The 288358-nt window shown below is 46.4% G+C and overlaps 1 protein-coding gene and 1 pseudogene across 1 annotated transcript; one reads left to right on the forward strand and one right to left on the reverse strand.

Annotated features, from left to right (window-relative positions):
• Positions 1-23788: 23788 nt before the first annotated feature.
• Positions 23789-201505, reverse strand: LOC141258701 (uncharacterized). The gene is made up of 6 exons (XM_073673721.1): positions 201269-201505; positions 140634-140807; positions 135308-135683; positions 119281-119357; positions 119023-119131; positions 23789-26103 (listed from the first exon to the last, which is right to left on the reverse strand). The coding sequence occupies exons 1-6, from the start codon at positions 201335-201337 to the stop codon at positions 24707-24709; spliced, it is 2202 nt and encodes a 733-aa protein (XP_073529822.1). The 5' UTR covers positions 201338-201505; the 3' UTR covers positions 23789-24706.
• Positions 56337-56494, forward strand: LOC141260427 (5.8S ribosomal RNA; annotated as a pseudogene).
• Positions 201506-288358: the final 86853 nt, after the last annotated feature.

Genomic DNA, 288358 nt, shown 5'->3' on the forward strand with positions numbered 1-288358 from the left:
TGGGAGATAATGTGGGGTCTTTGTATAGTGTGGGGGCCATCATACAGTGTGGGAGATAATGTGGGGTCTTTGTATAGTGTGGGGGCCATCATACAGTGTGGGAGATAATGTGGGGTCTTTGTATAGTGTGGGGGCCATCATACAGTGTGGGAGATAATGTGGGGTCTTTGTACGTGTGGGGGCCATCATACAGTGTGGGAGATAATGTGGGGTCTTTGTACAGTGTGGGGGCCATCATACAGTGTGGGAGATAATGTGGGGTCTTTGTATAGTGTGGGGGCCATCATACAGTGTGGGAGATAATGTGGGGTCTTTGTATAGTGTGGGGGCCATCATACAGTGTGGGAGATAATGTGGGGTCTTTGTATAGTGTGGGGGCCATCATACAGTATGGGAGATAATGTGGGGTCTTTGTACAGTGTGGGGGCCATCATACAGTGTAGGAGATAATGTGGGGTCTTTGTACAGTGTGGGGGCCATCATACAGTGTGGGAGATAATGTGGGGTCTTTGTATAGTGTGGGGGCCTTCATACAGTGTGGGAGATAATATGGGGTCTTTGTATAGTGTGAGGGCAATCATACAGTGTGGGAGATAATGTGGGGTCTTTGTACAGTGTGGGGGCCATCATACAGTGTGGGAGATAATGTGGGGTCTTTGCATAGTGTGGTGGCCATCATACAGTGTGGGAGATAATGTGGGGTCTTTGTATAGTGTGGGGGCAATCATACAGTGTGGGAGATAATGTGGGGTCTTTGTATAGTGTGGGGGCCATCATACAGTGTGGGAGATAATGTGGGGTCTTTGTATAGTGTGGGGGCCATCATACAGTGTGGGAGATAATGTGGGGTCTTTGTATAGTGTGGGGGCCATCATACAGTGTGGGAGATAATGTGGGGTCTTTGTACGTGTGGGGGCCATCATACAGTGTGGGAGATAATGTGGGGTCTTTGTACAGTGTGGGGGCCATCATACAGTGTGGGAGATAATGTGGGGTCTTTGTATAGTGTGGGGGCCATCATACAGTGTGGGAGATAATGTGGGGTCTTTGTATAGTGTGGGGGCCATCATACAGTGTGGGAGATAATGTGGGGTCTTTGTATAGTGTGGGGGCCATCATACAGTATGGGAGATAATGTGGGGTCTTTGTACAGTGTGGGGGCCATCATACAGTGTAGGAGATAATGTGGGGTCTTTGTACAGTGTGGGGGCCATCATACAGTGTGGGAGATAATGTGGGGTCTTTGTACAGTGTGGGGGCCATCATACAGTGTGGGAGATAATGTGGGGTCTTTGTATAGTGTGGGGGCCATCATACAGTGTGGGAGATAATGTGGGGTTTTTGTATAGTGTGGGGGCCATCATACAGTGTGGGAGATAATGTGGGGTCTTTGTATAGTGTGGGGGCAATCATACAGTGTGGGAGATAATGTGGGGTCTTTGTATAGTGTGGGGGCCATCATACAGTGTGGGAGATAATGTGGGGTCTTTGTATAGTGTGGGGGCAATCATACAGTGTGGGAGATAATGTGGGGTCTTTGTATAGTGTGAGGGCCATCATACAGTGTGGGAGATAATGTGGGGTCTTTGTATAGTGTGGGGGCAATCATACAGTGTGGGAGATAATGTGGGGTCTTTGTATAGTGTGGGGGCCATCATACAGTGTGGGAGATAATGTGGGGTCTTTGTATAGTGTGGGGGCCATCATACAGTGTGGGAGATAATGTGGGGTCTTTGTATAGTGTGGGGGCCATCATACAGTGTGGGAGATAATGTGGGGTCTTTGTATAGTGTGGGGGCCATCATACAGTGTGGGAGATAATGTGGGGTCTTTGTACGTGTGGGGGCCATCATGCAGTGTGGGAGATAATGTGGGGTCTTTGTACAGTGTGGGGGCCATCATACAGTGTGGGAGATAATGTGGGGTCTTTGTATAGTGTGGGGGCCATCATACAGTGTGGGAGATAATGTGGGGTCTTTGTATAGTGTGGGGGCCATCATACAGTGTGGGAGATGATGTGGGGTCTTTGTATAGTGTGGGGGCAATCATACAGTGTGGGAGATAATGTGGGGTCTTTGTATAGTGTGGGGGCCATCATACAGTGTGGGAGATAATGTGGGGTCTTTGTATAGTGTGGGGGCCATCATACAGTGTGGGAGATAATGTGGGGTCTTTGTATAGTGTGGGGGCCATCATACAGTGTGGGAGATAATGTGGGGTCTTGGCACAGTGTGGGGGCCATCATTCAGTGTGGGAGATAATGTGGGGTCTTTGCACAGTGTGGGGGCCATCATACAGTGTGGGAGATAATGTGGGGTTTTTGTATAGTGTGGGGGCCATCATACAGTGTGGGAGATAATGTGGGGTCTTTGTATAGTGTGGGGGCCATCATACAGTGTGGGAGATAATGTGGGGTCTTTGTACAGTGTGGGGGCCATCATACAGTGTAGGCGATAATGTGGGGTCTTTGTACAGTGTGGAGGCCATCATAGAGTGTGGGAGATAATGTGGGGTCTTTGTATAGTGTGGGGGCCATCATACTGTGTGGGAGATAATGTGGGGTCTTTGTACAGTGTGGGGGCCATCATACAGTGTAGGCGATAATGTGGGGTCTTTGTACAGTGTGGGGGCCATCATACAGTGTGGGAGATAATGTGGGGTCTTTGTATAGTGTGGGGGCCATCATACTGTGTGGGAGATAATGTGGGGTCTTTGTACAGTGTGGGGGCCATCATACAGTGTGGGAGATAATGTGGGGTTTTTGTATAGTGTGGGGGCCATCATACAGTGTGGGAGATAATGTGGGGTTTTTGTATAGTGTGGGGGCAATCATACTGTGTGGGAGATAATGTGGGGTTTTTGTATAGTGTGGGGGCCATCATACAGTGTGGGAGATAATGTGGGGTTTTTGTATAGTGTGGGGGCAATCATACTGTGTGGGAGATAATGTGGGGTTTTTGTATAGTGTGGGGGCCATCATACAGTGTGGGAGATAATGTGGGGTCTTTGTATAGTGTGGGGGCCATCATACTGTGTGGGAGATAATGTGGGGTCTTTGTACAGTGTGGGGGCCATCATACAGTGTGGGAGATAATGTGGGGTTTTTGTATAGTGTGGGGGCCATCATACAGTATGGGAGATAATGTGGGGTCTTTGTATAGTGTGGGGGCCATCATACAGTGTGGGAGATAATGTGGGGTCTTTGTATAGTGTGGGGGCCATCATACAGTGTGGGAGATAATGTGGGGTCTTTGTATAGTGTGGGGGCCATCATACTGTGTGGGAGATAATGTGGGGTCTTTGTACAGTGTGGGGGCCATCATACAGTGTGGGAGATAATGTGGGGTCTTTGCACAGTGTGGGGGCCATCATACAGTGTGGGAGATAATGTGGGGTCTTTGCACAGTGTGGGGGCCATCATACAGTGTGGGAGATAATGTGGGGTCTTTGCACAGTGTGGGGGCCATCATACAGTGTAGGAGATAATGTGGGGTTTTTGTATAGTGTGGGGGCAATCATACTGTGTGGGAGATAATGTGGGGTTTTTGTATAGTGTGGGGGCCATCATACAGTGTGGGAGATAATGTGGGGTTTTTGTATAGTGTGGGGGCCATCATACAGTGTGGGAGATAATGTGGGGTTTTTGTACAGTGTGGGGGCCATCATACAGTGTGGGAGATAATGTGGGGTTTTTGTATAGTGTGGGGGCCATCATACAGTGTGGGAGATAATGTGGGGTTTTTGTATAGTGTGGGGGCCATCATACAGTGTGGGAGATAATGTGGGGTCTTTGCGCAGTGTGCATCAGTTTGAAGGCTACTCAGGTGTCAGTATACTGTGTGGGGGGTACTATACAGTGAGGGGGCATTATACTATGTATAGGAGAGCATCATACTGTGTAGAGGGGAGTTGTACATGGGGGGGGGACTCAGGACATTATTAAATCTTAAGTGGGCACTTATCGTTATAGGGGAACTCAGGTTATTGTGACTGTCAGAGGGGCACACAGAGGGCACTATTACTTTATAGGGGGTACAATGTGGGCACTGTTTTCTAGGGCACTTGCACACGGCATTACTATATTTTAGAGGTTTGTTTTACCGTCTAGAGGGCGCAGCAGGTGCAGTAATAGGGACACGGCAGCAGGGGCTCAGTATTGGGGTATCAGCAGGATGAGGAGTTTGTGCAGGTTGGGGATAGATGGGGACGGGGCCTGAAATGTGAGGAGTCAAATGTGTCTGTGTTGTGATCTCTGCAGACCTGAGACTGAGTCCTGGATGGAGAAGTCGTCGTGTTGGTCTGGGCCAGATGGAAAAGGCAGGAAAAGTGAACAATTTAATCAGAAAGAACGTCAGCTGTAAGTCCCTATATATAACTGCTGTGATCTCTTGTATGTTCTGCAGGACTGGTATCTATCAATATATGTCACCATATGGCGGTAGTATCAGTGCTGGTCATTGTATAGAGATTATTTTCAGTAACAGCGCGGTCATCTGCTGAGGTTCCCCAACATCCACTATCTGGGTGCGCCACCATAGCTGTAATCAGGGTTACCTGGTTAGGAGCCCACTCAGAAATTTTGCCTCCCCAGAACCAAAACCCTTAGCTACACCTCTGTTGACGTTACGATATTGCAGAACAATGTGGATAAGAGACTGAATGGGAAACACTCGGCAGATGAGGTTAATGTGGATAAATGTAGAGTAATGCACCGAGGACGGAGGAATCCTATTGCTGCATACACATTAGATGGGAGAATACTCGGGACTACAGAGCAGGAGAAAGACAGGGGATTCTGGTTACAAGTAACTGAGCAGCAGCTCAATGTCAGGCAGCAGCCGCAAAAGCAAACAAGGGTGTATAAAAAGAGATAAAATCCTGCGATCCCAATGTACTGTTACCCCTTTATAAATCACTGGTGAGGCCACATCTGGAATATGAGATCCAGTTTTGGGCTCCACTTTTTAAAAAGGATATTCAGAAGTTAGAGTCAGTTCAAAGGAGGGCAACTAGATTATTACATGGGATGGAGGCCTCTCCTATATTACACGGGATGGAGGCCTCTCCTACATTACAAGGGATGGAGGCCTCTCCTACATTACAAGGGATGGAGGCCTCTCCTACATTACAAGGGATGGAGGCCTCTCCTATATTACAAGGGATGGAGGCCTCTCCTATATTACACGGGATGGAGGCCTCTCCTACATTACAAGGGATGGAGGCCTCTCCTATATTACACGGGATGGAGGCCTCTCCTATATTACACAGGATGGAGGCCTCTCCTATATTACATGGGATGGAGGCCTCTCCTATATTACACGGGATGGAGGCCTCTCCTATATTACAAGGGATGGAGGCCTCTCCTACATTACAAGGGATGGAGGCCTCTCCTATATTACAAGGGATGGAGGCCTCTCCTATATTACACGGGATGGAGGCCTCTCCTACATTACAAGGGATGGAGGCCTCTCCTATATTACACAGGATGGAGGCCTCTCCTATATTACACAGGATGGAGGCCTCTCCTATATTACATGGGATGGAGGCCTCTCCTATATTACACGGGATGGAGGCCTCTCCTATATTACAAGGGATGGAGGCCTCTCCTACATTACAATGGATAGAGGCCTCTCCTATATTACATGGCATGGAGGCCTCTCCTATATTACACGGGATGGAGGCCTCTCCTATATTACACAGGATGGAGGCCTCTCCTATAATACACGGGATGGAGGCCTCTCCTATATTACACAGGATGGAGGCCTCTCCTATATTACATGGGATGGAGGCCTCTCCTATATTACAAGGGATGGAGGCCTCTCCTATATTACATGGGATGGAGGCCTCTCCTATATTACATGGCATGGAGGCCTCTCCTATATTACACGGGATGGAGGCCTCTCCTATATTACACAGGATGGAGGCCTCTCCTATAATACACGAGATGGAGGCCTCTCCTATATTACAAGGGATGGAGGCCTCTCCTACATTACAAGGGATGGAGGCCTCTCCTATATTACACGGGATGGAGGCCTCTCCTATATTACACAGGATGGAGGCCTCTCCTATAATACACGGGATGGAGGCCTATCCTATATTACAAGGGATGGAGGCCTCTCCTACATTACAAGGGATGGAGGCCTCTCCTATATTACATGGGATGGAAGGCCTCTCCTACATTACAATGGATAGAGGCCTCTCCTATATTACACGGGATGGACGCCTCTCCTATATTACACGGGACAGGGGCCTCTCCTATATTACACTCGATGGAGGCCTCTCCTATATTACACGGGATGGAGACCTCTCCTATATTATACGGGGTGGGGTCCTCTCCTATATTATACGGGGTGGAGGCCTCTCCTATATTACATGGGATGGAGGCCTGTCCTATATTACACGGGATGGAGGCCTCTCCTATATTACACGGGATGGACAACTCTCCTATATTACAAGGGATGGAGGCCTCTCCTATATTACACGGGATGGACAACTCTCCTATATTACAAGGGATGGAGACCTCTCCTACATTACAAGGGATGGAGGCCTCTCCTACATTACAAGGGTTGGAGGCCTCTCCTACATTACAATGGATAGAGGCCTCTCCTATATTACACGGGATGGAGGCCTCTCCTACATTACACGGGATGGAGACCTCTCCTACACTACAATGGATGGAGGCCTCTCCTATATTACATGAGATAGAGGCCTCTCCTATATAACACGGTATGGAGGCCTCTCCTATATTACACGGGATGGAGGCCTCTCCTACATTACACGGGATGGAGACCTCTCCTACACTACATGAGATGGAGGCCTCTCCTATATTACACGGGATGGAGGCCTCTCCTACATTATAATGGATGGAGGCCTCTCCTATATTACATGAGATGGAGGCCTCTCCTATATTACACGGGATGGAGGCCTCTCCTCTATTACACGGGATGGAGGCCTCTCCTACACTACAATGGATGGAGGACTCTCCTATATTACATGAGATGGAGGCCTCTCCTATATTACACGGGATGGAGGCCTCTCCTATATTACAAGGGATGGAGGCCTCTCCTACATTACAAGGGATGGAGGCCTCTCCTACATTACAATGGATAGAGGCCTCTCCTATATTACACGGGATGGAGGCCTCTCCTATATTACATGGGATGGAGGCCTCTCCTATATTACATGGGATGGAGGCCTCTCCTATATTACACGGGATGGAGACCTCTCCTATATTACACGGGATGGAGGCCTCTCCTATATTACACGGGATGGAGGCCTCTCCTATATTACATGGGATGGAGGTCTCTCATATGATGAGAGGTTGAAAAAGTTGGACTTGTTTAGCTTAGAAAAACAACGTCTCAGAGGGGATCTCATTACATGTATAATATATGTGTGGTCAGTACAAAGGACGGCACAGGACTTATTCCTTCCAAAGACCATACTAAGGCCCAGGGGGCTCATTACAGGGGGAAGAAAGGAGATTCCGGCACCTAAACAGGAAAGGATTCTCTACAGTCAGAGCAGTCAGACTGTGGAATGCCGAGCACAAGAGGTAGTGATGGCCGACACTATAACAGCTTTATACAGGGGCCGACACTATAACGGCTTTATACAGGAGCCGACACTATAACGGCTTTATACAGGAGCCGACACTATAACAGCTTTATACAGGGGCCGACACTATAACAGCTTTATACAGGAGCCGACACTATAACAGCTTTATACAGGGGCCGACACTATAACAGCTTTATACAAGGGCCGACACTATAACAGCTTTATACAAGGGCCGACACTATAACAGCTTTATACAGGAGCCGACACTATAACAGCTTTATACAGGGGCCGACACTATAACAGCTTTATACAGGAGCCGACACTATGACAGCTTTATACAGGAGGCGACACTATAACAGCTTTATACAGGAGCCGACACTATGACAGCTTTATACAGGGGCCGACAGTATAACAGCTTTATACAGGAGCCGACACTATAACGGCTTTATACAGGGGCCGACACTATAACAGCTTTATACAGGGGCCGACACTATAACAGCTTTATACAGGAGGCGACACTATAACAGCTTTATACAGGAGGCGACACTATAACGGCTTTATACAGGAGGCGACACTATAACAGCTTTATACAGGAGCCGACACTATAACAGCTTTATACAGGGGCCGACACTATAACGGCTTTATACAGGGGCCGACACTATAACAGCTTTATACAGGGGCCGACACTATAACGGCTTTATACAGGGGCCGACACTATAACAGCTTTATACAGGAGCCGACACTATAACAGCTTTATACAGGGGCCGACACTATAACGGCTTTATACAGGGGCCGACACTATAACGGCTTTATACAGGAGCCGACACTATAACAGCTTTATACAGGGGCCGACACTATAACAGCTTTATACAGGAGCCGACACTATAACAGCTTTATACAGGGGCCGACACTATAACGGCTTTATACAGGGGCCGACACTATAACGGCTTTATACAGGAGCCGACACTATAACAGCTTTATACAGGGGCCGACACTATAACAGCTTTATACAGGAGCCGACACTATAACAGCTTTATACAGGGGCCGACACTATAACGGCTTTATACAGGGGCCGACACTATAACGGCTTTATACAGGAGCCGACACTATAACGGCTTTATACAGGGGCCGACACTATAACGGCTTTATACAGGGGCCGACACTATAACAGCTTTATACAGGGGCCGACACTATAACGGCTTTATACAGGAGCCGACACTATAACAGCTTTATACAGGAGCCGACACTATGACAGCTTTATACAAGAGGCGACACTATAACAGCTTTATACAGGAGGCGACACTATAACAGCTTTATACAGGGGCCGACACTATAACAGCTTTATACAGGAGCCGACACTATGACAGCTTTATACAGGAGCCGACACTATAACAGCTTTATACAGGAGCCGACACTATGACAGCTTTATACAGGAGCCGACACTATGACAGCTTTATACAGGAGCCGACACTATAACAGCTTTATACAGGAGGCGACACTATAACAGCTTTATACAGGAGGCGACACTATAACGGCTTTATACAGGAGGCGACACTATAACAGCTTTATACAGGGGCCGACACTATAACAGCTTTATACAGGGGCCGACACTATAACAGCTTTATACAGGGGAGGACACTATAACAGCTTTATACAGGGGAGGACACTATAACGGCTTTATACAGGAGCCGACACTATAACAGCTTTATACAGGAGGCGACACTATAACGGCTTTATACAGGAGCCGACACTATAACAGCTTTATACAGGAGCCGACACTATAACGGCTTTATACAGGAGCCGACACTATAACAGCTTTATACAGGAGCCGACACTATAACAGCTTTATACAGGAGCCGACACTATGACAGCTTTATACAGGAGGCGACACTATAACGGCTTTATACAGGGGCCGACACTATAACAGCTTTATACAGGAGCCGACACTATAACAGCTTTATACAGGGGCCGACACTATAACAGCTTTATACAGGAGCCGACACTATAACGGCTTTATACAGGGGTCGACACTATAACGGCTTTATACAGGAGGCGACACTATAACAGCTTTATACAGGGGCCGACACTATAACAGCTTTATACAGGGGCCGACACTATAACAGCTTTATACAGGAGCCGACACTATAACAGCTTTATACAGGAGCCGACACTATAACGGCTTTATACAGGGGCCGACACTATAACGGCTTTATACAGGAGCCGACACTATAACGGCTTTATACAGGGGCCGACACTATAACGGCTTTATACAGGAGGCGACACTATAACAGCTTTATACAGGAGGCGACACTATAACGGCTTTATACAGGAGGCGACACTATAACGGCTTTATACAGGGGCCGACACTATAACGGCTTTATACAGGGGCCGACACTATAACGGCTTTATACAGGGGCCAACACTATAACAGCTTTATACAGGAGCCGACACTATAACGGCTTTATACAGGGGCCGACACTATAACGGCTTTATACAGGGGCCAACACTATAACGGCTTTATACAGGGGCCGACACTAGAACAGCTTTATACAGGGGCCGACACTATAACAGCTTTATACAGGAGCCGACACTATAACAGCTTTATACAGGAGGCGACACTATAACAGCTTTATACAGGAGGTGACACTATAACAGCTTTATACAGGAGCCGACACTATAACGGCTTTATACAGGGGCCGACACTAGAACAGCTTTATACAGGGGCCGACACTATAACAGCTTTATACAGGAGCCGACACTATAACGGCTTTATACAGGAGGCGACACTATAACGGCTTTATACAGGAGCCGACACTATAACGGCTTTATACAGGAGGCGACACTATAACAGCTTTATACAGGAGGCGACACTATAACAGCTTTATACAGGAGGCGACACTATAACAGCTTTATACAGGAGGCGACACTATAACGGCTTTATACAGGAGCCGACACTATAACAGCTTTATACAGGAGGCGACACTATAACAGCTTTATACAGGAGGCGACACTATAACGGCTTTATACAGGAGGCGACACTATAACAGCTTTATACAGGAGGCGACACTATAACAGCTTTATACAGGAGGCGACACTATAACAGCTTTATACAGGGGCCAACACTATAACGGCTTTATACAGGAGCCGACACTATAACAGCTTTATACAGGAGGCGACACTATAACAGCTTTATACAGGAGGCGACACTATAACGGCTTTATACAGGAGGCGACACTATAACAGCTTTATACAGGAGCCGACACTATAACAGCTTTATACAGGAGGCGACACTATAACGGCTTTATACAGGGGCCAACACTATAACAGCTTTATACAGGGGCCGACACTATAACAGCTTTATACAGGAGCCGACACTATAACAGCTTTATACAGGGGCCGACACTATAACGGCTTTATACAAGGGCCGACACTATGACAGCTTTATACAAGGGCCGACACTATAACAGCTTTATACAGGGGCCGACACTATAACAGCTTTATACAGGAGCCGACACTATAACAGCTTTATACAGGGGCCGACACTATAACAGCTTTATACAGGAGCCGACACTATAACAGCTTTATACAGGGGCTGACACTATAACAGCTTTATACAGGGGCCGACACTATAACAGCTTTATACAGGGGCCGACACTATAACGGCTTTATACAAGGGCCGACACTATAACAGCTTTATACAGGGGGCGACACTATAACAGCTTTATACAGGGGCCGACACTATAACAGCTTTATACAGGAGCCGACACTATAACAGCTTTATACAGGTGCCGACACTATAACAGCTGTATACAGGGGCCGACACTATAACAGCTTTATACAGGGGTCGACACTATAACAGCTTTATACAGGGGCCGACACTATAACAGCTTTATACAGGAGCCGACACTATAACAGCTTTATACAGGGGTCGACACTATAACAGCTTTATACAGGGGTCGACACTATAACAGCTTTATACAGGGGCCGACACTATAACAGCTTTATACAGGGGCCGACACTATGACAACTTTATACAAGGGCCGACACTATGACAGCTTTATACAAGGGCCGACACTATAACGGCTTTATACAGGGGCCGACACTATAACGGCTTTATACAGGGGCCGACACTATAACGGCTTTATACAGGTGCCGACACTATAACAGCTTTATACAGGGGCCAACACTATAATAGCTTTATACAGGGGCCAACACTATAATAGCTTTATACAGGGGCCGACACTATAACAGCTTTATACAAGGGCCGACACTATGACAGCTTTATACAGGGGCCGACACTATAACAGCTTTATACAGGGGCCAACACTATAATAGCTTTATACAGGGGCCGACACTATAACGGCTTTATACAAGGGCCGACACTATGACAGCTTTATACAAGGGCCGACACTATGACAGCTTTATACAAGGGCCGACACTATAACAGCTTTATACAGGGGCCGACACTATAACAGCTTTATACAGGGGCCGACACTATAACAGCTTTATACAAGGGCCGACACTATAACAGCTTTATACAGGGGCCGACACTATAACAGCTTTATACAGGAGCCGACACTATGACAGCTTTATACAGGAGCCGACACTATAACAGCTTTATACAGGAGCCGACACTATGACAGCTTTATACAGGGGCCGACACTATGACAGCTTTATACAGGGGCCGACACTATAACAGCTTTATACAGGGGCCGACACTATAACGGCTTTATACAGGGGCCGACACTATAACAGCTTTATACAGGAGCCGACACTATAACAGCTTTATACAGGGGCCGACACTATAACAGCTTTATACAGGAGCCGACACTATAACAGCTTTATACAGGGGCCGACACTATAACAGCTTTATACAGGAGCCGACACTATGACAGCTTTATACAGGAGCCGACACTATAACAGCTTTATACAGGGGCCGACACTATAACGGCTTTATACAGGAGCCGACACTATAACAGCTTTATACAGGAGCCGACACTATAACGGCTTTATACAGGAGCCGACACTATAACAGCTTTATACAGGGGCCGACACTATAACGGCTTTATACAGGGGCCGACACTATAACAGCTTTATACAGGAGCCGACACTATAACAGCTTTATACAGGAGCCGACACTATAACCGCTTTATACAGGAGCCGACACTATAACAGCTTTATACAGGAGCCGACACTATAACAGCTTTATACAGGGGCCGACACTATGACAGCTTTATACAGGGGCCGACACTATAACGGCTTTATACAAGGGCTGAATGATTTCCTCGATACAGGTAACATTGTGGGATATAATTAAATTAGACAAAATCTTACACCTATAGTAGTACATTAGTACGGTAATAGTAATTAGATAACTGATGATCCGGGGGTCTAGGACTGATCGCCTTTTCTCGGGGTCAAGAAGGAATTTTTCCCCGTGACACAAATTGGCTGAATATATTCTGGGGTTTTTGTCTTCTTCTGGATCAACAGATTTAGGCAGAGGGATTTTAGTAATACCATTATTAGAATCACGAGAGTAATATAAACTAATAAAAAACATAAAACTAATTAAAAAAATCATAAACGGGTTAATTTTTAATTGTAATAGTGCAGTAATAATAAAAATGGTAATAATTAGTGATGAGCGAGTATGTTCTGTTAACCCTTTCGGTGAGCATGCTCAGGTGCTCGCCGAGTATCTTCAGCGTGCTTGGGTGATATGTTTGGATCACTCCATGTGCATGATTTGCGACTGTTTGACAGCTTTACTACATGTGAGGAATGGCCAACAAACAGGCATTCCTCACATGCAATAAAGCTGTCAAACAGTCGCATATCATGCGCACCGAGTGACTGAAACATAAAACCCGAGCACCCTGAAGATACTCGGAAAACACCTGAGCATGCTCGTAAACCTCGAGTAACGAACATGTTCGCTCATCACTAGTAATAATACATTTGTGAGGCCTAGTTCCAGTAAGTTACTAAATTAGTGTAGGGAGTACAATTAGGGGAGAAAGGTTGAACTTGATGGACCAAGGTCTTTATTCAACCTATGTTACTATGTTACTACCATATTCCGCAGCTCTGTACAGACATCATCACTCAAGTGTAAAATAAAAGTAAACTTGGCACTCCACAGTTGATGCAAAAATATGCACATTTATTTCAGACAGTTGATCCACTGTATATAATTTGATGTTTTGGCCAATCAAACGGCCTTCATCAGTACAGATGGTCTCCTATTGTAATGCTGGATATGTCAGTTAGTATGGATGATAGCGCTGTGGGATATGCACAACCGTGCTGTAAGGATTGCGGTCATCACTGTCCCCATTGGGGCTCATAACCTAAATTCCATATCAGAATGTCTTTGGAGCATGGGAGGAAACCGAAGCAATGATGGGGAGAACATAAAAACCCTTGCACATGTTGTCCTTGGTGGGTTATGAAACCCAGTACTCCAGTGACGCACCCCTGGGCAGGGGCGGAACTACCGCCCGTGCAGCCGGTTCATTGAACGGGGGCCCCGAGGGAGAGGGGGCCCCTTCAGCCTCCAGCAGGGCCGCCATCAGGGCATGACTGCCCTGACTCCAGTATGGGGCCCAGCCGGTAGGGGCCCCCTTGGGGGCCCCCCTCTTGTGTGTCTCTCTCCTCATGGGGCCCCCGGCCCCATGCTAAGCGCCGGGGCCGGAACATCTCTGTCATGATTTCTCTGACTTCCGGTCATGTGACGGCACCGTCACATGACCGGAAGTCAGGAGAACCTGGTGTCATCGATTTGGACGAGGATTCTGCAGGGATCGCATGGGGGTAAGTATAACAAGTTTTTTTTTTTTTTTAAATACAATTTACTAGGAGTGGGGGGAATGGGAGGTGCACATGTGGGGGAGGGGAATGAGAGAGGTGCACATGTGGGGGAGGGGGATGAGAGAGGTGCACATGTGGGGGAGGGGGATGAGAGGTGTGCACATGTGGGGGAGGGGAATGAGAGAGGTGCACATGTGGGGGAGGGGGATGAGAGAGGTGCACATGTGGGGGAGGGGGATGAGAGAGGTGCACATGTGGGGGAGGGGGATGAGAGAGGTGCACATGTGGGGGAGGGGGATGAGAGATGTGCACATGGGGGGGATGAGAGAGGGGCACATGTGGGGGAGGGGAATGAGAGAGGTGCACATGTGGGGGAGGGGGATGAGAGAGGTGCACATGTGGGGGAGGGGGATGAGAGAGGTGCACATGTGGGGGAGGGGGATGAGAGAGGTGCACATGTGGGGGAGGGGGAATGAGAGAGGTGCACATGTGGGGGAGGGGGATGAGAGAGGTGCACATGTGGGGGAGGGGGATGAGAGAGGTGCACATGTGGGGGAGGGGGATGAGAGAGGTGCACATGTGGGGGAGGGGGATGAGAGAGGTGCACATGTGGGGGAGGGGGATGAGAGAGGGGCACATGTGGGGGAGGGGGATGAGAGATGTGCACATGGGGGGGTGAGAGCTGCACATGGGGGAATTGGGAGAAAATGAGCTGCACATGGGGGAATTGGGAGTAGGGGGATAATGAGCTGCACATAATGAATGTGGGGTGGGGGACAGTAAATGATGATGGGGTGGGGAGAGCAGGACATGATATAATGAATTGGGGCAGGGGGTGCATGTAAATAATGAATGCGGGGAGCAGGAAGTATAGAGTAGGGGGCGTTGCGGATGCAGGAGTGTAACTGGTAACAAATTGGCGGAAAGAGTAGAGGTTCTAATTAAATTATATATTAAGTGCCTATTTACAGTTAATGGGGGCACCGTGGTGGATTACAATTTATATTTGGAATGGTAGGTTGTATAATAACTAACCATATATTGATGGTGGATACACGTCTGTATTCAGCTGCGTAATGTAGAAGTTGGGGAATGTGCTCTAGATAACTGTGTTATTTTATGCAGAGACGAGTCCTGGCTGGAAGACGTAATGGCGGTCTGTGCTGGATGAAGGAGAAAAGCGTAGCTGAAGGACTTCACCTAGAGACGTCACCTAGAGACGTCACCAGTGAGTCAGTGTATTACATGTACACTTACACTATATACTATGTACCGGGCTCCTGTGTATAATGTCACTGGTGATCACTGTATTACCTGTACACTGACACTATATACAGAGCTCCTGTGTATAATGTCACTGATGATCACTGTATTACCTGTACACTGACACTATATACAGAGCTCCTGTGTATAATGTCACTGGTGATCACTAGATTACCTGGACACTTACATTATACATACCATGTATAGAGCTCCCGTGCATAATGACACTTATGGTAATATTAGTAATGTGGTGGTAATATTAGTAATGTGGTGGTAATATGTGGTCTGGTCATGGTGTGGCAGTTTTTCCCCCTTCTGTGTGGTATTATTCGGTCACTATGTTGTGGTAATATGTGGTCTGGTCATGGTGTGGCAGTATTCCCTGTATGTGGTATTATTGGTCATTTTTAAAAAAAAATGTATATGACACATTCCCTTAAAGAAAACTAAATAAAAATATATCTAAAAAGAGTATTGGATATTTTAAGAAAATTTTAATAGGTTAGAGTAGGGCCCTGCCAGAAGAGTCTACCTTATCGTGGTGGCGGCTTTAAAAATCTTTTGGCCAAAACAAAAGCTGATGGCTATGCATGTGGCACCGTCTGGTGGCAGCGACGTGGACGAGCGCCAGGATTCTGCAGGGATCGCATGGGGGTAAGTATAACAAGTTTTATTTGTTTTAAATACAAGTAGTTAACTAGGAGTGGGGGGGATGAGAGATGCACATGGGGGGGGATGAGAGATGCACATGGGGGGGATGAGAGATGCACATGGGGGGGATGGGAGATGCACGGGGGGGATGAGAGCTGCACATGGGGGGGGATGAGAGCTGCACATGGGGGGGATGAGAGCTGCACATGGGGGGGATGAGAGCTGCACATGGGGGGGATGAGAGCTGCACATGGGGGGGATGAGAGCTGCACATGGGGGGGATGAGAGCTGCACATGGGGGGGCGAGAGATGCACATGGGGGGGGTTATGTTTAGATAACTTTGTTGCCTTATGAAGCGCAGGGGGGGGGGGGCCCAAAAAATTTCTTGCACAGGGGCCCACTACAGTCTGTGTCCGCCCCTGCCCCTGGGCCTGTGTCGCACAGCGTTGCACATGCAGGAGCTTACCCGGAGCCGGATCTGTTGAGGGTTGTAGTCTCGTGGCGGTGACCCGGTCCGTGCCCAGGGAGTCAGACTAAGTGGCGTTGTATTAGCGGTAGATGTTGGACGACTACGCCACCCGTTGAATGCAGCGAAGGAGCTGCCGCTGCAGGGCAGACCGCTGAGGCCGGTGGTAGGATTGTGCAGCGTGGTAGTATCACCCCCAACGGGAGGGGTATGGCCTCAGGGCAGCCGACGTGGATGATGGGGGTAGCAGGAATCACTCAGAGACGATGCGGTGTAGTTCAGGGTCTTTACTGGTGATAAAGATAGACCCTCCCGGAGTACTGGCTAGCGATCGGGGCCTGGTCAGTCCTTGAGCAGATGGGATCTCCCCTGGCCAGGCGGAGTTGTAGGCCTCCCAAACTGACTGTACTCTTCTGGCTACCTTGCTAGAGGCGGGTATAAGTAGCCCATGTCCCTGAGTGTACCGTGTGGTGCTCACCCGTATGGCCGGTGACTCAGGGCCTTCTGGTAGCTTCCGCTCCACGACGGCGGTGCTGGTCCCATGCGTGTGACCGTGCCTTCGGGTTTCTTGGCCAGAGGACCTGAAATCCCCTGCCGGGCGGTTTCTGCTGCTGGGTAAAGATTAGTCCCCACAGCCTCGGACTCCGGGTCCGGTGATAGCTTCTCAGTCAGGGCGAGCTCTGCAGCTGCCAGCCCCTGACTCCTTATAGCACTGCTCCCACAGAGCTCCTGATGTTCTTTTCCTATATCTGCTTCTCTTCTCTGTCTCTACTTCTTCTCTACACACTAACCCTGCCTCAGCCCTAGGTTTATATAGGGGAAGTCCTTCCCCTCCCAGGACTGGGCAGGAGGTGTGGCATGCATAGGATCCCTGACCAAGAGACCTCCCACCTGCTCTCAGACATAACATAGCTGTTACTGTGGAAACCAGACCCCTGGGGTGCCACATTCCCCCCTAGTGAAATTTAGTACTCCGGGACTAAACATATTTTTAGAAAAACATAACAAGGTATAAACAATAATAATACAATAAGAAAAACACATAAAGATGGTTACGGCGTGTCCGCAACCGGGTGCAGTTTTGAAGAAAAGCAAGGTGTCCATTTCACCAAAACAGGGAGACGTAACCAGCTAGGGGTCTGTCCTGCCCCGTGTCCTTAACAGTCTTTAGTCCATTCCTAGGTTACGCTCCAACCAATTGTACAAGGATTCCCGGTAAATCCACCAAGGACTCCTAAAAATAACTAGAAACACATAATTATTTACAAGTAACAGACAGGTGACCACAAATAAAACAATTTAAACACTTCAAATCCTCCAACGTGCGGGTAACTGGCCTCTAGTGGCCCTAGTGGACCTACGGAGCTGACTGTCTGACCCTGAACTACAGGGTGTAGGAGCTGTCAAGGGTAAACTGGGCAGCTGTCTACGGGCTCTTTGGCTCACTAGGGGTACGGCAGGCTCACTATGAGCAGAGGGTTGATCCTCCTGTTCTGCTTGTGTGGAGTCTGCTGCCTCCTGGACCGGCTGCTCTTCCAGCTCTACCTGTTGCTCCGTAGGCACTTGAGATGCTGGTTGGAGGAACGTGAGGACGGGTACCACAACTGCACCATTGACTTGAGTCCAGGACCGAGGGAAGTCTCCGAGCACAGTACTAACCATATCTTCCCTTTCCTCTACGGGTCGAGGGTCTTCTTGCTCTCCTTCTGGGTTCCGTAGCTGTTCGGGACACTTCTTCAGGTGATCCCGGGATACAATGGCTGTGGTTTCCCCTCCGTCTTTACTGATGGTACAAACCTTTGGGTTGTCGTGGCTTGAGGGCAGTACGGTGTACGGGTCCTTCTCCCACTGGTCGTCCAACTTGTGGAGCCGTCTCTTCCTCTTCAAGACCTGCTCTCCGGGTATCAGGGGAACAGCGGGAGCATACTGGTTGTAAGTTTTCTCTTGTCTTTCCCTAGCGAGACAGAGACTTCGCTCCACGCTCTCCTGTACTTTCCGGTACTGCTGCTGCCTCTCTGTGTCCCAGTCTGCTTCCGGTGAAGTGTCCTCGGGTGTCAGGACTCCCATCTCCAGGTCAACAGGTAGCTTACCAGGCCTTGCCCTCATTAGGTAAGCCGGGGTACAGTTGGTGGAACCTACAGGGATGTAGTTGTATAGGTCCACCAGGTCGGGCAGCTTCTCAGGCCACAGACTGCGTTCTTCCAGGGGCAACGTTTTCAGAAGATCCATTACCACCTGGTTCATTTTCTCACAAAGTCCATTAGTTTGCGGATGATAGGGTGTCGTCCTTATCTTCCGGCAGCCATACAGATTGCAGAATTCCTGGAAGACCTCCGCTTCAAAGGCAGGTCCCTGGTCTGTCAGCACTTGGTCCGGGTACCCGTGTGGACGGCAGAAGTGCTGCTGGAAGGCTCTAGCTGCTGTTTGAGCTGTTAAGTCCTTAACGGGGACGACAACCAAGAACCGGGAGTAATGATCCACAATGGTTAACGCGTAGACATAGCCACTTCTGCTTGGGGTCAGTTTTACATGATCCAAGGCTACCAGTTCCAACGGCTGCTTGGTGACGACGGACTGAAGGGGGGTCTTCTGGCTGGCACGGTCCTTCCTTCTTAGGTTGCACGGGCCACAGTCTCTGCACCACCTCTCGATGGTTCCCCTCATGCCTACCCAGTGGAACCGCCCGCGCAGCAGGAACTCCAGCTTCTTCCATCCGAAGTGTCCAGCCCCGTCGTGGTATGCCTCCATCACCATGGCTGCGTCTCTTCGTGGCACCACTACTTGCCAGATTAGTTCATGCGTCCGGGAGTTAACCATTCTGCGGCACAACTTCCCCTTGTAAAGGAACAGTCGACTCTTCTCAGCCCACAGTTGTTTGGCTTCCTCCGGAGCGTCTGGGTCAAGGCGAGCCTCTGGCCGAGTCAGCATCTCCTTCACCAGTCGGACGGCAGGGTCACTGTCTTGCGTTTCCTCCCAGTTGTAGTGAGGCAAGGGGTTAAACGTAGCGGCTTGCTTACTCCTTACCCGATGGGAATACTGGATAGTCCCATGACGGTGGAACGCGGGGAGTTCGACTTCTTCCAGTCCCTCTGGATCTTCTCCTACGTCCGGTAGGTTTGGCATCCTGGACAGGGCGTCCGCGTTGGTATTGGAGCGTCCTGCCCGGTATTTGATTGTGAACTCGTAGTTGGACAGACGGGCCATCCATCTCTGCTCTAGGGCACCGAGTCTTGCCGTGTCCAGGTGTGTCAACGGGTTGTTATCCGTGTACACGGTGAACCGGGAAGAAGCGAGGTAGTGCTTAAAGCGTTCGGTGACTGCCCACACCACTGCCAGGAACTCTAGCTTAAATGAGCTGTAATTCTCAGGGTTTCTTTCGGTGGGTCGCAGTTTTCGACTGGCGTAAGCGATTACTCGTTCTTTCCCCTGCTGGATCTGGGACAGTACGGCTCCTAGCCCGATGTTACTTGCGTCCGTGTAGAGGATAAAGGGCTGGCTGTAATCAGGGTACGCCAGGATTTCATCCCCCGTGAGGGCCATCTTCAGCTGGCGGAAGGACTCTTCTTCTAACTTCTCCCATTTGAAGGGCGGCTTCTGGTTCTTGGCCTTCCGGGACTGGCCTATCAGGAGGTCCTGCATAGGAGCTGCCTTTTTGGTGAAACCGGGGATGAATCTGCGGTAATAGCCTACCAACCCGAGGAACTGCCGCACTTCCTTTACACTGGAGGGACTTGGCCATTCCTTAATTGCGGTGATCTTATCAGGGTCGGGAGCCACTCCGTCAGCGCTCACCACGTGTCCCAGGTACTGCACCTTTGGTTTTAGGAGGTGACACTTGGAGGGTTTTACCTTTAGGCCGTAGTTTGCCAGAGCTTCGAACACTTCCGCCAGGTGTTTCAGGTGGTCCTCATAAGTCTTGGAATATACGATGACATCGTCCAGGTACAACAGGACCGTCTCGAAGTTTCTGTGGCCCAGACAGCACTCCATTAATCGTTGAAAGGTTCCTGGTGCGTTACAGAGTCCGAACGGCATGCAGGTAAACTCGCTAAGTCCCATCGGGGTGGTGAATGCGGTCTTCTCCCGGTCCGCCTCTGCTACAGGAACCTGCCAGTACCCGCTAGTGAGATCCAAGGTAGAGAAGAAGTTAGCAGATCTTAAAGCAGCCAAAGACTCCTCTATCCTTGGTAAGGGGTACGCATCCTTGTGTGTGATACGGTTGATTTTCCGGTAATCTACACACATCCTCATGGTGTTGTCTTTCTTTTTGACTAAGACTAGTGGAGCTGCCCAGGGGCTACAGCTATCCCTGATCACCCCAGCCTCCTTCATGTCCCTAAGCATCCCCTTGGCGTGTTGGTAGTGTGCAGGGGGTACGGGTCGATACCTCTCTTTTATGGGAAGATGGTCTCCCGTGGGGATGTGGTGTTCTACCCCCTTGACTCGCCCGAAGTCTAACGGGTGTTTACTAAACACTCTCTCGTACTCTTGAACCACCCGATAGACTCCCTGTCTCTGGTGTGAGGGAGTGGAGTCAGTACCCAAATGTAGTTGCTGACACCAGTCCTCCATTGTTTCCTTAGAGCCGTTACTTTCCTCCGGGGAAGATGGAGGCAAGGGTTCTACGGACTGTATGGAATTTTGATTGATGGTATACAATTTGGCTAGCGTGGCATACCGGGGCAGGTACACTTCCCTCTTCCCGATATTTATTATGCGAACGGGCACCCTCCCATGGCGTACATTGACCACCCCCCGTGCTGTCAAAATGGTGGGCCTACTGTCTGAGTAAACTGGTTCTACCATTGCCTGGTAATCTCTACCTCTCAGACCAATAGCTGCCCGGCACCAAATCATCATTTCGCTTTTCGGGGGCATGGCAATAGGGAAAGGGTCACACTTTCTCACGCTTCCTATCTCACCACCGGAGAGTTCCACCTGTTGCCGCCGCATCAGTGCCCGGATCTCTTTTTGGAGCACTCGCTGCTGGCCGGAGCTGGCGTTCTTGGCAACCTGCTGTAAAATGAAAATCACCTCTGCAAGACAATTTTCAATCACATTAGTTCCTAGAGTTATCTTTGGGTGACTCTCGCGCTTGTCAATGTCTACAATGATCAGTCCCTGTGCTACCAGTTCGACTCTACCGATTTTAATGGTCATCTCTTTAAATCCGATCTGTGGCACAGGCTGACCATTGCTGGCGATGATACTCAAGTCGTCGTCAGGGTAGCGGGTTATATCCGAGTCATTCCAGTACTGCTTGAAGAGCACGTACGGGATGGTGGTGACCTGTGACCCGGTGTCCAGTAGGGCACTCATAGGAATGCCATCCAGTACCACAGGCAAGACTGGACGTCCTCCCACGTATTTGTCACGCCAGTTCGATGGGCCTGGTGATCTTATTCCTAGGGGTTGGCCCTCTACCCCAGGTTGTGCCAGTTTAAAGGACAGTACCTTGCCATATGTCCGGGTTGATTGCAGCGGCGGCAGATGGGTTGTCCGTCCTCGTTGTATCGGTCGCTGGGTCTTCCTCTGGCCGGTGGGGTCCTCCTTGGTCGACGCCACGGGATGTCCTCCGGTCCGGATGCCAGCTGGATCTTCCCTGGAGCAGAAACCTGTAAAGACTGCACAGTTCGGGTTAGCGCAGCAACGCTTTTAGCTAGCTCTTGGACCTGATGGTGCAGGTCTGGAGCCGGGTCATTGTTCAAAGCCTGCGCGTCAGCTCCCACAGGCCCTGCCGACAAGGGCGCCGCCTCCTGGTGGTAAGCGGTAGTAGGGCGCCTGTGGGTCACCACGCCACCCGGTGCCGGTTCTCGGAGCACCCGGATGGCTCTGTCCTTGAACTGTGCAAAGTCCAGATGAGGATCCTGTAAGGCCATTGCCCGCAACTGGGTTCGGTGGGCATTGCAATATAGTCCCTCTATAAATTGTTCGGTCAACAGCCTGTCCTCGTTTCCCACGCCGTCAGGGTCGGTCTGCTTAATGGCTCTCAGGGCCTCTTGTAGGTTTAGTGCATAGTCCCTTATATTCTCATGTGCTCGCTGTTTGCACCCGTAGAATCTAAGCTTAATCTCGGCTGAGGTGCGGGTATCAAAGGTGTCCTTCAGCCGGGTTAATATCCCTGCGACAGTCCTCCTCCCAGGTGGCCAGGACTTTACCTCCCTTTGGGCTGCCCCGGTTAGTTGGGCCACCAGGATGCTCACTTTTTGCTCTTCTGTGAGGGGGTACACCTGGAAGAGGCTATCCAGCTTTTCTCTAAAGTCATTCAGGGTATGTGACTCCCCTGAGTACTGGGGTAGCCAGGCTGCCCCCGGGATATAGGGCATGGTGAAAGGCATGACCGCAGCAGCGGCGGCTCTGGCGGTGGCTGTGGTAGTGTAGCTCTCCTCCGTATCCGACATCCTCCTCCCCCCTAGTGGACCGTGGCCTACCTTGCGATGATCCTCTTCCGTAGGCCGCGGTTCCGCAGTGGATCGTCAGGGTTGAGGACCTTCCGTCGCGCTCCTGTGACGTCGGCGTCTGCTGGGCTCCTTCCAGGACCTTACGCAACGTCCGAACGTGAGGCGGGGCTTGAGTTCACGCGGGCTTTTCGGAGTCCACGCCCCTCTTCTTCCCGCGCGGCGTCTTCAAGATGGCGTCCAACGGCGGGAAAACTCCACGGATGGCGGGAAGAAGGCAGAAGATGGCGCCGGATGGCGGGAAAACTTCACGGATGGCGGGAAGAAGGCAGAAGATGGCGCCGGATGGTGGGAATCTTCACCACAGGTAAGTTTAAAAGTCTCTTTTTCAGGCACGCAGTACCCGGTGGTTGCGGGCACGAAATCCTGCCGACTACGCCAAAAGTTGACGCACCCCTGGGCCTGTGTCGCACAGCGTTGCGCATGCAGGAGCTTACCCGGAGCCGGATCTGTTGAGGGTTGTAGTCTCGTGGCGGTGACCCGGTCCGTGCCCAGGGAGTCAGACTAAGTGGCGTTGTATTAGCGGTAGATGTTGGACGACTACGCCACCCGTTGAATGCAGCGAAGGAGCTGCCGCTGCAGGGCAGACCGCTGAGGCCGGTGGTAGGATTGTGCAGCGTGGTAGTATCACCCCCAACGGGAGGGGCATGGCCTCAGGGCAGCCGACGTGGATGATGGGGGTAGCAGGAATCACTCAGAGACGATGCGGTGTAGTTCAGGGTCTTTACTGGTGATAAAGATAGACCCTCCCGGAGTACTGGCTAGCGATCGGGGCCTGGTCAGTCCTTGAGCAGATGGGATCTCCCCTGGCCAGGCGGAGTTGTAGGCCTCCCAAACTGACTGTACTCTTCTGGCTACCTTGCTAGAGGCGGGTATAAGTAGCCCACGTCCCTGAGTGTACCGTGTGGTGCTCACCCGTATGGCTGGTGACTCGGGGCCTTCTGGTAGCTTCCGCTCCACGACGGCGGTGCTGGTCCCACGCGTGTGACCGTGCCTTCGGGTTTCTTGGCCAGAGGACCTGAAATCCCCTGCCGGGCGGTTTCTGCTGCTGGGTAAAGATTAGTCCCCACAGCCTCGGACTCCGGGTCCGGTGATAGCTTCTCAGTCAGGGCGAGCTCTGCAGCTGCCAGCCCCTGACTCCTTATAGCACTGCTCCCACAGAGCTCCTGATGTTCTTTTCCTATATCTGCTTCTCTTCTCTGTCTCTACTTCTTCTCTACACACTAACCCTGCCTCAGCCCTAGGTTTATATAGGGGAAGTCCTTCCCCTCCCAGGACTGGGCAGGAGGTGTGGCATGCATAGGATCCCTGACCAAGAGACCTCCCACCTGCTCTCAGACATAACATAGCTGTTACTGTGGAAACCAGACCCCTGGGGTGCCACACCAGCACTGCAAGGCTACAATGCTAACCACTGAGCCAACCATTGAGCCACTCAACTGTAACATGATCTGCTATCAGCATAAACATCACACATTCTGAACATGAATATGGCTTTTATCCTGTGTGAATTCTCTCATGTTTACCAAGGTTCCATTTATCTGCAAAACATTTCCCACAATGTGAACATGAATACGGCTTCTCTCCTGTGTGACTTCTCTTATGTATGGTAAGATAGGATTTTTTAACAAAACATTTCCCACATTCTAAACATGCAAATGGTTTTTCTCCTGTGTGAGTTCTCTGATGTATGACATGATTTGATTTACGTGTGAAACTTTTCCCACATTCTGAGCATGAATACGGCTTCTCTCCTGTGTGAACGCTTCCATGTTTAACAAGAGTGGATTTTTTTGTAAAGCATTTCCCACATTCTAAACATGCAAACGGCTTTTCTCCTGTATGAATTTTCTGATGTATGGCAAGACTTGATTTACAGGAAAAACATTTCCCACATTGTGAACATGAATATGGCTTCTCTCCTGTTCCTGTGTGACGTATCTCATGTGTAGCAAGTCCTGCTTTACTTTTGAAACTTTTACCACATTCTGAGCATGAATATGGCTTATCACTCTTGTGAACGCTTCCATGTGCATTAAGATGGGATTTTTTTTTAAAGCTTTTCCCACATTTTGAGCATGAATACGGTCTCTCACCCTTGTGAACTTTTTCATGGCTAACAAGAAGATATTTTTTTGTAAAACTTTTTCCACAGACTGAACAGGAATGCATCTCTTGTACTGTGTGACTTCTCTGATGTTGAACAAATATATTAAATCTTGTAATACACTTTCCACACTCGGAACATACATACGGCTGCTCTGTGTGATTTTTCTCATGTGTAACTAGATGTGATTTATGTGTAAAACGTTTTCCACATTTTGAACATGGATACGGCTTCTCTCCTGTGTGACACCTCTCATGTGTAATAAGATGGGATTTATCTATAAAGCATTTCCCACATTCTGAACATGAGTACGGCTTCTCTCCTGTGTGACTTCTTTCATGTGTAATAAGATGGGATTTATCTATAAAACATTTCCCACATTCTGAACACGAGTACGGCTTCTCTCCTGTGTGACTTCTTTCATGTGTAATAAGATGGGATTTATCTATAAAGCATTTCCCACATTCTGAACATGAGTACGGCTTCTCTCCTGTGTGACTTCTTCTGTGTGTAAAGAGATCGGAGTTTTTTGAAAACTGTTTTCCACATTCCCCACATTGAAATCTTTTTCTGTCATTCAGACCTGTACATGTGGTAACAGTCTGCGCTTGGTCAGGAGACAGTTCCTCTGGATTAGGCTGATTATACAACGTATCTGCACTGTGCCCTGGACGTACATTAAGGGTGATGAGGTTTTCTTCAGAAGAGGGATGCACGATATCTTTACCTTCCACTTGATTATTTAGAAGAAACATGACGTTTTCTTTACAGTTCTTGCTCGGATTTTCTGTTAGGATTAAAAAATGGATTCTATTATTTTTTTCAGTAAAAACCACAAAAGTACAGTACAGACCAAAAGTTTGGACACACCTTCTCCTTTAAAGATTTTTCTGTATTTTCATGACTATGACTATGAAAATTGTACATTCACACTGAAGGCATCAAAACTATGAATTGACACATGTGGAATTATATACTTAACAAAAAAGTGTGAAACAACTGAAAATATGTCTTATGTTCTAGGTTCTTCAAAGTAGCCACCTTTTGCTTTGATGACTGCTTTGCACACTCTTGGCATTCTCTTGATGAGCTTCAAGAGGTAGTCACCGGAAATGGTTTTCACTTCACAGGTGTGCCCTGTCAGGTTTAATAAGTAGCATTTCTTGCCTTATAAATGGGGTTTGGACCATCAGTTGTGTTGTGCAGAAGTCAGGTGGATACACAGCTGATAATCCTACTGAATAGACTGTTAGAATTTGTATTATGGCAAGAAAAAAGCAGCTAAGTAAAGAAAAACGAGTGGCCATCATTACTTTAAGAAATTAAGGTCAGTCAGTCCGAAAAATTGGGCAAACTTTGAAAGTGTCCCCAAGTGCAGTTGCAAAAACCATCAAGCACTACAAAGAAACTGGCTCATATGAGGACCGCCCCAGGAAAGGAAGACCAAGAGTCACCTCTGCTTCTGAGGATAAGTTTATCCGAGTCACCAGCCTCAGAAATCAGCAGCTCAGATTAGAGACGAGGTCAATGCCACACACAGTTCTAGCAGCAGACACATCTCTACAACAACTGTTAAGAGGAGACTTTGTTCAGCAGGCCTTCATGGTAAAATAGCTGCTAGGAAACCACTGCTAAGGACAAGCAACAAGCAGAAGAGACTTGTTTGGGCTAAAGAACACAAGGAATGGACATTAGACCAGTGGAAATCTGTGCTTTGGTCTGATGAGTCCAAATTTAAGATCTTTGGTTCCAACCACCGTGTCTTTGTGAGACGTAGAAAAGGTGAACGGATGGACTCTACATGCTTGGTTCCCACCGTGAAGCATGGAGGAGGAGGTGTGATGGTGTGGGGGTGCTTTGCTGGTGACACTGTTGGGGATTTATTCAACATTGAAGGCATACTGAACCAGCATGGCTACCACAGCATCTTGCAGCGGCATGCTATTCCATCCGGTTTGCGTTTAGTTGGACCATCATTTATTTTTCAACAGGACAATGACCCCAAACACCTCCAGGCTGTGTAAAGGGTATTTGACCAAAGAGTAGAGTGATGGGGTGCTACGCCAGATGACCTGGCCTCCACAGTCACCAGACCTGAACCCAATCGAGATGGTTTGGGGTGAGCTGGACATCAGAGTGAAGGCAAAAGGGCCAACAAGTGCTAAGCATCTCTGGGAACTCCTTCAAGATTGTTGAAAGACCATTTCCGGTGACTACCTCTTGAAGCTCATCAAGAGAATGCCAAGAGTGTGCAAAGCAGTCATCAAAGCAAAAGGTGGCTACTGTGAAGAACCTAGAATATAAGACATATTTTCAGCTGTTTCACACTTTTTTGTTAAGTATATAATTCCACATGTGGTAATTCATAGTTTTGATGCCTTCAGTGTGAATGTACAATTTTCCTAGTCATGAAAATGCAGAAAAATCTTTAAATGAGAAGATGTGTCCAAACTTTTGGTCTGTACTGTACATACATTTATAATACTTCTATTAATCTGGATTTATGCGTGCCAAAGCCAAAGTGAAGTGGATAAAGCATGAAAGATGAGCATGACACCTTTTATATTTATATCCCTTTTTAATCCACTACTAGATCTGGCCAAGAAAACTGAAAAAAAAAACTGCATGTGTGAATCCAGTCCTATAAAGTTTTGTATAACACTCTTAGATGGATTTGAATCTGCAGTGAGTGACTTACATAAACCTAGACTAAGCCCAGCTGGTCCTCTGCCTACACGGATTTCAACACCAACTGGGCAGCACTTTAATAAATCAACATAAAAGGAGTATTTCAGCAGGTTTTGCTATGTTATCTGAGAGCAGCATAATATAAGGGTTGAGACACTGATTCCAGCGATGTGTCACTTACTGGGCTGCTTGCTGCAATTTTGATAGGATCCCTGTTTCTTCTGTAGATATAGCAGTGCTATGAATGCTGAGCTCTGTATAACCCCGCCCACACTCCTGATTGGCAGCTGTGTACATTGTGTATTGTCAGCAAGCTACCAATCAGTGGTGGGGGTGTGGTTACACAGATTAACCTGACTAGCCCTCTGGTGTTATTCTCCTGCTGATCAAATACTCATTGTATTGAAACTACAGCACATAGCCCAAAAAGTGACACATCCCTGGATTCAGGCTCTCTTCCTTCATATTATGCTGATTTCAGATTAAATTGCAAAAACCAGCTGCCAGATAATCTTTAAAGTTTTTCTCAAGTGTTACTCCCCATTGTTTTAAACGTGTTCACACACCAGGGAAACGCCACATCTACACTGAACTGGTCCCTGTACAGACTAGAAAGGCCCTAGCCGCACAACTAAAGAACACCACCTAGGATCAATAAACCCAAAAACATGATTGCTGGGGACACATCTGGGGACACATCAATACCTAAGGGTAATAAGAGTATGCACGTGCCATACCAGCAACATAGCTCCAAAATACATATAGAAACAAGAGATGAAAGGAGCTTTTTGATGCAAATAGAAAAATATTTTATTAAATATTATAATACACTATAAAAGTTCATAGAGAGTCCATAAAAGGATTTATAAACGATCCCTTGAGAAAAAAACGCATTGTCCATGCGAAACGCGCGTTGGGTAGGTGTCCTTACACCCTTTCATCTCCATTGGGGGGGTTCTCAGCCCTCGGGTAAGTGCCTTACTACTGCTGTTCACTTATATTTCACTTCTTAGCATACTGCACTTTTATGTCTTTCACCTGTTGCCTTCCATCTTTTTGGCTTTGACTTATTGTGGGGTACTATAGCAGCATTGTCTGCTCCCCTGTTTTCTAAAGCCCCCATTTGGCCAGGTGTTTCAAGTGCTGACTGCTGGTGTTGCTTTATTATAATTTCTCTTTATCCTGCACTACCTACCGAGGGTTGACTACTCTGTTGGGGTGTCTGCTCTTTTTCTAACACATCGTTTATAAATCCTTTTATGGACTCTCTATGAACTTTTATAGTGTATTATAATATTTAATAAAATATTTTTCTATTTGCATCAAAAAGCTCCTTTTGTCTCTTGTTTCTATATAGAACACCACCTAGGCCTGATTCCTTAAATGGCCGTCAAGGGGTTTCTCGTACCTCCTGAAGAACCAGAGAGGAGCCTGCAAAACACTACCAACAAAAGAAAAAGAAAGTGTGAGGAGAGATATGAGAACCAGAGTGAAAACCTAAGATATATTCAAATAAGGTGGAGGGGTGAAGGTTAAGGAGTACCAAAAATAAGAGGAACAAGACCTCCCAAGAACCTAATAGTGATAAAAGGAAAAGGTGCTGGGAGGGAAAGCAAACCAACTTACTGCAAGAATACAATTGGAATTTACCCAGCAATGTAAACCCCTGAGCTAAAGAGCTGGAACTCCTAAATGTGCAGCCATCAGGAAATATAGCCAGCAAGGAAATGCAGAGAAGGGATATTATATAAAGCCTCACCCAGAACGTGATAGGGCAAACCAGAATGGTAAAATGGAAAACACCTGGAAAGGAGCAAACCAAGAAGGGAGCATAAGGACACGAGAATATTCAGCATTTGGACAGGGACAGAAAAGAGCCATAGCACAACAGGCAGAAGAACTGACCATGAAGCAACAGGTCATCAATCAAATTCCCAAACCGAGCCATGACACCCATCTGACCTAAGAGCAGAACCGAGAGGATACCCCGGCACACTGAGAAATGCAGTCCCATTCCCAGGTCCTAATAATTAGAATAGGGCCCATGAATCATACAGTAACTGTACTGCCCAATGTTCAGTTACGTCTCTGCATGCTCAATGTCACATTAATCTGGAGACGAGTATTGGAAAGACACCATGATATAGTAAGGTTATCAACAATCTAATCATTTACCAAGATATTGTGACATGAGATAAAGCAGACAACTGAGGCCGAATTCATGGCCGTCCCATGGTTTGAATAGCTGTCATGAGGGTGTCACGTCCCCCTTGGAGAACTGGAGTTAGAAGGTCACAACTAGTGAATCGCAGGTCCTCTGTAGAGACGGTGTGATTCTTGTCCTATTTTAAATGAATTTCCTTTCCAACAGCGCTGAAGGGGTTAAGGACTCTTTCCATGCTGGCTGGGAACATTCAGCTTTGTGCTCACAGCTGTTGCTGCTGCTAATCATCTCCACTCCTCACATATACAGGCTCTGGGGGTTTCTACTTTGCCGATGAAAGATTCTTCTTCCTGAGCTAAGCTGTGTAGTTGGGAGTAGTAGTTGTAGTGATCTGTAGGGTTCTGTAGTAGGTGTCCATCTCCTTGTCCTTATTCCTATTTTGGTTTGTGTATTCCTCCCTTTCCCTATCCTCCTCCCTATTTTGGTGAGTGCTGTTGTATGATAGTAGTATTCAGTTATCCCTGTTTTGTCTCGGTGTCTGGCTTCCCTTACATTTCTGTCCCATGCCTCTTGGGGTGAGGACAGATTAGGGTTTAACAGGAGCATTGTGGGGTTGTTGACCAAGGACTCTCTACCATCAAGATCACCCCTGGGACAGGAATAGTTAGGGTCCCAGTTCCAGGGATGGTTTTAGGCCCCTCTCCCTTACTTAACTCTATCACAGCATGACAATAGCTTAATGGCTGCCCATATAAGACCACACATTATTATGTCCTGCTCCTGACCACTGCAGCCGATCACAAAGCTACACATTCAGGAGACTGGAGACTAGGACATCATGGCTTCCTGGCCGGAGACCAACAGAGTAGAGGCCGGTGCTGGAGACATGGGGTTTCATTTTTTTTACCCTTTGCTTGGGTTTCCGAAAAAGAAAAAAAATCCAGACAACCCTCCTAAAGGTGACTACCAGAAGACAAGCCCCAAAAGAGCCATTATGTGTAGAGTGTATGGGACTGCTTCATATACCAGGGACATCAGAGGGATGAGGTGCCTCCTTGTGTGCGGAGAAGTCAGGAGATCCCGCCTCAGATATTAGATGTAGAAAATAACCATGGCCTCTCCTCTCAGCTCTCATTATTAGAACCCTTTCCTACAACTGATACACAAGAACGTCCCAGGCAGGATACAGCTCTTGCACAAAGCCACGTACAAGCAGGTACTCGTGTGGTTGTGCTGACAGTCGCAGTCCTGCAGTGAGAGCCGGAATTAGAGACCGCGGCAGCTGAATGCCTATTTTTATTTCATTTATTTCTTTAGTAAGTGCATAAATATTGTTATAAAGTCTCTAATGATCTACTAACAGCGAAATCTAATGGTCTCTGCAGCATATGACACCGTGGATCACCAGCTCCTCCTCACTATGCTCCGCTCTATCGGCCTCAAGGACACTGCTCTCTCCTGGTTCTCCTCCTACCTCTCTGACCGCTCCTTCATGTATCATCTGCCGCCTCCTCTTCCTCTCACCTTGTTCTTACTGTCAGGGTTCCTCAGGGCTCAGTCCTAGGCCCCCTCCTCTTACGGTCAGGGTTTCCTCAGGTTTCTGTTCCCGGCCCCCTCCTCTTCTCTCTATATACTGCCCCTATTGGGCAAACTATCAACAGTTCTGGTTTCCAGTATCCTCTCTATGCTGCTGACATCCAATTACACACATCTTCTCCCAACATTACCCCTGCATAACTACAAAATACCTGGGATTCTCTGTCCACTGTCTCTAACATCCTCCCTCTATCTGAAACTGAATCTCTCCATAACTACCACCCTACCTCTCCCCTCCATTCTGCAACCTATTTAAGACTGACATCCTCCATAATCCGAACCTCGCACCTCCATCTTCAGGACTTCTCTCATGCTGGGCCAGTTTTCTGGAATGTATTACCTTGGACAATCCGACTAATACCGAGCCCCCACATTTTTAAATGTGCTTTAAATACACATCTCTTTAGACAGGCCTATCACCTGAAATCACTAATCTAACTTCCCTCTTCCCTTTTTCTAAATTTTCCTCAGACTCTTGCACTTCCTATTCATCTGTGTCCACTTCCTCCATGCACCCAGTAGCACTTGGTGACTGTACTTAGGCTGGTGACAAGAGATGAGTGAACTTTTAAATGTTTGGTTCGTTCCAGCTGGGTGAACTTCCCGATGTTCGCTGAATAGTTTGTTGAACGGTTTGACTAACATACCGAACTCCATTGGATTCAATGGGGGGCAAAACCAAACACATAGACAACACATTCAAATAGTCCCAAAAGCTGCCAAAACAGCTCAAATTGGGGGCAGACAACAGGAAAAGTGGCATCAATTGACCCACAGTACAAATGTTATAATGGCACAGCAGTAGTCAGCCATGGGCCATGCATGAGGTATTTGTGTCTGGGCCAGCATTTACAGCTTTGAATTTAACTTCAAATTAAGACGAGGTGGGTGAGGGACCTGTGTAGGTCTGCTGTGCTGGGAGTCCTGATACCACATGCAACAGCTCAACCTGCTTTTAAGCTCCGCCATATTCAGATGGCAGAAACATCAGTTTCACAGATTAGTATTGGTACAAAAATTTAAGGATAGCAACTCATGTAGTTGACTGAAAGTAAGTGGAGACCTGCCGGTCTGGGAGCCCTATGGCTACTGGTGTTATGTTCTGCAACTTAGAACTAAGGAATAGGAGGGAAAAGCTGTCCCTGCACTGAGACTCAGCTTAACCCTACGCTGGGGTGGGTGCCCTATTCCTTGTGAATAGCCCCACCAACACTCCTGCACTGAACTCAAAAGAAGACCTGAAGGAAGGGAAAGGGTGTCCCTAAAAGATCTAAGGACTGGGAGCAAAAACAGGAGACCTCCTAAAAGAAAAGTAAGTTGCAGAAATGAAGATAAAAGGAAACAAAACTGGTGGAACAAGAAGTCCCAGTATATCAATTGTCCTAGCACAAAAAAACTAACAAGGCAACTTAGCCAGAGGACAAGCGAAACAAAACTGATGTCCAGCAGGGAATGGGAGAATGGGAGACAGGTGCTGAGTAATAAAGAGTGAAGAGATCACGAGACCAAGACACCCAGCACCAGAGGAAAAGACTAGAAGCCAGCAAACCACAACAAGATGGCCGATAGTAAAACACCATAGATTCTAACAACTGGCAACACACATGAAGGAGACCCAACCAGGAGTCTTCACATTTCCAAAAATTAGGGGCTGACACCACCAAAGTGGCATCAATTTCACTAGAGTAGAACTAGTATATTGGGGACCAACACCTCTTCCACTAAAGACAACCCAGCAGATTGAGACCCAACCAGGAGTCTTCACATTTCAAAAAAGTATTGTTAACACCAAGGCACAGAAGCCACGACAAAGATATCACAGACTGCAATTCCGTAAGATCAATACAGCACACTAACAACTACAACAACATCGACTAGTCTGCACAGTTTGTGATTGGGATGCAAAAGTCTTTGGAGATCCATGACTTGATGAAAGTTAGGCAGTCTACACTTTCAGGGGACAGCCGGCTGCGCTTATCTGTCAGGACACCACCAGCAGCGCTGAAGACATGTTCTGAGAGAACGCTGGCTGCCGGGCATGATAAAACCTCCAAGGCATGACAGGCTAGCTGAGGCCACTCTTCCATTTTTGAAGACCAAAATGAAAAAAGGTCCAAACCCTCCCTGATGGTATTGATATTGAGCTCTAGATACTCCTGCACCATCCTCTCCAGTCGTTCACCACGTGTCAGACTTGTACTCTGTTGTGCTGGTGCATGAGCTGGTCTAAAAAAATGTGTGAAAGGATTCACAGAAATTGCTTCTCCCACTTACACTACTGCTGCTGCTAATGTTTTTGCATTGACAAATTGATGTTTCTGAGGTTGGAAGTCTAGAGCTGCGATGCACACTGTGTGCCTCACTGCTGTCTTGGGGAAAACCCCTCTTAGGCTATGTGCCCACGATGCAGAAATGCTCCGGATTTTTCCTGAGAGTTTCTGCATCTCCCTGGCAGGAAAAACGCATGCGGATTGTACATGCGGATTTTACATGCGTTTTTCCTGCCAGGGACAAGCTGAAGTGAAGCGTTTTTCACATGCATTTCCGCATGCGGGTTGTCAAGCACTTTCCAAGCGATTTTAGCATCACTTGGAAAGTGCTTGACAACTTGGTCATATTTATATAGTGTGACCGTAAAAGAATGGTAAAAAATAAATATTATACTTACCTTCTGATGGCCCCTGGTGTCCTTATCCGATCCGTCTTGGCTTGCCGGCAGCTCGCGGTGGACTAAAAGGACCTGTCATGACATAATTTTGTCATGTGACGGGTCACGCGACCGCCGACATCAACGGTCGCGTGATCCGTCACATGACTAAATGACGTCATGGCAGGTTCTTTTTAGACCATCGCGAGCTGCCGGCAAGCCAGGACGGATCGCTATGGAGACCGGGGGCCATCAGAAGGTAAGTATAATGTATATTTTTTATTTTATTCTTTTTTTTACAGGTACTATGATACCCGGGTCCGGATGAGAGTCTCCTCTTCTCCAAACCCGGGTACCATCCACACATTGAACCACATGGTATCCGCATCTGCAGATGCAGTGATGCGGATGTCATGCGGTCCAATGCAAGTCAATGGCGTCGAAAACGCCGCGATTCTGCAAAATAATTGGTAGTGCTGTAGATTTTTCCGCAATGATATTCCGCAGCGGAAATTTCCGCAGCATGTGCACAGCAAATGCGGATTATCATTGGGGAACATGGCAGACCTTCTACCAAGCGTTTAAGCGTTTCTGCAGCGGAATTGCCACTGCAGAAACGCTTAAAAAACGCATAGTGCGCTCACAGCCTTAAGGTTGTGTAAAAGCGTGTTTCGATACTCCAGCATTCGCGGGTCCCTTTCCAGGGCGGGAAGCATCTGGGCTCTTCCATGAGGTCCAAGCTCGAGCTGTGTTGGTGGCTGGGTAACACTGATGCTTGTTTCCGCCGTTCTCTCCTGTGACAATACAGAGTAAAATCTTAATAGGCCAGACATTTAGATTTGTTAATCCAAGAGAAATACCCTATTATCTTAGTGTATTTGTGTCTGGTCTATAAGGACAGACCAGTATTTGTATAACCCTGAATGTTGAATTCTATTCCTTTGGAAACAATCATGTTTACTATGCTAATGACAAATTGTACTAAAAGTAACCTAGATGTTTATTTACAACAGCCCCTGTGATACCAACTATGTAAATAGACTGGCTAAAACAATGATAGTTGAGCCCTGCACCTTTACCTCTTACATGTGACTAATGACCATTGACCTGTGGATATGTACTTAAAAAGGGACATGTGTTTCTTTAGCAGTGAGACTTGGGACAGAGAATCAAGGAACATCAGAAAGACTTTAGAAGGAGAATGAGAGACATCCTTCAGGACAGCAGATGGATTTCATGGCATCCAAAGAGACAGAGCTTTGAATTCTATATGATTCTAGCCTAAGGGTACTGGCCCTGACTAGAAAGATTCGGATTTGCTTCATTAACCATCAGAGAAACATGGATACATTTTGAGAAGTCCAGGAGAGGATGAAGAAGTCACCTGGCCCCATGTATATGTTGTTTTGGGGTTGCTAGGAGGGACCCACCTGTCGCCTAAAACCCATGAAGACATTTGAAGTTGCCAGGAGGGACCCACCGGTCGCCTGGCCCCATGGAAATTCTCGGAGAGGCTACGGTGGGACACTTGGGACTCCTGGCCTTGTACCTCGATGGACTGCTAGCTTCCTAAGCTTGCCACTACCTTCTCTCTGTGGGGGCCCACCAGAAGCGGGGGCCACTGGTTGAGGTAGTCGGCCCTGGAAGTCCCAAACTCGCAGCTTTTCTATCCCAGGCGGGGCGGGCGGAGAAGGAAAAGTGAGACTGTGTAATGTTGTACCATCTTGGGTATTTGCTGGGACTGTTCTATGTGCTTATTGTCCGCTTTGCGGTTCAATAAAGTATTGCCACACTGTTTTACCCTCACCCTGTGTTGTCTGAGTAGCATTACGCCCATGGAAGACCCCGGGTCTTCACATCTCCCGCCAATCATGAACAACAAAGAGGGGATGATTATCCTCTTCTTCTCAAGACTGTTGCTCGCCCTCTTCCTTCTCCATTTGTTCCTCGGCTCCTGCACCTTCACTAACAGTTTGTCTGGTTTCACCAGCCCCCCTCGATCACTGTAATCCACCCTCCCTTGGCACCCGCCTATGTGACAACAGTCTGGAACTTAGAGACATTGTTATCCCTTCCGCATCTTCCTCTGCTTCCTCCTTTTCCTCTGGGACCACCACCTCCTCCTGCAGGCTATTCAAAGTCTGCTCTAGCATGTAGATGACAGGTTCGGCGGAGACTGCCATTACTCAAACTCAGCCTGGAGAGCTTTCCACAACTCTTCAGCTGTATGACTGCGATCTCCAAGGCACATTCATTTTAAGACTGCCTGATTGTGGTGAGCCCTGGCTGTGCGGTAAAGAGGTAGTGGGGATTCGCTCTGTACTGTTGGAACGCGTGTCTCATTAAGGCAGAGATTGAGGGCGCAGGTGGATGCCCTAGAGGAGGTGGAGGAGGCAGAAGCAGTGGAGAAAGTATTAAATACAGAGGTTTGTCCTGCAAGCCTTAGGGATTCCAAGACATGTGGAGCAGCCCCTTCTCGGCCTGCCCCCACAGCCACCAGAGTCACCCAGTGCCCAGTCAGTGAGATCTAAGGCCCCTGGCCATGCTTACTCATCAAGGTGTCTGTGGTGAAATGCACCCAGGCATAGATTTAGTCAAGGAACGGATGATGTTGTCTCCAACATGCTGGTGTAGCACAGGCACAGCTTTATTAGAAAAGTAATGGCGACTGGGCAACTGGTACTGGGGGGACTGTGATGACCATCAGCTTTCGGAAACCGTCTGTATCTACCAGGTGGAAAGGCAGCATTTCCGTGGCCAACAGATTGGAGATGGTGGAGTTCAACCTCTTGGCTTTGTCATCTGTAGGAGAAAACAATCTTTTACGTGACCACAAGTGCGGCACCAAGGGCTGGCTGCAGTGCTGAGAGAGGGTGGAGTGCGTTGAACAGGACAAACTGCTGGACCGTGAGTAAGGTGCAAGCGGAGATGTTACGGTGGATTGAGAAACATATGATGTGCTCCTTGAAGCAAAAACAGCAGAGATGTCCACTTCCATTACAGCTGACAGGCTCTCACTCAGCCTGACTAGAGCGTGTAAACAAGTGGAGGTTCTGCGGTCGGAGACCTGAGTGAGAACAGTTGGCACGGTAACAGAGGAGGAGGAAGAAGCAGCTGATGCAGTTGATGGGCCGGCTGATGGTTGATGAGGCCCGCTGGTCCGAATTTTATCGCAGTGAAATTGCCAGAGTAACGCATGTTGATCGCGCATGCGACGGTTCATGCATGTAGTAGTCAAATTGTTGCACTTTTTCCCTCTACTTAGTCTTTTTTTGCAAAGTTAGCAGATAACGTGAGTAGGCAACCCTTGCTGCCCCTGCGAGCTGCAGACCTGTGACCACTGCTGGCCACAGTCACAGTTGTGGCTAAGAATGCAGTGCTAGTTGTGGTTGCATCACTCCGTTTCTGTGCCGTAGGGTGCAACGTAACCTCCTCGTCTTTCTCCTCCTCCACCTCCTCAGATGAGCTACTCAGCTTCGTGCCTCTGGGTTCACACCAAGTGGGATCTAAAACCTCATCTTCATCCTCTTTGTTCTTGCATTCCTCGCCGAGTGTCACTCTCCTCCTCTTCCTGCCCTAACAGCACAGTCGAGTATGCCTGAGCCTCAGGTAACGGAGTCTCATCAGGATCACCTTAACCCCGGGTGTTAACGTCTGGTGACGAGGGTCAGGATGCTGCTCGGACCCTACTTCAGATGCTTTCCTTCTCCTCTTGACTCTGTGAATCTTTGGAGCAGTCCTCTGATGCCCATGGTGTAGAATGTGTGAACAGCTCTGCAGACTCGCCCATCTGTGGTTCCCTACAGTCAGTTGGGCGGTTGGAGAGTTGTGATACGTGGGGAAACAAGGGTAATTGGGGCGCCACCTCTGAGGACTGTACTGTGTGTGATGTTGAGGTGGAGGAAGAGGAAGAGGAGAGGCCACTTGATGCAGCATTTTTCATCCACTGGAGCACAAGTTATTTCTGGCCCTCATCAACAAGGCGTATCGCTGTGCGGCTGCCAAAGAAAGGGAGTGGAGTAGGTCGTCCAGTAACAGAAGTTGTCAGTTGTCTTTGGATAGGACATGACTGTGTGCATTCACTAGAGCTTTCACTAACATTACCACCTACCTCACATATACCTTCAACACCATATTTCCCCTTCCACCACGACCTCCCTTTTTCCCACTCATGTTGCTCAGATAGTGCGGTTGATGTACGCGATTAGCAACGAAAAAATTAGTTTTTTTTACTGTGCATGAGGCCTGTATAACAGAATATATGCTATACAACACTAAAGATGATCAAAGTCACCAGAGCAAAATATATCAGTAGATATGGGTGTTATTCCAAAGGAACAATATAGAACAACAAAACATGGCAAGAACACCCACATAGTTAATAAAAATATAGTTTTATTACATCAAGAATTTAAATACTGCCATTTGTCAGAATAAAAAATGTATATAAAACAGGGGAAAGCAGACAGGAAACATCACAGGGAAACGTATCTAAAGAGGGTATCCTTTGTTGGTATCAATTATGCAGTAATATCATAGCAAAGTGGGTGAACCGTAAAAGTTATACAAAAACATGTAAGTCAAGTGGCCCTATAGAATATAAAGCCCTCCAACCTACGTTTTGCCAGGGGGCTTTCTCAAGGAGTGTGAAAAGTACATGGGAGCATTGGGGCAGCGATATTTGGTATTATAACTTTCATTTATTCATATTTTGCATTGTGGTACATTCCTAAGCTGTTTCCAATATATATGTATTATGTGTAAGGCTGTGTGCCCACGATGCTTTTTTCAAGCGTTTATGCTGCAGAATTTCCACAGTGTAAACGCTTGGTAATCCGCACCCCATGGTCCCCAATGCAATTCCGCACTTTCAATGCTCATAATGTGGATTTTTCTGCAGCGTTTATGCTGCGCTCAATAATCCACAGCATGTCCATTAATTTTGCGGAAGTGCTGCGTTTTCGCCGCCATTGACTTGCATTAGAACACGCCAATTCCACAAGACTGCACCTGTACTTGTGTAATTGGCGCGTTCTAATGTGCGGATGGTACCTGGGTGTGGAGGAGAGTCTCATCCACACCCAGGTACCATAAAAAAAAGAATAAAATAAAAAATAAAGATTATATTCACCTTCCGCTGGCCCCCGGTCTCCTTCCCTGTGCTGGCTGCCGGCAGTTCGCGCAGGACTGAAGGACCTGCGGTGACGTCATAGTCATGTGACGGCAGGTCCTTCAGTACAGTGTACCGCGATCTGCCGGCAGCCAGCACAGGAGCGCAGCAAGACAGCGCGGGCCATCGGAGGGTAAGTATAGGTTTATTTTTTACCATTCTCTCAGTCACACTATATATGCCGGTTGCCGGTTGCATGGATTTATATAGTGTGACCAAGTTGTCAAGCACTTTCCAAGTGATGGTAAAATCACAACCTGCATGCGGAAATGCAAGTGAGGAACGCGTCACATCCACACGTACAATCTGCACGCACAATCCCCACGCACAATCCGCACGCACAATCCGCACGCACAATCCGCACGCACAATCCCCACGCACAATCCGCACGCACAATCCGCATGCACAATCCGCACGTACAATCCGCACGCACAATCCGCATGCACAATCCGCACGTACAATCCGCACGTACAATCCGCACGTACAATCCGCACGTACAATCCCCATGTACAATCCGCACGAACAATCCGCACGTACAATCCGCACGCACAATCCGCATGCACAATCCGCACATACAAATCGCACACACAATCCGCACGCACAATCCGCACGTACAATCCGCACGTACAATCCGCACGTACAATCCCCATGTACAATCCGCACGAACAATCCGCACGTACAATCCGCACGCACAATCCGCATGCACAATCCGCACATACAAATCGCACACACAATCCGCACGCACAATCCGCACGTACAAATCGCACGCACAATCCGCACGCACAATCCGCACGCACAATCCGCACGCACAATCCGCACGCACAATCCGCATGCGTTTTTTCTGCCAGGGAGATGCAGAAATTTTCTGCTTCATTTCTGCATCGTGGGCACATAGCCTTAGTCTATAGGTCCATTGTTTACTATAGCAATTAGCCCATAGACACAGATCAATAGATTTACTAAGGGCTTTATATTCTATAGGGCCACTTGACTTACATGTTTTTGTATAACTTTTACGGTTCACCCACTTTGCTATGATATTACTGCATAATTGATACCAACAAAGGATACCCACTTTAGATACGTTTCCCTGTGATGTTTCCTGTCTGCTTTCTCCTGTTTTATATACATTTTTTATTCTGACAAATGGCAGTATTTAAATTCTTGATGTAACAAAACTATATTTTTATTAACTATTTAGATGTTCTTGCCATGTTTTATTGTCATTTACAGAAGATATGCTCCAAGAAATTTCAAACTGAGATGTGGTGTGCTGTTGTGGCACCCCAGGGGTCTGGTTGCCACAGTGGTAGAAATACCATGTCTGAGAGCGAGCATGGGTTTTCCTGGTCAGGAGCAATATTGCATGCCACGCCTCCAGCTCCAGTCCAGGGAGGGGAGGAACCTGCCCTTTATAAACTGGATCTGGGGCGGAGTTAGTCTAGTTAGCTCCAGAGAGAGGGACAGAGCAGCAGCAAGGAGCTCTGTAGGAGCCAGGAGCTGAAGACCAGGGACTGGAGCAGAGCTCGTCCTGGAAGAAGACGCAGAGAGCCGGACACTGGAGTCCGAGGCTGTGGGGATATCTACATCCAGCAGCAGAAACCACCTGGCAGGGGATTTCAGGTCCTCTGGCCATAGAAAGCCCGGAGGCTCAGTCACATGCAAGGGACCGGCACCGCCATCGAGGAGAGAAAGGCACCAAAGGCCCCAAGTCACCAGCCATACGGGTGAGCACCACACGGTACACTCAGGGACGTGGGCTACTACACGACTACAGCAGGGTAGCCAGGAAGATTGCAGGCAGACAGGAAGGCCTACACCTCCACCTGGCCAGGGGGACTCTTGTTCGCTCACAGACTGACCAGACCTCTGTTAGCCAGTACTCCCGGCAGGGCCTTCTTCATTACCAACAGTAAAGACCCTGAACTGCACTACACGGACTCTGAGTCATTTCTGCTGCGCCCACGCACCACAACCCTCATCATCTACCGACGCTGCCCTGAGGCTATACTCCTCTCGTGGGGAGTTATATTACCCTCAGCTGCGCACACAATATCAGCCTCAGCTGTCTGCCCCGCAGCGGCGGTTCTCAGTGACCGCAATCCACGGGTGGTGTAGTCGGACATTTAAATATTACAAAACCAAAGAAACAGATCCGCCACTGGTTTGACCACCCTGAGCCACGGGACCGGGTCGCCGCCACGGAGACTACAACCCCCAGTATTACACAGAGACCCGGCTCCGGGTATTCCCCTACACACGGCTCAGGGGGCGTGTCAACTTTGGCGTAGTTGGCAGGATTTCGTGCCCGCAACCACCGGGTACTGCACGCCTGAAGAAAGACTGTGATATTTACCGTGGTGAAGTTTTCCGCCATCCGCAGCCGTTTTCCCGCTATTCGCAACCATTTTCCCGCCATAGGGCGCCATTTCTGGGACGCCGCGCGGGAAGAAGAGGGGCGTGGACGCCAAAAGCGTGAGAGAGCTGAAGCCCCGCCTTACGCACTGACGCTGCGCAAGGTCCTGGAAGGAGCCCAGCGGACGCCGACGTCACCAGCGTGCGACGTAAGGTCCTCGACCCCGACGATCGCCTGCGGAGCCGCGGCCTATGGAGAAGAAGCAACGGAAGGTAGGCCACAGTTAACCAGGGGGGAGGAAGACACCAGGAATGGAGGGAGCTCCCACCGCCAGCGCGGCTTCTGCCGCAGTGATGCCGTTCACGATGCCGTATATCCCCGGAGCGGCATGGTTACCCCAGTACTCAGGGGAGTCGCATACCCTGAGCGACTTTAAAGAAAGACTGTATAGCCTATTCAAAGTATACCCCCTGTCCGAGGAACAGAAAGTTAGCATCCTGACAGGCCAGTTAATCGGGGCAGCCCAAAGAGAAGTGAAGTCCTGGTCAGCCAGGGAAAAGGGGACAGTAAAGGAAATACTGGTCCGTCTAAAGGACACTTTTGATACCCGCACCTCAGCAGAGATTAAGCTAAAATTTTATGGGTGCAAACAGCGGGCACAAGACAGTATACGGGACTATGCTTTGAATTTGCAGGAGGCCCTGAGAGCCATTAAGCAGGCAGACCCTGACAGCGTGCGGAATGAGGATAAGCTGTTGACTGAACAGTTCATTGAGGGTCTACAGTCCAGCGCCCACCGAACCCAGTTGCGTGTAATGGCCTTGCAGAACCCTGATTTGGACTTTGCGCAGTTCAAAGACAGGGCCATCCGGGTGCTCCGAGAACCGGCACCAGGTGGCGCTGTAACCCATAGGCGCCCTGCTATCACCTATCACCAGGAGGCAGCGTCCTTGTCTGCAGAGCCTGTGGGAGCTGATGCGCAGGCTTTGGACAAAGACCCGGCTGCAGACCTGCACCATCAAATCCAAGAACTGACCAAAAGCGTTGCTGCGCTAACCAGAACTGTGCAGTCTTTACAGGTGTCTCCTCCAGGAAAGATCCAGCTGGCTTCCAGTCCGGAGGACGTCCCTTGGAGCCAACGGAGGAGGATCCCATCGTCCAGAGGAAGGCCCAGCGACCGCTATGACCAGGACGGACAACCCATCTGCCGCCGTTGCAACCAACCAGGACATATGGCAAGGTACTGTCATTCAAACGGGCTCAACCTGGGGCAGAGGGCCGACCCCCCAGGTATAAGACCATCAGGCCCATCGAGCTGGCGTGATAAGTTCATAGGGGAATGACCGGTCTTGCCTGTGGTGCTGGATGGCATTCCTATGAGTGCACTACTGGACACCGGGTCACAGGTAACCATCATCCCCTATGTGCTCTTTAAGCGGTACTGGAATGACTCAGATATTACCAGCTACCCAGATGACGATTTGAGCATCATAGCCAGCAATCGTCAGCCCGTACCGCAGGTGGGATTCAAGGAGGTGACCATCAAAATTGGTAAAGTTGAACTGCCAGCGCAAGGACTGATTATTGTGGACATTGACCGTCGTGAAAGCCACCCTAAGATAACCTTGGGCACTAATGTTATTGAAAATTGTCTTGCAGAGATAATTGTCATTTTACAGCAGGTTGCGATGAACGCCAGCTCCAGCCAACAGCGTGTCCTACAAAAAGAGATGAGAGCCTTGATGAAAAGGCAACAGGTAGAACTATCTGGTGGTGAGATTGGAAGCATTAGGATGAGTGACCCGTTCCCTATCGTCATGCCCCCAAAACGTGAGATGATGATCTGGTGCCGGACTGCAATCGGGTTAAAAGGAAGGGACTACCAAGCCATGGTAGAACCCGTCTACTCAGACAGTAGGCCCACCATTTTGACAACACGAGGGGTGGTCGATGTACGCCATGGGAGGGTACCCATCCGCATCCTAAACATTGGGGAAAGAGAAGTATACTTGCCCCGGTATGCTACTCTAGCCAAATTGTTCACCGTTAACCATGGGGTCATGGCAGGCTGTAAGCTTGTTTGAAGAGATGGGTTTTCAGGTTCCATCTGAAGGATCCAGGTGTGGTGGATAATCGGACGTGTTGAGGCACAGAATTCCATAGGACGGGGGATATTCGGGAGAAATCTTGGAGGCGATTGGGCGAGGAACGAATAAGTGTGGAGGAGAGAAGGAGGTCTTGGGAGGACCAGAGGTTACGTGAGGGAATGTATCCGGAGTTTAGTTCAGAGATGTACAGAGGAGAAAGGTTATGAATGGCTTTGTAGGTCAGTGTTAGTAGTTTGAACTGGATACGCTGGGCAAATGGGAGGGGGGTAGCAGAGGAGTAGCGAGGCGAGAGATGAACTAGTCGGACAGCAGAGTTAAGGATGGACTGGAGGGGTGCGAGAGTGTTAGCAGGTAGGCCACAGAGGAGAATGTTGCAGTAGTCGAGCGGGAGATGATGAGGGAATGCACAAGCAGTTTAGTAGATTGAGGGTTGAGGAAAGGACGGATTCTGGAAATATTTTTGAGCTGGAGGCGACAGGAGGTGGCGAGAGCTTGGATGTGGGGTTTGAAAGACAGGGCAGAGTCAAGGGTTACTCCGAGGCAGAGGATTGCTGATACAGGGGAAAATGTGATGTCATTTATTGTGATAGAAAGATCAGATGGGGAAGATATGCGAGATGGGGGAAAGATGATGAGTTCAGTTTTGTCCACATTGAGCGTGAGGTAGCGGGAGGAGAAGGAGGAGGATATGGCTGCTAGACATGCTGGGATTCTAGACAGCAGAGAGGTGACATCTGGGCCAAAGAGGTAGATCTGGGGGTCATCAGCGTACAGATGGTATTGGAAGCAACAGGGACAACACTGGGGAGATCACACAATATCTAACCGTTGCCATCACTCTGTCAGCATTTCGTCAGAGAAATCGCGAGCCCACGATCCCAACTACTCACTACATTGCTATCGGCAAGCGACCAGTGAGCATATGGTGTCACTCCTCCGGATTCCAAAGCATGTAATGTGTGTATACGCCCTGTACGGTCACTGCCGGCTTCACGATAGCCCAATTATTATTATTCGCTGCCACCACCGGCCAAGTTTGAAATATAATACAAGCCTGGCCGGATGCCTGCATTCTGGTAGCGTATATTGCTTCGGGGGAGGGAACGATTACAGAACAAAAGAAACAGGACTATTACATTTTATATTTAATCCAAAAGGGAGGCAGTGTTATGAAAAATACACAAAAATTTTACAAAGGGGACAATACAGTACAGAATATACTGTTACACAAAATAAACAGGATTAAAGAAGAAACTTACTTCATAGAGTTCGCAGGGACAACTCAGTATAGGCGAAGGGGAGGCACTCCAGATTTGATTGTTATCCAACGAGATCCATTGCTTATAATAAATATATACTCCCGGCAAAGAATGCTACTCCAACCACAGCAGATTCCTTTATGCTGAAAGGAGAGACCTGCCCACACCCCTCTGTGATAATGTCACGTGGGCTGGCCTCCAGCCTTCATATTTTAGTAAGATATCTGTTTTTTGTGATAACTTAACACTGGTAATTTGCAGAGGCTTGCAAGCGACACCATATTTTCCGTTATGATTTTACCTCTCTCTAGTGACCACACATGGTGTAGCTGCGATTTGTTATTCTGGCACTTTTGCGCTACAGTTCCCCGGAGGGGCTTACAGTGACGGGAAAATATCCATATTGTTCCCTAGCTGAACCCGTCACCAAAAATATAGGTCCCATTATTATCAGGATTATGGAACTTACAATTTTCAATATTTTGTGTCGGAGCCCAAAAGTCTGGAGACTTCGGTTAGATTCCATTTGACATCCTGGGAATATAACTTCCTCAGCTACATGGAAATTTATCACAAGCCTGTGTCTAATTATCCTCAGCCTCTGCCAAGGGGAAATACACTCACGTTTTAATCAGGTTGGTAGCACCTTCCGTGCCAGCATTTGTTTATAAGTCACTAGTGATGAGCGAGCATGCTCGATACTGCTTGGTACTCACCTGAGCATCTCACTGCTCGAGATGCTTGGCGCTCGCCGAGTATTTCCGGGGTTGCTCGGTGGGAGCTCAAGTCCCCTCCCTCCATGTTTGGCGCTCTTTAGAGAGCCAATGAACATACAGGGATTGTCTGCCACACACTGTATTGCCACAGCCATGTTGGTTGTGGCATTAAAGTGACTGGCTGGCTGCACAGTGTCATCAGGTCTGTATCAGACCTGGCGCCGCCATGCTCATCACAGTCTTCTCCGGAATCAGGCAGTGTAGGCAGATTTGCTTGTTTCTTAGCTAGTGTAGGTGTACCAAACTATATTAGAAACACATATCCATCTCAACAAACAGTCCTTCTGAGGACTAATTCAGCTGCATAGATATTAGTGCTAGGCAGGCAGGCAGTGTATGTGGCAGACTGCAGTGCATATAGCAAGAGGGTCCATTCCAGTTCTGTCTGCTGGAGCTTTTACAGATATTTCTAGAAATAGCCCCAGGTCTCAGGGGCCAGGAATAATTTTTTTTGGATCTTAATCCTGATTATTTGCTTAAAAAGCAATTCAGAGAATGCCATTTTTCTGCTCCATTTGCTTGTTGGCATTGCAGAATAAAGCCAGATCCTTTCCATATTCCAAATTCCATCCATCCATTTGTCCGTCACACGTCTCACATATAAGTGCACTGAAAATTCGTCCATTTCTGGCCTCCATTTAAATTTTGTTGCAGTGAGTCAGTGAAGATATTGACACGAGGTCGCAGTTAAAAATAGTTATCTACAGGCCAGCTATTTAAAACTGTGGTTTTCAGTCACACGTATCACATATCACTGCGGTTCAAATCCAGCCATTTGTAGTGAACGTGAAATATATTGTCCTCCATTTAAAATGGGCAAGGCGCGTTGCAAGGGACGGGGAAGTGGATGTGATGGTGATGATGGTGCATGCAGAGGATGAATCCGAGGCCATGGGCTAGCTGAAATTGTGCCACAACAAACACCCATATCTTCTCGCTTGATCTTCCTGTCCCAATTAATAGGGGACCGCAGAACACCACTATTGAACCCAGAGCAGTGTGAAAAGGTTATTGGTTGGATAGCAGATAATGCTTCCAGTCACTTACCACTACCACCACCCTGTCAATTCCGATGGACTATTCTGGTTCTCTTGTCTCCCGTTTCCAATTGGATTTCATACACTGGGCTGTCATCAGCTTTCCTCCTTAATACCACATACACCTTGTCTTCCCAGTACGAACAAAGTTTTCCTGGACCGCCTTTCTCACAAACGTTCTTGACCACCCGGCTTCCCTGTGCCAATTTTGCTCCATAACATTTTCGATCATAGTACTCCTTACTTTTGCTCTGTTCTTGCGTAACCACTTTGGACGCTATGTTGTATGCCTCTGCCATCCGTTCCTTCCATTTCCGAACGTACTCCGGATACGTTCTGTAAGTCTCTGACACCGGAGTATTGAACATGATGTCGATTGGCAGTCTTGGCGATCGTCCATACAATAGGAAAAAGGCTGAGTAACCTGTTGCATTGCTCTTTGTACAGTTATAGGCATGTACCACTTTTGACAGAGAACTCTTCCAGTCTTTCTTCTCATCAGCTGTTGAAGTGCGCAACATTGACAATAATGTCCTATTAAAACATTCTACTTGTCCATTACCCTCAGGGTGATAGGGCGTTGTGTGGGATCTCTGATTTCTACAGTACTTTCCTAGCTTGACAAAGAGCTGGTTCTCAAATTTTCTTCTTTGGTTGTGGTATAACCTTGTAGGGAACCCAAACCTCAAAGCAAAATCATTCTCTGCCGCTGTTCGAGCCGATTTATTGGTGGTGGCATATGCTTGAGCATATCGCGTGAAATGGTCCATCACCACCAAGATGTATTCGTAAGCACCCTTGCATGTCTCGAGATGTAGAAAGTCTATTGAGACCATCTCAAACGGATACGTAGTTTGGATGTTGCCCATAGGTGCCCGGGTTGATGTATTGGTACGTTTATCTTTCAGACACCCACACTCCCTGGTCACGTGCCTCTCAATATCTCTCTGCATGTACGGCCAGAAGAAATGTTCATGGATCAAAATTGTTGTCCTTTCCACTCCCAGGTGTCCCATATTTTCACGGAGTTCTTTGAAGACCAACCTACGGAATACTCTGGGTAGTACCAACTGCCGGTTTTGTCCTCCTTTACGATACAGGATAACGTCTTCACTGAGGTAGAGCTTCGTCCATTCTTTAATTACCACAGATACGGCTGGTGACTCATTGTCTCTCTCCAGTTTACTTGGAAACTGATTTTGGTCCACATAAAGTAGTATTCTACCAATTATCTGATCTTCCCGTTGTGCTCTACAGATTTTCCCTTTTGGTAGTTGTTGAATAGACCGGGGGTGATCTTGTTCTCTCGCTCTTATGGTGGTTTCCACCATCAACGGACACCACAATGGTGTGTCTTCCTCTTGATAGGCTTGTACTGCTTGGGTAGTGCTCCCAATTGCTTCCAGACTGACTTCCTCCGAGCATTCTTGCATGAACTCCTCAGGCACTAGTGGCATTCTTAACAATCCGTCAGCATCCGCATTGCATTTTCCTGGCCTGAACTTGATACTGAAATTGAAGTCAGATAGTTCAGCGACTCATCTCTGACCCGTTACATTTAGTTTGGCTGTAGTGAGGACATAGGTCAAAGGGTTGTTGTCAGTGTATACCTCAAACTCCTTGCAGTAATAGAGATAATCTCTAAATCGTTCACAGATAGCCCAATTCAATGCCAGGACCTCCAATTTTTCGGAATGCAGATGGTAATTCTTCTCGGCATCTGTCAACGTTCTAGAACCGTAACCGATGACTTTCAATTTTCCATCTTGATGCTGATACAGGGCACCTCCCAGTCCAACTTGAGAGGCGTCACAATGAAGAACAAATGGTAAATTGAAATCAGGATATCTCAAGATGGGTTGTTTTACCTTGTAATCTACTAATTCTTCCAATACCTCCTGGTGATCTGCTGTCCAGAGAATGGGCTTTTTGGATGAAACGGTGTTGTTTCTTTTCAGCCCGGTCCTACCCGCGTTATTCTTTTTCTCCATGGGCGTTGTAGACTCTGTGGTCCCCCCCCAAGAGGAGGTATAGTGGGGCGGCAATCCTGGAGAAGTTCCGAACGTAAGTAAGATAGTAGGAGAGGAACCCCAAGATCTGCCTCAATTCGCTGACAGTAGAGGGCTGATTGTCTTTTAAGGCCAGTACCAGAGCGATTTCTGCTGGGTCCATGGTATACCCTTCTCCAAGCACAATTTTCCCTAGGAATAGGACTTGCCTTTTGAACAGTTCACATTTCTTTGGGGTCAGCTTAACGCCGTGTTGTTGATACCGCTGGACTATGGTCCTCACGTGTTCAACACGCTCCAGGAAGGTTTTGCTGTGTATCACATTGTCATCCAAGTACGGCTGGCAGATATCATCCCTCAATCCTTCTAAACATGTCTCCATGCTCCGCTCAAATTCTGCTGGAGCTGAACTGAGCCCAAACTGAGGAAACAGAGAGACGTATTGCTAGGGAAAGTAGATCAAATCCCAAACTGTTCTTTACGTATATAAATAGTAAAAGGATTAAATCGAATAATATTGGACCGATAAAAAGTGATGAAGGCAAAATCATAGAGAAAGATGAGGATAAAGCTAATCTATTAAATAAATTTTTTTCGTCAACTTTCACAAAGGAAAAAGAACTAACAGGCGAAATGAGAAGTGACAAGCTTAATCCTCCACTAAGTATGACAAATCTAACCCAAGCTGGGGTACAGAAACGCCTCAGTAACATTAAAATAAACAAATCACCAGGACCTGATGGCATACACCCACGGGTACTAAGGGAACTAAGTAATGTGATAGACAGACCGTTATATCTTATATTTAAGGACTCTGTTGAGACTGGGTCTGTGCCACTTGATTGGCGACAGGCGAATGTAGTGCCAATATTCAAAAAGGGAGCGAAAAGTGACGCCGGAAACTATCGGCCGGTGAGTCTGACGTCCGTTGTGGGCAAAATTTTTGAAGGCTTTATTAATGAGGCAATCATGGAGCATCTTGACGCTAATAATCTATTAACCCTGAACCAACATGGATTCATGAGGAATCGCTCCTGCCAAACAAACCTGATTGACTTCTACGAGGAGGTTAGCTCTCGAGTAGATCAGGGGGAACCAGTGGATGTCGTGTATCTCGACTTCTCAAAAGCGTTCGATAGCGTGCCACATAATAGGTTGGTATACAAAATGAGAATGATGGGGCTGGGGGAAAATGTCTGCAAGTGGGTAGCTAAATGGCTAAAGGATAGAAGGCAGAGGGTGGTTATAAATGGAATATACTCAGATTGGGTAAGCGTCACTAGTGGGGTACCACAGGGGTCTGTACTAGGCCCAATGTTATTTAATATCTTTATTAACGACATAGTCAACGGGATAAATAGTAAAATATCAATATTTGCAGATGACACAAAGTTATGTAAAACAATTAATACAAAAGAGGACAGTGCAGACCTACAGAGGGATTTGGATAAGCTGGGTAGGTGGAGCATTAAATGGCAAATGAGGTTTAACGAGGAGAAATGTAAGGTCATACATATGGGAAGGAGAAATGGAAGTCACCAGTACTCACTGAATGGGAAATCATTGGGGAATTCAGAGATGGAGAAGGACTTGGGCATCTTGATTGATAGCAAACTAAATTGGAGTGCCCAAAGTCAGGCGGCTGCTGTAAGGGCAAACAGGGTAATGGGATGTATCAGAAGAGGTATAGCTGCAAAGGAGGAGAACATTGTTCTTCCACTGTACAAAGCACTGGTCAGACCACACTTGGAATACTGTGCTCAGTTATGGGCCCCAATATATAGAAAGGATAGAAATGAGCTTGAAAAGGTACAAAGGAGGGTGACAAAATTAATAAAGGGAATGGAGGGACTGCAATACCCAGAGAGGTTGGCAAAACTAGGACTATTCAGCCTGGAAAAGAGAAGGTTGAGGGGGGACATAATAAATGTGTACAAATATGTTAGGGGACAGTATAGAGACCTTGCCCGGGATTTGTTCAAAAGGAGGGATATTACGGTAACAAGAGGGCATTCACTAAGACTGGAAGAGAAAAGGTTTCAGCACCAGCATAGGAAGGGGTTCTTTACGGTAAGAGCAGTGAGAATATGGAATTCACTGAGTGAGGAGACGGTAATGTCGGATTCACTACACCAGTTCAAGCGGGGACTGGATGCATTTCTAGATACCAGGCAGATTTCTGCATATACTTAAAAATAGAATAAAATAGTAGGTTGATACAGGGATTTATTCTGACTGCTGGTTTCAGAGTCGGGAGGGAATTTTTCCTCAGGTGAAGATTGGCCAAATCATTTGGGGTTTTTGCCTCCTCTGGATCAACTTTAGCAACTACAGAACTTACAGGTCGAACTTGATGGACGCAAGTCTTTATTCGGCTTTACAAACTATGTACTATGTATGTATGCGGATCCATTCATATAATCCCCATGGTGTGATGAATGCTGTCAAAGTTCTACTGGACTCTTCAACAAAACCTTGATGGTATGATTTACCCTGATCGAGGACAGAGAACCAGGTCCTTCCTGATAGTCTATCCAGCATATCTTGGATCTTTGGTATCGGGTGCCGATCAGGTACTGACTTTCGGTTTAGTTCCCGGTAATCATAGCAGAGTCTCAACGTACCGTCCTTTTTCATAACGCAAACAATAGGAGAGGAATAAGACGACTTTGACTTTTGGACCCAACCTCTGTTGATGAGATCTTGTAAATACTCTTTCACTTCACGATGTAATGGTTTTGGCACTGACATGTAACTTCTGGTTACTGGGGTCGTGTCTTTCAAATTGATTTTCAACTGCAACGATGGGATACAGCCTATATCAGAGTCATCTTTGGAGAACGCATGACACTCTTCTCTCAGCATCTGTTTTGCTACCGCTCAATCTTCAGCACACCAGTGTTCCAGGGGTACTGGGGGATCCCAGGACTCCGAGGTTGGATGTGCAATTCCTTCCCCTGGGCAACTCCTGTTCCTTGGTGGGGAGACTGAATTCACTGTAGACCCCTGGGCGGGTCTCACACTGGCTGGATATACCGTTTTAACGGTTTCAATGTGACCTAACACAGTCTTTGGATCCAGTCTAATTTCGTGTCTCGCAGTATTTATCACCGGTACTGTCACTCGAGCAAACCCACCAGTGGGGATTGTAAGCAGAGTCGCACCTTGAACTAGCCCTTGCAGAAGTTCTGAGGAGTCTTTTGGCATGAACAGTCTTTTCTGGACTTTTCTTCCCAATTCTACCCGGACTCCACACCTCATCCCCATCATTTGGTTTGTAGGGATGATGGTTGGGCGCCAGCCTACCTTGACTTCTTTTAGGTCCATTGTATTCTGTGCTTTCTTTACTCTATGAATCACATTTTCCGCCACGGCGTTGGGTATGGCAAGCGATGTGGCAATTGCATCCACCACCAGCGTCCCTGACTTGTTGTAGCATCGGCATCTCTGCCCCCTGCCAGGCAGAGACGCCGTCCCTCTCACCTCCCCGCTCCCTGCGCGGTGTCCTCCTGCGCTCCTCTTCCTGTTGCTGCCGGTGCACGCGGCTTCCCGGGCACTGTGCTTAGGGCGCGCGCACTCCCCCTCTCTTAAAGGGGCCGCGCGTGCCGTCCTAAGGAGTCCCCGGCCAATAGCCGGAGGACCTCCCATATATAAGGCACCTCCTCCAAAATGGAGGTGCCCGAGCAATAGTTGATGCACAGCATACTTACCTCTGCTTCAGCCCTCAGGTCCAGTTGCCAGCCTGACTACTGTTCCAGTCCGCCAGTCTGACTACTCTCCAGCCCGACAGTCTGTCTTCCATTCAACCCGCCAGTCTGTCTATGGGCAAGTCCACCTGCTTACCAGGGAGCACCTGCCAGTTACCTGCCTGCTACCTGCCGTGCCTGCTATCCCGCTCACCTGGGAGCACTCGCCTGTTACCTACCTGTTACCTGCTAGCCTACCTGGAGGCTCTGCCGTCACTTGCCGTGACCACCTGATAGCCTACCTGGAGGCTCCTGCTGTCACTTGCCGTGACTACCCATCTGCTAACCTAGAGACTTCAGCCTGCTTGGCCGTCACTTGCCGTGACCACCTGTCATCTACCCAGAGACTTCTGCCTGCTTGTTGTGTCCATCCGCTATACCGGTCAGTCCCAGTCTGCTGACCCGTGGGAGCCACCTGCTCTCTTACAAGGTCGTCCCCAGAGTAGCACCTGGTCCCTCTGCTCGGTCCCTCCCTGGTCACGGAGTCGTTTGCCGCCGTACGACCAGGGTCGGTCTGAGTTGATACTTAGTTACGCCCCTCTGGGTCCCTCCTTGCACCGTGGCACAGAGGTTCCACCACTCGGATCCGTAACACTTGTGTTTCGAGATGACCTCACTGATTACATTATAACCCAGGACAGGATCCTCTGCTATGTTCTGATCACGGGTCACGAGAAAAGGTACCAAAAGCTCAATGATGTTGCTGTTCTTCATGGCCCTCAGTTGGAAAGTCACTTCCACCCAGCCTATGAAAGGGATTTCGGTCTGGTTGATAGCTTTGCCGTGGAGTTCCACTGGTCCTAAGAGTTCTTTTAGCGACCGAAGGCAGGTATGTGGCAGGTAGCGCCTTCTCCATTCTTTATTTAAAAGGCTTGCTTGGGCTTCTGTGTCCCACAGTGCTTTTACTAGGAGTCAATCTAGCTGGCACTGTATAAAACACCTTTCACCGATTAGGCTGATGAGGCTATCTTTACTGGAATCCTCCTCCCAGGAGTTCATCGTTTGACCTCCGCACTGGGCATTAAGTAACTGATGCCCCTGTCTCCTTTGCAGCTGTTGTAGACAGGAACACACTTGGGGATAGTACTGACGCAGCCGTTTTACCTTATGCGCCATTCTGGGGTTTGGTGAGATTTGGATTTGCTTCTGGGGCCTCCTCCGTGTCACGGTTACCAATCACCCTGCACTGGCAACCTCCTGACTTTTAACCCAAATGACCGTGACCATTGGCATTCCTTGGCATAATGTCCTTCCTCAGCACATCTTAGACAGTGAACACACACTGTACTCTGATTTGATGAATGGCATGCTTCACAAGCCGGGTATCTTCTGTTTTGGAACCCACTCCTGGGTCTGAGGGGTACAGGTTCTGGCCTGGAACGAATCAACTTTTTCATCTCAATCAACTCGGCTTGCAGTTCTCCTATTACTTCCTCCCAGTCAGCACTGGCGGTTCTCTCTTTTGTTGGTGATTTAAGGTTCCCTCTCGGAGGTGGCACTGGAGGGTCTCCACGATGATCTTCGGACTGGCCACTTGGGGTCTCCAACTTCAGCTGACTAATTTTGGTGATTTTAGGAGCAGAGCCTTTCTTTAACTTCTGTTCGCTCTGTGACTCCAAACTAGCTGCCTCATTCATTTTTTCAATTAGGACTTCGTCCAGAATGCTAGGATCTTGATGTCTTTGCTGATTAACCCCGTTCCCAATGATCGCAAGAACTTCTTCTGGACTAGTCCAGCATCAAACTTCTCTTCCGCTTCTACATCTCTGGATGCAAACAACAGTCTATCCTTCAGTTCAATTGCTCTGAACAAGAAACTTTGGGGTGACTCATTATTTTTCTTTGAGAGGTTAACGAGTCTGTGGAACAATTCTGAAATACTCTCTTCTTTATAGTGCCCTTTTAAAATAATCTTCAGCTGTTGCAAGTTCAATTGACTTTTCATTTCTAGCATACTATGGAGGTTCAGTCCTGGGCTGATCGCTTTCACCCCCTCAACAATCTCATCTGGCTGGTAGCCTTTCTGTAAGCCTGCATCGATCTGGTGCAACAAGTTCCTATAAGACAGTCTCTCTTTCTGTTCACACTCTCCAATTTGTCCTATGATCTTGAATTATTTCCTTATAGTGATTTGCGGTGTTAGAGAGGACTGTCTCCCTGATTTATCTAACCCGAGCAGGTTAAAGGACCTGTCTGAGTCTATCACCCGTTCAAAGGTTTTGGTCGATTCCTGCAGGGCAGTTGTTAGAGCTTTGAATTGTTCTTTCAATTCCGGTAGTTCAGTCTGTGGATAGAGATTCCCGCTTTTGGTAATTAGTGCAGCCCCTCCATCCTCCAACTTCAACCTGGTTAGAAACTGTGTTAGTTCCTGGAGAAATGTCCCCATGACGTCTTCAGCTTCTTTCTCCCCCAGCTCATCCATTTTTGCATTAATGGCAGCTAACAGTTGCCTGCGGTTGTGTGCTTTAGAAATCCGTTCTTCTGACATCTTTATATGTTCTGCTAATGTTCTCAATTCTTCACAGGTTAACTGAAGAAGCAGCTCACTAATTCTGTCCATTTGTATTAACACATCCAATGCTGCCAGTGAGTTTTCTTTAGGGCCGGTCCCTATTAACTCAGAAGGTAGAAAATGAAGTCAGCTCACCATTCACATCTCACTCCAGGGGTCCTTCTTTCAGCCTGGGTCGCGGCTCGGCAACCGCCACAATGGAATCCAGGAACAAGTATAAGACCCGGCGATGGAGAGCCCAGCGCACTGCAGAGGTCTTATTTGCATAAAACTTCCATTTTATTGAAAAAATGTGTAAAACACAAGTACAATCAGTCAGATCAACTAATGAACATCTAGAGCGACGCGTTTCGGCCTATAGCGAAGCCTTAGTCATGACCTTACTTCAAAAGACACGAAAAGATATATTTATATGGCTATAAGTCCCAAGTCCATAAGGAAACAACAGAGATTCAGCGGTGTGGTTAACCCTTCCATGTCCAGCATGCACAGACATGGTTTCAATGCAATCATTGACCCTCAGTGTTACTCAGGAAATAAACAGCCCAAGTTAACTGCAGGTGTGTATGAACCTGTATATAACAATAAAAAGAAGCCGGAGAGAACGGCAAGAATATAAATAATAATAATACAGCCTTACATCTAGAAGGATATTATATGAAGTAGCCAGATATAAAAAGCTATCTACAGATATTATTAACATCATTGTTTGTATATAAACTCTATCGATGGTACTATATGCAAGACGCTGTTAATAAACACACCAATGTCACTGGCTCAATAGTTGTTTCACAAAATCATATTGAATATAATTACAATATATATGAAAAGAATTGTAATAAAACCGTGTTGTTTTAATCACAGAATACAGAGGGGAATCTTCCATCTCCTGCACGAGAGGAAAAATAGATAAACCCCTTATTATATTTTCCTATATATATGAAAGATGCACGACTCTTAACGGTGGATCACTCGGCTCGCGCGTCGATGAAGAACGCAGCTAGCTGCGAGAATTAGTGTGAATTGCAGGACACATTGATCATCGGCACTTCGAACGCATATATGAAAGATGGTTTTATATTAACATTGTTGATAATTGTTTGAAAAAATTGGACAAATGTAAAGAACCTAGTAATTTCAAGGATCTGCAAAATAGACTTGACTCCCATATTGATAATCTGGAAACCAAATTATTGAGGTCAAAAAGAAGAAATATGAAGGGGATTGTCAAGACTATGATATGGACAGAGTTTACACTTGGAAAAAAAACAAAAATCCGCATCCAAAAAAACTCCCAAAAAAAACATCAAAGAAAAATTCCAAAACAAGTGGTTAAGGAAGATAATGGAGTATCTCTTCGTAAAGTGAGCTTTTCCTATCCTGAGACATCGGTGGAAACTCTATCCTCACTCCAATCAGATGATACATCAGAATCTAACTTGGACCGTCCTCCTAATCCAGCCTCCATTAAGAAAAATCAGAGAAAAGGAGGAAGACGGGCAGGACGGAAACACCTTAAGAAGAAGAAGCAGTCTCAGAAAACACAATGAATACATTCCCGGCTGTAGCGCTGGCGTCCCTGCCCTCTGCTAGGCAGGGACGCTGCTCCCCTCACCGCTCTGCTCCGTGCCCGGCGTCCTCTCCCCGCTCTGCTGTCAGCGCGCGCTCCTTCCCGGCGTCCTCCTCCCGCTCTGCTCTCAGCGCGCGCTCCTTCCCGGCCCCTGTGCTTAGGGCGCGCGCGCGCGCGCTCCCCTCCTCTTAAAGGGGCCGCGCGCGCCGTCCTAAGGAGTCCCCGGCCAATGGCCGGAGGACTTCATCATATATAAGGCACCTCCTCCAAAATGGAGGTGCCCGAGCAATGTTGTTTGCACCTGTGTCTCACCTGTGCTTCAGCCCTCAGGTCCCGTTGCCAGTTACCTGCCAGTTTCCTGCCAGTTTCCTGCTAGTTACCTGCCTGATTCCTGCCTGAATACTTGTTACCTGTCTGCCAGCCTGAGGTCCGACGGTCTGCCTTACTACTCCTGTCAGTCTGTCTAAAGGACCAGCCTGCCCGCTCACCTGGGAGCGCATATCAGCTACCTGCCTGCTTGCCTGAGGTCCGACGGTCTGCCTTACTACTCCGGTCAGTCTGTCTATGGACCAGCTTGCCCGCTCACCTGGGAGCGCTTCTCCGTTATCTGCCTGCTTGCCAGCCCGGAGGCTCCGTTGTCACGTGCTGTGACCACCAGCTATCTCAGAGACTCTTGCCCGCTCACCTGGGAGCGCATCTCCGTTACCTGCCTGCTTGCCAGCCCGGAGGTCCCGTTGTCACGTGCGGTGACCACCAGCTATTCCAGAGACTCTTGCCCGCTCACCTGGGAGCGCTTCTCCGTTACCTACCTGCCTGCCAGCCCGGAGGTTCCGCCGTCACGTGCCGTGACCACCTGCTATTCCAGAGACTCTCGCTTGCTCACCTGGGAGCACACATCTACCATCTGCCTGCTAGCCTACCCGGAGGCTCTGCCATCACAGGTCGTACCTACCCCTTACCCAGAGACTGCCCTGATCACTTGCCGTAACTCCCTGTCCGTTCACCCAGAGACTGCCACCCGCTCCCTTACAAGGGCCGCCCCCTTGTATAGTAGCTCAGAGGTTCCGCCTCCCGGACCCGTTACAGTTTGCTCGGGCCATGGAACCCGGTGGCACCCAAGCTCCCTCGCTCTCGGACCTCTGTCTTGAACTGTCCCGTCAGAGGTCCCAACAGGAGGCCATCCTGGGTCACCTGCGGAATGTTAATACTCGCCTGAACACTCTGTCTGATCCACCAACAACCTCCGCCAGTGCCATATCTTGCAATCCGGCAGCTCCGCTGCCCACTAATACTATGGTATCCTACCCAGGACCCCGGCTTTCTGCACCTCCTCGCTTCGGAGGCGACCCCGTCCAGGCTCGGGGCTTCATAAATCAGTGCACCCTGCACTTTGAACTTTTGTCCCATCAGTTTAATTCCGACCGGGCCAAAATTGCCTTTATCATGTCCCATCTCACCGGGGAGGCCCTGGCCTGGCTAAATCCTCTATGGGAGAGAGGAGACCCCCTGGTGTCCAACTTGCCTGCTTTTCTCTCGGCTTTCCGGAAAGTCTTCGACGAACCCGGACGGAAGACCTCATCCGCATCCTCTCTGCTACGCCTCCGTCAGGAGGGTCTCACCGTGGGCCAATATGCCATACGGTTCCGCACCCTTGCCTCGGAGCTGGCCTGGGATAACGACGCTCTGGTATCCGTCTTCTGGGAGGGTCTGTCCGGTCGTATTAAAGATGAACTTGCTGGTCGGGACATTCCTACCTCTCTCGATGATCTAATAACCCTTGCCACCCGGATTGACCTACGGTTCCAGGAGCGTGCCAAAGAGGTCACCCGTGAGAGAAGGATTCCACGTTTAGCTCCTACTTTCCAGAAACCCGTCATTCCCTCCATCTCTCCCCAGGTACACTCTCCTGAGCCTATGCAGGTCGACCAGACCAAGATGGTCAAAACCCGTCAGGACTCACGCCGTGCCGAGGGGAGCTGCTTCTACTGTGGCAGTAAGGAGCACCGGATCCGTGCCTGCCCGGAGAGGTCGGGAAACACCTGTGTCTAGGTTCGCTCAGAGAGGTCCACCTAGACAAGAATAAATCCTCTCCATCCCTGCTGTTGTCAGTTTCGATCATCTACGGGGAGAACCGTTATTTCGAACTAGCCCAACTTGACTCTGGAGCAGCCGGGAACCTTATTTCACAGTCCCTGGTTGAGAAATACCGCATTACCACCACATAGACCATACGACTGTCCCATCGATCTGCTACCCGGTACTACTCCTCCCCGTGGGCGTATCTATCCTTTATCCGCTGCTGAGACCCGGTCAATGTCCGAATATATTGAGGAGAATCTGGCCAGAGGATTCATCCGGAAATCTACCTCCCCGGCGGGAGCAGGCTTCTTTTTCGTCAAAAAGAAGGACGGCTCTCTCCGTCCCTGTATAGACTATAGAGGCCTAAACCTGATCACGGTGAAGAATAAGTACCCCCTCCCGCTCATTCCAGAATTATTTGATCGCCTGAGGGGGGCTAGGATCTTCACCAAACTGGACCTTCGTGGGGCGTACAACCTGGTTCGTATTCGTCAGGGGGATGAATGGAAGACGGCATTCAACACCCGGGACGGCCACTATGAATACCTGGTAATGCCCTTTGGTCTCTGTAACGCTCCTGCCGTCTTTCAAGAGTTGGTCAATGACATCTTCCGGGACCTTCTCTACTCCTGCGTAGTGGTGTACCTGGACGACATCTTGGTCTTCTCTCCGGATCTCCAGACTCACCGGAGGGACGTTCGTCAGGTCCTGCTCAGGCTAAGGCAGAACCATCTCTACGCTAAATTTGAGAAGTGCCTCTTTGAGCAGACCTCGCTTCCGTTTCTGGGCTACATTATCTCTCAGACCGGCCTACAAATGGATCCTGAGAAACTGTCTGCCATCGAGAAATGGCCCCGACCGGAGGGGTTGAAGGCCATTCAGCGATTCCTGGGCTTCGCCAACTACTACCGCCTCTTCATACCACACTTCTCTTCCCGGACGGCCCCAATTTCTGCGCTCACCCGTAAAGGTACTAATCCCAAAGAGTGGCCACCCGAAGCAGAGGAGGCCTTTCTTTCCCTTAAACAGGCCTTCTCTTCCGCCCCGGTGCTGCATCGCCCAGATGGCAACAAACAGTTCTTCCTGGAAGTTGACGCCTCCTCCTCTGGAGCCGGAGCGGTACTTACTCAAAAATCATCTTCCGGGAGGATGGTAACTTGTGGCTTCTTCTCTAAACTCTTCTCCTCCTCTGAGCGCAACTATTCCATAGGGGACCGAGAGTTATTGGCCATCAAACTGGCATTGGAGGAGTGGCGTTACCTGCTCGAGGGGGCTCTTCACCCGGTAATAATTTACACTGACCACAAGAACTTGGCTTACCTCCAGCATGCCCAGAGACTTAACCCGCGCCAAGCCCGGTGGTCCTTGTTTTTTGCTCGTTTTGATTTTGTCCTTCATTTTCGCCCGGCTGACAAAAACGTCAAGGCGGACGCCTTGTCTCGGTCCTTTCTGGTGTCTGATCTCGAGGAGGATCCGAAACATATCATCGATCCCGCCAGAGTAATGCAGGTGGCTCCCGTGAGTCTAAATCGTCTTCCTCCTGGTAAGACGTTCGTACCAGTACCTGATCGGGAGAAGATCCTACACTGGGGTCATTCTTCTAAACTAGCTGGCCACGCCGGTCAGAAAAAGACCCTCCAGCTTATTACCCGGCACTACTGGTGGCCTAACCTGCACAAGGATGTAATAGACTTTGTTTCTGCCTGTGTGTCCTGCGCCCGCAACAAAGTTCCGAGACACCTGCCGGCCGGCCGCCTCCTACCTCTGCCAGTACCTGCTGCCCCCTGGCAGCATATAGCGATGGACTTCATTACTGATCTACCCGTCTCTGCCGGTTGTACGGTCATTTGGGTGGTCGCTGACCGCTTCTCCAAGATGGCTCACTTCATTCCACTGCCAGGTCTTCCGTCTGCACCCGAGCTGGCTAAAGACTTTATCCGCCACATCTTCCGTCTTCATGGCCTGCCCCGTCACATCGTGTCGGATCGTGGGGTACAGTTCACTTCCCGTTTCTGGAGAGCCACTTGTAAATTGCTGGACGTCACCCTGGACTTCTCCTCCGCTTACCACCCACAGTCTAATGGTCAAGTGGAGCGGATCAATCAGAACCTGACCAGTTACCTTCGGCACTTCGTTAATGCCCACCATTCTGACTGGGTGGATCTCCTGCCATGGGCCGAATTCTCGTACAACAATCACGAGAGCGAGTCTTCCTCCAAATCCCCGTTTTTTGTAGTCTACGGTCAGCATCCTCGGATCCCGTTTCCCGTCTCCACCTCGGCGGACAATCCGGCTGCGGAATCTCTTGTTAACAAATTTTCCTCCATATGGGAGAGTACCCGGTCCGCACTCCTTCTGTCATCCGAGCGTATGAAAAGACACGCTGACAAAAAACGTCTGGACCCTCCTCAATTCCGCCCTGGGGATAAAGTCTGGCTCTCGTCCAAATATGTCCGGCTCAAGATCCCTTCCTATAAGTTAGGGCCTCGGTTCATCGGCCCACTGGAGGTCATCAGTCAGATCAACCCGGTGGCCTATAAATTGAAACTCCCGGCCAACTTACGGATCCCTAACTCCTTCCATGTGTCTCTCCTCAAACCTGTGGTGCTTAACTCTTTTTCCAAGTCTACAGGTACGCCTCCTGCTCCGGTTTCTGCTGAGGACGAGTTTGAGGTAGAGAACATTCTTGCCACCAAAAGGGTAAGAGGAAAGACCTTTTTTCTGGTAGATTGGAAGGGGTTTGGTCCTGAGGAGAGAACGTGGGAGCCCCGGGAGAACATCCATGCCCCTCTCATCCTAGCTAAATTTCTGTCTGGCCTAAAAAAGGGGGGGCCTAAAGGGGGGGGTACTGTAGCGCTGGCGTCCCTGCCCTCTGCTAGGCAGGGACGCTGCTCCCCTCACCGCTCTGCTCCGTGCCCGGCGTCCTCTCCCCGCTCTGCTGTCAGCGCGCGCTCCTTCCCGGCGTCCTCCTCCCGCTCTGCTCTCAGCGCGCGCTCCTTCCCGGTCCCTGTGCTTAGGGCGCGCGCGCGCGCGCTCCCCTCCTCTTAAAGGGGCCGCGCGCGCCGTCCTAAGGAGTCCCCGGCCAATGGCCGGAGGACTTCATCATATATAAGGCACCTCCTCCAAAATGGAGGTGCCCGAGCAATGTTGTTTGCACCTGTGTCTCACCTGTGCTTCAGCCCTCAGGTCCCGTTGCCAGTTACCTGCCAGTTTCCTGCCAGTTTCCTGCTAGTTACCTGCCTGATTCCTGCCTGAATACTTGTTACCTGTCTGCCAGCCTGAGGTCCGACGGTCTGCCTTACTACTCCTGTCAGTCTGTCTAAAGGACCAGCCTGCCCGCTCACCTGGGAGCGCATATCAGCTACCTGCCTGCTTGCCTGAGGTCCGACGGTCTGCCTTACTACTCCGGTCAGTCTGTCTATGGACCAGCTTGCCCGCTCACCTGGGAGCGCTTCTCCGTTATCTGCCTGCTTGCCAGACCGGAGGCTCCGTTGTCACGTGCTGTGACCACCAGCTATCTCAGAGACTCTTGCCCGCTCACCTGGGAGCGCATCTCCGTTACCTGCCTGCTTGCCAGCCCGGAGGTCCCGTTGTCACGTGCGGTGACCACCAGCTATTCCAGAGACTCTTGCCCGCTCACCTGGGAGCGCTTCTCCGTTACCTACCTGCCTGCCAGCCCGGAGGTTCCGCCGTCACGTGCCGTGACCACCTGCTATTCCAGAGACTCTCGCTTGCTCACCTGGGAGCACACATCTACCATCTGCCTGCTAGCCTACCCGGAGGCTCTGCCATCACAGGTCGTACCTACCCCTTACCCAGAGACTGCCCTGATCACTTGCCGTAACTCCCTGTCCGTTCACCCAGAGACTGCCACCCGCTCCCTTACAAGGGCCGCCCCCTTGTATAGTAGCTCAGAGGTTCCGCCTCCCGGACCCGTTACACCGGCCGGTTTGGAATCTTTCTGCACGAATTCTTCAGGCAGAACATTATTCAGTTCTTTCACAGGGCCTGGGATTTTCTCCGACCAGGGGTTTGACCTATTTTCTACATTGTTAGATGTAAATACATTTGCTAGGAACATCACCATTAAGCGCCATTTTAAAAAGGACGTCACATCTGAGTTGCAAACATCTGTTGATAGATCTGTGGATATGACGAGACCACCAGAGAATATTCCAGTCCCCCCATTCAGCGAATTACAAAACAATCATGACATTGAGGCAGCTTGGCTCAGAATCCTATCAAAATGTTCAGGTAGGAAATACATAATTTAGAACCAAAAATAAATATTATTATCCGATCCAATCGAGACCACCTATCCTGGATCAATTCCAGGATTTGGTGGAACAAGAACTTACCAGATTGGATCGTGATAAGAACAGAATTATTTGTTACAATCTGTCCAAAAAAGAAAAAATAGCCCTCAAAGAAATTAAAAGTAACAACAATATTATCATACTCAAAGCTATAATCATCCTAGACACAGACCTATATTTAAAATGCAATGAGTCCATGTTAAACAATAATGACATCTATGGTGTTCTAGGGAGTAATCCCACCGCATTCTTTCAAAAAGACCTATTAGCACTTTTGACAAAGGGTTGGAGAATGGGGTCTTAATACAAAAAATCTTTGATTATTTAAACATTGATACACCTAGAACCCCCATTCTCCATTCCCTGCCCAAAGTGCATAAACCACCTAAAATGAGGCCAATTGTATCAGGCATCGGGTCAATAAATGATAGACTAGGAGCATGGGTGGACTACATGCTCCAGCCACTTGTCACAGAGATTCCAGGGTATATCAAAGACACCAAGGCTGTATTACAAACATTTCACAAATTTGTATGGAGTGATGATTTTTCATGGATTACAGTGGATGTGGTGGCACTGTACCCATCAATTTCCTTTGAGGTGGGCATAATAGCTCTGAGAGTCTTTCTTTTGAAATACAGTCCCTATGAACCGCATGTAATTTAATTTATTATAGAATCTGTTAACTTTCTTCTCAACAGAAATTATTTTCCATTCAATGACAGATTCTATATCCAGAAACAAGGTGTGATCATGGGAGGAAAATGTTCTCCTTCCCTTGCTAATATTACCATGGCTTACTGTGAAGAAACTGTATTACGTTCTCCCACTAATCCTTTATGGAAAACCATAAGGTGGTTGGGGAGATATATTGACGACCTCCTGCTGGTGTGGACAGGGGACTCAGATCAGGCACATGCGTTTTTCACATTCTTGAATAACAATACATTCAATTTCAAATTGACTTATTGTTACAATAAAAATCAAATTAATTTCCTGGATGTCACCCTCCACACCAGCAGGGGGACAACAAAAGTCAATACATTGCTATATAAAAAGGAGACTGACACCAACACTATACTAAGACCGAATTCATGACATCCTAAACATGTCACTCATAATATACCGGATGGAGAACTTATAAGAATGAAAAGAAACTGTTCAGATGAGAAATTGATGAAAACAGAACTAGACAAAAAATGTGCTGAATTACAGAGTAGAGGATATACACAAAGCACCCTCAAACAAGCTGGGGACAAAGTAGCACAACTGAGCAGAAAAGAACTAATTAAAAACAAAGGAAAAAACAATAGAAAAAGTATCTCTGCCAACATGGGTTGCATTAATTTTACCACCCAATATAGTGTGAACTATGGAGAAGTAATTAATACAATCAAAAAGTATTTACCCATGCTACATCAAGATCCTAAATGCAAACAAATTGTAACTGAGAATACCGTCCGGTTTTCAGCCAGGAAAGCTCCCCCGTAGGCAATGTCATTTCACCCAGTCTCTTTGTGAGGGATAAAACTAAAGAAACTAGAAACTGTCTGAATGTGATAGGTCTATAAATGTGGTCAAAGAGTCAGTATCAGCCGCACGCATGCTACAAAATGCAAGGACTTCACCTCACAGAGCACGGGATTCACATATCCAAAGACTTTATAGATTGTAATACCAGCGGGGTCATTTATTTGATTGAATGTGCAGAGTGTAAAATTCAATATATCGGTTGTACAATTGGTCCATTGAAATGCAGAATCAGAAGACATCTCTCCGATTCTCAGGGGATCTCAAGGTCAATGTTTCCACTGTATCAAGACGCTTTGCGACAATGCACGGAGGTAATACTACCGCACTACGATTCTGCGGCATTCAGAGGGTCAAGTGCCCGATTCGGGGCAGGAATTATAGGAGATTAGTTCCTAATTGAGAATCGCTCTGGATGTTTAAGCTCGCCACTAGACATCCAGAAGGTTTAAAGGGGTATTCCCATCTCCAAAATCCTATCCCAATATATAGTAGGTGTAATAATAATAATAGTAGCAAATAGCTCCCATTAGAAATGTAGTATAGTTCTTCTGATTCTCTGTGTCACTTATCTCATGTGCAGGCAACGCAGGACCTTAGGTATCCATGGTTACGACCATTGATATAGTGAGTTAGCTCATTGCTGATGGCCGTAACCATGGATACCTAAGGACCTGCAATGCCCTGCACATGAGGAAAGAGACAATGAAAAAACTTAAAACTATACTACATTTATAATTGGAGATATTTGCTAATATTATTATTATTACAGCTACTACATATTGGGACAGGACCTTGGAGATGGGAATACCCCTTTAAATATTAAAAGGGATTTAATCCTACAATACAATTAAGTATCATATAGAACGAAACTTGTTAAAAACAAAATTCTTTGTACTATTGTTATATTTACTCTCATTATATGGAGATCTTATTATTTTTTATCAATCCTCCGTTATATAAAAACTGCCTTGAAAATTGCAATTTATGTTGTTTTTTTTTGTAAATGTGCATATATACTGTACTTGTAATACTAAAGGGATTTGATTAATATAACACAATCTTTCATATATATAGGAAAATATAATAAGGGGTTTATCTATTTTTCCTCTCGTGCAGGAGATGGAAGATTCCCCTCTGTATTCTGTGATTAAAACAACACGGTTTTATTACAATTCTTTTCATATATATTGTAATTATATTCAATATGATTTTGTGAAACAACTATTGAGCCAGTGACATTGGTGTGTTTATTAACAGCGTCTTGCATATAGTACCATCGATAGAGTTTATATACAAACAATGATGTTAATAATATCTGTAGATGGCTTTTTATATCTGGCTACTTCATATAATATCCTTCTAGATGTAAGGCTGTATTATTATTATTTATATTCTTGCCGTTCTCTCCGGCTTCTTTTTATTGTTATATACAGGTTCATACACACCTGCAGTTAACTTGGGCTGTTTATTTCCTGAGTAACACTGAGGGTCAATGATTGCATTGAAACCATGTCTGTGCATGCTGGACATGGAAGGGTTAACCACACCGCTGAATCTCTGTTGTTTCCTTATGGACTTGGGACTTATAGCCATATAAATATATCTTTTCGTGTCTTTTGAAGTAAGGTCATGACTAAGGCTTCGCTATAGGCCGAAACGCGTCGCTCTAGATGTTCATTAGTTGATCTGACTGATTGTACTTGTGTTTTACACATTTTTTAACATTTTTTCAATAAAATGGAAGTTTTATGCAAATAAGACCTCTGCAGTGCGCTGGGCTCTCCATCGCCGGGTCTTATACTTGTTTCTGGTCCCCATTAACTGGTGTAGCAGAGTTGAGTTGAGGTGCTGTGCTGCTGTGTTTTTCCAGACACTTTTCCTCTTCACACTAATTCCCACTCAGGATTCCCCGTATGGGCCACCAATGTTACACGCACGCCAGTACCGTAGCTACCGGGGGGGCAGAGGGGGCGGTCGCCCCGGGCCCCGTGCTCTGAGGGGGCCCACCCGGAGCTACGCTACTGTAAGCAGCACGCCTTTACAGTTACATTCCGGGCAGAGCAGGGAGACTGGATGTCCCTGCACTGCCGGTCCTTGAGCAGGAGGGGGGCCCCGGGTGCCAGCATCGGGCTCCCCTGCCCGTCACCGCCGCAAGTTAACTGATGAGAGAAGGAGTGCGACGCTTCCTCTGCCATCAGTCCCCCCTCTGCATCTAACGTCAATGACGTCATCACCGGCCGCTGTGATGAAGATGTGCGAGCCGGGTCCTCGGAGCAGCAAGGGAACGAGGAGGAGAGGTGAGTACTGTGTTTATTTATTTATTTTTCCTATTGGGGGGGTATTATGCTTTGCTTATGGGGGTGGGGGAGATTATACTACAGACTGCCTATGGGAGGAGATTATACTACAGACTGCCTATGGGGGGGAGGCGATTATACTACAGACTGCCTATGGGGGGAGATTATGCTACACACTGCCTATGGAGGGGGGATTATGCTACCGACTGCCTATGGGGGGGAGCATTATACTACAGACTGCCTATGGGGGGGAGTAGATTATACTACAGACTGCCTATAGAGAGGAGATTATGCTACAGACTGCCTATGGGGGAGGAGATTATACTACAGACTGCCTATGGGGGGGAGATTATACTACAGACTGCCTATGGGGGAGGAGATTATACTACAGACTGCCTATGGGGGGGGAGATTATACTACAGACTGCCTATGGGGGGGAGATTATGCTACAGACTACCTATGGGGGGAGATTATGCTACAGACTGCCTATGGGGGGGTGGAGTAGATTATACTACAGAAAGCCTATGGGTGGGAGATTATGCTACAGACTGCCTATGGGGGGGAGCATTATACTACAGACTGCCTATGGGGGGGAGTAGATTATACTACAGACTGCCTATAGAGAGGAGATTATGCTACAGACTGCCTATGGGGGAGGAGATTATACTACAGACTGCCTATGGGGGGAGGGATTATACTACAGACTGCCTATGGGGGGGGGGGGATTATGCTATAGACTACCTATGGGGGGAGATTATGCTACAGACTGCCTATGGGGGGTGGAGTAGATTATACTGCAGACTGCCTATGGGGGGGGGATTATGCTACAGACTGCCTATGGGGGGAGATTACGCTACAGACTGCCTATGGGGGGTGGAGTAGATTATACTACAGACTGCCTATGGGGGGAGACTATGCTACAGACTGCCTATGGGGAGGAATTATGCTACAGACTGCCTATGGGGGGGGAGGAGATTATACTACAGACTGCCTGTGGGGGGGAGATTATGCTGCAGAATGCCTATAGGGGAGAGGCGATTATACTACAATCTGTCTATGGTGGGGGGGGGGGAGATTATGCTACAGACTGCCTATGGGGGGATTATACTACAGACTGCCTATGGGGGGATTATACTACAGACCGCCTATGGGGGGAAGATTATGCTACAGACTGCCTATGGGGGGGATTATGTAACGGGTCTGGGAGGCGGAACCTCTGGGCTACTATACAAGGGAGCGGTCCTTGTAAGGGAGCGGGTGGCGACCAGGCAGGCAGTCACAGCAGGTGACCGGGACAGTCTCTGGGTGTACGGGCAGGAGGTCACGGCAAGTGATCAGGGCAGTCTCTGGAAGAACGGGCTGGAGGTCACGGCAAGTGACCGGGGCAGTCTCTGGAAGAACGGGCTGGAGGTCACGGCAAGTGACCGGGGCAGTCTCTAGGTAAAGGGTAGGTACGACCTGTGATGGCTGAACCTCCAGGTAGGCAAGCAAGGCAGATGGAGGATGTGTGCTCCCAGGTGAGCAAGCGAGAGTCTCTGGAATAGCAGGTGGTCACAGCACGTGACAGCGGAGCCTCCGGGCAGGCAAGCAGGCAGGTAGCGGAGAAGCGCTCCCAGGTGAGCGGGCAAGAGTCTGGAATAGCTGGTGGTCACAGCACGTGACAGCGGAGCCTCCGGGCAGGCAAGCAGGCAGGTAGCGGAGAAGCGCTCCCAGGTGAGCGGGCAAGCTGGTCCATAGACAGACTGACCGGAGTTGTAAGGCAGACCGTCGGACCTCAGGCAAGCAGGCAGGTAGCTGATGTGCGCTCCCAGGTGAGCGGGCAAGTTGGTCCTTAGACAGACTGACCGGAGTTGTAAGGCAGACCGTCGGACCTCAGGCAGGCAGGCAGGTAACAGGAAATCAGGCAGGATTAGGACAGCAAGCTGGCAGGAATCTGGCAGGTGACTGGCAGGTAACTGGCAACGGGACCTGAGGGCTGAAGCAGAGTAGAACGGTGCAACAACATTGCTCGGGCACCTCCATTTTGGAGGAGGTGCCTTATATATGGTAAAGTCCTCCGGCCATTGGCCGGGGACTCCTTAGGACGGCGCGCGCGGCCCCTTTAAGAGGGAGGGAGGGCGCGCGCGCGCGCCCTAAGCACAGTGGCCGGGAAGGAGCGCGCGCTGCCAGCAGAGCGGAAGAGGGACGCCGGGCACGGAGCAGAGCGGTGAGGGGAACAGCGTCCCTGCCTAGCAGAGGGCAGGGACGCCGGCACTACAGTACCCCCCCCCTTTAGGCCCCCCCTTTTTTAGGCCAGATAGAAATTTAGCTAGGATGAGAGGGGCATGGATGTTCTCCCGGGGCTCCCACGTTCTCTCCTCAGGACCAAACCCCTTCCAATCTACCAGAAAAAAGGTCTTTCCTCTTACCCTTTTGGTGGCAAGAATGTTCTCTACCTCAAACTCGTCCTCAGCAGAAACCGGAGCAGGAGGCGTACCTGTAGACTTGGAAAAAGAGTTAAGCACCACGGGTTTGAGGAGAGATACATGAAAGGAGTTAGGGATCCGTAAGTTGGCCGGGAGTTTCAATTTATAGGCCACCGGGTTGATCTGACTGATGACCTCCAGAGGACCGATGAACCGAGGCCCTAACTTGTAAGAAGGTATCTTGAGTCGAACATATTTAGATGAGAGCCAGACTTTATCTCCTGGACGAAATTGTGGAGGATCCAGGCGTTTTTTGTCAGCGTGTCTTTTCATACGCTCGGATGACAGAAGGAGTGCGGACCGGGTACTCTCCCATATGGAGGAAAATTTGCTAACGAGAGATTCCGCAGCCGGGTTGTCCACAGAGGTGGAGACAGGAAAAGGAATCCGAGGATGCTGACCAAAGACTACAAAAAACGGGGATTTGGAGGAGGATTCGCTCTCGTGATTATTATAAGAGAACTCGGCCCATGGTAGGAGATCCACCCAGTCAGAATGGTGGGCATTAACGAAGTGCCGGAGGTAACTGGTCAGGTTCTGATTGATCCGCTCCACTTGACCATTGGACTGTGGGTGGTAAGCGGAAGAGAAGTCCAGGGTGACGTCTAGTAGTTTACAAGTGGCTCTCCAGAAACGTGAGGTGAACTGTACCCCACGATCCGACACGATGTGGAGGGGCAGGCCATGAAGACGGAAGATGTGGCGGATAAAGTCTTTAGCCAGCTCGGGTGCAGACGGAAGGCCTGGCAGGGGAATAAAGTGAGCCATCTTGGAAAAGCGGTCAGCGACCACCCAAATGACCGTACAACCGGCAGAGACGGGGAGATCAGTTATAAAGTCCATTGCTATATGCTGCCAGGGGGCAGCAGGTACAGGAAGCGGAAGGAGGCGTCCGGCTGGCAGATGTCTCGGGACTTTGTTGCGGGCGCAGGACACACAGGCAGAAACAAAGTCTATTATGTCCTTGTGCAGGGTAGGCCACCAATAGTGCCGGGCAATAAGCTGGAGGGTCTTTTTCTGACCGGCGTGGCCAGCTAGTTTAGACGAATGGCCCCAGTGTAGGATCTTCTCCCGATCAGGTACTGAAACAAACGTCTTACCGGGAGGGAGACGATTTAGACTCACGGGAGCCACCTGCATTACTCTGGCGGGATCAATGATATGTTTAGGTTCTTCCTCGAGATCGGACACCAGAAAGGATCGGGACAAGGCGTCTGCTTTGACGTTTTTGTCAGCCGGGCGAAAATGAAGAACAAAATCAAAGCGAGCAAAAAACAAGGACCACCGGGCTTGGCGCGGGTTAAGTCTCTGGGCATGCTGGAGGTAAGCCAAGTTCTTGTGGTCAGTGTAAATTATTACCGGATGAAGAGCCCCCTCGAGTAGGTAACGCCACTCCTCCAACGCCAGCTTGATGGCCAATAACTCTCGGTCTCCTATGGAATAGTTGCGCTCAGAAGAGGAGAAGAGTTTGGAGAAGAAGCCACAAGTTACCATTCTCCCGGAAGATGATTTTTGAGTAAGTACCGCTCCAGCTCCAGAGGAGGAGGCATCAACTTCCAGGAAGAACTGCTTGTTGCCGTCCGGGCGATGCAGCACCGGGGCGGAAGAGAAGGCCTGTTTCAGGGAAAGAAAGGCCTCCTCTGCTTCGGGCGGCCACTCTTTGGGATTAGTACCCTTACGGGTGAGCGCGGAAATTGGGGCAGTCCGGGAAGAGAAGTGCGGGATGAAGAGGCGGTAATAGTTGGCGAAGCCCAGGAACCGTTGAATAGCCTTCAACCCCTCTGGTCGGGGCCATTTCTCGATGGCAGACAGTTTCTCAGGATCCATTTGTAGGCCGGTCTGAGAGATAATGTAGCCCAGAAACGGAAGCGAGGTCTGCTCAAAGAGGCACTTCTCATATTTAGCGTAGAGATGGTTCTGCCTGAGCCTGAGCAGGACCTGACGAACATCCCTCCGGTGAGTCTGGAGATCCGGAGAGAAGACCAAGATGTCGTCCAGGTACACCACTACGCAGGAGTAGAGAAGGTCCCGGAAGATGTCATTGACCAACTCTTGAAAGACGGCAGGAGCGTTACAGAGGCCAAAGGGCATTACCAGATATTCATAGTGGCCGTCCCGGGTGTTGAATGCCGTCTTCCATTCATCCCCCTGACGGATACGAACCAGGTTGTACGCCCCACGGAGGTCCAGTTTGGTGAAGATTCTAGCCCCCCTCAGACGATCAAATAATTCCGGAATGAGCGGAAGGGGGTACTTATTCTTCACCGTGATCTGGTTAAGGCCTCTATAGTCTATACAGGGACGGAGAGAGCCGTCCTTTTTGACGAAAAAGAAGCCTGCTCCCGCCGGGGAGGTAGATTTCCGGATGAATCCCCTGGCCAGATTCTCTTCAATATATTCGGACATCGACCGGGTCTCAGCAGCGGATAATGGATAAATACGCCCACGGGGAGGAGAAGTACCAGGTAACAGGTCGATAGGGCAGTCGTATGGTCTATGAGGGGGTAGTGTCTCTGCCTCCTTTTTATTAAAGACATCAGCATAAGACCAATAAGGAATCGGAAGTCCAGGTAGATTAGCTGGGGTAGGAGAAGGACGGACGGGATGAACGGGAACCAGACAGGTCTTATGGCAGCCCTGTCCCCAGCGAAGGACTTCTCCGGTCTGCCAGTCAAGAACGGGTGCATGTTTCTGGAGCCAAGGTAGGCCTAGCAAGAGGGCGTGAGAGAGTCCAGGCAGAACATGGAAGGAGATACTTTCAGAATGCAGCATTCCCACCTGCAGAGTAATGGATTCGGTGATGAGTTGGATGGGGCGTGGTAAGAGCCCCCCATCCACGGCAGCAACAGACAAGGGTACAGCCAGAGGTTTGGTGGGGATGCGGTATTTCTCTACCAGGGACTGTGAAATAAGATTCCCGGCTGCTCCAGAGTCCAGTTGGGCTAGTTCGAAATAACGGTTCTCCCCGTAGATGATTGAAACTGACAACAGCAGGGATGGAGAGGATTTATTCTTGTGTAGGTGGACCTCTCTGAGCGAACCTAGACACAGGCGTTTCCCGACCTCTCCGGGCAGGCACGGATCCGGTGCTCCTTACTGCCACAGTAGAAGCAGGTCCCCTCGGCACGGCGTAAGTCCTGACGGGTCTTGACCATCTTGGTCTGGTCGACCTGCATAGGCTCAGGAGGGTGTACCTGGTTAGAGACAGAAGGAGTGACGGGTTTCTGAAAAGTAGGAGCTAGACGTGGTAACCTCCTCTCACGGGTGACCTCTCTGGCACGCTCCTGGAACCGTAGGTCAATCCGGGTGGCAAGAGTTATTAAGTCATCGAGAGTGGTAGGAATGTCCCGACCGGCAAGTTCATCTTTAATACGGCCGGACAGACCCTCCCAGAAGACGGAAACCAGAGCGTCGTTATCCCAGGCCAGCTCCGAGGCAAGGGTACGGAACCGTATGGCATATTGGCCCACGGTGAGGCTTTCCTGACGGAGGCGTAGCAACGATGATGCGGATGAGGTCTTCCGTCCGGGTTCGTCGAAGACTTTCCGGAAAGCCGTGAGAAAAGCAGGCAAGTTGGACACCAGGGGGTCTCCTCTCTCCCATAGAGGATTTAGCCAGGCCAGGGCCTCCCCGGTGAGATGGGACATGATGAATGCAATTTTGGCTCGGTCGGAGTTAAACTGGTGGGACAATAGTTCAAAGTGCAGGGTGCACTGATTTATGAAGCCCCGAGCCTGGGCTGAGTCGCCTCCGAAGCGAGGAGGTGCAGAAAGCCGAGGTCCGGGGTAGGATATCATGGTGTTAGTGGACAGCGGAGCTGCCGGATTGCGAGACATGGCACTGGCGGAGGTTGTTGGTGGAGCAGTCAGAGTGTCCAGGCGAGTATTGATATTCCGCAGGTGACCCAGGATGGACTCCTGTTGGGACCTTTGACGGGACAGTTCATGACACAGGTCCGAGAGCGAGGGAGCTTGGGTGCCACCGGGTTCCATGGCCCGAGCAAACTGTAACGGGTCTGGGAGGCGGAACCTCTGGGCTACTATACAAGGGAGCGGTCCTTGTAAGGGAGCGGGTGGCGACCAGGCAGGCAGTCACAGCAGGTGACCGGGACAGTCTCTGGGTGTACGGGCAGGAGGTCACAGCAAGTGATCAGGGCAGTCTCTGGAAGAACGGGCTGGAGGTCACGGCAAGTGACCGGGGCAGTCTCTGGAAGAACGGGCTGGAGGTCACGGCAAGTGACCGGGGCAGTCTCTAGGTAAAGGGTAGGTACGACCTGTGATGGCTGAACCTCCAGGTAGGCTAGCAAGGCAGATGGAGGATGTGTGCTCCCAGGTGAGCAAGCGAGAGTCTCTGGAATAGCAGGTGGTCACAGCACGTGACGGCGGAGCCTCCAGGTAGGCAAGCAGGCAGGTAGCGGAGAAGCGCTCCCAGGTGAGCGGGCAAGAGTCTCTGGAATAGCTGGTGGTCCCAGCACGTGACAGCGGAGCCTCCGGGCAGGCAAGCAGGCAGGTAGCGGAGAAGCGCTCCCAGGTGAGCGGGCAAGAGTCTGGAATAGCTGGTGGTCACAGCACGTGACAGCGGAGCCTCCGGGCAGGCAAGCAGGCAGGTAGCGGAGAAGCGCTCCCAGGTGAGCGGGCAAGCTGGTCCATAGACAGACTGACCGGAGTTGTAAGGCAGACCGTCGGACCTCAGGCAAGCAGGCAGGTAGCTGATGTGCGCTCCCAGGTGAGCGGGCAAGTTGGTCCTTAGACAGACTGACCGGAGTTGTAAGGCAGACCGTCGGACCTCAGGCAGGCAGGCAGGTAACAGGAAATCAGGCAGGATTAGGACAGCAAGCTGGCAGGAATCTGGCAGGTAACTGGCAGGTAACTGGCAACGGGACCTGAGGGCTGAAGCAGAGTAGAACGGTGCAACAACATTGCTCGGGCACCTCCATTTTGGAGGAGGTGCCTTATATATGGTAAAGTCCTCCGGCCATTGGCCGGGGACTCCTTAGGACGGCGCGCGCGGCCCCTTTAAGAGGGAGGGCGCGCGCGCGCGCCCTAAGCACAGTGGCCGGGAAGGAGCGCGCGCTGCCAGCAGAGCGGAAGAGGGACGCCGGGCACGGAGCAGAGCGGTGAGGGGAACAGCGTCCCTGCCTAGCAGAGGGCAGGGACGCCGGCACTACAGTACCCCCCCCCTTTAGGCCCCCCCTTTTTTAGGCCAGATAGAAATTTAGCTAGGATGAGAGGGGCATGGATGTTCTCCGGGGCTCCCACGTTCTCTCCTCAGGACCAAACCCCTTCCAATCTACCAGAAAAAAGGTCTTTCCTCTTACCCTTTTGGTGGCAAGAATGTTCTCTACCTCAAACTCGTCCTCAGCAGAAACCGGAGCAGGAGGCGTACCTGTAGACTTGGAAAAAGAGTTAAGCACCACGGGTTTGAGGAGAGATACATGGAAGGAGTTAGGGATCCGTAAGTTGGCCGGGAGTTTCAATTTATAGGCCACCGGGTTGATCTGACTGATGACCTCCAGAGGACCGATGAACCGAGGCCCTAACTTGTAAGAAGGTATCTTGAGTCGAACATATTTAGATGAGAGCCAGACTTTATCTCCTGGACGAAATTGTGGAGGATCCAGGCGTTTTTTGTCAGCGTGTCTTTTCATACGCTCGGATGACAGAAGGAGTGCGGACCGGGTACTCTCCCATATGGAGGAAAATTTGCTAACGAGAGATTCCGCAGCCGGGTTGTCCACAGAGGTGGAGACAGGAAAAGGAATCCGAGGATGCTGACCAAAGACTACAAAAAACGGGGATTTGGAGGAGGATTCGCTCTCGTGATTATTATAAGAGAACTCGGCCCATGGTAGGAGATCCACCCAGTCAGAATGGTGGGCATTAACGAAGTGCCGGAGGTAACTGGTCAGGTTCTGATTGATCCGCTCCACTTGACCATTGGACTGTGGGTGGTAAGCGGAAGAGAAGTCCAGGGTGACGTCTAGTAGTTTACAAGTGGCTCTCCAGAAACGTGAGGTGAACTGTACCCCACGATCCGACACGATGTGGAGGAGGTGCCTTATATATGGTAAAGTCCTCCGGCCATTGGCCGGGGACTCCTTAGGATGGCGCGCGCGGCCCCTTTAAGAGGGAGGGAGGGTGCGCGCGCGCGCCCTAAGCACAGTGGCCGGGAAGGAGCGCGCGCTGCCAGCAGAGCGGAAGAGGGACGCCGGGCACGGAGCAGAGCGGTGAGGGGAACAGCGTCCCTGCCTAGCAGAGGGCAGGGACGCCGGCACTACAGATTATACTACAAACTGCCTATGGGGGGGGATTATGCTACAGACTGCCTATGGGGGGGGATTATGCTACAGACTGCCTATGGGGGGAGATTATACTACAGACTGCCTATGGGGGGAGATTATGCTACAGACTGCCTATTGGGGGAGGGGAGATTATGCTACAGACTGCCTATGGGGGGGAGATTATACTACAGACTGCCTATGGGGGGGGAGATTATGCTACAGACTGCCTATAGGGGAGAGGATATTATACTACAATCTGCACTATATGGAGGGAAGAGGTGACATCCTACATGGGGCATTATAAGGTGGTGGGGTGACATCCTGCATGAGGCATTATGTGGGGGCCAGTATTCTGTATGGAGCATTATAAGGGGGCCAGTATCCTCTATGGAGCATTATATGGGGGCCAGTATCCTCTATAGAGCATTATATGGGGACCAGTATCCTGTATGGTGCATTATATGGGGATCAGTATCCTATATGGAGTGTTATATGGGGACCAGTATCCTGTATGGAGCGTTATATGGGGACCAGTATCCTGTATGGAGCGTTATATGGGGACCAGTATCCTGTATGGAGCGTTATATGGGGACCAGTATCCTGTATGGAGCGTTATATGGGGACCAGTATCCTGTATGGAGCGTTATATGGGGACCAGTATTCCGCATGGAGCGTTATATGGGGGCCATTATCCTCTATAGAGCATTATATGGGGACCAGTATCCTGTATGGTGCGTTATATGGGGATCAGTATCCTGTATGGAGCGTTATATGAGGATCAGTATCCTGTATGGAGAGTTATATGGGAACCAGTATCCTGTATGGAGCGTTATATGGGGGCCAGTATCCTGTATGGAGCGTTATATGGGGGCCAGTATCCTGTATGAAGCATTATATGGGGACCAGTATCCTGTATGGAGCGTTATATGGGGACCAGTATACTGAATGGAGCGTTATATGGGGGCCAGTATCCTGTATGGAGCGTTATATGGGGGCCAGTATCCTGTATGAAGCTTTATATGGGGGCCAGTATCCTGTATGGAGCGTTATATGGGGACCAGTATCCTGTATGGAGCGTTATATGGGGGCCAGTATCCTGTATGGAGCGTTATATGGGGGCCAGTATCCTGTATGGAGCGTTATATGGGGACCAGTATCCTGTATGGAGCGATATATGGGGATCAGTATCCTGTATGGAGCGTTATATGGGGGCCAGTATCCTGTATGGAGCGTTATATGGGGACCAGTATCCTGTATGGCGTGTTATATGGGGGCCAGTATCCAGTATGGAGCGTTATATGGGGGCCAGTATCCTGTATGGAGCATTATATGGGGATCAGTATCCTGTATGGAGCGTTATATGGGGGCCAGTATCCTGTATGGAGCGTTATATGGGGGCCAGTATCCTGTATGGAGCGTTATATGGGGACCAGTATCCTGTATGGAGCGTTATATGGGGACCAGTATCCTGTATGGAGCGTTATATGGGGATCAGTATCCTGTTTGGAGCGTTATATGGGGGCCAGTATCCTGTATGGAGCGGTATATGGGAGCCAGTATCCTGTATGGAGCATTATATGGGGACCAGTATCCTGTATGGAGCGTTATATGGGGGCCAGTATCCTGTATGGAGCGTTATATGGGGACCAGTATTCTGCATGGAGCAATACATGGGGCCCATAATACTGTATGGAGGACTATGTGGGTCCCATTATTCTGTGTGGAGGACTATGTGGGGCCCATTAGTCTGTGTGGAGGACTATGTGGGGCCCATTATTCTGCATGGAGGACCATGTGGGGCCCATTATTCTGTATGGAGGACTATGCGAGGCCATTATTCTGTATGGAGCACTATGTGGGACCCATTATGCTGTAAGGAGGACTAAGTGGAGCCATTATACTGTATGGAGCATTATATGGTGCCCATAATACTGCATGGAGGACTATACTGTCCGGTCTGCACTGTGCGCTGTGAGGATTCGCCGGTTTCTGAGCTATTGTGGAATTTACAATAGATATCGCTCATGTAATGTAAGAAGTGACATCTTTGGCCTTGTTCTATATATATATATATATATATATATATTTCTCTGTGGTATCTGTGCATCATGAATTGTGGTATGTGCTAAAGGGGCCACTGAGACTCTTTTGCCTAGGGCCCACAAAATCCTGGAGCCAGCCCTGCCTCTGGTGAACAATCTTCAATTCTGACCACATATTCTCCATTGGATTAAGTTCTGAGCTGTGACTAGACTACTCCAAAACCTTTACATGTTTCCCCTTAAACCACTCGAGGTTGCTTCAGCAGTATGCTTTGGGTCATTGTCTTGTTGGAAGGTGATCCTCCGCCACAGTCTGAAATCACTGACAGACAAATAGGTTTTGCTCAAGAATCCCTTCAAGGCATCCCTTTGGAAGTGCATTGAGCTGTAGGGTGCATTGCTGCAAAAGGGAAAAAGGAAAAAACAAAACAACTCTTTAAATCTTCTTCCTTAGCGAGTGTGAACGAGCTGAGTGTGACCGGAGCGTAAGTGCAAACGGAAGTAAGTGTGTGACTTGTGATTCAGTGACTTTGGATTCAGGGAGTTTGGAAGGGAGGACTTTGGACTGAATTGCTGACTGTATTTTATTAATTCTTTATTTTTCTTTTTACTTAACATTCCGTCTATTGCAATCCCCATTAGGAAATGAGCTCCATTATTGACAATGCTATCCAGTGTACATCTTGCCACATGTATGTGATGCGCCCCCTGGGACGTGAGGTACTCGGTGCCGGGCCGGTCGTTGCTACAGGAGATGTCACAGTGGCGGTGACCTGGTCCGTGACCCAGAGCGGTCATTCAATAGGGAATTATGTACAATGTTCGTGACGCCACCTGTGGTATGCGGCTAAAGGGAGCCGCCGCTGCGGAGCAGAACCTCTGGAGCGGGTGTTACTGCAGCAGGGATGGTGTGCCTCTCCACAGGTAGAGCTTATCTCCAGGGCAGTGTAGATAGTATAGGTTGTGCTGGGCATTGTAGTGCAGGGGTGATGGCGCAGATAGTAATCACAGAGACAATGGGGTGCAGTCTTCCGAGTTTACTCACAGTTCTTAAGTTCCTCAGGTTACAGGTTCCGGACTACAACCTCCCACATCGTGCTGCGCTTACTCAGGGAGGGGCTCAGTCCACCCCCAGGTAACTCCGGAGTACTTAGAGAGACCCCATTCTGTGTCCTTTCTCTGGCCGTCTCCCTGCACCTCATACCAAGTGTCCCAATCCAGTACCTGCGGGCCTTGTCGGGCGACATCTGTCCCGTCCCCTGGGTCCTCTACAGCTACCTTCTTGATGAGACTGATATGGACTGTTGGCTGCAGGACTTGAAATACTGCAGTCTCTGGTTTCTAGTTAAAACATAAAGTCTTCTGCTAGTTGAGGGACCGGTCCATTTTGTGCGGCCTGACCCCTCCACCTCTTGGTAGATTCGGGCGTACGGGTGGCCTCCAGCACTGCCCGTACCCCTGGGGTCCCTTCTTCCGTTCCTGGAGCCCTTCTTGCTCCCTCTCCTCTTTCTTCAGTCCTGGGCCTCTCCTCAGGGCCTCTGCCTGAGCAGAGCTCCTGCAGAGCCCTGCTCCACTCCTCTCACAGTAGACTGTTCTCTCTCACTGCTCTGACTGGACTGGACTGTCTAAACAAGATGGCTTCTCTATTTATACCTTCCTCTCATGTGCTCCCCTAAGCTACTTCCTCCACCCACACCCACTACATAGCCCTTCCACAGCTAAGGACCCGGGACTGTGCTTTCCCTTAGGAGCAATCTCGTCCTACCCCCACTGCGGGTATGTGTTGGATGCAGGTGTTAGGGTCCCGAGCCGTACTCCTTCCTTACCTGAGAGTGAGATACCACACCTCTGGGTGAGATGCAGTACCTCTGTGGTGACTCAACCCTCAGGGGCGCCACATATGCATTCCTTGAACAGCCGGTCGTGGGTGCATACTGCTGCGCGAGATGTGTGCACGTTGTGCATTTGGAAGCCCAGGTACTGGATCTAAATGAGCAGCTGGCAACACTGAGATCATTGACAATATGGAAAGGAGTCTGCTGCTCACTGAGCAGCTGCTCACTGGGGTAGATGTGGGGGAAGGTGGTAGTAGGGAGCTGCAGGACAGTGAGGCAGCTAACCGGGTGACAGTTAGAAGGGGGGGAGAGTGCCAGGGAGGCTAGTCCTGATCTGGCACACCCCAATAAGTTTGCAAAGTTGGCAGATGAGGGGGGTGACGGTACAGGAGTAGCACTGCTGCAGCAAGGCATGTCCCATGAAAGCCAGAGGAGTGTCAGCTCCAGTAAGGAGGGAAATAGGAGAGCAGGGCAGGGCAGGCCAAGCAGGTGCTGGTAGTGGGGGACTCAATTATTACGGGAACAGATAGGGCAATCTGTTCCAAAGACAGGGATCGTCGAACAGTGTGCTGCCTACCTGGCGCTCGAGTCCGGCACATCGCTGATCGGGTTGACAGATTACTGGGAGGGGCTGGTGAGGACACAAATGACAAAGTTAGAGGTAGGTGGAAGGTCCTTAAAGATGATTTCAAGGAATTAGGCTGCAAGCTGAAAGCAAGGACCTCCAAGGTGGTATTCTCTGAAATACTACTGGTACCATGTGCCACACCAGAGAGGCAACGGGAGATTAGGGAGATAAATAAGTGGCTCAAGAACTGGTGTAGGAAGGAGGGATTTGGGTTCCTGGAGAACTGAGCTGACTTCTCAGTTGGCTACAGACTCTACGCTAGGGACCGGCAGCACCTCAATGGGGAGGGTGCAGCTGTGCTGGGGGAGAAAATGGCTAGAAGGTTGGAGGAGTGTTTAAACTTGAGATTGGGGGGGTATTCATTTTATAGGTGGGGAAGATAGTGCAGATAGGGACCTGGGCACAAATAAAGAAATTGGGGGTGGGGTTAGAACAGTCAATAAAGTAAGAAGAAATAGAGGTACAGAGAGATACATAAAATGCATGTACACTAATGCCAGAAGCCTCACCAACAAAATGGAGGAATTAGAATTAATTTTGTTGGAAAATAATTCAGACATGGGGATATCTGAGACATGGCTGGACGAGAGGCATGACTGGGCAGTTAATTTACAGTGCTATAGTCTGTTCAGAAATGACCGTACAAACAAGCGAGGGGGGGGGGGGTGTGTTTATATGTAAAATCATCCTTAAAATCCATCTTGCGTGAGAATATATGTGAATCTAATGAAAATGTAGAGTCCCTGTGGGTGGAGATAAGGGGAGGGGGAAAAATAATAAATTACTGATAGGGGTTTGTTATAAGTCTCCAAAAATAATGGAAGCAGCGGAGAATATCCTCGTAAAGCAAATAGATGAAGCAGCAACTCAAGGAGAAGTCATTATTATGGGGGACTTCAACTACCCTGAAATACATTGGGGGACAGAAACCTGTAGTTCAAGCAAAGGTAATAGGTTTTTGACAACTATGAGAGACAATTACCTTTCACAACTGGTTCAGGACTCAACAAGAAGGGGGGCACTGCTAGACCTAATATTAACCAACAAGCCAGACAGCATATCAAATATACGAGTTGGAGGTCACTTGGGTAATAGTGATCACAAAATAATAAGCTTTCATGTATCGTTTAATAAGATGTGTAGTAGAGGGGTTACAAGGACACTAAACTTCAGGAAGGCAAATTTCCAACGGTTGAGAGATGATCTTAGTGCAATAAACTGGGATGATATCCTGAGACATAAAGCTACACAAAGCAAATGGCAGACATTTATTAGCATCCTGAATAGGACCTGTGTACAATATATACCCTTTGGGAATAAGCATGCTAGAAATAGGAGGAAACCACTATGGCTAAATAAAGCTGTAAGGGGCGCAATAAGTGACAAAAAGAAAGCATTTAGAGAACTAAAGCAAGTAGGTAGTGATGAGGCTTTAAATAAATATAGAAAATTAAATAAATTATGTAAAAAACAAATCAAGGCAGCAAAGATTGAGGCAGAGAGAATCATTGCCAGAGAAAGTAAAAATAATCCCAAAATATCCTTTAACTACATAAATAATAAAAAACTAAAAAATGATAGTGTTGGCCCCCTTAAAAACAGTCTGGGTGAAATGGTGGATGAGGATGAGGAAAAAAACAATATGCTAAATGATTTTTTTTCAACCGTATTTACACGAGAAAATCGCATGACAGAAAACATGATTAGTGATAACAAAAATTCTCCATTAAATGTCACTTGCTTCACCCAGAAGTACAGCGGCGTCTAAAAATCACTGAAGGTGACAAATCCCCGGGCCCGGATGGGATACACCCGCGAGTACTGCAGGAATTAAGTAACGTCATACATAGACCATTATTTCTAATCTTTAAAGATTCCATAATAACAGGGTCTGTACCACAGGACTGGCGTATAGCAAATGTGGTGCCAATATTCAAAAAGGGTACAAAAACTGAACTTGGAAATTATAGGCCGGTAAGCTTAACCTCTACTGTGGGTAAAATCCTGGAGGGTTTACTAAGAGATGCTATACTAGAGTATCTGAAGAAGAAGAACCTCATGACCCAATATCAACATGGGTTTACGAGGGACCGTTCCTGTAAATCTAATCTGATCAGTTTTTATAAGGAGGTAAGTTCTGGACTGGACCAAGGAAATGCAGCGGATGTTGTGTATATGGACTTTTCAAAAGCTTTTGATACGGTTCCACAAAAAGGTTGATGCATAAAATGAGAACAATGGGGATAGGGGAAAATATATGTACACTACCGTTCAAAAGTTTGGGGTCATTAAGAAATTTCATTATTTTTGAAACAAAAGCACATTTTTTTCAATGAAGCTAACATTAAATGAATCAGAAATCCACTCTATACATTGTTAATGTGGTAAATGACTATTCTAGCTGCAAACGTCTTGTTTTTATTGCAATATCTACATAGGTGTATAGAGGACCATTTCCAACAACCACAACTCCAGTGTTTTAATGGTACATTGTGTTTGCTAACTGTGTAAGAAGCTAATGGATGTTTAGAAAACCCTTGCACAAGTATGTTAGCCCGGCTGAAAACGGTTTGGCTGATTTGAGAAGCTATAAAATTGACCTTCCTTTGAGCTAGTTGAGAATCTGGAGCATTACATTTGTTTGTTCTATGAAACTCTCAAAATGGCCAGAAAAAGAGAACTTTCATGTGAAACTCGACAGTCTATTCTTGTTCTTAGAAATGAAGGCTATTCCATGCGAGAGATTGCCAAGAAACTGATTTCCTCCAAAGGTGTGTACTACTCCCTTCAGAGGAGAGAACAAACAGGCTCTAACCAGAGTAGAAAGAGAAGTGGGAGACCCCGCTGCACAACTGAGCAACAAGGCAAGTACATTAGAGTCTCTCGTGTGAGAAATCGACGCCTCACAGCTCCTCAACTGGCAGCTTTATTATATAGTACACGCAAAACGCCAGTGTCAACGTCTACATTGAAGAGGCGACTCCGGGATGCTGGCCTTCAGGGCAAAGAAAAAGCCATATCTGAGGATGGCTAATAAAAGGAAAAGATTAATATGGGCAAAAGAACACAGACATTGGACAGAGGAAGATTGGAAAAAAGTTTTATGGACAGACGAATCAAAGTTTGAGGTGTTTGGATCACACAGAAGAACATTTGTGAGACACAGAACAACTGAAAAGATGCAGGAAGAGTGCCTGACGCCATCTGTCAAGCATGGTGGAGGTAATGTGATGGTCTGGGGTTGCTTTGGTGCTGGTAAAGTGGGAGATTTGTACAAGGTAAATGGGATTTTGCATAAGGAAGGCTATCACTCCATTTTGCAACGCCATGCCATACCCTGTGGACAGCGCTTGATTGGAGCCACTTTCACCCTACAACAGGATAATGACCCAAAGCACATCTCCAAATTATGCATGAACTATCTAGGGAAGAAGCAGGCAGCTGGTATTCTATCTGTAATAGAGTGGACAGCGCAGTCACCAAATCTCAACCCCATTGAGCTGTTGTGGGAGCAGCTTGACCGTATGGTGCGCAAAAAGTGCCCATCAAGCCAATCGAACTTGTGGAGGGGCTTCAGGAAGCATGGGGGGAAATGTCTCAAGATGACCTCAGCAAATTAACAGCTAGAATGCCAAAGGTCTGCAATGCTGGAACTGCTGCAAAGGAGCATTCTGTGACCAAAGCAAAGTGTGAAGGAGAAAATTATTCTTTCAAATAAAAATCATTATTTCTAACCTTGTCAATGTCTGGACTATATTTTCGATTCATTTTGCAACTCGTTTGATAAATAAAAGTATGAGTTTTCATGGAAAACACAAAATTGTCTGGATGACCCCAAACTTTTGAACGGTAGTGTATGTGGGTTAAGAATTGGCTCAGTGATAGGAAACAAAGGGTGGTTATTAATGGAAAACACTCAGACTGGGTCACAGTTAACAGTGGGGTACCACAGGGGTCAGTATTGGGCCGGCTTCTTTTTAACATATTTATTAATGACCTTGTAGGGGGCATACAGAGTAATATTTCAATATTTGCAGATGACACTAAACTCTGCAGGGTAACCAATACAGAGGAGGACAATTTTATATTACAGCAGGATCTATGTAAACTAGAAGCTTGGGCTGATAAATGGCGAATGAGCTTTAATGGGGATAAATGTAAGGTAATGCACTTGGGCAGAGGAAATAAAATGTATAATTATATGCTTAATTGTAAAACATTGGGCAAAACTGTCACAGAAAAAGACCTGGGTGTATTGGTGAACGACAAGCTCACGTTTAGTGGCCAGTGTCAGGCAGCTGCTGCAAAGGCAAATAAAATAATGGGATGCATTAAAAGAGGCATAGATGCTGATGAGGAGAAGATTATTTTATCTCTATACAAGTCACTAGTGCGACCACACTTAGAATACTGTGTACAGTTCTGGTCTCTGGTGTATAAGAAAGACATAGCTGAACTAGAGCGGGTGCAGAGAAGAGCGACCAAGGTTATTAGAGGACTGGGGGGTCTGTAATACCAAGACAGGTTATTAGAGGACTGGGGGCCTGCAATACCAAGACAGGTTATTAGAGGACTGGGGGGTCTGCAATACCAAGACAGGTTATTAGAGGACTGGGGGGTCTGCAATACCAAGACAGGGTATTAGAGGACTGGGGGGTCTGCAATACCAAGACAGGTTATTAGAGGACTGGGGGGTCTGCAATACCAAGACAGGTTATTAGAGGACTGGGGGAGTCTGCAATACCAAGACAGGTTATTAGAGGGCTGGGGGGTCTGCAATACCAAGACAGGTTATTAGAGGACTGGGGGGGTCTGCAATACCAAGACAGGTTATTACACTTGGGGGTATTTACTGTGGAAAAAAGAAGGCTTAGGGGGGATCTTATTACTATGTACAAGTATATGAGGGGACAGTACAAAGACCTTTCTACTGATCTTTTTACTCTGAGGCCTGAGACGGGGACAAGGGGGCATCTTCTACGTCTGGAGGAAAGAAGGTTTAATCATAATCACAGTCGTGGATTCTTTACTGTAAGAGCAGTGAGACTATGGAGCTCTCTGCCGCATGATGGTGTAATGAGGGATTCACTACTAACATGTAAGAAGGGCCTGGACGCCTTTCTTGAAAAGTATAATATTACGGGTTATATATACTAGATTCCTTGATAGGGCGTTGATCCAGGGAACTAGTCTGATTGTCGTATGGAGTCGGGAAGGAATTTTTTTCCCCAATGTGGAGCTTAGTGTTTGCCACATGGGGGTTTTTTGCCTTCCTCTGGATCAACATGTTAGGCTATGGGGTGAACTAGATGGACTTAGTCTTCCTTCAACCTTAAAACTAAAAAAACAACAACTATGGACTATCCCAGCATTTCACACCGTCCATCTTCCCCTCACCTCGGACCATTCTCCCTGTACCTCCTGCTGAAAAATCTCTCTCTCTCTTTAATGGCCTAATGACTGCATTACTAAGACCATACATTATAATAATGTCCTGCTCATGACCGCTGCAGCCAATCACAGAGCTCCAGACTCAGGAGACAGGAAAGCAGGACATCATGGCTTCCTGGCCGGAGAGCAGCAGAGTGGAGGCCTGTGTTGGAGACATGGGGCTTCATTATTTTTTACTACAGCACCGGAATATGTTGTGGCTATAGAAATCCCTATTATTATTATGCACACAGCTTTATATTGCTGCTTTTTTAAATGTTATTAATTTGTGAAGGAGCAGAACTATAATGTGCAGCCGGGATCACTGGTGCTCTATCTATCCTGAGTGATACAATTATAACTCCCTCCTACGTTCTCCGGAAAGTCACATTCCCATGGCAACATGCTGGACGCTACATTTCAATTTTCCCTTAAGGGCCTGTATCCTACATGATGCAGCTCTCCTATTGGCCAGATAGGTCAGGTGACTGAACCATGCGTGCACTGACTCCTGGCTGACACAGGATTGGCCGGTTCCTGTGTGGATGCACATATATTCCAGGCTGACACAGGATTGGCCGGTTTCTTTGTGGATGCACATATATTCCAGGCTGACACAGGATTGGCCGGTTCCTGTGTGGATGCACATATATTCCAGGCTGACACAAGATTGGCCGGTTCCTTTGTGGATGCACATATATTCCAGGCTGACACAGGATTGGCCGGTTCCCGTGTGGATGCACATATATTCCAGGCTGACACAGGATTGGCCGGTTCCTGTGTGGATGCACATATATTCCAGGCTGACACAGGATTGGCCGGTTTCTTTGTGGATGCACATATATTCCAGGCTGACACAGGATTGGCCGGTTCCTGTGTGGATGCACATATATTCCAGGCTGACACAAGATTGGCCGGTTCCTTTGTGGATGCACATATATTCCAGGTTGACACAGGATTGGCCGGTTCCCGTGTGGATGCACATATATTCCAGGCTGACACGGGATTGGCCGGTTCCTTTGTGGATGCACATATATTCCAGGCTGAAACAGGATTGGCCGGTTCCTGTGTGGATGCACATATATTCCAGGCTGACACAGGATTGGCCGGTTCCTGTGTAGATGCACATATATTCCAGGCTGACACGGGATTGGCCGGTTCCTTTGTGGATGCACACATATTCCAGGCTGACATGGGATTGGCCAGTTCCTGTGTGGATGTACATATATTCCAGGCTGACACAAGATTGGCCGGTTCCTGTGTGGATGCACATATATTCCAGGCTGACACAAGATTGGCCGGTTCCTTTGTGGATGCACATATATTCCAGGCTGAAACAGGATTGGCCGGTTCCTGTGTGGATGCACATATATTCCAGGCTGAGACAGGATTGGCCGGTTCCTGTGTGGATGCACATATATTCCAGGCTGACACAGGATTGGCCGGTTCCTGTGTGGATGCACATATATTCCAGGCTGACACAGGATTGGCCGGCTGCTGTGTGGATGCACATATGTTCCAGGCTGACACACGATTGGCCGGTTCCTGTGTGGATGCACATATATTCCAGGCTGACACAGGATTGGCCGATTCCTTTGTGGATGCACATATATTCCAGGATGACACAGGATTGGCCGGTTCCTGTGTGGATGCACATATATTCCAGGCTGACACAGGATTGGCCGGCTCCTTTGTGGATGCACATATATTCCAGGCTGACACAGGATTGGCAGGGTCCCTTGTGGATGCACATATATTCCAGGCTGACACAGGATTGGCCGGTTCCCGTGTTGATGCACATATATTTCAGGCTGACACAGTATTGGCCGGTTCCCGTGTGGATGCACATATATTCCAGGCTGACACAGGATTGGCAGGGTCCCTTGTGGATGCACATATATTCCAGGCTGACACAGGATTGGCCGGTTCCCGTGTGGATGCACATATATTCCAGGCTGAGACAGGATTGGCCGGTTCTCGTGTGGATGCACATATATTCCAGCCTGAAACAGGATTGGCCGGTTCCCGTGTGGATGCACATATATTCCAGGCTGAGACAGGATTGGCCAGTTCCCGTGTTGATGCACATATATTCCAGGCTGAGACAGGATTGGCCGGTTCCTGTGTGGATGCACATATATTCCGGGCTGAGACAGGATTGGCCGGTTCTCGTGTGGATGCACATATATTCCAGGCTGACACAGGATTGGCCGGTTCCTGTGTGGATGCACATATATTCCAGGCTGAGACAGGACTGTCCGGTTCCTATGTGGATGCACATATATTCCAGGCTGACACAGGATTGGCCAGTTCCCGTGTGGATGCACATATATTCCAGGCTGAGACAGGATTGGCCGATTCCTGTGTGGATGCTCATATATTCCAGGCTGAGACAGGTTTGGCCGATACCTGTGTGGATGCACATATATTCCTAGGCTGAGACAGGATTGGCCGGTTCCTGTGTGGATGCACATATATTCCAGGCTGACACAGGATTGGCCGGTTTCTGTGTGGATGCACATATATTCCAGGCTGAGACAGGATTGGCCGGTTCCTGTGTAGATGCACATATATTCCAGGCTGACACGGGATTGGCCGGTTCCTTTGTGGATGCACACATATTCCAGGCTGACATGGGATTGGCCAGTTCCTGTGTGGATGTACATATATTCCAGGCTGACACAGGATTGGCCGATTCCTTTGTGGATGCACATATATTCCAGGCTGACACAGGATTGGCCGGTTCCTGTGTGGATGCACATATATTTCAGGCTGACACAGTATTCGCCGGTTCCCGTGTGGATGCACATATATTCCAGGCTGAAACAGGATTGGCCGATTCCCGTGTGGATGCACATATATTCCAGGCTGAGACAGGATTGGCCAGTTCCCGTGTTGATGCACATATATTCCAGGCTGAGACAGGATTGGCCGGTTCCTGTGTGGATGCACATATATTCCGGGCTGAGACAGGATTGGCCGGTTCTCGTGTGGATGCACATATATTCCAGGCTGACACAGGATTGGCCGGTTCCTGTGTGGATGCACATATATTCCAGGCTGAGACAGAACTGTCCGGTTCCTATGTGGATGCACATATATTCCAGGCTGACACAGGATTGGCCAGTTCCCGTGTGGATGCACATATATTCCAGGCTGAGACAGGTTTGGCCGATTCCTGTGTGGATGCACATATATTCCAGGCTGAGACAGGATTGGCCGGTTCCTGTGTGGATGCACATATATTCCAGGCTGACACAGGATTGGCCGGTTCCTGTGTGGATGCACATATATTCCAGGCTGAGACAGGATTGGCCGGTTCCTGTGTGGATGCACATATATTCCAGGCTGACACAGGATTGGCCGGTTCCTGTGTGGATGCACATATATTCCAGGCTGACACAGGATTGGCCGGTTCCTGTGTGGATGCACATAAATTCCAGGCTGACACAGGATTGGCCGGCTGCTGTGTGGATGCACATATGTTCCAGGCTGACACACGATTGGCCGGTTCCTGTGTGGATGCACATATATTCCAGGCTGACACAGGATTGGCCGATTCCTTTGTGGATGCACATATATTCCAGGCTGACACAGGATTGGCCGGTTCCTGTGTGGATGCACATATATTCCAGGCTGACACAGGATTGGCCGGCTCCTTTGTGGATGCACATATATTCCAGGCTGACACAGGATTGGCAGGGTCCCTTGTGGATGCACATATATTCCAGGCTGACACAGGATTGGCCGGTTCCCGTGTTGATGCACATATATTTCAGGCTGACACAGTATTGGCCGGTTCCCGTGTGGATGCACATATATTCCAGGCTGACACAGGATTGGCAGGGTCCCTTGTGGATGCACATATATTCCAGGCTGACACAGGATTGGCCGGTTCCCGTGTGGATGCACATATATCCCGGGCTGAGACAGGATTGGCCGGTTCTCGTGTGGATGCACATATATTCCAGGCTGAAACAGGATTGGCCGGTTCCCGTGTGGATGCACATATATTCCAGGCTGAGACAAGATTGGCCAGTTCCCGTGTTGATGCACATATATTCCAGGCTGAGACAGGATTGGCCGGTTCCTGTGTGGATGCACATATATTCCGGGCTGAGACAGGATTGGCTGGTTCTCGTGTGGATGCACATATATTCCAGGCTGACACAGGATTGGCCGGTTCCTGTGTGGATGCACATATATTCCAAGCTGAGACAGGACTGTCCGGTTCCTATGTGGATGCACATATATTCCAGGCTGACACAGGATTGGCCAGTTCCCGTGTGGATGCACATATATTCCAGGCTGAGACAGGATTGGTCGATTCCTGTGTGGATGCTCATATATTCCAGGCTGAGACAGGATTGGCCGGTTCCTGTGTGGATGCACATATATTCCAGGCTGACACAGGATTGGCCGGTTCCTGTGTGGATGTGACGCGCCCCCTGGGCCATGTTCAGGGGATACCCGGAGTCGGATCTGTATGGGGGTAGTAGTCCTTGTGGCGGTGACCCGGTCCGTGCCCAGGGTGTCAAACTAAGTGTGTGGCAGTTTTTGTAGATGTTGTTAAGTGTCGACTACGCCACCCGTTGAGTGCGGCTTTGAAGCCGCCGCTGCAGAGCAGTCCGCTGAGGCCGGTGGTATATGTGCAGCAGTGATGGTATAACCCCCAACGGGAGGGGTATGGCCTCAGGGCAGCAGGTGTGGATGATGGGGGTTGTGATGATGCAGGAAGGAGAGGCAGAGTCAGGAGATGCAGTTTCAGGGTTTTTACTCACTGATGTTGCTTTAGTCACTCTGGCCTTGAGTGACCACCCGAGCCGTGCTGCGTCCACCAGGTCCTGAACTCGGCCAACCCCCAGGCAGTCCGGAGCGTGGTCCTGAGCTTCCCTGTCTCTCTCTTCCTCCTGGCCGTTCCCACCAGGGATCCACCTTTGGCCGGCTCCCTCGGGTCTCTTGGTGGTCAAACCTCCTCTGGGTTCCCTGACCCTATGCTTGGTGTGCCTTTCTGGTGGATTTGGTGAGGGTCGTGGCAAATCTTGACCACGACCTCCGGTTCCTGGCTAAGGGTTACTTCTGCCTCTGCCAGCTTGGGTTCCGGTACCCGTGTCCGCCAACCCTTCACCCTTTCTGGTCTGTTTCTGGGTTCTTGGGGTTCCTTCTGTCTTTCTCTCTGGGTCCTTCTGACTCCTCTCTCTCTCTGCAGGCCTTGCTCTGGAGCTGGGCCCAGCCGGAGCCACAGCTCCCTGTCAGCCCTCCTGGCTGAGCTCCTCTGCTCTTCTCCTCCTGCCTGAACTGAACCCCGATCTAAGATGGTGCCCACCTTATATACTCCCTCTATGTGTGAGCCCAGGTGACCAGCACCCAATGAGCTCCTAGCTTTACCCAGACTACTCCTCCTATCTGCCCCTACACTACTGGGATGTTCCACCCCCCTCCCACTCCAGCCAGGGACAGACGCTGTCGTACCTGCACATTTACTTGGTGGGAGTACCGTAGTTCTGTCCCCCGGAAATGGGATGTATGTAGTGCATGCAGCCTACTAAGCTCAGTTCCACACTCCATCCTTACCCGGGAGTGGAATACCACACCTCTGGCTTGAGGTGTAATACCCCTGTAGCAGCCGAATCCTCAGGGTGCTACAGATGCACATATATTCCAGGCTGAGACAGGATTGGCCAGTTCCTGTGTAGATGCACATATATTCCAGGCTGACACGGGATTGGCCGGTTCCTTTGTGGATGCACACATATTCCAGGCTGACATGGGATTGGCCAGTTCCTGTGTGGATGTACATATATTCCAGGCTGACACAGGATTGGCCGATTCCTTTGTGGATGCACATATATTCCAGGCTGACACAGGATTGGCCGGTTCCTGTGTGGATGCACATATATTTCAGGCTGACACAGTATTCGCCGGATCCCGTGTGGATGCACATATATTCCAGGCTGAAACAGGATTGGCCGTTTCCCGTGTGGATGCACATATATTACAGGCTGAGACAGGATTGGCCAGTTCCCGTGTTGATGCACATATATTCCAGGCTGAGACAGGATTGGCCGGTTCCTGTGTGGATGCACATATATTCCGGGCTGAGACAGGATTGGCCGGTTCTCATGTGGATGCACATATATTCCAGGCTGACACAGGATTGGCCGGATCCTGTGTGGATGCACATATATTCCAGGCTGAGACAGAACTGTCCGGTTCGTATGTGGATGCACATATATTCCAGGCTGACACAGGATTGGCCAGTTCCCGTGTGGATGCACATATATTCCAGGCTGAGACAGGTTTGGCCGATTCCTGTGTGGATGCACATATATTCCAGGCTGAGACAGGATTGGCCGGTTCCTGTGTGGATGCACATATATTCCAGGGTGACACAGGATTGGCCGGTTCCTGTGTGGATGCACATATATTCCAGGCTGAGACAGGATTGGCCGGTTCCTGTGTGGATGCACATATATTCCAGGCTGAGACAGGATTGGCCGGTTCCCGTGTGGATGCACATATATTCCAGGCTGAGACAGGATTGGCCGATTCCTGTGTGGATGCACATATATTCCAGGCTGAGACAGGATTGGCCGATTCCTGTGTGGATGCACATATATTCCAGGCTGAGACAGGATTGGCCAGTTCCCGTGTGGATGCACATATATTCCAGGCTGAGACAGGATTGGCCGATTCCTGTGTGGATGCACATATATTTCAGGCTGACACAGTATTCGCCGGTTCCCGTGTGGATGCACATATATTCCAGGCTGAAACAGGATTGGCCGGTTCCCGTGTGGATGCACATATATTCCAGGCTGAGACAGGATTGGCCGATTCCTTTGTGGATGCACACATATTCCAGGCTGACATGGGATTGGCCAGTTCCTGTGTGGATGCACATATGTTCCAGGCTGACACACGATTGGCCGGTTCCTGTGTGGATGCACATATATTCCAGGCTGACCCAGGATTGGCTGATTCCTTTGTGGATGCACATATATTCCAGGCTGACACAGGATTGGCCGGTTCCTGTGTGGATGCACATATATTCCAGGCTGACACAGGATTGGCCGGCTCCTTTGTGGATGCACATATATTCCAGGCTTACACAGGATTGGCAGGGTCCCTTGTGGATGCACATATATTCCAGGCTGACACGGGATTGGCTGGTTCCCGTGTTGATGCACATATATTTCAGGCTGACACAGTATTGGCCGGTTCCCGTGTGGATGCACATATATTCCAGGCTGACACAGGATTGGCAGGGTCCCTTGTGGATGCACATATATTCCAGGCTGACACAGGATTGGCCGGTTCCCGTGTGGATGCACATATATTCCGGGCTGAGACAGGATTGGCCGGTTCTCGTGTGGATGCACATATATTCCAGGCTGAAACAGGATTGGCCGATTCCCGTGTGGATGCACATATATTCCAGGCTGAGACAGGATTGGCCAGTTCCCGTGTTGATGCACATATATTCCGGGCTGAGACAGGATTGGCCGGTTCTCGTGTGGATGCACATATATTCCAGGCTGACACAGGATTGGCCGGTTCCTGTGTGGATGCACATATATTCCAGGCTGAGACAGGACTGTCCGGTTCCTATGTGGATGCACATATATTCCAGGCTGACACAGGATTGGCCAGTTCCCGTGTGGATGCACATATATTCCAGGCTGAGACAGGATTGGCCGATTCCTGTGTGGATGCTCATATATTCCAGGCTGAGACAGGTTTGACCGATACCTGTGTGGATGCACATATATTCCTAGGCTGAGACAGGATTGGCCGGTTCCTGTGTGGATGCACATATATTCCAGGCTGACACAGGATTGGCCGGTTCCTGTGTGGATGCACATATATTCCAGGCTGAGACAGGATTGGCCGGTTCCTGTGTAGATGCACATATATTCCAGGCTGACACGGGATTGGCCGGTTCCTTTGTGGATGCACACATATTCCAGGCTGACATGGGATTGGCCAGTTCCTGTGTGGATGTACATATATTCCAGGCTGACACAGGATTGGCCGATTCCTTTGTGGATGCACATATATTCCAGGCTGACACAGGATTGGCCGGTTCCTGTGTGGATGCACATATATTTCAGGCTGACACAGTATTCGCCGGTTCCCGTGTGGATGCACATATATTCCAGGCTGAAACAGGATTGGCCGGTTCCCGTGTGGATGCACATATATTCCAGGCTGAGACAGGATTGGCCAGTTTCCGTGTTGATGCACATATATTCCAGGCTGAGACAGGATTGGCCGGTTCTCGTGTGGATGCACATATATTCCAGGCTGAGACAGAACTGTCCGGTTCCTATGTGGATGCACATATATTCCAGGCTGACACAGGATTGGCCAGTTCCCGTGTGGATGCACATATATTCCAGGCTGAGACAGGATTGGCCGATTCCTGTGTGGATGCTCATATATTCCAGGCTGAGACAGGATTGGCCGGTTCCTGTGTGGATGCACATATATTCCAGGCTGAGACAGGACTGTCCGGTTCCTATGTGGATGCACATATATTCCAGGCTGACACAGGATTGGCCAGTTCCCGTGTGGATGCACATATATTCCAGGCTGAGACAGGATTGGCCGATTCCTGTGTGGATGCTCATATATTCCAGGCTGAGACAGGTTTGACCGATACCTGTGTGGATGCACATATATTCCTAGGCCGAGACAGGATTGGCCGGTTCCTGTGTGGATGCACATATATTCCAGGCTGACACAGGATTGGCCGGTTCCTGTGTGGATGCACATATATTCCAGGCTGAGACAGGATTGGCCGGTTCCTGTGTAGATGCACATATATTCCAGGCTGACACGGGATTGGCCGGTTCCTTTGTGGATGCACACATATTCCAGGCTGACATGGGATTGGCCAGTTCCTGTGTGGATGTACATATATTCCAGGCTGACACAGGATTGGCCGATTCCTTTGTGGATGCACATATATTCCAGGCTGACACAGGATTGGCCGGTTCCTGTGTGGATGCACATATATTTCAGGCTGACACAGTATTCGCCGGTTCCCGTGTGGATGCACATATATTCCAGGCTGAAACAGGATTGGCCGGTTCCCGTGTGGATGCACATATATTCCAGGCTGAGACAGGATTGGCCAGTTCCCGTGTTGATGCACATATATTCCAGGCTGAGACAGGATTGGCCGGTTCCTGTGTGGATGCACATATATTCCGGGCTGAGACAGGATTGGCCGGTTCTCGTGTGGATGCACATATATTCCAGGCTGACACAGGATTGGCCAGTTCCCGTGTGGATGCACATATATTCCAGGCTGAGACAGGTTTGGCCGATTCCTGTGTGGATGCACATATATTCCAGGCTGAGACAGGAATGGCCGGTTCCTGTGTGGATGCACATATATTCCAGGCTGACACAGGATTGGCCGGTTCCTGTGTGGATGCACATATATTCCAGGCTGAGACAGGATTGGCCGGTTCCTGTGTGGATGCACATATATTCCAGGCTGAGACAGGATTGGCCGGTTCCAGTGTGGATGCACATATATTCCAGGCTGACACAGGATTGGCCAGTTCCCGTGTGGATGCACATATATTCCAGGCTGAGACAGGATTGGCCGATTCCTGTGTGGATGCACATATATTCCAGGCTGAGACAGGATTGGCCGATTCCTGTGTGGATGCACATATATTCCAGGCTGAGATAGGATTGGCCAGTTCCCGTGTGGATGCACATATATTCCAGGCTGAGACAGGATTGGCCGATTCCTGTGTGGATGCACATATATTTCAGGCTGACACAGTCTTCGCCGGTTCCAGTGTGGATGCACATATATTCCAGGCTGAAACAGGATTGGCCGGTTCCCGTGTGGATGCACATATATTCCAGGCTGAGACAGGATTGGCCGATTCCTTTGTGGATGCACACATATTCCAGGCTGACATGGGATTGGCCAGTTCCTGTGTGGATGTACATATATTCCAGGCTGACACAGGATTGGCCGATTCCCGTGTGGATGCACATATATTCCAGGCTGAGACAGGATTGGCCAGTTCCCGTGTTGATGCACATATATTCCAGGCTGAGACAGGATTGGCCGGTTCCTGTGTGGATGCACATATATTCTGGGCTGAGACAAGATTGGCCGGTTCTCGTGTGGATGCACATATATTCCAGGCTGACACAGGATTGGCCGGTTCCTGTGTGGATGCACATATATTCCAGGCTGAGACAGAACTGTCCGGTTCCTATGTGGATGCACATATATTCCAGGCTGACACAGGATTGGCCAGTTCCCGTGTGGATGCACATATATTCCAGGCTGAGACAGGTTTGGCCGATTCCTGTGTGGATGCACATATATTCCAGGCTGAGACAGGATTGGCCGGTTCCTGTGTGGATGCACATATATTCCAGGCTGACACAGGATTGGCCGGTTCCTGTGTGGATGCACATATATTCCAGGCTGAGACAGGATTGGCCGGTTCCTGTGTGGATGCACATATATTCCAGGCTGAGACAGGATTGGCCGGTTCCATTGTGGATGCACATATATTCCAGGCTGAGACAGGATTGGCCGGTTCCTGTGTAGATGCACATATATTCCAGGCTGACACGGGATTGGCCGGTTCCTTTGTGGATGCACACATATTCCAGGCTGACATGGGATTGGCCAGTTCCTGTGTGGATGTACATATATTCCAGGCTGACACAGGACTGGCCGATTCCTTTGTGGATGCACATATATTCCAGGCTGACACAGGATTGGCCGGTTCCTGTGTGGATGCACATATATTTCAGGCTGACACAGTACTCGCCGGTTCCCGTGTGGATGCACATATATTCCAGGCTGAAACAGGATTGGCCGGTTCCCGTGTGGATGCACATATATTCCAGGCTGAGACAGGATTGGCCAGTTCCCGTGTTGATGCACATATATTCCAGGCTGAGACAGGATTGGCCGGTTCCTGTGTGGATGCACATATATTCCGGGCTGAGACAGGATTGGCCGGTTCTCGTGTGGATGCACATATATTCCAGGCTGAGACAGAACTGTCCGGTTCCTATGTGGATGCACATATATTCCAGGCTGAGACAGGATTGGCCGATTCCTGTGTGGATGCACATATTTTCCAGGCTGAGACAGGATTGGCCAGTTCCCGTGTGGATGCACATATATTCCAGGCTGAGACAGGATTGGCCGATTCCTGTGTGGATGCACATATATTCCAGGCTGAGACCGGATTGGCCGGTTCCTGTGTGGATGCACATATATTCCAGGCTGACACAGTTTTGGCCGGTTCCCGTGTGGATGCACATATATTCAAGGCTGACACAGGATTGGCCACTTCCCGTGTGGATGCACATATATTCCAGGCTGAGACAGGATTGGCCGGTTCCCGTGTGGATGCACATATATTCCAGGCTGACACAGGATTGGCCGGTTCCAGTGTGGATGCACATATATTCCAGGCTGACACAGGATTGGCCGGTTCCCGTGTGGATGCACATATATTCCAGGCTGAGACAGGATTGGCCGATACCTGTGTAGATGCATATATATTCCAGGCTGAGACAGGATTGGCAGATTCCTGTGTGGATGCACATATATTCCAGGCTGAGACAGGATTGGCCGGTTCCCGTGTTGATGCACATATATTCCAGGCTGAGACAGGATTGGCCGATTCCTGTGTGGATGCACATATATTCCAGGCTGAGACAGGTTTGGCCGATTCCTGTGTGGATGCACATATATTCCAGGCTGAGACAGGATTGGCCGGTTCCTGTGTGGATGCACATATATTCCAGGCTGAGATAGGATTGGCCGGTTCCTGTGTGGATGCACATATATTCCAGGCTGACACAGTTTTGGCCGGTTCCCGTGTGGATGCACATATATTCCAGGCTGAAACAGGACTGGCCAGTTCCTGTGTGGATGCACATATATTCCAGGCTGAGACAGGATTGGCCGATTCCTGTGTGGATGCACATATATTCCAGGCTGAGACAGGATTGGCCGATTCTTGTGTGGATGCACATATATTCCAGGCTGAGACAGGATTGGCCGGTTCCTGTGTGGATGCACATATATTCCAGGCTGAGACAGGATTGGCCGCCTCCTGTGTGGATGCACATATATTCCAGGCTGACACAGGATTGGCCGGTTCCCTTGTTGATGCACATATATTTCAGGCTAACACAGGATTGGCCGGTTCCTGTGTGGATGCACATATATTCCATGCTGAGACAGGATTGGCTGGTTCCAGTGTGGATGCACATATATTCCAGGCTGAAACAGGATTCGCCGGTTCCTGTGTGGATGCACATATATTCCAGGCTGAGACAGGATTGGCCAGTTCCCGTGTTGATGCACATATATTCCAGGCTGAGACAGGATTGGCCGGTTCCTGTGTGGATGCACATATATTCCAGGCTGACACAGGATTGGCCGGTTCCTGTGTGGATGCACATATATTCCAGGCTGAGACAGGATTGGCCAGTTCCCGTGTTGATGCACATATTTTCCAGGCTGAGACAGGATTGGCCGGTTCCTGTGTGAATGCACATATATTCCAGGCTGACACAGTTTTGGCCGGTTCCCGTGTGGATGCACATATATTCCAGGCTGACACAGGATTGGCCGGTTCCCGTGTGGATGCACATATATTCCAGGCTGAAACAGGATTGGCCGGTTCCTGTGTGGATGCACATATATTCCAGGCTGAGACAGGATTGGCCAGTTCCCGTGTTGATGCACATATATTCCAGGCTGAGACAGTATTGGCCGGTTCTTGTGTGGATGCACATATATTCCAGGCTGACACAGTTTTGGCCGGTTCCCGTGTGGATGCACATATATTCCAGGCTGAGACAGGACTGGCCGGTTCCTGTGCGGATGTGAGAACTCTCCTGTTAGGTTTTTTTAAGTTTGCTGGTCACATGACCATTTTTGCCTATTTAATCCGGCTCCGCCCTCCTGGCCTTGCTGGACTTCATTGTATTTACTACTCTTGAGCTAGCTTGGTGCTCTGTTGCCGTTCTCTGTTAGTTTTGCTAGGTCTTCTGACCTCTATGCTTTTTGTTGTGTGTTTGTCTTTGACTGCTACTATTTCTGCTAGGAGGTGTCCAACTTATCCCAGTCCCTAGTTCTTGTAGGGATCCCTCCCACACGTCTATAGGTCTTCGTACAGACTAGCCGAGGACTTTAGCGGGTCTGATCGCAGGATCAGGTTCCCCGTTACATCGTAGGGATCTAGTTTAGTTCTATTGTAGGGACAGATCTCCTGTCTTTCCTTAGTCCCTGTAGCAGATCATAACAGTAAGTCCAGCCCTAAAAGAAAAAAAAAAAAAAATTTTCTCTAAGGAAAGACCTCCAGTTTTCCATCATGGTCTCGGTTCAAGATTTGGCTCAACGCTTGCAGGGACTCTCTCTGGAGGTGGCCAAGCTCCAACAACACGTGAGTAGCTGTTCTGGAGCACATTTTGTGGAACCAAAGGTACGTCTGCCTGATTTATTTTTTGGCGAACAACAAGATTTTTTTTCTTTTAAAAATGCTTGTTTATTGTATTTTTGTTTGAGACCCGGATCCTCTGGTGATGAATCACAGCGCATAGGGTTCATAATGTCACTTTTGCGCAAAGATCCTCAGGGATGGGCCTTCTCTCTCCAACCTAGTGATCCGTGCTTTAGATCAGTGGATAGTTTTTTTTCTGCTTTGAGTTTGTTGTACGATGATCCTGATCGTGTCTCATCTGCTGAGTCAGAATTGAGACGTTTGAGGCAGGGATCAGGTAATGTGGAAAAATATTGTTCTCACTTCCGTCGGTGGTCTGCCCAGGTGGGGTGGAACGATTCAGCTTTGAAAAGCTTGTTTCTTGCAGGGCTAGGTGAAAGGGTTAAGGATTTACTGATTGCTTATCCCACACCTGGAAACTTGCAGGAGGCAATGCAATTAGCTATACGGGTGGACAGGAGACTGCGTGCAAGGGTTAATGAGAGCAAATCCTCTGCTATGTCAGCTCCAAGTCCTGAGAGGGTCTGTGCTGACAATGGAGAGCCGATGGAGATTGGGGCGATGGCACCCCGCTCTCAGGAAAAAGACCGCAGGCTTTCTGAAGGCTTGTGCTTCTATTGCGGAAATTCTGGTCATTTTATTAAGAACTGTGTGCTTCGCATGAAGAAAGAAAAAAAAATGGTCAGTCATGCACGTATTGCCTGTTTAAATTCTAAGGGGGTATTCCTATCTGCTACTACCGCTGCTCAGGATGAATTAATTGAATTTCGGGTATTTGTGGATTGTGGTTCTACTCTGAATGTGATTGATGGGGGATTCTTGGAAAAACTTTGATTAGAACCTAAACCTTTGTCATCCCCTATTGCTGTGGTTTCTGTTGATGGCTCTCCCTTGAAGAGTGTTACTCATAAAGTCTGTGAATTTCCCCTCACTATTAATGGTATTCATCAAGAGAATTTGGATTTGGAGGTATTGGATAATTTGCCTTCTCCAGTAATATTGGGGTTACCCTGGTTAAAATTGCACAATCCTGTACTGGATTGGTCTACCAATAAAATTAAGTCCTGGAGCCCTAAGTGTTATGACAAGTGTTGTAACGGACGTATTGCTGCGGTGGAAAAAGGGGAATTGCCTGTACCTATTCAGGATTTTTGGAGAGTTTTTTCTGAGGAGGAGTCACAAATTTTGCCTCCCCATAGAGACTATGATTGTACCATTGAATTTGTCCCTGGAGCGACTCTTCCTAAAAGTCGTTTATTTAATCTTACTATTCCTGAGAGAAAGGCTTTGGAGGAATACATACAGACAAGCTTGGCCGCCGGACACATTAGGCCTTCCAAGTCTCCTGTGGCTGTTGGATTTTTTTTTGTAAAAAAAAAAAAGATGGCGGTTTACGTCCTTGTCTGGACTTTCGTGAGATTAATAAAATTACTGTACGCAATCCTTACCCACTGCCATTGATTCCTGATTTATTTAACCAGTTAGTGGGGGCCAAGTGGTTCTCTAAAATTGATCTCCGGGGGGCATACAATTTGTTGCGCATGAAGGAGGGTGATGAATGGAAGACTGCTTTTAACACTCCTGTGGGTCATTTTGAGAATCTGGTGATGCCTTTTGGTCTTACCAATGCTCCAGCATTTTTTCAGAATCTTATTAATGACATCCTTAGACCTTTAATTGGCAAAAATGTGGTTGTGTATTTGGATGACATTTTGATTTATTCGCCGGATCTGGAGTCTCATTGGCGGAGCGTACGTGAGGTATTACAGTTATTAATGGACAATTCGCTTTTTGCTAAGCTGGAGAAATGTGAGTTCGCTGTACAGAGAATTAGTTTTTTGGGCTACATTATCTCCAGTGAAGGTTTTGAGATGGACCCGGTTAAAGTTCAAGCTGTGCAGGAATGGCCTATGCCTATTGGTTTGAAATCGATACAGAGGTTTTTGGGTTTCGCCAATTATTACAGAAAATTCATAAAAAAATTTTCTATTATTGTCAAACCGCTCACCGATCTCACCAGGAAAGGTGCTGATGCGGTTCAGTGGACTTCTGAGGCCATTGAAGCTTTTGTGTTTCTAAAGGAGAGGTTCACCTCTGCTCCCATCCTTATGCAGCCTGATGTGACTAAGCCGTTTTTGGTTGAGGTTGATGCTTCTTCGGTGGGGGTCGGTGCGGTGTTGTCTCAGGAAAACAAGGATGGATTACATCCCTGTGCCTTTTTTTCAAAAAAATTTTCTGAGACTGAACTTAATTACGATATTGGTAATCGGGAATTGCTGGCTATTAAACTCGCATTTGAACACTGGCGTCATCTCTTGGAAGGTGCTGAATTTCCCATTCAGGTTTTCACTGATCATAAAAATCTGATCTATCTTGATGCTGCCAAGCGCTTGAATGCCCGTCAGGCTAGGTGGGCACTTTTTTTCTCGCGGTTTAATTTTTCCGTTACTTACATCCCGGGTACCAAGAATGTTAAAGCGGATGCTTTGTCTCGCAGCTTTTCTCCCATGGTCGGTGTTGAGGAGGAAGAGGAGAGCATTTTACAAGAAGGTGTTGTGATTGCTGCTTTGGACTCCGTTTTGGAGGATGAGATTCTTAAAGCTCAGGAGAATGCCCCATCTAACACTCCCCATGGGAGATTGTTTGTGCCTAGGACCTTTAGGAGAGATTTGTTTGTTGAGTGTCATGAGTCTCGGTTGGCAGGTCATCCAGGAATTTCTGAGACCAAGAGACTTGTGGGTCGCAGTTTTTGGTGGCCTGGATGGCAGAAGGAAGTCATTAAGTGGGTGCGCCAATGTACTGTGTGTGCTAGATCCAAGTCTTCGCATGCTCCTGCTGCGGGGTTGCTTTGCCCTCTGGAGGTTCCTAGTGCACCTTGGACACATCTGGCTATGGACTTTATTACTGACCTTCCCCCCTCTGAAGGTTTCACGGTCATCTGGGTGGTCGTGGACCGTTTTAGCAAGATGTGTCACTTGGTTCCCTTCATCAAACTGCCTTGCGCTAAGACACTCGCTAAGGCCTTTGTCAAGGAAATTGTCAGACTACATGGTGTTCCTACTGACATTGTTTCTGATAGGGGACAACAGTTCGTGGCTCGTTTTTGGCGTGCCTTTTGTGACAGGTTGGGAGTTCATTTGTCGTTTTCATCCGGATATCATCCTGAGTCTAATGGCCAGACAGAAAGGAAGAACCAGGATGTTGAGCAGTTCTTGCGTTGTTTTGTGGCAGACAATCAAGGCGGGTGGTCTGAGTTTCTGCCTCTTGCTGAATTTGCTCTTAACAACCATACATCCTCTTCTGCTGGGTGTTCGCCTTTTTTTTGTTGTTCTGGGAGACATCCGTCTTTTGGGTCATTCTCCAAATTGGTTTCGGCTGTGCCTGAGGAGGAGAGTTTTTCCGGTGATTTGGAGAGAGTTTGGACGGATGTGCGTGGTAATCTTCAGGAGGCTAACAAAAAATCTAAGAGGTACTTTGATAGGAAACGGCAAGAGGTTTTGTTTGCTGTTGGTGACATGGTTTGGTTGTCCTCTAAGAATCTGCGATTGAGGATTCCTTCTAAAAAATTGGGTCCCAAGTTCGTAGGGCCCTTTAAGGTGCTTCAGATAGTTAACCAATCTGCTGTTAGGTTGGAGGTTCCTACGTCCTGGAATATTAACCCGGTGTTTCATGTTTCTCTGTTGAAAAAAGCTGATGTGTCGGATGGTGACGCCTCTGCCACTGTTCCTCCGGTGGTGGAGGACGGGGAATATGAAATTTCCCGCATCCTAAATTCTAGATGGTATAGAAGGAGTTTGCAGTATCTCGTCGCTTGGAAGGGTTTCGGACCTGAGGATAACTCATGGGTGAGGGCGGATGATGTTTCTGCTTCCAGACTTGTCAGAGCTTTTCACAGGAGGTTTCCTGGTAAGCCTGGGTCTAGGGGATCCGGAGGATCCTCTTAGAAGAGGGGGTACTGTTAGAACTCTCCTGTTAGGTTTTTTTAAGTTTGCTGGTCACATGACCATTTTTGCCTATTTAATCCGGCTCCGCCCTCCTGGCCTTGCTGGACTTCATTGTATTTACTACTCTTGAGCTAGCTTGGTGCTCTGTTGTCGTTCTCTGTTAGTTTTGCTAGATCTTCTGACCTCTATGCTTTTTGTTGTGTGTTTGTCTTTGACTGCTACTATTTCTGCTAGGAGGTGTCCAACTTATCCCAGTCCCTAGTTCTTGTAGGGATCCCTCCCACACATCTATAGGTCTTCGTACAGACTAGCCGAGGACTTTAGCGGGTCTGATCGCAGGATCAGGTTCCCCGTTACATCGTAGGGATCTAGTTTAGTTCTATTGTAGGGACAGATCTCCTGTCTTTCCTTAGTCCCTGTAGCAGATCATAACAGCGGATGCACATATATTCCAGGCTGACACAGAATTGGCCAGTTCCTGTGTGGATGCACATATATTCCAGGCTGAGACAGGATTGGCCGGTTCCTGTGTGGATGCACATATATTCCAGGCTGAGACAGGATTGGCCGGTTCCCGTGTGGATGCACATATATTCCAGGCTGACACAGGATTGGCGGGTTCCTGTGTGGATGCACATATATTCCAGGCTGAGACAGGACTGTCCGGTTCCTATGTGGATGCACATATATTCCAGGCTGACACAGGATTGGCCAGTTCCCGTGTGGATGCACATATATTCCAGGCTGACACAGGATTGGCCGATTCCTGTGTGGATGCACATATATTCCAGGCTGAGACAGGTTTGGCCGATTCCTGTGTGGATGCACATATATTCCAGGCTGAGACAGGATTGGCCGGTTCCTGTGTGGATGCACATATATTCCAGGCTGACACAGGATTGGCCCGTTCCTGTGTGGATGCACATATATTCCAGGCTGACACAGGATTGGCCGGTTCCTTTGTGGATGCACATATATTCCAGGCTGACACAGGATTGGCCGGTTCCTGTGTTGATGCACATATATTTCAGGCTAACACAGGATTGGCCGGTTCCTGTGTGGATGCACATATATTCCAGGCTGAGACAGGATTGGCCGGTTCCAGTGTGGATGCACATATATTTCAGGCTGACACAGGATTGGCCAGTTCCCGTGTGGATGCACATATATTCCAGGCTGAGACAGGATTGGCCGATTCCTGTGTGGATGCACATATATTCCAGGCTGAGACAGGATTGGCTGATTCCTGTGTGGATGCACATATATTCCAGGCTGAGACAGGATTGGCCAGTTCCCGTGTGGATGCACATATAATCCAGGCTGAGACAGGATTGGCCGATTCCTGTGTGGATGCACATATATTCCAGGCTGAGACAGGTTTGGCCGATTCCTGTGTGGACGCACATATATTCCAGGCTGAGACAGGATTGGCCGGTTCCTGTGTGGATGCACATATATTCCAGGCTGAGACAGGATTGGCCGGTTCCTGTGTGAATGCACATATATTCCAGGCTGACACCGTTTTGGCCGTTTCCCGTGTGGATGCACATATATTCCAGGCTGAGACAGGACTGGCCGGTTCCTGTGCGGATGCACATATATTCCAGGCTGAGACAGGACTGGCCAGTTCCCGTGTGGATGCACATATATTCCAGGCTGAGACAGGATTGGCCGATTCCCGTGTGGATGCACATATATTCCAGGCTGAGACAGGATTGGCCGATTCCTGTGTGGATGCACATATATTCCAGGCTGAGACAGGATTGGCTGGTTCCAGTGTGGATGCACATATATTCCAGGCTGAGACAGGATTGGCCAGTTCCCGTGTGGATGCACATATATTCCAGGCTGAGACAGGTTTGGCCGATTCCTGTGTGGATGCACATATATTCCAGGCTGAGACAGGATTGGCTGGTTCCAGTGTGGATGCACATATATTCCAGGCTGAGACAGGATTGGCCGGTTCCTGTGTGGATGCACATATATTCCAGGCTGAGACAGGTTTGGCCGATTCCTGTGTGGATGCACATATATTCCAGGCTGAAACAGGATTGGCCGGTTCCTGTGTGGATGCACATATATTCCAGGCTGACACAGGATTGGCCGGTTCCTGTGTGGATGCACATATATTCCAGGCTGAGACAGGATTGGCCGGTTCCTGTGTGGATGCACATATATTCCAGGCTGACACAGGATTGGCCGATTCCTGTGTTGATGCACATACATTTCAGGCTAACACAGGATTGGCCGGTTCCTGTGTGGATGCACATATATTCCAGGCTGAGACAGGATTGGCCGGTTTCAGTGTGGATGCACATATATTCCAGGCTGACACAGGATTGGCCGGTTCCCGTGTGGATGCACATATATTCCAGGCTGAGACAGGATTGGCCGATTACTGTGTGGATGCACATATATTCCAGGCTGAGACAGGATTGGCCAGTTCCCGTGTGGATGCACATATATTCCAGGCTGAGACAGGATTGGCCGATTCCTGTGTGGATGCACATATATTCCAGGCTGAGACAGGTTTGGCCGATTCCTGTGTGGATGCACATATATTCCAGGCTGAGACAGGATTGGCCGGTTCCTGTGTGGATGCACATATATTCCAGGCTGACACAGGATTGGCCGGTTCCTGTGTGGATGCACATATATTCCAGGCTGAGACAGGATTGGCCGGTTCCTGTGTGGATGCACATATATTCCAGGCTGACACAGGATTGGCCGGTTCCTGTGTTGATGCACATATATTTCAGGCTAACACAGGATTGGCCGGTTCCTGTGTGGATGCACATATATTCCAGGCTGAGACAGGATTGGCCGGTTCCAGTGTGGATGCACATATATTCCAGGCTGACACAGGATTGGCCAGTTCCCGTGTGGATGCACATATATTCCAGGCTGAGACAGGATTGGCCGATTCCTGTGTGGATGCACATATATTCCAGGCTGAGACAGGATTGGCCGGTTCCTGTGTGGATGCACATATATTCCACGCTGACACAGGATTGGCTGATTCCTTTGTGGATGCACATATATTCCAGGCTGACACAGGATTGGCCGGTTCCTGTGTGGATGCACATATATTCCAGGCTGAGACAGGATTGGCCGGTTCCAGTGTGGATGCACATATATTCCAGGCTGACACAGGATTGGCCAGTTCCCGTGTGGATGCACATATATTCCAGGCTGAGACAGGATTGGCCGATTCCTGTGTGGATGCACATATATTCCAGGCTGAGACAGGATTGGCCGGTTCCTGTGTGGATGCACATATATTCCACGCTGACACAGGATTGGACGATTTCTTTGTCGATGCACATATATTCCAGGCTGACACAGGATTGGCCGGTTCCTGTGTGGATGCACATATATTCCAGGCTGAGACAGGATTGGCCGGTTCCCGTGTGGATGCACATATATTCCAGGCTGAGACAGGACTGGCCGGTTCCTGTGCGGATGCACATATATTCCAGGCTGAGACAGGACTGGCCAGTTCCCGTGTGGATGCACATATATTCCAGGCTGAGACAGGATTGGCCGATTCCCGTGTGGATGCACATATATTCCAGGCTGAGACAGGATTGGCCGATTCCTGTGTGGATGCACATATATTCCAGGCTGAGACAGGATTGGCTGGTTCCAGTGTGGATGCACATATATTCCAGGCTGAGACAGGATTGGCCAGTTCCCGTGTGGATGCACATATATTCCAGGCTGAGACAGGTTTGGCCGATTCCTGTGTGGATGCACATATATTCCAGGCTGAGACAGGATTGGCTGGTTCCAGTGTGGATGCACATATATTCCAGGCTGAGACAGGATTGGCCGGTTCCTGTGTGGATGCACATATATTCCAGGCTGAGACAGGTTTGGCCGATTCCTGTGTGGATGCACATATATTCCAGGCTGAAACAGGATTGGCCGGTTCCTGTGTGGATGCACATATATTCCAGGCTGACACAGGATTGGCCGGTTCCTGTGTGGATGCACATATATTCCAGGCTGAGACAGGATTGGCCGGTTCCTGTGTGGATGCACATATATTCCAGGCTGACACAGGATTGGCCGATTCCTGTGTTGATGCACATACATTTCAGGCTAACACAGGATTGGCCGGTTCCTGTGTGGATGCACATATATTCCAGGCTGAGACAGGATTGGCCGGTTTCAGTGTGGATGCACATATATTCCAGGCTGACACAGGATTGGCCGGTTCCCGTGTGGATGCACATATATTCCAGGCTGAGACAGGATTGGCCGATTACTGTGTGGATGCACATATATTCCAGGCTGAGACAGGATTGGCCAGTTCCCGTGTGGATGCACATATATTCCAGGCTGAGACAGGATTGGCCGATTCCTGTGTGGATGCACATATATTCCAGGCTGAGACAGGTTTGGCCGATTCCTGTGTGGATGCACATATATTCCAGGCTGAGACAGGATTGGCCGGTTCCTGTGTGGATGCACATATATTCCAGGCTGACACAGGATTGGCCGGTTCCTGTGTGGATGCACATATATTCCAGGCTGAGACAGGATTGGCCGGTTCCTGTGTGGATGCACATATATTCCAGGCTGACACAGGATTGGCCGGTTCCTGTGTTGATGCACATATATTTCAGGCTAACACAGGATTGGCCGGTTCCTGTGTGGATGCACATATATTCCAGGCTGAGACAGGATTGGCCGGTTCCAGTGTGGATGCACATATATTCCAGGCTGACACAGGATTGGCCAGTTCCCGTGTGGATGCACATATATTCCAGGCTGAGACAGGATTGGCCGATTCCTGTGTGGATGCACATATATTCCAGGCTGAGACAGGATTGGCCGGTTCCTGTGTGGATGCACATATATTCCACGCTGACACAGGATTGGCTGATTCCTTTGTGGATGCACATATATTCCAGGCTGACACAGGATTGGCCGGTTCCTGTGTGGATGCACATATATTCCAGGCTGAGACAGGATTGGCCGGTTCCAGTGTGGATGCACATATATTCCAGGCTGACACAGGATTGGCCAGTTCCCGTGTGGATGCACATATATTCCAGGCTGAGACAGGATTGGCCGATTCCTGTGTGGATGCACATATATTCCAGGCTGAGACAGGATTGGCCGGTTCCTGTGTGGATGCACATATATTCCACGCTGACACAGGATTGGACGATTTCTTTGTCGATGCACATATATTCCAGGCTGACACAGGATTGGCCGGTTCCTGTGTGGATGCACATATATTCCAGGCTGAGACAGGATTGGCCGGTTCCCGTGTGGATGCACATATATTCCAGGCTGACACAGGATTGGCCAGTTCCCGTGTTGATGCACATATATTCCAGGCTGACACAGGATTGGCCGGTTCGTTCGTGGATGCACATATATTCCAGGCTGAGACAGGATTGGCCGGTTCCTGTGTGGATGCACTAATATTCCAGGCTGACACAAGATTGACCAGTTCCTGTGTGGATGCACATATATTCCAGGCTGACACAGGATTGGCCGGTTCCTGTGTGGATGCACATATATTCCAGGCTGACACAGGATTGGTCGGTTTCTGGGTAGGTGCCCTTACATCTGGTTATTTGGTAAGGTCCGGCACACACAGCAGCTGTGTCCTATGTCCTGCGGCCACTGGACCTCACACATCAGTCACCAATCTCCATGTTTCTGTAGACAACGTACAAAGATGGTCTTGGTGACTTGGCTTTATTCTTGGGTCTATAGGAGTGGACGGCGTCTGATGTCTCATTGTCATTCCACTGGTAACCCTGCCTTCTTATTCAATTTATTTCCATGTATAACCTCAGGCTGTACATAGAATCCTAGAATGTTAGAGTTGGAGGGGATCTCTAGGGTCATCGTGTCCAACCCCCTGCTCAATGCAATATTCACTAAAGCATCTCAGACAGATGTCTGTCCAGCCTTTGTGTGAAAACTTCCATTGAAGTAGAACTCACCACCTGTCGTGGCAGCCTGTTCCACTCATTGATCACCCTCACTGTCAAAAAGTTTTTTTCTAATATCTAATCTTTATCTTCTCCCTTTCAGTTTCATCCCATTGCTTCTCATGTTTCCAAGTGCAGATGAGAATAAGGATGATCCCTCTACACTGTAACAGCCCTTCAGATATTTGTAGACAGCTACTAAGTCTCCTCTCAGTCTTCTTTTTTGCAAGCTAAACATTCCGAGATCCTTTTACCGTTCCTCGTAGGACATAGTTTGCAGTCCACTCATTATCCTGGCAGTTCTTCTCTGAACTTGCTCCAGTTTTTCAATGTCTTTTTTAAAATGTGGTGCCCAGAACTGGACACAGTATTCCAGATGAGGTCTGACCAAGGAGGAGTAGAAGGGATAATTACTTTACATGATCTATACTCTATGCTTCTTTTAAAACATCCCCGAACTCTGTTAACCTTTTTTGCTGCTGTATCACACTGTTGGCTCGTGCAGTCTGTGATTTATTAGTACAACCAAGTTTTTTTCCCACATGCTGTTGCTTAGTTTTATTCCTCCCATTCTGTAGATGCAATTTTAATTTTTCTTGCACAGATGTAGAATCTTGTATTTCTCCCTCTTAAATATCATTCTATTAGTCGCTACCCAGTGTTCAAGCTTATCTAGATCATTCTGAATCCTTTCTCTGTCTTCTCTAGTGTTAGCTATACTTCCTAGCTTTGTATTGTTTGCAAATTTCATTAGTTTACATTCAGTTCCCTTATCTAGATAATTTATAAAAATGTTGAACAACACAGGGCCCAGGACAGAGCCTTGTGGTACACCATTTGAAACACTCTTCCAATTAGATGTGCAACCACTTATTACCACTCTTTGACTATGATCACTGAGCCAGTTATGAATCCACCTAACCATAGCCTTGTCAGTCACATACTTGGTCATTTTTTAAATAAGGATAGTATGAGATAATTTATCAAATGCTTTACTCAAGTCAAGATATAATATATCTACCATATTTCCCTGATCTACCCAGTCAGTGATTCCATCACACAAGGAAATTAGATTAGTCTGGCATGACTTGTGTGCAACAAACCCATGCTGGCTCAGGTTAACTACTGTATTCTTATCCAAGTACTTACATACATGCTATTTAATAAATTTGTTCAAAAATCTTTTCTGGTAATAGAAGTAAGACTCATTCGCCTGTAATTTCCTGGCTCAATCTTCTTTCTTGTTTTGAAGATAGGGATAAAATTTGCTCTTCGACAATCTTCTGGGACTTCGCCTGTTCTCCACGATTTTTCAAGGATTCTGGCTTTTGGTTCTGCAATTTCCTCTGCTATCTCTTTCAGTACCCGAGGATATAATTCATCTGGACCAAAAGATTTAAATTCATTTAAATTAGCTAAGTGTTCCTTCACCAGGTCTACACATCTTGGAATTAGGTCCAGGATGGCAGATCCTCTTGTCCTCTTTTCTACCTTTTGAAATATAAAGTTGTCAGTAAGTGAAGTTAAGAATTTTCTTGAACAAAAAAAAAAGGAAAAAGAGTCAGCTCACCCACTTTGAATTTCAAGGCTCGGAGACCGGCAGTGCTGCAGGGATGTCATAGTCAGTCATAGGGGAGTGATTCTCTCATTCAGTCATGGGCTGCGCTGCATCCAGTCACTGCTGGCGACACCCATGTATTTGAATACTGGTCCCGGCAAGCGCTATTATTGTGGCCCGCATGCGCATTCGTACATGTATAGCTGCGGGCCCCTTGCCTGCAAAGTGAGGCTGTGTGATTACCAGCTTCACTGCGCACATGCTATGTTCCTGCACGTGCTCAGTGAGGCTGTGTAGTTTGCAGCTTCACTGCGCACGCGCGGGGAACAGAGTGTCATAGTGCATGCGCAGTGAAGCAACGAAATACACAGCTTCACTGTGCACGCGCGGGGAACTTAGCGAGTGCGAAGTGAAGCTGGTAATCACACAGCCTCACTGCGCAGGCGCGGGACCCGCGGCCTCACATGTACAAATGCGCATGCGGGCCACAATAATAGCGCTTGCCAGGACCAGTATTCAAATACATGGGCAACACCAGCAGCGACTGGATGCGGTGCCGCCCATGACTGAATGAGAGAATCACTCCCATATGACTGAATATGAGCAGGTAGGTCAAAGTGTATTTAAAGTTATAAAATCATTATACTACCACCGATTTTAATGAAAAAAGCTTGTTAGTGATGCACACTGCATCACTTGATCACACTGCACACTTGTCAAAGACATCTGATGTAAAAAAGATTTCATCCATATCTTCAGTCTGTCCAGGTGGCCTATAGCAAACATCTACAATAGTATCCGGTTTGTTCTTCTCTCCTTGTACTCTTACCCAAACAGTTTCTGCAGAGCTACCATTCTCTGAAGCTTGGATCTCTGTGGAGATATGCGCTTTCCTAACACAATGCAACACCTCCTCCCCTCTTGTTAATCCTATTTCTGATATATTAGTTGTAGCCTTCAAGGTTTGTATTCCAATCGTGTATCATCCCACCCAGTCTCAGTGTTGCCTATGACATCATATCTTGCTTCCTGTGTTAGCAGCTCCAATTCTCCTTGTTTGTTTCCCATGCTCTGTGCATTTGTATAGACACATTTTAGTTTGTAGTCGGTTTCTCTTGATCCTCTATTTTCATTCATAATTTGTTATATTTGCTATTTATTTCCACTTCTAATAGCAGGTTCTCAACTGAATTGATTAGCTGCATATTTTTTCCTGCCCGTATATTTCCCATCCCATATTGCTCTAGTTTAAAGCTCTCCCGATGAGTGTAGCAAGGCGTCTGCCAAATAAGTATTTTCCTGTTTTCGTAAGATGCAGCCCATCTCTAGCAAGGAGTCCATCATACAGGTAATTCACTCCATGGTCAAGAAACTCAAAACTTTGCTGATGGCAAAATCGATGTAGCCAGTTGTTCACCTGTAGAATTCTGTTCAATCTCCTTGGTCCATGTCCATCCACTGGGACGATGAATGGGAAGACGACCTATGCTCCCATCTCCTTCAGCAGGGTCATTATATAGTGCATGTGGAGGGTGCTGTGGAGGAATTCACTGTGGGGGAATCATACTGTCTTTGGGGGCAGTTTTGTTTGCATCATACTTTATTATGTGTATTATTCAAGGATTTTTATCTTTTGTAAGTACATATTGAAATTAGGCCATTTGATTTTTAATGCTCTTATATAGAATAAAATACTGGAATAATATAATATGTTAAGATCTAGTCATTAAAATTTACTTTGTTGGTGGGATGACCCCTTTAAAATTGTTTCAATATGAAAAAGTTTGTTACGCACGTGGTTGTGGTACCACTGTGCCACGGTCCGGGGAGAGTCTGGAGGGGTGTAACTAAGTGACCACCTGGTTCTTCATTAGAGACCCTGATGGTGTGGTTAGACTTGAACCCAGGTTGTCGCCAGGTGCTACTCCAGGACAGACTCCAGAGCTGCAGCAGCTGACCACCAAAGAGGCAGGGAAGCAGGCTCGGCCAGGAACTGTTTAAAAGGAGGACGTGCAGCTGGTTAGACAGAACAGGTTCCGTATAAGACTGCACGGCTGTCAGACAGAACAAGTACTGGATCAGACATGGACAGGATAAGTTCAGAAACAAAGGTGCTGGTTTAGACTGGACAGGAGAGGATAGCGGTACAGGTGCGGACAGGCTCAGGACTAGGTAGAAGCTGGACAGACTCCGGAAAAGGTAACAGCGTGACAGGCAGGAACAAGTTCAGACAGGTCAGACAGTATCAGTGTCACAGATGTGTCAGAGGTGACAGACAGTCGCCCTGCAGTTGGTTGCAGGCGATCTCTACGTCTGACATTACAGACATCTTCTTAGAGGCTGGCTGTCTCTAGGACCCCTCTGGCTAATTAGCTCCATGGCCTTGGTGTATAAATACCTGGTGTATCTGAGAGGGAGGTGGCAGCGATATTCATTACTACTTGTGAGGCTTTAGCAAGAGCAGTACTTCACCCTCTCTGGAGCTTGAGGCCGTGTGCGCATTTGTCTGGAGTCGTCTAAAGCTAAGCAATTCCCCCCTGTTTGTCTACCCTTGTTGTCTGTAGAGCTCAGTGGAGATCGACTAGTGCTCATGTTCTCCCTACCCTAGCCTTAGCCATACGCCAGGGAAAGCCAGGGCGAGGCACGCGTGCGGCGATTGGTGAAGAGTTAATATAGGGACGTTAGTTGAGACATGGTGACACTAGACCACACTAGGAGGTCTCCACTTCCTTCAGTTTCTGGGCTCCCTTTCTCTCTTCCCTCTGTGTTGCACTAAGTCTTTCCTACACCTGGCGTGACAGGTAGACAGGATCAAATTCAGGGAGCTTAGGTACAGGGACCTTACAACTAGGTAGCAGGATAGCACACTGATACTAATGTTGCAAAGGCACCTCCCAATAGGAGAGGGTGCCTTAAATATCAGACGTCTCCCAGCTGGGGATGTTTTCAGAAGGATTGCCCTTCTAAGAGGCTTTAAGCACACTCCCAGGAGACCGGTGTGTCGTGCGCAGGTCCTGGTAGGAAGCAAACACTGTGGAGACCGGAGCAGCCGGGAGGGTAAGTGAACATGCCGACGACCCTGCTGAGAGGAAACAGGGAACTCATGCAGGGGCGCCAGCGCTGTTCTAACAGTACCTTCCCTTATGCCCCCCTTCTTCAAGCCAGCAAGGAATTTCTGTAGAAATGGAGATATGAATATTTTCTTTGGGATCCCAAGACCTTCCTTTAGGTCAAAATAATACATTTCTTCCACAGTCCATAAATTGATAGCTTTTTGCCATACAGTCAATTCCAGTTCATGTATTTTTCTGTGATCTGTAGTCAGAAATTCATCAAAGCAGGCAAAATAAGCTCATTGAATGCCATTCGCAGTTTAACTGTACCATTCATTTTTATGTGGTAGTCGAGGGCATTTACTGAACAGACATTTCGGATTTTAAAAACATTTTTCAGGCTGTTGTTATAAAGTATTCTAATTTACTGAGATAATGACTTTTGTGTTCTCATTGGCTGTAAGCCATAATCATCAACATTAACAGAAATAAACACGTGAAATAGATCCCCCTGTGTGTAATGACTCTATGTAATAGATCCCTCTGTGTGTAATGACTCTATATAATAGATCCCTCTGTATGTAATGACTCTATATAATAGATCCCTCTGTAATGACTCTATATAATAGATCACTCTGTAATGACTCTATATAATAGATCACTCTGTGTGTAATGACTCTTTATAATAGATCCCTCTGTGTGTAATGACTCTATATAATAGATCCCTCTGTGTGTAATGACTCTATATAATAGATCCCTCTGTGTGTAATGACTCTATATAATAGATCCCTCTGTGTGTAATGACTCTATATAATAGATCCCTCTGTGTGTAATGACTCTATATAATAGATCCCTCTGTGTGTAATGACTCTATATAATAGATCCCTCTGTCTGTAATGACTATATAATAGATCGCTCTGTGTGTAATGACTCTATATAATAGATCCCTCTGTGTGTAATGACTCTATATAATAGATCCCTCTGTATGTAATGACTCTATATAATAGATCGCTCTGTGTGTAATGACTCTATATAATAGATCGCTCTGTGTGTAATGACTCTATATAATAGATCCCTCTGTAATGACTCTATATAATAGATCACTCTGTAATGACTCTATATAATAGATCACTCTGTGTGTAATGACTCTATATAATAGATCCCTCTGTGTGTAATGACTCTATATAATAGACCCCTCTGTGTGTAATGACTCTATATAATGGATCCCTCTGTAATGACTCTATATAATAGATCGCTCTGTGTGTAATGACTCTATATAATAGATCCCTCTGTGTGTAATGACTCTATATAATAGATCCCTCTGTGTGTAATGACTCTATATAATAGATCCCTCTGTGGTAATGACTCTATATAATAGATCCCTCTGTGTGTAATGACTCTATATAATAGATCCCTCTGTGTGTAATGACTCTATATAATAGATCCCTCTGTAATGACTCTATATAATAGATCGCTCTGCGTGTAATGACTCTATATAATAGATCGCTCTGCGTGTAATCATTGTACAATTATATAAATAGGTTTTTCCAATCAATTAGAAGTTGTATATGTCTACTGTACATTTTATGAAAATGTATTTATATATTGAAGTGCATTGTGCAATATATTTGTGCTGTATTTCATATAAAGTCTCAAATACATTTTACCTTTCATAACAATCACCACATATCCATATTCTAGTTCAATTAATGCAAAATTGCCACATGTGCATAATTTATCATACTACTAATAATCAGTAAGACTCCCCCCCACCATTAGCAGCATATACACTTGGGGGCATAATCCCACGCCGTCCCCGGCGTCCCAGAAGTTGAAATGCGCATGTCTCAAACCAACATAAGGAACCACCTCTCCCTCGCTGTTGCGCATGCGTGGCTCCATTTGTAGCACATAGGCGCCATTTTCCGGTGGATAATTGCTAATCTGTATACCAACGCTGGCGCAGATATCCGACGCACACCGCGCATTCACGCATGTGCAGTGGACAACCGACAACTACAGCACCATATTCACCGTGGGTCCACCCAATCTATATCATTCACTTAACAATCATAAGGTTATCATAAATAGATTACTTAAATAGAGTCACACACCCCATATATTATTCAAAATATACAATATTATTCTCAAATTCATAAATTCACAAAGATTAGTGGTCCCAAAGCAGACATTTCATTATAGAATTAACCACCATCGGTATACAATCAAAAACCGGGGGCCGGACCGACCGATTCCTAAGCATTTTGTCGAGTTGGGTCACAGAGAAAAAGATCTTAAATTTTATATTGTAGATTATGTTCCGCCCCTGAGGACTGGTGGAAATCAAGAGAAATTACTTAAAAAGAAAGAGAATGGATCTACGGATTGGAATCTCTGAAACCAAACGGGCTTAACGTAGATTTTAAATTGCATACGTTTATATGAGAAAATGGATAATATACAGGATTAATATTTTAATTGTGTTATTTACTAACTTTTCACTATAAGTTTTCTTTCACATATTATCTTCTTACATGTTTTCACAGATTCCACTTTGAAGAACACTTGGGATATATGACTCACTCCACCATACAGAGAAAATCATGGTTTACTGAATAATAAAGGTCTCAGTCTGTTCCCTCCCCCACCCAGCGAAGAGGGAAGTCGTAGAGTATGGCAGTACAGCAACCAGACTAACAAGGTAATATAAACAGGGATAAAGGAAAATACCGTCTTCTACGAGAGGCCTCCGGAACCTCAGAACCAGATTAATCAGGATGTGCCGAGTGAAAAGACCGGATTAACATGGCCGTCAGATGCTAGCAAAGACAACCTCTCCTCAGGACCATAACCCTTTCATTGTACCAGATACTGAAGTGACCAACAAACTAAAACAGAATCAATGATCTTAGCTATTTGAAATTCCAAATTTCCATCCACAATGACCGTAGAAGGCGGTAGAGGTGATGGTACAAAGGATGCAACATATTTTTTAAGTAGAGACCTATGAAATACATTATGAATCTTAAAAGGTGGGTGGCAAAGCTAGGGAGAATGCTACGGGATTGATGACAGCCACAATCTTATGAAGATCAATGAACCTAGGACCCAGTTTCCAAGAGGGAACCTTCAACCTAATGTTTCTTGAAGACAACCGCACCAAATCACCAACACACAGGTCTGGACTCACCACACGTCTCCGATCAGCAACTTTCTTATCTTTGGACCACATCTTCCTCAAGCTATTAAAAATCCCTTGCCACACAGACATAATTGCAGATGAAAACTGTTCCTCTTCGTGTGTTCCTGAAGAACGATTCCCACTAAATGAGCTGAACTTTAGATGAAACCCATAGGCCCTCGAAGAACGAGGACTTACCAGTAGATTCATGACAACGATTATTTAGCTAGAGGTAAGTAAGTAACCAAATCCTCCTGATTCTTAGACACAAAACACCTAAGATAAGTCTTAAGATTCTGATTAACACATTCAGTTTGCCCATTAGACTGTGGGTGAAATGCTGAGGAGAATGACAGATAGATCTCCAAACGAGTGCAAAACGCCATCCAAAGTGATCCATGATTACCGTAACTGGATGAACGGCCCCCTCCAGAAAATGACGCCACTCTTCAAAAGACCACTTGATTGTCAGAGTTCCCTGTTACCAATGTCATAATTTCAGCAGGTGACAGTTTTTTAGAAAGGTATGCACATGGACGCCATTTACCAGGAGACACACCCTGCGACAAAACAGCCCCCCACCTCCACTTCAGACGCGTCGACTTCTACAATAAATGGCTGAGAAATGTCAGGCTGCATGACAGATGCAAAACACTCCTTCGAGGTACTGAATGCCTCCCTGGCTGAACTGGACAAGTCCGGTCCCTTTCCTGGTCAGATCAGTCAGAGGTTTGGCCACTACCGAAAAATTTTTGATGAACTTTTGGTATTAGTTGGTGAAACCCAAAAACTTTTGTAAGGTCTTTAGGTCCTCAGGACAATCCCAATGCAGTACCACCCAGACTTACGCCGGATCCATGTGAAAACCAGTGAACGATAAAAAAAATAATCCAGAAAAGGGATGTTCTTAGCCAAGAACATACATTTCTTTGGTTTGACAAATAATTTATAGTCTGAGTATCTGAAGGACCTGCCTGACATGTACCAGATGTGACTCGAGGTCAGGCGAATAAATGAAAATGTCATAAAAACAGATCACAACAAATCTACCTATCAAGTGACTAAAGATGTAATTTACAAAATGCTGAAAGACAGAGGGAGCATTAGTCAAATGGCATCACAAGGTTCTCATAATGTCCCTCAGGTGTATTGAAGGCTGTTTTCCATTCATCCCCCTCTTTAATACGAATGAGATTATAAGCTCCCCTGCGATCCAGTTTAGAAAACCATTTTGCTACTACGATCTGATTAAAGCTGACGTAGCGTGGACTCAACCAGGTCAGGGTCATTGTAAATATGACCCAGTGCTAGAAAAAAAATTCCTCCACCGTCTGGAGCAACTGGGAGTCTGATGGGAGAGAAAATGCCCAGGCTTGAGGGTCACCCTGGAAGAGCGAGATTATTATCCCCACTTCCTGAGGAGGTAGGATGTAACCTGAAGTACAGCTTACAGGCCTCCCTGAACACATGTCAGACCCCCAGAGAACCTGTCAGGCAAAACGATTTTGGGCTCCACTGATGTGTGCCTGGGAGTCACAGTCCCCAAAACTGATGTGTTAGGGTGCTGCAACATGACAGTGCATAGATCTGTCACATCCAGGCTGAGTTGCTGCAGTTACCCTGTCAGAACTGAGATAGGATCCATGACGGATCAGAAAACGGTTTCGGCCAAAGCTAATGTAACAACTCTGTTGTCGGGTATTCCGAGACCAGGAGCGCCTTCCCTGTCCCTAACGCTAGAGGCGCCCTAGCTGGCCCCGTTCCCTGGATTACTTCTGAAGTTGAAGATGCCGAGGCCACATAATTTGTCTGCGCTCCTCAATCCTCCCTCAGTCTATTCCCTCCCCCCACCCAGGGAAGAGGAGAGTAGTAATGTATGGCAATTACCAAACTATCATGTAGCTGTAAGGTGGAGCTTCACCTGAAGACACTGGTGACCCCATTATTACATACCTGCGGTATCATCTCCTGGTCTCTCCTCCTTCACATCCCTCATACACGGCTGATCGTCCATCATCTGCTCTTCTTCATCCTCCACTTTAATATCAGTCAGATCTCCACCCTGATGTCACATATATTACAGCTCAGTACAATACAACAGCTCAGTACAATACAACAGCTCAGTACAATACAACAGACATCATCAGAAGAAGCACCCAAATATCTGAGGATGCCCCCATATGGATGTGGAGGAGGTGCAGCTTCATCTACCTGGTGACTCTCCGGACAGTCCTGGGAATACAGAGGAGCCGGACATCTCTCCGGGGGATTTCTTACACCGAGTCCATCTGTAGGAAACAGCCGGACAAGAGATTGTTACATGAGGTGATGGAAGTAGTATCTAGATGACCCTCTAACAGACATGAAGTTCCTCCTTACACTGCTACTCGGCCATGAAATCATTCTCTTTTTCTCCATCTATGACCTCACGTAGAAGCTGAAGCCTGAGCTGCCCGTAATGCTCATTTTCTCGGTGTAGGGGTGAATACGTTTCTATAGTTATATTGGGACTATGACTTTGTAGCTCCATTTTTTGGATGAATGAGGAGGATAAACAGGAGAGCAACCTGACTAGAGGTCCACTGATCCAGGCTTCATGTCCCAGAAGAAGACAGAACTAGTGGTCCAGTCAGGGAGAGACACACAAGTTATTCTGCTTTTAAAGGTTACTTGTCTGTTCACATTCTGCCACATAAAGAGACGGGCGACGCCAATAAAGACACGTCTGACACACTGTAGATGTAATATAAAATGAGGTTCCGGCACTCTCAATAAATGTAGAGAGTCAATGGTTGTGATTCAAAAAAGTAGTTCCTTTAATAGATTCTCCAATGTATAGTTGCACATATAGTTGCTCAACGTTTCAGCCCCACCGGGGTTTTCATCAGGGGCTTCAGTTAAACTTGACACAAGAGCAAAGAAGTAAGTACAAATATAAGAAAATTACGGAGAGTCATATAATAATTTTAAACAATGCGATACACATATCAAAGAAATATATATATATATATACAGACCAAAAGTTTGGACACACCTTCTCATTTAAAGATTTTTCTGAATTTTCATAACTATGAAAATTGTACATTCACACTGAAGGCATCAAAACTATGAATTACCACATGTGAAATTATATACTTAACAAAAAAGTGTGAAACTACTGAAAATATGTCTTATATTCTATGTTCTTCAAAGTAGCCACCTTTTGCTTTGATGACTGCTTTGCACAATCTTGGCATTCTCTTGATGAGCTTCAAGAGGTAGTCACCGGAAATGGTCTTCCAACCATCTTGAAGGAGTTCCCAGAGATGCTTAGCACTTGTTGGCCCTTTTGCCTTCACTCTGCGGTCCAGCTCACCCCAAACCATCTCGATTGGGTTCAGGTCTGGTGACTGTGGAGGCCAGGTCATCTGGCGTAGCACCCCATCACTCTCCTGCTTGGTCAAATAGCCCTTACACAGCCTGGAGGTGTGTTTGGGGTCATTGTCCTGTTGAAAAATAAATGATGGTCCAACTAAACGCAAACCGGATGGAATAGCATGCCGCTGCAAGATGCTGTGGTAGCCATGCTGGTTCAGTATGCCTTCAATTTTGAATAAATTCCCAACAGTGTCACCAGCAAAGCACGACCACACCATCACACCTCCTCCTCCATGCTTCACGGTGGGAACCAGGCATGTAGAGTCCATCCGTTCACCTTTTCTGCGTTGCACAAAGACACGGTGGTTGGAACCAAAGATCTCAAATTTGGACTCATCAGACCAAAGCACAGATTTCCACTGGTCTAATGTCCATTCCTTGTGTTCTTTAGCCCAAACAAGTCTCTTCTGCTTGTTGCCTGTCCTTAGCAGTGGTTTCCTAACAGCTATTTTACCATGAAGGCCTGCTGCACAAAGTCTCCTCTTAACAGTTGTTGTAGAGATGTGTCTGTTGCTAGAACTCTGTGTGGCATTGACCTGGTCTCTAATCTGTATATATATATATATATATACAGTACAGACCAAAAGTTTGGACACACCTTCTCATTTAAAGATTTTTCTGTATTTTCATGACTATGAAAATTGTACATTCACACTGAAGGCATCAAAACTATGATTTAACACTTGTGGAATTAGATACTTAACAAAAAAGTGTGAAACAACTGAAAATATGTCTTATATTCTAGGTTCTTCAAAGTAGCCACCTTTTGCTTTGATGACTGCTTTGCACACTCTTGGCATTCTCTTGATGAGCTTCAAGAGGTAGTCACCGGAAATGGTCTTCACTTCACAGGTGTGCCCTGACAGGTTTAATAAGTGGGATTTCTTGCCTTATAAATGGGGTTGGGACCATCAGTTGTGTTGTGCAGAAGTCTGGTGTATACACAGCTGATAGTCCTACTGAATAGACTGTTAGAATTAGTAATATGGCAAGAAAAAAGCAGCTAAGTAAAGAAAAACGAGTGGCCATTATTACTTTAAGAAATGAAGGTCAGTCAGTGCGAAAAATTGGGCAAACTTTGAAAGTGTCCCCAAGTGCAGTTGCAAAAACCATCAAGCGCGACAAAGAAACTGGCTCACATGAGGACCGCCCCAGGAAAGGAAGACCAAGAGTCACCTCTGCTTCTGAGGATAAGATTATCCGAGTCACCAGCTTCAGAAATCGCAGGTTAACAGCAGCTCAGATTAGAGACCAGGACAATGCCACACAGAGTTCTAGCAGCAGACACATCTCTACAACAACTGTTAAGAGGAGACTTTGTGCAGCAGGCCTTCATGGTAAAATAGCTGCTAGGAAACCACTGCTAAGGACAGGCAACAAGGAGAACAGACAAGTTTGGGCTAAAGAACACAAGGAATGGACATTAGACCAGTGGAAATCTGTGCTTTGGTCTGATGAGTCCAAATTTGAGATCTTTGGTTCCAACCGCCGTGTCTTTGTGCGACACAGAATAGGTGAACGGATGGACTCTACATGCCTGGTTCCCACCGTGAAGCATGGAGGAGGAGGTGTGATGGTGTGGGGGTGTTTTGCTGGTGACACTGTTGGGGATTTATTCAAAATTCAAGGCATACTGAACCAGCATGGCTACCACAGCATCTTGCAGCGGCATGCTATTCCATCCGGTTTGCGTTTAGTTGGACCATCATTTATTTTTAAACAGGACAATGACCCCAAACACACCTCCAGGCTGTGTAAGGGCTATTTGACCAAGAAGGAGAGTGATGGGGTGCTACACCAGATGACCTGGTCTCCACAGTCACCAGACCTGAACCCAATCGAGATGGTTTGGGGTGAACTGGACCGCAGAGTGAAGGCAAAAGGGCCAACAAGTGCTAAGCATCTCTGGGAACTCCTTCAAGATTGTTTGAAGACCATTTCCAGTGACTACCTCTTGAAGCTCATCAAGAGAATGCCAAGAGTGTTCAAAGCAGTCTTCAAAGCAAAAGGTGGCTACTTTGAAGAACCTAGAATATAAGACATATTTTCAGCTGTTTCACACTTTTTGTTAAGTATATAATTTCACATGTGGCCATCATTACTTTAAGAAATGAAGGTCAGTCAGTCCGAAAAATTGGGCAAACTTTGAAAGTGTCCCCAAGTGCAGTTGCAAAAAACATCAAGCGCTACAAAGAAACTGGCTCACATGAGGACCGCCCCAGGAAAGGAAGACCAAGAGTCACCTCTGCTTCTGAGGATAAGTTTATCCGAGTCACCAGCCTCAGAAATCGCAGGTTAACAGCAGCTCAGATTAGAGACCAGGTCAATGCCACACAGAGTTCTAGCAGCAGACACATCTCTACAACAACTGTTAAGAGGAGACTTTGTGCAGCAGGCCTTCATGGTAAAATAGCTGCTAGGAAACCACTGCTAAGGACAGGCAACAAGCAGAAGAGACTTGTTTGGGCTAAAGAACACAAGGAATGGACATTAGACCAGTGAAAATCTGTGCTTTGGTCTGATGAGTTCAAATTTGAGATCTTTGGTTCCAACCACCGTGTCTTTGTGCGATGCAGAAAAGGTGAACGGATGGACTCTACATGCCTGGTTCCCACCGTGAAGCATGGAGGAGGAGGTGTGATGGTGTGGGGGTGCTTTGCTGGTGACACTGTTGGGGATTTATTCAAAATTGAAGGCATACTGAACCAGCATGGCTACCACAGCATCTTGCAGCGGCATGCTATTCCATCCGGTTTGCGTTTAGTTGGACCATCATTTATTTTTCAACAGGACAATGACCCCAAACACACCTCCAGGCTGTGTAAGGTCTATTTGACAAAGAAGGAGAGTGATGGGGGGCTACGCCAGATGACCTGGCCTCCACAGTCACCAGACCTGAACCCAATCGAGATGGTTTGGGGTGAGCTGGACCGCAGAGTGAAGGCAAAAGGGCCAACAAGTGCTAAGCATCTCTGGGAACTCCTTCAAGATTGTTGGAAGACCATTTCCGGTGACTACCTCTTGAAGCTCATCAAGAGAATGCCAAGAGTGTGCAAAGCAGTCATCAAAGCAAAAGGTGGCTACTTTGAAGAACCTAGAATATAAGACATATTTTCAGTTGTTTCACACTTTTTTGTTAAGTATATAATTCCACATGTGGTAATTCATAGAATCATAGAATGGTAGAGTTGGAAGGGACCTCCTGGGTCATCTGGTCCAACCCCCTGCTCAAAGCAGGATTCACTAAATCATCTCAGACAGATTTCTGTCCAGCCTCTCTTTGAAGACGTCCATTGAAGGGGAACTCACCACCTCTCGTGGCAGCCTGTTCCACTCTTTAATCACCCTAACTGTCAAAAAGTTTTTTCTAATATCTAATCTGTGTCTCCTCCCATTTAGTTTCATCCCATTGCTTCTAGTCTTTCCTTGTGCAAATGAGAATAAAGATGATCCTTCTACAATGTGACAGCCCTTGACATATTTGTAGACAGCTATTAAGTCTCCTCTCATTCTTCTTTTTTGCAAGCTAAACATTCCCAAATCCTGCAACCGTTCCTCATAGGACATGGTTTGCAGACCAGTCACCATTCTGGTCGCTCTTCTCTGAACTTGCTCCAGTTTGTCGATGTCTTTTTTAAAATGTGGTGCCCAAAACTGTACACAGTATTCCAGATGAGGTCTGACCAAAGAGGAGTAAAGACCGATAATGACTTCACGTGATCTAGACTGTATGCTTCTGTTACTACATCCCAGAATTGTATTTGCCTTTTTTGCTGCTGCATCACACTGTTGACTCATGTTCAGTCTATGATCTATTAGTATACCTAAGTCTTTTTCACATGTACTGTTGCTTAGCTCTATTCCTCCCATTCTGTATATGCTTTTTTCATTTTTATTGCCCAGATGTAGTACTTTGCATTTTTCCCTGTTATAAACCATTCTGTGGTTGCTGCCCACTGCTCCAGGTTATTTAGGTCTTTTTGAATCCTCTCTCTCTCTTCTCTGGTATTAGCTATCCCTCCTAGCTTTGTGTCATCAGCAAATTTAATCAGTTTACCCTCAATTCCTTCATCTAAATCATTGATAAAGATGTTGAACAATACAGGTCCCAGGACGGAGCCCTGTGGTACCCCACTTGAGACATTCATCCAGCTGGATGTGAAACCATTTACGACCACCCATTATTCATAGTTTTGATGCCTTCAGTGTGAATGTACAATTTTCATAGTCATGAAAATACAGAAAAATCTTTAAATGAGAAGGTGTGTCCAAACTTTTGGCCTGTACTGTATATATTTCTTTGATATGTGTATCACATTGTTTAAAATTATTATATGACTCTCCGTAATTTTCTTATTTTTGTCCTTACATTACAGGACCTCTTCAATTCATTTACCCTTATACCATGCTTTCATTTTTTCCTTTACATAATAGGTACACATACATCATATCCAAGGGTAACACCACCCTGAGCACTTTCCTAATTGGATACATTTCTCATAGGTCAGTATACCCTCTATATACTGTTCCCTACACTATATTAAGGCCTTAGGTTTACATCTTTTTCACTATTTATAACAGCATTTATTGCCGGAATACTCCATGCTATAAATGAGGACCTACTACTCGATACCCACAAGATTCTACCATTTAGGTATTTCTATTATCCTTTTTTCTGTTCCCAGTCCTTTCCCTTTTACCTCCTCTGGTGGACCCATTTTTTTGGTATATGCACAATCCCATTCCTTTATACAGTTCCTACTATTGACAGGATTTTTGACACATTTTGAATCTCCCCCCTTTTTTCCCCTCTTCCCTTTCCCCTCCCTATCCTTTTTCTTCGTCTCTCTCTCTCTCTCTCTCTCTATATATATTTCTTTGATATGTGTATCACATTGTTTAAAATTATTATATGACTCTCCGTAATTTTCTTATATTTCTGCTTACTTCTTTGCTCTTGTGTCAAGTTTAACTGAAGCCCCTGATGAAAACCCCGGTGGGGTTGAAACGTTGGGCAACTATATGGGCAATTATCCACTGGAGAATCTATTAAAGGAACTACTTTTTGAATCACAACCATTGACTCTCTACATTTATTGAGAGTGCCGGAACCTCATTTTATATTACCTAGTACGTTGTGTTCCTGGCACCCATTTATCATAGTTGAGCTTGGTCTCTATTTATTATTGAATCTTGAGTTTGTTTTGCACCAAGGCTCCTAGTTATACCCTCATGTCGTTCAATACATTTGCATATAACGACGAAGAAACTGCAGCTATCCTGTCTAAGATTGATAGGAACACCTTCCTTCACTCTTCCACAAAAGACAACAAAACCAGAGACAAAAGAAAGAAAGAAATTAGTTGCTCTTGATCTTCATCTCTCTACTCTTGCCGAATATCATCATGTCAAACGGATTCCTAGAGGACTCAGAGTCAACCTTCAACCCACCCTATTTGCTGACAACATCGAATTTTGCAACAAATTTGAGAGCATTCTCAACAAATGTTCCATGGACCTTATTTTGCTCACTATTGAATCTATACAAAAAGAGATAATTGAACTCGAAGGTAGGATTATCTCCCTAGAGGACCAGTTGGCTAACACTACGCCTACTGAACAGTTCGAGAGTCTCAAAAAGAGAACCACTGATATTTTGGTCACCTACAAAAAAACATTACAAGACCGTAAGATATCCATATTTAAAAGGGACGAGGAGGACTATCAATCAGGCCAGGTATATAGATGGCGATCCGGCCAAACTACATACGGCCCTCGTTTCTATTCGTCCTCCGGCAGCGACTGCGAGTATATGCCCCCACGCCCAAGACGTTTATTTGGGACACGACAACCCCGACGCGCCAAACGTGGCGGGGCAATAGGGGGTCAGTCCGTAGAATCCAACAGGTTTCTAACTACTGTACCACCTCCTGTTCCCACACAGGTGCAGCCCAAGAGAATGACCCTCCGATCACAGGTAGGCCCGACACCCTTGTCTACAACATCTCTTCACAGGTTCTCACCCCCACAGAGACCGGACTATTACAGAGGGGATTATCCTTTTGCCCTACCCCGTCCTTCGACCCATTTACCTTAGACCTCGAACTAAGACGTTTTTTCCGCAATCTGAGACTTAGAGTTCATTTCTCTACTAGCGATGACCGATCTGACCACCCCCCTACCCAACAGGTAAATGAACAACTCTCACTAAAAGAACTAGGACTTAGGATACCCTCACGATTCATTTCTCCTAAAACATACCATCCAGTTGAAACATACATTACACTGGTCAAAAGGGACATTGAAACACTCATGACTGAAGTATTTAACAATGAATTTCCCCTACGGATGAATGTTACTAAGGGGGAAAAACAATGCCTAAGATCACTATCCAGAAATAACCAAATTATAATCAAACCAGCAGACAAAGGGGGTGCTATAGTGGTCATGGATCGCTCATACTATGTCAGGGAAATTGAAGGACAGCTCAATGATCCAGTGGCGTATACTATGGTCCCTCACAATCCCACATCCCAAATTAGCCAGCTGATTCATAGAAAGGTAGAATCACTATCCAGCCAGGGCATCATTGATCAAAAATTATCTGACTATTTGATTAATACACATCCCGTTGTGTCAGTGTTCTACACGCTTCCAAAAATTCATAAAAATCTACAGTTTCCCCCGGGAAGTCCGATAGTGGCATCTACCGACTCATTATTATCTCCACTTGCCAAAACAGTAGAAAAAATCCTGACACCACTCCTACCGGTCATTCCATCATACATCAATTACTCATCTGATTTTTTGTCACGTCTTCACCATGTGGGTTCCATTCCTCCAGGATCCATTCTAGCCACACTAGATGTAAATAGTCTATACACATCTATTGACCATGATCTTGGCCTTGAGGCACTTAGATGGTTCTTAGATAAATACAGTGATTACCCGCAGTCACGCAAGGACCTTTGCATAGATTTATCAGACATAATTTTACATAATAATTTTTTTCTGTTTGGGGACAAATTCTATTTGCAGAAAAGAGGGACAGCCATGGGGTCTAATATGGCTCCTCCCTATGCTAACATCTTTATGGCACATTTTGAGGAACAATATGTACCATTAGCTACTGACACATCTTCTGGCATCCGGATATGGAAACGTTATATCGATGACGTTTTCATCATCTGGGACAAGAATGAAAATGAACTGAAGGAATTTGTCACCTATCTGAATAATTATACACCACAGATTTCCTTTACACTAAACCATGACAAATGCCGAATCAATTTTCTAGATGTTACAGTTATCATGGATGACAGTGGACACTTTACAACCGATTTGTTTGTCAAACCAACAGATCGTAACAGCCTGTTACATTACACCAGCTGCCATCCACGACACGTTAAAAATTCCCTTCCCATCTCACAACACACTAGTGTTGGGAGAATAATGTCGGATCCATCACTACGGACCAGACGTCACGTTGAAATGGGACATAAATTCATGAATAGGGGATATCCATCTTCCATAGCCTTTCCACCACTTGACCCGCGACAACATAAACCTATGACAAATCGGATGATCTTTGTAAACACCTATCACCCATATCAGACGCTGATCCGTGACATCCTCAGGACCCACTGGCCAATACTCAGCAGATCCTATCCGAGTATTATGGACTTCCAACAGCCAGTCATGGTATGCAATAAGAGACCATCCAATTTGAGAGACAGGTTGGTGAGAGCCGACATTGGTAGCTTCCAGACAAAAATAAGCCAGATGACGCTGACAACACGTCGCTTGGGTAACTTCCCATGCTTAGGGTGCCGGCAATGTTCTAACATGACACGGGGCAACTCGTTCACCCATCCCTTGTCAGGCAAGAGATTCCCCATCAAGGGGTACTTTACATGCGAATCCTCCTTTGTCATATATCTGATTAAATGCCCGTGCGGTCTGGGATATGTTGGGGAAACCACCCAGCATATCCGGGACCGCATCAGCAAGCATAAGTCAACCATTCGTTGTAAATATAATTTATTACATATCCCCAATCATTTTCTCACTCATCACCGTTCCATTGCACAGCTCCGCTTTCAGGTCATTGATCATGTTCCACCGGGTAGGGGGGGGGCAATAGGATCCAGAGACTCAAGGATAGAGAGGCCTTTTGGATTTTTACTCTAAAGACTCTAGAACCTCGTGGTCTGAATAGAGAATACGAGATCCATATCTGAAGCAACAGCTTACATAATTGTTATTCTAATGTCTCTCCATAGGTGTTTACAATATTAATGGAATTTACCGTTATCCATTACCATGTTATATGTTTTTGACATATTTATCTTGTTTCAGACTCTGCATATATAGACAAGATGCATCCTTCTTATGTTATCAATGGTGATATGATACCTATATGCCTCCACTATAATATATGTTCTATATGTCTGCAAAACATTGAATGTATTCCACAATTTCCTCTTTTTCTTCTTTCTTTTTCGACCCCCCCCCTTTTTCCCCCCTTTTTTCCCCCCTTCCCCTTTTTTTCCCACACACTATCTCTTATATATAACCATACTGTGTGGTTAGTCAGCCCCCTATGTAACGGAACGCTATCACACATATATCCCACGGTGGAACGCACCATCTGCGTTCCACTTTGAGATACAGCCTGTATGAACGTACCCCGCGCATGCGCGGTGATGTGTTCCACGATACCGGATATTGCGTAACTGCAATCCGGAAACCGGAAGTGCACGCACACCGCACCGCTATTTAATCCTGACTGTTAGAACCTTGCTCTTAGGTTTTTTCCTTTGCTGGTCACATGACCTCGTTGGCCTATTTAATCCTGCTCCGCCCTTCTGGCTTTGCTGGACTTCATCGTATAACTACTTTCTAGCTAGCCTGTGCTCTGTATCTAACTCTGTTAGTTTGTTTGGTCTACGGACCTCAGTGTTCTATTTATTTTGTTTGTTTGTCTGTCTGCTACTATTTCTGTTAGGAGGTGTCCCATTTTCCTCCCAGTCCTTAGTACTTGTAGGGATTCCTTCCCCACATCTATAGGTCTCCGTACAGACTAGCTTAGGACTTTAGCAGGTCTGATCGCAGGATCAGGTTCCCTGTTACATCGTAGGGATTCAGCTGAGTTCTATCGTAGGGACAGATTTCCTCTCTTTCCTTAGCTCTGGTAGCAGAACAGAACAGTAAGTCCAGCCTGCAAATTCTCTAAGGAAAGATTTTTCTGTTCCATCATGGTGTCGGTTCAGGATTTGGCTCATCGCCTGCAGGGACTCTCTCTGGAGGTGGCCGAGCTCCGTCAGCACGTGAGTAACTGTCCTGGAGCACATTTCTTGGAGCCTAAGGTATGTTTGCCGGATTTATTTTTTGGTGAACACCGAGAATTTTTTTCATTTAAAAATGCTTGCTTATTGTATTTTCGTTTGAGACCCAAGTCCTCTGGGGATGAATCCCAGCGCATAGGGTTCATAATGTCACTTTTGCGCAAAGAGCCTCAGGAGTGGGCCTTTTCTTTGCAACCTAGTGATACATGCTTCAGATCAGTGGATAGTTTTTTTTCTGCTTTGGGACTATTATATGATGATCCTGACCGTGTCGCATCAGCTGAGACTGAGTTAAGACGTTTGAGACAGGGATCAGGTAATGTGGAAAAATATTGTACTCATTTCCGTCGTTGGTCTACTCAAACAGGGTGGAACGATTCTGCTCTGAAAAGTCTATTTCTTGCTGGGCTCAATGAAAGGGTTAAATACCTGCTAATTGCTTATCCTACACCTGAAGATTTGCAACAGGCTATGCAATTAGCTATACGGGTGGATAGGAGACTGCGTGCAAGGGTTAATGAGAGCAAATCCTCTGCTATGTCAGTTTCTGGTTATGAGAATGTGTGTACTAACAGTGGTGAATCGATGGAGATTGGATCGGTGGCACCTCGCTCTCAAGAAAAAGACCGTCGATTTTCTGAAGGCTTGTGTTTCTATTGCGGAAAATCTGGTCATTTGATTAAAGGCTGTGAGCTTCGTATGAAGAAAGAAAAAAAAATGGTCAGTCATGCCCGTATTGCCTGTTTAAATTCCAAGGGTGTATTTTTAGCTGCTTCCACGATTGCTCAGGAAAAATTAATGGAATTTCGGGTGTTTGTTGATTGTGGATCTACTCTGAATGTAATTGATGGGGGATTCTTGGAAAGACTCAATTTAAAACCCGAACCTTTATCATCCCCCAATGCTGTGGTTTCTGTGGATGGCTCCCCTTTGAAGAATATTACTCTCAAGGTCTGTGAATTTCCTCTCACTATTAATGGTGTTCACCATGAGAAATTGGATTTGGTAGTTTTGAATAACTTGCCTTCTCCAGTAATATTGGGATTGCCCTGGTTAAAATTTCACAATCCTGTACTGGATTGGTCTACCAATGAAATTAAATCCTGGAGCCATAAATGTTATGACAAGTGTTGTAACGGGCGTATTGCAGCTTTGGATAGGGGAGAATTGCCTGTTCCTATTCAGGATTTTTGGAGAGTTTTTTCTGAGAAGGAATCGCAGGTTTTGCCTCCCCATAGAGACTATGATTGTTCTATTGAATTTGTCCCTGGAGCGACTCTTCCTAAAAGTCGTTTATTTAACCTTACTATTCCTGAGAGGAAGGCTTTGGAGGAATACATACAGACAAGTTTGGCCGCCGGTCACATTAGGCCCTCTAAGTCTCCTGTGGCGGTTGGATTTTTTTTTGTAAAAAAAAAGGACGGCGGTTTACGTCCTTGTCTGGATTTTCGTGAGATTAACAAAATTACTGTACGCAATCCTTACCCACTGCCATTGATTCCTGATCTGTTTAACCAGTTAATGGGGGCCAAGTGGTTCTCTAAAATTGACCTTAAGGGGGCATACAATCTGTTGCGCATGAAGGAGGGTGACGAATGGAAGACTGCTTTTAACACTCCTGTGGGTCATTTTGAGAATCTGGTTATGCCTTTTGGTCTTACTAATGCTCCTGCATTTTTTCAGAATCTTATTAATGACATCCTTAGACCTTTGATCGGCAAAATTGTGGTTGTGTATTTGGATGACATTTTGATTTATTCGCCGGATCTGAAGTCTCATTGGCGGAGCGTACGTGAGGTATTACAATTGTTAATGGACAATTCGCTTTTTGCTAAGCTGGAGAAATGTGAGTTCGCTGTACAGAGAATTAGTTTTTTGGGTTACATTATCTCCAGCGAAGGTTTTGAGATGGACCCGGTTAAAGTTCAAGCTGTACAGGAATGGCCTAGGCCTATTGGTTTGAAATCGATACAGAGGTTTTTAGGTTTCACCAATTATTACAGAAAATTCATAAAAATTTTTTCTAGTATTGTCAAACCTCTGACCGATCTCACCAGGAAAGGTGCTGATGCTGTTCAGTGGTCTTCTGAGGCCATTGAAGCTTTTGTGTATCTCAAGGAGAGGTTCACCTCTGCTCCCATCCTTATGCAGCCTGATGTGACTAAGCCGTTTTTGGTTAAGGTTGATGCTTCTTCGGTAGGGGTTGGCGCAGTATTGTCTCAGGATAACGGGGATGGATTACATCCCTGTGCCTTTTTTTCAAAAAAATTTTCGGAGACTGAACTGAATTACGATATTGGTAATCGGGAATTATTGGCTATTAAACTCGCATTTGAACACTGGCGCCACTTCTTGGAAGGTGCGGAATTTCCCGTTCAGGTTCTTACGGATCATAAAAATCTGATATATCTTGATGCTGCCAAGCGCCTGAATGCCCGTCAGGCTAGGTGGGCACTGTTTTTCTCGCGGTTTAATTTCTCCGTTACTTACATCCCTGGTACTAAGAATGTTAAGGCGGATGCCTTGTCTCGCAGTTTTTCTCCCATAGTCGGTGCTGAGAAAGAGGAGAACATTTTACAAGAAGGTGTTGTGATAGCTGCTTTGGACTCCGTTTTGGAAGATGAGATTCTTAAAGCACAGGAGAATGCCCCATCTAACACTCCTCATGGGAGGTTGTTTGTGCCTGGGACCTTTAGGAGAGATTTGTTTGTTGAGTGTCACGAATCTCAGTTGGCAGGTCATCCCGGAATCTCTGAGACCAAGAGACTGGTGGGTCGCAGTTTTTGGTGGCCTGGATGGCAGAAGGAAGTCATTAAGTGGGTGCGTCAATGTACTATATGTGCTAGATCTAAGTCCTCACATACTCCTGCTGTGGGGTTGCTTTGTCCTTTGGAGGTTCCCAGTGCTCCTTGGACACATTGGGCTATGGACTTTATAACTGACCTTCCCCCCTCTGAGGGTTTTACTGTCATCTGGGTGGTCGTGGACCGTTTTAGCAAGATGTGTCACTTGGTTCCCTTCGTCAAACTGCCCTGCGCTAAAACTCTCGCTAAGGCCTTTGTCAAGGAAATTGTCAGACTTCATGGCGTTCCTACTGACATTGTTTCTGATAGGGGTCCTCAGTTCGTGGCTCGTTTTTGGCGTGCCTTTTGTGACAGGTTGGGAGTTCATCTGTCGTTCTCGTCCGGATATCATCCTGAATCTAATGGCCAGACAGAAAGGAAAAACCAGGATGTTGAGCAGTTCTTGCGTTGTTTTGTGGCAGACAATCAAGAGGGGTGGTCTGAGTTTCTGCCACTTGCTGAATTTGCTCTGAACAATCATACATCTTCTTCTGCTGGTTGTTCGCCTTTTTTTTGTTGTTCTGGGAGACATCCGTCGTTTGGGTCGTTCTCCAAGTTGGGATCTGCCGTGCCTGAGGAGGAGAATTTTTCCGGTGATTTGGAGAGAGTTTGGACGGATGTGCGTGGTAATCTTCAGGAGGCCAACAGAAAATCTAAAGACTACTTTGATAGGAAACGACAGGAGGTTTTGTTCGCTGTTGGTGACATGGTTTGGTTGTCCTCTAGGAATCTGCGGTTGAGGATTCCTTCTAAGAAATTGGGTCCCAAGTTTGTAGGGCCCTTTAAGGTGCTTCAGGTTGTCAACCAATCTGCTGTTAGGTTGGAGGTTCCTACCTCCTGGAGAATTAATCCGGTATTTCATGTCTCTCTGTTAAAAAAAGCTGTTGTATCGGATGGTGACGCCACTGCCTCTGTTCCTCCGGTGGTGGAGGACGGGGAATATGAAATTTCTCGCATCCTTAACTCTAGACGGTATAGAGGTAGTTTGCAGTATCTGGTGGCCTGGAAAGGTTTCGGACCCGAGGATAACTCTTGGGTGAGGTCAGATGATGTTTCCGCGTCCAGACTTATCAGAGCGTTTCACAGGAGATTTCCTGATAAGCCTGGTCCTAGGGGATCCGGAGGATCCTCTTAGAAGGGGGGGTACTGTTAGAACCTTGCTCTTAGGTTTTTTCCTTTGCTGGTCACATGACCTCGTTGGCCTATTTAATCCTGCTCCGCCCTTCTGGCTTTGCTGGACTTCATTGTATAACTACTTTCTAGCTAGCCTGTGCTCTGTATCTAACTCTGTTAGTTTGCTTGGTCTACGGACCTCAGTGTTCTATTTATTTTGTTTGTTTGTCTGTCTGCTACTATTTCTGTTAGGAGGTGTCCCATTTTCCTCCCAGTCCTTAGTACTTGTAGGGATTCCTTCCCCACATCTATAGGTCTCCGTACAGACTAGCTTAGGACTTTAGCAGGTCTGATCGCAGGATCAGGTTCCCTGTTACATCATAGGGATTCAGCTGAGTTCTATCGTAGGGACAGATTTCCTCTCTTTCCTTAGCTCTGGTAGCAGAACATAACACTGACAACCCCACATAGCTCCACACAGCCACCGGCAACAGGAGCAAGTAGCTACGCAAAGGTACGTGTCCTTACATTACAGGACCTCTTCAATTCATTTACCCTTATACCATGCTTTCATTTTTTCCTTTACATAATAGGTACACATACATCATATCCAAGGGTAAGAGCACCCTGAGCACTTTCCTATTTGGATACATTTCTCATAGGTCAGTATACCCTCTATATACTGTTCTCTACACTATATTAAGGCCTTAGGTTTACATCTTTTTCACTATTTATAACAGCATTTATTGCCGGAATACTCTATGCTATAATTGAGGACCTACTACTCGATACCCACAAGATTCTACCATTTAGGTATTTCTATTATCCTTTTTTCTGTTCCCAGTCCTTTCCCTTTTACCTCCTCTGGTGGACCCATTTTTTAGGTATATGCACAATCCCATTCCTTTATACAGTTCCTACTATTGACAGGATTTTTGACACATTTTGAATCTCCCCCCTTTTTTCCCCTCTTCCCTTTCCCCTCCCTATCCTTTTTCTTCGTCTCTCTCTCTCTCTCTCTCTCTATATATATTTCTTTGATATGTGTATCACATTGTTTAAAATTATTATATGACTCTCCGTAATTTTCTTATATTTCTGCTTACTTCTTTGCTCTTGTGTCAAGTTTAACTGAAGCCCATGATGAAAACCCCGGTGGGGTTGAAACGTTGGGCAACTATATGGGCAAGTATACATTGGAGAATCTATTAAAGGAACTACTTTTTGAATCACAACCATTGACTTTCTACATTTATTGAGAGTGCCGGAACCTCATTTTATATTACCTAGTACGTTGTGTTCCTGGCACCCATTTATCATAGTTGAGCTTGGTCTCTATTTATTATTGAACACTGCAGATGTAAGACCGGAACAAGAGCTGAAACGGAGAGCTTCTTCATCACCGGGCATTGTACCCCTGTGTGTATGCTCTGTACATGGAGAGACAGAGGGTCCGACAAGACCCCAGTGCAGCCTGTGCCCACAGTAATGATGTATAATACACACGTTTCTGCTTACCTGGTGATGTATGAAACCGGTGCTCCTCCACCACAACGTCCGAGTACAGATCCCGATGCTCCTCCACCGCAACGTCCGAGTACAGATCCCGGTGCTCCTCCACCACAACATCCGAGTACAGATCCCGGTGCTCCTCCACCGCAACGTCCGAGTACAGATCCCGGTGCTCCTCCACTACAACGTCCGAGTACAGATCCCGGTGCTCCTCCACCACAACATCCGAGTACAGATCCCGGTGCTCCTCCACCGCAACATCCGAGTACAGATCCCGGTGCTCCTCCACTACAACGTCCTTATACTGATCCCAGTGTCCTTCTACATAATCCCACTCCTCCATGGAGAAATAGAGAGCGACGTCCTGACACCGGAGAGGAACCTGACAACCAACGAGAGCAACATCACCCAGAATCCTCCAGTGTATACTGTATAATCTCCCAGGAGTAAACTCTCATCACCCAGAATCCTCCAGTGTATACTGTATAATCTCCCAGCAGTCTCCTCTCCGCTCATCACCCAGAATCTTCCAGTGAATACTGTATAATCTCCCAGCAGGCTCCTCTCATCACCCAGAATCTTCCAGTGTATACTGTATAATCTCCCAGCAGTCTCCTCTCATCACCTAGAATCCTCCAGTGTATACTGTATAATCTCCCAGCAGTCTCCGCTCATCACCCAGAATACTCCAGTGTATACTGTATAATATCCCAGCAGTCTCCTCTCCGCTCATCACCCAGAATCCTCCAGTGTATACTGTATAATCTCCCAGCAGTCTCCTCTCCGCTCATCACCCAGAATCTTCCAGTGAATACTGTATAATCTCCCAGCAGGCTCCTCTCATCACCCAGAATCTTCCAGTGTATACTGTATAATCTCCCAGCAGTCTCCTCTCATCACCTAGAATCCTCCAGTGTATACTGTATAATCTCCCAGCAGTCTCCTCTCATCACCCAGAATCCTCCAGTGTATACTGTATAATCTCCCAGCAGTCTCCTCTCCGCTCATCACCCAGAATCCTCCAGTGTATACTGTATAATCTCCCAGCAGTCTCCGCTCATCACCCAGAATCCTCCAGTGTATACTGTATAATCTCCCAGCAGTCTCCTCTCCTCTCATCACCCAGAATCCTCCAGTGTATACTGTATAATCTCCCAGCAGTCTCCTCTCCTCACCCAGAATCCTCCAGTGTATACTGTATAATCTCCCAGCAGTCTCCTCTCATCACCCAGAATCCTCCAGTGTATACTGTATGATCTCCCAGCAGTCTCCTCTCATCACCCAGAATCTTCCAGTGTATACTGTATAATCTCCCAGCAGTCTCCTCTCATCACCCAGAATCCTCCAGTGTATACTGTATAATCTCCCAGCAGTCTCCTCTCATCACCCAGAATCCTCCAGTGTATACTGTATAATCTCCCAGCAGTCTCCTCTCCGCTCATCACCCAGAATCCTCCAGTGTATACTGTATAATCTCCCAGCAGTCTCCGCTCATCACCCAGAATCCTCCAGTGTATACTGTATAATCTCCCAGCAGTCTACTCTCATCTCAACACCCAGATCCCTCCAGTGTATACTGTATAATCTCCAAGCAGTCTCCTCTCCTCTCATGACCCAGAATCCTCCAGGGTATACTGTATAATCTCCCAGCAGTCTCCTCTCCTCTCATGACCCAGAATCCTCCAGGGAATACTGTATAATCTCCCAGCTGTCTCCTCTCATCACCCAGAATCCTCCAGTGTATACTGTATAATCTCCCAGCAGTCTCGTCTCATCACCCAGAATCCTCCAGTGTATAATCTCCTAGCAGTCTCTGCTCATCACCCAGAATCTTCCAGTATATATCATATAATCTCCCAGCAGTCTCCTCTCATCACCCAGAATCCTCCAGTGTATACTGTATAATCTCCCAGCAGTCTCCTCTCTGCTCATCACCCAGAATCCTCCAGTGTATACTGTATAATCTCCAAGCAGTCTCCTCTCATCACCCAGAATCCTTCAGTGTATAATCTCCCAGCAGTCACCTCTCCGCTCATGACCCAGAATCCTCCAGTGCATAATCTCCCAGCAGTCTCCCCTCATCACCCAGAATCCTCCAGTGTATACTGTATAATCTCCCAGCAGTCTCCTCTCATCACCCAGAATCCTCCAGTGTATACTGTATAATCTCCCAGAATCCTCCAGTGTACACTGTATAATCTCCCAGCAGTCTCCTCTCATCACCCAGAATCCTCCAGTATATACTGTATAATCTCCAAGCAGTCTCCTCTCATCACCCAGAATCCTCCAGTGTATACTGTATAATCTCCGAGCAGTCTCCTCTCATCACCCAGAATCCTCCAGTGTATAATCTCCTAGCAGTCTCTGCTCATCACCCAGAATCTTCCAGTATATATCATATAATTTCCCAGCAGTCTCCTCTCCGCTCATCACCCAGAATCCTCCAGTGTATACTGTATAATCTCACAGCAGTCTCCTCTCCGCTCATCACCCAGAATCCTCCAGTGTATACTGTATAATCTCCCAGCAGTCTCCTCTCCACCCAGAATCCCCCAGTGTATAATCTCCCAGCAGTCTCCTCTCATCACCCAGAATCCTCCAGTGTATACTGTACAATCTCCCTGCAGTCTCCTCTCATCGCCCAGAATCCTCCAGTGTATATTGTATAATCTCCCAGCAGTCTCCTCACATCACCCAGAATCCTCCAGTGTATACTGTATAATCTCCCAGCAGCCTCCTCTCATCATCCAGAATCCTCCAGTGTATACTGTATAATCTCCCAGCAGTCTCCTCTCCGCTCATCACCCAGAATCCTCCAGTATATACTGTATAATCTCCCAGCAGTCTCCTCTCATCATCCAGAATCCTCCAGTGTATACTGTATAATCTCCCAGCAGTCTCCTCTCCGCTCATCACCCAGAATCCTCCAGTGTATACTGTATAATCTCCCAGCAGTCTCCTCTCATCACCCAGAATCCTCCAGTGTATACTGTATAATCTCCCAGCAGTCTCCTCTCATCACCCAGAATCCTCCAGTGTATACTGTATAATCTCCCAGCAGTCTCCTCTCATCACCCAGAATCCTCCAGTGTATACTGTATAATCTCCCAGCTGTCACCTCTCATCACTCAGAATCCTCCAGTGTATACTGTATAATCTCCCAGCAGTCTCCTCTCCGCTCATCACCCAGAATCCTCCAGTATATACTGTATAATCTCCCAGCAGTCTCCTCTCCGCTCATCACCCAGAATCCTCCAGTATATACTGTATAATCTCCCAGCAGTCTCCTCTCATCACCCAGAATCCTCCAGTGTATACTGTATAATCTCCCAGCAGTCTCCTCTCCGCTCATCACCCAGAATCCTCCAGTATATACTGTATAATCTCCCAGCAGTCTCCTCTCATCACCCAGAATCCTCCAGTGTATACTGTATAATCTCCCAGCAGTCACCTCTCATCACTCAGAATCCTCCAGTGTATACTGTATAATCTCCCAGCAGTCTCCTCTCCGCTCATCACCCAGAATCCTCCAGTATATACTGTATAATCTCCCAGCAGTCTCCTCTCCGCTCATCACCCAGAATCCTCCAGTATATACTGTATAATCTCCCAGCAGTCTCCTCTCATCACCCAGAATCCTCCAGTGTATACTGTATAATCTCCCAGCAGTCTCCTCTCCGCTCATCACCCAGAATCCTCCAGTATATACTGTATAATCTCCCAGCAGTCTCCTCTCATCACCCAGAATCCTCCAGTGTATACTGTATAATCTCCCAGCAGTCTCCTCTCATCACCCAGAATCCTCCAGTGTATACTGTATAATCTCTCAGCAGTCTCCTCTCATCACCCAGAATCCTCCAGTGTACACTGTATAATCTCCCAGCAGTCTCCTCTCATCATCCAGAATCCTCCAGTGTATACTGTATAATCTCCCAGCAGTCACCTCTCATCACTCATAATCCTCCAGTGTATACTGTATAATCTCCCAACAGTCACCTCTCATCACCCAGAATCCTCCAGTATATACTGTATAATCTCCCAGCAATCTCCTCTCATCACCCAGAATCCTCCAGTGTATACTGTATAATCTCCCTGCAGTCTCCTCTCATCTCCCAGAATCCTCCAGTGTATACTGTATAATCTCCCAGCAGTCTCCTCTCATCACCCAGAATCCTCCAGTGTACAATCTCCCAGCAGTCTCCCCTCATCACCCAGAATCCTCCAGTGTATACTGTATAATCTCCCAGCAGTCTTCTCTCATCACCCAGAATACTCCAGTGTATACTGTATAATCTCCCTGCAGTCTCCTCTCATCACCCAGAATCCTCCAGTGTATACTGTATAATCTCCCAGCAGTCTCCTCTCATCACCCAGAATCCTCCAGTGTATAATCTCCCAGCAGTCTCCTCTCATCACCCAGAATCCTCCAGTGTATAATCTCCCAGCAGTCTCCCCTCATCACCCAGAATCCTCCAGTGTATACTGTATAATCTCCCAGCAGTCTTCTCTCATCACCCAGAATACTCCAGTGTATACTGTATAATCTCCCTGCAGTCTCCTCTCATCACCCAGAATCCTCCAGTGAATACTGTATAATCTCCCAGCAGTCTCCTCTCATCATCCAGAATCCTCCAGTATATACTGTATAATCTCCCAGCAGTCTCCTCTCATCACCCAGAGTCCTCTAGTGTATGCTGTATAATCTCACAGCAGTCTCCTCTCATCATCCAGAATCCTCCAGTGTATACTGTATAATCTCCCAGCAGTCTCCTCTCATCACCCAGAATCCTCCAGTGTATACTGTATAATCTCCCAGCAGTCTCCTCTCATCACCCAGAATCCTCCAGTGTATAATCTCCCAGCAGTCTCCTCTCATCACCCAGAATCCTCCAGTGTATAATCTCCCAGCAGTCTCCTCTCCTCTCATCACCTAGAATCCTCCAGTGTATAATCTCCCAGCAGTCTCCTCTCATCACCCAGAATCCTCCAGTGTAAACTGTATAATCTCCCAGGTGGCCTCATCTCATCATCCAGAATCCTCCAGTGTATACTGTATAATCTCCCAGCAGTCTCCTCTCATCACCCAGAATCCTCCAGTGTATACTGTATAATCTCCCAGCAGTCTCCTCTCATCACCCAGAATCCTCCAATGTAAACTGTATAATCTCCCAGGTGGCCTCCTCTCATCATCCAGAATCCTCCAGTGTATACTGTATAATCTCCCAGCAGTCTCCTCTCATCACCCAGAATCCTCCAGTGTATACTGTATAATCTCCCAGCAGTCTCCTCTCATCACCCAGAATCCTCCAGTGTATAATCTCCCAGCAGTCACCTCTCCGGTCAGCAGCTCAGTGATCTTGTTGGTGAGCTCTAGGATCTTCTCCTCATGGTTTGGGGAGTGCGGGGGATGTGTTGCGGTGGTCTTCCTGCTCCGTCCTCCAGGCTCATGGAGATGGATGATGGGGGTCACACAGTCGTTCGCCGTCTTCCTCACCATTGTGTAATCCTGTATGGACAGACCATGGAGGAGAGAACCTGCCATCAGCATTGTATATCCCCGACTAATGGCATTTATATAAAGGAGCTTTACTGCTGATTCATTTCTTTTTTAGCAAACGCCATGAATCAAATGATATGCTAATGAGATGCACATGCAGTGGGCGGGCTCTGACAGCTGTCTGGCCCCTTCCCTTCTCCACGGCTGCTGCCTTCCTCCTTGCTGTAGGTCATCCCTGAGCTGTCAATCAGAGACATGATGCAGGCAGCAGGCGGGCAGCCAGTAGAGTGGCAGCCCACCCCCTGCACGTACAGCTCATTAGCATGTCATTTCCACTATGGATTCTGGCAAAACGGATTTCTACAAGAAGGTGAGGATTCCTTCAGCGTTATAGATGTTGACCTTCATGCCATTGGTTGTGGGTGTAACATCCTAATGACAGGTTCTCTTTGAGATGTTCCTTTGGTTACTCGGTGGTGATGAGTCCACCAGCAGCACATGGGATTGTCCACTCTATAATTCTCAGTGCCATCTGATGAGGTGGATCCACAAAGCAGCAGATGACAGCGGACACTGGTACCCAGCAGGCAGGAGGGCACGTGGGGCAGTAAGGACCCAGACAGGAGGGTATGCCGGATATCAGACAAAGAAGACAAAATGCTCGACAATCGGAGAATGTGGGGTCAAAATAAACATAATGGACGTCAGGCATAAGAAACAAACAGAAGGAAAATAACGCAACGGTCATGGTGGCTGGACGAAAATCAAATCATCAGGAGGTCTAAATCTACCTTTACATTCTGTCAACACATGAGACATGCCAGATGGAAAGGGAATTAGGGCAGAACACCACTCTGCCAAGAGATAAACGCTGACATTAGCTGTGAAGATTTCACCATTTTGCTGATTTGGAATCTCTTCTACAGATGATCAGACCAAGAACAGCAGCTTCTCATATGTAAAGAGCCTCGAGAAGAAGCTTCTTTGACCGCTCTATAGGCTTCACAAATAGCACCTGACCTCTGGACAATTGAAGTTTGTCACCTTCCAGACCTTGATAAGATGCAAAGATGAGCGGCCGATCTCCAGGATTTAGCTATGGGTAGACAGATTACAAGAGCCCCGTATTAACCAAAGTGTGAATGAGGTCTTCTTGAAGAAGAAGGCCACAAATAGCATGAACACCACGTAGCTGCGGGAATGCAGGATGACAACAATTGCCCAGGATTATCAAAGCCTCTCTGATGGTGAGAGAGCTCTGAATAAAGCGAAGAACCCAAAATCAGAATGTGAATAGCACATGACCTGGATCGGGCACTAAGAGCGCCGACGACGACTCGGTCCTGGCTGAAGGTTCAGTGATGTAATGGATACTTGTACGAATTCATCACCTAAGAGCTTCTGAAACAGAAGATGGTTCATCCTGAGCTAGTTCATATGACTGTCATTATTAGACGTCTCTATGGTGGAGCATTTCACATTTATCCCAGAGACTTGAAGGCAACCGTATTTTATCTTCAATAAGAGACCCAAAATAAGAAGCCACTTCCTGTGTCCAATCGATCTTCAAGTTTGGTACTCCTCTAGTAAGATATTTCTGTAATCCATCTTCTAATAGTATAATGCAAATAACAAAACAGGCAACTTTATCAACATGATGGAATATACTGAGTTTACCTCTCCGCTCAGCAGATAATGATAGAAATATAGAAGAGTTTACCTCTCCACTCAGCAGATAATAGAAATATAGAAGAGTTTACCTCTCCACTCATCAGATAATAGAAATATAGAAGGGTTTACCTCTCCACTCAGCAGATAATAGAAATATAGAAGAGTTTACCTCTCCACTCAGCAGATAATAGATATATAGAAGAGTTTACCTCTCCACTCAGCAGATAATGATAGAAATATAGAAGAGTTTACCTCTCCACTCAGCAGATAATGATAGAAATATAGAAGAGTTTACCTCTCCACTCAGCAGATAATAGAAATATAGAAGAGTTTACCTCTCCACTCATCAGATAATAGAAATATAGAAGGGTTTACCTCTCCACTCAGCAGATAATAATAGAAATATAGAAGAGTTTACCTCTCCACTCAGCAGATAATAGAAATATAGAAGAGTTTACCTCTCCACTCAGCAGATAATGATAGAAATATAGAAGAGTTTACCTCTCCACTCAGCATATAATAGAAATATAGAAGAGTTTACCTCTCCACTCAGCAGATAATGATAGAAATATAGAAGAGTTTACCTCTCCACACAGCAGATAATAGAAATATAGAAGAGTTTACCTCTCCACTCAGCAGATAATAGAAATATAGAAGAGTTTACCTCTCCACTCAGCAGATAATAGAAATATAGAAGAGTTTAGCTCTCCGCTCAGCAGATAATAGAAATATAGAAGAGTTTACATCTCCGCTCAGCAGATAATAGAAATATAGAAGAGTTTACCTCTCCGCTCAGCAGATATTGATAGAAATATAGAAGAGTATACCTCTCCACTCAGCATATAATAGAAATATAGAAGAGTTTACCTCTCCACTCAGCAGATAATAGAAATATAGAAGAGTTTACCTCTCCGCTCAGCAGATAATGATAGAAATATAGAAGAGTTTACCTCTCCACTCAGCAGATAATGATAGAAATATAGAAGAGTTTACCTCTCCACTCAGCAGATAATAGAAATATAGAAGAGTTTACATCTCCACTCAGCAGATAATAGAAATATAGAAGAGTTTACCTCTCCACTCAGCAGATAATAGAAATATAGAAGAGTTTACCTCTCCGCTCAGCAGATAATAGAAATATAGAAGAGTTTACCTCTCCGCTCAGCAGATAATAGAAATATAGAACAGTTTACATCTCCACTCAGCAGATAATAGAAATATCGAAGAGTTTACCTCTCCGCTCAGCAGATAATAGAAATATAGAAGAGTTTACCTCTCCACTCAGCAGATAATAGAAATATAGAAGAGTTTACCTCTCCACTCAGCAGATAATAGAAATATAGAAGAGTTTACCTCTCCGCTCAGCAGATAATGATAGAAATATAGAAGAGTTTACCTCTCCGCTCAGCAGATAATAGAAATATAGAAGAGTTTACCTCTCCGCTCAGCAGATGATAGAAATAAAGAAGAGTTTACCTCTCCACTCAGCAGATAATAGAAATATAGAAGAGTTTACCTCTCCACTCAGCAGATAATGATAGAAATAAAGAAGAGTTTACCTCTCCGCTCAGCAGATAATGATAGAAATAAAGAAGAGTTTCCCTCTCCGCTCAGCAGATAATAGAAATATAGAAGAGTTTACCTCTCCACTCAGCAGACAATAGAAATATAGAAGAGTTTACCTCTCCACTCAGCAGATAATAGAAATATAGAAGAGTTTACCTCTCCACTCAGCAGATAATGATAGAGATATAGAAGAGTTTCCCTCTCCGCTCAGCAGATAATAGAAATATAGAAGAGTTTACCTCTCCACTCAGCAGATAATAGAAATATAGAAGAGTTTACCTCTCCACTCAGCAGATAATAGAAATATAGAAGAGTTTACCTCTCCGCTCAGCAGATAATGATAGAAATAAAGAAGAGTTTACCTCTCCGCTCAGCAGATAATGATAGAAATATAGAAGAGTTTACCTCTCCACTCAGCATATAATGATAGAAATATAGAACAGTTTACCTCTCCGCTCAGCAGATAATAGAAATATAGAAGAGTTTACCTCTCCGCTCAACAGATAATAGAAATATAGAAGAGTTTACCTCTCCACTCAGCAGATAATGATAGAAATAAAGAAGAGTTTACCTCTCCGCTCAGCAGATAATGATAGAAATATAGAAGAGTTTACCTCTCCGCTCAGCAGATAATAGAAATATAGAAGAGTTTACCTCTCCGCTCAACAGATAATAGAAATATAGAAGAGTTTACCTCTCCGCTCAACAGATAATAGAAATATAGAAGAGTTTACCTCTCCACTCAGCAGACAATAGAAATATAGAAGAGTTTACCTCTCCGCTCAGAAGATAATAGAAATAGAGAAGAGTTTACCTCTCCACTCAGCGGATAATAGAAATATAGAAGAGTTTACCTCTCCACTCAGCAGATGATAGATATGTAGAAGAGTTTACCTCTCCGCTCAGCAGATAATGGAAATATAGAAGAGTTTACCTCTCCACTCAGCAGATAATAGATATATAGAAGAGTTTACCTCTCCGCTCAGCAGATAATGATAGAAATATAGAAGAGTTTACCTCTCCACTCAGCAGATAACAGAAATATAGAAGAGTTTACCTCTCCGCTCAGCAGATAATAGAAATATAGAAGAGTTTACCTCTCCGCTCAGCAGATAATAGAAATATAGAAGAGTTTACCTCTCCGCTCAGCAGATAATAGAAATATAGAAGAGTTTACCTCTCCACTCAGCAGATAATAGAAATATGGAAGAGTTTACCTCTCCGCTCAGCAGATAATGATAGAAATATAGAAGAGTTTACCTCTCCACTCAGCAGATAATAGAAATATAGAAGAGTTTACCTCTCCACTCAGCAGATAATGATAGCAATATAGAACAGTTTACATCTCCACTCAGCAGATAATAGAAATATGGAAGAGTTTACCTCTCCACTCAGCAGATAATAGAAATATAGGAGAGTTTACCTCTCCACTCAGCAGATAATGATAGCAATATAGAACAGTTTACATCTCCACTCAGCAGATAATAGAAATATGGAAGAGTTTACCTCTCCGCTCAGCAGATAATAGATATATAGAAGAGTTTACCTCTCCACTCAGCAGATAATGATAGAAATATAGAAGAGTTTACCTCTCCACTCAGCAGATAATAGAAATATAGAAGAGTTTACCTCTCCACTCAGCAGATAATAGAAATATAGGAGAGTTTACCTCTCCACTCAGCAGATAATAGAAATATAGAAGAGTTTACCTCAAAGCTCAGCAGATAATGATAGAAATAAAGAAGAGTTTACCTCTCCGCTCAGCAGATAATGATAGAAATATAGAAGAGTTTACCTCTCCACTCAGCAGATAATGATAGAGATATAGAAGAGTTTACCTCTCCACTCAGCAGATAATGATAGAAATATAGAAGAGTTTACCTCTCCGCTCAGCAGATAATAGAAATATAGAAGAGTTTACCTCTCCGCTCAGCAGATAATGATAGAAATATAGAAGAGTTTACCTCTCCACTCAGCAGATAATAGAAATATAGAAGAGTTTACCTCTCCGCTCAGCAGATAATGATAGAAATATAGAAGAGTTTACCTCTCCACTCAGCAGATAATAGAAATATAGAAGAGTTTACCTCTCCGCTCAGCAGATAATGATAGAAATATAGAAGAGTTTACCTCTCCGCTCAGCAGATAATAGAAATATAGAAGAGTTTACATCTCCACTCAGCAGATAATAGAAATATAGAAGAGTTTACCTCTCCGCTCAGCAGATAATAGAAATATAGAAGAGTTTACCTCTCCGCTCAGCAGATAATAGAAATATAGAAGAGTTTACCTCTCCGCTCAGCAGATAATAGAAATATAGAAGAGTTTACATCTCCACTCAGCAGATAATAGAAATATGGAAGAGTTTACCTCCCCGCTCAGCAGATAATGATAGAAATATAGAAGAGTTTACCTCTCCACTCAGCACATAATAGAAATATAGAAGAGTTTACCTCTCCACTCAGCAGATAATAGATATATATTAGAGTTTACCTCTCCGCTCAGCAGATAATAGAAATATAGAAGAGTTTACCTCTCCGCTCAGCAGATAATGATAGAAATATAGAAGAGTTTACCTCTCCACTCAGCAGATCATAGAAATATAGAAGAGTTTACACCTCCACTCAGCAGATAATAGAAATATAGAAGAGTTTACCTCTCCACTCAGCAGATAATAGAAATATAGAAGAGTTTACATCTCCGCTCAGCAGATAATAGAGAAGAGTTTACCTCTCCACTCAGCAGATAATAGAAATATAGAAGAGTTTACCTCTCCGCTCAGCAGATAATAGAAATATAGAAGAGTTTACCTCTCCGCTCAGCAGATAATAGAAATATAGAACAGTTTACCTCTCTACTCAGCAGATAATAGAAATATAGAAGAGTTTACCTCTCCACTCAGCAGATAATAGAAATATAGAAGAGTTTACCTCTCCACTCAGCAGACAATAGAAATATGGAAGAGTTTCCCTCTCCGCTCAGCAGATAATAGAAATATAGAAGAGTTTACCTCTCCACTCAACAGATAATAGAAATATAGAAGAGTTTACCTCTCCACTCAACAGATAATAGAAATATAGAACAGTTTACCTCTCTACTCAGCAGATAATAGAAATATAGAAGAGTTTACCTCTCCACTCAGCAGATAATAGAAATATAGAAGAGTTTACCTCTCCACTCAGCAGACAATAGAAATATGGAAGAGTTTCCCTCTCCGCTCAGCAGATAATAGAAATATAGAAGAGTTTACCTCTCCACTCAGCAGATAATAGAAATATACAAGAGTTTACCTCTCCGCTCAACAGATAATGTTAGAAATATAGAAGAGTTTACCTCTCCACTCAGCAGATAATAGAAATATAGAAGAGTTTACCTCCCTGCTCAGCAGATAATAGAAATATAGAAGAGTTTACCTCTCCACTCATCAGATAATGATAGAGATATAGAAGAGTTTCCCTCTCCGCTCAGCAGATAATAGAAATATAGAAGAGTTTACCTCTCCACTCAGCAGATAATGATAGAAATATAGAAGAGTTTACCTCTCCACTCAGCAGATAATAGAAATATAGAAGAGTTTACCTCTCCGTTCAGCTGATAATAGAAATATAGAAGAGTTTACCTCTCCGCTCAACAGATAATGATAGAAATATAGAAGAGTTTACCTCTCCGCTCAGCAGATAATAGAAATATAGAAGAGTTTACCTCTCCACTCAGCAGATAATGATAGAAATATAGTAGAGTTTACCTCTCCGCTCAGCAGATAATAGAAATAGAGAAGAGTTTACCTCTCCACTTAGCGGATAATGATAGAAATATAGAAGAGTTTACCTCTCCGCTCAGCAGATAATAGAAATAGAGAAGAGTTTACCTCTCCACTTAGCGGATAATGATAGAAATATAGAAGAGTTTACCTCTCCGTTCAGCTGATAATAGAAATATAGAAGAGTTTACCTCTCCGCTCAACAGATAATGATAGAAATATAGAAGAGTTTACCTCTCCGCTCAGCAGATAATAGAAATATAGAAGAGTTTACCTCTCCACTCAGCAGATAATGATAGAAATATAGAAGAGTTTACCTCTCCGCTCAGCAGATAATAGAAATAGAGAAGAGTTTACCTCTCCACTTAGCGGATAATGATAGAAATATAGAAGAGTTTACCTCTCCACTCAGCAGATAATAGAAATATAGAAGAGTTTACCTCTCCACTCAGCAGATAATGATAGAAATATAGAAGAGTTTACCTCTCCGCTCAGCAGATAATAGAAATAGAGAAGAGTTTACCTCTCCACTTAGCGGATAATAGAAATATAGAAGAGTTTACCTCTCCACTCAGCAGAGAATAGAACTATAGAAGAGTTTACCTCTCCACTCAGCAGATAATAACAGAAATATAGAATAGTTTACCTCTCCACTCAGCAGATAATGATAGATATGTAGAAGAGTTTACCTCTCCACTCAGCAGATAATAGAAATATAGAAGAGTTTACCTCTCCACTCAGCAGATAATAGAAATATAGAAGAGTTTACAAATCCACTCAGCAGATAATAGAAATATAGAAGAGTTTACCTCTCCACTCAGCAGATAATAATAGAAATATAGAAGAGTTTACCTCTCCACTCAGCAGATAATAGAAATATAGAAGAGTTTACCTCTCCGCTCAGCAGATAATAAAAATATAGAAGAGTTTACCTCTCCGCTCAGCAGATAATAGAAATATAGAAGAGTTTACCTCTCCGCTCAGCAGATAATAAAAATATAGAAGAGTTTACCTCTCCACTCAGCAGATAATAGAAATATAGAAGAGTTTACATCTCCACTCAGCAGATAATAGAAGTATGGAAAAGTTTACCTCTCCGCTCAGCAGATAATGATAGAAATATAGAAGAGTTTACCTCTCCGCTCAGCAGATAATAAAAATATAGAAGAGTTTACCTCTCCACTCAGCACATAATAGAAATATAGAAGAGTTTACATCTCCACTCAGCAGATAATAGAAATATAGAAGAGTTTACCTCTCCGCTCAGCAGATAATAGAAATATAGAAGAGTTTACCTCTCCGCTCAGCAGATAATAGAAATATAGAAGAGTTTACCTCTCCACTCAGCAGATAATAGAAATATAGAAGAGTTTACCTCTCCACTCAGCAGATAATGATAGAAATATAGAAGAGTTTACCTCTACACTCAGCAGATAATAGAAATATAGAAGAGTTTACCTCTCCACTCAGCAGATAATGATAGAAATATAGAAGAGTTTACCTCTCCACTCAGCAGATAATGATAGAAATATAGAACAGTTTACCTCTCCGCTCAGCAGATAATAGAAATATAGAAGAGTTTACCTCTCCGCTCAGCAGATAATAGAAATATAGAAGAGTTTACCTCTCCACTCAGCAGATAATGATAGAGATATAGAAGAGTTTCCCTCTCCGCTCAGCAGATAATAGAAATATAGAAGAGTTTACCTCTCCACTCAGCAGAGAATAGAAATATAGAAGAGTTTACCTCTCCACTCAGCAAATAATGATAGAAATATAGAAGAGTTTACCTCTCCACTCAGCAGATAATAGAAATAGAGAAGAATTTACCTCTCCGCTCAGCAGATAATATCAGAAATATAGAAGAGTTTACCTGTCCACTCAGCAGATAATGATAGATATGTAGAAGAGTTTACCTCTCCACTCAGCAGATAATAGAAATATAGAAGAGTTTACCTCTCCACTCAGCAGATAATAGAAATATAGAAGAGTTTACCTCTCCACTCAGCAGATAATAGAAATATAGAAGCGTTTACATCTCCGCTCAGCAGATAATAGAAATAGAGAAGAGTTTACCTCTCTACTCAGCAGATAATAGAAATATAGAAGAGTTTACCTCTCCGCTCAGCAGATAATAGAAATATAGAAGAGTTTACCTCTCCACTCAGCAGATAATAGAAATATAGAAGAGTTTACCTCTCCACTCAGCAGATAATGATAGAAATATAGAAGAGTTTACCTCTCCGCTCAGCAGATAATAGAAATATAGAACAGTTTATATCTCCACTCAGCAGATAATAGAAATATGGAAGAGTTTACCTCTCCGCTCAGCAGATAATGATAGAAATATAGAAGAGTTTACCTCTCCGCTCAGCAGATAATAGAAATATAGAACAGTTTATATCTCCACTCAGCAGATAATAGAAATATAGAAGAGTTTACCTCTCCGCTCAGCAGATAATGATAGAAATATAGAAGAGTTTACCTCTCCACTCAGCAGATAATAGAAATATAGAAGAGTTTACCTCTCCGCTCAGCAGATAATAGAAATATAGAACAGTTTACCTCTCCACTCAGCAGATAATAGAAATATGGAAGAGTTTACCTCTCCGCTCAGCAGATAATGATAGAAATATAGAAGAGTTTACCTCTCCACTCAGCAGATAATAGAAATATAGAAGAGTTTACCTCTCCACTCAGCAGATAATAGAAATATAGAAGAGTTTACCTCTCCACTCAGCAGATAATAGAAATATAGAAGAGTTTACCTCTCCGCTCAGCAGATAATGATAGAAATAAAGAAGAGTTTACCTCTCCGCTCAGCAGATAATGATAGAAATATAGAAGAGTTTACCTCTCCACTCAGCAGATAATGATAGAAATATAGAAGAGTTTCCCTCTCCGCTCAGCAGATAATAGAAATATAGAAGAGTTTACCTCTCCACTCAGTAGATAATAGAAATATAGAAGAGATTACCTCTCCACTCAGCAGATAATAGAAATATAGAAGAGTTTACCTCTCCACTCAGCAGATAATGATAGAAATATAGAAGAGTTTACCTCTCCACTCAGCAGATAATAGAAATATAGAAGAGTTTACCTCTCCACTCAGCAGATAATAGAAATATAGAAGAGTTTACCTCTCCACTCAGCAGATAATGAGAGAAATATAGAAGAGTTTACCTCTCCGCTCAGCAGATAATGATAGAAATATAGAAGAGTTTACCTCTCCACTCAGCAGATAATGATAGAGATATAGAAGAGTTTACCTCTCCACACAGCAGATAATGATAGAAATATAGAAGAGTTTACCTCTCTGCTCAGCAGATAATAGAAATAGAGAAGAGTTTACCTCTCCACTCAGCAGATAATAGAAATAGAGAAGAGTTTACCTCTCCACTCAGCAGATAATAGAAATATAGAAGAGTTTACCTCTCCGCTCAGCAGATAATAGAAATATAGAAGAGTTTACCTCTCCGCTCAGCAGATAATAGAAATATAGAAGAGTTTACCTCTCCGCTCAGCAGATAATAGAAATATAGAACAGTTTACATCTCCACTCAGCAGATAATAGAAATATGGAAGAGTTTACCTCTCCACTCAGCAGATAATAGAAATATAGAAGAGTTTACCTCTCCACTCAGCAGATAATAGAAATATAGAAGAGTTTACCTCTCCACTCAGCAGATAATAGAAATATAGAAGAGTTTACCTCTCCACTCAGCAGATAATAGAAATATAGAAGAGTTTACCTCTCCGCTCAGCAGATAATGATAGAAATATAGAACAGTTTACATCCCCACTCAGCAGATAATAGAAATATGGAAGAGTTTACCTCTCCGCTCAGCAGATAATGATAGAAATATAGAAGAGTTTACCTCTCCACTCAGCAGATAATAGAAATATAGAAGAGTTTACCTCTCCACTCAGCAGATAATAGAAATATAGAAGAGTTTACCTCTCCGCTCAGCAGATAATGATAGAAATAAAGAAGAGTTTACCTCTCCGCTCAGCAGATAATGATAGAAATATAGAAGAGTTTACCTCTCCACTCAGCAGATAATGATAGAAATATAGAAGAGTATACCTCTCCACTCAGCAGATAATAGAAATATAGAAGAGTTTACCTCTCCACTCAGCAGATAATGATAGAAATATAGAAGAGTTTACCTCTCCACTCAGCAGATAATGATAGAGATATAGAAGAGTTTACCTCTCCACTCAGCAGATAATGATAGAAATATAGAAGAGTTTACCTCTCCACACAGCAGATAATGATAGAAATATAGAAGAGTTTACCTCTCCGCTCAGCAGATAATAGAAATAGAGAAGAGTTTACCTCTCCGCTCAGCAGATAATAGAAATATAGAAGAGTTTACCTCTCCGCTCAGCAGATAATAGAAATATAGAAGAGTTTACCTCTCCGCTCAGCAGATAATAGAAATATAGAAGAGTTTACCTCTCCGCTCAGCAGATAATAGAAATATAGAAGAGTTTACCTCTCCACTCAGCAGATAATAGAAATATAGAAGAGTTTACCTCTCCGCTCAGCAGATAATGATAGAAATATAGAAGAGTTTACCTCTCCACTCAGCAGATAATAGAAATATAGAAGAGTTTACCTCTCCACTCAGCAGATAATAGAAATATAGAAGAGTTTACCTCTCCACTCAGCAGATAATAGAAATATAGAAGAGTTTACCTCTCCGCTCAGCAGATAATGATAGAAATAAAGAAGAGTTTACCTCTCCACACAGCAGATAATGATAGAAATATAGAAGAGTATACCTCTCCACTCAGCAGATAATAGAAATATAGAAGAGTTTACCTCTCCACTCAGCAGATAATGAGAGAAATATAGAAGAGTTTACCTCTCCGCTCAGCAGATAATGATAGAAATATAGAAGAGTTTACCTCTCCACTCAGCAGATAATGATAGAGATATAGAAGAGTTTACCTCTCCACTCAGCAGATAATGATAGAAATATAGAAGAGTTTACCTCTCCACACAGCAGATAATGATAGAAATATAGAAGAGTTTACCTCTCCGCTCAGCAGATAATAGAAATATAGAACAGTTTACATCTCCACTCAGCAGATAATAGAAATATGGAAGAGTTTACCTCTCCACTCAGCAGATAATAGAAATATAGAAGAGTTTACCTCTCCACTCAGCAGATAATAGAAATATAGAAGAGTTTACATCTCCGCTCAGCAGATAATAGAAATATAGAAGAGTTTACCTCTCCGCTCAGCAGATAATAGAAATATAGAACAGTTTACATCTCCACTCAGCAGATAATAGAAATATGGAAGAGTTTACCTCTCCACTCAGCAGATAATAGAAATATAGAGGAGTTTACCTCTCCACTCAGCAGATAATAGAAATATAGAAGAGTTTACCTCTCCACTCAGCAGATAATAGAAATATAGAAGAGTTTACCTCTCCACTCAGCAGATAATAGAAATATAGAAGAGTTTACCTCTCCGCTCAGCAGATAATGATAGAAATAAAGAAGAGTTTACCTCTCCGCTCAGCAGATAATGATAGAAATATAGAAGAGTTTACCTCTCCACTCAGCAGATAATGATAGAAATATAGAAGAGTTTACCTCTCCGCTCAGCAGATAATAGAAATATAGAAGAGTTTACCTCTCCACTCAGTAGATAATAGAAATATAGAAGAGATTACCTCTCCACTCAGCAGATAATAGAAATATAGAAGAGTTTACCTCTCCACTCAGCAGATAATGATAGAAATATAGAAGAGTTTACCTCTCCACTCAGCAGATAATAGAAATATAGAAGAGTTTACCTCTCCACTCAGCAGATAATAGAAATATAGAAGAGTTTACCTCTCCACTCAGCAGATAATGAGAGAAATATAGAAGAGTTTACCTCTCCGCTCAGCAGATAATGATAGAAATATAGAAGAGTTTACCTCTCCACTCAGCAGATAATGATAGAGATATAGAAGAGTTTACCTCTCCACACAGCAGATAATGATAGAAATATAGAAGAGTTTACCTCTCTGCTCAGCAGATAATAGAAATAGAGAAGAGTTTACCTCTCCACTCAGCAGATAATAGAAATAGAGAAGAGTTTACCTCTCCACTCAGCAGATAATAGAAATATAGAAGAGTTTACCTCTCCGCTCAGCAGATAATAGAAATATAGAAGAGTTTACCTCTCCGCTCAGCAGATAATAGAAATATAGAAGAGTTTACCTCTCCGCTCAGCAGATAATAGAAATATAGAACAGTTTACATCTCCACTCAGCAGATAATAGAAATATGGAAGAGTTTACCTCTCCACTCAGCAGATAATAGAAATATAGAAGAGTTTACCTCTCCACTCAGCAGATAATAGAAATATAGAAGAGTTTACCTCTCCACTCAGCAGATAATAGAAATATAGAAGAGTTTACCTCTCCACTCAGCAGATAATAGAAATATAGAAGAGTTTACCTCTCCGCTCAGCAGATAATAGAAATATAGAACAGTTTACATCCCCACTCAGCAGATAATAGAAATATGGAAGAGTTTACCTCTCCGCTCAGCAGATAATGATAGAAATATAGAAGAGTTTACCTCTCCACTCAGCAGATAATAGAAATATAGAAGAGTTTACCTCTCCACTCAGCAGATAATAGAAATATAGAAGAGTTTACCTCTCCGCTCAGCAGATAATGATAGAAATAAAGAAGAGTTTACCTCTCCGCTCAGCAGATAATGATAGAAATATAGAAGAGTTTACCTCTCCACTCAGCAGATAATGATAGAAATATAGAAGAGTATACCTCTCCACTCAGCAGATAATAGAAATATAGAAGAGTTTACCTCTCCACTCAGCAGATAATGATAGAAATATAGAAGAGTTTACCTCTCCACTCAGCAGATAATGATAGAGATATAGAAGAGTTTACCTCTCCACTCAGCAGATAATGATAGAAATATAGAAGAGTTTACCTCTCCACACAGCAGATAATGATAGAAATATAGAAGAGTTTACCTCTCCGCTCAGCAGATAATAGAAATAGAGAAGAGTTTACCTCTCCGCTCAGCAGATAATAGAAATATAGAAGAGTTTACCTCTCCGCTCAGCAGATAATAGAAATATAGAAGAGTTTACCTCTCCGCTCAGCAGATAATAGAAATATAGAAGAGTTTACCTCTCCGCTCAGCAGATAATAGAAATATAGAAGAGTTTACCTCTCCACTCAGCAGATAATAGAAATATAGAAGAGTTTACCTCTCCGCTCAGCAGATAATGATAGAAATATAGAAGAGTTTACCTCTCCACTCAGCAGATAATAGAAATATAGAAGAGTTTACCTCTCCACTCAGCAGATAATAGAAATATAGAAGAGTTTACCTCTCCACTCAGCAGATAATAGAAATATAGAAGAGTTTACCTCTCCGCTCAGCAGATAATGATAGAAATAAAGAAGAGTTTACCTCTCCACACAGCAGATAATGATAGAAATATAGAAGAGTATACCTCTCCACTCAGCAGATAATAGAAATATAGAAGAGTTTACCTCTCCACTCAGCAGATAATGAGAGAAATATAGAAGAGTTTACCTCTCCGCTCAGCAGATAATGATAGAAATATAGAAGAGTTTACCTCTCCACTCAGCAGATAATGATAGAGATATAGAAGAGTTTACCTCTCCACTCAGCAGATAATGATAGAAATATAGAAGAGTTTACCTCTCCACACAGCAGATAATGATAGAAATATAGAAGAGTTTACCTCTCCGCTCAGCAGATAATAGAAATATAGAACAGTTTACATCTCCACTCAGCAGATAATAGAAATATGGAAGAGTTTACCTCTCCACTCAGCAGATAATAGAAATATAGAAGAGTTTACCTCTCCACTCAGCAGATAATAGAAATATAGAAGAGTTTACATCTCCGCTCAGCAGATAATAGAAATATAGAAGAGTTTACCTCTCCGCTCAGCAGATAATAGAAATATAGAACAGTTTACATCTCCACTCAGCAGATAATAGAAATATGGAAGAGTTTACCTCTCCACTCAGCAGATAATAGAAATATAGAGGAGTTTACCTCTCCACTCAGCAGATAATAGAAATATAGAAGAGTTTACCTCTCCACTCAGCAGATAATAGAAATATAGAAGAGTTTACCTCTCCACTCAGCAGATAATAGAAATATAGAAGAGTTTACCTCTCCGCTCAGCAGATAATGATAGAAATAAAGAAGAGTTTACCTCTCCGCTCAGCAGATAATGATAGAAATATAGAAGAGTTTACCTCTCCACTCAGCAGATAATGATAGAAATATAGAAGAGTATACCTCTCCACTCAGCAGATAATAGAAATATAGAAGAGTTTACCTCTCCACTCAGCAGATAATGATAGAAATATAGAAGAGTTTACCTCTCCACTCAGCAGATAATGATAGAGATATAGAAGAGTTTACCTCTCCACTCAGCAGATAATGATAGAAATATAGAAGAGTTTACCTCTCCACACAGCAGATAATGATAGAAATATAGAAGAGTTTACCTCTCCGCTCAGCAGATAATAGAAATAGAGAAGAGTTTACCTCTCCGCTCAGCAGATAATAGAAATATAGAAGAGTTTACCTCTCCGCTCAGCAGATAATAGAAATATAGAAGAGTTTACCTCTCCGCTCAGCAGATAATAGAAATATAGAAGAGTTTACCTCTCCGCTCAGCAGATAATAGAAATATAGAAGAGTTTACCTCTCCACTCAGCAGATAATAGAAATATAGAAGAGTTTACCTCTCCGCTCAGCAGATAATAGAAATATAGAAGAGTTTACCTCTCCGCTCAGCAGATAATAGAAATATAGAAGAGTTTACCTCTCCGCTCAGCAGATAATAGAAATATAGAAGAGTTTACCTCTCCACTCAGCAGATAATAGAAATATAGAAGAGTTTACCTCTCCGCTCAGCAGATAATGATAGAAATATAGAAGAGTTTACCTCTCCACTCAGCAGATAATAGAAATATAGAAGAGTTTACCTCTCCACTCAGCAGATAATAGAAATATAGAAGAGTTTACCTCTCCACTCAGCAGATAATAGAAATATAGAAGAGTTTACCTCTCCGCTCAGCAGATAATGATAGAAATAAAGAAGAGTTTACCTCTCCACACAGCAGATAATGATAGAAATATAGAAGAGTATACCTCTCCACTCAGCAGATAATAGAAATATAGAAGAGTTTACCTCTCCACTCAGCAGATAATGAGAGAAATATAGAAGAGTTTACCTCTCCACTCAGCAGAAAATAGAAATATAGAAGAGTTTACCTCTCCGCTCAGCAGATAATGATAGAAATATAGAAGAGTTTACCTCTCCGCTCAGCTGATAATAGAAATATAGAAGAGTTTACCTCTCCGCTCAGCAGATAATGATAGAAATATAGAAGAGTTTACCTCTCCACTCAGCAGATAATGATAGAGATATAGAAGAGTTTACCTCTCCACTCAGCAGATAATGATAGAAATATAGAAGAGTTTACCTCTCCACACAGCAGATAATGATAGAAATATAGAAGAGTTTACCTCTCCGCTCAGCAGATAATAGAAATATAGGAGTTTACCTCTCCGCTCAGCAGATAATAGAAATATAGAAGAGTTTACCTCTCCACTCAGCAGATAATGATAGAAATATAGAAGAGTTTACCTCTCCACACAGCAGATAATGATAGAAATATAGAAGAGTTTACCTCTCCGCTCAGCAGATAATAGAAATATAGAAGAGTTTACATCTCCACTCAGCAGATAATAGAAATATAGAAGAGTTTAGCTCTCCGCTCAGCAGATAATAGAAATATAGAAGAGTTTACCTCTCCGCTCAGCAGATAATAGAAATATAGAAGAGTTTACCTCTCCGCTCAGCAGATAATAGAAATATAGAAGAGTTTAGCTCTCCGCTCAGCAGATAATAGAAATATGGAAGAGTTTACCTCTCCGCTCAGCAGATAATGATAGAAATATAGAAGAGTTTACCTCTCCACTCAGCACATAATAGAAATATAGAAGAGTTTACCTCTCCACTCAGCAGATAATAGATATATATTAGAGTTTACCTCTCCGCTCAGCAGATAATAGAAATATAGAAGAGTTTACCTCTCCACTCAGCAGATCATAGAAATATAGAAGAGTTTACCTCTCCGCTCAGCAGATAATAGAAATATAGAAGAGTTTACCTCTCCACTCAGCAGATAATAGATATATATTAGAGTTTACCTCTCCGCTCAGCAGATAATAGAAATATAGAAGAGTTTACCTCTCCACTCAGCAGATAATAGAAATATAGAAGAGTTTACCTCTCCGCTCAGCAGATAATAGAAATATAGAAGAGTTTACCTCTCCACTCAGCAGATAATAGAAATATAGAAGAGTTTACCTCTCCGCTCAGCAGATAATAGAAATATAGAACAGTTTACCTCTCCGCTCAGCAGATAATAGAAATATAGAAGAGTTTACCTCTCCACTCAGCAGATTATGATAGAAATATAGAAGAGTTTACCTCTCCACTCAGCAGATAATAGAAATATAGAAGAGTTTACCTCTCCGCTCAGCTGATAATAGAAATATAGAAGAGTTTATCTCTCCGCTCAACAGATAATGATAGAAATATAGAAGAGTTTACCTCTCCACTCAGCAGATAATAGAAATATAGAAGAGTTTACCTCTCCACTCAGCAGATAATGATAGAGATATAGAAGAGTTTCCCTCTCCGCTCAGCAGATAATAGAAATATAGAACAGTCTACCTCTCCACTCAGCAGATAATAGAAATATAGAAGAGTTTACCTCTCCACTCAGCAGATAATGATAGAGATATAGAAGAGTTTACCTCTCCACTCAGCAGATAATAGAAATATAGAAGAGTTTACCTCTCCACTCAGCAGATAATAGAAATATAGAAGAGTTTACATCTCCGCTCAGCAGATAATAGAAATATAGAAGAGTTTACCTCTCCGCTCAGCAGATAATAGAAATATAGAACAGTTTACATCTCCACTCAGCAGATAATAGAAATATGGAAGAGTTTACCTCTCCACTCAGCAGATAATAGAAATATAGAGGAGTTTACCTCTCCACTCAGCAGATAATAGAAATATAGAAGAGTTTACCTCTCCACTCAGCAGATAATAGAAATATAGAAGAGTTTACCTCTCCACTCAGCAGATAATAGAAATATAGAAGAGTTTACCTCTCCGCTCAGCAGATAATGATAGAAATAAAGAAGAGTTTACCTCTCCGCTCAGCAGATAATGATAGAAATATAGAAGAGTTTACCTCTCCACTCAGCAGATAATGATAGAAATATAGAAGAGTATACCTCTCCACTCAGCAGATAATAGAAATATAGAAGAGTTTACCTCTCCACTCAGCAGATAATGATAGAAATATAGAAGAGTTTACCTCTCCACTCAGCAGATAATGATAGAGATATAGAAGAGTTTACCTCTCCACTCAGCAGATAATGATAGAAATATAGAAGAGTTTACCTCTCCACACAGCAGATAATGATAGAAATATAGAAGAGTTTACCTCTCCGCTCAGCAGATAATAGAAATAGAGAAGAGTTTACCTCTCCGCTCAGCAGATAATAGAAATATAGAAGAGTTTACCTCTCCGCTCAGCAGATAATAGAAATATAGAAGAGTTTACCTCTCCGCTCAGCAGATAATAGAAATATAGAAGAGTTTACCTCTCCGCTCAGCAGATAATAGAAATATAGAAGAGTTTACCTCTCCACTCAGCAGATAATAGAAATATAGAAGAGTTTACCTCTCCGCTCAGCAGATAATGATAGAAATATAGAAGAGTTTACCTCTCCACTCAGCAGATAATAGAAATATAGAAGAGTTTACCTCTCCACTCAGCAGATAATAGAAATATAGAAGAGTTTACCTCTCCACTCAGCAGATAATAGAAATATAGAAGAGTTTACCTCTCCGCTCAGCAGATAATGATAGAAATAAAGAAGAGTTTACCTCTCCACACAGCAGATAATGATAGAAATATAGAAGAGTATACCTCTCCACTCAGCAGATAATAGAAATATAGAAGAGTTTACCTCTCCACTCAGCAGATAATGAGAGAAATATAGAAGAGTTTACCTCTCCGCTCAGCAGATAATGATAGAAATATAGAAGAGTTTACCTCTCCACTCAGCAGATAATGATAGAGATATAGAAGAGTTTACCTCTCCACTCAGCAGATAATGATAGAAATATAGAAGAGTTTACCTCTCCACACAGCAGATAATGATAGAAATATAGAAGAGTTTACCTCTCCGCTCAGCAGATAATAGAAATATAGGAGTTTACCTCTCCGCTCAGCAGATAATAGAAATATAGAAGAGTTTACCTCTCCACTCAGCAGATAATGATAGAAATATAGAAGAGTTTACCTCTCCACACAGCAGATAATGATAGAAATATAGAAGAGTTTACCTCTCCGCTCAGCAGATAATAGAAATATAGAAGAGTTTACATCTCCACTCAGCAGATAATAGAAATATAGAAGAGTTTACCTCTCCGCTCAGCAGATAATAGAAATATAGAAGAGTTTACCTCTCCGCTCAGCAGATAATAGAAATATAGAAGAGTTTAGCTCTCCGCTCAGCAGATAACAGAAATATAGAAGAGTTTACATCTCCACTCAGACGATAATAGAAATATGGAAGAGTTTACCTCTCCGCTCAGCAGATAATGATAGAAATATAGAAGAGTTTACCTCTCCACTCAGCACATAATAGAAATATAGAAGAGTTTACCTCTCCACTCAGCAGATAATAGATATATATTAGAGTTTACCTCTCCGCTCAGCAGATAATAGAAATATAGAAGAGTTTACCTCTCCACTCAGCAGATCATAGAAATATAGAAGAGTTTACACCTCCACTTAGCAGATAATAGAAATATAGAAGAGTTTACCTCTCCACTCAGCAGATAATAGAAATATAGAAGAGTTTACATCTCCGCTCAGCAGATAATAGAGAAGAGTTTACCTCTCCACTCAGCAGATAATAGAAATATAGAAGAGTTTACCTCTCCGCTCAGCAGATAATAGAAATATAGAAGAGTTTACCTCACCACTCAGCAGATAATAGAAATATAGAAGAGTTTACCTCTCCGCTCAGCAGATAATAGAAATATAGAACAGTTTACCTCTCCGCTCAGCAGATAATAGAAATATAGAAGAGTTTACCTCTCTACTCAGCAGATAATAGAAATATAGAAGAGTTTACCTCTCCACTCAGCAGACAATAGAAATATGGAAGAGTTTACCTCTCCGCTCAGCAGATAATGATAGAGATATAGAAGAGTTTCCCTCTCCGCTCAGCAGATAATAGAAATATAGAAGAGTTTACCTCTCCACTCAGCAGATAATAGAAATATAGAAGAGTTTACCTCTCCACTCAGCAGATTATGATAGAAATATAGAAGAGTTTACCTCTCCACTCAGCAGATAATAGAAATATAGAAGAGTTTACCTCTCCGCTCAGCTGATAATAGAAATATAGAAGAGTTTATCTCTCCGCTCAACAGATAATGATAGAAATATAGAAGAGTTTACCTCTCCACTCAGCAGATAATAGAAATATAGAAGAGTTTACCTCTCCACTCAGCAGATAATGATAGAGATATAGAAGAGTTTCCCTCTCCGCTCAGCAGATAATAGAAATATAGAACAGTCTACCTCTCCACTCAGCAGACAATAGAAATATAGAAGAGTTCACCTCTCCGCTCAGCAGATAATAGAAATATAGAAGAGTTTACCTCTCCGCTCAGCAGATAATAGAAATATAGAACAGTTTACCTCTCCGCTCAGCAGATAATAGAAATATAGAAGAGTTTACCTCTCCGCTCAGCAGATAATAGAAATATAGAAGAGTTTACCTCTCCGCTCAGCAGATAATAGAAATATAGAAGAGTTTACCTCTCCACTCAGCAGATAATGATAGAAATATAGAAGAGTTTACCTCTCCACTCAGCAGATAATAGAAATATACAAGAGTTTACCTCTCCACTCAGCAGATAATGATAGAAATATAGAAGAGTTTACCTCTCCACTCAGCAGATAATGATAGAAATATAGAAGAGTTTACCTCTCCACTCAGCAGACAATAGAAATATGGAAGAGTTTACCTCTCCGCTCAGCAGATAATGATAGAGATATAGAAGAGTTTCCCTCTCCGCTCAGCAGATAATAGAAATATAGAAGAGTTTACCTCTCCACTCAGCAGATTATGATAGAAATATAGAAGAGTTTACCTCTCCGCTCAGCTGATAATAGAAATATAGAAGAGTTTATCTCTCCGCTCAACAGATAATGATAGAAATATAGAAGAGTTTACCTCTCCACTCAGCAGATAATAGAAATATAGAAGAGTTTACCTCTCCACTCAGCAGATAATGATAGAGATATAGAAGAGTTTCCCTCTCCGCTCAGCAGATAATAGAAATATAGAACAGTCTACCTCTCCACTCAGCAGACAATAGAAATATAGAAGAGTTCACCTCTCCACTCAGCTGATAATAGAAATATAGAAGAGTTTACCTCTCCACTTAGCGGATAATAGAAATATAGAAGAGTTTACCTCTCCACTCAGCAGAGAATAGAACTATAGAAGAGTTTACCTCTCCGCTCAGCAGATAATAGAAATATAGAAGAGTTTACCTCTCCACTCAGCAGATAATGATAGAAATATAGAAGAGTTTACCTCTCCACTCAGCAGATAATGATAGAAATATAGAAGAGTTTACCTCTCCACTCAGCAGATAATAATAGAAATATAGAAGAGTTTACCTCTCCACTCAGCAGATAATGATAGAAATATAGAAGAGTTTACCTCTCCACTCAGCAGATAATGATAGAGATATAGAAGAGTTTACCTCTCCACTCAGCAGATAATGATAGAAATATAGAAGAGTTTACCTCTCCACACAGCAGATAATGATAGAAATATAGAAGAGTTTACCTCTCCGCTCAGCAGATAATAGAAATAGAGAAGAGTTTACCTCTCCGCTCAGCAGATAATAGAAATATAGAAGAGTTTACCTCTCCGCTCAGCAGATAATAGAAATATAGAAGAGTTTACCTCTCCGCTCAGCAGATAATAGAAATATAGAAGAGTTTACCTCTCCGCTCAGCAGATAATAGAAATATAGAAGAGTTTACCTCTCCACTCAGCAGATAATAGAAATATAGAAGAGTTTACCTCTCCGCTCAGCAGATAATGATAGAAATATAGAAGAGTTTACCTCTCCACTCAGCAGATAATAGAAATATAGAAGAGTTTACCTCTCCACTCAGCAGATAATAGAAATATAGAAGAGTTTACCTCTCCACTCAGCAGATAATAGAAATATAGAAGAGTTTACCTCTCCGCTCAGCAGATAATGATAGAAATAAAGAAGAGTTTACCTCTCCACACAGCAGATAATGATAGAAATATAGAAGAGTATACCTCTCCACTAGGCAGATAATAGAAATATAGAAGAGTTTACCTCTCCACTCAGCAGATAATGAGAGAAATATAGAAGAGTTTACCTCTCCGCTCAGCAGATAATGATAGAAATATAGAAGAGTTTACCTCTCCACTCAGCAGATAATGATAGAGATATAGAAGAGTTTACCTCTCCACTCAGCAGATAATGATAGAAATATAGAAGAGTTTACCTCTCCACACAGCAGATAATGATAGAAATATAGAAGAGTTTACCTCTCCGCTCAGTAGATAATAGAAATATAGGAGTTTACCTCTCCGCTCAGCAGATAATAGAAATATAGAAGAGTTTACCTCTCCACTCAGCAGATAATGATAGAAATATAGAAGAGTTTACCTCTCCACACAGCAGATAATGATAGAAATATAGAAGAGTTTACCTCTCCGCTCAGCAGATAATAGAAATATAGAAGAGTTTACATCTCCACTCAGCAGATAATAGAAATATAGAAGAGTTTACCTCTCCGCTCAGCAGATAATAGAAATATAGAAGAGTTTACCTCTCCGCTCAGCAGATAATAGAAATATAGAAGAGTTTAGCTCTCCGCTCAGCAGATAACAGAAATATAGAAGAGTTTACATCTCCACTCAGCAGATAATAGAAATATGGAAGAGTTTACCTCTCCGCTCAGCAGATAATGATAGAAATATAGAAGAGTTTACCTCTCCACTCAGCACATAATAGAAATATAGAAGAGTTTACCTCTCCACTCAGCAGATAATAGATATATATTAGAGTTTACCTCTCCGCTCAGCAGATAATAGAAATATAGAAGAGTTTACCTCTCCACTCAGCAGATCATAGAAATATAGAAGAGTTTACACCTCCACTTAGCAGATAATAGAAATATGGAAGAGTTTACCTCTCCACTCAGCAGATAATAGAAATATAGAGGAGTTTACCTCTCCACTCAGCAGATAATAGAAATATAGAAGAGTTTACCTCTCCACTCAGCAGATAATAGAAATATAGAAGAGTTTACCTCTCCACTCAGCAGATAATAGAAATATAGAAGAGTTTACCTCTCCGCTCAGCAGATAATGATAGAAATAAAGAAGAGTTTACCTCTCCGCTCAGCAGATAATGATAGAAATATAGAAGAGTTTACCTCTCCACTCAGCAGATAATGATAGAAATATAGAAGAGTATACCTCTCCACTCAGCAGATAATAGAAATATAGAAGAGTTTACCTCTCCACTCAGCAGATAATGATAGAAATATAGAAGAGTTTACCTCTCCACTCAGCAGATAATGATAGAGATATAGAAGAGTTTACCTCTCCACTCAGCAGATAATGATAGAAATATAGAAGAGTTTACCTCTCCACACAGCAGATAATGATAGAAATATAGACGAGTTTACCTCTCCGCTCAGCAGATAATAGAAATAGAGAAGAGTTTACCTCTCCGCTCAGCAGATAATAGAAATATAGAAGAGTTTACCTCTCCGCTCAGCAGATAATAGAAATATAGAAGAGTTTACCTCTCCGCTCAGCAGATAATAGAAATATAGAAGAGTTTACCTCTCCGCTCAGCAGATAATAGAAATATAGAAGAGTTTACCTCTCCACTCAGCAGATAATAGAAATATAGAAGAGTTTACCTCTCCGCTCAGCAGATAATGATAGAAATATAGAAGAGTTTACCTCTCCACTCAGCAGATAATAGAAATATAGAAGAGTTTACCTCTCCACTCAGCAGATAATAGAAATATAGAAGAGTTTACCTCTCCACTCAGCAGATAATAGAAATATAGAAGAGTTTACCTCTCCGCTCAGCAGATAATGATAGAAATAAAGAAGAGTTTACCTCTCCACACAGCAGATAATGATAGAAATATAGAAGAGTATACCTCTCCACTCAGCAGATAATAGAAATATAGAAGAGTTTACCTCTCCACTCAGCAGATAATGAGAGAAATATAGAAGAGTTTACCTCTCCGCTCAGCAGATAATGATAGAAATATAGAAGAGTTTACCTCTCCACTCAGCAGATAATGATAGAGATATAGAAGAGTTTACCTCTCCACTCAGCAGATAATGATAGAAATATAGAAGAGTTTACCTCTCCACACAGCAGATAATGATAGAAATATAGAAGAGTTTACCTCTCCGCTCAGCAGATAATAGAAATATAGGAGTTTACCTCTCCGCTCAGCAGATAATAGAAATATAGAAGAGTTTACCTCTCCACTCAGCAGATAATGATAGAAATATAGAAGAGTTTACCTCTCCACACAGCAGATAATGATAGAAATATAGAAGAGTTTACCTCTCCGCTCAGCAGATAATAGAAATATAGAAGAGTTTACATCTCCACTCAGCAGATAATAGAAATATAGAAGAGTTTACCTCTCCGCTCAGCAGATAATAGAAATATAGAAGAGTTTACCTCTCCGCTCAGCAGATAATAGAAATATAGAAGAGTTTAGCTCTCCGCTCAGCAGATAACAGAAATATAGAAGAGTTTACCTCTCCACTCAGCGGATAATAGAAATATAGAAGAGTTTACCTCTCCACTCAGCAGATAATAGAAATATGGAAGAGTTTACCTCTCCGCTCAGCAGATAATGATAGAAATATAGAAGAGTTTACCTCTCCACTCAGCACATAATAGAAATATAGAAGAGTTTACCTCTCCACTCAGCGGATAATAGAAATATAGAAGAGTTTACCTCTCCACTCAGCAGATAATAGAAATATGGAAGAGTTTACCTCTCCGCTCAGCAGATAATGATAGAAATATAGAAGAGTTTACCTCTCCACTCAGCACATAATAGAAATATAGAAGAGTTTACCTCTCCACTCAGCGGATAATAGAAATATAGAAGAGTTTACCTCTCCACTCAGCAGATAATAGAAATATGGAAGAGTTTACCTCTCCGCTCAGCAGATAATGATAGAAATATAGAAGAGTTTACCTCTCCACTCAGCACATAATAGAAATATAGAAGAGTTTACCTCTCCACTCAGCAGATAATAGATATATATTAGAGTTTACCTCTCCGCTCAGCAGATAATAGAAATATAGAAGAGTTTACCTCTCCACTCAGCAGATCATAGAAATATAGAAGAGTTTACACCTCCACTTAGCAGATAATAGAAATATAGAAGAGTTTACCTCTCCACTCAGCAGATAATAGAAATATAGAAGAGTTTACATCTCCGCTCAGCAGATAATAGAGAAGAGTTTACCTCTCCACTCAGCAGATAATAGAAATATAGAAGAGTTTACCTCTCCGCTCAGCAGATAATAGAAATATAGAAGAGTTTACCTCTCCACTCAGCAGATAATAGAAATATAGAAGAGTTTACCTCTCCGCTCAGCAGATAATAGAAATATAGAACAGTTTACCTCTCCGCTCAGCAGATAATAGAAATATAGAAGAGTTTACCTCTCTACTCAGCAGATAATAGAAATATAGAAGAGTTTACCTCTCCACTCAGCAGACAATAGAAATATGGAAGAGTTTACCTCTCCGCTCAGCAGATAATGATAGAGATATAGAAGAGTTTCCCTCTCCGCTCAGCAGATAATAGAAATATAGAAGAGTTTACCTCTCCACTCAGCAGATTATGATAGAAATATAGAAGAGTTTACCTCTCCACTCAGCAGATAATAGAAATATAGAAGAGTTTACCTCTCCGCTCAGCTGATAATAGAAATATAGAAGAGTTTATCTCTCCGCTCAACAGATAATGATAGAAATATAGAAGAGTTTACCTCTCCACTCAGCAGATAATAGAAATATAGAAGAGTTTACCTCTCCACTCAGCAGATAATGATAGAGATATAGAAGAGTTTCCCTCTCCGCTCAGCAGATAATAGAAATATAGAACAGTCTACCTCTCCGCTCAGCTGATAATAGAAATATAGAAGAGTTCACCTCTCCGCTCAGCTGATAATAGAAATATAGAAGAGTTTACCTCTCCGCTCAGCAGATAATAGAAATATAGAACAGTTTACCTCTCCGCTCAGCAGATAATAGAAATATAGAAGAGTTTACCTCTCCGCTCAGCATATAATAGAAATATAGAAGAGTTTACCTCTCCGCTCAGCAGATAATAGAAATATAGAACAGTTTACCTCTCCACTCAGCAGATAATAGAAATATAGAAGAGTTTACCTCTCCACTCAGCAGATAATGATAGAAATATAGAAGAGTTTACCTCTCCACTCAGCAGATAATAGAAATATACAAGAGTTTACCTCTCCACTCAGCAGATAATGATAGAAATATAGAAGAGTTTACCTCTCCACTCAGCAGATAATGATAGAAATATAGAAGAGTTTACCTCTCCACTCAGCAGACAATAGAAATATGGAAGAGTTTACCTCTCCGCTCAGCAGATAATGATAGAGATATAGAAGAGTTTCCCTCTCCGCTCAGCAGATAATAGAAATATAGAAGAGTTTACCTCTCCACTCAGCAGATTATGATAGAAATATAGAAGAGTTTACCTCTCCGCTCAGCTGATAATAGAAATATAGAAGAGTTTATCTCTCCGCTCAACAGATAATGATAGAAATATAGAAGAGTTTACCTCTCCACTCAGCAGATAATAGAAATATAGAAGAGTTTACCTCTCCACTCAGCAGATAATAGAAATATAGAAGAGTTTACCTCTCCCTCAGCAGATAATGATAGAAATATAGAAGAGTTTACCTCTCCACTCAGCAGACAATAGAAATATAGAAGAGTTCACCTCTCCACTCAGCTGATAATAGAAATATAGAAGAGTTTACCTCTCCACTTAGCGGATAATAGAAATATAGAAGAGTTTACCTCTCCACTCAGCAGAGAATAGAACTATAGAAGAGTTTACCTCTCCACTCAGCAGATAATAACAGAAATATAGAAGAGTTTACCTCTCCACTCAGCAGATAATGATAGAAATATAGAAGAGTTTACCTCTCCACTCAGCAGATAATGATAGAGATATAGAAGAGTTTACCTCTCCACTCAGCAGATAATGATAGAAATATAGAAGAGTTTACCTCTCCACACAGCAGATAATGATAGAAATATAGAAGAGTTTACCTCTCCGCTCAGCAGATAATAGAAATAGAGAAGAGTTTACCTCTCCGCTCAGCAGATAATAGAAATATAGAAGAGTTTACCTCTCCGCTCAGCAGATAATAGAAATATAGAAGAGTTTACCTCTCCGCTCAGCAGATAATAGAAATATAGAAGAGTTTACCTCTCCGCTCAGCAGATAATAGAAATATAGAAGAGTTTACCTCTCCACTCAGCAGATAATAGAAATATAGAAGAGTTTACCTCTCCGCTCAGCAGATAATGATAGAAATATAGAAGAGTTTACCTCTCCACTCAGCAGATAATAGAAATACAGAAGAGTTTACCTCTCCACTCAGCAGATAATAGAAATATAGAAGAGTTTACCTCTCCACTCAGCAGATAATAGAAATATAGAAGAGTTTACCTCTCCACTCAGCAGATAATGAGAGAAATATAGAAGAGTTTACCTCTCCGCTCAGCAGATAATGATAGAAATATAGAAGAGTTTACCTCTCCACTCAGCAGATAATGATAGAGATATAGAAGAGTTTACCTCTCCACTCAGCAGATAATGAGAGAAATATAGAAGAGTTTACCTCTCCGCTCAGCAGATAATGATAGAAATATAGAAGAGTTTACCTCTCCACTCAGCAGATAATGATAGAGATATAGAAGAGTTTACCTCTCCACTCAGCAGATAATGATAGAAATATAGAAGAGTTTACCTCTCCACACAGCAGATAATGATAGAAATATAGAAGAGTTTACCTCTCCGCTCAGTAGATAATAGAAATATAGGAGTTTACCTCTCCGCTCAGCAGATAATAGAAATATAGAAGAGTTTACCTCTCCACTCAGCAGATAATGATAGAAATATAGAAGAGTTTACCTCTCCACACAGCAGATAATGATAGAAATATAGAAGAGTTTACCTCTCCGCTCAGCAGATAATAGAAATATAGAAGAGTTTACATCTCCACTCAGCAGATAATAGAAATATAGAAGAGTTTACCTCTCCGCTCAGCAGATAATAGAAATATAGAAGAGTTTACCTCTCCGCTCAGCAGATAATAGAAATATAGAAGAGTTTAGCTCTCCGCTCAGCAGATAACAGAAATATAGAAGAGTTTACATCTCCACTCAGCAGATAATAGAAATATGGAAGAGTTTACCTCTCCGCTCAGCAGATAATGATAGAAATATAGAAGAGTTTACCTCTCCACTCAGCACATAATAGAAATATAGAAGAGTTTACCTCTCCACTCAGCAGATAATAGATATATATTAGAGTTTACCTCTCCGCTCAGCAGATAATAGAAATATAGAAGAGTTTACCTCTCCACTCAGCAGATCATAGAAATATAGAAGAGTTTACACCTCCACTTAGCAGATAATAGAAATATAGAAGAGTTTACCTCTCCACTCAGCAGATAATAGAAATATAGAAGAGTTTACCTCTCTACTCAGCAGATAATAGAAATATAGAAGAGTTTACCTCTCCGCTCAGCAGATAATAGAAATATAGAAGAGTTTACCTCTCCACTCAGCAGATAATAGAAATATAGAAGAGTTTACCTCTCCGCTCAGCAGATAATAGAAATATAGAAGAGTTTACCTCTCCACTCAGCAGATAATAGAAATATAGAAGAGTTTACCTCTCCGCTCAGCAGATAATAGAAATATAGAACAGTTTACCTCTCCGCTCAGCAGATAATAGAAATATAGAAGAGTTTACCTCTCTACTCAGCAGATAATAGAAATATAGAAGAGTTTACCTCTCCGCTCAGCAGATCATAGAAATATAGAAGAGTTTACACCTCCACTTAGCAGATAATAGAAATATAGAAGAGTTTACCTCTCCACTCAGCAGATCATAGAAATATAGAAGAGTTTACACCTCCACTTAGCAGATAATAGAAATATAGAAGAGTTTACCTCTCCACTCAGCAGATAATAGAAATATAGAAGAGTTTACCTCTCTACTCAGCAGATAATAGAAATATAGAAGAGTTTACCTCTCCGCTCAGCAGATAATAGAAATATAGAAGAGTTTACCTCTCCACTCAGCAGATAATAGAAATATAGAAGAGTTTACCTCTCCGCTCAGCAGATAATAGAAATATAGAACAGTTTACCTCTCCGCTCAGCAGATAATAGAAATATAGAAGAGTTTACCTCTCCACTCAGCAGATAATAGAAATATAGAAGAGTTTACCTCTCCGCTCAGCTGATAATAGAAATATAGAAGAGTTTATCTCTCCGCTCAACAGATAATGATAGAAATATAGAAGAGTTTACCTCTCCACTCAGCAGATAATAGAAATATAGAAGAGTTTACCTCTCCACTCAGCAGATAATGATAGAGATATAGAAGAGTTTCCCTCTCCGCTCAGCAGATAATAGAAATATAGAACAGTCTACCTCTCCACTCAGCAGACAATAGAAATATAGAAGAGTTCACCTCTCCGCTCAGCTGATAATAGAAATATAGAAGAGTTTACCTCTCCGCTCAGCAGATAATAGAAATATAGAACAGTTTACCTCTCCGCTCAGCAGATAATAGAAATATAGAAGAGTTTACCTCTCCGCTCAGCAGATAATAGAAATATAGAACAGTTTACCTCTCCACTCAGCAGATAATAGAAATATAGAAGAGTTTACCTCTCCACTCAGCAGATAATGATAGAAATATAGAAGAGTTTACCTCTCCACTCAGCAGATAATGATAGAAATATAGAAGAGTTTACCTCTCCACTCAGCAGACAATAGAAATATGGAAGAGATTACCTCTCCGCTCAGCAGATAATGATAGAGATATAGAAGAGTTTCCCTCTCCGCTCAGCAGATAATAGAAATATAGAAGAGTTTACCTCTCCACTCAGCAGATTATGATAGAAATATAGAAGAGTTTACCTCTCCGCTCAGCTGATAATAGAAATATAGAAGAGTTTACCTCTCCACTCAGCAGATAATGATAGAGATATAGAAGAGTTTACCTCTCCACTCAGCAGATAATGATAGAGATATAGAAGAGTTTACCTCTCCACTCAGCAGATAATAGAAATATAGAAGAGTTTACCTCTCCACTCAGCAGATAATGATAGAGATATAGAAGAGTTTACCTCTCCACTCAGCAGATAATGATAGAGATATAGAAGAGTTTACCTCTCCACTCAGCAGACAATAGAAATATAGAAGAGTTTACCTCTCCACTTAGCGGATAATAGAAATATAGAAGAGTTTACCTCTCCACTTAGCGGATAATAGAAATATAGAAGAGTTTACCTCTCCACTCAGCAGAGAATAGAACTATAGAAGAGTTTACCTCTCCACTCAGCAGATAATAACAGAAATATAGAATAGTTTACCTCTCCACTCAGCAGACAATGATAGATATGTAGAAGAGTTTACCTCTCCACTCAGCAGATAATAGAAATATAGAAGAGTTTACCTCTCCACTCAGCAGATAATAGAAATATAGAAGAGTTTACCTCTCCACTCAGCAGATAATAATAGAAATATAGAAGAGTTTACCTCTCCACTCAGCAGATAATAGAAATATAGAAGAGTTTACCTCTCCGCTCAGCAGATAATAGAAATATAGAAAAGTTTACCTCTCCGCTCAGCAGATAATAGAAATATAGAAGAGTTTAGCTCTCCGCTCAGCAGATAATAGAAATATAGAAGAGTTTACATCTCCACTCAGCAGATAATAGAAGTATGGAAAAGTTTACCTCTCCGCTCAGCAGATAATGATAGAAATATAGAAGAGTTTACCTCTCCACTCAGCACATAATAGAAATATAGAAGAGTTTACATCTCCACTCAGCAGATAATAGAAATATAGAAGAGTTTACCGCTCCGCTCAGCAGATAATGATAGAAATATAGAAGAGTTTACCTCTCCACTCAGCAGATAATAGAAATATAGAAGAGTTTACCTCTCCACTTAGCAGATAACAGAAATATAGAAGAGTTTACCTCTCGGCTCAGCAGATACTAGATATATATTAGGGTTTACCTCTCCACTCAGCAGATAATAGAAATATAGAAGAGTTTACCTCTCCGCTCAGCAGATAATAATAGAAATATAGAAGAGTTTACTCTCTACTCAGCAGATAATGATAGAAATATAGAACAGTTTACCTCTCCGCTCAGCAGATAATAGAAATATAGAAGAGTTTACCTCTCCGCTCAGCAGATAATAGAAATATAGAAGAGTTTACCTCTCCACTCAGCAGAGAATAGAACTATAGAAGAGTTTACCTCTCCACTCAGCAGATAATAGAAATATAGAAGAGTTTACCTCTCCGCTCAGCAGATAATAGAAATATAGAAGAGTTTACCTCTCCACTCAGCAGATAATAGAAATATAGAAGAGTTTACCTCTCCACTCAGCAGATAATAGAAATAGAGAAGAATTTACCTCTCCGCTCAGCAGATAATATCAGAAATATAGAAGAATTTACCTCTCCGCTCAGCAGATAATATCAGAAATATAGAAGAGTTTACCTCTCCACTCAGCAGATAATAGAAATATAGAAGAGTTTACCTCTCCACTCAGCAGATAATAGAAATATAGAAGAGTTTACCTCTCCACTCAGCAGATAATAGAAATATAGAAGAGTTTACCTCTCCGCTCAGCTGATAATAGAAATATAGAAGAGTTTACCTCTCCGCTCAACAGATAATGATAGAAATATAGAAGAGTTTACCTCTCCACTCAGCAGATAATAGAAATATAGAAGAGTTTACCTCTCCACTCAGCAGATAATGATAGAAATATAGAAGAGTTTCCCTCTCCACTCAGCAGATAATAGAAATATAGAAGAGTTTACATCTCCGCTCAGCAGATAATAGAAATAGAGAAGAGTTTACCTCTCCACTCAGCAGATAATAGAAATATAGAAGAGTTTACATCTCCGCTCAGCAGATAATAGAAATAGAGAAGAGATTACCTCTCCACTCAGCAGATAATAGATATATAGAACAGTTTACCTCTCCACTCAGCAGATAATAGAAATATAGAAGAGTTTACCTCTCCACTCAGCAGATAATAGATATATAGAACAGTTTACCTCTCCACTCAGCAGATAATAGAAATATAGAAGAGTTTACCTCTCCACTCAGCAGATAATAGAAATATAGAAGAGTTTACCTCCGCTCAGCAGATAATAGATATATAGAAGAGTTTACCTCTCCACTCAGCAGATAATAGAAATATAGAAGAGTTTACCTCTCCGCTCAGCTGATAATAGAAATATAGAAGAGTTTACCTCTCCGCTCAACAGATAATGATAGAAATATAGAAGAGTTTACCTCTCCACTCAGCAGATAATAGAAATATACAAGAGTTTACCTCTCCGCTCAACAGATAATGATAGAAATATGGAAGAGTTTACCTCTCCGCTCAGCAGATAATAGAAATATAGAAGAGTTTACCTCTCCGCTCAGCAGATAATAGAAATATAGAACAGTTTACCTCTCCACTCAGCAGATAATAGAAATATAGAAGAGTTTACCTCTCCACTCAGCAGATAATAGAAATATAGAAGAGTTTACCTCTCCGCTCAGCTGATAATAGAAATATAGAAGAGTTTACCTCTCCGCTCAACAGATAATGATAGAAATATAGAAGAGTTTACCTCTCCACTCAGCAGATAATAGAAATATACAAGAGTTTACCTCTCCGCTCAACAGATAATGATAGAAATATAGAAGAGTTTACCTCTCCGCTCAGCAGATAATAGAAATATAGAAGAGTTTACCTCTCCGCTCAGCAAATAGAAATATAGAACAGTTTACCTCTCCACTCAGCAGATAATAGAAATATAGAAGAGTTTACCTCTCTGCTCAGCAGATAATGATAGAGATATAGAAGAGTTTCCCTCTCCGCTCAGCAGATAATAGAAATATAGAAGAGTTTACCTCTCCACTCAGCAGATAATAGAAATATACAAGAGTTTACCTCTCCGCTCAACAGATAATAGAAATATAGAAGAGTTTACCTCTCCACTCAGCAGATAATAGAAATATAGAAGAGTTTACCTCTCTGCTCAGCAGATAATGATAGAGATATAGAAGAGTTTCCCTCTCCGCTCAGCAGATAATAGAAATATAGAAGAGTTTACCTCTCCACTCAGCAGATAATAGAAATATAGAAGAGTTTACCTCTCCACTCAGCAGATAATAGAAATATAGAAGAGTTTACCTCTCCACTCAGCAGATAATAGAAATATAGAAGAGTTTACCTCCCTGCTCAGCAGATAATAGAAATATAGAAGAGTTTACCTCTCCACTCATCAGATAATGATAGAGATATAGAAGAGTTTCCCTCTCCGCTCAGCAGATAATAGAAATATAGAAGAGTTTACCTCTCCGCTCAGCAGATAATAGAAATATAGAAGAGTTTACCTCTCCGCTCAGCAGATAATAGAAATATAGAAGTGTTTACCTCTCCGCTCAACAGATAATGATAGAAATATAGAAGAGTTTACCTCTCCACTCAGCAGATAATAGAAATATACAAGAGTTTACCTCTCCGCTCAACAGATAATGATAGAAATATAGAAGAGTTTACCTCTCCGCTCAGCAGATAATAGAAATATAGAAGAGTTTACCTCTCCGCTCAGCAGATAATAGAAATATAGAACAGTTTACCTCTCCACTCAGCAGATAATAGAAATATAGAAGAGTTTACCTCTCCACTCAGCAGATAATAGAAATATAGAAGAGTTTACCTCTCCGCTCAGCTGATAATAGAAATATAGAAGAGTTTACCTCTCCGCTCAACAGATAATGATAGAAATATAGAAGAGTTTACCTCTCCACTCAGCAGATAATAGAAATATACAAGAGTTTACCTCTCCGCTCAACAGATAATGATAGAAATATAGAAGAGTTTACCTCTCCGCTCAGCAAATAGAAATATAGAACAGTTTACCTCTCCACTCAGCAGATAATAGAAATATAGAAGAGTTTACCTCTCTGCTCAGCAGATAATGATAGAAATATAGAAGAGTTTACCTCTCCGCTCAGCAGATAATAGAAATATAGAAGAGTTTACCTCTCCGCTCAGCAAATAGAAATATAGAACAGTTTACCTCTCCACTCAGCAGATAATAGAAATATAGAAGAGTTTACCTCTCTGCTCAGCAGATAATGATAGAAATATAGAAGAGTTTATCTCTCCGCTCAGCAGATAATAGAAATATAGAAGAGTTTACCTCTCCGCTCAGCAAATAGAAATATAGAACAGTTTACCTCTCCACTCAGCAGATAATAGAAATATAGAAGAGTTTACCTCTCTGCTCAGCAGATAATGATAGAAATATAGAAGAGTTTACCTCTCCGCTCAGCAGATAATAGAAATATAGAAGAGTTTACCTCTCCACTCAGCAGATAATAGAAATATACAAGAGTTTACCTCTCCGCTCAACAGATAATAGAAATATAGAAGAGTTTACCTCTCCACTCAGCAGATAATAGAAATATAGAAGAGTTCACCTCTCCACTCAGCAGATAATAGAAATATAGAAGAGTTTACCTCTCCACTCAGCAGATAATAGAAATATAGAAGAGTTTACCTCTCCACTCAGCAGATAATAGAAATATAGAAGAGTTTACCTCCCTGCTCAGCAGATAATAGAAATATAGAAGAGTTTACCTCTCCACTCATCAGATAATGATAGAGATATAGAAGAGTTTCCCTCTCCGCTCAGCAGATAATAGAAATATAGAAGAGTTTAACTCTCCACTCAGCAGACAATAGAAATGTAGAAGAGTTTACCTCTCCGCTCAGCAGATAATAGAAATATAGAAGAGTTTACCTCTCCGCTCAGCTGATAATAGAAATATAGAAGAGTTTACCTCTCCGCTCAACAGATAATGATAGAAATATAGAAGAGTTTACCTCTCCGCTCAGCTGATAATAGAAATATAGAAGAGTTTACCTCTCCGCTCAGCTGATAATAGAAATATAGAAGAGTTTACCTCTCCGCTCAACAGATAATGATAGAAATATAGAAGAGTTTCCCTCTCCGCTCAGCAGATAATAGAAATATAGAACAGTTTACCTCTCCACTCAGCAGATAATAGAAATATAGAAGAGTTTACCTCTCCGCTCAGCAGATAATAGAAATATAGAAGAGTTTACCTCTCCGCTCAGCTGATAATCATAGAATTATAGAAGAGTTTACCTCTCCGCTCAGCAGATAATAGAAATATAGAAGAGTTTACCTCTCCGCTCAGCTGATAATCATAGAATTATAGAAGAGTTTACCTCTCCGCTCAGCAGATAATAGAAATAGAGAAGAGTTTACCTCTCCACTCAGCAGATAATAGAAATATAGAAGAGTTTACCTCTCCACTCAGCAGATAATGATAGAGATATAGAAGAGTTTCCCTCTCCGCTCAGCAGATAATAGAAATATAGAAGAGTTTACCTCTCCACTCAGCAGACAATAGAAATATAGAAGAGTTTACCTCTCCGCTCAGCTGATAATCATAGAATTATAGAAGAGTTTACCTCTCCGCTCAGCAGATAATAGAAATATAGAAGAGTTTACCTCTCCACTCAGCAGATAATAGAAATATAGAAGAGTTTACCTCTCCACTCAGCAGAGAATAGAAATAGAGAAGAATTTACCTCTCCACTCAGCAGATATTAGAAATATAGAAGAGTCTACCTCTCCACTCAGCAGATAATAGAAATATAGAAGAGTTTACCTCTCCACTCAGCAGATAATAGAAATATAGAAGAGTTTACCTCTCCACTCAGCAGATAATAGAAATATAGAAGAGTTTACCTCTCCACTCAGCAGATAATGATAGAGATATAGAAGAGTTTACCTCTCCGCTCAGCAGATAATAGAAATATAGAAGAGTTTACCTCTCCACTCAGCAGACAATAGAAATATAGAAGAGTTTACCTCTCCACTCAGCAGATAATAGAATTATAGAAGAGTTTACCTCTCCGCTCAGCAGATAATAGAAATAGAGAAGAGTTTACCTCTCCACTTAGCGGATAATAGAAATATAGAAGAGTTTACCTCTCCGCTCAGCAGATAATAGAAATAGAGAAGAATTTACCTCTCCACTCAGCAGATATTAGAAATATAGAAGAGTTTACCTCTCCGCTCAGCAGATAATAACAGAAATATAGAAGAGTTTACCTCTCCACTCAGCAGATAATAGAAATATAGAACAGTTTACATCTCCACTCAGCAGATAATAGAAATATGGAAGAGTTTACCTGTCCACTCAGCAGAGAATAGAACTATAGAAGAGTTTACCTCTCCACTCAGCAGATAATAGAAATAGAGAAGAATTTACCTCTCCACTCAGCAGATAATAGAAATATAGAAGAGTTTACCTCTCCGCTCAGCAGATAATAACAGAAATATAGAAGAGTTTACCTCTCCGCTCAGCAGATAATAGAAATATAGAAGAGTTTACCTCTCCTCTCAGCAGATAATAATAGAAATATAGAAGAGTTTACCTCTCCACTCAGCAGAGAATAGAACTATAGAAGAGTTTACCTCTCCACTCAGCAGATAATAGAAATAGAGAAGAATTTACCTCTCCACTCAGCAGATAATAGAAATAGAGAAGAATTTACCTCTCCACTCAGCAGATAATATCAGAAATATAGAAGAGTTTACCTCTCCACTCAGCAGATAATAGAAATATAGAAGAGTTTACCTCTCCACTCAGCAGATAATAGAAATATAGAAGAGTTTACATCTCCACTCAGCAGATAATAGAAATATAGAAGAGTTTACCTCTCCACTCAGCAGATAATAGAAATATAGAAGAGTTTACCTCTCCGCTCAGCTGATAATAGAAATATAGAAGAGTTTACCTCTCCGCTCAACAGATAATGATAGAAATATAGAAGAGTTTACCTCTCCACTCAGCAGATAATAGAAATATAGAAGAGTTTACCTCTCCACTCAGCAGATAATGATAGAAATATAGAAGAGTTTCCCTCTCCACTCAGCAGATAATAGAAATATAGAAGAGTTTACATCTCCGCTCAGCAGATAATAGAAATAGAGAAGAGTTTACCTCTCCACTCAGCAGATAATAGAAATATAGAAGAGTTTACCTCTCCACTCAGCAGATAATAGATATATAGAACAGTTTACCTCTCCACTCAGCAGATAATAGAAATATAGAAGAGTTTACCTCTCCACTCAGCAGATAATAGATATATAGAACAGTTTACCTCTCCACTCAGCAGATAATAGAAATATAGAAGAGTTTACCTCTCCACTCAGCAGATAATAGAAATATAGAAGAGTTTACCTCCGCTCAGCAGATAATAGATATATAGAAGAGTTTACCTCTCCACTCAGCAGATAATAGATATATAGAAGAGTTTACCTCTCCACTCAGCAGATAATAGATATATAGAACAGTTTACCTCTCCACTCAGCAGATAATAGAAATATAGAAGAGTTTACCTCTCCACTCAGCAGATAATAGATATATAGAACAGTTTACCTCTCCACTCAGCAGATAATAGAAATATAGAAGAGTTTACCTCTCCACTCAGCAGATAATAGAAATATAGAAGAGTTTACCTCCGCTCAGCAGATAATAGATATATAGAACAGTTTACCTCTCCACTCAGCAGATAATAGAAATATAGAAGAGTTTACCTCTCCACTCAGCAGATAATAGAAATATAGAAGAGTTTATCTCTCCGCTCAGCTGATAATAGAAATATAGAAGAGTTTACCTCTCCGCTCAACAGATAATGATAGAAATATAGAAGAGTTTACCTCTCCACTCAGCAGATAATAGAAATATACAAGAGTTTACCTCTCCGCTCAACAGATAATGATAGAAATATGGAAGAGTTTACCTCTCCGCTCAGCAGATAATAGAAATATGGAAGAGTTTACCTCTCCGCTCAGCAGATAATAGAAATATAGAAGAGTTTACCTCTCCACTCAGCAGATAATAGAAATATAGAAGAGTTTACCTCTCCACTCAGCAGATAATAGAAATATAGAAGAGTTTACCTCTCCACTCAGCAGATAATGATAGAGATATAGAAGAGTTTCCCTCTCCGCTCAGCAGATAATAGAAATATAGAAGAGTTTACCTCTCCGCTCAGCAGATAATAGAAATATAGAACAGTTTACCTCTCCACTCAGCAGATAATAGAAATATAGAAGAGTTTACCTCTCCACTCAGCAGATAATAGAAATATAGAAGAGTTTACCTCTCCGCTCAGCTGATAATAGAAATATAGAAGAGTTTACCTCTCCGCTCAACAGATAATGATAGAAATATAGAAGAGTTTACCTCTCCACTCAGCAGATAATAGAAATATACAAGAGTTTACCTCTCCGCTCAACACATAATCATAGAAATATAGAAGAGTTTACCTCTCCGCTCAGCAGATAATAGAAATATAGAAGAGTTTACCTCTCCGCTCAGCAAATAGAAATATAGAACAGTTTACCTCTCCACTCAGCAGATAATAGAAATATAGAAGAGTTTACCTCTCTGCTCAGCAGATAATGATAGAGATATAGAAGAGTTTCCCTCTCCGCTCAGCAGATAATAGAAATATAGAAGAGTTTACCTCTCCACTCAGCAGATAATAGAAATATACAAGAGTTTACCTCTCCGCTCAACAGATAATGATAGAAATATAGAAGAGTTTACCTCTCCACTCAGCAGATAATAGAAATATAGAAGAGTTTACCTCTCCACTCAGCAGATAATAGAAATATAGAAGAGTTTACCTCCCTGCTCAGCAGATAACAGAAATATAGAAGAGTTTACCTCTCCACTCATCAGATAATGATAGAGATATAGAAGAGTTTACCTCTCCGCTCAGCAGATAATGATAGAAATATAGAAGAGTTTACCTCTCCGCTCAGCAGATAATAGAAATATAGAAGAGTTTACCTCTCCACTCAGCAGATAATGATAGAGATATAGAAGAGTTTTCCTCTCCGCTCAGCAGATAATAGAAATATAGAAGAGTTTACCTCTCCGCTCAGCTGATAACAGAAATATAGAAGAGTTTACCTCTCCGCTCAACAGATAATGATAGAAATATAGAAGAGTTTACCTCTCCACTCAGCAGATAATAGAAATATAGAACAGTTTACCTCTCCACTCAGCAGATAATAGAAATATAGAACAGTTTACCTCTCCACTCAGCAGATAATAGAAATATAGAAGAGTTTACCTCTCCACTCAGCAGATAATGATAGAGATATAGAAGAGTTTACCTCTCCACTCAGCTGATAACAGAAATATAGAAGAGTTTACCTCTCCGCTCAACAGATAATGATAGAAATATAGAAGAGTTTACCTCTCCGCTCAGCAGATAATAGAAATATAGAAGAGTTTACCTCTCCGCTCAGCAGATAATAGAAATATAGAAGAGTTTACCTCTCCGCTCAGCAGATAATAGAAATATAGAAGAGTTTACCTCTCCACTCAGCAGATAATGATAGAAATATAGAAGAGTTTACCTCTCCACTCAGCAGATAATAGAAATATAGAAGAGTTTACCTCTCCGCTCAACAGATAATGATAGAAATATAGAAGAGTTTACCTCTCCGCTCAGCAGATAATAGAAATATAGAAGAGTTTACCTCTCCGCTCAGCAGATAATAGAAATATAGAACAGTTTACCTCTCCACTCAGCAGATAATAGAAATATAGAAGAGTTTACCTCTCCACTCAGCAGATAATAGAAATATAGAAGAGTTTACCTCTCCACTCAGCAGACAATAGAAATATGGAAGAGTTTACCTCTCCGCTCAGCAGATAATGATAGAGATATAGAAGAGTTTCCCTCTCCGCTCAGCAGATAATAGAAATATAGAAGAGTTTACCTCTCCACTCAGCAGATAATAGAAATATACAAGAGTTTACCTCTCCGCTCAACAGATAATGATAGAGATATAGAAGAGTTTCCCTCTCCGCTCAGCAGATAATAGAAATATAGAACAGTTTACCCCTCCACTCAGCAGACAATAGAAATATAGAAGAGTTTACCTCTCCACTCAGCAGATAATAGAAATATAGAAGAGTTTACCTCTCCGCTCAGCTGATAATAGAAATATAGAAGAGTTTACCTCTCCGCTCAACAGATAATGATAGAAATATAGAAGAGTTTACCTCTCCACTCAGCAGATAATAGAAATATAGAAGAGTTTACCTCTCCGCTCAACAGATAATAGAAATATAGAAGAGTTTACCTCTCCGCTCAGCAGATAATAGAAATATAGAAGAGTTTACCTCTCCACTCAGCAGATAATAGAAATATAGAAGAGTTTACCTCTCCACTCAGCAGATAATAGAAATATAGAAGAGTTTACCTCTCCGCTCAGCAGATAATGATAGAAATAAAGAAGAGTTTACCTCTCCACTCAGCAGATAATGATAGAAATATAGAACAGTTTACCTCTCCGCTCAGCAGATAATAGAAATATAGAAGAGTTTACCTCTCCACTCAGCAGATAATAGAAATATAGAAGAGTTTACCTCTCCACTCAGCAGACAATAGAAATATAGAAGAGTTTACCTCTCCGCTCAGCAGATAATAGAAATATAGAAGAGTTTACCTCTCCGCTCAGCAGATAATGATAGAAATAAAGAAGAGTTTACCTCTCCACTCAGCAGATAATAGAAATATAGAAGAGTTTACCTCTCCACTCAGCAGATAATAGAAATATAGAAGAGTTTACCTCTCCGCTCAGCAGATAATGATAGAAATAAAGAAGAGTTTACCTCTCCGCTCAGCAGATAATAGAAATATAGAAGAGTTTACCTCTCCGCTCAGCAGATAATAGAAATATAGAAGAGTTTACCTCTCCACTCAGCAGATAATAGAAATATAGAAGAGTTTACCTCTCCACTCAGCAGATAATGATAGAGATATAGAAGAGTTTCCCTCTCCGCTCAGCAGATAATAGAAATATAGAAGAGTTTACCTCTCCACTCAGCAGACAATAGAAATATAGAAGAGTTTACCTCTCCACTCAGCAGATAATAGAAATAGAGAAGAATTTACCTCTCCACTCAGCAGATAATAGAAATATAGAAGAGTTTACCTCTCCGCTCAGCAGATAATAACAGAAATATAGAAGAGTTTACCTCTCCGCTCAGCAGATAATAGAAATATAGAAGAGTTTACCTCTCCTCTCAGCAGATAATAATAGAAATATAGAAGAGTTTACCTCTCCACTCAGCAGAGAATAGAACTATAGAAGAGTTTACCTCTCCACTCAGCAGATAATAGAAATAGAGAAGAATTTACCTCTCCACTCAGCAGATAATATCAGAAATATAGAAGAGTTTACCTCTCCACTCAGCAGATAATAGAAATATAGAAGAGTTTACATCTCCACTCAGCAGATAATAGAAATATAGAAGAGTTTACCTCTCCACTCAGCAGATAATAGAAATATAGAAGAGTTTACCTCTCCGCTCAGCTGATAATAGAAATATAGAAGAGTTTACCTCTCCGCTCAACAGATAATGATAGAAATATAGAAGAGTTTACCTCTCCACTCAGCAGATAATAGAAATATAGAAGAGTTTACCTCTCCTCTCAGCAGATAATGATAGAAATATAGAAGAGTTTCCCTCTCCACTCAGCAGATAATAGAAATATAGAAGAGTTTACATCTCCGCTCAGCAGATAATAGAAATAGAGAAGAGTTTACCTCTCCACTCAGCAGATAATAGAAATATAGAAGAGTTTACCTCTCCACTCAGCAGATAATAGATATATAGAACAGTTTACCTCTCCACTCAGCAGATAATAGAAATATAGAAGAGTTTACCTCTCCACTCAGCAGATAATAGATATATAGAACAGTTTACCTCTCCACTCAGCAGATAATAGAAATATAGAAGAGTTTACCTCTCCACTCAGCAGATAATAGAAATATAGAAGAGTTTACCTCCGCTCAGCAGATAATAGATATATAGAAGAGTTTACCTCTCCACTCAGCAGATAATAGATATATAGAAGAGTTTACCTCTCCACTCAGCAGATAATAGATATATAGAACAGTTTACCTCTCCACTCAGCAGATAATAGAAATATAGAAGAGTTTACCTCTCCACTCAGCAGATAATAGAAATATAGAAGAGTTTACCTCCGCTCAGCAGATAATAGATATATAGAAGAGTTTACCTCTCCACTCAGCAGATAATAGATATATAGAAGAGTTTACCTCTCCACTCAGCAGATAATAGATATATAGAACAGTTTACCTCTCCACTCAGCAGATAATAGAAATATAGAAGAGTTTACCTCTCCACTCAGCAGATAATAGAAATATAGAAGAGTTTATCTCTCCGCTCAGCTGATAATAGAAATATAGAAGAGTTTACCTCTCCGCTCAACAGATAATGATAGAAATATAGAAGAGTTTACCTCTCCACTCAGCAGATAATAGAAATATACAAGAGTTTACCTCTCCGCTCAACAGATAATGATAGAAATATGGAAGAGTTTACCTCTCCGCTCAGCAGATAATAGAAATATGGAAGAGTTTACCTCTCCGCTCAGCAGATAATAGAAATATAGAAGAGTTTACCTCTCCACTCAGCAGATAATAGAAATATAGAAGAGTTTACCTCTCCACTCAGCAGATAATAGAAATATAGAAGAGTTTACCTCTCCACTCAGCAGATAATGATAGAGATATAGAAGAGTTTCCCTCTCCGCTCAGCAGATAATAGAAATATAGAAGAGTTTACCTCTCCACTCAGCAGACAATAGAAATATAGAAGAGTTTACCTCTCCGCTCAACAGATAATGATAGAAATATAGAAGAGTTTACCTCTCCGCTCAGCAGATAATAGAAATATAGAAGAGTTTACCTCTCCGCTCAGCAGATAATAGAAATATAGAAGAGTTTACCTCTCCGCTCAGCAGATAATAGAAATATAGAAGAGTTTACCTCTCCACTCAGCAGATAATAGAAATATAGAAGAGTTTACCTCTCCACTCAGCAGATAATGATAGAGATATAGAAGAGTTTCCCTCTCCGCTCAGCAGATAATAGAAATATAGAAGAGTTTCCCTCTCCGCTCAGCAGATAATAGAAATATAGAAGAGTTTACCTCTCCGCTCAGCAGATAATAGAAATATAGAAGAGTTTACCTCTCCGCTCAGCAGATAATAGAAATATAGAACAGTTTACCTCTCCACTCAGCAGATAATAGAAATATAGAAGAGTTTACCTCTCCACTCAGCAGATAATAGAAATATAGAAGAGTTTACCTCTCCGCTCAGCTGATAATAGAAATATAGAAGAGTTTACCTCTCCGCTCAACAGATAATGATAGAAATATAGAAGAGTTTACCTCTCCACTCAGCAGATAATAGAAATATACAAGAGTTTACCTCTCCGCTCAACAGATAATCATAGAAATATAGAAGAGTTTACCTCTCCACTCACCAGATAATAGAAATATAGAAGAGTTTACCTCTCCGCTCAGCAAATAGAAATATAGAACAGTTTACCTCTCCACTCAGCAGATAATAGAAATATAGAAGAGTTTACCTCTCTGCTCAGCAGATAATGATAGAGATATAGAAGAGTTTCCCTCTCCGCTCAGCAGATAATAGAAATATAGAAGAGTTTACCTCTCCACTCAGCAGATAATAGAAATATACAAGAGTTTACCTCTCCGCTCAACAGATAATGATAGAAATATAGAAGAGTTTACCTCTCCACTCAGCAGATAATAGAAATATAGAAGAGTTTACCTCTCCACTCAGCAGATAATAGAAATATAGAAGAGTTTACCTCCCTGCTCAGCAGATAATAGAAATATAGAAGAGTTTACCTCTCCACTCATCAGATAATGATAGAGATATAGAAGAGTTTACCTCTCCGCTCAGCAGATAATGATAGAAATATAGAAGAGTTTACCTCTCCGCTCAGCAGATAATAGAAATATAGAAGAGTTTACCTCTCCACTCAGCAGATAATGATAGAGATATAGAAGAGTTTTCCTCTCCGCTCAGCAGATAATAGAAATATAGAAGAGTTTACCTCTCCGCTCAGCTGATAACAGAAATATAGAAGAGTTTACCTCTCCGCTCAACAGATAATGATAGAAATATAGAAGAGTTTACCTCTCCACTCAGCAGATAATAGAAATATAGAACAGTTTACCTCTCCACTCAGCAGATAATAGAAATATAGAACAGTTTACCTCTCCACTCAGCAGATAATAGAAATATAGAAGAGTTTACCTCTCCACTCAGCAGATAATGATAGAGATATAGAAGAGTTTACCTCTCCACTCAGCTGATAACAGAAATATAGAAGAGTTTACCTCTCCGCTCAACAGATAATGATAGAAATATAGAAGAGTTTACCTCTCCGCTCAGCAGATAATAGAAATATAGAAGAGTTTACCTCTCCGCTCAGCAGATAATAGAAATATAGAAGAGTTTACCTCTCCGCTCAGCAGATAATAGAAATATAGAAGAGTTTACCTCTCCACTCAGCAGATAATGATAGAAATATAGAAGAGTTTACCTCTCCACTCAGCAGATAATAGAAATATAGAAGAGTTTACCTCTCCGCTCAACAGATAATGATAGAAATATAGAAGAGTTTACCTCTCCGCTCAGCAGATAATAGAAATATAGAAGAGTTTACCTCTCCGCTCAGCAGATAATAGAAATATAGAACAGTTTACCTCTCCACTCAGCAGATAATAGAAATATAGAAGAGTTTACCTCTCCACTCAGCAGATAATAGAAATATAGAAGAGTTTACCTCTCCACTCAGCAGATAATGATAGAAATATAGAAGAGTTTACCTCTCCACTCAGCAGATAATAGAAATATAGAAGAGTTTACCTCTCCGCTCAACAGATAATGATAGAAATATAGAAGAGTTTACCTCTCCGCTCAGCAGATAATAGAAATATAGAAGAGTTTACCTCTCCGCTCAGCAGATAATAGAAATATAGAACAGTTTACCTCTCCACTCAGCAGATAATAGAAATATAGAAGAGTTTACCTCTCCACTCAGCAGATAATAGAAATATAGAAGAGTTTACCTCTCCACTCAGCAGACAATAGAAATATGGAAGAGTTTACCTCTCCGCTCAGCAGATAATGATAGAGATATAGAAGAGTTTCCCTCTCCGCTCAGCAGATAATAGAAATATAGAAGAGTTTACCTCTCCACTCAGCAGATAATAGAAATATACAAGAGTTTACCTCTCCGCTCAACAGATAATGATAGAGATATAGAAGAGTTTCCCTCTCCGCTCAGCAGATAATAGAAATATAGAACAGTTTACCCCTCCACTCAGCAGACAATAGAAATATAGAAGAGTTTACCTCTCCACTCAGCAGATAATAGAAATATAGAAGAGTTTACCTCTCCGCTCAGCTGATAATAGAAATATAGAAGAGTTTACCTCTCCGCTCAACAGATAATGATAGAAATATAGAAGAGTTTACCTCTCCACTCAGCAGATAATAGAAATATAGAAGAGTTTACCTCTCCGCTCAACAGATAATAGAAATATAGAAGAGTTTACCTCTCCGCTCAGCAGATAATAGAAATATAGAAGAGTTTACCTCTCCACTCAGCAGATAATAGAAATATAGAAGAGTTTACCTCTCCACTCAGCAGATAATAGAAATATAGAAGAGTTTACCTCTCCGCTCAGCAGATAATGATAGAAATAAAGAAGAGTTTACCTCTCCGCTCAGCAGATAATGATAGAAATATAGAAGAGTTTACCTCTCCACTCAGCAGATAATGATAGAAATATAGAAGAGTTTACCTCTCCGCTCAGCAGATAATAGAAATATAGAAGAGTTTACCTCTCCACTCAGCAGATAATAGAAATATAGAAGAGTTTACCTCTCCACTCAGCAGACAATAGAAATATAGAAGAGTTTACCTCTCCGCTCAGCAGATAATAGAAATATAGAAGAGTTTACCTCTCCGCTCAGCAGATAATGATAGAAATAAAGAAGAGTTTACCTCTCCACTCAGCAGATAATAGAAATATAGAAGAGTTTACCTCTCCACTCAGCAGATAATAGAAATATAGAAGAGTTTACCTCTCCGCTCAGCAGATAATGATAGAAATAAAGAAGAGTTTACCTCTCCGCTCAGCAGATAATAGAAATATAGAAGAGTTTACCTCTCCGCTCAGCAGATAATAGAAATATAGAAGAGTTTACCTCTCCACTCAGCAGATAATAGAAATATAGAAGAGTTTACCTCTCCGCTCAGCAGATAATGATAGAAATAAAGAAGAGTTTACCTCTCCGCTCAGCAGATAATAGAAATATAGAAGAGTTTACCTCTCCACTCAGCAGATAATAGAAATATAGAAGAGTTTACCTCTCCACTCAGCAGATAATAGAAATATAGAAGAGTTTACCTCTCCGCTCAGCAGATAATGATAGAAATAAAGAAGAGTTTACCTCTCCGCTCAGCAGATAATAGAAATATAGAAGAGTTTACCTCTCCGCTCAGCAGATAATAGAAATATAGAAGAGTTTACCTCTCCACTCAGCAGACAATAGAAATATAGAAGAGTTTACCTCTCCACTCAGCAGATAATAGAAATGTAGAAGAGTTTACCTCTCCGCTCAGCAGATAATAGAAATAGAGAAGAGTTTACCTCTCCACTCAGCGGATAATAGAAATGTAGAAGAGTTTACCTCTCCGCTCAGCAGATAATAGAAATAGAGAAGAGTTTACCTCTCCACTCAGCGGATAATAGAAATATAGAAGAGTTTACCTCTCCACTCAGCAGATAATAGAAATATAGAAGAGTTTACCTCTCCGCTCAGCAGATAATAGAAATATAGAAGAGTTTACCTCTCCACTCAGCAGATAATGATAGATATGTAGAAGAGTTTACCTCTCCACTCAGCAGATAATAGAAATATAGAAGAGTTTACATCTCCACTCAGCAGATAATAGAAATATAGAAGAGTTTACCTCTCCGCTCAGCAGATAATGATAGAAATAAAGAAGAGTTTACCTCTCCGCTCAGCAGATAATAGAAATATAGAAGAGTTTACCTCTCCGCTCAGCAGATAATAGAAATATAGAAGAGTTTACCTCTCCACTCAGCAGATAATAGAAATATAGAAGAGTTTACCTCTCCACTCAGCAGATAATGATAGAGATATAGAAGAGTTTCCCTCTCCGCTCAGCAGATAATAGAAATATAGAAGAGTTTACCTCTCCACTCAGCAGACAATAGAAATATAGAAGAGTTTACCTCTCCACTCAGCAGATAATAGAAATAGAGAAGAATTTACCTCTCCACTCAGCAGATAATAGAAATATAGAAGAGTTTACCTCTCCGCTCAGCAGATAATAACAGAAATATAGAAGAGTTTACCTCTCCGCTCAGCAGATAATAGAAATATAGAAGAGTTTACCTCTCCTCTCAGCAGATAATAATAGAAATATAGAAGAGTTTACCTCTCCACTCAGCAGAGAATAGAACTATAGAAGAGTTTACCTCTCCACTCAGCAGATAATAGAAATAGAGAAGAATTTACCTCTCCACTCAGCAGATAATATCAGAAATATAGAAGAGTTTACCTCTCCACTCAGCAGATAATAGAAATATAGAAGAGTTTACATCTCCACTCAGCAGATAATAGAAATATAGAAGAGTTTACCTCTCCACTCAGCAGATAATAGAAATATAGAAGAGTTTACCTCTCCGCTCAGCTGATAATAGAAATATAGAAGAGTTTACCTCTCCGCTCAACAGATAATGATAGAAATATAGAAGAGTTTACCTCTCCACTCAGCAGATAATAGAAATATAGAAGAGTTTACCTCTCCACTCAGCAGATAATGATAGAAATATAGAAGAGTTTCCCTCTCCACTCAGCAGATAATAGAAATATAGAAGAGTTTACATCTCCGCTCAGCAGATAATAGAAATAGAGAAGAGTTTACCTCTCCACTCAGCAGATAATAGAAATATAGAAGAGTTTACCTCTCCACTCAGCAGATAATAGATATATAGAACAGTTTACCTCTCCACTCAGCAGATAATAGAAATATAGAAGAGTTTACCTCTCCACTCAGCAGATAATAGATATATAGAACAGTTTACCTCTCCACTCAGCAGATAATAGAAATATAGAAGAGTTTACCTCTCCACTCAGCAGATAATAGAAATATAGAAGAGTTTACCTCCGCTCAGCAGATAATAGATATATAGAAGAGTTTACCTCTCCACTCAGCAGATAATAGATATATAGAAGAGTTTACCTCTCCACTCAGCAGATAATAGATATATAGAACAGTTTACCTCTCCACTCAGCAGATAATAGAAATATAGAAGAGTTTACCTCTCCACTCAGCAGATAATAGAAATATAGAAGAGTTTACCTCCGCTCAGCAGATAATAGATATATAGAAGAGTTTACCTCTCCACTCAGCAGATAATAGATATATAGAAGAGTTTACCTCTCCACTCAGCAGATAATAGATATATAGAACAGTTTACCTCTCCACTCAGCAGATAATAGAAATATAGAAGAGTTTACCTCTCCACTCAGCAGATAATAGAAATATAGAAGAGTTTATCTCTCCGCTCAGCTGATAATAGAAATATAGAAGAGTTTACCTCTCCGCTCAACAGATAATGATAGAAATATAGAAGAGTTTACCTCTCCACTCAGCAGATAATAGAAATATACAAGAGTTTACCTCTCCGCTCAACAGATAATGATAGAAATATGGAAGAGTTTACCTCTCCGCTCAGCAGATAATAGAAATATGGAAGAGTTTACCTCTCCGCTCAGCAGATAATAGAAATATAGAAGAGTTTACCTCTCCACTCAGCAGATAATAGAAATATAGAAGAGTTTACCTCTCCACTCAGCAGATAATAGAAATATAGAAGAGTTTACCTCTCCACTCAGCAGATAATGATAGAGATATAGAAGAGTTTCCCTCTCCGCTCAGCAGATAATAGAAATATAGAAGAGTTTACCTCTCCACTCAGCAGACAATAGAAATATAGAAGAGTTTACCTCTCCGCTCAACAGATAATGATAGAAATATAGAAGAGTTTACCTCTCCGCTCAGCAGATAATAGAAATATAGAAGAGTTTACCTCTCCGCTCAGCAGATAATAGAAATATAGAAGAGTTTACCTCTCCGCTCAGCAGATAATAGAAATATAGAAGAGTTTACCTCTCCACTCAGCAGATAATAGAAATATAGAAGAGTTTACCTCTCCACTCAGCAGATAATGATAGAGATATAGAAGAGTTTCCCTCTCCGCTCAGCAGATAATAGAAATATAGAAGAGTTTCCCTCTCCGCTCAGCAGATAATAGAAATATAGAAGAGTTTACCTCTCCGCTCAGCAGATAATAGAAATATAGAAGAGTTTACCTCTCCGCTCAGCAGATAATAGAAATATAGAACAGTTTACCTCTCCACTCAGCAGATAATAGAAATATAGAAGAGTTTACCTCTCCACTCAGCAGATAATAGAAATATAGAAGAGTTTACCTCTCCGCTCAGCTGATAATAGAAATATAGAAGAGTTTACCTCTCCGCTCAACAGATAATGATAGAAATATAGAAGAGTTTACCTCTCCACTCAGCAGATAATAGAAATATACAAGAGTTTACCTCTCCGCTCAACAGATAATCATAGAAATATAGAAGAGTTTACCTCTCCACTCACCAGATAATAGAAATATAGAAGAGTTTACCTCTCCGCTCAGCAAATAGAAATATAGAACAGTTTACCTCTCCACTCAGCAGATAATAGAAATATAGAAGAGTTTACCTCTCCACTCAGCAGATAATAGAAATATACAAGAGTTTACCTCTCCGCTCAACAGATAATGATAGAAATATAGAAGAGTTTACCTCTCCACTCAGCAGATAATAGAAATATAGAAGAGTTTACCTCTCCACTCAGCAGATAATAGAAATATAGAAGAGTTTACCTCCCTGCTCAGCAGATAATAGAAATATAGAAGAGTTTACCTCTCCACTCATCAGATAATGATAGAGATATAGAAGAGTTTACCTCTCCGCTCAGCAGATAATGATAGAAATATAGAAGAGTTTACCTCTCCGCTCAGCAGATAATAGAAATATAGAAGAGTTTACCTCTCCACTCAGCAGATAATGATAGAGATATAGAAGAGTTTTCCTCTCCGCTCAGCAGATAATAGAAATATAGAAGAGTTTACCTCTCCGCTCAGCTGATAACAGAAATATAGAAGAGTTTACCTCTCCGCTCAACAGATAATGATAGAAATATAGAAGAGTTTACCTCTCCACTCAGCAGATAATAGAAATATAGAACAGTTTACCTCTCCACTCAGCAGATAATAGAAATATAGAACAGTTTACCTCTCCACTCAGCAGATAATAGAAATATAGAAGAGTTTACCTCTCCACTCAGCAGATAATGATAGAGATATAGAAGAGTTTACCTCTCCACTCAGCTGATAACAGAAATATAGAAGAGTTTACCTCTCCGCTCAACAGATAATGATAGAAATATAGAAGAGTTTACCTCTCCGCTCAGCAGATAATAGAAATATAGAAGAGTTTACCTCTCCGCTCAGCAGATAATAGAAATATAGAAGAGTTTACCTCTCCGCTCAGCAGATAATAGAAATATAGAAGAGTTTACCTCTCCACTCAGCAGATAATGATAGAAATATAGAAGAGTTTACCTCTCCACTCAGCAGATAATAGAAATATAGAAGAGTTTACCTCTCCGCTCAACAGATAATGATAGAAATATAGAAGAGTTTACCTCTCCGCTCAGCAGATAATAGAAATATAGAAGAGTTTACCTCTCCGCTCAGCAGATAATAGAAATATAGAACAGTTTACCTCTCCACTCAGCAGATAATAGAAATATAGAAGAGTTTACCTCTCCACTCAGCAGATAATAGAAATATAGAAGAGTTTACCTCTCCACTCAGCAGATAATGATAGAAATATAGAAGAGTTTACCTCTCCACTCAGCAGATAATAGAAATATAGAAGAGTTTACCTCTCCGCTCAACAGATAATGATAGAAATATAGAAGAGTTTACCTCTCCGCTCAGCAGATAATAGAAATATAGAAGAGTTTACCTCTCCGCTCAGCAGATAATAGAAATATAGAACAGTTTACCTCTCCACTCAGCAGATAATAGAAATATAGAAGAGTTTACCTCTCCACTCAGCAGATAATAGAAATATAGAAGAGTTTACCTCTCCACTCAGCAGACAATAGAAATATGGAAGAGTTTACCTCTCCGCTCAGCAGATAATGATAGAGATATAGAAGAGTTTCCCTCTCCGCTCAGCAGATAATAGAAATATAGAAGAGTTTACCTCTCCACTCAGCAGATAATAGAAATATACAAGAGTTTACCTCTCCGCTCAACAGATAATGATAGAGATATAGAAGAGTTTCCCTCTCCGCTCAGCAGATAATAGAAATATAGAACAGTTTACCCCTCCACTCAGCAGACAATAGAAATATAGAAGAGTTTACCTCTCCACTCAGCAGATAATAGAAATATAGAAGAGTTTACCTCTCCGCTCAGCTGATAATAGAAATATAGAAGAGTTTACCTCTCCGCTCAACAGATAATGATAGAAATATAGAAGAGTTTACCTCTCCACTCAGCAGATAATAGAAATATAGAAGAGTTTACCTCTCCGCTCAACAGATAATAGAAATATAGAAGAGTTTACCTCTCCGCTCAGCAGATAATAGAAATATAGAAGAGTTTACCTCTCCACTCAGCAGATAATAGAAATATAGAAGAGTTTACCTCTCCACTCAGCAGATAATAGAAATATAGAAGAGTTTACCTCTCCGCTCAGCAGATAATGATAGAAATAAAGAAGAGTTTACCTCTCCGCTCAGCAGATAATGATAGAAATATAGAAGAGTTTACCTCTCCACTCAGCAGATAATGATAGAAATATAGAAGAGTTTACCTCTCCGCTCAGCAGATAATAGAAATATAGAAGAGTTTACCTCTCCACTCAGCAGATAATAGAAATATAGAAGAGTTTACCTCTCCACTCAGCAGACAATAGAAATATAGAAGAGTTTACCTCTCCGCTCAGCAGATAATAGAAATATAGAAGAGTTTACCTCTCCGCTCAGCAGATAATGATAGAAATAAAGAAGAGTTTACCTCTCCACTCAGCAGATAATAGAAATATAGAAGAGTTTACCTCTCCACTCAGCAGATAATAGAAATATAGAAGAGTTTACCTCTCCGCTCAGCAGATAATGATAGAAATAAAGAAGAGTTTACCTCTCCGCTCAGCAGATAATAGAAATATAGAAGAGTTTACCTCTCCGCTCAGCAGATAATAGAAATATAGAAGAGTTTACCTCTCCACTCAGCAGATAATAGAAATATAGAAGAGTTTACCTCTCCGCTCAGCAGATAATGATAGAAATAAAGAAGAGTTTACCTCTCCGCTCAGCAGATAATAGAAATATAGAAGAGTTTACCTCTCCACTCAGCAGATAATAGAAATATAGAAGAGTTTACCTCTCCACTCAGCAGATAATAGAAATATAGAAGAGTTTACCTCTCCGCTCAGCAGATAATGATAGAAATAAAGAAGAGTTTACCTCTCCGCTCAGCAGATAATAGAAATATAGAAGAGTTTACCTCTCCGCTCAGCAGATAATAGAAATATAGAAGAGTTTACCTCTCCACTCAGCAGACAATAGAAATATAGAAGAGTTTACCTCTCCACTCAGCAGATAATAGAAATGTAGAAGAGTTTACCTCTCCGCTCAGCAGATAATAGAAATAGAGAAGAGTTTACCTCTCCACTCAGCGGATAATAGAAATGTAGAAGAGTTTACCTCTCCGCTCAGCAGATAATAGAAATAGAGAAGAGTTTACCTCTCCACTCAGCGGATAATAGAAATATAGAAGAGTTTACCTCTCCACTCAGCAGATAATAGAAATATAGAAGAGTTTACCTCTCCGCTCAGCAGATAATAGAAATATAGAAGAGTTTACCTCTCCACTCAGCAGATAATGATAGATATGTAGAAGAGTTTACCTCTCCACTCAGCAGATAATAGAAATATAGAAGAGTTTACATCTCCACTCAGCAGATAATAGAAATATAGAAGAGTTTACCTCTCCACTCAGCAGATAATAGAAATATAGAAGAGTTTACATCTCCGCTCAGCAGATAATAGAAATAGAGAAGAGTTTACCTCTCCACTCAGCAGATAATAGAAATATAGAAGAGTTTACCTCTCCGCTCAGCAGATAATAGAAATATAGAAGAGTTTACCTCTCCGCTCAGCAGATAATAGAAATATAGAAGAGTTTACCTCTCCACTCAGCAGATAAGAGAAATATAGAAGAGTTTACCTCTCCACTCAGCAGATAATAGAAATATAGAAGAGTTTACCTCTCCGCTCAGCAGATAATAGAAATATAGAACAGTTTACATCTCCACTCAGCAGATAATAGAAATATGGAAGAGATTACCTCTCCGCTCAGCAGATAATAGAAATATAGAAGAGTTTACCTCTCCGCTCAGCAGATAATAGAAATATAGAAGAGTTTACCTCTCCGCTCAGCAGATAATAGAAATATAGAACAGTTTACTTCTCCACTCAGCAGATAAGAGAAATATAGAAGAGTTTACCTCTCCACTCAGCAGATAATAGAAATATAGAAGAGTTTACCTCTCCGCTCAGCAGATAATGATAGAAATAAAGAAGAGTTTACCTCTCCGCTCAGCAGATAATGATAGAAATATAGAAGAGTTTACCTCTCCACTCAGCAGATAATGATAGAAATATAGAACAGTTTACCTCTCCGCTCAGCAGATAATAGAAATATAGAAGAATTTACCTCTCCACTCAGCAGATAATGATAGAGATATAGAAGAGTTTCTCTCTCCGCTCAGCAGATAATAGAAATATAGAAGAGTTTACCTCTCCACTCAGCAGACAATAGAAATATAGAAGAGTTTACCTCTCCGCTCAGTTGATAATAGAAATATAGAAGAGTTTACCTCTCCGCTCAACAGATAATGATAGAAATATAGAAGAGTTTACCTCTCCACTCAGCAGATAATAGAAATATAGAAGAGTTTACCTCTCCACTCAGCAGATAATAGAAATATAGAAGAGTTTACCTCTCCGCTCAGCAGATAATAGAAACAGAGAAGAGTTTACCTCTCCACTCAGCAGAGAATAGAACTATAGAAGAGTTTACCTCTCCACTCAGCAGATAATAGAAATAGAGAAGAATTTACCTCTCCACTCAGCAGATAATAATAGAAATATAGAAGAGTTTACCTCTCCACTCAGCAGATAATGATAGATATGTAGAAGAGTTTACCTCTCCACTCAGCAGATAATAGAAATATAGAAGAGTGTACCTCTCCACTCAGCAGATAATAGAAATATAGAAGAGTTTACATCTCCACTCAGCAGATAATAGAAATATAGAAGAGTTTACCTCTCCACTCAGCAGATAATGATAGAAATATAGAAGAGTTTACCTCTCCACTCAGCAGATAATAGAAATATAGAAGAGTTTACATCTCCACTCAGCAGATAATAGAAATATAGAATAGTTTACCTCTCCGCTCAACAGATAATGATATAAATATAGAAGAGTTTACCTCTCCACTCAGCAGACAATAGAAATATAGAAGAGTTTACCTCTCCACTCAGCAGATAATAGAAATATAGAAGAGTTTACCTCTCTGCTCAGCAGATAATAGAAATAGAGAAGAGTTTACCTCTCCGCTCAGCAGATAATAGAAATATAGAAGAGTTTACCTCTCTGCTCAGCAGATAATAGAAATAGAGAAGAGTTTACCTCTCCACTCAGCAGATAATAGAAATATAGAAGAGTTTACCTCTCTGCTCAGCAGATAATAGAAATAGAGAAGAGTTTACCTCTCCACTCAGCAGATAATGATAGAAATATAGAAGAGTTTACCTCTCCACTCAGCAGATAATAGAAATATAGAACAGTTTACCCCTCCACTCAGCAGACAATAGAAATATAGAAGAGTTTACCTCTCCACTCAGCAGATAATAGAAATATAGAACAGTTTACCTCTCCGCTCAGCAGATAATGATAGAAATATAGAAGAGTTTACCTCTCCACTCAGCAGATAATAGAAATATAGAAGAGTTTACCTCTCCACTCAGCAGACAATAGAAATATAGAAGAGTTTACCTCTCCACTCAGCAGATAATAGAAATATAGAAGAGTTTATCTCTCCACTCAGCAGATAATAGAAATATAGAACAGTTTACCTCTCCGCTCAGCAGATAATGATAGAAATATAGAACAGTTTACCCCTCCACTCAGCAGATAATAGAAATATAGAAGAGTTTACCTCTCCACTCAGCAGATAATAGAAATATAGAAGAGTTTACCTCTCCACTCAGCAGACAATAGAAATATAGAAGAGTTTACCTCTCCACTCAGCAGATAATAGAAATATAGAAGAGTTTATCTCTCCACTCAGCAGATAATAGAAATATAGAACAGTTTACCTCTCCGCTCAGCAGATAATGATAGAAATATAGAACAGTTTACCCCTCCACTCAGCAGATAATAGAAATATAGAAGAGTTTACCTCTCCACTCAGCAGACAATAGAAATATAGAAGAGTTTACCTCTCCACTCAGCAGATAATAGAAATATAGAAGAGTTTATCTCTCCTCTCAGCAGATAACAGAAATATAGAAGAGTTTACCTCTCCACTCAGCAGATAATAGAAATATAGAAGAGTTTACCTCTCCGCTCAGCTGATAATAGAAATATAGAAGAGTTTACCTCTTCGCTCAACAGATAATGATAGAAATATAGAAGAGTTTACCTCTCCACTCAGCAGATAATAGAAATATAGAAGAGTTTACCTCTCCGCTCAACAGATAATAGAAATATAGAAGAGTTTACCTCTCCACTCAGCAGATAATAGAAATATAGAAGAGTTTACCTCTCCACTCAGCAGATAATAGAAATATAGAAGAGTTTACCTCTTCGCTCAACAGATAATGATAGAAATATAGAAGAGTTTACCTCTCCTCTCAGCAGATAATAGAAATATAGAAGAGTTTACCTCTCCGCTCAGCAGATAATAGAAATATAGAAGAGTTTACCTCTCCACTCAGCAGATAATAGAAATATAGAAGAGTTTACCTCACCGCTCAGCAGATAATGATAGAAATATAGAAGAGTTTACCTCTCCACTCAGCAGACAATAGAAATATAGAAGAGTTTACCTCTCCGCTCAGCAGATAATAGAAATATAGAAGAGTTTACCTCTCCGCTCAGCAGATAATGATAGAAATAAAGAAGAGTTTACCTCTCCGCTCAGCAGATAATGATAGAAATATAGAAGAGTTTACCTCTCCGCTCAGCAGATAATGATAGAAATAAAGAAGAGTTTACCTCTCCACTCAGCAGATAATAGAAATATAGAAGAGTTTACCTCTCTGCTCAGCAGATAATAGAAATAGAGAAGAGTTTACCTCTCCACTCAGCAGATAATAGAAATATAGAAGAGTTTACCTCTCCGCTCAGCTGATAATAGAAATATAGAAGAGTTTACCTCTTCGCTCAACAGATAATGATAGAAATATAGAAGAGTTTACCTCTCCACTCAGCAGATAATAGAAATATAGAAGAGTTTACCTCTCCGCTCAACAGATAATAGAAATATAGAAGAGTTTACCTCTCCACTCAGCAGATAATAGAAATATAGAAGAGTTTACCTCTCCACTCAGCAGATAATAGAAATATAGAAGAGTTTACCTCTTCGCTCAACAGATAATGATAGAAATATAGAAGAGTTTACCTCTCCTCTCAGCAGATAATAGAAATATAGAAGAGTTTACCTCTCCGCTCAGCAGATAATGATAGAAATAAAGAAGAGTTTACCTCTCCGCTCAGCAGATAATGATAGAAATATAGAAGAGTTTACCTCTCCGCTCAGCAGATAATGATAGAAATAAAGAAGAGTTTACCTCTCCACTCAGCAGATAATAGAAATATAGAAGAGTTTACCTCTCCACTCAGCAGATAATAGAAATATAGAAGAGTTTACCTCTCCGCTCAGCAGATAATGATAGAAATAAAGAAGAGTTTACCTCTCCGCTCAGCAGATAATGATAGAAATATAGAAGAGTTTACCTCTCCACTCAGCAGATAATAGAAATATAGAAGAGTTTACCTCTCCACTCAGCAGATAATGATAGAAATATAGAACAGTTTACCTCTCCGCTCAGCAGATAATAGAAATATAGAAGAGTTTACCTCTCCGCTCAGCAGATAATAGAAATATAGAAGAGTTTACCTCTCCACTCAGCAGATAATGATAGAGATATAGAAGTGTTTCCCTCTCCGCTCAGCAGATAATAGAAATATAGAAGAGTTTACCTCTCCACTCAGCAGACAATAGAAATATAGAAGAGTTTACCTCTCCACTCAGCAGATAATAGAAATGTAGAAGAGTTTACCTCTCCGCTCAGCAGATAATAGAAATAGAGAAGAGTTTACCTCTCCACTCAGCGGATAATAGAAATATAGAAGAGTTTACCTCTCCACTCAGCAGATAATAGAAATATAGAAGAGTTTACCTCTCTGCTCAGCAGATAATAGAAATATAGAAGAGTTTACCTCTCCACTCAGCAGATAATGATAGATATGTAGAAGAGTTTACCTCTCCACTCAGCAGATAATAGAAATATAGAAGAGTTTACATCTCCACTCAGCAGATAATAGAAATATAGAAGAGTTTACCTCTCCACTCAGCAGATAATAGAAATATAGAAGAGTTTACATCTCCGCTCAGCAGATAATAGAAATAGAGAAGAGTTTACCTCTCCACTCAGCAGATAATAGAAATATAGAAGAGTTTACCTCTCCGCTCAGCAGATAATAGAAATATAGAAGAGTTTACCTCTCCGCTCAGCAGATAATAGAAATATAGAAGAGTTTACCTCTCCGCTCAGCAGATAATAGAAATATAGAACAGTTTACATCTCCACTCAGCAGATAATAGAAATATGGAAGAGTTTACCTCTCCACTCAGCAGATAAGAGAAATATAGAAGAGTTTACCTCTCCACTCAGCAGATAAGAGAAATATAGAAGAGTTTACCTCTCCGCTCAGCAGATAATGATAGAAATAAAGAAGAGTTTACCTCTCCGCTCAGCAGATAATGATAGAAATATAGAAGAGTTTACCTCTCCACTCAGCAGATAATGATAGAAATATAGAAGAGTTTACCTCTCCACTCAGCAGATAATAGAAATATAGAAGAGTTTACCTCTCCACTCAGCGGATAATAGAAATATAGAAGAGTTTACCTCTCCGCTCAGCAGATAATAGAAATATAGAAGAATTTACCTCTCCACTCAGCAGATAATGATAGAGATATAGAAGAGTTTCTCTCTCCGCTCAGCAGATAATAGAAATATAGAAGAGTTTACCTCTCCGCTCAGCAGATAATGATAGAAATATAGAAGAGTTTACCTCTCCACTCAGCGGATAATAGAAATATAGAAGAGTTTACCTCTCCGCTCAGCAGATAATAGAAATATAGAAGAATTTACCTCTCCACTCAGCAGATAATGATAGAGATATAGAAGAGTTTCTCTCTCCGCTCAGCAGATAATAGAAATATAGAAGAGTTTACCTCTCCGCTCAGCAGATAATAGAAATATAGAAGAGTTTACCTCTCCACTCAGCAGACAATAGAAATATAGAAGAGTTTACCTCTCCGCTCAGCTGATAATAGAAATATAGAAGAGTTTACCTCTCCACTCAACAGATAATGATAGAAATATAGAAGAGTTTACCTCTCCACTCAGCAGATAATAGAAATATAGAAGAGTTTACCTCTCCACTCAGCAGATAATAGAAATATAGAAGAGTTTACCTCTCCGCTCAGCAGATAATAGAAACAGAGAAGAGTTTACCTCTCCACTCAGCGGATAATAGAAATATAGAAGAGTTTACCTCTCCACTCAGCGGATAATAGAAATATAGAAGAGTTTACCTCTCCACTCAGCAGAGAATAGAACTATAGAAGAGTTTACCTCTCCGCTGAGCAGATAATATCAGAAATATAGAAGAGATTACCTCTCCACTCAGCAGATAATAGAAATATAGAAGAGTTTACATCTCCACTCAGCAGATAATAGAAATATAGAAGAGTTTACCTCTCCACTCAGCAGATAATGATAGAAATATAGAAGAGTTTACCTCTCCACTCAGCAGATAATAGAAATATAGAAGAGTTTACCTCTCCACTCAGCAGAGAATAGAACTATAGAAGAGTTTACCTCTCCGCTGAGCAGATAACAGAAATATAGAAGAGATTACCTCTCCGCTCAGCAGATAATAGAAATATAGAAGAGTTTACCTCTCCACTCAGCAGATAATAGAAATATAGAAGAGTTTACCTCTCCACTCAGCAGATAATAGAAATATAGAAGAGTTTACCTCTCCACTCAGCAGATAAGAGAAATATAGAAGAGTTTACCTCTCCACTCAGCGGATAATAGAAATATAGAAGAGTTTACCTCTCCACTCAGCAGAGAATAGAACTATAGAAGAGTTTACCTCTCCGCTGAGCAGATAACAGAAATATAGAAGAGTTTACCTCTCCGCTCAGCAGATAATAGAAATATAGAAGAGTTTACCTCTCCACTCAGCAGATAATAGAAATATAGAAGAGTTTACCTCTCCACTCAGCAGATAAGAGAAATATAGAAGAGTTTACCTCTCCGCTCAGCAGATTATAGATATATATTAGGGTTTACCTCTCCGCTCAGCAGATTATAGATATATATTAGGGTTTACCTCTCCACTCAGCAGATAATAGATATATATTAGGGTTTACCTCTCCACTCAGCAGGGAGATGATCTTTAGGGCGCACTGGATGATTCTTCGGGACGTCTCGGCCTCCATCCTCGGTCGTCGCTCAGGAGACAGAAGCTGTTGGATGATATTGGAGGATGGAGACCTGGAGGCTTCTGTACATCAGAGGCTGACACCAGAGACAATAACCTGCAGCTGCTGCACTGTAGGAGATGAAGGACCTGTGATGACGTCATCACCATGTGATCATAAGGGGTGGAGCATATTACAGTTGTGGTGCAGGACCTGTGATGACATCAGCACCATGTGACCGGTATATAACACAGATCTCCACAGTGAGGTGAAGAGAATGGGGCAGATCTGGCAGCAGCTGACACTGCGCTCCGCTCCTCAGGACGGCACAGAGAGGAGACAGGAGATATACACACACACTCACACACACACACATACATATACACAGGGTGGTCCAAAAGTAGGTGGACAAAAAGTGTAATAAGGTTATGAAGGGGCAGATTTATCAAACATGGTGTAAAGTGAAACTGGCTCAGTTGCCCTTAGCAACCAATCAGATTTCAATTTTCATTCCTCACAGACTCTTTGGAAATTGAAAGGTGGAATCTGATTGGTTGCTAAGGGCAACTGAGCCAGTTTCACAGATAGATCTCCCCCAAATCTGTTTTCTTTTCAGATAATTCCGATAACACATAATGGCAAATAATTTAAATACAGATCAAAGAAAATGGATTTTAACAGAGTATTGGAAATCTCAAAATGCTGAAACCGTTAGCAAATTGGGTTGAAACATTTGGTACTCAAGCCCCAAAGAGACAAACCATTTACCGCATTCGTGACAAATTCAATGCCACTGGCTCAATCCTTAATGCTCCAAAAACTGCTCGACCCAAAACAGTCTGTACAGAAGATAATAAACAACTTGTTGTCCACAGAAGAGCCTCTTTGGAATTGGGAATTTCACGAGCTTCTATTGTGCGAATCCTGAAATCTGTTGGGTGGAAAGCTTATCGTCCACGTCTAATGCATGGTTTATTGGAGGATGATCCAGACAGGCCGCTGCAATTTAGTGTTTGATAAATCTCCCCCTTCATAACCTTATTACACTTTCTGTCCACCTACTTTTGGACCACCCTGTATATATACATGCACACACACATATATATAGAAGATACGATGCCGCTCAGTGATGTGTCGGCGGCTCCTCTCAGTGACGTGTCGGCGGCTCCCTCTCAGTGACGTGTCGGCAGCTCCTCTCAGTGAAGTGTCGGCGGCTCCTCTCAGTGACGTGTCGGCGGCTCCCTCTCAGTGACGTGTCGGCGGCTCCTCTCAGTGACGTGTCGGCGGCTCCTCTCAGTGACGTGTCGGCGGCTCCTCTCAGTGAAGTGTCGGCGGCTCCTCTCAGTGACGTGTCGGAGGCTCCCTCTCAGTGACGTGTCGGCGGCTCCTCTCAGTGACGTGTCGGCGGCTCCTCTCAGTGACGTGTCGGCGGCTCCCTCTCAGTGACGTGTCGGCGGCTCCTCTCAGTGACGTGTCGGCGGTTCCCTCTCAGTGACGTGTCGGCGGCTCCTCTCAGTGACGTGTCGGCGGCTCCTCTCGGTGACGTGTCGGCGGCTCCTCTCGGTGACGTGTCGGCGGCTCCTCTCGGTGACGTGTCGGCGGCTCCGCTCAGTGATGTGTCGGCGGCTCCCTCTCAGTGATGTGTCGGCGGCTCCGCTCAGTGACGTGTCGGCGGCTCCTCTCAGTGAAGTGTCGGCGGCTCCTCTCAGTGACGTGTCGGCGGCTCCCTCTCAGTGACGTGTCGGAGGCTCCTCTCAGTGACGTGTGGGCGGCTCCCTCTCAGTGACGTGTCGGCGGCTCCTCTCAGTGACGTGTCGGCGGCTCCTCTCAGTGACGTGTCGGCGGCTCCCTCTCAGTGACGTGTCGGCAGCTCCTCTCAGTGAAGTGTCGGCGGCTCCTCTCAGTGACGTGTCGGCGGCTCCCTCTCAGTGACGTGTCGGCGGCTCCTCTCAGTGAAGTGTCGGCGGCTCCTCTCAATGACGTGTCGGCGGCTCCCTCTCAGTGACGTGTCGGCGGCTCCTCTCAGTGACGTGTGGGCGGCTCCCTCTCAGTGACGTGTCGGCGGCTCCTCTCAGTGACGTTTCGGCGGCTCCTCTCAGTGACGTGTCGGCGGCTCCCTCTCAGTGACGTGTCGGCGGCTCCTGTCAGTGACGTGTCGGCGGCTCCCTCTCAGTGACGCGTCGGCGGCTCCTCTCAGTGAAGTGTCGGCGGCTCCTCTCAGTGACGTGTCGGAGGCTCCCTCTCAGTGACGTGTCGGCGGCTCCTCTCAGTGACGTGTCGGCGGCTCCTCTCAGTGACGTGTCGGCGGCTCCCTCTCAGTGACGTGTCGGCGGCTCCTCTCAGTGACGTGTCGGCGGTTCCCTCTCAGTGACGTGTCGGCGGCTCCTCTCAGTGACGTGTCGGCGGCTCCTCTCGGTGACGTGTCGGCGGCTCCTCTCGGTGACGTGTCGGCGGCTCCGCTCAGTGATGTGTCGGCGGCTCCCTCTCAGTGATGTGTCGGCGGCTCCGCTCAGTGACGTGTCGGCGGCTCCTCTCAGTGACGTGTCGGCGGCTCCTCTCAGTGAAGTGTCGGCGGCTCCTCTCAGTGACGTGTCGGCGGCTCCCTCTCAGTGACGTGTCGGCGGCTCCTCTCAGTGACGTGTGGGCGGCTCCCTCTCAGTGACGTGTCGGCGGCTCCTCTCAGTGACGTTTCGGCGGCTCCTCTCAGTGACGTGTCGGCGGCTCCTCTCAGTGACGTGTCGGCGGCTCCCTCTCAGTGACGTGTCGGCAGCTCCTCTCAGTGAAGTGTCGGCGGCTCCTCTCAGTGACGTGTCGGCGGCTCCCTCTCAGTGACGTGTCGGCAGCTCCTCTCAGTGAAGTGTCGGCGGCTCCTCTCAGTGACGTGTCGGCGGCTCCTCTCAGTGACGTGTCGGCGGCTCCCTCTCAGTGACGTGTCGGCGGCTCCTCTCAGTGAAGTGTCGGCGGCTCCTCTCAGTGACGTGTCGGCAGCTCCTCTCAGTGACGTGTCGGCGGCTCCTCTCAGTGACGTGTCGGCGGCTCCTCTCAGTGAGTGTCGGCGGCTCCTCTCAGTGACATGCCGGCGGCTCCTCTCAGTGACGTGTCGGCGGCTCCTCTCAGTGACGTGCCGGCGGCTCCTCTCAGTGACGTGCCGGCGGCTCCTCTCAGTGACGTGCCGGCGGCTCCTCTCAGTGACGTGTCGGCGGCTCCCTCTCAGTGACGTGTCGGCGGCTCCTCTCAGTGACGTGTCGGCGGCTCCTCTCAGTGACGTGTCGGCGGCTCCTCTCAGTGACGTGTCGGCGGCTCCTCTCAGTGACGTGTCGGCGGCTCCTCTCAGTGACGTGTCGGCGGCTCCTCTCAGTGACGTGTCGGCGGCTCCTCTCAGTGACGTGTCGGCGGCTCTTCTCAGTGACGTGTCGGCGGCTCCTCTCAGTGACGTGCCGGCGGCTCCTCTCAGTGACGTGTCGGCGGCTCCTCTCAGTGACGTGTCGGCGGCTCCTCTCAGTGACGTGTCGGCGGCTCCTCTCAGTGACGTGTCGGCGGCTCCTCTCAGTGACGTGTCGGCGGCTCCTCTCGGTGACGTGTCGGCGGCTCCTCTCAGTGACGTGTCGGCGGCTCCTCTCGGTGACGTGTCGGCGGCTCCTCTCGGTGACGTGTCGGCGGCTCTTCTCAGTGACGTGTCGGCGGCTCCTCTCAGTGACGTGTCGGCGGCTCCCTCTCAGTGACGTGTCGGCGGCTCTTCTCAGTGACGTGTCGGCGGCTCCTCTCAGTGACGTGTCGGCGGCTCCTCTTCGGTTATGGACTAGTGATGTGTCGTTCTCTTTGATGTGAAGGACGGGGGCGGCTCACCACTGGCAGCTGAGCCTCAGAGGCAGATTGTTCATTCCCTGCTTTATTGCTTTTCAGCTTCGCTTCTTCCTGACTGTGGACTGGGGGGGAGGAGGAGACTCAGAGCCGGGTTTAGTGATGTGTCCTTCCTGAACTATCCGAGAAGAGACGGCTCTTTGATGTGAATGATGGGGCGGCTCATCACTGAGGCTTATTCAGCCATGACTGGGTGCTGGGAGGAGAAGCAGTCGAGCAGGGAGTGTGGCCATGTGGGATGATTGACAATACCTGTGACTGGGCTCCTCCCTCATGAACGCTTACTCTGATTGTGATTGGCTGCTTACTGCACACATGGTCAGTGACATCATTAAGGTCCTGAAGTAAATTTGCTGAAATCGCTGGCAATGCCTGGTATAATGTATAAAGTACAGGAGACTGGAGTCACTGACAGCAGGGTGACACAGGGGGTGGATGTGCGGCAGGAGAGGAGGCCGCAGCTCAGGGGAATAAATGGAGGGATAGATATAAAATGGAGTATAATAAGCAGCACTGAGTGTCACACGGCCCTACCTGACATGGCGAGCATTTAACCCCATAATAATGTTATTTTTTTTCTTTTGAATTTCTGCGCTTTCGTCTTTCCCTCCCTCCCTCCTTTTTTTTGGAGCCAGTGATAGTTTTGATTGACACCATCCATTTTATAAGGATTTACTAAAAAATGTGCAATAAAAAAAAAAACACAAGAGCATGGGATGCGATCTGCTAATGACACTCGGCTCCTGCTCTGCTGCGAGTGTGATCCGAGTGTCAGTGCTTTCTGCTCCGATTCTCTCACATGACAGAATTGCAACACAGCTGTGGAGGAGACGATGAAAGTAACTTCTCCATCTCCTCCATTGCCGGTGTCCGTGGGAATTGCACTGCACTCAGGTGACATTTGAGTGCACTGCCCCATAGTGTTACACTGCTCAAGTACAATCCTATTTTTTTATCATATTGCACTTGTCGGATTTATTCGCTCGTGTGTCAGCGAGCCCTTGTAGTTTTTAGAGATCGTACTTTTGTGGACACGTTGATACCAAATGTGATTTTATTTTTTTGAACACTTCTTTATTGTTCACTAGGGTAAAGGTGGGAATGATTCCAATTTTTATCTGATGATCACCGTTTGAGCATCCCAGTAGACAACAGGATTCTCAAATGAAGCGTCATCAAAAGGAAGCAGAAAAAAGCTGTTAGATAGTGTAGTTAAAGCTCCACTCCTGCAGTTTTTATTTTGCTGCTGCAGTGGCGCTTTAAACCTCACTCCCCTGCCAGTGAATGGGTCTGCGCACATGACAGTGTGTTTCCACAGACCGTGTGTCCGTGGGCAAAACACGCTGACATGTCAGTTTTTTACACGCTGCACGGGCAACAAAACATCCCGTACTGATGACACATGGTTGACATTCGTGTGTCATCAGTGTGACACGTACCGGTGCCTAGGAATCAGTGTACAGTTAGCGCTGTTCCCAAGCGCCTGGTGCTGAACACTGCCCTCATCATTGTCCCCTGCCGGCGCTGCGATCAGCACCAGCAAGGGACAATGATGAGTAGTATTCTACTCCAGCTGTGTCCTGGTGTAAGAATAAAATAAAAAAATTATTATACTCACCTGTCCAAAGATGTCCCCCACTGTAACCCATCTGACCGTTCAAGCCGAGGAGCCGGAGAGAATGACTCACTCCAGCGAGCGAGCCCCGAACCTCCACTGCGCTCAGTGAGTGACAGGACACCGCTCACTGAGCACAGCATCAGTGCTGCAGAAGTCATTCTCCCTGGCTCCTTGGCGTGAACGGTCAGATGGGTTACAGTGGAGGACATCTTTGGACAGGTGAGTATAATGATTTTTTTTATTTTATTCTTATTTTTACACCAGGACACAGCAGGAGCAGAATACTACTCATCACTCATTGTCCCTTGTGTGTGCTGATTTCAGCACCGGCAGGGGACAATGATGAGGGCAGCGTTCAGCACCCGACACTTGGGAACAGCGCTAACTGATGCGGCACGGCTGCCACAGAAGTACACACGGATATCTCCGGTCCTGTTTTTTCCAGTACCGGAAATATCAGGACATGTGAAACTGGCCTAACACTGCGTGTGTGGTGCACAGATCATAGTTAGTGTGTTAGAGCCTGTAAGGGTATGTGCACACGATCAGCAATCGCTGTGGATTGGACGCAGTGCAAACCGCAGCGGGCAGATGTTAGAGCATAGTGGATGGGATTTCAAGAAATCCCATCCACTATGCGTCTCCGTGCATCTGCGGATTACCCGCGGACACGTACATGTGGCGCGTCTTCACAGACCGCAGCATGTCAATTTCTCTTGCAGAGACTAGCGACTCCGCAAGAGAAATTAGATCACTGTAATGTTTAAGATGCAGTGAACCCGCATGGTTCAATGAACACATGCGGATTCACCTGCGTGCAGCGCTTTGGACGCAGCATAAAGTATACTGTGTTCAAAGCGCTGCCAATACCGACCGTGTGCACATACCCTGATGCGTCTCCAAGCACTTATAATCAGAATCTTCTCCAGCGCCAGCAGATGTCACAGCACTGACTGATGCAGAAAGGACATTTACAAGCAATATCAGATACTAGACAGTAACACAGGTCAGCAATAACCAGGAGTGAGCAGTCTGTACAGGAGCTGACACTCTGAGGACAGGGCAAAAAGCCATCTGTGCTGCTTCAATAGATGCCGATACAGGTGTGGAATGAGGTTCTGGCTTTACAGTTAAAGGACTGGAGTTATAACAGTGAGAAAATTAGTATTATTTGCAAGAAGAGCTGTTTTTTGAGCCAAAAAGAGTCTGCTCTTTTTGGTGAGCGGAGCCAAGTGAGCCAGATCACCAAAAAGAGCCAGACTGCAAATCACTATCATGGATCATGCAATAAGTAGGGTTTGGCCCTTTTGCCCTTTCTTCTTAACAAGAAACAGTTGCATTGTATGGGCTCCTGATGAGCTCCACTAGGTGCTTGCCCAAAAGCTCCCGCAATTGCTCACCTATAGCCTCCTCTTTAGCAGAGTTCAAAGGGTACTGGCCAACAGAAACTGGTTTGGCATCAGGTTTTAACTGGCTGTTGACAAGCTGAACTTGTAATTTGCAAACATCAGTTTTTGACTGTGTCCACAGGTGAGAGGGGACTTGAGACAACCACTCAGGCTCCTCTTCCCCTTTGGCCCCAAGGAGCTGAACAAGATCACTCCAAATGGCTGCGTGTGGACTCCTTGCTTCTTCCTTAGGAAGGTACTCAAAATTTTCTTGGGGTCTGGTAAGGTATTACACATTGCCAGAAGTTCACTAGGTGTCCACATTTTGTACACACTGTAAGAGGTGAAGTTCACTGGGGCAGCAGCCTGTGAGGCATCCACCACGGCTCCCAGAGCTGGTGGCGGGGTAGGCATAGGGGTAGAGAAATTCACCCTAGGGACCATTGGATATAGCCTCACTGGGGTATGGGCATGTCGCTTTGGACCTCCAGATGCGCTACAACATTCCCTCCAATTAGGGTTCTTCTCTCCGCACCCTGGGCATGTCCACCTACCTGGCCCAGCAAAAAGTGGAGGGGCTGTGGGATTACATGATCCCGGGGGTGGGATAATGTCACACACAGTGTGGGAAAGACTAAGTTCAACATGAAGGGATGAAGGGAAGGGAGCCCAGACACTAAGGAAAGGGGGACTGGAGACCCCTAGGCAGATCTAATAACACCGTGCCTACCCTACCATCCCTATATTGGTTCCACACCAATCGCCGAACAGGAAACCTAAGCCCTGAATATCCCTAGAGCTAGGCCCTGGATAGGGGGGTGAGCACTGGTCAGTCCCCACTATAAACTAAAGACAACAAGGGAGACAAACAAGGGGGAAGAAACTTAGCTTGAGCAGACTCCAGAGAGATGACACCAAACGTCCTCCAAGAAACCAGAGAGGAAGTAAGCAGACAGCTATAGGTCAGAGCCTTCACAAGGGAGGAGAGCGTTGAAGCAAAATGTTCCTCAGGAACTCCCGAAGGCCTCCCCCACTAAAAGTATCAAATTGTGGATGAAAACTGTATGCTCCAAAGAGCAGTTACCTGCCGATACATTCTTGGCGATGATTATTAATAGCAAATTCTGCCATCGGTATGTAGGATGCCCAATCCTGATTTTCGGAGACAAAACACCTGAGGTAAGTCTCCAAATTCTGATTAACGCGCTCGGTCTGTCCATTCGACTTGGGATGGAAGGCCGAGGAAAAGGACAGCTGCACCCCCAGTCGAGAACAGAACGCCCTCCAGAACTTGGAAACAAACTGGGTCCCCCGATCTGACACCACAATGGAGGGAACCCAGTGAAGCTTCACAATCTCATTTATAAACACCTGAGCAAGAGTCTTGGCCTTCAGACGTGCCGGTAATGCGACAAAGTGAACCATTTTACTGAACCTATCAACTGCCACCAAAACCACCGTTTTGCCTGCAGAAACTGGTAAGTCAGTAATAAAATCCATGAACAAGTGTGTCCATGGCCTACTAGGGATAGGTAGCGGAAGGAGAGTACCAGATGGACGGGTATGAGAAACCTTAGAACGCGCACAAATACTACAAGCAGATACGTGTTCAACCACATCCCGATGCAACCCCGGCCACCAAAAACGACGAGAGAGGAGGTCTGCAGTTGCCTTACCACCTGGATGCCCAGCAAGCACAGATTTATGATGTTCCTTAACTGGTTCCCGACTGCCCACTGTAGATAAACGTCGGCGCTTGCTGGGCTCTGTGCAGTGCCGACGTTTAAAAACAGTGGGTGGTCTCGCAGCGCTCAGGACCCCCAGGGTCCTGCAAGCGCTGCGATTCCAGTGCAGAGCGTTAGCTCTGACAGGGGACATCATCGGGACCTGATTGTATCAGGTCCCAATGATGTTAACCCTTTGCTATGTTCTATATGCCGCGATCTATAGTGATCGCGGCATATAGAAGATAGACAGAGGAGAGGGGGTCGTCTTACCTCTCCGACGACCCCTGATACCTTCCAGGACCTGGCGTTGCTATGGCAGCTGGAGGTCACATGACTGCCTCCAGATCTGCCATATATGGTGTCCTGCCAGGGTCAGCCTGCAGCTGAAGCCTGGCAGGAGACTCTGACTGTGAAACAGTCAGCGAAGATCTCATGTAATGTAATACATGTCTATTACATTACATGAGATCCAGTGATCAGAAAAATAAAAATTAATGTCCCATACAGGGACTAAGTAAAAATGTAAAAAAAAAGTAAAAAAAAATGTTTTTAAACTGTTAAAAAAAAATCACAAAATAAATAAATAAAATATTAAACCAATAAATCCGTATATTTATGCAAAACCAAAAAAAGTGCACATATTTGGTATCGCCGCGTCCGAAACAACCCGATCTATAAAACTGTCACACTAATTAACTCCTTCTGTGCACACCGTAATAAAAATAAATAAAAAACGGAGCAAAAAAATATGCTTTTTCATCAAATCGCCAAACAAAAAGTGGAAAAAAATGCGATCAAAAAGCAAAATGGAAATAAAAATGATACCGCTGAAAACGTCATCTTGTTCCGCAAAAAAAAGCCGCCATACAGCTCCATCAGCCAAAAAATAAAAAAGTTTTAGCGCTCAGAATAAAGCGATGCAAAAAAAAATATTTTTTCGATAAAATTGTTTTATTGTGTAAAAGCGCCACAACATAAAAAAAATATACAGTAAGTGTAGTATCGCTGTAAATGTACTGACCCAAAGAATAATGCTGCCTTATCACTTTTACCACATGCAGAACGGCATAAAAAAAACTCAAAAAACAATTCCTGAATTGTTGGTTTTTGTTAATTTTACCTCCCAAAAAACGGAATAGAAAGCGATCAAAAAATGTCACGTACCCAAAAATGGTACCAATAAAAATGTCAACTCGTCCCGCAAAAAACAAGCCGTCACATGACTCTGTCGGCCGAAATATGGAAAAATTATAGCTCTTAACATATGGCGATGCAAAAACTAGATTTTGCAAAAGAAAGCGTCTCTTAGTGTGTGACAGCTGTCAGTCATAAAAACCCGATATAAATCTGGTATCTCTGTAATCGCACCGACCCGAAGAATAAAGTAATCTAATCAATTATACCGCACGAGGAACGGCGTAAAAAATAAAACCAATTCTTCACCTGCTACTGATTTGTTTATTATGTCTCCCAAAGATCGCAGTAAGGCTCTGCTCACATTTATCCTGCGCTCTGCGCTGAGCACTTACTCCAGAGTTTCCGTGTAAATCTCTGAAATACGTGATTCAGACGGAACCCATGACGGAAGATTCCCTGTAATGAGGCAGATATAGGCCACTGTGGACGCCGTCTAGCCTGTGATCCCACAGTGTCATTTGTTTTAGGCGTGCATAAAAGTGCGGTTGGCCACAGTTTTGTGCACTTCTGAAAAAAAGGACACCGCTAAGCAGAGGCCAGACGGAGTCCAGAGTAACTCTGCTGCCTCATTACAGTGAATGGATCCCGCAGGGGTTTCATCTGAATTACATCACTTGGAAATTTAGATGGAAACCCCGATGTAAGTGCTCAGCCTAGAGCGCCGGATAAATGTTACGTAAAATGTTCCCAATAAAAGCTTCAACTTAGTCCTCAAAAAAAGCTAGTCCCCACTCAGGTCCGTCATCTGTTAAAAATATAAGGGACTTCCAAGTTACTGGTAGCAGAAAGGCTCTGGAAAAGCGAAATGGCCCTTGCCCCCCAAAAGAAATTCAGAAAATGTTGTGCTCCCAAATCCAAATGCCTATTCTACAATAATTTGTTCTCCAATTGTCAAATAGCGCTCCGTCCCCCCCAGATCTCGCCGTATGGCTGAGCGGTACGATACAGCCGCATATGGGGTATTGCCACTTTTAGAAGAAATTGTGTGACACATTTCGGCACCATTTTTACCCATTGCCCTGTGTGAAAATGTAAAATCTGAGGGTAAAACATTTTTTTGTGGTAAAAATATAATTATGCTTTTTTCACTGCCCAATGGTATAAATGTAAAAATTAAAAAATACTCACTACTCCCCTAGATGAATTCCTTGAGAGGTGTAGTTTACAAAATGGGGTCACTTGTGGGGGTTTCTGCTGTTTCGGCATGTCAGCGACTCTTCAAATGTGACATGGTGTCTGCAACCTATCCCAGCCAACATAGCGCTCCTTTCTCTTCCAAACCCTGCCGTGCACCAAAGCAGTGGTTTTCCCCCACATATGGGGTATCAGCGTACTCAGGAGAAATTGCACAACAAATTTCATGGTGCAATTTCTCCCATTACCCTTATGATAATGCAAAATTAAGGGATGAAAAACATTTTTGTGGGAAAAATGTGAAAATTTTATTTTTACAGCTCATTATTATAAACTTCTGTGAAGCACCTTGGGGTTCAAGGTGCTCACCACACATCTAGATAAGTTCCCTAAGGGGTCTAGTTTCCAAAATGGTGTCACTTGTGGGAGGTTTCCACTGTTTAGGCACATCAGGGGCTCCCCAAATGCAACATGGCGTCCGCTAATTATTCAGACAAATTTTACATTCAAAAAGTCTAATGGCGCTCCTTCCCTTCCGAGCCCTGCAGTGCGCCCAAACAGTGGTTTTCCCTCACATATGGGGTATCGGCGCGCTCAAGAGAAATTGCACAAAAAATTTTGGGGTCCATTTTTTCCTGTTACCCCTGTGAAAATAAAAAAATTGGGTCTAAAGTAACATTTTTGTGAAAAAAGTTTAATGTTCATTTTTTTCTTCCACATTCCAAAAATTCCTGTGAAGCACCTGAAGGGTTAATAAAGTTCTTGAATGTGGTTTTGAGCACCTTGAGGGGTGCAGTTTTTAGAATGGTGTCACTTTTGGGTATTTTCTGTCATAAAGACCCCTAAAAGTCACTTCAAATATGATGTGGTCCCTAAAAAAATGTTTTTGTAAATTTTGTTGGAAAAATGAGAAATCGCTGGTCAACTTTTAACCCTTATAGCTCCCTAACAAAAAAAAATTTTGTTCCAAAATTGTGCTGATGTAAAGTAGACATGTGGGAAATGTTATTTATTAACTCTTTTGTGTGACATATCTCTCTGATTTAAGGGCATGAAAATTCAAAGTTTGAAAATTGCAAAATTTTCGCCAAATTTCCGATTTTTTCACAAATAAACGCAAGTGATATCGAAGAAATGTTACCACAATCATGAAGTACAATATGTCACAAAAAAACAATCTCAGAATCAGGGGGATCCGTTGAAGCTCCAGAGTAATTACCCCATAAAGTGACAGTGGTCAGAATTGAAAAAATTGGCCTGGTCACGAAGGCAAAAACAGGCTCTGGTGCGAAGTGGTTAATTACTTTGGTGTGCAGATTAGTTGGTACAAATAACCTTCCTGAAGGGCAGGAGGCATCGGCGTCCTCCTGAGTGTTGAACACCTCACCCTCCAGTTCAGGGTACAATGCCGAAATGACTACGCCATTCTGTAAAATCGGGTCAGGGTTCTCATGGTCACCACCACCAGGGAAGCCCTGGGACAAAGCATCAGCCTTGACATATTTGACCCCTGGACGAAAAGTGACAACAAAATTGAACCTAGTAAAAAACAGGGACCATCTGGCTCGCCTAGGTTTGAGACGTTTAGCTGACTGGACATATGACAGGTTCTTACGGTCAGGAATAACAGTAATAGGATGGACCGTCCCCTCCAACCAGTGTCGCCATTCCTCGAACGCCAATTTGATCGCCAAAAGTTCCCTATTACCCACGTCATAATTTCTCTCAGCCGAAGATAATTTCTTTGAAAAAAAGGCTCATGGATGCCATTTACCAGGGGACGAACCCTGAGACAACACAGTCCCAACCCCCACTTCCGACTCATCAACTTCTACAAAAAAAGATTGGGAAACATCAGGTTGACTGAGTATAGGTGCAGTGGCAAAACAGTTCTTTAGGCAGGAAAAAGCCTGCAGGGCGGCATCCGACCATTTGGAAAAATCAGACCCTTTCCTTGCCATGTCAGTAAAGGGTTTCATAATTACCGAATAATTATGGATGAATTTCCAGTAAAAATTAGTCAAGCCCAGAAAAGGAGCCTTGTAGGGCCTTCAGGTTCTCAGGACGGTCCCAATCAAGGACTGCACGGATGTTCTCCAGATCCATCTGAAAATCCGAAGATGATAACAGGTACCCCAAAATATGCATCTCCTGTAGCACCTGTCTAACATGCCCCTGAAGCGTCTCAAGTAGAGATGAACGAATGTTTTGATATTCCGGTTCGGGCTCCAATCGGTGAATCTACAATATTCGTTCATTTATTTATTTATACCGAACGCAATAGGATTCAATGGGGAGGTAAAAAAAATGCATATGCAACACCTTCAAACGGTCCCAAAAAGCTGCCAAACCCCATCAAATTAGGGGTAGACACCTGGAAAGTGGCATGAATTGACCCAGAGTACAAGTTCTATAATTACTATAGCGACATTTATTCCGTGGCGCTTTACATGTGAGAAGGGGCCACCGTAGACTGGTACAAGAGGAGAGAGGACCCTGCACGCGAGGGCGCACAAACAATCTACAAGGGATGGGTGAGGATTCAGTAGGTCAGGGTACAGCTAGTCGTGCAGCGGTATGCTGGAGCGAGGGTTGCTGCAGATTGTACGCTTGTCACAACAAGTGGATCTTCAGCTTCCTTTTTAAGGTGTCCACGGTAGGCGACAGTCTGATGTGTTGGGCTACAGCGTTATCACAGTAGGGGAGATGCACGGGACGAATCTGTCGAGAGCCTAAATCACTGTAAGCTTCCAGGAGCTCTCAACTGAGCAGATTAACCCCTGCATCGATTAATATCAAGGTGAAAGGCTTCCAATGACTGCAGGAGTGCGAGGAATCAGACGCTGCGGTCTTCTGGCTCCTCTCTGTCACGGTAAACCCGAGACACCTTGCAAGCTTTAACACAATGTTCACAAGGTAGGCTGCAGCGGTGGTCGGTCTCCTAAACAACGAGCTAACTCCTTTATGATAGAGGCCACCATCTCCTTAGCTTGCTGCTGGTACTTTTCTGTGGGCATGAGCTTGTCTCCACAAGCCACACACAATTTCCTTCTCAGGAATTTTATTTGGTAGACTGAGTGGCTGCCCAAACATTACTTTCTCACAAAGGAGCTGAAGACACTGAGTGTCAGTAGGTTCAAGTTAGACATCAGAGCCAGGAGAACAGCGAGGGCAGCACGGTGGCTCAGTGGTTAGCACTGCAGCCTTGCAGCGCTGGAGTCCTGAGTTCAAATCCCACCAATGAAAACATCTGCAAGTAGTTTGTATGTTTTTCCCGTGTTTGCGGGGGTTTCCCCCAGGATCTCCAGTTTCCTCCTCAGTAAAAAAGCAGCCATACAGGAGTGTTCACAGTTCAAAAAATTAGGGCCTGACACCACCATTTCCATGGCCAATAGATTGGAGATGGTGGAGCTCAATCTCTTCGCTTTGTCAAGTGTAGGAGGAAACAATTTTTTTTTTGTTTGAGCATGTGAATGTTCATGCATGTAATAGTCAAATTATTGTACTTTTTCCCTCTAATAAGTTTTGTATCGCAAAGTTTGCAGATAACGTGAGTTGGCTCATCCTTTGCGGTCTCAAAAAAGGTCCAGGCTAGCCAACCCTTGCCGTCCCTGTGAGCTGCAGATTCGCAACCACTGCTGGCCACAGTTGTGGCTAAGGATGCAGTGCTCATCGTGTTTGCAGCACTCTATTTGTGCACCGTAGGATGCAACGTAACTCCTCGCCTTCCTCCTCCTCCAGCTCCTCACATGAGCTACTCAGCTGCGTGCCTCTCGGTTCACACCAAGTGGGATCTACAACCTCATCATCATCCAATGTGTTATCCCATTCCTCGGCCTCAGAGTCACCCTCTTCCTCTTCTTGCCCTGACAGCAGAGTACAGTCGAGGGTCAGGAAGCTGCTTGGAATCCAACCTTTCTTTTTTCCCCTGTATGGAGAACAATATCTGCCTTAAATAATTTTAAGCTGAGATGTAGTCTGCTTTATATACCAATTTTGAGCTCATCATGTCTGTGTACCCCTGTTTGGTTAACAATATCTGCCCCAAATAATTTTAAGTTGAGATGTAGTCTGCTTTATATACCAATTTTGAGTTTATCATGTCTGTGTACCCCTGCATGGAGAACAATATCTGCCCCCAAAAATTTTAAGCTGAGATGTAGCCTACTTTATGTACCACGGTAGAAAGAAAACCAATTTCTATTTTATCATGTGTTCTCCTGTGAAAACAATATCTGCACCAAACAATTAATTTAAATTGAGTATAAGTATTATAATGGGGACAGACACCTCTTCTACTACAGCCAACCCAAAAATTAGGTCCTAACACCACCATTTCCGTGGCCAACAGATAGGAGATGGTGGATTTCAACCCGTTTGTTTCATCGTACACATGATAAAGCTATCTTTTATGTGACCGCAACTGCGGGACCAAGGGCTGGCTGCAGTGCTGAGAGAGGGCGGAGTACGGTGAACCGGGCAAACTGCTGGACCGTGAGTGAGGTGCAGGGGGACATGTTACGGTGGATTGAGAAACGTGTGATGTGCTCAGAGAAAAAAACACAGCAGGCGTGTCTGCTTCCGTTACAGCTGACAGGCTCTCACTCAGCCTGACTGGAGCAGGTAGAGAAGCAGAGGTTCTGCAGTGGGAGACCGGCGTGCCAATACTTGGCACGGTAACAGAGGAGGAGGAAGAAGCAGCGGATGCGGTTGATGGGGCAGCTGATGGTTGTTGAGGTCTGCTGGTTCGCATTTTTAAACCGCAGGATTTTAAACCTTTAAGGCGTAATGTGTTACCAATTGTTTTCTTGGTGAATGTGGTCCCAGCTGCCTTGAGATCATTAACAAGTTCCCCCTGTGTAGTTTTAGGCTGATCTCTCACCTTCCTCATGATCAAGGATAGCTCACGAGGTGAGATTTTGCATGGTGCCCCAGATCGATGTCGATTGACAGTCATTTTGTATTTTTTCCATTTTCTTACTATTGCACCAACAGTTGTCTCCTTCTCACCCAGCGTCTTACTTATGGTTTTGTAGCCCATTTCAGCTTTGTGCAGGTCTATGATCTTGTCCCTGACATCCTTCGAAAGCTCTTTGGTCTTGCCAATGTTGTAGAGGTTAGAGTCTGACTGATTAATGGAGTCTGTGGACAGGAGTCTTTTATACAGGTGACTATGTAAGACAGCTGTCTTTAATACAGGTAACGAGTTGATTAGGAGCGTCTAACTGGTCTGTAGGAGCCAGAACTCATAATGGTTTGTAGTGGATCAAATACTTATTTCTCACTGCAAAATGCAAATAAATTTATCTAATTTATACAATGTGATTTTCTTGATTTTTTTTTGGATATTCTACCTCTCAATGTTAAAGTTAACCTACCCTTAAAATTATAGACTGTTCATGTCTTTGTCAGTGCTCTGTCACATTTATACACCCACCGGCACACTCTTAGCCACGCCTCCTGATGAAGCCACGCAGGCAAAACGCGCGTTGAGGCGTGTTATCGGCTCCCTCTTAGCAGTGTCCGCACACCACATACATGTCGCAAGGTAATACTTTACTGTTATATCTGTGAACAGCACCAGTGGTTGTACGGATATAGTCTGTGCACTAATCATGCACTAAATGTAAGTTCACATTAATTATACACTAAGAATAGTTCACATCCTGGATGTTTGAATGAGGACTTGCTCGTAGATACTGGACCAGCAGACTACATGCGCCCATCTAGTTGCGGGCTCCGCTGTAATCACGGGACATCTCCTACAAGCGATGCCCGGGTTTGATTATATTATATGGTTAACCTGAACCGGATGTGCTAATATTTGATTTTTAGACTATTATTTTTCCTGCGATCTTTTTGGTGTTGTCATACATACTAATTTGTGGTTGTTGTGGAATTTCTGCCATGAGGAATATGGTCTTCTTTCCTTGGCTTTTTTCATCTGCCATCTCTTGGTCGTGTCTCTCACATTAGCCACCTTTAATGTAATGGAATTTTTACCTTTTGTATTTATAGTATAATAAATGCATATTTTCACTAAGAGCTTTATCTCTGGCTATTTTCTTGGAGATTTGTGCTGTTTATAACGATAGCTGTTATTTTGGCTACAATTCTCTTCCCTTTGGGTTTAATGCTTTGGTAAAGAGATAACTTTAATAGGTCTTAAACTTACAAAAACTGCAAAGGATCAAACAATTATTTCCTTCACTGTTTCTTGTTTTTAATTAACAAACAAAGTAGCACTCTGTAACGCTAAGTCTGCGAGCATGAAATATATGAATAGCATTACTGCTCTAGAAGATAGGAATATATCAGATATCGTAGCGTATAAATTGGCCAATTCCTGTGTACCTGGCAGCCACGATAAGGCGTCTCTCAAAATACCAGGAACCTACCAATGTGAACTCCTCTCTAAGAGACTATGTCTGCTTATATGTGGGATCATAGGATTCTGCTGTAATTAAAACCTCCTGTGGCCTAGAGTCAGAGCGCTCAGTCAGAGAGCCTATACATAGAAACAGAGAAAACTGTCCGGCACTTCCAAAACAAGAAATAGGTGTGAACAGGAGCTTACTAGGAGCAGCCACCTCCATATACAACTAGCAAACAAAGCAGCACACTGCAACGTATATGGAGGTGGCTGCTCCTAGTAAGCACCTGTTCACACCTATTTCTTGTTTTGGAAGTGCCGGACAGTTTTTTCTGTTTCTATGTATCTTGTTTTTAATCTGTATGTTTATTATGTCTTCTGTATAGTATACTCCATTTGCCGTCTCGTTCATGACACTCCTTTATCGATTTACTGAGTGTGTTACAGCATGGATCTTACATCCGGGGATATTATTCACCACTGTTCCATCTTGTGTTCTCATTACATTGCGAGTGATGCGACTATGTCTGCGTTACGAAAACAAAGCTGCTCTTATTATTGTGTTGTTGTTTTTTTGTTTTTTTTTTATGTGTGGCGTGAACATATCTATCGGATTATGCACTAATTATGCACTTTATTAGTCATAAAATTGGATTTTATTATTGTTAATTTATATATATTGGCTATTAGGTAGTATCAATATGTCACTATAGCTGATCACTTCTAATGCACATTGTTTGTGACGCGCCCCCTGGGCCTCTGTTGTGTAGCGTTGCGCACGCGGGGACTACCCGGAGCCGGATCTGATAGGGATAGTAGTCCTCGTGGCGACGATCCGGTCCGTGCCCAGGGTGTCAAACCAAGTGGCAGAATTTAGTAGAAGATGTTATAGTGTTCGACTACGCCACCCGTTGAATGCGGTTATGAAGCCGCCGCTGCAGGGCAGACCGCTGAGGCCGGTGGTACAGTTGTGCAGCGTGGATAGTATAACCCCCAACGGGAGGGGTATGGCCTCAGGGCAGCGGACGTGGATGATGGGGATAGCAGAATTGCACGCAGGCACTAGGAACCACTCAGAGACGGTGCGGTGTAGTTCAGGGTCTTTACTGGTGGCAAAGGTAGACCCTCCCGGGAGTACTGGCTAGCGATCGGGGCCTGGTCAGTCCGTGAGCAGATAGGATCTCCCCCGGCCAGGCGGAGTTGTAGGCCTCCCCAACTTATTGTACTCTCCCTGGCTACCTTGCTAGAAGCGGGTAAAAGTAGCCCACGTCCCTGAGTGTACCGTGTGGTGCTCACCCGTATGGCCGGTGACTCGGGGCCTTCTGGTAGCCTCCGCTCCACAACGGCGGTGCTGGTCCCTTGCGTGTGACCGTGCCTTCGGGTTTCTTGGCCAGAGGACCTGAAATCCCCTGCCGGTCGGTTTCTGCTGCTGGGTATGGATCAGTCCCCACTGCCTCGGACTCCGTGTCCAGTGAGATCTCTTCAGTCAGGACGAGCTCTATAGCTTCCAGTCTCTGACCCCTTTTATCACTGCTCCCACATAGCTCCTGATCTTGCTCTCCCTGTATCTGCTCCACTCCAGACCAGACTGTGTCTCTGTCTGGGACTCCTCTTCTTCTCCTCTAACCCCGCCTCAGCCCCAGTTTATATAGGGGAAGTTCTTCCCCTCCCAGGACCGGGCAGGAAGTGTTGCATGCTTAGGGTTCCTGACCAGGAGACCTCCCACCTGCTCTCAGACGTAATATTGCTATTACTGTGGTAACCAGACCCCTGGGGTGCCACATTCCCCCCTAGTAAAATTTAGTACTCCGGGACTAAACATATTTTTGAAAACATAACAGGGTATAAACAGGAACAATACAATTAGGGAAAACACGTTAGGGCGGTCACAGCGTGTCCGCAACCGGGTGCAGTTTTTGAAGCAATAAGGGTGTCCATTTCACCAAAGAACAGGGAGCCGTAACCAGGTGGGGGTCTGTCCTACCCCGAGTCTTTAGCAGTCTTAGTCCATTCCTGGGTTACGCTCCAAACTTATATACAAAGAATTCCGGTTAATCCACAAAAGACACCTATAAAATAACTGGAAAAACATAATTATTTACAAGCAACAGTAAACAGGTAAATACCAATAAAACAGTCTGAACACTTTAGATCCTCCAACGTACTGGCAACTGGCCTCTAGTGGCCCTAGTAGACCTACGGAGCTTACTGACCGGTCCTAAGCTACAGGGTGTAGGAGCTGTCAAAGGTAAGCTGGGCAGCTGTCTACGGGTTCTTTGGCTCACTAGGGGCACGGCAGGCTCACTATAAGCAGAGGGTCGATTCTCCTGGTCTGCTTGTGTGGGGTCTTCTGCCTCCTGGACCGGCTGCTCTTCCAGCTCTACCTGTTTTTCCGTAGGCACTTGGGATGCTGGCTGGAGGAAGGTGAGGACGGGTACCACAACAGCGCCATTTACTTGTGTCCAAGACCGAGGGAAGTCTCCGAGTACAGTGCTGACCATTTCTTCCCTTTCCTCTGCGGGTCGAGGGTTTTCTTGATCTTCTTCAGGGTTTCGTAGCTGCTCGGGACACTTCTTCAGGTGATCTTGGGAGACAATGGCTGTGGTTTCTCCTCCATCCTTACTGATTGTGCAGATTTTTGGGTTTTCATGGCTTGATGGCAGTACGGTGTACGGGTCCTTCTCCCACTGGTCGTCCAACTTGTGGAGCCGTCTCTTCCTTTTCAAGACCTGCTCTCCAGGTACCAGGGGAACAGCGGGAGCATACTGGTTGTAAGTCTTCTCCTGTCTTTCTCTTGCTTGACAGAGACTTCGCTCAACGCTCTCCTGTACTTTCCGGTACTGCTGCTGCCTCTCTGTGTCCCAGTCTGCTTCTGGTGAAGTGTCCTCGGGTGTCAGGACTCCCATATCCAGATCAACAGGCAGCTTACCAGGTCTTGCTCTCATTAGGTAAGCCGGGGTACAGTTGGTAGAACCTACAGGGATGTGGTTGTATAGTCCACCAGATCAGGCAGTTTCTCAGGCCACAGACTGCGTTCTTCCAGGGGCAACGTTTTCAGAAGGTCTATCACCACCTGGTTCATCTTCTCGCAGAGTCCATTGGTTTGCGGATGATAGGGTGTTGTTCTTATCTTCCGGCAGCCATACAGAGTGCAGAACTCCTGGAAGACTTCCGCTTCAAAGGCAGGTCCCTGGTCCGTCAGCACCTGCTCTGGGTATCCGTGTGGACGGCAGAAGTGCTGCTGAAAGGCTCTAGCTGCTGTTTGAGCCGTTAAATCCTTGACGGGGACTACAACCAAGAACCGGGAGTAGTGATCCACGATGGTTAACGCATAGACGTAGCCACTTCTGCTGGGGGTCAGTTTTACATGATCCAAGGCTACCAGTTCCAACGGCTGCCTGGTGACGATGGACTGCAGGGGAGTCTTCTGACTGGCACGGTCCTTCCTTCTTAGGTTGCATGGGCCACAGTCTCTGCACCACCTCTCGATGGTTCCTCTCATGCCTACCCAGTGGAACCGCCCGCGCAGCAGGAACTCCAGCTTCTTCCATCCGAAGTGCCCAGCTCCGTCGTGGTATGCCTCCAGTACCATAGCCGCGTCTCTTCTTGGCACCACTACTTGCCAGATCAGTTCATGCGTCTGGGAGTTAACCATTCTACGGCACAACTTCCCCTTGTAAAGGAACAGTCGACTCTTCTCAGCCCACAGTTGCTTGGTTTCCTCCGGAGCGTCTGGGTCAAAACGAGCATCTGGCTGAGTCAGCATCTCCTTCACCAGTCGGACGGCGGGGTCACTATGTTGCGTTTCCGCCCAGTTGTAATGAGGTAAGGGGTTGAACGTAGCGGATTGCTTACCCCTTACACGGTGGAAATACTGGGTAGTCCCATGACGGTGGAACGCGGGGAGTTCAACTTCTTCCAGTTCCTCTGGATCTTCCCCTACGTCCGGTAGGTTTGGCATTCTGGACAAGGCATCCGCGTTGGTATTGGAGCGTCCTGCCCGGTATTTGATCGTGAATTCATAGTTGGACAGGCGGGCCATCTGTGATGAACCTGTAGCCGCCATCTTGGTAATGATAAATCATATCCAGGGATGGCCACACTTCAGCAGCCCCCACCCTTGGGACCTTCTGTTAAAACGTCAACTAGATAGTTTCCCCCCATCCAGGCTCCTGTAAGATAAGAAGCCTACTTAACACTTGAATGCTAGGAGCTTCAAAGACTTCGAGAGGAAACACAGCCAGCAGGGGGGGGTGCTTCGTCTATCTGTACCTGACCATTTGTCCCATAGGACTAGTTTCTTTGTCTGTCACAAGCATGGAGGCATAAGATATAGAAACATGAAAAGTACACGCATGTTGCATGGGATGGGCCAATAAAAAAAAAATATCACGGCGTCCCGGAGCCATTGCGCACACAAGCCTCCGCGGTAGACGTTTGTACGTGCTCTGGAAGCCAAGATATAGAGCTGAGCCATTCCTGAGGACCGTATGGTATCATAATTGATATCAAAAGGTCGGTTACGGCGGCCCGAATCCGTGGGAACCCCTGTGGGTATCATGAGACCATCCCAGAAGAAGTTATTGGGTTCCATAGAATTTGGGCTTCTGATCGAAGTTAGACCTGAGGGTGGAGACTGAGTCAGCTGACCTCACCAGCAGTGGGCGGGACAGGGCAGGTAAGATAGCAGGACAGACAAGAGACAAGTCAGTCTTGACCCAAGAGTGGTGTGCTGAACATCTGAGCACCAGCTGAGGCCACCAAGGGGAGGAGCAGTTTGACCATGCGGTGGTAGGCCTCAGCCTGTAACAAAGAACCGTGCCTGCGATCGCAGAATCCTCTCCCTGCGTCACAAGAAAATCAAGAAACCGGTAACTGATATGCTGTGGTGATTCTGTGTGTTGTATTCCATTGTTGTATAGTTTAGCCTGACCTTATACCTGTGTATATTTAGTTGTATATCGTGTATCTAGTGTATTATTATAATCAATTACCTCAAGTAATTGTGGGCCTGCCTTTTATTCTGCATAACGAACGCACGTCCGTGTGAGCTCGGCTCAAGCCAAAAACGCTACCCAGGGTTGGTTCCTGACCCGATATAGGCCCATTCACGGACTGGGCGTATATCTAAAATAGGGACTGGTGGCAGCATACCAACTGGGGATTGGGGAAGGCTGGTAGTGACGGTCGGAGGTTCAGATATATATATTCCTGGCGCGGCCAAGGAAGATATATATACCGCCCTCACTACAGAGGGCCCCGATACCCAGTAGGTTACAGGACAGTCTCCCTGGCGACCGCTTATCCTAGGTGCAGTTCCTTGACTGACCTGAGGCTAAGAGGGCGCTAGCGAGTTGTGCTGTGTAGTGACGTTACGGTTTAGTGACGTTGAAGGGATAACACACTACCGTGTTCCCTGCGCTGGTTGCAGCTTCCTGGCACTACTTTCTCTAGGTGCAGTACCTTGACTGACCTGAGAGGTAAGGGGGCGCCAGAGAGCTGCACCCACCGGCCGGCTTTCATCACATTGGTGGCAGAGCGGTGGGATTGCAGAATAATAGTGTTGTGGGACCCCTACTCCCAGGCACTAAAGACTGCCAGTGGTAACTTCCACTGCTGGAGTCTTAAGGTCAGCCCAACGTTAGACGGTCAGGCTAAAAGTATAACAAGGTGTGTGCAAACTCAGGGTTGCAGCGGTGTCGGTTACCAAGATGGCAGACGGCACCAGGAGCAAGACCCTGCAGGAGGCTAATGCTACGGTCCGTGTGGCAGGAGGGGAGGACATTGTTACTCATGGCGAGGAGGAGTCCAGCCCGGGCACCTCAGGGAGCCAGTCCCCAGTATACGGTCCCGCAGTGGGCTGCCCACCACCTACCCAGCCCAGCCTGTCCAGATCACAAGCCCTTTTACAAGCGGCTATGGCAAGTCTCCAGTCTCATGGCGATGCCGTCTACAAAACCCTCCTGGCAGCATCAGAGAAGGCAGCGGAGGAGGAGCGCGAAGCTGCGGAGCGCCGGGAGGCTGCGGAGCGTGCAGAGCGGGCTGCAGAGCGCCGGGAGGCTGCGGAGCGTGCAGAGCGAGCTGCGGAGCGCCAGCACCAACTGGACCTGGCCCAGCGGGGGCTTCCGCTAGAGCAACCAACCCATCAGGAGACCAAGTCGTCCAAAGTCCGAGCTGAGGACTTCCCTCTACTGGAGAAGGATGGGGACCTGGACTCCTTTCTGGTGGCATTTGAACGGACCTGTCTTCAGCACCATCTGGCCCGGGATCAGTGGGCCAGATACCTGACCCCCCGTTTGAGGGGTAAGTCCCTGGATGCCTTGGGGGACTTACCTGCCGGGGAGGTACAGAACTACGACTGCATCAAGCGGGCCCTGATCCGGCAGTACAACCTCACTCCCGAGTCGTACCGCCAGAAGTTCCGGAGCCTGCTGCGTGGCCCCAAGGACACCTGGACCGATCATATGCGGGCGCTGTTGAGAGCCGCAGAGCACTGGACCTCGGGTCTAGCGCTTACTACCCGCCAGGAGGTCCAGGAACTGTTCGTCACGGAGCAGTTCTTGTGGAACTGCCCAGAGGACCTCCGACAGTTCCTCCGTGACCGAAAACCAACAGGGGCTTCTGCTACAGCCGCCCTGGCAGACGAGTATGCCAATAACAGGGCGCCTGAGCTGAAGAAGTCTGCCAGCAGCACCTGGAGAGGGGGTAAGCCCAGTCATGCCCCTGTTTCCCCGGCCCCTAGAACACAAGGGGTGTATCCCCCTGTTGCCCTCTCCAGGCAAGGACCAGACGTAAGACGTTGTCATCTATGCAACAAACCAGGACACTTTAGGGCTGAGTGTCCCCAGCGCCAAAAGACCCCATCCCAGTCCCAGAGAGCGCCCAATGTTTTGTGTGTGGGAGGGGGTGGTGGTAGGTCCCTGGACAACATCCAACCCGTCACCATAGGCCGTTCTGCGGTCATGGGACTGCGGGACACGGGCGCTGAACGAACACTGGTACGGCCTGAGGTGGTGTCCCCCCAGGACTTGGTACCAGGAAAGACTCTTTCCGTCTCCGGGGTTGGAGGCGTGGAGCCGGCACTTCCCGTTGCCATGGTGTATTTGGACTGGGGTGCCGGAAGGGGGATGCGGGAGGTGGGAGTAACGCCAAATATTCCCGCAAATGTTTTATTAGGGACCGACTTGGGGCGTCTAGTATCGCAGTATGTACCCTCTGAACCCCCAAGTTCGGCCCCCCAAGAGTGTATTGATTTGTCTGCTGCTAATGCCAACCATGTTGTATGTAGTGTGTGTCCTGCTGAGGAGGAGGGAGTGAAACCTGAGGGTAACACCTGCACAGACACAACACAAACAGGGTTAGTGAAAGCAGGTGGGGAGTGTGGGGATGCCCGCAGAGGTGCTCAGCCGGCGTGCCGTGACCTCTTGTCCTCCGGTGAGGGAGGGGGCGGGCAGGATTCTGTAGAGGGAAGCTCAGGGATGGAGAGGGGGGCAGCTACCGGCAGTGTAGGGCTCCCAGGGGTATCCAGGCTGCTGAGTATAGGCCCACTGCAGGGGGAGGAACAGGCCATGGGAGGTGGGGGTGTCCCAAGAGAGGAGCCGCCAGGTAAGACCCCAGGGCAGGAGTTCCCCACATCCGAGATGTCCAAAGGCCTAGGAAGCCTGCCTGATCGGGCGGCTTGGTCAGAAACAGAGGGGAAGCAGGCACTACCCACGGTCACAGCGGTCATAGCCGCTGTCACCAGGAGTGGGAGCGCCGGAGCCCAAGGAGCCTTGCAGAGGTCCGACGGCTTCCCCACTTCTGACCAAGTGTCTGCCGGGTCAGACAGCGGCCAGGTGACATGCCCGGAGGGGCTGACAGAGGATGTGGCAGTTTCGTCGATTCTGGCCACATCAAGTCAGGAATTTCAGGCTGCGTTGGAAGCAGACGACAGCCTGAAAGCTCTCAAGGAACAGGCGGCACAGCCTCCCATGGAGTCAGACTGCGAGCGGGTGGTCTGGGACCAGGGACGGCTGTACCGGGTAACGGTCCAGCAGGGTTCACCGGAGGCGTGGCCCAGGGACCGACAGTTAGTGGTACCCTATCCATTCAGGGCGGAATTGTTGCGGATCGCACACGAGATTCCGATGGCCGGACACCTAGGGATCGCTAAAACCAAGGCCAGGATAGCTCAGCATTTCTACTGGCCTGGGATGGGAGCCGCGGTGGGTGCCTACTGCCGTTCGTGTGACACCTGTCAGAGGGTGGGGAAGGCGGGGCCGCGCCCCAAAGCCCCACTGGTAACTCTGCCAATCATCGAAGAGCCTTTCTCGAGGGTTGCTGTGGATCTTATTGGACCTCTGTCCACTCCCAGCCACTCCGGGAAATGCTTCATACTCACGGTAGTGGACTATGCCACCCGGTACCCGGAAGCGGTAGCTTTGTCGTCCATTCGGGCCGACAAGGTGGCTACCGCCTTACTGGAGATCTTCTCCAGAGTGGGTTTCCCCCAAGAAATGCTCACCGACCGAGGGACCCAGTTCATGTCGCGGCTGATGGAGTCCCTCTGTAAGCAAATGCAGGTGCAACATCTGGTGGCCAGCCCGTATCACCCACAGACTAATGGCCTGTGTGAGCGGTTCAATGGCACCTTAAAGCAGATGCTTAAGATGTTGGTCGACTCCCATGGGAGAGACTGGGAGCGTTACCTCCCACACCTCCTATTTGCTTACCGGGAGGTTCCGCAGGCCTCAACGGGGTTCTCCCCCTTTGAGCTCCTGTACGGGCGACGGGTACGGGGCCCCCTGGCTCTGGTGAAGGAAGCATGGGAAGGGGATTTGGCCACCCCCGAGGTGTCGGTCATCGAGTATGTCGTGCGCCACCGGGACAGGATGATGGCCTTGGCAAAGCTGGTGCAAGACAATATGGCCCAGGCCCAGGCCGACCAGAAGCGGTGGTACGACCAGAATGCTTGTGAGAGGACCTACCAGGTGGGTCAAAAGGTGTGGGTACTGGTCCCCGTACCACAGAACAAGCTTCAGGCAGCCTGGGAAGGTCCCTACTTCGTGCACCAGAAACTCAATGCCGTCACCTATCTGGTCACCCTGGATCACGCCCGTGGAAGGAGGAAGGCCTTCCACGTGAACATGATGAAGGCTCATCATGAGCGGGAAGCGACTGCCCACCCAGTGTGCAACCTTCCCGAGGAAGGAGAGGTAGAAACCCTCCTGGATCTGCTCACCCAAGCCAAGGCGGGTGGGTCCATCGAGGATGTGGGGGTTGGCCACCAGCTCACGGAGGACCAACGGTCCCAGCTGGGGACCACCCTGCACCCCTTCCGGGGGCTGTTCAGCAGCCTGCCCGGAAGGACTGAGATGGCTGTCCACGACGTGGACACTGGCGATCACCCGCCGATCCGGCGTTCAGCATATCGGGTCTCTTTCGAGGTGCAGGGAAACATGCGCCAAGAGATAGACGAGATGCTGAAGCTGGGGGTGATCCAGGCATCCAGCAGCGCGTGGGCCTCGCCTGTAGTCCTCGTACCAAAGAAGGACCGAACTACACGGTTCTGCGTGGACTACCGGGGGCTCAACGCTGTAACGGCCACCGATGCGTTCCCCATACCACGCATCGATGACCTGCTCGATCGGATGGCCGGGGCTAAGTACCTGACCATCATGGATCTGAGCCGGGGGTACTGGCAGATTCCTCTGACCCCCGCGGCAAGGGAACGCTCTGCCTTTATCACCCCTTTTGGACTGTACGAGTCCACAGTGATGCCATTCGGCATGAAGAATGCCCCTGCCACTTTTCAGCGGATGGTCAATACGCTGCTTGAGGGACTTGAAGGGTACGCGGCTGCGTACTTGGACGATATTGCAGTCTTCAGTCCCACTTGGGAGGATCACCTAGAGCACCTGCGGCAGGTGCTCGGTCGGATCCACCGGGCAGGCTTGACCATCAAGCCGGAAAAGTGCCAGCTGGGCATGAGTGAGGTCCTCTACCTGGGTCACCGGGTAGGCGGGGGGGTTCTGAAGCCAGAACCGGGGAAAGTGGATGCCATCGCATCCTGGCCCACTCCTAGGACCAAAAAGCAGGTGATGTCCTTCTTGGGGACCGCCGGGTACTATAGGAGGTTCGTCCCACACTATAGCACCCTGGCCAAGCCCCTGACGGACCTCACCAAGAAGAAGCTGCCCGTCGCAGTCGACTGGACAGTCGCCTGCGAGACAGCTTTCGGGGCACTCAAGGCCGCCCTAAGTAGCTCCCCTGTACTGCAAGCTGCCGACTTCGACCGGCCGTTTGTGGTACAGACCGACGCCAGTGACTTTGGCCTCGGTGCTGTGCTAAGTCAGGTCAACACGACAGGCCAGGAACATCCTGTCTTGTACCTGAGCAGGAAGCTACTGCCCCGGGAGGTGGCTTACTCCACGGTGGAAAAAGAATGCCTGGCAATTGTATGGGCCCTGCAGCGTCTGCAGCCCTACTTGTACGGGAGCCATTTCACCGTGGAGACGGACCACAACCCCCTCAGCTGGTTACACACGGTCTCTGGGTCGAATGGCAGGTTGCTACGCTGGAGCCTCGCTCTCCAGCAGTACCACTTCTCCATTCGCCACAGAAGAGGCCGTGACCACGGTAACGCTGACGGGTTATCCCGGCAAGGGGAGGGTGCAGAAGGACGCACGGGGGAACACAGGAATGTGCTACCCCCTCGCGCCCTCGTATAGGGGGAGGTGTGATGAACCTGTAGCCGCCATCTTGGTAATGATAAATCATATCCAGGGATGGCCACACTTCAGCAGCCCCCACCCTTGGGACCTTCTGTTAAAACGTCAACTAGATAGTTTCCCCCCATCCAGGCTCCTGTAAGATAAGAAGCCTACTTAACACTTGAATGCTAGGAGCTTCAAAGACTTCGAGAGGAAACACAGCCAGCAGGGGGGGGTGCTTCGTCTATCTGTACCTGACCATTTGTCCCATAGGACTAGTTTCTTTGTCTGTCACAAGCATGGAGGCATAAGATATAGAAACATGAAAAGTACACGCATGTTGCATGGGATGGGCCAATAAAAAAAAAATATCACGGCGTCCCGGAGCCATTGCGCACACAAGCCTCCGCGGTAGACGTTTGTACGTGCTCTGGAAGCCAAGATATAGAGCTGAGCCATTCCTGAGGACCGTATGGTATCATAATTGATATCAAAAGGTCGGTTACGGCGGCCCGAATCCGTGGGAACCCCTGTGGGTATCATGAGACCATCCCAGAAGAAGTTATTGGGTTCCATAGAATTTGGGCTTCTGATCGAAGTTAGACCTGAGGGTGGAGACTGAGTCAGCTGACCTCACCAGCAGTGGGCGGGACAGGGCAGGTAAGATAGCAGGACAGACAAGAGACAAGTCAGTCTTGACCCAAGAGTGGTGTGCTGAACATCTGAGCACCAGCTGAGGCCACCAAGGGGAGGAGCAGTTTGACCATGCGGTGGTAGGCCTCAGCCTGTAACAAAGAACCGTGCCTGCGATCGCAGAATCCTCTCCCTGCGTCACAAGAAAATCAAGAAACCGGTAACTGATATGCTGTGGTGATTCTGTGTGTTGTATTCCATTGTTGTATAGTTTAGCCTGACCTTATACCTGTGTATATTTAGTTGTATATCGTGTATCTAGTGTATTATTATAATCAATTACCTCAAGTAATTGTGGGCCTGCCTTTTATTCTGCATAACGAACGCACGTCCGTGTGAGCTCGGCTCAAGCCAAAAACGCTACCCAGGGTTGGTTCCTGACCCGATATAGGCCCATTCACGGACTGGGCGTATATCTAAAATAGGGACTGGTGGCAGCATACCAACTGGGGATTGGGGAAGGCTGGTAGTGACGGTCGGAGGTTCAGATATATATATTCCTGGCGCGGCCAAGGAAGATATATATACCGCCCTCACTACAGAGGGCCCCGATACCCAGTAGGTTACAGGACAGTCTCCCTGGCGACCGCTTATCCTAGGTGCAGTTCCTTGACTGACCTGAGGCTAAGAGGGCGCTAGCGAGTTGTGCTGTGTAGTGACGTTACGGTTTAGTGACGTTGAAGGGATAACACACTACCGTGTTCCCTGCGCTGGTTGCAGCTTCCTGGCACTACTTTCTCTAGGTGCAGTACCTTGACTGACCTGAGAGGTAAGGGGGCGCCAGAGAGCTGCACCCACCGGCCGGCTTTCATCACACCATCCATCTCTGCTCCAGGGCACCGAGTCTTGCAGTGTCCAGGTGTGTCAACGGGTTGTTATCCGTGTACACGGTGAACCGGGAAGAGGCGAGGTAGTGCTTAAAGCGTTCGGTGACTGCCCACACCACTGCCAGGAACTCTAGCTTGAATGAGCTGTAATTCTCAGGGTTTCTTTCGGTGGGTCGCAGTTTTCGGCTGGCGTAAGCAATTACCCGTTCTCTCCCCTGCTGGATCTGGGACAGTACGGCTCCTAGCCCGATGTTACTTGCGTCGGTGTAGAGGATAAAGGGCTGGCTGTGACGCGCCCCCTGGGCCATGTTCAAGGGGATACCCGGAGCCGGATCTGTATGGGGGTAGTAGTCCTTGTGGCGGTGACCCGGTCCGTGCCCAGGGTGTCAAACTAAGTGGCAGTTTATGGCAGTAGATGTTAATTTGATGTGTCGACTACGCCACCCATTGAGTGCGGCTTTGAGGCCGCCGCTGCAGAGAAGTCCACTGAGGCTGGTGGTATATGTGCAGCAGTGATGGTATAACCCCCAACGGGAGGGGTATGGCCTCAGGGCAGCAGGTGTAGATGGTGGGGGTTGTGATGATGCAGGAAGGAGAGGCAGAGTCAGGAGATGCAGTTTCAGGGTTTTTACTCCCTGGTGTTGCTTTAGTCACTCTGGCCTTGAGTGACCACCCGAGCCGTGCTGCGTCCACCAGGTCCTGGACTCGGCCAACCCCCAGGCAATTCCGGAGCGTGGTCCTGAGCTCCTTTCTGACTCTCCCTTCCTCTGGCCGTTCCCACCAGGGATCCACTTTTGGCCGGCTCCCTCGGGTCTCTTGGTGGTCAAGCCTCCTCTGGGCTCCCTGACCCTATACTTGGTGTGCCTTTCTAGTGGATTTGGTGAGGGTCGTGGCAGATCCTGACCACGACCTCCGGTTCCTGGCTAAGGTTTACTTCTGCCTCTGCCAGCTTGGGTTCCGGTACCCGTGTCCGCCAACCCTTCACCCTTCTGTCCTTATTCTGGGATCTTGGGGTTCCTTCTGACTCTTTCTCTGGGTCCTTCTTCTCTGGAGCTGGGCCCAGCCGGAGCCACAGCTCCCTGTCAGCCCTCCTGGCTGAGCTCCTCTGCTCTGCTTCTCCTCAGGCTCTCTGACCCTGTCCTAAGATGGTGCCCACCTTATATACTCCCTCTATGTGTGAGCCCAGGTGACCAGCACCCAATGAGCTCCTAGCTTTACCCAGACTGCTCCCCCTATCTGCCCCTACACTACTGGGATGTTCCACCCCCCTCCCACTCCAGCCAGGGACAGACGCTGTCGTACCTGCACATATACTGGTGGGAGTACCGTGGTTCTGTCCCCCGGAAATGGGATGTATGTAGTGCATGCAGCCTACTAAGCTCAGTTCCACACTCCATCCTTACCCGGGAGTGGAATACCACACCTCTGGCTTGAGGTGTAATACCCCTGTAGCAGCCGAATCCTCAGGGTGCTACAGCTGTAATCAGGGTATGCCAGGATTTCATCCCCCGTGAGGACCATCTTCAGCTGGCGGAAGGACTCTTCTTCCAGCTTCTACCATCTGAAGGGCGGCTTCTGATTCTTGGCCTTCCTGGACTGGCCTATCAGGAGGTCCTGCATAGGAGCTGCCTTTTTGGTGAAACCGGGAATGAACCTTCGGTAGTAGCCTACCAACCCGAGGAACTGCCGTACTTCCCTTACGCTGGAGGGTCTTGGCCATTCCTTAATCGCGGTGATCTTATCAGGGTCGGGAGCCACTCCGTCAGCACTCACCACGTGTCCCAGGTACTGCACTTTTGGTTTTAGCAGGTGACACTTCGACGGTTTCACCTTCAGACCGTATTTTGCCAGGGCTTCAAACACTTCCGCCAGGTGTTTCAGGTGGTCCTCGTAGGTTTTGGAATAAACTATAACATCGTCCAGGTACAGCAGGACCGTCTCAAAGTTCCGGTGTCCCAGACAGCATTCCATCAATCGTTGGAAGGTTCCTGGTGCGTTGCAGAGTCCGAACGGCATGCAGGTAAACTCGCTAAGTCCCATCAGGGTGGTGAATGCGGTCTTCTCCCGGTCCGCCTCTGCTACAGGAACCTGCCAGTACCCGCTAGTGAGATCCAAAGTGGAGAAGAAGTTGGCAGATTTTAAAGCAGCCAAAGACTCCTCTATCCTTGGTAAGGGGTACGCATCTTTGTGTGTGATACGGTTGATTTTCCGGTAGTCTACACACATTCTCATGGTGTTGTCTTTTTTTTTAACCAAGACTAGTGGAGCTGCCCAGGGGCTACAGCTATCCCTGATTACCCCAGCCTCCTTCATGTCTCTAAGCATCCCCTTGGCGTGTTGGTAGTGTGCAGGGGGTACGGGTCGGTATCTCTCCTTTATGGGAGGATGGTCTCCCGTGGGGATGTGGTGTTCTACCCCCTTTACTCGCCCGAAGTCTAACGGGTGTTTACTAAACACTCTCTCGTACTCTTGAACCACCCTATAGACTCCCTGTTTCTGGTGTGAGGGAGTGGAGTCAGTACCCAAATGTAGTTGCTGACACCAGTCCTCCATTTGTTGCTTAGAGCCGTTACCTTCCTCTGGTTGAGATGGAGGCAAGGGTTCCACGGCCTGTACAGAATTCTGGTTTATGGTGAACAATTTGGCTAGCGTGGCATACCGGGGCAGGTGTACTTCTCTCTCCCCGATATTTATGATGCGAACGGGCACCCTCCCATGGCGTACATCGACCACCCCCCGTGCTGTCAAAATGGTGGGCCTACTGTCTGAGTAGACTGGTTCCACCATTGCCTGGTAATCTCTACCTCTCAGACCAATAGCTGCCCGGCACCAAATCATCATTTCACTTTTCGGGGGCATGGCAATAGGGAAAGGGTCACACATTCTCACGCTACCAATCTCACCACCGGAGAGTTCCACCTGTTGCCGTCGCATCAGTGCCCGGATCTCTTTTTGGAGCACTCGCTGCTGGCCGGAACTGGCGTTCTTGGCAACCTGCTGTAAAATGAGAATCACCTCTGCAAGACAATTTTCAATCACATTAGTTCCTAGAGTTATCTTTGGGTGACTCTCGCGCTTGTCAATGTCCACAATGATCAGTCCCTGTGCTGCCAGTTCAACTTTACCGATTTTAATGGTCATCTCTTTAAATCCGATCTGTGGCACGGGCTGACCATTGCTGGCGATGATACTCAAGTCGTCGTCAGGGTAGCGGGTTATATCCGAGTCATTCCAGTACTGCTTGAAGAGCACGTACGGGATGGTGGTGACCTGTGACCCGGTGTCCAGTAGGGCACTCATAGGAATGCCATCCAGTACCACAGGCAAGACTGGACGTCCTCCCACGTATTTGTCACGCCAGTTCGATGGGCCTGGTGATCTTATTCCTAGGGGTTGGCCCTCTACCCCAGGTTGTGCCAGTTCAAAGGACAGTACCTTGCCATATGTCCGGGTTGATTGCAGCGGCGGCAGATGGGTTGTCCGTCCTCGTTGTATCGGTCGCTGGGTTTTCCTCTGGCCGGTGGGGTCCTCCTTGGTCGGCGCCACGGGATGTCCTCCGGTCCGGATGCCAGCTGGATCTTCCCTGGAGTAGAAACCTGTAAAGACTGCACAGTTCGGGTTAGCGCAGCAACGCTTTTAGCTAGCTCTTGGACCTGATGGTGCAGGTCTGTAGCCGGGTCATTCTTTAAAGCCTGCGCATCAGCTCCCACAGGCCCTGCCGACAAGGGCGCCGTCTCCTGGTGGTAAGTGGTAGTAGGGCGTCTGTGGGTCACAGCGCCACCTGGTGCCGGTTCTCGGAGCACCCGGATGGCTCTGTCCTTGAACTGTGCAAAGTCCAGATGAGGGTCCTGTAAGGCCATTGCCCGCAACTGGGTTCGGTGGGCATTGCAATGTAGACCCTCTATAAATTGTTCAGTCAACAGCTTGTCTTCGTTTCCCACGCCGTCAGGGTCGGCCTGCTTAATGGCTCTCAGGGCCTCTTGTAGGTTTAGTGCATAGTCCCTTATATTCTCATGTGCTCGCTGCTTGCACCCGTAGAATCTAAGCTTGATCTCGGCTGAGGTACGGGTATCAAAGGTGTCCTTCAGCCGGGCTAGTATCTCTGCGACAGTCCTCCTCCTCCCGAGTGGCCAGGACTTTACCTCCCTTTGGGCTGCCCCTGTTAACTGAGCCACCAGGATGCTCACTTTTTGTTCCTCTGTGAGGGGGTACACCTGGAAGAGGCTATCCAGCCTTTCTCTGAAGTCATTTAGGGTATGTGACTCCCCTGAGTACTGGGGTAGCCAGGCTGCCCCCGGGATATAGGGCATAGTGAAAGGCATGACCGCAGCAGCGGTGGCGCTGGCGGTGGCTGTGGCAGTGAAGCTCTCCTCTGTATCCGACATCCTCCTCCCCCCTAGTGGACCGTGGCCTACCTTGCGATGATCCTCTTCCGTAGGCCGCGGCTCCGCAGTGGATCGTCAGGGTTGAGGACCTTCCGTCGCGCTCCTGTGACGTCGGCGTCTGCTGGGCTCCTTCCAGGACCTTACGCAACGTCCGGACGTGAGGCGGAGCTTCAGTTTTCGCGCGCTTTCGGAGTCCACGCCCCTCTTCTTCCCGCGCGGCGTCCTCAAGATGGCGTCCAATGGCGGGAAAACTCCACGGATGGCGGGAAGAAGGCAGAAGATGGCGTCGGATGGCAGGAAAACTCCACGGATGGCGGGAAGAAGGCAGAAGATGGCGTCGGATGGCGGGAAAACTCCACGGATGGCGGGAAACTTCACCACAGGTAAGTATAAAAGTCTCTTTTTCAGGCACGCAGTACCCGGTGGTTGCGGGCACGAAATCCTGCCGACTACGCCAAAGTTGACGCGCCCCCTGGGCCTCTGTTGTGTAGGGTTGCGCACGCGGGGACTACCCAGAGCCGGATCTGATAGGGGTAGTAGTCCTCGTGGCGACGATCCGGTCCGTGCCCAGGGTGTCAAACCAAGTGGCAGAATTTAGTAGAAGATGTTATAGTGTTCGACTACGCCACCCGTTGAATGCGGTTATGAAGCCGCCGCTGCAGGGCAGACCGCTGAGGCCGGTGGTACAGTTGTGCAGCGTGGATAGTATAACCCCCAACGGGAGGGGTATGGCCTCAGGGCAGCGGACGTGGATGATGGGGATAGCAGAATTGCACGCAGGCACTAGGAACCACTCAGAGACGGTGCGGTGTAGTTCAGGGTCTTTACTGGTGGCAAAGGTAGACCCTCCCGGGAGTACTGGCTAGCGATCGGGGCCTGGTCAGTCCGTGAGCAGATAGGATCTCCCCCGGCCAGGCGGAGTTGTAGGCCTCCCCAACTTATTGTACTCTCCCTGGCTACCTTGCTAGAAGCGGGTAAAAGTAGCCCACGTCCCTGAGTGTACCGTGTGGTGCTCACCCGTATGGCCGGTGACTCGGGGCCTTCTGGTAGCCTCCGCTCCACAACGGCGGTGCTGGTCCCTTGCGTGTGACCGTGATTTCGGGTTTCTTGGCCAGAGGACCTGAAATCCCCTGCCGGTCGGTTTCTGCTGCTGGGTATGGATCAGTCCCCACTGCCTCGGACTCCGTGTCCGGTGAGATCTCTTCAGTCAGGACGAGCTCTATAGCTTCCAGTCTCTGACCCCTTTTATCACTGCTCCCACATAGCTCCTGATCTTGCTCTCCCTGTATCTGCTCCACTCCAGACCAGACTGTGTCTCTGTCTGGGACTCCTCTTCTTCTCCTCTAACCCCGCCTCAGCCCCAGTTTATATAGGGGAAGTTCTTCCCCTCCCAGGACTGGGCAGGAAGTGTTGCATGCTTAGGGTTCCTGACCAGGAGACCTCCCACCTGCTCTCAGACGTAATATTGCTATTACTGTGGTAACCAGACCCCTGGGGTGCCACATTTGCGCTATATTAGTTATTAATCCTTCACTTGTTACAACCACCCCTAATCCCTACACCTAGTAAGGAACTCTTCATCTCTCCCTCCATTCTCCCCACCCATCTCACCTCCTCCTCAGAGCTATTCCTCAACATGCAATCCTTTGTCTCCAAACACAGACAGCCACCTCATGCCCTCTCCTGCTCCCAAGTACTAACGCTTTCTCTGCTCCTCCTTACTGCTGGCGACATCTCTCCAAATCCTGGCCCTCCTCACCACATCCCTACAATCACTTCCACCTCCTACCCACGATCTACCCAGAACTCTCGTAACCCTTCTAACCTTATACCTATACGCCCAGCCCCTGCTTCCCCAGTCCCCCTAACAGGAGCTCTATGGAACGCTCGCTCCGTCTGCAACAAACTTTCCTACATTCACGATCTCTTCATCACTAACAAGCTTTCCTTCCTCGGCATCACTGAAACCAGGCTCAACCCCTCTGACACAGCCTCTCCTGCTGCACTCTCGTACGGCGGATTCCACCTCTCCCATACCCCCCGCCCCACCGGCAAGCTTGGTGGAGGAATAGGTTTCCTCCTCTCAGATAACTGCTCCTTCACCCATATCCCACTGCCACCCTCAATTACTCTCTGACCACAACCTACTTACTTTCTCTACCCTCTCCTCTCCAGGTCAACAATCCCCACTCCACAAACTTGCACACCCTCGCAGAAATCTCAGACACCTTGACCTACACTCACTCTCTGAATCCCTTCTACCTCTTACAGACATTAGTTCCTTACATGATGCAGATGTTGCTGCCACTTTATACAACACCACAACAGCTGCAGCATACCAAAGCTCGCACAATCAGACAACCCGGGCACACCAGCCTAACTAAAGAACTGCGACGGGCCTCCAGGGTTGCCGAGCGTAGATGGATAAAGTCCCACTCCAATGAGCACTTCATTGCATTCAAACAATCCCTCACTACCTTCAAGTCCACACTCACTGCAGCAAAACAAACATACTTCGCATCCCTCATATCCTCCCTGTCTCACAACCCCAAACAACTATTCAACACCTTTAATTCTCTCCTCCGCCCCCCAGTGCCTCCTCCCTCTCCTCTTATTTCAGCCGAAGACTTTGCCTCATTCTTCAAGCAGAAGATTGACACCATCAGACAAAGCTTTTGCCTAAAGCCCCCACAGCCCCTCCCCACACCTACTCAACCCTCCTCCTCCAAAACCACCTTCTCCACCATTACGGAAGATCAACTTTCCTCTTTACTCTCCAAATCACACCTCACCACCTGTGAACTTGACCCAATCCTGTCCCACCTCATCCCAAACCTTACCACTATCTACATCCCAACCCTAGCCCACCTCTTTAACCTGTCACTAACAACAGGTGTCTTCCCCTCATGCTTCAAACATGCCTCAATCACACCCATCCTCAAAAAGCCCTCCCTTGACCCATCCTCTCTAACTAGTTATCGCCCCATATCACTTCTCCCCTATGCCTCAAAACTACTGGAACAACACGTCCATTCTGAACTGTCCTCCCACCTCTCCTCCTGCTCCCTCTTCAACCACCTACAATCTGGTTTCCGACCGCACCATTCTACTGAAACTGCACTGACTAAAGTCACCAACGACCTACTAACCGCCAAATCTAAGCGACACTACTCTGTCCTCCTCCTCCTAGACCTGTCATCTGCCTTCGACACAGTGGACCATTCCCTCTTACTACAAACTCTCTCATCTCTCGGCATCACAGACTTGGCCCTATCTTGGATCTCCTCATACCTAACAGACAGGACATTCAGTGTCTCCCACTCACGCACCACCTCCTCATTTCGCCCCCTATCTGTCGGTGTCCCCCAAGGTTCAGTCCTAGGACCTCTGCTCTTCTCCATCTACACCTTAGGCCTGGGACAGCTCATAGAGTGTCATGGCTTTCATTATCACCTCTATGCTGATGACACACAGATCTACCTCTCTGGACCCGATATCTCTTCCCTACTAACCAAAATCCCACAAAGTCTGTCCACTATTTCATCCTTCTTCTCTGCTAGATTTCTAAAACTTAACATGGACAAAACAGAATTCATCATCTTTCCGCCATCCCATTCACCCCCCCAACTGACCTATTTATCAATGTCAATGGCTGTCCACTCTCCCCAGTCCTTCAAGCTCGCTGCCTTGGGGTAACCCTGGACTCTGATCTCTCCTTCAAACCACATATCCAAGCCCTTTCCACTTCCTGCCGACTCCAACTCAAAAATATCTCCCGGATCCGCACATTCCTCAACCATGAATCTGCAAAAACACTAGTGCACGCCCTCATCATCTCCCGCCTCGACTACTGCAACCTCCTGCTCTGTGGCTCCCTTCCAACACTCTCGCACCCCTCCAATCTATCCTAAACTCTGTTGCCCGACTAATCCACCTGTCCCCCGCTATTCCCCGGCCTCTCCTCTCTGTCAATCTCTTCACTGGCTCCCAATTCCTCAGAGAATCCAGTTCAAAACCCTAACCATGGCATACAAAGCCATTCACAACCTGTCTCCTCCATATATCTCTGACCTAGTCTCCTGTTACATACCCGCATGCAACCTCCGATCCTCACAAGATCTTCTTCTCTACTCCCCTCTAATCTCCTCCTCCCACAATCGCATATAAGATTTCTCCCGTGCTTCCCCCCTACTCTGGAACTCTCTACCCCAACACATCAGACTCTCGTCGACCGTGGAAACCTTCAAAAGGAACCTGAAGACCCACCTCTTCCGACAAGCCTACAACCTGCAGTAACCCTCGCTCCACCATACCAGCTCTACCCTCACCTACTGTATCATCACACATCCCTAATAGATTGTGAGCCCTCGCGGGCAGGGTCCTCGCTCCTCCTGTACCAGTCGCTGTCACATTGTGTTCAAGATTATTGTACTTGCATTTGCTATGTATACCCCTTTTCACATGTAAAGCGCCATGGAATAAATGGCACTATAATAATAAATAATAATAATTAATATATTTAATTTATATTTGTGCAGCTATTATGAGGAATACGGTACGAACTTGTCCCCTGTGTGAACCAGGTCTGTGCTGTAGGGCGACCTCAGTTGCTAGAACGTCTCGTGGACATAATAGCTGCGCAGCAGCACCGGAAGCTCTGCGCCGCAGCACCGGAAGCTCTGCGCCTGTATCCTGGAACCAGTGCACTACTTCTTGAATTCTGATTCCACAGACATGTATATGGATCACTAGTGTACAATGTGAAGAAGGTCGACTTGACCAAAATGTTATTTTGAGGTGTACACACTGCTAGAATCTGAATAAAATCATGCAAAGAGTGAGGAGTGGGACCCTATCCGCGCACCTATTATATCGGAGTGCCGTTCTTCCCTTTTATACATTCCTCTGATTTACAGTCATGGTCAAAAGTGTTGGCACCCTTGAAATTGTTCCAGAAAATTAAGTATTTCTCCTACAAAATGATTGCAATTCCACATGTTTTGTTATACAAATGTTTATTTTCTTTGTGTATATTGGAACAACACAACAAAAAAACAAAGAAAAAACGGCAAATTGAGAATAAAAGTCCATAAATCAAGCACTGGCTTCATGTAAATGTCCCACACCTTTAATATGCCGAACAGCAGTTATTCCCACCAACTGCCTTTAGTCCATAATATAGAAAAGCGGCACATCCAATCATATTCTTGATGATCATCAATCGTTGGTTAGCACCTCTGCCCTCCTGTTCATTCATCCGCAGGGCATGCTGTATATGACATGGACAGCCCACATCGAGGATCTAACTGCAGTTTGGAAGCTTGCAGAAGCCCCTATCCCAGTCTGGATGCATTGTTCACAGTGGTGACTATAGTATTATGAAATGATCAAGTATTTGCATATATACTTTATGAAATATAAATCGTTAAAATCCTGCCATGGCGTTTCATGTCATTCAAATGTGGACGAATAGTTCGCAGTAACACTGATGCGCCCTGAGCCTGCAGGACAGCTGGAATTTCTTTGGAACTTTATTGGGTCTTATCCACCATCCTGACTATCCTGTGTTGCAACCTTTCATCAATTTTTCTCTGCTGTCCACGTCCAGGGAGATTGGACTTGTAATCTTGAGATTGTTGATATTTTTTGACAATTTTGGTTCTCAAGTCCTCAGACAGTTCTCTAATCCTCTTTCTGTTCTCCATGCTTAGTGTGGCACACACAGACACACAATGAAAAGACTAAGTCGACACTTGTTACTTGCCACAGGTGAGTCTGAACAAGCATCACATGCTGGAAACAAAGTTGTTTACCCACAATTTTGTCCAGTCCATTTTGGGGGTTTTGTGAAATTATGTCCTGTTTGCCTTTTTTTCTCTTTTTTTGTGTTGATCTAATACACAAAAAGGAAATAAAGGTGTATAACAAAACATGTGGAATTGCAATAATGTTGTGGGAGAAATACTTCATTTTCTGAAACAATTTAAGAGTACTAACACTTTTGGCCATGACTGTATATGTCCAAAGAGAACATAGCAGAGGTAATTCAAAGGGAGCTCCAGTACCTTTGAAATCCCACCCCAGATCATAAGTCCCAGCGGAAAAGAAGATAGATATAGATGAATACACCTTGTTGCTTTGAGATAAAGAGCAATGTACCGTGTTTTTCGGATTTTAAGACGTGTCAGGGAGATATTAAGAAAATATGAACCATTTCTCCTAAACCCCTCTTCACCCCTCCCTTATCTACCATTTGTCAAAAGAGAAGAGCTGACAGTCCAGCATCTGTCCCTCTATAAATTATCACCTACAGCAGAAGTGACTTGTAAAGCTATAACCTAATTAAAATGAGAGGTTCTTTCTCCCTGGCAGCGGCAGGAGATGATTAGACACCGGCTTTCGATCGATTTACATGTATCTGTTGAAGCTTGCTTCCCAGGACGAAAAAGGGAATTTAATAGAGGGTCCCAGGACGCCCGGCACCGATACGAAATATGGAATAGCTCAAGTTCCATAATTCTGATAATAAGGGGACCCATATTTTTAGTGGCAGGGTCAGCCAAGGAACAAGATGCTTATTCTTTCACAGCCATAAGCCCCTCTGGGGAGCTGTAGCGCAAAAGTAACAAAATAGCCGATCGCAACTACGCGATGTGTGGTCTATAAATGAAGGTAAAATCATAATAGAAAATATGGTATCACTTTTGGTCTTCTGGGATCAACCAGCGATAAGTTATCCCAAAGACAAGATATCTTAAATAAAATGTGCAGGTTAGAGTCCAGCCCCGTGATGTCAGCATAGGGGGTGTGTGGGCAGATCTCCCCTTAGGCATGAAAGAGTCAACGGAGGATAGATGAGCATTCTTTGCCGGGAGTATATATTTAATATAGCAACAAATCCTGTTCGATAACAGTCAAAGCGGAGTGTCTCCCCTCCACCCATACTGAATCGTCTCTGCGAACGTATAGTAAGTTTCTTCTTTTATTGTGTTTTATTTATGTAACTGCATATGTATTGTCCCCTTGGTAAAATCTTTGTATATTTTTCATAACACTGCTTCCCTTTTGGATTAAATCTAAAACTTAATAATCCTGTTTATTTTTTCCTGTAATCGTTCCCTCCCCCGAAGCCATATACGCTACCAGAACGCAGGCATCCACCCAGGCCTGTATTATATTTCAAATCTGGACGGTGGTGGCAGAGAATAATAATAATTGGGCTATCGTGAAGCTGACAGTGACCGTACAGTGGCGTATACACATATTCCATTCATTGGAATTCGGAAGTGTGACGCATTTACGCTCACTGGTCGCTTGTCGATACCTATGTAGTGAGTAGTCGGGATTGTGTGCTCGCGAATCCCTGACGAAATCCTGACAGAGTGACAGCAACGGAGAGATATTGTGTGATCTCCCCAGGAGCAGACGGGGGCGGGAGAGGAGCAGACGGGGGTGGGAGAGGCTTTAAGCCACGAAAGTCAACAGCTCTCAACTTCTTGATTCCAGTAAGGTCTTCGACTCATTGAAAGTCATTTTCTATGGGTGACCATGTGTCAGAAGGGGTTTAGGCCTGTGTTTACTAAGTGAGAAAAACTACATATGGACCCGATGGTGCACGTACAGGCCAACAGTTACATCTTCAACTGAATTCCCCATGTTCTGAGGCACGCGGTAGGCATGTCACCCCAAAGATTCAGGGGTTTAGACTAATAATATTTTAATCTACCAGCAGGATGCTAATGTGTCTCTACTAGTGATGAGCGAGCATGCTCGCTACTGCTCGGTGCTCGCCCGAGCATCTCGGGTCCCCTCCCTGCATGTTTTGCGCTCTTTAGAGAGCCAATCAACATGCAGGAATTGCCTGATATGCACTGTAATGCTGTAGCCATGGTGGTTGTGGCATTACAGTGATTGGCTGGCCGCACAGCATCATCAGGTGTATATCAGACCTGGCGCCGCCATGCTCGTCACAGTCACTCCGGAATCAGACAGTGTAGGGAGAGCTGCTGCTGTGTCAGGGAGAGATTTGCTTGTGTATTAGGTAGTGTAGGTAGAACAGAAGTATATTACACATATCCATCTTAACAAACAGTCCTTCTGAGGACTAATCCATCTGCAGAGATATCAGGCAGGCAGTGTATATAGGCAGGCAGGCAGGGTATATAGCAGACTGCAGTGCATATAGCACAAGAGGCTCCATTCCAGTTCTGCCTTCTGCTGCTGTTAGATACTTCTATACAAAGGCCCCGGTATCAGAGGCCAGGAATACTTTTTTTTGGATCTTAATCCTCATTATTTGCGTTTTTCTGCGCCATTTGTTTGTTGGCACTGCAGAATACAGCCAGGTCCTTTCCATATTAGAGCGCCAGAAATCCAGCTACTTAAAACTGTGTTTTCTCCACCACATGGATCACATATACGTTGTCAGAAAATACTGCCATTTCTGGCCTCCATTAAAAAAAAATTTCAGTGTGCCAGTGTAGCAATTCACAGCAGCTTGCTGTTCAAACTACTTACCTACAGGCCAGGTATTTAAAACTCTGTTTTCTCTATCACATGGATCACACATAAGTTCGCTCCAAACTGAGTCATTTGTAGTGAGCGTGGAAGATACTGTCCTCCATTTAAAATGGGCTAGGCATGTGGCAAGGGACGGGGAACTGGACTTGATGGTGATGGTGCATGCAGAGGCAAAGGACAAGGCAGTGGGCAAGCCGAAATTGTGCCACAACAAACACCCACATCTTCTCGTCTGACCTTCCTGTCCCAATATCTAGGGGACCGCAGCACACCACTAGTGAACCCAGAGCAGTGTCAAAAGGTTGTTGGTTGGATAGCAGATAATGCTTCCAGTCGCTTAGCCACCACCACCACCCTGTCTTCCACACGGTCAAGTCTCAGTAGCCGTGAGTCTGGACCGCATATTCCTCACCCTGATCCTCCTTCCTCCCATTATGCCGAGTGCCCCGAGACAACTGATCCCACACTTGGACACTCTGAAGAGCTGTTCACTTTTCCATTAATAGATTCGGGCCTCTCGCCCGGTCCACTTGAAGCGAGGCAAGAGGAGATCGCGTGTAGCGATGCCCAAATATTTGAGCAGCCACGGTCACATGAAGGCAACGGTGGGAAAGTGTCACAAGAGGTGGATGATGATGAGACACAATTGCCAGAAAGTCAGGAGGAGGACCAGGGTGCGGAAGTGGAAGACGAGGTGGTGGATGATATAGTAACTGACACAACCTGGCAGGAGCACATGCAGAGCGAGGACAGCAGCACACAGGGGGAGGGAGGGCTCTCCAACAGGCAGGAAGAAGCAGTGTGGTGGCAGCAGACAGAAGGCAGGCAACCATTCCCCGTAACACCAACACGAAGGAAGTTGCCAGTACAACTGTTAGGTCTTCTAGAGTCTGGTTGTTTTTTAAAGACTCTGCCGATAACCCCAAAAAGGCCATTTGCACCACCTGCCAGGCCAGCATCAGCAGGGGTGGCAAAACGACCAGCCTGACCACCACCAGCATGATCAGGCACATGGCAGCAAAGCACCCGACTTTGTGGGCCGAACCCCAGGGTCCAGGAACAGTGTCTGCGGGTGGCATCATTGCTTCTTCCGCTGTTGTGCATGCAAGCCAATCCCCTGTCCATGGTGCATGCAAAGACGCCTACTGCCCTGCACCTGTCTTTGCACACTCTCAAGTAGCAGCATCAGGAAGCACATCCATGTCCTTGTCCCAGTGCAGCGTTCAGTTGTCCATACCCCAGTCCTTGGAACGCAAGCGCAAATATGCAGCCAACGCCCCACAGGCCACACTACTAAATTCTCACATTTCACGACTGCTTGCGCTCGAAATATTGCCTTTTAGGCTCGTGGAGACGGAAGCATTCTGTAACCTGATGGCGGCGGCTGTCCCTCGGTACTCGGTCCCCAGCCGCCACTTTTTCTCCTGGTGTGCCATCCTCGCATTACACAAGCACGTGTCCCAAAACATTAGCCGTGCTCTCAACAACGCAGTTAACGGTAAAGTCCACCTAACCACGGACACGTGGACAAGTGCTTGTGGGCAGGGATGGTACATCTTGCTGACGGCACACTGAGTTAACATAGTGGAAGCCGGGACCCAGTCGGACCTTGGGACGGAACACGTCTTCCCGACGCCAAGGATTGCGGGTCCTAGGTCAATCAGGGTTGCCCCCACGGTCTACAGCTCCTGCACCTCATCCTCCTCAGCCTCCTCCTCCTCTTCAGCCTCCATCTCCGAAATGACCACATCAGTCGCAAGCTGGAAGCAATGCAGCACTGCATCGGCCAAGCGGCAACAGGCTGTGCTGAAGCTAATATACTTAGCTGAAAAACCGCACAATGCTGAAGAGTTATGGACAGCTCTGAAAGAGCAGGCAGATCTGTGGCTCACACCGCTGAACCTACAGCCAGGCATGGTCGTGTGTGACAATGGCCAGAGCCTGGTGATGGCTCTGAGGTGAGGCGAGCTCACACACGTACCATGCCTGGTCCATGTGCTTAACCTTGTGGTTCAGCGGTTTCTCAAATCCTACCCAGAGCTGCCGAATCTGCTTGTTAAAGTACGCCGCCTGTGTGCCCATTTTAGAAAGTCAGCTACAGCTTCTGCCGCCCTTGCCGTGCTTCAGCAGCATTTGCAGCTTCCGGCTCACAGACTGGTGTGTGATGACCCCACACGTTGGAACTCTACACTGCAGATGTTGGGAAGGATTTGTGAGCAGAACAAGGCCATCGGTATTCAGTTCAAACTCCACACATAAGACCTCAGGAGTGGACATGGATGTCAGACATATGTACCATCCTCCAAAACTTTGAGCACTCCACCAAGATGGTGAGCGACGATGACGCCATAATTAGCATCACCATCCCGCTCCTCTGTCTTCTGAAACACCCTTTGCTCACAATCAAAGAGGATGCATTGCAGGTGGAGCACGATGAGATGGAGCAAGGAACCATACAGGGTGATTACTCACAGCCAAGCCTCATCTCATTCCAACGGGGATTGGGTGACAATGAGGAAGAGGAGGAGGAGGAGGAAGGACAGGAGCTAGCTTCATGCACTATAGACGGTACTACCTGCACAGCTGTCGTACCATCTGTTCAGCGTGGATGGCCAGAGGACAGAGAGGAGGAGGAGAGCATGGTCAGTCATCCTCTTGGTGAGGACACGGAAGTCTTGCCTGTTAGTAGTCTGACACGCATGGCTGAGTTTATGTGACTCTGCCTTTCCCATGACCCTCGCGTTCTCAAAATTTTGGGTGACAGTCATTACTGGCTTCTAGACCCATGCTACAAGGAGAACTTTCTATCTCTTATTCTTGAGGCGGACAGGTCTACAAAAATGGGGCTGTACCAGAAGGCCCTTGTTGCGGAACTATTAAAGAAATTCCCATCTGAAAACGCTGGCGGCAGAGGGCACACTTCATTGGACAACCAAGGAGTACAGGCGAGAGAGACACAACTTCAATCCAGCAGAGGCAGGGGAACACTGTCAAAGTTCTGGGAGAGTTTTCTCAGACCCTCCCATCGCACAGGCCCTGAGGCGCGGGGTACTCTCACAAGGAGTGCAAAGTTTGGGAAGATGCTGAGGGAGTACCTTGTCGACCGTACCAAAGTCCTCTGTGATTCCTCTGTGCCTTATAATTATTGGGTATCCAAGCTGGATACGTGGAATGAACTGGCTCTCTATGCCTTGGAGGTCCTTTGGTCAGCCGTTGGACTCACTGCATACCCTATAACTGTATAGCAGACCCTCTCCTTTCTAATGGGAATTTGTCATTACTGTGGCCCTGCTCTATGTGTCTTTAAATTCTTAGTGGGGTTTTTCCTAAAATTGGTCAGTCGTTGGACTCACTGCATACATTATAACTGTATAGCAGACCCTCTCCTTTCTAATGGGAATTTGTCGTTACTGTGGCCCTGCTCTATGTGTCTTTAAATTCTTAGTGGGGTTTTTCCTAAAATTGGTCAGCCGTTGGACTCACTGCATGGGCATTACCACCCGCTCCTTTATAATGGGAACATTTTTTTTAGCGAGACCCTCCTCTATGTCTCTTCAAAGGGGTATTGGGTTGCGTCCAAATTTTTGGCAGCCCTTGCAGTCACTGGATACGCAATAACAGTATAGGAGACCCACTTTTTAATAATGGGAACAACAAAGCATAGCTGGCTGATGGCTCTCTAACAATAGCGAGGGCCGACTGCTGGCCTTTTAAGAATAGTAAGGGCCGTCTGATGGCCCTATAAAAATAGGCTTTATGACTTTCACAGTCCCTACATCATAAATAAAACAGGATGAGTCTGATGATGTGTCACACACCACATTGCCAGATAAGGTTCTAAAATGGTAAAATGACATTTCCCGGTGAATGCATTTGTCTTAAAAAATAACGTAAAAAAAACAAAACAATAGGATCTTTCTTTAGTATAAAAAACAGTGTCACCAATTTAACCTCAATGTAATCACACTGCTCAGCTCCTGCACCTCCTCCTCCATCTCCAAAATGACCACATCAGTCACAAGCTGACAGCACTGCAGCACTGCCTTGGCCAAGCGGCAACAGGCTGTGCTGAAGATAACATGCTTAATGCTTAATTGACAAACCGCCCAGCGCTGCAGAGTTGTTGAAAGCTTTAACACAGCAGCCTGATCTGTGGCTCTCACCGCTGAACATACAGCCAGGCATGGTCGTGTGTGACAATGGGCGGAACCTGGTGACGGAAAAATGACAGCCGGTGGAGATACGGTTTCCCTCTATGCCAGTCCTTTCACTGAGCTATAGAATATAGCTGTGGTGAAATACAACTCCCACTGAGAAGCTGTTTCAGATTGAAAAACATTGTGCCCACCAGAGGATTTGATTCTGAGGGCTAACCTTTCTCACCCGCTCAAGAGCCCCATAGCATCTGCAAAGTTAGCGCTATCATGAACTCTCCTGAGTTAGAAGCCAAGGCACACCAGAGGATTCTCTGGTGGGACCGTTCAACCCTGCCGAGAAGCAGTCCTTGCTTTGAAAAGTGTGTGGGAAGGTTCCCTGACACTCTATTTTTACTGAGGAGGAAACACACGCAAACACGGGGAGAACATACAAAGTCCTTGAAGATGTTGTCCTTGCTGGGATTTGAACCCAGGATCCCAGCGCTGCAAGTCTACAGTGCTAACCACTGATCCAATGTGCTGCCGTTCACCCTCTTATATCTAACAGGCTGGTGAAACTAGCACCTACTGCCACTCTATCTTCAGCTCCTTTGTGAGAAAAAGTATTTGGGTAGCCACTCAGTCTACCAAATAAAATTCCTGAGAAGGAAATTGGGGAAGGCTTCGCTACTGGTACTGGGGGCAGTGCTAATACCATGGCGTCGTACCATAGTTTGCTGGAAATATTCCAGGCTGGTAGGAGGCAAGCAAATTCCCACAGAAAAGTACCAGCAGTAATGTTCAGGCCACATTTCAAGTGCAAGCAGCTTTAGAGGACTTCCTTGGAGAAATGACACGCAGGGTAGATACGGTTTCCCTCTATGCCAGTCCTTTCACCGAGCTAAATAGAACTCTCAGCAAAAAAAGTTGTGGACTGGCTCCGTACCGTCCCTGGCCACATTCACCTGTCCACGTGTTTGTGGTTAGGCGGTCCTTCCCAGTAAGTGCACTGGGGAGGGCACGGGTAATGTGGGACCCATGCTTGTGGAAGGCGGAGGCGATACCGGGAAATATAGTGGCGGCTGGGGACAGAGTATGGACACCTGGCCGCAGCCGGCTTGAGGTTATGAAAAGCTTCCACCTCCACGAGCCTAAAAGGCCACATTTCAAGTGCAAGCAGCTGTCAAAAATGTAGCAGTATAGTATTGCAGCCTGTGGGTGGGTGGGTGGCTGGCTGCATACTTGCGCTTGCATTCCAAGGAATGGGGTAAAGACAACTGAACGCAGCACTGGGACAAGGACGTGGATGGTGATTGTTGCATGTCTGCAACGACAGGTGCATGGCGGGAGGCATCTTCGCATGCGCCAAGGATCACTTATGATGGGCACACTTTTAGGCAGTGACCTGGGAGTCAGAGATGCTTCCAGAGGTCTTCCCCATGCCAGGAGACACACTGTGAGATTCTGTGTGGGACAATGATGTGAGGACAGCATATCAGAGAGAATGGGAGAAACCTGGATGACTTTGGAAATGCTGCTGGAAGGAATATATATATGAAGAAACATATGGAGTATTTTATCTTCTGTCTGCTGGATTGTTGGACTCTCATCTCCCGGGACATTTGTCTCGTTACCGGACTACATATGTATTTCTGGACTGTATGATCCTCTGTGTGGTGGATTGTATATGGACCTTTCGGTTTTGCCTATAATAAAGGTCTTGGGACTGTTCACTCTTCTCTTGCTCTGTTGATTGTGTTCTGTTGGAGAAGGACCCCGTGACACCTAATATTAACAAATACAACCTAATAGCACTATAATCTGGATTAACTATTTTAAGATATTTCCATAGTCCTACAGAGTTTAATTATTAGAAATGTAGCTACTAAAAGTCGTAAAGAGGTTGTGGCGCCATAAAGAAAACTTTTAACCAAGCAGAAAAGGTGGAAATAAATGGTTTCATAATTTACATTTACAATGGGTACGGAAAGTATTCAGACCCCTTTACATTTTTCACTGTTTGTTTCATTGCAGCCATTTGGTAAATTCTAAAAAGTTCATTTTTTTTCTCATTAAAGTCCACTCTGTCCCCATCTTGACTGAAAAAAACAGAAATGTAGACATTTTTGCAAATTTCTTAAAAAAGAAAAACTGAAATATCACATGGTCATAAGTGTGTCACCCAGCTGTGCATGGTACCACAGATCCTAGTGGGGTGCACTAAAGGATTTCTCCACAAGAGGCCCTCAGAGCATACACACACCTCCACCCGACCTCACACCACCAGAGGGAGCCCCAGATAGGGATATATAAATACGGAGGGTGGAGCTAGGCAGAGTCAGTCTGCTCCAGAGTTAAGAACAGAGCAGAAGAGTCTGTGAGTCAGTTCTCCTCAGGAAGTGAGTTGAGACAGAGGAGTTTAGTTTCAGTTTGCAGTCTGTGACAGAGTTCCTGCAGAGTCAGACACAGAAAAAGGTAAGTCTTCAGGGGAGTCTAGAGAGCACAGCTAATAGCTCAGCAGTGGAGCACCAGGCTCCTGCAAGCTGGACTCAAGTAGCTCAGGCCAGGCAGCTAGGAGCGTTGCCGACGCTCTAGAGAGCGGCAGAAGAAGCAGCCAGCTAACTGCCAGCATGTGTAGCCTAGCTAGGGCCCAGAGTAGGCCGAAGGCAAGAGGAGTAGTAGCATTGGGGGGCAGAGGAGCTCTACCAGCTCACCCCAGAAAATATACCGGACGCCGGATCCGAGTCTACAGAGCTGTACATCCCCTGTAGAAGACAACCGGAATCCCCTGGCGAACTACATGTCCCAGGATCACCAAAAGCTGATACATACCAGGGTCAGGAATCACGGGGACCCCAAAGAATAGGGAGAGTGATCTCCAGCAGAAGGCCCTATCACCAAGTCAGCGGGTGCGGAACGGAAACAAAGTTAGGCCTAGCTCCAGGCAGGCCAGAGACTAACACTAAGTGGTGAAGAAACAGGAGGCCCTATACCTGCTCACTGGAGAGAGTCATGCAGTGCACCCCTCACCCTACAGCGCTCCGGCCGGTACCTGCATTTCCACCAGTAAAAGGTACAGAAGCAAACCGTGTGTGTGTGTCCCCTGTTCTTCCTTGGACCCGGCTGGGTCACTGCCATATTGTGCACCTCATCAAACATTACTGCCCCGAGGCCTGCTCCACCTGTGGGGAGCGATACCATCTAAGCTGCCACAACACCGGACTCAGTGGACTGGTGACACTCACAGCACTGGTGACACTCACCAGATACCACAGGTGGCGTCACGAACTTTGACATTTCTTTTCCCCCTTTTTTAAGAGAGACCCCAGGGTACGGGCCCGGGAGCCAACCACCGCGACATCCCCCAAGACCAGGCATTAAGGCCCGGGCCCCGAGTAGTCCCCATCCCCTGGGCGCCACATTTCTCTAACTGGCATCACAAACAGGATTGCGTGCCCGTTGCCACCGGGTACTGTGCGCCTTACAAGACTATAAAACTTACTGTGGTGAAGATTTCCCGCCATTGTCTGCCATTTTCTAGAGTTTCCCGCCACTGGTCGCCATCTTTCCGGTCGCCGCGTGGGAAGAAGAGGGGCGTAACCGCTGGAAGCGCGCGAAGTCGAGGACACGCCCCGCCCCTGACGTCGAACCAGGAAGCGTCAGGTCCTGGAAGGAGCCAGAGAACGCCCTGACGTCGGACGTAAGCGACGCAAGGTCCTGGCCAGAAGCCCCAACACACACTCTGACATCAGACGCAAAGCAACGCAAGGTCCTATCCAAAGACCGTCACCTGCGGAGCGGCGGCCTACAGAAGGAAGGTAGGCCACGGTTCACTAGGGGAGCGCCAAGATGTTGCAGCAACAACCCGACGTCGCGGCCCAGGCTGACAGCTCCGATGATGCACCCGCGGTCGCTGCCGCGCAGGCCGAAGCAGCCGCCCCATTACCCGGGCCTGTAGCCCCTATAGTACCATTGACTTTACTGTACATGCCTGGAGTAAAGTGGCTCCCCCAGTATAACGGCAATCCAGACACCCTGTCTGGATTCAAGCGCAAAATATGCAGCATCCTGGACATGTATTCTATGACGAGCAAACAAAGAGCTGCAGTAGTTGTGGGACAATTGACTGGTGCTGCGGAGAGAGAAGTAGAGACTTGGTCGGCCGCAGACCAGGAGTCAGTGTCCGCAATTTTCAAAAAGTTACAGACTGCTTTTGAGGACCGCACTGAAGCAGACCTCCGGATGAGGTTCTACCAATGCTCTCAGAAACAGGAGGACAGCGTTCGGGACTATGCCTGTCGTCTACAAGGGGCCCTGCGAGCTCTAAAACAGGTTAGTCCAATTAGCATAACCAATGAGAGTAAAATGCTAAAAGAACAATTTGTCCGGGGGCTGAGGTCCGAAGCGGAGAGCAGGACTGTGCGTAGGTGGTCCTTGGATCATCCAGATGCTACCTTTGACACCCTTAAGGATATGGCTATAAAGGGACTGCAACCCCTGGAGACAGCAGATACTGCAATCCAGCGTTACCAGGGTGGGACCACTCCAACGCCAGCAGCACCCACCTTTTACCCGCTGGCTGCTGAAGCCAAAGTGCAGGCAGCGCCCCCTACTAAGCTGGACTGTCTGCGCTCAGAAGTGCGCCAGCTGACCAAAAACCTGGCCACTGTAATAAGTGCCCTGCAACTACGGACGGAGCCAGAGACGGAGGGAAGCATCCTGCTAGCCGACTGCCCTGAGGATGTCCCCTGGATGAACTGGAGCAGAAGGAGGACGTCGCCACCCCGGAGGAGGACATCGCCACCCCGGAGGAGGACAACGCCGCCCCCAGGGAGGACCAACAACCAGCGCCATCCTCACCAAGAGTTCGTCTGCCACCGCTGCCAGAAGGCAGGTCACACAGTGCACCAGTGTCCTTTAAACAAGCAAACCCTGGGTCCGAGGGCCAACACCCAGGAATAGACTCAGCAGGCCCCTCAGGCTGGCACCGCAGGTTCGTGGGAGGAAGACCTTTCCTATCCATCATACTGGACGGCATTGCGATACCTGCCCTGCTGGACACCGGATCCCAGGTAACAATCATACCTGATATCCTCTATAGCAAATACTGGTCCATGGACAGTCTCCAACCCCCAAACCCAGACTTTTCAGTATATGCCTCTAACGGCCTCCCTCTTGACCTACTTGGGATTAAGAATGTAGCAGTAAAAGTGGGGAGAGTGGAGTTAAAGGACCAGGGACTCATTGTAGTGAAGACTGTCAATGAGGAAAATGGACTGAATGTGGTACTAGGCACTAACATTGTTGGTAACTGTTTGGAGGAGGTTGTGTTTTTACTCCAACAGCTCGCTGACGTTGCCAGACCAGGGCAGAAGAGAGCGATCCAGAAGGAGATCCGAGCCCTGATGTACCAGCAGCAAGCGAAGCTGATAGGTGGTGAGATTGGTAGCGTGCGGGTAACAGACCCGGTACCCATTGTGATTCCCCCAATGAGTGAAATGCTTATCTAGTGTAGGGCAGCAATAGGTCTTAAAGGACAGAGCTACCAGGCGGTAGTAGAACCCTTTAGCTCAGAGCACAGACCTACACTCTTAACTGCCAGAGGGGTAGTAGATGTACGCAATGGGAGGGTGCCCGTCCGTCTTCTCAATTGTGGGGAAGACGATGTCAGATTACCACGTTATGCCACTGTTGCCAAACTTTACACTGTAAATAATAACTCTATTCACACGGCGGAGTCCTTAACCTTCCCAGACCAAGTGGAGGATAATGACCCGGCAACCCAGGTGGAGGATTGGTGTCAGTAGATCCACGTTGGGACAGACACCACTCCTGCCCACCAAAAACAAGGGGTACACCGGGTGGTTCAGGAATACGCGCAAGTATTCAGCAAGCACCCACTTGACTTTGGGAGAATTAAGGGGGTACAACATCACATCCCCACAGGCAATCATCCACCCATCAAAGAACGGTACAGGCCTATACCTCCATCACACTACCAGAAAGCCAAGGAGATGTTGCATGACATGAAGAAGGCAGGGGTAATAAGGGATAGTTGTAGTCCCTGGGCAGCTCCCCTAGTGCTAGTCAGGAAAAAGGATGGAAGCATGAGAATATGTGTAGATTACAGACAAGTAAATCGCATTACACATAAAGATGCATACCCTTTACCCCATATTGAGGAATCCCTAGCTGCCTTAAAGTCTGCAAATTACTTTTCCACCCTTGACCTCACTAGTGGGTACTGGCAAGTAGCTGTGGCTGAAGAGGATCGGGAGAAGACGGCCTTCACCACCCCGATGGGACTCTGCGAGTTCAACAGTATGCCATTTGGACTCTGCAATGCCCCCGGAACGTTCCAGAGATTGATGGAGAGCTGCCTGGGACACCGCAACTTCGAGACCGTGTTACTATACCTGGATGACGTGATTGTGTACTCCAAAACGTATGAGGACCACTTGAAGCACCTGGCGGAGGTATTTGAGTCACTGTCCCAGTATGGGATGAAGTTGAAGCATTCCAAGTGCCACCTGCTCAAGAGAAAGGTACAGTACCTAGGGCACATTGTCAGTCCAGAGGGAGTAGCACGAGACCCGGAGAAGGTCACTGCCATCCAGAAATGGCCGGAGCCGAAGAACCTCAAGGAGGTGCGTCAGTTCTTGGGACTGATAGGATACTACCGGAGGTTTGTACAAGATTACACTAAGAAAGCAGCGACTCTGCAAGACCTCCTGGTAGGACAGTCCCCCAAGGGCAGAAATCCCCCGTTCCACTGGGGTAAAGGACAGGCTGAATCATTCAAGGAGATGAAGGAGATCCTGACAGGTGATGAGATCCTAGCCTACCCTGACTACAGCCAACCATTCCTGCTGTATACTGATGCCAGCAATGAAGGATTGGGAGCTGTCCTAAGTCAGAAGCAGAATGGCCAGGAGAAAGTCATTGCGTATGCAAGCAGGAAGCTCCGCCCGACTGAGAGGAACCCAGAGAACTATAGCAGCTTTAAGTTGGAGTTCCTGGCCTTGGTCTGGGCCATCACAGAAAGGTTCAAGCACTACTTAGCCTCCAGCAAGTTCACTGCCTACACTGACAATAACCCCTTAACTCATCCTGAAACAGCGAAGCTGGGAGTCATGGAACAACGATGGATGGCTCGGCTGTCAAACTACCAATTCACAATAAAGTACCGGGCGGGCCACAAGAACGCCAACGCCGATGCCCTGTCCAGGATGCCTCCCCAGTCAGACACAGAAGAAGAAATGGATGACTTAGAAGAGATTGAGCTACCTGCCTTCCACCGGAATGGGATGATCCAGGAGCACCAAGTCTCCAGGAGGCAGCGTGGAACGACGTTAAACCCCCTGCCTCACCACAGCTGGAAAGAGACCCAGGACAGCGACCCGGGTTGTCAACCGCATCAAGGAGCTGATAACCCAAGAAGTTTCCTCCCTGGAGAAGGATGCGTCTCTTCAAGCAAAGCAGCTGTGGAATGAAAGAAGCCGGCTGTTTATCTACCGTGAGAATCTGTGCCGGAGGTACGTCAATCCCAAGACCCATGAGATGGTATGGGTGATAGTGGTTCCCAAGACGGACATCCAAATGGTGTTGGAGGCCTACCACGATCAGGTGGGGCACTTTGGCTGGAAAAAGCTAGAGACTCTGTTGAAGTGTCGATTCTACTGGATGGGAATGCGCAGCTCCATTGAGAGGTGGTGCAGAGACTGTGGACCCTGTAGCCTCAGAAGAAAAGACTACAGCAGCCAGAAGGCACCCCTGCAACCCATCAAGATGACTCGACCCCTGGAGATCGTGGCCCTGGACCATGTCAGGTTGTCACCCAGCTGGTCAGGATATACCTATGCCCTGACCATGGTGGATCACTACTCCAGGTTCCTGGTGGTCGCCCCTGTCAAAGACCTGACAGCAGAGACAGCAGCGAAGACGTTCCAAGCGTACTTCTGCAGACCCCATGGATACCCTGAGCAGGTACTGACTGACCAAGGCCCAGCCTTTGAGGCTGAATTGTTCAAAGAGTTCTGCCATCTGTACGTGTGTAAGAAGATAAGAACCAAACCGTACCACCCACAAACCAATGGTCTCTGTGAGAAGATGAACAACATCATCATCGACCTGCTGAAGACCATACCACTTGAGGAGAGAAACCAGTGGCCAGACCTACTACCTGACCTGGTAGACCAGTACAATCACATACCAGTAAGTTCCACCAACTGCACTCCCGCATATCTCATGCGAGCAAGGCCAGGAAAGCTGCTCATGGACCTGGAGCTTGGTGTTGTCGAGCCTGAAGCTGATATGACCACTGAGGACTGGGACACAACCAGACAAGAGCAGTACAGAAGGGTACAAGCCTGTGTCGAAGACAGTCTCACTCGGGTGAGAGATAAACAAGAAGCACAATACAACAGAAGTGCACCAGCAGAACCCTTCACACCTGGTGAAGTAGTGCTTGTAGTGCCGGCGTCCCTGCCCTCTGCTAGGCAGGGACGCTGTTCCCCTCACCGCTCTGCTCCGTGCCCGGCGTCCCTCTCCCGCTCTGCTGGCAGCGCGCGCTCCTTCCCGGCCACTGTGCTTAGGGCGCGCGCGCGCCCTCCCTCCCTCTTAAAGGGGCCGCGCGCGCCGTCCTAAGGAGTCCCCGGCCAATGGCCGGAGGACTTTACCGTATATAAGGCACCTCCTCCAAAATGGAGGTGCCCGAGCAATGTTGTTTGCACCTGTGTCTCACCTGTGCTTCAGCCCTCAGGTCCCATTGCCAGTTACCTGACAGTTACCTGCCAGATTCCTGCCTGATTACTTGCTACCTGCCTGCTAGTCTGAGGTCCGACGGTCTGCCTTACTAATCCTGTCAGTCTGTCTAAGGACCAGCCTGCCCGCTCACCTGGGAGCGCACATCAGCTACCTGCCTGCCTGCCTGAGGTCCGACGGTCTGCCTTCCAACTCCTGTCAGTCTGTCTATGGACCAGCTTGCCCGCTCACCTGGGAGCGCACATCTGCTATCTGCCTGCTAGCCTACCTGGAGGCTCCGCCGTCACGTGCTGTGACCACCTGCCTGTCCAGTGACTCCTGCCCGCTCACCTGGGAGCGCTCTTCTGCTACCTGTCTGTTTGCCTACCCGGAGGCTCTGCCGTCACGTGCTGTGACCACCCGCCTGTCCAGAGACTTCTGCCCGCTCACCTGGGAGCGCTCATCTGTCGCCTGTCCGCTGGTCTTCCTGGAGGCTCCGCCGTCACATGCTGTGACCACCCGTTCATCCAGAGACTCTCGCCTGCTCACCTGGGAGCTCACGTCTATCTTCAGCCGCCACAGGTCGTACCAACCCTATACCTAGAGACTGCCCCGGTCACTTGCCGTGACCTCCAGCCCGTTCACTCAGAGACTGTCCCGTTCACTCAGAGACTGTCCCGTTCACTCAGAGACTGTCCCGTTCACCTGCTGAGACTTCCAGCCCGTCTTCCCTGGTCGCCACCCGCTCCCTTACAAGGACCGCCTCCTTGTATAGTAGCTCTGAGGTTCCGCCTCCCAGACCCGTTACAGTTTGCTCGGGCCATGGAACCCGGTGGCACCCAAGCCCCCTCGCTCTCGGACCTGTGTCATGAACTGTCCCGTCAAAGGTCCCAACAGGAGTCCATCCTGGGTCACCTGCGGAATGTCAATACTCGCCTGGACACTCTGACTGCTGCACCAGCAACCTCCGCCAGTGCCATGTCTCGCAATCCGGCAGCTCCGCTGCCCACTAATACCATGGTATCCTACCCTGGACCCCGGCTTTCTGCACCTCCTCGCTTCGGAGGCGACTCCGCCCAGGCTCGGGGCTTCATAAATCAGTGCACCCTGCACTTTGAACTTTTGTCCCACCAGTTTAAATCCGACCGAGCCAAAATTGCATTCATCATGTCCCATCTCACCGGGGAGGCCCTGGCCTGGCTAAATCCTCTATGGGAGAGAGGAGACCCCCTGGTGTCCAACTTGCCTGCTTTTCTCACGGCTTTCCGGAAAGTCTTCGACGAACCCGGACGGAAGACCTCATCCGCATCATCGTTGCTACGCCTCCGTCAGGAAAGTCTCACCGTGGGCCAATATGCCATACGGTTCCGTACCCTTGCCTCGGAGCTGGCCTGGGAAAACGACGCTCTGGTTTCCGTCTTCTGGGAGGGTCTGTCCGGCCGTATTAAAGATGAACTTGCCGGTCGGGACATTCCTACCACTCTCGATGACTTAATAACTCTTGCCACCCGGATTGACCTACGGTTCCAGGAGCGTGCCAGAGAGGTCACCCGTGAGAGGAGGTTACCACGTCTAGCTCCTACTTTTCAGAAACCCGTCACTCCTTCTGTCTCTAACCAGGTACACCCTCCTGAGCCTATGCAGGTCGACCAGACCAAGATGGTCAAGACCCGTCAGGACTTACGTCGTGCCGAGGGGACCTGCTTCTACTGTGGCAGTAAGGAGCACCGGATCCGTGCCTGCCCGGAGAGATCGGGAAACGCCTGTGTCTAGGTTCGCTCAGAGAGGTCCACCTAGACAAGAATAAATCCTCTCCATCCCTGCTGTTGTCAGTTTCAATCGTCTACGGGGAGAACCGTTATTTCGAACTAGCCCAACTGGACTCTGGAGCAGCCGGGAATCTTATTTCACAGTCCCTGGTAGAGAAATACCGCATCCCCACCAAACCTCTGGCTGTACCCTTGTCTGTTGCTGCCGTGGATGGGGGGCTCTTACCACGCCCCATCCAACTCATCACCGAATCCATTACTCTGCAGGTGGGAATGCTGCATTCTGAAAGTATCTCCTTCCATGTTCTGCCTGGACTTTCTCACGCCCTCTTGCTAGGCCTACCTTGGCTCCAGAAACATGCACCCGTTATTGACTGGCAGACCGGAGAAGTCCTTCGCTGGGGACAGGGCTGCCATAAGACCTGTCTGGTTCCCGTTCATCCCGTCCGTCCTTCTCCTACCCCAGCTAATCTACCTGGACTTCCGATTCCTTATTGGTCTTATGCTGATGTCTTTAATAAAAAGGAGGCAGAGACACTACCCCCTCATAGACCATACGACTGTCCTATCGACCTGTTACCTGGTACTTCTCCTCCCCGTGGGCGTATTTATCCATTATCCGCTGCTGAGACCCGGTCGATGTCCGAATATATTGAGGAAAATCTGGCCAGGGGATTCATTCGGAAATCCACCTCCCCGGCGGGAGCAGGCTTCTTTTTCGTCAAAAAGAAGGACGGCTCTCTCCGTCCCTGTATAGACTATAGAGGCCTTAACCAGATCACGGTGAAGAATAAGTACCCCCTTCCGCTCATTCCGGAGTTATTTGATCGTCTGAGGGGGGCTAGAATCTTCACCAAACTGGACCTCCGTGGGGCGTACAACCTGGTTCGTATCCGTCAGGGGGATGAATGGAAGACGGCATTCAACACCCAGGACGGCCACTATGAATATCTGGTAATGCCCTTTGGTCTCTGTAATGCTCCTGCCGTCTTTCAAGAGTTGGTCAATGACATCTTCCGGGACCTTCTCTACTCCTGCGTAGTGGTGTACCTGGACGACATCTTGGTCTTCTCTCCGGATCTCCAGACTCACCGGAGGGACGTTCGTCAGGTCCTGCTCAGGCTCAGGCAGAACCATCTCTACGCTAAATATGAGAAGTGCCTCTTTGAGCAGACCTCGCTTCCGTTTCTGGGCTACATTATCTCTCAGACCGGCCTACAAATGGATCCTGAGAAACTGTCTGCCATCGAGAAATGGCCCCGACCAGAGGGGTTGAAGGCTATTCAACGGTTCCTGGGCTTCGCCAACTATTACCGCCTCTTCATCCCGCACTTCTCTTCCCGGACTGCCCCAATTTCCGCACTCACCCGTAAGGGTACTAATCCCAAAGAGTGGCCGCCCGAAGCAGAGGAGGCCTTTCTTTCCCTAAAACAGGCCTTCTCTTCCGCCCCGGTGCTGCATCGCCCGGACGGCAACAAGCAGTTCTTCCTGGAAGTTGACGCCTCCTCCTCTGGAGCCGGAGCGGTACTTACTCAAAAATCATCTTCCGGGAGAATGGTAACTTGTGGCTTCTTCTCCAAACTCTTCTCCTCTTCTGAGCGCAACTATTCCATAGGAGACCGAGAGTTATTGGCCATCAAACTGGCGCTGGAGGAGTGGCGTTACCTACTCGAGGGGGCTCTTCATCCGGTAATAATTTACACTGACCACAAGAACTTGGCTTACCTCCAGCATGCCCAGAGACTTAACCCGCGCCAAGCCCGGTGGTCCTTGTTTTTTGCTCGTTTTGATTTTGTTCTTCATTTTCGCCCGGCTGACAAAAACGTCAAAGCAGACGCCTTGTCCCGATCCTTTCTGGTGTCCGATCTCGAGGAAGAACCTAAACATATCATCGATCCCGCCAGAGTAATGCAGGTGGCTCCCGTGAGTCTAAATCGTCTCCCTCCCGGTAAGACGTTTGTTTCAGTACCTGATCGGGAGAAGATCCTACACTGGGGCCATTCGTCTAAACTAGCTGGCCACGCCGGTCAGAAAAAGACCCTCCAGCTTATTGCCCGGCACTATTGGTGGCCTACCCTGCACAAGGACATAATAGACTTTGTTTCTGCCTGTGTGTCCTGCGCCCGCAACAAAGTCCCGAGACATCTGCCAGCCGGACGCCTCCTTCCGCTTCCTGTACCTGCTGCCCCCTGGCAGCATATAGCAATGGACTTTATAACTGATCTCCCCGTCTCTGCCGGTTGTACGGTCATTTGGGTGGTCGCTGACCGCTTTTCCAAGATGGCTCACTTTATTCCCCTGCCAGGCCTTCCGTCTGCACCCGAGCTGGCTAAAGACTTTATCCGCCACATCTTCCGTCTTCATGGCCTGCCCCTCCACATCGTGTCGGATCGTGGGGTACAGTTCACCTCACGTTTCTGGAGAGCCACTTGTAAACTACTAGACGTCACCCTGGACTTCTCTTCCGCTTACCACCCACAGTCCAATGGTCAAGTGGAGCGGATCAATCAGAACCTGACCAGTTACCTCCGGCACTTCGTTAATGCCCACTATTCTGACTGGGTGGATCTCCTACCATGGGCCGAGTTCTCTTATAATAATCACGAGAGAGAATCCTCCTCCAAATCCCCGTTTTTTGTAGTCTTTGGTCAGCATCCTCGGATTCCTTTTCCTGTCTCCACCTCTGTGGACAACCCGGCTGCGGAATCTCTCGTTAGCAAATTTTCCTCCATATGGGAGAGTACCCGGTCCGCACTCCTTCTGTCATCCGAGCGTATGAAAAGACACGCTGACAAAAAACGCCTGGATCCTCCACAATTTCGTCCAGGAGATAAAGTCTGGCTCTCATCTAAATATGTTCGACTCAAGATACCTTCTTACAAGTTAGGGCCTCGGTTCATCGGCCCTCTGGAGGTCATCAGTCAGATCAACCCGGTGGCCTATAAATTGAAACTCCCGGCCAACTTACGGATCCCCAACTCCTTCCATGTATCTCTCCTCAAACCCGTGGTGCTTAACTCTTTTTCCAAGTCTACAGGTACGCCTCCTGCTCCAGTTTCTGCTGAGGACGAGTTTGAGGTAGAGAACATTCTTGCCACCAAAAGGGTAAGAGGAAAGACCTTTTTTCTGGTAGATTGGAAGGGGTTTGGTCCTGAGGAGAGAACGTGGGAGCCCCGGGAGAACATCCATGCCCCTCTCATCCTAGCTAAATTTCTCTCTGGCCTAAAAGAGGGGGGGCCTAAAGGGGGGGGTACTGTAGTGCCGGCGTCCCTGCCCTCTGCTAGGCAGGGACGCTGTTCCCCTCACCGCTCTGCTCCGTGCCCGGCGTCCCTCTCCCGCTCTGCTGGCAGCGCGCGCTCCTTCCCGGCCACTGTGCTTAGGGCGCGCGCGCGCGCCCTCTCTCCCTCTTAAAGGGGCCGCGCGCGCCGTCCTAAGGAGTCCCCGGCCAATGGCCGGAGGACTTTACCGTATATAAGGCACCTCCTCCAAAATGGAGGTGCCCGAGCAATGTTGTTTGCACCTGTGTCTCACCTGTGCTTCAGCCCTCAGGTCCCATTGCCAGTTACCTGCCAGTTACCTGCCAGATTCCTGCCTGATTACTTGCTACCTGCCTGCTAGTCTGAGGTCCGACGGTCTGCCTTACTAATCCTGTCAGTCTGTCTAAGGACCAGCCTGCCCGCTCACCTGGGAGCGCACATCAGCTACCTGCCTGCCTGCCTGAGGTCCGACGGTCTGCCTTCCAACTCCTGTCAGTCTGTCTATGGACCAGCTTGCCCGCTCACCTGGGAGCGCACATCTGCTATCTGCCTGCTAGCCTACCTGGAGGCTCCGCCGTCACGTGCTGTGACCACCTGCCTGTCCAGTGACTCCTGCCCGCTCACCTGGGAGCGCTCTTCTGCTACCTGTCTGTTTGCCTACCCGGAGGCTCTGCCGTCACGTGCTGTGACCACCCGCCTGTCCAGAGACTTCTGCCCGCTCACCTGGGAGCGCTCATCTGTCGCCTGTCCGCTGGTCTTCCTGGAGGCTCCGCCGTCACATGCTGTGACCACCCGTTCATCCAGAGACTCTCGCCTGCTCACCTGGGAGCTCACGTCTATCTTCAGCCGCCACAGGTCGTACCAACCCTATACCTAGAGACTGCCCCGGTCACTTGCCGTGACCTCCAGCCCGTTCACTCAGAGACTGTCCCGTTCACTCAGAGACTGTCCCGTTCACCTGCTGAGACTTCCAGCCCGTCTTCCCTGGTCGCCACCCGCTCCCTTACAAGGACCGCCTCCTTGTATAGTAGCTCTGAGGTTCCGCCTCCCAGACCCGTTACAGTGCTTAAAAGAAAGAGGAGAAACCACAAACTTGATGACCGGTGGGAGAGAGAACCCTACACTGTGTTGAATTCAAGGTTTGATAACAGAAAGACGTGTATGATCAGCAAAGATGGGGGAAGAACCACTGCAACGGTATCTAGGGACCACCTGAAGTTGTATCCAGATCTGCTAAGGCCCCAAGAAGAAGTGCCTTTCATCAACCCGGAGGAACCTGAAGAAGCAGTAATCCATACTGATTTAGGAGACTTCCCGGCAGATTGGCCTCAAATTGGAGGAGCAGTCATAATCCCAGTACTCCAATTCTTCTAACAGCCAGAAGACCCTCCACAGCAAGTTGAACCTGTAAGTGCTGCAGAAGAGCCTAGTGCTGCAGAAGAGCCAGCTCAAGAAGAATCCCCAGACGAAGGATCCCCGGCAGGAGAAGAGCAACAGGGCCCAGCCAATGGTACACTTGCCAGTCCTATAGAGAGGTTAAGGCAGTTTTACAATCTACCCACACGTAGAACTGACAATGTAGACACTGATACCTCACAGACCACCGCACTATGCAGATCAACACGTAGCACAAGAGGTAAACCCCTGCCAGGTACGGAGAGTAAGGTAAAACTCTGGAAATGTAGATAGTTACCCCTGGGGTATTGTAGCGTATTGTATATTGTATTATATTGTGTATTTTTATGAATATGTATTTATTACCTTATGTTTTTACCTTATAATGGACAATCTAAGTTATATGGACACTTTCTTGTTTGGCTCTAACTACCCGTTAGGGTACCTAAAGAACTCTGTGGCTGAGGACTATGTGCAGCCCGAAGACTTCTTATTGTACATACTTGCGCTCCCTGGAGTGCCCCTTTAAGCAACCTCTCCGGAAGAGACTTGGACTTTCTGGTTGCTCCTTATTTACTGCTTATTGCACTGTATATATATATTTATTTGTGTTTTATGCAACGTTCAAAGTGTCCTAACCTCCCATAAAGGGAAGATTGTTTACTGTTATAAAATGTACTTCAGCTCGGGAGTGCTGAGCTTTGCTAGGGGGGAATGTGGGAATGTGTCACCCAGCTGTGCTTGGTACCACAGATCCTGGGGGTGCACTAAAGGATTTCTCCACAAGAGGCCCTCAGAGCATACACACACCTCCACCCGACCTCACACCACCAGAGGGAGCCCCAGATAGGGATATATAAATACGGAGGGTGGAGCTAGGCAGAGTCAGTCTGCTCCAGAGTTAAGAACAGGGCAGAAGAGTCTGTGAGTCAGTTCTCCTCAGGAAGTGAGTTGAGACAGAGGAGTTTAGTTTCAGTTTGCAGTCTGTGACAGAGTTCCTGCAAAGTCAGGCACAGAAACAGGTCAGTCTGCAGGGGAGTCTAGAGAGCACAGCTAATAGCTCAGCAGTGGAGTACCAGGCTCCTGCAAGCTGGACTCAAGTAGCTCAGGCCAGCGAGCTAGGAGCGTTGCCGACGCTCTAGAGAGCGGCAGAAGAGGCAGCCAGCTAACTGCCAGTGTGTGTAGCCTAGCTAGGGCCCAGTATAGGCCGAAGGCAAGAGGAGTAGTAGCACTGGGGGGCAGAGGAGCTTTACCAGCTCACCCCAGAAAATATACCGGACACCGGATCCGAGTCTACAGAGCTGTACATCCCCTGTAGAAGACAACCGGAATCCCCTGGCGAACTACATGTCCCAGGATCACCAAAAGCTGATACGTACCAGGGTCAGGAATCACGGGGACCCCAAAGAATAGGGAGAGTGATCTCCAGCAGAAGGCCCTATCACCAAGTCAGCAGGTACGGAACAGAAACAAAGTTAGGCCTAGCTCCAGGCAGGCCAGAGATTAACACTAAGCGGTGAAGAAACAGGAGGCCCTATACCTGCTCATTGGGGAGAGTCCTGCAGTGCACCCCTCATCCTACAGCGCTCCGGACGGTACCTGCATTTCCACCAGTAAAAGGTACAGAAGCAAACCGTGTGTGTGTGTCCCCTGTTCTTCCTTGGACTCGGCTGGGTCACCGCCATATCGTGCACCTCATCAAACATTACCGCCCTGAGGCCTGCTCCACCTGTGGGTAGCGATACCATCTAAGCTGCCACAACACCGGCCTCAGTGGACTGCCGCAGCGCTTGTGGCACTCATCAGATACCACATTTCCTTTCCCCTTTTTTAAGAGAGACCCCAGGGTACGGGCCCGGGAGCCAACCACCGCGACATCCGCCAGGATCAGGCATTAAGGCCCGGGCGCTGAGTAGTCCCCATCCCCTGGGCGCCACATAAGTATTCAGACCCTTTTGCCCAGACACTCATATTTACGTCACATGCTGTCCATTTCCTTGTGATCCTCCTTGAGATGGTTCTACTCCTTCATTGGAGTCCAGCTGTGTTTAATTAAACTGATAGGACTTGATTTGGAAAGGCACACACCTGTCTATATAAGACCTCACAGCTCACAGTGCATGTCAGACCAAATGAGAATCATGAGCTCAAAGGAACTGCCCAAGGAGCTCAGAGACACAACTGTGGCAAGGCACAGATCTGGCCAAGGTTACAAAAGAATTTCTGCATTACTCAAGGTTCCTAAGAGCACATTGGCCTCCATAATCCTTAAATGGAAGAAGTTTGGGACCACCAGAAGTCTTCCTAGACCCGGCTGTCCAGCCAAATTGAGCAATCATGGGAGAAGAGCCTTGGTGAGAGAGGTAAAGAAGAACCCCAAGATCACTGTGGCTGAGCTCCAGAGATGCAGTAGGGAGATGAGAGAAAGTTCCACAAAGTCAACTATCACTGCAGCCCTCCACCAGTCGGGCCTTTATGGCCTCTCCTCAGTGCAAGACATATGAAAGCCCGCATAGAGTTTGCTCAAAAACACATGAAGGACTGCCAGACTATGAGAAATGATTCTCTGGTCTGATGAGACGAAGATAGAACTTTTTGGTGATAATTCTAAGTGGTATGTGTGAAGAAAACCAGGCACTGCTCATCACCTGCCCTATACAATCCCAACAGTGAAGCATGGTGGTGGCAGCATCGTGCTATGGGGGTATTTTTCAGCTGCAGGGACAGGACGACTGGTTGCAATTGAAGGAAACATGAATGCGGCCAAGTACAGAGATATCCTGGATGAAAACCTCTTCCAGAGTGCTCAGGACCTCAGACTTGGCCGAAGGTTCACCTTCCAACAAGGCAATGACCCTATGCACACAGCTAAAATAACAAAGGAGTGGCTTCAGAACAACTATGTGACCATTCTTGACCGGCCCAGCCAGAGCCCTGACCTAAACCCAATTGAGCATCTCTGAAGAGACCTGAAAATGGCTGTCCACCAACGTTCACCATCCATCCTGATGGAACTAGAGAGGATCGGCAAGGAAGAATGGCAGAGGATTCCCAAATCCAGGTGTGAAAAACTTGTTGCATCATTCCCAAGAAGACTCATGGCTGTACTAGCTCAAAAGGGGGCTTCTACTCAATACTGAGCAAAAATTTCGACATTTCTGTTTTTTTTTTTTCAGTCCAGATGGGGTGCAGAGTGTACTTTAATGAGAAAAACAAGGAACTTTTTAGAATTTACCAAACAGCTGCAATGAAACAAAGAGTGAAAAATTTAAAGGGGTCTGAATACTTTCCGTATCCACTGTATTAAAAATGATGCTCCAATCAATAAATACCAAGCTTTTATCTTGCTCCCTAGCACTCTGTAGTGTTATTCCATTCCGTCCTCGTAGTGGGCAATCAGCTGGTCGAGTTTGCGCAGTTCCTGTTATCATAAGAGGTCTGACTCCCCCTGTCAGGGATATATGATTCCAAATATCACAGAGATCACCCTTTGGAGCGAACAGCTCCAAAGGTGTGGGAAAGACACAAGGGGAAGAGGGAGAGGAAGCCCTAACTCTAAGGAAAAGGGGAAGTGGAGACCCCCTGGCTAGAATATCACCCTGTCTCCCCTAACATCCCTATATTGACTCTTCACCAATCACCGCACGCGTTCCTCGCCCTGTCTTTTCCTGGCATTTGGCGAAGGCTAGGGAAGGGAGGAGATGAGCCCTAGTCGATCCCCACTGAACACTAAAGACAACAAGGGAGGACAAACAGGGGGAAATTGCTTAGCTTTAGACAACTCCAGACAAATGCACACAAATCCTCAAGCACCAGAGAGGAAATAGTAGAGCTCATGCTAAAGCCTTCACAAGGAGTAATGAATATCGCCGGCACCTCCCTCTGGAACACAGCAGGTATTTATACACCCAGGCCGGGGTGTTGATTAGCCAGAGGAAGTAGCCGCTGGGTCCTAAAGACAGCCTCTAAGAAGATGTCTGTAATGCCAAACGAAGAGATCTCCTGCAACCCACTGCAGGGCGACTGTCTGTCACATCTGACACACCCGTGACAGTACCCCCCCTTTACGAGCGGCCTCCGGACACTCAGGACCGGGTTTCTCAGGATAAGAGGTGTGGAATGAACGAACCAACCTGGGAGTGTTCACCTCTGATGCTGAAAACCACATCCTCTCCTCTGGACCATAGCCTTTCCAGTGCACCAAGTATTGTGGAGAACGATTTTGGAGATGAGAATCTACAATCCTCGAAATCTGGATCTCCAGATTACCATCAACCGTTACTGGGGTCGGTGGTAGAGGTGAAAGCTCAAGACGTTCCACATACTTCTTGAATAAGGACCCATGAAACACATTGTGGACCTTAAGGGCCTGAGAAAGTTCAAGACGAAACGCTGCTAGGTTAATGATGGCGGTTATTTTATAGGGACCAATAAACCTAGGTCCCAGCTTCGAAGAAAGAACTTTCAATCTTATATTCCTGGTAGACAACCGCACAAAGTCATTCACATTCAGGTCCGGACCTGGAAAGCGTTTTCTGTCAGCCATACGTTTATACCAGTCTCCCATGATCTTTAAATTACTCAGAATACCCTGCCATACCGAGGAGAGCAACAAAGCAAACCGTTCCTCCTCAGGAACTCCTGACGCATCACCCCCACTAAAGGTACCAAACTGTGGGTGATAACCGTATGCACCGAAGAATGGTGAACTGCCAGTGGATTCTTTTCCATGATTATTAATGGCAAATTATGCCAGCGGTAAGTAGGATGCCCAATTCTCCTGATTTTCAGAGACGAAACATGTGAGGTAGGTCTCCAAATTCTAATTGGCACGCTCGGTCTGTCCATTCGACAGAGGAAAAGGACAGCTGCACCCCCAGTTGAGAACAGAATGCCTTCTAGAACTTGGAAATGAACTGGGTCCTCCAATCTGACACCACATCGGAGGGAACCCCCTGAAGCTTCACAATCTCTTTTACAAACACCTGAGCAAGTGTCTTGACATTTGGAAGTGCAGGCAATGCGACGAAGTGAACCATGTTTTGCCTGCAGAAACCGGTAGGTCAGTAAAAATCCATGGACAAGCGTGTCCATGGCCTACCTTAAAATGCGCGCAAATACTACAAGCAGCTACGTGTTCAATCACATCCCGATGCAACCCCGGCCCACAAAAACGATGAGAGAAGAGGTCCGCGGTTGCCTTACCACCTGGATGCCCAGCAAACACAGACTTATGATGTTTCTTAATTACTTTGCGGCGCAGATTAGATGGTATAAATAACCTTCGTGAAGGGCAGGAGGCAGGGGCGTCCCCCTGTGCCTCCAACACCTCACCCTCCAGTTCAGGATACAGTGCCAAAATGACTACCTCTTTCTGTAATATCGGGGCAGGGTTCTCATGGTCACCACCACCAAGGTGTCACGGGTGTGGCAGAGGTGACAGTCGCCCTGCAGTGGTTTGCAGGAGATCTCCACATTTGGCAATGCAGACAGCTGCCTAGATAGGAGGCTGTGTTTAGGACCCAGCGACTACCTCCCTTTAGTCTGGGTATATATATACCTGGTGTGTCTAGGTGGGCGTCGCCAGTTATACTCATTTCTACTTGGAACTTGGCTGAAGCAGAATCACGTCCTCTCTGGAGTCTTGAGGCCGTGTGCCCTGTTGGAGTTCTTCTAAAGCTGAGTTGTTGTTCCCCTGTGTTGTCTTCCCCTTTTGTCTTTAGAGTGCTAGCGGAGGTTGACTAGTGCTCATCTCCTTCCTTCCCCAACTATAGCCTTACGCCAGGGATAGTAGGACGAGGCATGTGATCGGCGACAGCTGCGGAGGCTGTATAGGGAAGTTAGGGAGAGACAGGGTGACGCTAGTCCAGATTAGGAGGTCACCTCTTTCCCCTTTCCCTAGAGTCTGGGCTCCCTTTCCCCTCGGTGTTGCACTCACACCTGGCGTGACTCTCTGTGTTGCACTCACACCTGGCGTGACATTATAACCGGCTGAGCACGTTTTGGAAAAAAAAAACGACACAAGATTGTAATTTTTTTTCTTTGTGTGTTTTTGGCATACAGCTTTTTTTTTCCTTACTCCCTTTAGTATGGGATCAGCTGCAGAGCAGTTCCACTGTCTCTGGAGGTGAATGACCTCCGCTGTGAGTTTCAGCAGCGGTTACAGGCCGCCAATGTGGGGGTCTCTGCAGGTAGACTGAAAAAAGATAATTAGCTCATATCACCTGATACTCACAGGAATCCCAGGCTCACGGATTAGTGTCCAGCATACACTTGCAAGGATATATAGAGAAGGTAAAATCCGGTGCCACATGCGATAAATCCTTTTATTCCAAAATTAAAAATCACAACATGTCCCTAGGAGGGGAACAACTGGACGCGTTTCGAGAACACAGCCCCTTATTCGTCGATAATGACGAATAAGGGGCTGTGTCCTCGAAACGCGTCACAACATGTCCCTAGGAGGGGAACAACTGGACGCGTTTCGAGGACACAGCCCCTTATTCGTCAGTTGTTGTGATTTTTAATTTTGGAATAAAAGGATTTATTGCATGTGGCACCGGATTTTACCTTCTCTATATCTCTGCAGGTAGGCCTGTCCAGCCTGAACCCAAGGTTGCCCTCCTGGACAGGTTTTCAGGAGGTAGGGACAAGTTTCTTGTGTTTAAGGAGGCATGCAAATTGTACTTCAAACTTCATCCCTACTCCTCCGGTAATGAGGAGCAACGGGTTGATATTGTGATCTCTCTACTGCAGGGCGATCTTCAGTCATGGGCGTTTTCGTTACCGCAGGACTCAGTTTTTCTCCAGTCTGTGGAGGTTTTTTTTTGAGCTCTTGCCCTCATCTATGATGACCCTGACCGAGTCGCCTTGGCTGAGTCTAAGCTACTTCGCCTTCAGCAGGGAATTCGGTCAGTGGAAACGTACAGTTTGGAATTCCGCAGATGGGCAACAGATTCCAAATGGAATGACTCAGCCCTTAAAAGTCAATTTTGTGAGGGGCTTACTGAAAGGTTGAAAGATGCCTTGGCTGTATATGATACCCCTCAGTCCTTGGAGGCTGCCATGTCTTTGGCCATACGTCTGGATAGGTGCCTTCGGGAGAGACGAGTGCAACCTTCTTCTCCGGGGCCTTCTTGTTGGGGTTGTGTACCTTTGCCAAGGGAGCGGTCTGGGGGTGAACCAGTACTGGGAGAGGTGTAGGAACCTATGCAGTTAGGGGGTGTCTCTACATCATACATCTCCCCAGAGATTCCCAAGAAAAAAGGCGTATGTTTTTTTTGTGGGGAAAAAGGGACACTATGTTGGGACCTGTCCTTCAATTTCTAAACAAAAGGAGACTCGTTTAACTCTCGGTAGTCTGGAGGTGGATAAACAAGGAGTGCATTTGTGGCCAAACTGCAGTTCCCGCTTTGTCCTGACTGCAGAGGTGGTGCTAGAGAGAAAAACCGAAAAAAATTCTGTGTTTGATGACAGTGGAGCTGGGGTCAGCATTGTTAATGCTGAGTTTGTGAAAACTCATGGTCTTGCTTGCTTGCTTTAGCTGGACCTATTCCCATGTTTGCCATTGACTCGACGCCACTTGCACAGAAAGCATTTACTCAGATTGTACATAATGTAAAACTGAGGGTGGGGTCAGTTCATTGTGAAATCATCCCTTGCTATGTTTTGGAAAATCTCCCTACTCCGATTGTTTTAGGCTTGTGTTAAGCATAATCCGTTGGTGGATTGGCAAACCGGGGAGATTACTGAATGGGGAGATTACTGCCATGAGAACTGTTTAGATATTTCCCTTTCGACTGTCTCTACGGGGATACTGTCTGGTTTTGAGGATGTTTTTTCTGAAAAGGGGTGTCAGGATTTGCCTCCTCATCGTGCTTATAACTGTCCTATTAACCTGACCCCCAGAACTAAACCACCAAAGTCCAGACTGTATAATCTTTCTGGCCATGAGAGACAAGCCATGAAGGATTTCATTGCGGAAAGTCTGGAGAAGGGACATATCAGACCCTCATCTTCGCCCGTAGCGGCAGGATTCTTCTTTGTGAAGAAAAAGATGGCGGTCTACGTCCCCATTTAGATTTCCGGGAATTAAATCAAATTACCATCCGTGATCCATACAATTTTCCTCCGATTCCTGATTTGTTCAGCCAGGTTGTTGTAGCTAAGGTATTCTCCAAGTTGGATTTAAGGGGAGCCTACAATCTGGTTAGAATCAGAGAAGGGGACGAATGGAAAACAGCGTTCAATACCCCGGAAGGTCATTTCGAGAGTCTGGTAATGCCTTTTGGCTTAACCAATGCACCTGCGGTATTCCAACATTTCATAAATGATATTTTTCATCATTTGGTGGGGAGGTTTGTGGTGGTCTAGCTGGATGATATTTTGGTTTATTCACCTGATCTTGAGACTCATCGGGGGCATGTTAAGCAGGTGCTCCAGATATTAAGGGATAACAAACTTTATGCCAAACTAGAAAAATGTATTTTTGCTGTTCAGGAGGTGCCGTTTTTGGGGTACTTGTTGTCATCTTCAGGTTTTTGGATGAATCCGGAGAATATCCGTGCAGTCCTTGACTGGGAACGTCCCGAGAACCTAAAGCCCTTACACCGTTTTCTGGGCTTTATTAATTTTTAAAGGAAATTCATCCAAAATTACTCGGTGGTAGTGAAATCCCTTACTGACATGACTAAGAAGGGGTCTGATTTTTCCAACTGGTCAGAGGCTTCCCTCCAGGCTTTTTCTTCCTTAAAGAATCATTTAGCCACTGCACCTATACTCAGTCAACCCAATGTTTCTCAACCCGAGGTTGATGCGTCAGATGTCGGGGTTGGGGCTGTGTTGTCTCAGGGTTCGACCCCTGGTAAATGGCGTCCATGCGCCTTTTTTTCTAAAAAATGGTCTTCTGCTGAGAGAAATTATGACGTGGGTAATAGGGAACTTTTGGCGATCAAATTGGCGTTCGAGGAATGGCGACACTGGTTGGAGGGGGCTGTCCATCCTATTACTGTTATTCCTGACCATAAGAACCTGTCATATCTCCAGTCAGCTAAACGTCTCAACCCTAGGCAAGCCAGATGGTCCCTGTTTTTTACTAGGTTCAATTTTGTTGTCACTTTTCGTCCAGGGGTCAAAAACATCAAGGGTGATGCTTTGTCCCGGAGCTTCACTGGTGGTAGTGACCATGAGAACCCTGCCCCGATATTACAGAAAGGGGTAGTTATTTCGGCTCTTTTTCCTGAACTGGAGGGTGAGGTGCTGAAGGCTCAGGAGGACGCCCCTGCATCCTGCCCTTCAGGAAAGTTATTTGTACCACCTGATCTGCGCCGTAAAGTAATCAAGTAACATCATAACTCTGTGCTTGCTGGGCATCCAGGTGGTAAGGCAACTGCAGACCTCCTCTCTTGTCGTTTTTGGTGGCCGGGGTTGCATCGGGATGTAATTGAACACGTAGCTGCTTGTAGTATTTGCGTGCGTTCTAAGGTTTCGCACACCTGTCCGCCTGGTACTCTTCTTCCGATACCTATCCTTAGCAGGCCATGGACACACTTGTCCATGGATTTTATTACTGACCTACCGTTTTTTGCAGGCAAAACGGTGGTTTTGGTAGTAGTAGATAGATTCAGTAAAATGGTTCACTTTGTCGCTGTACCTGCACTTCTCAATGCTAAGACACTTGCTCAGGTTTTCATAAATGAGATTGTGAAGCTTCACGGGGTTCCCTCCGATGTGGTGTCTGATTGGGGGACCCAGTTTGTTTACAAGTTCTGGAAGGCATTCTGTTCTCGACTGGGGGTGCAGCTGTCCTTTTCCTCTGCCTTCCACCCTCAATTGAATGCTCAGATTGAGCAGGTCAATCAGAACTTGGAGACATACCTCAGGTGTTTCGTCTCCGAAAATCAGGAGAATTGGGCATCCTACTAACCGCTGGCAGAATTTGCCATCAATAATCATCGTCAAGAATCCACTGGCAGGTCACTGTTTGTTACGGATCCGGGTAGTGGAACCTCTGTGCCGCGGTGCAAGGAGGGACCCAGAGGGGCGTAACTAAGTATTGTGAGGCAGTGACCGGGATCGTATACGAGGGACGTTATATCTCCCCCAGAATGTGCACAGAGACCTACAGTGGTGGCCAAAAGTATTGGCACCCCTGCAATTCTGTCAGATAATACTCAGTTTCTTCCTGAAAATGATTGCAATCACAAATTCTTTGGTATTATTATCTTCATTTAATTTGCTTGCAAGGAAAAAACACAATAGAGAATGAAGCAGAAATCAAATCATTGATCATTTCACACAAAACTCCAAAAATGGGCCAGACAAAAGTATTGGCACCCTCAGCCTAATACTTGGTTGCACAACCTTTAGCCAAAATAACTGCGAACAACAGCTTCCGGTAACCATCAATGAGTTTCTTACAATGCTCTGCTGGAATTGTAGACCATTCTTCTTTGGCAAACTGCTCCAGGTCCCTGATATTTGAAGGGTGCCTTCTCCAAACTGCCATTTTGAGATCTCTCCACAGGTGTTCTATGGGATTCAGGTCTGGACTCATTGCTGGCCACCTTAGAAGTCTCCAGTGCTTTCTCTCAAACCATTTTATAGTGCTTTTGGAAGTGTGTTTTGGGTCATTGTCCTGCTGGAAGACCCATGACCTCTGAGGTAGACCCAGCTTTCTTACACTGGGCCCTACATTATGCTGCAAAATTTGTTGGTAGTCTTCAGACTTCATAATGCCATGCACACGGTCAAGCAGTCCAGTGCCAGAGGCAGCAGAGCAACCCCAAAACATCAGGGAACCTCCGCCATGTTTGACTGTAGGGACCGTGTTCTTTTCTTTGAATGCCTCTTTTTTTTTCCTGTACACTCTATGTTGATGCTTTTTCCCAAAAAGCTCTACTTTTGTCTTATCTGACCAGAGAACATTCTTCCAAAACGTTTTAGGCTTTCTCAGGTAAGTTTTGGCAAACTCCAGCCTGGCTTTTTTATGTCTCGGGGTAAGAAGTGGGGTCTTCCTGGGTATCCTACCATACAGTCCCTTTTCATTCAGACGCCGACGGATAGTATGGGTTGACACTGTTGTACCCTCGGACTGCAGGGCAGCTTGAACTTGTTTGGATGTTAGTCGAGGTTCTTTATCCACCATCCGCTCAATCTTGCGTTGAAATCTCTCGTCAATTTTTCTTTTCCGTCCACATCTAGGGAGGTTAGCCACAGTGCCATGGGCTTTACACTTCTTGATGACACTGCGCACGGAAGACACGGGAACATTCAGGTCTTTGGAGATGGACTTGTAGCCTTGAGATTGCTCATGCTTCCTCACAATTTGGTTTCTCAAGTCCTCAGACAGTTCTTTGGTCTTCTTTCTTTTCTCCATGATCAATGTGGTACACACAAGGACACAGGACAGAGGTTGAGTCAACTTTAATCCATGTTAACTGGCTGCAAGTGTGATTTAGTTATTGCCAATACCTGTTAGGTGCCACAGGTAAGTTACAGGTGCTGTTAATTACACGAATTAGAGAAGCATCACATGATTTTTCAAACAGTGGCAATACTTTTGTCCACCCTCTTTTTTAGGTTTGGTGTGGAATTATATCCAATTTGGCTTTAGGACAATTCTTTTTGTGTTTTTTTCATTGAAGACAAATTAAATGAAGATAATAATACCAAAGAATTTGTGATTGCAATCATTTTCAGGAAGAAACTGAGTATTATCAGACAGAATTGCAGGGGTGCCAATACTTTTGGCCACCACTGTATTAAAACCATTGGAGTGCATTGCAGTCACAGACACACCTGTGGCTGCAATGCAGGAATGAAGGTGAGCATGGACCTAGTCAGGCTATCTGGCTAAGGCAGATTAGTAAAAACCTGGCAGGGCCTTCATTTCTGGGAGGAGGTCACAGGAGGCAGTGGGGCGGCCTCCTCCCTCAAACTCAGGTTTTCCAGTGGCTCTTGCCACAAGTCCTTTAAAACCCCTGCACTAAGGATTAGTGTTGTTCTATGTTGGAACCTGCTAGGAGCACAGCAGGAAACCTCAGCAGGACTGAGGGTGGCTGAACCCCTGCCTGGGATCCCTCTGCACCTGTCAGGCCCTGAGCGGCCGGCACGGCCATTGCTCTCGGCAACCATTGTGTATGGACTTTCTGTTAACCCGGCTGCGAACCGGAGGACTTTCTGTTAACCCGTGAGTTGCTGAAATAAAAGCTGTTTATGTTGGACTTGCTTGGGTCACTGCCTCAGTTACTGCAAGTTTTGAACACCGCCGCCTTACAGTTTGGTGGAGAATGCGGGCATAGTGACTGAGGCATACCCCACCGGCCGCTGCATGACCACAATCCGGCCTGCCACTTTTCAGCCTCACCTCGTGGACAAAATGGACAAGCTGTTAAAGCAGCTGGTACTTACCCAGCAGCAGCAGCTGCAGCCTCAGCAGCAACAGCAGGAGCGGGAACAGCAGCATAATCAACAGCAGCAGCTACTGTACCAGCAGCAGAAAACAAACGAACTGTTGCTGCAACAGATTGCTGCCCTGTGGGAGACGCCGACAGCACCAGCCCCAGAATGTCGCGAAGCCCGGGACAAGGTTCGCTCAATGTTGAGGAAGATGGGACCGGAGGACGTGGAAGCCTTCCTGACCATTTATGAGTGCACGGCAGAGCGGGAAAACCTACCAGCCGGCCAGTGGGCAGAAGTGGTGGCTCTGTTTTTGGTCGGCGATGCCCAAAAGGTCTGCTTCGACCTCAGTCGAGAAGACGCCCAGGACTACCAGAAACTCAAAGGTGAGATCCTTGCCTGGCTGGGGGTCAATACATACGTGAGGGCTCAGCGTGTGTTTTCGTGGGCCTATATGGAGACCCGACCAGCCCGGTCTCAGGCTTATGACCTCCTGCAGCTGGTAAAGAGGTGCCTCCAGCCTGAGACTTTGACTCCAGCCCAGATGGAGGAGAGGGTGGTGATTGACCGGCTGGTGAGGACTCTGCCAGCCGCTATCCAACGTTGGGTGGGGCAAGGGGACCCCGGCACACTCGACCAGGTGGTCAGCTTGATCGAGCGCTACTCGGCCACTCAGGACTTTATCCGGGAATCTGCCCCCTTGCGGCTGTCACGCCGATCCCTGCCCACCCAGGAGTCAGGAAAGGGGTCGCGTCCCTCTGCTGGGGACAGTCAGCACCGTAACCGTGCTGAATGGGAACCCCGGAGTGAGAGTGGCAGGAGACCGGTTCCCTCCCAGACTGTCATAAGACCTAATGTAACGGGTCTGGGAGGCGTAACCTCTGAGCTACTATACAAGGGGGCGGTCCTTGTAAGGGAGCGGGTGGCGACCAGGGTAGACGGGCAGGCAGTCACAGCAGGTGACCGGGACAGTCTCTGGATGAACGGGCAGGAGGTCGCGGCAAGTGACCGGGGCAGTCTCTGGATGAACGGGCAGGAGGTCACGGCAAGTGACCGGGGCAGTCTCTGGATGAACGGGCAGGAGATCACGGCAAGTGACCGGGGCAGTCTCTGGGTAAAGGATTGGTACGACCTGTGGCGGCAGATGATAGACTTGAGCTCCCAGGTGAGCAGGCGAGAGTCTCTGGATGAACGGGTGGTCACAGCATGTGACGGCGGAGCCTCCAGGAAGACCAACAGACAGGTAGCAGATGAGCGCTCCCAGGTGAGCGGGCAGGAGTCTCTGGACAGGCGGGTGGTCACAGCACGTGACGGCGGAGCCTCCAGGTAGGCTAGCAGGCAGGTAGCAGATGTGCGCTCCCAGGTGAGCGGGCAAGCTGGTCCTTAGATAGACTGACAGGAGTTGGAAGGCAGACCGTCGGACCTCAGGCAAGCAGACAGGTAGAAGATGTGCGCTCCCAGGTGAGCGGGCAAGCTGGTCCTTAGACAGACTGACAGGAGTTGGAAGGCAGACCGTCGGACCTCAGGCTAGCAGGCAGGTAGCAGGATATCAGGCAGGAATTAGACAGCAGACTGGCAGGTATCTGGCAGGTAACTGGCAACGGGACCTGAGGGCTGAAGCAGAGTAGTGAACAGTGCTACAACATTGCTCGGGCACCTCCATTTTGGAGGAGGTGCCTTTTATATGGGAGGTCCTCCGGCAATTGGCCGGGGACTCCTTAGGACGGCGCGCGCGGTCCCTTTAAGAGAGGGGGAGCGCGCGCGCGCGCCCTAAGCACACTGCCGGGGAAGGAGCGCGTGCCGGAAGCAGCAGGGAGAGAAGCGCTGGAGGACGCCGCGCCAGGAGCGGGGAGGTGAGAGGGACGGCGTCTCTGCCTAGAACGGGGCAGAGACGCCGATGCTACAGTACCCCCCCCTTTAGGCCCCCTCTTTTTTTGGCCAGAAAGAAATTTCTCAAGGAGAAGCGGGGCATTGATGTTCTCCCTGGGTTCCCAAGTTCTCTCCTCAGGACCAAACCCCTTCCAATCTACCAGAAAAAAGGTTTTTCCTCTTACCCTCTTGGAGGCCAGAATACTCTCTACCTCAAAGATGTCATCAGCGGAAAATGGAGCAGGAGGGGCACCTGGATTTTGGGAAAAAAAGTTAAAGACAACGGGTTTGAGGAGAGATACGTGGAAGGAGTTGGGGATCCGTAGGGTGGCCGGGAGTTTTAATTTGTAGGCCACAGGGTTAATTTGCCTGAGGACTTCGAAGGGGCCGATGAATCGAGGACCCAACTTGTAGGAGGGTACTTTGAGCCGCACATGTTTGGATGAGAGCCAAACCTTGTCTCCCGGACGGAATTGGGGCGGATCCAGACGTCTCTTATCAGCATATCTCTTCATCCGCTCAGAGGAGAGAAGAAGAGCGGACCTGGTGCTCTCCCAAATAGTAGAAAATTCGCTGACAAGAGACTCCGCAGCAGGGTTGTCCACAGAAACGGAGACAGGAAGTGGAATCCGGGGATGTTGGCCACCGACTATAAAGAACGGGGATTTGGAAGAGGACTCGCTCTCATGGTTGTTATAAGAGAACTCGGCCCATGGTAGGAGATCCACCCAGTCCGAGTGGTGAGCATCAACGAAGTGCCGGAGGTAGCTGGTCAAGATCTGATTGATCCGCTCCACTTGACCATTGGACTGAGGGTGGTAAGCGGAGGAGAAATCCAGGGTAATGTCCAGCAGCTTACATGTGGCTCTCCAGAAGCGAGAGGTGAACTGAACCCCACGATCCGACACGATGTGGAGGTGTCACGCTGTCTCTGTATACTGGAGGTAGGAGGCCTAAGCTGACCCTAAGCTGGGGCCCTGACTAATCCCTCAACCTGGAGGTACTGTTAAAGGTACAGAGGTCCAGGCCGCCAGCGTAACCCCTACCTCCTGAAGATCCCTGCACCTCAGTAATCTAGTCCTGAGAAGGACCCCGATCACAACCAAAGGGAACAAGAAATAATATGCCCAAACACAGTATTTAGACGAACGAGACAGTACAAGGGAAAAACCAAAACCACCTTGCATACAAACAACTTCTCAACTACAACAGAGGGAAAACCAACGGGAAAGGAGATAAATGATAAAGCGAGGAAAGGGAAAAAACACTTCCAAATACACTTATCTCAGCAACTCCAAACACCACGATCCGCTCTGTCAGTCTGAATGAAATGCTTTCACCGACACCTCCCAAACAGACCAGCAGGTATATGAAGGAGTCTCACTACAGAAGTATTGATTGCAGCTGGGCGAGGCTGGACCTCATCTAGCCCAGAGAGAGAGAGAGAATTAACTCCCTCACTGCCGAGAAACACAAAGCACCAACAAGTCAGCTGCGAGAAGTCAGGCTGTGTACTCGTGACGATCTTCGTGGCAACACACCCGTGACAGTACCCCCCCTTCTACGAGGGGCCTCCGGACCCTCAGGGCCAGGTTTATCCGGGTGAGTCGTGTGGAAGGCCCGAACTAATCGGTCTGCGTTAATATCCGACGCAGGAACCCACATCCTCTCCTCAGGACCATACCCCTTCCAATGAACCAGGTACTGAAGGGACCGGCGATTAAAGCGTGAATCAATGACCCTCGATACCTGGAACTCCAAGTTACCATTGACAACCACTGGAGGGGGAGGTAAAAGTGACGGTACCACCGGCGCCACATACCTCTTAAGCAATGATCTGTGAAACACGTTGTGAATTTTAAACGTAGGGGGGAGGTCAAGACGGAATGCCACCGGATTAATAATAGAACTGATTCTGTACGGCCCGATGAACCTGGGACCCAGTTTCCAGGAGGGAACCTTAAGTTTTATATTCCTGGTAGACAACCATACCAGATCGTTCACACTTAGGTCCGGACCAGACACTCTCCTCCTATCAGCCATACGTTTGTATCGGTTCCCCATAGTATTCAGATTCTTCAGCACCCCTCTCCATACTGAAGCGAGTGATGAGGAAAATCGTTCCTCCTCAGGAACCCCCGAAGAGCCCCCCCCACTGAAAGTACAAAACTGGGGGTGAAAACCATATGCCCCAAAAAACGGGGACTTACCAGTGGACTCGCTCCGCCTATTATTAAGAGCAAACTCTGCCAGAGGTAAGAAAGAAGCCCAGTCCTCCTGGTTCTCTGACACAAAACACCGGAGATATGTCTCCAAGCTCTGGTTCATACGTTCCGTCTGACCATTGGTCTGAGGATGAAAAGCCGATGAGAATGACAACTGCATCCCCCGCCGAGCACAAAACGCCTTCCAGAACTTAGACACAAACTGAGACCCCCGATCAGACACCACCTCGGAGGGTACCCCGTGAAGCCTCACAATCTCCCCAATGAACACCTGCGCAAGAGTTTTAGCATTAGGGAGAGCCGGAAGAGCGATAAAATGTGCCATCTTGCTGAACCTGTCCACTACAACGAGTATGACCGTTTTACCCGAAGACGGAGGGAGGTCCGTAATAAAGTCCATAGACAGATGAGTCCAAGGACGCTCCGGGATCTTCAAAGGTAAGAGGGCCCCAGACGGACGGGTATGTGAGGTCTTAGAGCGCGCACAAACCCCACAGGACGCGACAAAAGTTACCACCTCCTTATGTAAATTAGGCCACCAAAACCGACGCGAGAGGAGATCCACAGTAGCTTTACTCCCCGGGTGTCCTGCAAAAACTGAGTTATGGTGTGCCTCGATCACCTTTTGTCGCAACTGATCTGGAACAAACAATCTCCCTGGAGGTCCAACAGGGGCGTCCCCCTGAGCCTCCAATACCTCCTCCTCCAGCTCAGAGCATACTGCCGAAACCACCACCCCCTCCTGAAGGATAGGAATCGGGGTCGTCCGTATTCCCGGCCCCCGGGAAACTACGAGATAAGGCATCCGCCTTTACATTTTTTGACCCAGGACGATATGTAACGACAAAATTAAACCTGGTAAAAAACAATGACCACCTAGCTTGTCTGGGATTCAGACGTTTCGCGGACTCCAGATATAGCAGGTTCTTGTGATCGGTGATGACGGTGACCGGATGAACAGCCCCCTCCAGAAAATGGCGCCACTCCTCAAAAGCTAACTTAATGGCCAAGAGTTCCCTATTGCCGACATCGTAATTCCTCTCAGCGGACGACAATTTTTTAGAGAAAAAGGCGCACGGATGCCACTTACCAGGGGACGAACCCTGTGACAATACTGCTCCCACCCCTACCTCGGAAGCGTCTACCTCTACAATGAATGGCTGAGACGCATCAGGTTGAATGAGTATGGGCGCCGAGGCAAAACATTTTTTCAAAGAGGAGAATGCTTGACAAGCCTTGTCAGACCACCTAGAAAAATCCGTCCCCTTTTTAGTCATGTCAGTGAGAGGCTTAACCATGGACGAGAAATTACGAATGAACTTCCGGTAATAATTAGCAAACCCCAGGAAACGTTGTAGTGCCTTAAGATTCTCTGGCCGATCCCACTCAAGAACTGCCCGCACTTTCCCAGGGTCCATACGAAAACCGGACGCTGAAACCAGGAAGCCTAAAAACTGGAGTTCCTGTACGGCGAACACACACTTTTCCCACTTGGCATACAGTTTATTATCCCGCAAGATCTGTAACACCTGCCTAACGTGCTCCTGATGAGACACCAGATCCGGCGAGTAAATTAGGATATCATCCAGATATATGACAACAAACTGTCCCACCAAGCGGCGAAAAATGTCATTAACAAAGTGTTGGAACACCGCCGGGGCATTAGTCAGACCGAATGGCATGACAAGGTTCTCATAATGCCCCTCCGGAGTGTTAAACGCCGTCTTCCACTCATCCCCCTCCTTCATCCTAATCAGATTGTACGCCCCCCTGAGATCCAACTTAGAACACCATTTGGCGCCCACGATCTGATTAAAGAGATCGGGAATAAGTGGGAGCGGATACGGATCTCGGACCGTAATCCGATTAAGTTCACGGAAATCCAGGCAAGGGCGTAGGCCTCCATCTTTCTTCTTAACAAAGAAGAACCCCGCAGCCACCGGTGAAGATGAAGGTCTAATATGCCCCTTAGCCAGACTTTCTGAGATATAATCCTTCATGGCCTGCCTCTCAGGACCAGAAAGGTTATACAACCTAGCTTTAGGTAACTTGGCCTCAGGGAGCAGTTTTACAGAACAGTCATACACGCGATGAGGAGGTAGTTCCTGACACCCTTTCTCCGAGAATACATCCTCAAAGTCCGCCAGAAATGGAGGTAAGACCCAAGGAGTAACCGCACCAATGACCGTGTTCATGCAGTTTTTATTACAGAATTTACTCCATTGGCTTATCTCCCTGGTTTGCCAATTAATAACCGGGTTATGCTTAGCTAACCAAGGAAGGCCCAACACAATAGGAGTGGGAAGACCCTCCAACACGTAGCAAGACAACAGTTCTTTATGTATAGCCCCCACTTGAAGTTTTACGTCATGCACAACTTGCAAAAAACTTCCCTGCCCGAGAGGCCTGGCATCGATCGAGAATATGGGGATGGGTTTAGCCAACTCACTCAACCGCATACCTTGAACCCGGGCAAACCGAGCATCAACCAGATTAGCCCCAGCCCCACTATCCAGAAGAACAGATATCCTCTCAGTTCTCGTACCCACCACCACCTCCGCCGGTACGAGAAACTGAGACGAACCTAGGGACGAAATACCTACTCCCAGATTGCCGTCCACCACACAACCTGGGATCAACAGTTTTCCGACGACTCTTCACTCTACAAGGGACGGGATGGACACCCCCCAATAAAATGTCCCTTTCTCCCGCAGAAGAAACACCTTCCTGCCTTATGGCGCACCACCGGTCCCCTCCCCCGAAATGATGTCCCTCCTAATTGCATAGGCTCCTCAGGACTGACCAGGGGAACCACCATATGAGGGGACCTTGTAGGAGGTGGAGTCATCACAGGGGGTAGAGTTATCCCGCACCTCTCCCGAAGCCGTCTGTCCACGCGAATAGCGAGGGCCATAGCGGCTTCCAGAGACACGGGAGAGTCATACTGTGCCAACACATCCTGTAATTTGTCGGATAAACCATGACAAAACTGGCTCCTAAGAGCCGGGTCATTCCACTGGGTGTCCGTGGCCCACCTACGGAACTCCGAACAGAATTCCTCCGCCGGACGATCTCCCTGCTGGATCCTACGTAACTTAGACTCAGCAAGGGAGATCCGATCTGGGTCATCATATACGAGTCCCAGGGCAGCGAAAAACCTATCCACTGACTGGAGAGCCGGGGAACCCGGGGGAAGAGAGAACGCCCAAGATTGTGGGTCCCCTTGTAGGAGCGAGATGACAATTCCCACCCTTTGTTCTTCACTCCCCGATGACCGAGGCCGCAGCCGAAAGTACAATTTACATGCCTCCCGGAAAACAAAAAACTTGTCCCGCCCCCCAGTGAACCTATCAGGGAGAGCTACTTTAGGTTCTGGTCCGGCTTGCTCCTGAGGATGCCAAACCTTGGACCTAACGTCCGCCAGCTCCATGGACAAACTCTGCAATTGCCGAGCTAGACCGGCTACTGGATCCATAGTAGCTGGAGAAAAACTAAGTGGGTCGGTGAAAATGTCACGCTGTCTCTGTATACTGGAGGTAGGGGGCCTAAGCTGACCCTAAGCTGGGGCCCTGACTAATCCCTCAACCTGGAGGTACTGTTAAAGGTACAGAGGTCCAGGCCGCCAGCGTAACCCCTACCTCCTGAAGATCCCTGCACCTCAGTAATCTAGTCCTGAGAAGGACCCCGATCACAACCAAAGGGAACAAGAAATAATATGCCCAAACACAGTATTTAGACGAACGAGACAGTACAAGGGAAAAACCAAAACCACCTTGCATACAAACAACTTCTCAACTACAACAGAGGGAAAACCAACGGGAAAGGAGATAAATGATAAAGCGAGGAAAGGGAAAAAACACTTCCAAATACACTTATCTCAGCAACTCCAAACACCACGATCCGCTCTGTCAGTCTGAATGAAATGCTTTCACCGACACCTCCCAAACAGACCAGCAGGTATATGAAGGAGTCTCACTACAGAAGTATTGATTGCAGCTGGGCGAGGCTGGACCTCATCTAGCCCAGAGAGAGAGAGAGAATTAACTCCCTCACTGCCGAGAAACACAAAGCACCAACAAGTCAGCTGCGAGAAGTCAGGCTGTGTACTCGTGACGATCTTCGTGGCAACACACCCGTGACAGGAGGGGCAGACCATGGAGACGGAAGATGTGGCGGATAAAATCTTTAGCCAGCTCGGGTGCAGACGGAAGACCAGGCAGGGGAATGAAGTGGGCCATCTTAGAAAAACGGTCAGCGACAACCCAAATGACAGTACAACCGGCAGAAACTGGAAGGTCGGTGATAAAGTCCATAGCGATGTGTTGCCAAGGAGCAGCAGGTACGGGAAGGGGCAGGAGATGGCCGGCAGGTAGATGTCGGGGAACTTTGTTACGGGCACAGGATGAACAGGCCGCGACGAAGTCTACCACGTCCTTACGCAGGGTAGGCCACCAGTAATGCCGAGTAATGAGTTGGAAGGTCTTCTTTTGGCCAGCATGGCCAGCTAGTTTAGAAGAATGTCCCCAGCGAAGAACCCTCTCCCGATCTGGCACAGCTACGAACGTCTTACCGGGTGGAAGACGAGTCAGATCCAAGGGGGCCACATTCATCACCTTGGAGGAGTCGATGATGTGCGTAGGTTCCTCCTCTTGATCGGAGGACAGGAAGGACCGGGACAAGGCATCAGCTTTGACGTTCTTGTCCGCCGGACGGAAATGAAGAATGAAGTCGAAGCGGGCAAAAAACAATGACCACCGGGCCTGGCGAGGATTGAGTCTCTGGGCATTTTGGAGATATGCCAGGTTTTTGTGATCCGTGTAGATAATTACCGAGTAGAGAGCCCCTTCAAGCAGATAGCGCCACTCTCCCAGTGCCAATTTGATGGCTAGCAATTCACGGTCTCCTATGGAGTAGTTGCGCTCCGACGAGGAGAAGATTTTGGAGAAGAAGCCGCACGTTACCATTCTCCCGGTAGAAGACTTCTGGGTGAGCACCGCTCCGGCTCCGGAGGAGGAGGCATCAACCTCCAGGTAGAATTGTTTATTACAGTCCGGACGGTGCAGGACGGGAGCAGAGGCGAAGGCTTTCTTTAGGGAAAGGAAGGCCTCCTCGGCTTCAGGCGACCATGTCCTGGGGTTAGCCCCCTTACGGGTAAGTGCAGATATGGGAGCAGTCCGAGACGAGAAGTGTGGGATGAAAAGACGATAATAATTAGCGAAGCCCAGGAATCGCTGTATCGCCTTCAAACCTTCAGGACGAGGCCATTTTAGAACGGAAGAGAGCTTCTCGGGATCCATTTGCAGACCTGTTTGGGAGATGACATAGCCCAAGAACGGAAGGGAGGTCTGATCGAAGAGGCACTTCTCGTATTTGGCATAAAGGTGGTTCTGCCGAAGCCTAACAGGAGCTGACGAACATCCCTCCGGTGTGTGGGGAGATCCGGAGAGAAGACCAAGATATCGTCCAGGTATACCACTACGCAGGAGTACAGGAGGTCACGGAAGATGTCGTTGACTAGTTCCTGAAAGACCGCGGGAGCATTACAGAGACCGAAGGGCATCACAAGGTACTCGTAGTGACCGTCCCGGGTATTGAATGCCGTCTTCCACTCGTCTCCTTGACGGATACGGACCAGATTATACGCTCCTCGTAGATCCAGCTTGGAGAAGATTCTGGCGCCCTTGAGACGGTCAAACAATTCGGAGATGAGTGGCAGGGGATATTTGTTTTTTACCGTGATGAGATTGAGTCCTCTGTAGTCAATACAGGGACGTAGCGAGCCGTCTTTCTTTTTGACAAAGAAGAATCCGGCTCCAGCTGGGGAGGTAGATTTTCGGATAAATCCCCTAGCCAGATTCTCTTCAATGTACTCAGACATGGCTCGGGTCTCGGCTGCAGACAACGGGTAGATACGCCCACGGGGAGGAGTGGTACCAGGTACCAGGTCGATCGGGCAATCGTATGGCCTATGGGGTGGCAACGCCTCAGCTTCCTTCTTACCGAAGACGTCCGCATAGGGCCAGTAGGGAGCCGGGAGACCAGGTAAGTTAGCTGGAGTAGGCTGAGGGCGAAGTGGACGGACCGGGACCAGGCAGGTCCTATGACAGTCAGGACCCCATCGGAGTACTTCACCGGACCGCCAGTTCAATACGGGTTCATGTGTCTGGAGCCAAGGTAGACCTAGCAACAGGGAGTGAGAAAGTCCGGACAGCACATGGAATGAGATCTCCTCAGAGTGCAGCATTCCCACCTGCAGGGTTATGGGTTCAGTGACGAGCAGGATGGCCTCCGAGAGAAGTCTTCCATCCACGGAGGCGACTGACAATGGTTCAGCCAGGGACTTGGTGGGAATATGGTATCTCTCTACCAGAGACTGGGAGATGAGGTTTCCAGCAGCTCCAGAATCCAGATGGGCGAGTTCAAAGAGACGGTTCTCTCCCCAAGCAATAGAGACCGGTAAGGTCAGAGACGGAGAGGGCTTACTTTTGTCTAGGACGACCTCTCCGAGTGGTCCTAGACACTGGCGTTTCCCGGCTTTTCCGGGCAGGAACGGATGAAGTGCTTCATACTGCCACAATAGAAACAGCTTCCCTCGGCTCGGCGAGATTCTCGGCGAGAACCGACCATCTTGGTCTGGTCGACCTGCATAGGCTCAGGAGAGTGTACCTGAGGAGAGACGGAGGGAGTGACGGGTTTCTGAAAAGTAGGAGCTAGAAGTGGAAACCTCCTCTCACGGGTGACCTCTTTGGCACGCTCCTGGAACCGCAGGTCAATCCGGGTGGCAAGAGTTATTAGGTCATCGAAAGTGGTAGGAATGTCCCGACCGGCAAGTTCATCTTTAATACGGCCGGACAGACCCTCCCAGAAGACGGAAACCAGAGCGTCATTATCCCAGGCCAGCTCCGAGGCAAGGGTACGGAACCGTATGGCATATTGGCCCACGGTGAGACTTCCCTGACGGAGGCGTAGCAGAGATGATGCGGATGAGGTCTTCCGTCCGGGTTCGTCGAAGACTTTCCGGAAAGCCGTGAGAAAGGCAGGCAAGTCGGACACCAGGGGGTCTCCTCTCTCCCATAGAGGATTTAGCCAGGCCAGGGCCTCCCCGGTGAGATGGGACATGATGAAGGCAATTTTGGCCCGGTCGGAGTTAAACTGGTGAGACAGGAGTTCAAAGTGCAGGGTGCACTGATTTATGAAGCCCCGAGCCTGGGCGGAGTCGCCTCCGAAACGAGGAGGTGCAGAAAGCCGGGGTCCGGGGTAGGATACCATGTTATTAGTGGGCAGTGGAGCTGCCGGATTGCGAGTCATGGCACTGGCGGTGGTTGCAGGCAGAGCAGTCAGAGTGTCCAGGCGAGAATTGACATTCCGCAGGTGACCCAGGATGGACTCCTGTTGGGACCTCTGACGGGACAGTTCATGACACAGGTCCGAGAGCGAGGGAGCTTGGGTGCCACCGGGTTCCATGGCCCGAGCAAACTGTAACGGGTCTGGGAGGCGGAACCTCTGAGCTACTATACAAGGGGGCGGTCCTTGTAAGGGAGCGGGTGGCGACCAGGGTAGACGGGCAGGCAGTCACAGCAGGTGACCGGGACAGTCTCTGAATGAACGGACAGGAGGTCACAGCAAGTGACCGGGGCAGTCTCTGGATGAACGGGCAGGAGGTCACGGCAAGTGACCGGGGCAGTCTCTGGATGAACGGGCAGGAGGTCACGGCAAGTGACCGGGGCAGTCTCTGGATGAACGGGCAGGAGATCACGGCAAGTGACCGGGGCAGTCTCTGGGTAAAGGATTGGTACGACCTGTGGCGGCAGATGATAGACTTGAGCTCCCAGGTGAGCAGGCGAGAGTCTCTGGATGAACGGGTGGTCACAGCATGTGACGGCGGAGCCTCCAGGAAGACCAACAGACAGGTAGCAGATGAGCGCTCCCAGGTGAGCGGGCAGGAGTCTCTGGACAGGCGGGTGGTCACAGCACGTGACGGCGGAGCCTCCAGGTAGGCTAGCAGGCAGGTAGCAGATGTGCGCTCCCAGGTGAGCGGGCAAGCTGGTCCTTAGACAGACTGACAGGAGTTGGAAGGCAGACCGTCGGACCTCAGGCAAGCAGACAGGTAGAAGATGTGCGCTCCCAGGTGAGCGGGCAAGCTGGTCCTTAGACAGACTGACAGGAGTTGGAAGGCAGACCGTCAGACCTCAGGCTAGCAGGCAGGTAGCAGGATATCAGGCAGGAATTAGACAGCAGACTGGCAGGTATCTGGCAGGTAACTGGCAACGGGACCTGAGGGCTGAAGCAGAGTAGTGAACAGTGCTACAACATTGCTCGGGCACCTCCATTTTGGAGGAGGTGCCTTTTATATGGGAGGTCCTCCGGCAATTAGCCGGGGACTCCTTAGGATGGCGCGCGTGGTCCCTTTAAGAGAGGGGGAGCGCGCGCGCGCCCTAAGCACACTGCCGGGGAAGGAGCGCGTGCCGGAAGCAGCAGGGAGAGAAGCGCTGGAGGACGCCGCGCCAGGAGCGGGGAGGTGAGAGGGACGGCGTCTCTGCCTAGAACGGGGCAGAGACGCCGATGCTACACCTAACAGTACCTCCACCCTGTAACGGGTCTGGGAGGTGGAACCTCTGAGCAACTATACAAAGGGGCAGTCCTTGTAAGGAAGCGGGTGGCTCCCAGGAAAGGCGGGCAGGAGGTCACGGCAAGTGACGGGGACAGTCTCTTGACAGGCGGATGGTCACGGCAAGTGACAGCAGGGAAAGCGTCTCTAGACGGGCAGGTGGTCACGGCAAGTGACAGCAGGGAAAGAGTCTCTAGATAGGCTAGCAGGCAGGTAGCAGGTGAG

The sequence above is a fragment of the Phyllobates terribilis genome, unplaced genomic scaffold (assembly GCF_046119375.1).
Source record: "Phyllobates terribilis strain yellow unplaced genomic scaffold, ASM4611937v1 Scaffold_3__8_contigs__length_932513732, whole genome shotgun sequence".
Lineage (NCBI taxonomy): Eukaryota > Metazoa > Chordata > Amphibia > Anura > Dendrobatidae > Phyllobates > Phyllobates terribilis.

Excerpts from the sequence above, each read along its gene's own strand:
- LOC141258701 (XM_073673721.1), bottom strand. The coding sequence starts at position 201,337 with ATGGAGGCCGAGACGTCCCGAAGAATCATCCAGTGCGCCCTAAAGATC. Across the intron at positions 140,808-201,268 it reads TCTCCCTGCTGAGTGGAGAG|GATTACACAATGGTGAGGAA; the intron begins GTAAACCCTAAT and ends CTGTCCATACAG. Across the intron at positions 119,132-119,280 it reads ACTGTCCGGAGAGTCACCAG|GGTGGAGATCTGACTGATAT; the intron begins GTAGATGAAGCT and ends ATGTGACATCAG.